The following is a 288,358-nucleotide window of genomic DNA, read 5'->3' on the forward strand; positions in this document are numbered from 1 at the left end:
ATTCTAAACTGAAGATGTTTATTAAATGAATTAAAAATGTTTAGTGTGGTATTGATGTGATAAGATGGAACTGCACATATGATGTCATCGACATATTTATATATAAACGATAATTCAAAAGGTAATTGTGTAATCACATTATCTAAGAGATGATCAGTGACAATGGTTGCAAAGATTGGACATAAATAAACATAGGTGGAATAAATGTTCCTGGGGCACTTATGTAGCACATAATAGTTGTTGTTTCACCTCTTTCTGCGCTTGTAATAAAGCTCTCTTTTGTCCCTTTTCAGCAAGTATTTTTCCGGGGTTTTGGACGGTTGTTATGCCTGTCTCGTCTGCATTATATATTTTGGATGCCGAAAATTTATATTTATCCAATATTGGTTTTAAATTAGAGAAAAATAGGTTTACTTCAGTTTTGTTAAAAGCAGATATGCGGTTAATACTTGTCACCTCCGGTTTTCTTAATCGAATAGTTGGATTTCTTTTAAGGAAGCCGTCAAGCCAGTCTCTTCCAGCAATTTCTTTTTCTTTGGAAAATGGATAGTGTAATTTTTTTCTTCAGCATATTTATAGGCACATTTTTTTATTTCTGTGGGAGTTATCGCATAAAAATGTTTTGATAACTTTATGACCTGCTTTGTCAAAACTTCTTCTTCTTTGGTAAATACAGAATTACGACCTAAAGAAGCAGCTGTTGTATCATTTCGGTTTAGTCGTAGTTGAATTGTAGATCTGAGAATTGCAAAACTTCTTGCAACTTCACGGACGCTTCTGTCATTATTTACCTACTGCATTTATTGCTGCACTAAGTTGCTCAGCATTCCATCGTGCTTTGTCACTTTTTTTCTTGTAAACTCGAGGCATCTGAAATATAAGAATTTATAAAGAAATACTCTGTATTATATAAATGCAATTTAGGGGTAATAGTAACCAGCTAGCATTACCTCTAGGCGCGTGGCTATTATAACCCCAAAATACATATTTGTACCGATCGACTCATAATCATTAATCAGTTAAATTAGAGCAAGAACTTTTTATATAGTCTTAAACTGCGTTAAAAATTTATCAAATGGGTACCAATTATGCAGCTAAATAAACTTAATTACATACTTCTACATATCTTTAAAAATCTTGCACTAATACATCATCATCATCAGTTGGCGCTACAGCCCTTCGTGAGCCTTGGCCTGCTTCAAAACATTCTTCCATCCTTCCCTATCGAGTGTCTGTCTTCTCCAGCCCCTCACTCCAATCTCCCTCAGATCTTCCTGTACATCGTCCAGATATCTGAGTTTAGGTCGCCCCCTTCTTCTTCTTCCGACCGGCCTGTTTAGCATAGTTATTTTAGTGGGATCACTCTCATCCATCCGCATAACGTGGCCCACCCACCTTAGGCGGTTTATTTTGATGGTCTTCACAATATATGCATCACCAAAAAGTCTATAGAGTTCAAAGTTATATCGCCTTCTCCACAGACCCTGTTCGTTAATACATCAACACTAATACATCAACACAACTGTCATAAAATATGACATTTTCAAAAATTCCTTCTTTGCCGACAAAACATCGTCATTGTTTTAGGTACAGTTTGAACGAGACACTGTTATATGGCGCTACACGTATTAAACGCGAAATAATATTAGGCCGTCAATGTAAATATTTCATGGCTACCATTACCCCAGCGGCCACCATTCCCCCTTTTCCCTACAATACAATACAAAAAGTTTTGATTCGATTTGCTGAAAAACTATTTACAGTACACCAAAAATTTGTTTATACATAAACAGTATATTGATTCAAAAATAAGTTTCCAAAAAATTAGCACTGTATAATAAAAAACAATGAACTGATATAAACACTTACCACTTGTTGGTTGCAACAACACGCTTGCTTAGCCATTTTGTCGAGGCTGTATCCATACCGTCAGAACTAAATGCGCGAAATTAAGAATTTTCGAGCCGATTTCCAGTGTGCTACATACGGTACTGTATGCCTAACTATACTATTATATACAGTGCCAAGAATTGGGTTTCAAATAATATTGATTGTCAAATTTGAAATATTATGGATATTATAACATACGCTGCCAAGTTAAGGGTTAAAACGTTGTCCTGCTCTAATGTCAGTTCCTGTTTCTTCTGTTCAAACTTCTCTGTATAACTGCATTCTAATCTCTTTAATTTCGTTCTTTATGCATTCTCTACAGGCGAGCCATGCTTTGCTCTCAATTCCTTACTGACAGAAATCATGTCCCATTCCTTTATTCTTCCAAAATCTAGTTTCCCACTTCCTATCCCTCCCTGGTGAAGGACAGCAGCAATTATTAGTACCAGTTCAAGGCGTAAAGAAAATGATCCTGGACCGGCTTGAAACTGGTTTACCACAAGCATGACTGGAGCAGTTTAAATGGTTGTGGTACTGCGATGGGGAAGGCAACGGGAAAACCACCCCATTATATTTTCCACAAATCTAAATGGCAGACGAGAACAAGAAAATGGCCCTCAGTCCGGGGCACCCCTTACATGGGGAGAGGGTGCGAAGAATCCCCCCGTCAACTACCCAAGAAAGTGGACAGAGAATACAAATATACGCAGCTTATTTATGTCCGGAAAACTGGCAAACACTAAAGCCGAGATGGTAAGACTGAAAATGGACATCTTTGGGATGAGTGAAGTAAGATGGCCTGGATTAGGAGTACAAAAAACAAAACATGGATACATATACTATTCAGGTGGAACCGACCCAGAACATCAATATGGAACTGCTATATTAGTGTCGAACAAAATTGCTTAATCAGTTATAGACTTCATCCCTCTAAATGATAGAGTAGCAATGCTGAAATTACAAACAACTCACAGAAAAATAAATATTATTCAGGTCTATGCTCCAAGTAACAAGTCAGACGAAGAAATCGAAAAATTTTATAACATAGATGAAATAATGAGACTGACAAAAAGAGGTGAGCTAACAATGATCATGGGTGACTTTAACGCTAAAATTGGTCGTGGTGCTGAAGGAGACCACACAGGAGCATATGGTCTAGGTACCAGAAATAATAGAGGAGATAGACTTGTACAATACCTTCTTCAAACAACATCCTAGACGGCTATACAAATGGAAATCACCTGCAGACAGAAAAGACAGAATTGTTAGAAATCAAATTGACTTCATTTTGCTCAATAACACGTTTAAGAAGTACATACAATCTACGAAAACATACCCTGGTGCTGATATACATAGCGACCATAATCCAGTTATAATGGATTTTAGATTAAAAAGATTTCTCAAAGTCAAAAAGAAAACAGTGACAAGAAAAATAGACATCTCACAACTGAAGAACCCTGAACAGAAAAAAGAAATAAGTATCAAGCTTGAGGAAGAAATAAAAACGATCGAAAAATTGGTGCAGACAGACATTTAAGTAACATGGACTGTTCTAAAAACAAAAATAACAAAGATACAAGAAGAAGACGTCGGGTTCATAAAACGCCACAAAAAACAGGAATGGATAGCGCAAGAGATCATAGACCTCATGGACGTAAGATGAAAACATAAAAAAAGCCCAATAGAATACAACCGAATCAACAAAATCATTAGAAAAAAGTGCAGGGAGGCAAAAGAAAACTGGATGTCAACAAAATGCCTAGAAATCGAACAACTTCAGGAAAAATACGACACCTTTAATATTCATAAAAAAGTAAAAGAAATGACAGGTAGACGCAAAAAGAGACAAGCAACAATATTAAAAAATGATAATAACGAAATAATTATGGGTACAGAAGACACACTAGAGAGGTGGAAAGAATACATACAAACTCTTTTTGACGACGATAGACCTTGTTCTCCACCATCCACAGATAATCGAATAAATAAAAAAGACCCAGAAATAACCAAAGAAGAAGTGATTCATGCAGTTAAATCTCAAAAAGATGGAAAAGCCACCGGTCCAGACAATATCAATGTCGAAATACTAAAACTAATTGCAGATAACGAAAGTAAAAGCCTAGATTTAATAACAGCACTATTCAATAAGATATATGACACAAAAATACCAACATACTAGCTAACATCAACATTCGTAGCATTACCAAAAAAATTGAATTCCTCACAATGCGATGATTATCGAATATTAAGCTTGATGTCTCATGTCCTTAAAACTTTTCTCATAATTATCCATACACGAATTTACAAGAAGTGCGAGTTCCAGATGAGTGACACTCAATTCGGATTTCGAAACGTATTGGGAACACGAGAGGCTCTTTTTGCTTTAAATGTGTTAACGCAACGATGCAGAGACATGAATGTAGATGTATATGCATGTTTTATTGACTATCGAAAAGCATTTGACTGCGTTAACCATCAAAAGATGATCGAAATTCTGAGAACAACTGGAGTTGACGAACAAGACTTGCGAATTATCTCAGAACAATACTGGCACCAAACGGCAACAATTAAAATAGAGCACACAACATCCGAAGACATACAAATCCGACGAGGAGTGAGACAGGGTTGCGTCTTATCACCGCTACTGTTTAATTTGTATTCGGAGTCTATATTCAGAGAAGCATTAGACGAAGTCTAGGCGGAATTAAGATTAACGGAATCAGCATAGACCACATCAGATATGCTGATAATACCGTTTTAATAGCAATTTTAATTGATAGTTCACCACAGCGAAATGTTCGGTTTACATCTAAACGATTCCAAAACTAAAACTTTAGTATTTTCAAAGACACCAATAAACGTACAGGTGTATGCCAAGGGTCAAATAATAGAACAGGTAAATTCCATAAAATATTTGGAAGCAAATATCAATAGTCAGTGTAATCCAAAAAAAGAAATCCCATCAAGAATCGAACAAGCAAGAAAAACATTCATGAGCATGAAAACATTTTTTACAGATCAGACCTTAGTCTACAGCTTAGAATCCGAATGATCATATGTTACGTTTTTTCTGTCTTACTGTATGGCTGTGAAAGTTGGACAATGGACTCTGAAATAGAAAAAAGAATAGATGCTTTTGAGATGTATATAGACAGACGAATGTTGAGAATTCCATGGGTACAAAGAGTTACTAATGTTGAGGTACTTCGTCGCATGTGTAAACAAAAAGAATTACTAAGAATAATCAAAGAGAGGAAAATGCAATACTTGGGTCATGTGTTGAGAGGCGAAAGATATGAATTACTTCAAGTTATACTGGAAGGAAAAGTACAGGGCAAAAGATCAGTAGAAAGACGCCAGAACTCATGGCTGAAAGACCTGAGGAGATGGTTCGACCGCTCATCCGCAGAAATCTTTCGCGCAGCAATTACAATTGCCATTTGGATCGCCAACCTTCGAAAGGAGACGGCGCCATGAGAAGAAGATGCATTCTCTGTTAAATAACACATTATAAATCAGTCTGAACCTGCATGAATTATGTTTTATTGGACCATCAAAACAATTTAAATAAATTTGAAGTCTTTATTTCTATCTACAAAAAAATATGTTGCATGTGTAAGGATAAATTTATTACTACTAGTCACACTATCAACTTACAAAAGACTTGAATAATAAACAGGTTAAGAAGTACAACCTCTATTCATATCTCAGGCATTTTGGATTATCATTATAAAAGCTTAAAAAATTGGTTAACAATTGTATGGGCATAATTTTTTAAATATTTTTTGGAAAAATTACCACATACATTATAAAACATAGACACCCATTCTTAATAATTGTTCTCATTATATATGTAATATATTTTCCAGGGAGCATATAAAAAATTAATATGCAATGAATAATTGTTTTTAAATGTTATTCAGCACTGGCGAAAAGCCTTATAAGTTCTAGAGTTGCCAAAATATACTCAGAATCGTGTCTTAACAATAAAAAATTAGTCTAAAAACTAGTATTAAATTTATGTAAGTAATCAAGATGTCTAGTTCTTTATCTGGCTTTTCATGTAAAGCTGTTCTATATGTGACCATAAGAACATTAAGGATAATATCAAACAACAACGGTGTAATAATGTGCAATAAGCATTCGACAATGTTATTATAAGAAGGTATATGTTGTTATTATTGTTAAAAAAGACTGGGAAGTCCTAGAAATAAGTGCTGGCAAATGTAACTTGCGAAATGCGATAAAAAATATGTAGATCCATTTTTCGTAAAATTCCTTTGCTGGTTAGTTTTACAGAGTTTATCATGCTTCTATATGTATGCATACTACTGACGTCTAACTAATATTTTTTTAATTATTGCTTCCCATTTCCCTCTCCTTAATGTATTTTCAAATTTGACTTGATCGTTATGTTTTACTTCCTTGCAAGAAATAGCTTTGAATGTAAATTTATAAGAAAATATTTTTTTAATTTCACCTTAAAAGCAGAACAGTAGCAGAAAGAGAAAGATATTTTCTCCATAGCCTAGGACATTATAATACTCCATATTAATTTTCTTTTATTCTGCAGCCTAACTTATTGATATAAAATATAGATACTAACGTCTGCCAAATAATTAACAAATATATAAAACTAAACGTAAACTAAAGCCAGAGTTTGTCTTGCTTGATTTCTCTGAGTATGATAATATATAAGACAAAACGTTACTATATTACAAAGCTATGGGTTAATTGAATATATAAGAGGCTTAGAGGCTATTTAGTTAAAAGATATACGAATGGTACAAAAACTAGAAGAAACGTTTGTAGAAATATTTACCTTTCTACAATAATTTTATATATCTAAAACTAACAAAACTAATCCAAAATGTCTGTAGTCATAAACAACTTAAATCGATTAAAAGCATACAAACATGTTTCGCCGACTCCATTTGTAATTATATTTTAACTGTACCTATGATAAAATTCTTAGAAAATATACCAACTAGACTACGGGGCTCGGCTTTCTAACCTTTCAGTGTTAATTCAATTTACTTACACTCTACTAAGAGCACTTTTCATCGGACAGATCTTAAAGACATGTTTTTTACATAATATACTGTGTGTTAGTAAAACCAAAAAATAAATATAAAAACAAAAAAATTATTGTATTACTAACACACGTTATATTGATTAATACAGTTGCAGAGTGTATTTATTTTTTTGGAAGGGTTAAACCTATTTTTATATTGTTAATGGCAGCAATTTACCACATAAATAGGTACACAATTTTATTAAGAATGTATGGGTTTCGGCTAAGAGATGTAAATCATCTACAACCTTCATAGATCTCTTAACTATGTTAACAGAATTTATTTCTTGAAGATTTGGGGAGCCACTCAAGGGCAAATTCAGACTAATAAAATAATCAATATTGGTGATAAAAAACTCTCGGAATTTGGTGAACCGCAAGAAACGAGAGATTAAAACAGTTGTGGCAGGATTATATTAGATAAATTAAAACACTAAATTCTGTAACATGAACAGTTATCGTTAAAATAATTAAACAGTTAGTAATATAAATAAAATACAATGTTATTTAAAGTATCTATTGACCCGCGTAGTATATAAACATAAGTTAACCTAGTCCGCTGTTAACCACGCTGTAGCACGATTAATACTTGAAGAAATTATATTTAAACTCGATACAATGAGAATATAGTTTTTATAAGTTAGAGGCCCGTCGTAATGGCCGAATAATATATCATACAAACGTATGTCAGCTTCCAGTTAAGTAGTGAACCTGTGATTATAGTGTAAATAAATATGTAAGTCATTCTTCTTTATATTTATATCCTTCGTTGAAACCAGATAGAAAGGAACCATTATCTAATCTTTACGATGTGGCGATAGGCGTCATCAAGTACAACCAACGTTTTCTAATAAACCAATTGTTAGAAGAAAACACATATACAAAATAGGTAAGGTGAAAGAATCATAGTGCATAAAATGAGAAACCGAAGAAGAGGCTGCCATACACTTCCTACGTCATTGCAACGTCTTAAGTGATATAAGGCAAGAGTTTACTGGTCAACTGACGTTTGAACCAGAAGAGATCCTTAGACTACCAATAAGCAAACTGTTTAGGCCACCAGGCTTATTAGAGTTTAATTGCCAGATATTATCCTCTCTCGTCTGAACTAAGAGGAAGAAAAAGATAGGGAGAATATTATGTAATACGCCAAATATTATTGTATCTTCATTCAGCATAAATAATATTAAAAGTAACAATAATGGTCAAAATCGACTACGATTCAAAATACCGGCTGTCTAAAAATTAAGATACCCCACATTTATATTCACTACAACAGATTTAGGCTTCTAAAAAAAAACATAATCCATTTTATCCATTTAAGAGAGATATTTGTTACCTGGTCTGGCTATAAAAAGAATGTTCCCCTTACTTATGACGTTGTCGGGAAATTGCCCTGCAAATGCTGAAAAAATATTTGGCTGTTTCCACCACTAACCAATATAACTAGATCGATTGCATAGCCCAAAGCACGAAATCCTTCTCTTTTGTTAAAAGATGGTTTACTACTATCGACCACAACAGTAGAGGTGCTAAGAATCGTCTTTGAGGACAAACTTTTAGATACTACTCTTATGTGTATCAATTAGTGATCAATTATCTCCTAGGTCTTTTTCTTCTTCTTTTTATGTAGATATGACTCTATCTGTTTTTCAAGTGCCTCCATTAGGTTGTCATTTCATCGTTTTCGTTTTTGATCTCCTAGGTAGGTAACTATGTATATTCCTTTTACTGAGCATGGATTAAATCCATAAGGTGGCATACAATTTTCTGTTGCGGTAACATTAAGTATAGACTCCAATGAGGTATTATCAAATGCCTCCATGTCTATGAACGCTTTCGAGGTCTTTGGATAGACAATGCAAGGGGTATACTTAATAACTATTTACGTCTTATGTAAGTGTTTAGTATTTTTTCCATAGCAGAAAGGAGGTTAGGATAATAGGACTATATGATTGTTGTTCCCCTGGAGGGCATTTGGCACTCTTAGAAATAATCCAGATCCTAAATTGTTGCCAACCTTTTGGAATATAACCTAAAGAAAAACTCATCTTGAATATTTTTGCTAGATGGGACAGTAGAATTTCTACTCCCTGCTATAGCAGATCTAGAAAGATACCATCATCCCCTGAATACTTGTAGGGCTTAAAATGATCTTTAGACCATTGGATTATATTCTTTGTAAAAAGTTTCCTCGCTAAACTCTTAGATGTTTTTGATGATATGTATCTAGATTCATCAAGCTGTCTTTCCTTCATCTTCAATGTAACCAGGAAATTGTGCATTCAAAAGGCATCTTATACTGTCCTCTTTGGTTTCCGTAAACTCATCGTCTATCATTTTAAATAGTTTTAAAAGTATTTTAAGCAAGTATTTGAATATAGTTAGAGTAGACTCTAGCTAGAGGTAACTTTTTAAAGACGCATCGCAGTAGCCAAATTGATTATCCCTTAGCAGAACTGCCTCCATGTTTTCCTTTTAGACCTTTTAACTTTGTGTTATATTTTGTTAGAGCCTGTTTTTAGTATGCTTAATTACCTGAACTCTGCGTGCACTAGTCGTTAATTTTCATAATTCTTTTTTTTTACTAATGCAGATCTTTATTGGCGACTTTATTCTCGATGGGACATGCTTCATCATAACCGTTGGAGACTTAAGTCCGAACACAAATATTTTCATATCTATGTTTTGTAAATTCCACAACTACCGGGGGGCGTTTACCTTCTTAAGTATTCTTATATATAATAATTAAATAGAAAAGGTAACCTAAATAAGTAGCACAAGCCGAATATAGCTTATTGCGGAGTGTGGATGTTCCCTTAGATTTCTAACGCTGGAAAAACTCCAACCTATACCTGGTGAGAGCTTATCTGTTAGATAAAATAGTAATCTTAAGTTCAGTTAATAATTATCTTCTCAGGGAGAGTATTTATTGGCCTTTTATACGTTTGTTTTGATAAATTATAATTTTTTTAAGTAGGCTGTGAGAATAATAAAAGTGACTTCAGTTCTTGCACCAGTAAGAGTGAGAACAAAACGTAAGTAATACGGAAATAACAAAAATATAACAATTAAATACTAACAACATTTTATTTCGCATGCGAATTTTTCACGTCTTGTTTTAAAATGGAAACCGGGAAACATGAAAAAGTTTGTTTTCAGTCACAGAATGTCATATGACCGCGTGAATGCTTCTTAGTAGATACAAATAAAGGAAAAGCGATATACGGAACTGATAAAGATAGATAGATGACGAAATTGATTGATTAAAAGAAAGGCGTAATTAATAGTGATACAGAATACGAAAAGAGAGGTGAACTAGTTTATACTTTTAAGGACGGTACAAGATGGAATGCGCTACTCTAATAAGACAAAAGTATGGTTATAGTAGATCGGAGCAGGACCCATTTATGAGCCCTTCAGATACTAAGATATCCTAAGACGTGTCCATTGTATCACTCATATTATACGGAATACGCCCATAAGGACCTAGTCTTCTGCGTTTCTGGAGCCCAGGCTGCTCCGGGCTCCCATATCTGCAGTAATCAGCTTGGGCTCCAAGTCTGAGCCCTTCCTGCCGTTCTGAACGTCTAATGCTTTAGTAACCTTGTCGTATCATAGAACGCCACAAGTCTCTTTAAGGGTTACTCCCTCATTTGACTCGGTTGCATGAAGATCGACCGCAGGATCTACCACCTTTGGTAGGCCAGTGCCGGTCTCTTCCGGAGGCCATGTGAAGAAGTTTCCTCATTACAAAGACGGCACCATGGGCTATCCGCCAATCCAAACAGATGAAGGTGGCGCCTGAGTCTACAGTGGTCAGTAAGCATACTGACCACCAGAGAGCACCTTCTATGATCTAGATCTAGGCACTCCAATCACAGGTTCGGGTCCCACCGGCAGCTGACTTTTAGCGCTTCCAAAGCCCTTAGCGCTGCTTGACTGTCAGATCAGATAGAGATGGTCCTGCTTGGGCTTCTAAACTGAAGCAAAAATAACAATACGGGCTAATATAATAAAACAATTACCTGAATTTACTCGAACAACTAGAGAGCTGAACACTTAGTACTAACCAAGGAGGAAATTATTAAACGTGTTTTAATTTTGGTCGTACTTTTTCATTAAAACTAAAACAAGTAGTTCTTTCACAATAAGGGGATGATTTAGTGTACTAGCTAAAATATTCTCACTGATGAATGAGTGTGGTACTGAATACAAAAAGGAAGTTTGTCTAGTTTAAAGGCAATTTTATTACACAATGGTATTATGTACGTAACATACATCTATACGTGTTAGTTATTCAGTACATATGAGAGAACTCTCGGAAAATCTAGAAATAGTGTTGAATACAATAGGCTATTCTGCTCATGGTTGGATATGAGGTAATTTAAATGTATCGTGCAAGCTCCACTGTCAGCAAAGTGGATTTATTAAATTTCCAGGTCTCTTGTGTGAATAGGACATTAGGACTAGGGATCAACATTGGTGCAGGAAGAACTGGCCTATGAGAGGATCTTTAAAACCAGGTACAAAATGTGCTTCTGCTGCCTCCATATATAAAGTTAAGTCTGATAAAAGTTTATAAAGGCTTTGCCTAAATGTATGTTTGAAGTATTTCTGTCAATAGTTTTCACACCGTTCAGAAGCTAAACTTTGACCTAGGAGTTTTCGTTGAACCTGACCTTAGAAAAATGGTGTTTGTTGGCATTAAATTTGAATCCACAATGACCTTGAATGAGAAGAAGGCATGGACTCATTCAAGGAAGTCGTTACAAAGTTTTTGGAAAATAAAAAAGCTCCAGAATATGTTTCTAATGTAATTAATATCTTATATCATCATAATACCCTATCTCCCTCTCTCACGATCTCTCAATTCTTTGATTTGCAATTAAATCAAAAGCTTAAACAGTTAAAAAATGTATAAGAGCTGTTGGTGACCGTGCCGAAAATATGTTTATATTATTATTTTAAATATATAGTCAATTAGCTAAATTAAATGATAACGTAATTAATTTTCCCATTTTTTTTTTTTTAGTTTAGGTTGTAATACCAACCACACCTGCCTTTTATTATGGTTATTACATTAATGGCTGTGTTAACTACCTATAATAATTCTAATATTTAATCAAATAAACACAATTGACTCAAAGTTAACATAAACGGACCATATCTAAACCACTTCCGATAATTGGCGAAAATTTAAATATGGAATCAACAAAAATAGGATTCAAGATGAGCTGTGATAAAACAAAAACACCTTAACAAACCAAGAAGAAGTCCTAAAAATCACAGAAGAATAAACATAGCAAGTAACTGAATCAATATACTTGGGCAAATCACAAAACAGAGTAAAGAAAATCAAACCGAGGAACCAAAAATAAGGGGGATAAATTGGGCCGCATGTAGTAAACTCTCTTATATTCTAGAAATATCCTCAGTATTTAAAAGCAAGGGATTTCAATCAGTGTGTACTACCGGAAAGTTAAATATTGAATATCATACTATGAGATAGAGAAAGAAATATGTAGTTGGACTCATAATGAATTCTAAATATGAGAAGTTTCAACTCAAGCAACAAATGAAAATTTGCGAAGCACATATTTAAGAATAAAAGGTAAAGGTAATAAAGAGAACCACAACATTAATTGTCGTATGGCATAAAACAAGATACTGCACCGAGATGGATGCAAATATCAGACTGCACAGAAGGATGGAAAAAGAGAGGAAGGTATATGTCTAATGCTGGATGTTATTATTTCATTAGATAGAAAGACAATGTTATCAGCGCTGTAATATATTTTCTAACTTTTTATGGAATTATGGAGTATGTATTTGATTAAAATGTATGTAATCAATTTGATTACTGATTATTCTGCCTTTTGTATGCAATGTAGAAATCCAGGTATTTGATCTACTAAGAGGTAATTTAAATTAGTATCTGTTGCTATCATATCCTCTTTTTGACAAGGCAAAACTCTTAACAATCATCTTTGATGACGTTACCCTAAAGCGTTCTGCATCGATAATTGGGAACCTGTGTATTCCGAATTTGGCATTGAAGTTATCGAAAATAATGTGAATGTCAATTCATCATTAATTTCGGGACTTCTTGTGGGTCGTCACACCCTCCTAAGTTAGATCATCTTACTTCACCCATACCTAGTATTTGTATATTTTTCCAGCTGTGTATAAGCTTTTGACAGGTTGAATGCTTGAAATCACTGTTTGATTTAATTTTAATTTTGCCTTAGGAACTGGCACCATGGTTTTGATGTATTAATCATTATAGCTCGATTGAGAAAAATAGAAGGTGGTCTCCCATTCTGTTTCTCATGTTATCTATCAAGGTTTACTCCCTTAGCCAGAGTATTCCAGTGTTCAAACGCCGATTTCTCATAAACCATATGCGCTTGAAATCTTAATTATATATAGCAAAACAAAAAGTCCCATTAGCAAACTTATTTGATTTGCCAAATCCACAATTTCTTGTGAAGTTTTGGTAAGTTACGTACGAAGTATGTCAATCCGCATTTTCTAAATGATATTAGGATAAGTACTAATTATAATACTATTCTTAAAGAATACTTCAAGAATGTTCAAGTGTCTAATTTTTGATAAATACTTAAATTTTTTTACCGTAAAAAAAGTGGCGCCACCCTAGGCGTGCGCACTCTGCTATGACGATAAATTTATACTTCTATGTCGAATGACAGACATATTTTTTTACTGTCAATGATCAAGACGTCTGAGTACAGTGTCTTGAGAAAAAATAGTCGAAAAGTTAAATTTAAGTGTCCACATTTTGCTCTGCAGTTTGACGAATCTAATGTTACGACTTAGCCAGGGTCTTAATTTCAAACGCCACTTGCATTACTTGTACGACATGGTTCGATCCATCAAAATCGTATTTATTACAGATATGTAATTTTTTATATAGACTATTATTTTATTACATAGACCATTATAATTGGCATTTCCTGCCTATTCTTTTCAACCACTTAACTAGTTTTAATAAGAACCTTCAAAGTAACGAAGAAAACATTCTAATAGTAAATGATACGATCAAATGATTCCCCGTAAAACATCGTTTGTGCTCAATATGTTTACAAAAAATTATGTATGAGTCTCTTTTTTGTTCAATGTCGCAAAAGTTGCGATGCAATAATCGTTGGTAACCTAGGAGCATAATAAACATTAAGGAGGGAGAGGTAAAGGAAGCATTAAGGAAATTAAAAAATTACCAGGAGAGGACGGAATACCGAATGAACTCCTAAAGTACGGAGAACCAGATGCTGCACCAATTTAATATAACAGCCAGAAAATTGAACAGGTTAACTTCCCCAAAAAGACAATATGCCTCGTTATAACCTAAAATCTACTAAGATAAAAATTTGAGCTGGAGTGTCAGATAATAGAACATGTGATGGAGTTTAAATATCTAGACGTTGCACTATCTAGCTACGGAAAGCTCGAAACGGAAGTGGAAGATCAAGTGAATAGGGCAAACAGAGCCGCAGGTCGCCTGAATGAAATAATATGGAGAAATATAAATATCGGGAGAGAAATGAAATGCAGAATTTACGAAACAGTCATCTGGCCAATAATGACATACGCGGAAGAAACACGACATGGCACAGAGGACAAAAAGAATGCTGAAAACAGTAGAGATGAAAACGTTTAAAAAGATTGATGGCAAAGAACTATAAGACAGAGCTAGAAGTACAGATATACAACAGAGATACATGTTGGAAAACATCAAGGACTGGGTTAGAAAGAGAAGAGTAGAATGAAATACATAACCCGAATTACAACAAACAGAGTAGTAAAGACCGTCAGAGACGGTTCTCCAATAGGAAGACGATCAGTGGAAAGACCACGAAAACGATGGAACGACAATTTACTGAAGGCATATTAAAAAACAGAAAGAGCCATATCTACACAAAACGAAGAAGATTAAGAACCTAGGAGTATGAAATAACATGCTGTACCTCCTTCGAAGTGAATAGATTTTTCATTTGAAATTGAAATATGATTTTTCATATTCAAAAGCACAAATCTTCAACGGACCTAATCGATTTATATTAAACTCCTAAAACCGTAATGTCTAGACCTTATATTGCGAAGTTCGAAACAGATACCATTAGTAATAATACGGGGAATATCGTAAGAAAAAACAGCATCGAACGAAAACTACCATGGCTACGAAACTTAAAAGACGGAGTTATTCTCATCCAGTTAATTCTTTACAGTAATAAATAGTAAATTTAGAATACATTTCAGTCTGTCAATTCTTCTTTGTTTACAAACCATTTAGTATCGAGGTGTCACAGTATTTTTTACAATAAATCAAGTATCGCGCAGTGATCGAATTTTTATTTTTCGAAGGTTTAAAAGCAAACGAAATTTATGAAAAAATTGGAAAATCGTCGAGTGACTCACAAGAGATTTAGTAGAAGCCCTGCACATCTCATTGGCAATGCAAGCAGTATTTTAACTGAAGTATTGGGTTTTAGAAAGCTATGTTCAAAATGGGTGCAGCATTCGCTAACAATGGAACAAAAATACATTCGAGCAACATTTAGATTGTTTTCGAAAGGATAAAGTGGATTTTGGGCGTCGATTTATCACTAAGTATGAGACTTGGGTCTATCACCATGATCCTGAATCAAAACAAGAGGCTAAAGAGTAGTGTGAACTTGGTTCTTCGGTTCGTGTTCGGTACTTCGTGTCCAGAAATTGGCCGAGAAGGTGTTAGCATTAGTGTTTTGGGATGCAAAAGGAATTTTGTTTGTGGATTACTTGCAAATTGATAAAACAGTATATTCTGAATATTATTGTAACCTTTTAGACCAGATGAAGAAAAAAATTAGTGAAAAAAGACCCGGTTTGTAGAAGAAACGTCCTTTTGAATCAGGACAATGCTCCGTGTCATAAGAGCATTTTGACAATGTCTAAAATCCATGAATTAAAGTTGGATTAAAATTAAACTGTTGGAGCATCTACCGTATCAGCCAAATATGGCCGCTAGCGGCTTCCATATGTTCCAATACCTAAAAAAATTTATGCGTGGAAAGCGTTGGTCATCAAATGATGAAGTCATCACAGCTGTAGAAGCGTATTTTGCAGACCTTCCAGATTCTCATTTCAGGGATGAAATTCATAAATTAAAATCTCGTTGGAAAAAGTGTGTTCAAACTATAAAATTGTGTTTTTCCTATCAAACTACAAAACTCATTGAATAGTCTAGAACTAACAGATAAGGTGGAAATGTAAACTCGTTGTGATGACAACAAATCTGATATCATTTATCAATCTTCCAAAATCTGGTATATAGCAGACAATCAATTTGTTAGTAATAGTTGGTACAATAATAATGTTAAAATAAATCCTACGGGTAAAATGAACATTTTATTACAAATTTTGATCAAATAATACAGATGATTAATATTTAATTCTCTTTTTATATACAAAACATTCAAAGTTTTTTTTTAATAACAAAAAATGAAATACACTTTGCGACTTTGCAGAAATATTTTTATAATAGGAACAATAATAAAACCGAAACTTCCAATGTCGCTGTACAGAAATATTTTTATGTACAGAAATACTTTTCCAAAATTTATGATTATTATTTTTTTAACTTCTACACTATTCTAAAATTCGTGACAATCTTACTCATGTTTCATATCTTACAAAAGTGTACAATTTAATTAACGCAATATTGATCTTGAAATATCAAGTATCGTGCATGTTTTGAATTGGAATTTGTTTAAGCTCTCTGAATATTATCGACCTAAGTTTGTTCAAGCATCATTTCTAATTAATATAATTATTAATGTTAACCCTCTAATGCATTTGCACACTCCATGTCGGAATAATGAAAACAAGGGTAATAGGTGTGTTACAACACAAAGAATGATGGAAACAGATAAAATGGTGTATATAAATTGGAAAACCGGTGTTCGCATAATGGATTAGTGGACCTAGGAATAAATAGATGGATATCTTTTTAAGAAAATCCAAAGTAAGATATGCCTTAACTGGTAAAACTTCTATGTAAATTTAGTGTATTCTGAAACAAAAAGACAACAGGACAGAATAACCACAGAAAAAATGGTTAGAGAATTTCAAATTGGGGGAGGGAGGCTAGGAAAAAGGTCACTGTCCAAAAACGGACGTTTATCAGAGGTTTGAAATATCTGAATTGTTATGTTTCTTGATCATTTTAAATATTTTAATAGAAAGTATGAAAACAAAAACATCTAAATGGAAAATTGACAGGTCCAGACATTGTTAAGGTAAAGTAAATACATATTAGAAGGCTAAAAATGCAAATTAAAAAAAAAATACATATTAGATGAATTCTTTTTAAATATTATTTCATCTTTGAGATAAACAAAAACATTTTTTTTTAGTTCCTTTAAATAGCCCGTTTTCTAGAGTGCGTTTAAGTTAACGTCCCAAAAAAAAAAGATGTCCGATGGCGGACATTAACTCTCAGGATTGGCACATCTGAAACAAAAAATTCCAACGGGGATACTTGGAAAGTAAAGAAAAGTGCCCTTGCACAGGACAACCAAGCACTTTTAATCGAAAATTAAAAAAAAATGGCGGACATTTAAAAAAAATCGATTTTTTTACCAATTTTTAAATGCCAAAATAAATTTTTGGACTATTTTTTTTAAAGTGGTTAATTGTCTTGCAAGGGTGCTTTCTTTAAGTAATCCGTTGAATTTTTTATTTCATATATGCTAATCCTGAGAATTGGTATCCGCTATCGGACACATTTTTTTAGACTATAACTTAGGCGCCCTCTAGACAACGTGCTATTCAGCGGAATTGAAAAAACATTTTTTAATTCAAGGGTAAAGCAATATTTAAAAATTTTGAAAACATGAATTTTTTTGCATTCTAATCGTACCTTAAATATGAGGGAAACTAATGAGTATAATTAACAAACCACTGATACATATAACTCAAGAACTAAAACCTCCACACTCGAGAGTAAGAAAGGTCTTTGGTATATTTCTCGTATCTTAGCAACTGATATTTAACACGAAGTTTATGTAATGGCCAAGCAGTTACCCGGAACTTAACAAGATACGATACTGTTAGACAAATACGCCCACGTGTAAATCAATACTTGGTAAAAAAAATTAATAACAGTACTTTGTTCTTATTTTCTTGTTAATCTTGACATTTTTATGCACGAAAATCAAAACTTCAATGCACTAGAGGCTTAAACACAAATTGCACATAGTCGATTGACGATAAAACAAAAAGGTAGTCAATATTTGGAATAATCATCAATCGGCCTTTAACTGTTTCCACGCGTACCTAAAAGTCAACATTTCAAACAGTACAAAAGCTTTGTGTAGAAGTGTAATTTCTAGGTGCGCGTAAAAGAGAGAATTATTTTTATCACAAAAAACTAAACTTTAAGTAATTACCTATCTAAAACCACTAAATATTTGTATCATTTTATACTTTTCAAACTGTACATCACTAACAGTAGCATGTTTAATCGCGTTTATGTCTAGATCTAAACCAAGTTACTCTTCTTTATCCAAGAAAATAACGTACTAAATTTTGTATGCCCCTTGCACAAAGCTTAAAAACTTCAAACGTTACTTCTCTATTATTTAATTATATGTAATAAACTAAACCTTGTCCCAGAGTATTGAATAGAATATGTGGTGGTGGTACGTGGTATAATGGTGACATAATACTTAATGATTCTTTGTACGCAATTAAATTTTTAAACAAACTGCCACGATAGTGAAATACATTTTAAAAATTAGCCAAGAATGATATAGCCTCAGATTATTTTATTTATTTACAAGGATCCAAAATTAATAATCATCAAACTTTAAGTCCTAATCTACATATTCGACAAAACTAACATTAGAAACGAAAAAATCGATAATGAGTCCTTGCAATAGCTTCTAAAAATGCAAATATTCTTAACATATATCACATACAAGACACTTAAACTCATATCAATGGTATAATAATGTATACGGTTGATGCGATTCAATGCAGAAGGCATAGTGGTGCTGGAAATAGGTTATAAGTTTTAATATTAAAAACATAAAATATATTCAGTAATATCTAATATCGACACACGAGTTTTCGAGACAAAATATTCAGTTACAGACAGAATATAATTAACATTATATAGAAAATTCGAGAACGACGGAGAAAACTTCATCTAATTTTTGTAATTTTGTAGCGATCTATTTGTATGGTTCTATAATAGTGTATGTTGTAGTATGCGTTCACCTGATAAATTAGCTTTCTAACATTGCTATTGCTATTAATCTGAGTGTTTGAGTGAGGATGAAGACAAAGAGCTTAGTGAAAGTGAACATCCTGATACCATTTTAGCAGAACCAGGGGTTAGTGAAGTGGAGAGTGAAGATTCGCAGAAAGATAGCGATCAAAGAAGAAAAGTAATATATAGAAAATATGGCACAGTTTGCTCGCACAATTCAAAACAAACATATTGTTTCATCTACCAGGTCCAAAGGCTCACGCTTCAAATACACCAGAAGAGATTTTGGCTTGGAAACTTTTTCAGCGATTGACTATATTACTCAATACACAAACCAAGAAATCTCAACAATCTACTAAATTTAATCAAACTCAAGTTTTACAACTACTACAAGCAAAGAAGAGATTTTTACATTATTCAGTCTTTTATATACGAGTGGTGTTCTAAAAACTAGCTACCTGAGTATCTCGGATTTATGGTCAAAGCAATTTGGAATGCCCATTTTTAGAGAAACAATGTCTCAAAAACGCTTGGAATTTTTGATTGTCTTCGTTTTGATGGAAAAACAACTAGAGACAAAAGAAAATCTGATAAATAAATTTGTACCTATAAGATTTCTTTGGAATGAATTTATTGAAAATTGTGAAGCTAATTACACTCCTAGCGCATATGTGAAAATTGATGAACAGTTACTCAGTTTCCGGGACAGATATCCTTTTAGAAAGTTTATATTCCAAATAAACCCAAAAAATGTGAAATTAAAATCGTTATGTTATGCGACTAAACCTTTTGTATGTGTTCTGCACTACCATATATAGAAAAAGGGAAAAGAGATGCATCAGAAGCTTTGCCCACCCAATCCGTTATTCGTCTATGCAAAAATCTCTATGACACCAATAAAAATGTCAACATGGATAATTGGTTTTCGTCCACAGATTTTGCAGAAAAGCTTTTACAAAAAAAAGTTGACACTCATTGGGAGCTTAGAGATAACAAGTCTGACATTCCGCCAGAATTTCCTAAAAAGAAAATAATTGTTCCAAGTTCTGATTTTGCTTTTGACGAGAATAAAACGTTAGTATCATTTTCTCCAAAACAAAAAAAATTGTTGTGTTGTCAACATTGCATGCTTATAGCGTACTTGATGAAGATACTAGCATGCCCGAAATTGTTTCATTTTATATCTCTACAAAAAAAGGAGTAGACACAGCCAGAGTAAACAGGAGTAGGAGGATGATCAGTTGTGTCATTCGAAGAGCGTGACTAGAAAAATTCGTCGGTGGCCCCTTAGAGTTTGTAATGGCATGCTTGCTGGTGTCAGTGCTTATGTTATTTATAGCGCAAATAAAACCAAATCGGGTCCAAATTTAAAAATTGCTCCCAGGAAAGACTTTCTTAGGCATTTAGCGTTGTAGTTGGTGACTCCGCACCTAAAAAATAGATTAGAATACCAACTTTGTCCATATTTTTGTGCTCCGTGATTTTGGATGTTCTTGATCAAGAGCCAGTACTCAGAAATCAAGAAACTCAATCTCTAACCCACAAAAGATGTCAAGTTTGCACTCAATCTGCCATCAGAAAAATCAGAGACCTGTGCGTCCGTTAAAAAGCTTGCCTGTGTACTTAACACAGAAGACCAATCTGTCCAACTTATACACGAAGAAATTTATTTTTTTGTTATGAGCATGTTCTTTTCTACTTCTTTGGAGTCGTATATGACATTACGGTAAAATAAAAAATATCGATACCATTCTAGCGTGTTAATATACCTGGCGCGAACAGAAATTAAACACAAAATCAATAGACCCAAGACAAAAGTAGCAAACGAATTGAGTCTCAAGAAAAGAAAAAATAAAACTGAAGAGTACAAACAGTTCAAATATTGTAAGTAATCGAATAAAAAATGGAATAATTTTGAGAAAAAAATAAATGTTTAATATTGAATCTTAAAACTTTTTGACCACTCCCTATATCAAACTCATTGTAATCATAGAGACCCCGAAGGAAGTTCTCTCTTTATGCAATTACGAAATCCTACGCAAACACTAAATGTAAATATGTATGACTAACTTCTTGATAATTATTACAAGAAACATCTTTGTAACGGATAAATGCTCCTTATCGCAAGTCGTGCAAAAATATGTTCTGATAGGATGTCCAGTCATAGATAAACAAGCGCAAATGTTCCAACACACAGTTACTTATCACTTAATACTGCATTGTAGAAATAATGTTTATTTTTAGAATATTGTTGAATAAAATACATAAATGTTGGAGCTTAGGTGGACGAAATTTATTAAAAAGATTCTAAAGAAAAATACTTAATAACGCAACAGAACGAAACTAGATATCGATGAAAAAACAAATCACATTCAGTACAGAATTTGACACATCTCGGAACTCAAAGCAGACCCTATTAATTCGAATTCAAGTTGGAGTAATCGTAAAATATGACTTGGAAATTATTAGACGACAAAAAAAGACGAATATCTAGCAATCAAGTAACAACGTAGAAAATAATTTATTGTTCGAAGATACCAAAAGCCAAAAACCGGAAATGTCTCATAAAGATTCTAAAAGTTTTGATCTGTTATATTCATGTACACGAATTTCAAGTTTATGCAAATATGTAAAAGACATGATTTTTATTTAGCTGATTCGGTAACCATATAATTAAAAGGAGTCTTTTCTCAGTCAACTGTTTTAAAAACCAATACAATTTTTTTAGCATAATACTGGAGAGAATCTTTAAAAACTTTATTTATGGAACAACTTATTTTATAATCCTCACAGGATTCGATGCTATATTCGTTAAAAAGACAAGTTTTCTCTAACTTTCTTATATTGTAGTAAGTTCAAATATTTTAAGTACAAGATCTTTTGCTCCCATAAATTTAAGACGGAGAAATTAATAATATTCGAATATTTCAGGTAACAGGTGTTAGAAGAAAAATATTTTCTCATTAAACTTATTGTATCGATGTATTAAATAAAAAAGAGTTATTAAACCTATTTTCAGCACCTGCGCATCAAACCAAGACGTTTAAATATTAAAGTTTAAGTTGTCATGGGGTTAAAGAGTATGATAGTTAACTTCAATACGAGCTTTATAAAATTTAAAAGCTACAAATCCTATGGCGACCAAACCCAACGCTAAGACTATTCCTCCAATAAAACTGGGTCCGTCGAATCTAAAAACAGAACAACATATTAATATAAAATACTAAAAAGATGTGTATATATATATATATATATATATATACTAAGTGACATATATATATATATATATATATATATATATATATATATATATATATATATATATATACTAAGTGACATAGAAATCCGAACACCCAGTTTAAATGATTTTATTTCAATAAAATTTGGTGTAATTTATTTATCTTACTGAAAAAAACAAGTGATAAAGTTTTTAGCCTTATCAGTTGGAAATTCCGGTTTTTATACTTTTTGTTTTTAAATTCACTAACAATTCAGTCAACTAATATTTAAAGATCCAAATTTGGCGGATTGTGGTTCTTGACATTATTTACGATGGGTTACGATGCCTAGAGTACGGAGACCTGTACGATTTCGTCAACTTAGTGAGTTTGATAGGGGCCGTATAATGGGACTTCGGGAAGCTAGACTTTCTTTTCGGGAAGTTGCAGTTAGAGTGCAAAGAAGTGTAGACACCGTGGTTAGGTGTTGTCAGGCACGGCTTCAAGAAGGCCGTAGGCAAAGAGCAAGGGGCACTGGACGCCACCGTAGAACAACAGACCGTGAAGATTGCCGGCTAAGATTATTGGCCTTAAGAGACCGTTTCTCCACTACCAGCTCCATTGCAAATAAATGGTTTGCAGAACACGGAAGACCTATTGGCATGCGAAGTGTTTACCGACGAATGAGAAGTTTTGGCCTGTTTTCATACCGACCACACTGGGTCCTCCCTTTAACTCCAGAACACCGCCGTAATCACTTCAGTGGTTCAGAGAACGGTCACTCTGGAATCAGGAATGGAACAGTATTGTCTTTAGTGACGAGTCTCGATTTTGTTTAGGCATGCACGATGGTCGAGCGAGGGTTAGAAGACGACGTAGTGGTACTTTTATTATGCTTCATTACGTACTTATACAAAATTTTATTAAAATAAAATAATTTAAACTGGGTGTTCGGATTTCTATGTCACTTATATATAGTATATATATATATATATATATATATATATATATATATATATATATATATATATTATAGTTAAAATTTATTAAAAACTAATAAAAAATTAAATTCACCGACCGGTAGAGTCGTTTCACCCTATAAATAGGAATATTAGATTTGTGAGATTCAAATATTTGAATGAGTAATGGTTTTTCTAATTTAGTAGAAAGTAGGTGGATGATAGATAGGAGAATAGATATTTGAATAGTAATATATCTGCGTATAGTGGGAATAAGCACAAAGTCAAAAAATCGCATTTTTGTTTTAAGTCATATTGGTCGACAATAACTACAAATGCATGATTGTGTAAAGTCATGTAAGTCAACAACGAAACGTAAATAGGTTAAAAATTATTGTGTACATACAATATACACATTAGTCGAAATGATTTAATATGGGGTGGGTTAAATAATATAAGTCAGACTTTTTAGTAGTTTTAGTTTTACACTACTAATTTTGCAGTGAAAAATCACATAAGTCAGACTTATGCTTAACGTGTATTGCGTGTGTATTGTAGGAGTACCTCTTGTACGTCGGCGCCAATATTGTTTGCGTTGTGTTTCTAGAATGGTTGGAACACCCGGCCATTGTGTCGTTGTTTATCAGAGTTTGTATTGGAACGTATTTATTATCATTTTTTCGGAAGGTGCAACCATTAAGTGCTAGAAGTAAAGAACTTGTGGAAATGGCACGCACACAAGGAGACGTTTTAAATGAGGGTACGCTTAATACTTAAAATTTATTATCAGTAATAAGTTTACGCATATTTTCAAATGGTTACATTTTAACTAGGAGAGTGACAGAGTAATATTGCTTTAGAAAACGAGTTGTATGAATGGATCGATTCTGAGAAAGTCCCTACATTTGATCCCAATAGTAAAAACAAGAAGCATCGTTTTCAAATGGTTGATTTTGATTGTGAGGCAGGGCTGTCTACAGCACTTGATGATGTAACAAATCAGCATAAAAATAAGTCCATTAAGCCAGACGATGGAAATAGTAGGCCTCTTCTCCAAACCGATTTTCAAGATAAAACAGGACCGTCTGTTGCATTTAATCGTCGAATTAGAACACGTGAATTAAAAATGATTCTAGAAAAATTCGCCGCGAAAGAACGGAAAAACGAAATGTTGGATTGCTTTAAACCACTAAAAGTGGAAAGAGACAAAGAGAAAGAAATTTGTTGCCTTTGCCAAAATGTAGACGACAGTGCCGAGTTAAAATTCTTGATGAAAAGAGACTTATTCTTTTTAAGGAATATTGGAAATTAAATTCCTACAATAAAAGAGCAACGTACACCGGATCACTGGTAGAGATTGTTGATAAAGCCGTCAGTAGACCTCGAATAGAAGACCCTAATCGCCATAAATATAGACTTACAACCAACAGATATTTTTTAGAAATTGATGGTAAACGAATACACACGTGCAAAACTTGTTTTCTCAACACATTTGGTGAAACAGACAATTTTATTAATTTAGTTTGTTTCTTAATGGATAATGTTCGTACACATTTATTGTCATTTCCGACAATGAAAGCCATTACACGAGACGAGAAAATAATAGACAGTATCTACCGTCGCACTTTAGAATGAAAATGATGTTCGATCTTTATCGAGAAGTATAACAAAGTGGAGTGTCATATCGCTATTGCAGTAAAGAATGTCATGCTTTAAGATTAGGGATTACACCAAGAAAATTGGATACTTGTGACGAATGCGAAAAGTTTAAGCTAAAAATAGATCTTGCTACAGATTATGAGGCAAAGTGTGAACTTACTAATGAGCGAGACTACCATTTAGATTTAGCCGACGAAACATGTAAAAAAAAGCAAGAGATAAACAAGTAGCAAAAGAAAATGAAATTATCCAATATTTAACGTTGGATCTACAGCAGTGTTTAGCTACACCATTCCTGTCAAATGCAATTGCCTTTTTAAAACGCCATCTTTGGACTTATAATTTAACAATTCACAACAATAAAACTAACCAACCATATTGCTACATGTGGCATGGGTCTACTGCTGCTCGTGGGGCCAACGAAATAGCTTCATGTATTTTTAAACATATCCAAAATCTTCATGATGGAATTACAAAAGTAATACTATATTCGGATACGTGCGGAGGACAAAATAAAAACTCGTATGTAGCGGCAATGCTAACGTTTGCTTTGCAAGCCTCCAAGAATTTGCACAATTGAACATAAATTCATGTTGCCTGGGCACTCACACATAGAAGTGGGTGCTGATCATCCTGTAATTGAAAGGAAAAACAAAAAAAGTATTTTGATAGCCCATCCCCATGATTGGTATCAGCTTGTCCGATCGTGCGGTCCTAGATTTTTGGCTATCGAGATGACCCAGGACGACTTTTCAAATATGTTGAAAGGTCCTTTAGTAAAAAGAAAAAAAGACGTTGCACAGAACGATTTTAAGTGGCAACCTGTGCGTACCTTAAAGTACAGCAAACGGTTTGGTATCATCCAATTTAAAACCAGCTTAGATGATTATGAACTATACCAGGGGTGTCGTTTTTGCGACAGAAAACGTCCGAAAAACGGTTAGCTGATGGTGGCAACGTCCAAAAAATAAGAAACAGGTTATTGCCAATATCAAAAGAAAAGAAGGATGATCTGTTGTCTCTAGTAGAATTTATTCCACCTGTTTTTCATCAGTTTTATAGGAGCGTACCTTCATCCGACTCAACTGTATCGACAGATCCAGATTTGAATGAAATCGATGCTCACAATAATCACAATTGAAAAATTTTAAAAACTCCAACTTTTGACATTCTTAATTAAAAATGTGGGATTTTTCTATCAGTCTTTTATTGTTTTAGTTCTTATCACTATAATAACTTACTTGTTTTGTGGTTAATTTTAAGAAAAGTAGAAGGCATTTTTGTTTCTTACTGTGTGGCAGATCACATAAGTCAATACATATTATATATTTGTTTCTAGTGCCAAATGCAACAAGCCACTTAAAAATCAATATTTATACTGTTTATTTTATTTCCCACTATACGCAAATATGTTAACAATAGGATGAGGTTTTCTCATAAACTATTAATGTTAATAGCCCAAAGAAAGCAATTTTAGAATATAAGGTTTAAGTCTTTTATTTACAAAGAAATTGGACAAAGAATTAGAGAGTTTTGTGGTCAGGGATAAGTATACAATAGCCGAAGTAGTATTAGATGCAATGTCTCTAGACACTTGGAAAGAAAAAAAGATCTTATTTATGTAAAATTTGGAAATACCAAGGTTATATGATATCATAATAGCCTTGAGCTTGTGTTTGACAAGTCACAGAATTTGATTGGTCGAAATGGATGGCGTGGTATGTAGTATGTGTGTGTCTGATTGGTGAAAAGAAGGAGGGATTAAAGTGAAGGAAGTAAGAAGAAGATTACTGTGATTTGAACGTCGGCAGAAGCAAGTTGTTTTTGTTCCATATCCTGCAGTGGAAATTAGCAGAATTCTTGTCAAATAAAAATTGTGAAAGGTGTTTGGTGTTTGTGGAACGAGCCTGAAGGATTGGTATCAGTCGACAACGAAAGTACATCCTGTAATAAACAAACAGGTGTATAATACACTCTGGGCCAAAATTAACCGGCCACCTTAAAAATGGGTAATTTTTGATTTCTTATATCTCCTAAACCTGTTGTCCGATTCAAGTGATTTTTTTAATATGTTATAGCCTTATTCTTTGACAATATCTCTATAATAGTATTGTTGTTAAACAGGTAAATTTTCATTGTATACCGCGTGTACTTATGCTTTGACAATATCTCTATAATAGTATTGTTGTTAAACAGGTAAATTTTCATTGTATACCGCGTGTACGAACCAAACTGTGTTTTTTTCTTAAAGTTTGCATCACCCTGTGGAATATTGTAGCATTTGTAGAATACTGAAATTAAATCGTAACTATAGCCTCATGCTTTCTCAACATTTTGTTTTTTGATTGATTCGCTTATGTTGGATAATACAAAAGTTAGGTGCTTTAAGAACTAGACATGTTTATTATCAATTTTTATCTCCTCGGAAGAGAAAAAATAATCTTTTTGAAAAAAAGTCATTTGTTACAGTAAAAATCCAATGAATAAAATCTTCGAAGAAAATTCAAATTAACAATATTTGGAAATCAAAGTCTAATTGAAAAAAAAAAGGTATCAATAATGGGTGTTGCCGCCTCTAGCCCCTAGGACTTTGTGTTGCCGGTTTGGCAATCCATTCATGATATCCTGGATATCAGATTGGGGGATATTGTGCCACTGTACCGCAGCTGCCTTCAGCTCTTCAAAGGATGCAGGGGCTGGTACTCTTATCCTTACCCGTCTTTTGAGGTTGTCCCAGATATGCTCAATTGGGTTAAGATCGGGACTGTGTGCTGGCCATGGTAGAACTTGAATCCCGACCTCATTAAGGTACACACAGGTAGATCTTACTATATGACAATGTGCATTGTCATGCATTAGTCTGAAGTTATTACCAATGAATGGTGTAAAGGGCATGACATGGTATTGGAGAACTTCTTGCACGTATACTTGGGCATTCACACTGCCTCTACCGAACACAACTAGATCAGTACGCGCTTCGTAAGAAATACCTCCCCAAATCATTATTGACCTTCCCCGGTAAGCCACTGTTTCGGTTATAGTGCATACAGCAAACTTTTCATTTTGATGCCTATGGACATTTTGGCGTCCATCTGAACCTTTTAGGGCTATTCTGCTCACATCTGAGAACAGTATATTCTTCCATTCCGCCATAGTCCAGTTAGCATATTCTCGCGCAAAATGAAGTCTAGCCCTACGGTGTTGTGAGAGCAGTTGTGGTGAAAAGCCTTCAAGTTTATTTCTGACAGTCTTCTTCTAATCGTTTTTCTACTCACACTAACGTTTCTCACCTCAAGAAGAGACCTACGAGCTTCAGGAGAGGTGCAAAAGCAATTTCTCAATACTTTAGTGACAATGAAGCGGTCATCTCGAACTGAAGTGCATCGTTTTTGGCCTTGTCTTTGCCTGTGGTTGTACGAAACTTAAACAATATTCACTCACAATGATATAAAATTGCAATTTTAATTGTTAATTTGAATTACAAATTTAATTTTAATTACAAATTTTCCAATAAACCAATTACCACATATGGTGCCGAATGTTGGACGATGACAAAGAATGAACGAGATAAAGTAGACGTTGTGGAAATGGATTATCTTAGAAGGTCATGTCGAGTATCGAGAATGGAAAGAATCAGGAATGAAGAAATACGAAACCGTACAGGAATTAGAGATACTCTTTCAGATAGAATACAAGGAAGGCAATTACAATGGTATGGTCACGTGATGAGAATGGAGGAGGAGCGGTGGCCAAAGAAAGCCTTAATGTATGTTCCGCCAGAAAGAAGGAAAAGGGGAAGACCACCAAATTCCTGGAGAAGAGAAATTATAAAAACAATGCAATCTAGAGGCTTAGAAGAGGGAGATTGGAGAGATAGGAAAAGATGGAGGCTGAAATGCGGGAAGCGGCAATCGCCGTAGGACCCCCGTTATATGATGATGATGATGACAAATTTTCCAGAATTGTTATTAACTCGGAAAAAGATTTGCAACAATGTCGTACAACGACTATATGTCAAAAATCCTTCAATGACACAAATTTAGAAAACAAACTTTCACAGTTAATGTAAACAAAACAATAATAAAGGTGGTGGGATTAATTTTGTTGGTGAGTTAAATCGTCTGTATTGATGAAAAACATGACTAGTTGTTAAACTACCTAACTTTTGTATTATCCAACATAAGCGAATGAACCAAAAAACAAAATGTTGAGAAAACATGAAGCTACAGTTAGGTTTTAATTTCAATATTTTAAAAATGCTAGAATATTCCACAGGGTGATGCAAACTTTACGAAAAAAACACAGTTTAATTCGTACACCCGGTATACAATGAAAATTTACCTGTTTAGCAACCATATTATTATAACGATATTATCAAGGAATAAGGCTATAACATATTAAAAAATCACTTAAATCGGACATCAGGTTTAGGAGATATAAGACAACAAAAGTTACCCATTTTTAAGGTGGCCGGTTAATTTTGGACCAGAGTGTATATTTGTGAAAATTAGATTAAGTGAAACTACTTTCGACTAAAAAGAAATTGTGTTCCTGTGAGATAAGAGTTTGGGCCAGGTGTTGGAGTGTTTGTTGGAGAGACTGTTGCGGCGATAGTGTGTGCGAGAGACGTTAACAAGCAGAGAAGATAGCAGGCGTGTGTAAAGTAACTGTGTGTGTAAAGGTGGGCAGATCACAGTCGTAAGAAGAAGAGGAACCGGTAGAGAATTCTTGGAAATAAAAGGTTAGTTTGCGATATAATCATTAAAGACTTTCAACCACGATCATAACTAGATCATAATAAATATAATCTTTTAATTCAGATATACAAAAATTAAAAGAAGTAATATTTCTTGAAATCAAATGTTTGTCTTGATTTAATTTAAAAAAGAAAACACAGAAAAAACCTTTTATTTTAATTACAAGTTTAAACAATTATTGATAATGTGTGTAGGAATTTTAATGAATTTTTAATTTTAATTATACGTATTAGCGCATGTGATATATGATTTTGATTAATTGTAAAATTGTCTGTATTAAATATCTTTTTTTGATTCTTTTTTAATAAATTATTTAATAGTTTAGTATCACAAAATTATTTGGTTTAATTTATTTTCCTATTGTCCATTCTTTCCTCAAAGGCAACTGCTTAAAGAATACTTTGAGGCCACTTATTATAATTAACGAGAAAAGGAGCCCTGAGATCAAATTTCAGATAAACAGTATATTAAAGTCAACAGTCTTCCGTGTTAATCAGCTTCGATTATCATTGTGCCGAGCTTTCGACATCCTCTCCGATATCTTCTTCAGGGCTTCCGAGGTCTCAGTCTCTCGAGCCACCCAGACACTATTACACTGATCACTAAGTAATGAACTGATACAGTAATGCATTTCCACCATTTCTCGCTTACTTATGTCAGGCTATGTAGTCATTGAATAATCCTGCTATAAGTCCAGTTACCTTCCTTTTTTTCACTTTGTATAATTTAAGCATAATATGATTTATTGTTTTCTAGGTAACAAGAAATCGTTTAATCAAACTAACTTCCACTAATTACATTTTATGAACTTAACTAGACGCGTTTATTAGAATGACACAATATATACACTATTCTTGACCCCAATCAAAAACTCGTATTAGTTAGTAGTACTGTCAAGAGGCGAGAGATTATTTTATTGCAACAAAAATGATTTTGTAATATATTTAAATGAAATAAAATTCCTATTTTAATTAATTTCAATAGAATTAAAAACACACGACAAAAATACAAAAATAAGAATTATATATAGATTTTTTTTAATCTAAGGGTTTTTATTTGAGTTCAGAAATACCTTTATCTCTGTCTGGTATTCAATAACAACATAAACAACAGTAAAATTCAAATTTGTTAAATAAAATTAAATATAATGTTAAAACACCTTGGAAAATTATTACACGTATAAACAGCTCAATGAGATATATCAATGTTATCCTATCCTGATAAATTCTAAAAATTTTAGAAATGCTAGAAATTCCTTGTGCAGACCATCCCCAATCCTACATAGGAAAAACGAAACGTAGAATCCAATTCGTAGAATTTGTGAACATTCCATTTCTGTTCGCAATTCCGATTTAATTGCAGCTCTAGGTCAACACAATCTTCATACGGCTCACAAAATTGATCTTGAAAACTCCAGAACCATAGCCCCCATCCGCTTATATAAACCAAGAATTAACAGAGAAGCAACAAAAATTGAAAAAAGGCCAAATTTTCTCAATAAAAGGGATGACGGCATACGGTTACCTTCGATATGGAGAACTCTCTTAAAAAAAATTTCGTCCGATCCCGCCAATTAAAACATACTATCAGAAATGTTCTTGCCAACCCCCGCGCTAATCCTCGCGCCAATTCCCACGCCAACCTCCACCCAGACCACGTCACCATCGACGGTATAAATGTGCGTCCTCTTTTCACAGTAGTAGTAATGCATTGGTTAGTGATCACTATAGCAGTGTCTGGGGACTCGTGAGAATGAGACCTCGGAAGCCCTGAAGAAGATATCAAAGAGGATGTCGAAAGCTCGAGGCAATGATAATCGACGTGGTTCAACTGGAAAGACCTACCATAACCACTATAACCTATATTGGTATATAAGCGAATATAAAACCATATCAAGTATTTCTGAACCACTAGATATAGAACCCTTAGATATAGTAAACGTTCATTTTATAAGAAAAATGGAAACAGACGAAGAAACTTCTATAAATGAAGATAACACAAAGGAATTTAAAAAATATAAGGTTGAATCATTGCAACAAAGAAGAAAAGAAATCTCTAAAAAAGCTTTGTTTCCAATATAGAGATATATTTTATTGTGAAGGTATCCCCTTTAAGTTTTACCAATAATATAAAAAATTAAATTAAGCTAACTAATGATTAGGTGTTAATCGAAATGTGGTGTTACAGAAGAATATTAAAAATTCAGTGGGTTCAAAGGATTACCAATGCTGAGGTACTACGACGTCTAAATAAGGAGTTAGAAATTATGAACAGCATAAAAAGAAGAAAACTAGAATATTTGGGTCACATAACCAGAGGAGAAAAATATGAGCTGCTGAGAATTATTATGCAAGGAAGGATCCAAGGAAGAAGAAGCATAGGAAGAAGACGCATCTCCTGGCTGAAAAACCTTAGAGAATGGTTTAACTGTAGTTCACTACAACTTTTCAGAGCAGCAGCTAACAAAGTGACCATAGCCGTTATGATATCCAACCTCCGATAGGAGATGGAACTTTAAGAAGAAGAAGAACTAATGATTCTGCAATATAAAAAATCATATCGTTTCCCAGAAGTCCATCGCGAAGAAGAAAAATCCCAAATAAATAAGATGTTAGCAGAAGGTATAATCGAAGACTCTAATTCTCCATTTTCCTCGCCAATTTGGATCGTTCGAAAAAAGCAAAATGCTACAGGAAAAAGAAAATGGCGTCTAGTAATGGATTACAGAAAGCTAAACGAAATGACAGTAGACGATAAGTACCCACTACCAACTATAACAGAGATTTTAGATAAATTAGGAATAATTGTAATTTTATGGCCAACTAGGAAAAAACTAGTTTTTCGAAAATGTGATAAGAGGCAAAAAAGTTTTAAAAATAATGTGTTAAACTAATGATGCCACAAAATTCATTTGATTTGAATGTACTCAAAAGTTTGGGGGGATTTAGGGCTGCACATCCCCCTTAAAATTTTTCTGTGCGCTTAGATTTTGTTGTTTCTTTTGTATGAAAAATACTTTCAGAACAAGAAAGTAACGTGTCCATTTTTATTACAAAATGTCAAGTAGTTTAGGTGATAATGCAAAAAAACAATTTTTATTTTGTAAGTTCAAAGGGCTGTAACTTTTTTTGTGAACACTTTTGTACTAAAGTAAGTTGGATTCAGTTAATTTATTTTTGTCCCCGGAATGCGTGATTTAATTTATGACATACCTTTTTGAAACACACTGTATATTGTTAAATTTGAGAATTCATTTTAGTTGTTTGCTAATTTGTTAATTATAATTAGTAGAAATAATTCTCCTTAACAAAATATAGATGATAAACCACTTTACCGTTTTATTTCAAATAATATATAATAGTCTCCCGTTTTTTACCGCTTCGCGGCTTTGGGAGTATAGCAGGGTAGTCTGCTATATCTAGGACCTACGGTATACAAGGGAGGTAACATGGCCAGTGCTACGCTTCAACCGCCTATTATTACCCCTGGTTACCCAAGGTACTCATTTTATTCAGGCTGAGTCGACCTGGGGCCTATAGACATTTTTTTTTAATGTCTAGTTGTTCTTGCCGGCGGTAGGATTCGAACTCCGGACCACCGGCGTGCGAGGCAAGCATCCTACCGCTTGCGCTACGCAGGCCCTCCGTTTTATTTCAATCTCCTAATAATAACCAAAAAAGTTTAAATAAAATGTATTAAATAATAAAAAAGGTAAAAGAAATAATAAATTAGACTTACTCACAATCAATTTAATTTAACTATCCAGACGACCGGTTTCGCTTTCTACAATATGCAAAGCATCTTCAGGTCTCGATACAAAGTTAAATAAATGCTGAAATAATAAACCCATATTAGGGTGTTGTCTAATAAATATAAACAAAGATAGATGATATAAATTATATAAATTACAGTAATTATGCCAATATTATATGTCTGTGGTTTTTCAAAATGAATAAAATGTTTAAGCAGACAAGGTAAGACCCACAAATTGGTAAAATAGTCTATTAAACTGTAATGAATTAATAAATGAACAAATAAATAAAACATTACTTACATGCCAGTACTCTATTAATTGATAGTTGAAAGAACATGGTTCAAACTATCCTGTATTGTTGATTGGAGCACTTAAGTCTGCTATTGTAAGACTTGAGCAGACAAGAGAGACAATAGCAGACTTGAGTTCTCCAATCAACAATACAGGATAGTTTGAACCATGTTCTTTCAACTATCAATTAATAGAGTACCGGCATGTAAGTAATGTTTTATTTATTTGTTCATTTATTAATTCATTACAGTTGAATAGACTTTTTTTCCAATTTGTGGGTCTTACCTTGTCTGCTTAAACATTTTATTCATTTTGAAAAACCACAGACATGTAATATTGGCATAATAACTGTAATTTATATAATTTATATCATCTATCTTTGTTTATCTTTATTAGACAACAACCTAATATGGGTTTATTATTTCAGCATTTATTTAACTTTGTATCGAGACCTGAAGATGCTTTGCATATTGTAGAAAGCGAAACCGGTCGTCTGGATAGTTAAATTAAATTGATTGTGAGTAAGTCTAATTTATTATTTCTTTTACCTTTTGAAATGTACTCACACAAGCAACACATTCATGATTTGTATTAAATAATATTTTGTGTCCACAATTTCAACTAAAATTTCCTTCTTTAATTCTCTAGTTAGATGGACAATTTAATCACGTGAATATTGTGAATCATAGATAAATAAAAGAAACCTTATTATACTTTTCTTCGTAGGCCTATGATTAAATATAAAAGAACGCTAATGTTGTCGTATGCATCTTCTATAATCTGTGTGTACGTTTTTGTGTCCATTGCAGCCGAGTCCACCGTGCTGGTATTGGGAGTGGTAAGTTGACTTAGTATGCTTCTTGCCCGACATCCCTCAGTTTGAAGCAACCTTTGTGTCTAACTCCATGTCTATGCCTGATGATTATATTATAGATACTAGAGTTTAATGTTTCGTCCCTGAGACTCCTTTTACAACTTCCTATATCGTGTTAATGCCGCAGATATTCTTTTTTATGACAAATCGTCATTAGATGTGATGAAATTCGCATCTTGGGACAATCTTTTACAAAGTGTCCAGATTTGACTAATGATTTACCTAATACCTTCTCATCTGTGACACAACATTATGATTACACCGTACTCTGAAAACATTAAATGTACAAAAATTAAATAGAGGTTTGAAAATGGTTCTCATGAATCATTACAAAATACCTGAATCGACATGAAGAAAACTTGGCTATTAGTTGACCACGGCTCTAAAGTTAATCTAGGTTGCCACACTTTAGAGGAATCGCACCAATACCACTATGAACCATGAGACAAAAGAGAAACACTTATACCTGAAGATATAAAAGATCCTAGATTTCTAGCGAGGTATAGGAATCGAAGAACAAACAAACACAATAAATTAGAGAAGGACGACTTAATAAAATTGTATAAATTACATTGAAACTATTTAAACAAAGCAAATTCATACTGTTTCAGATTTAATATCAGTAGGATTTATATTGCTTGGTAATAATTTTTTAAAGGAATGTTTTAATTTTAATTACTTAAAATATGTGGAGGCTGTATCTGATAGTGTCTGGTTACAAGTGTCAATTAATATGAAATAAATGAGGTTACGTTTTATTTTTTGGTATGATAATAAATATAGAGAGACTTAAAAATAACAAAGTATACTCAGAAATAAGATCAGGGCAGAAAAAAATTGAGAAAGGAGAAAACAACAAGACTAAAACAAAATTCAAACCTTAAAGAAATCCTTAACGAAACAAAAAAATAAGACAACGGCCTTCAAAAGCATAAATTAACCTTCTAGCAGGCAAGTTGACTTTGAAATTGTGTAGCTAGCGGTCGGTCAAATTTATTGTTTTGTGCAGAACCTCACTTTCGTTGAATATTATAAGTGTTTGTTTCGTGAAATTCAATACAAAAAAATTATTGGTAAGTGTATGAATATATATATATATATATATATATATATATATATATATATATATATATATATATATATTTTAGTGTAGGTTACATAATTTGCGGTATAAATTTATATTAAAGACGTAAAATGCGTTTGAACATTGACCGCCTCAAGGCGGCGTTGCCTATCTACATGAATTTCTCGGTTCTCTTACAAATCAGACACCTTTATTATGTTACATCGATTTTTTGGGATTTTGAGTATTATTTTTTGTTTCAGTTATCTAAAATGTTTTCTAAAAGAAGCAATATGTGGCGTAACTCCAAAATTAACTACCCTCGAATGACTGAAGAGAAAATTAGAGAAATGATGGATTCTATTACGACGGACGAAGAGTCCGAATACGATGACGAAGACTACGGCGAGTTTGTGAACGACTCCGATTAATTGGTTGAAACTGATGACGATGTTCCATTAAGTGAAGATGAACTTACAAAAGATAAGGAAAATGTAATTAAAGAATGTGTATCAGATATGCAGAGACTATCATGGGCCGAATTTCTTACGAAATCTACAGAGTTAGATCTGAATGTAACTGGATGTTTCTTTCCAATGACATCGACTCCAGAATCTTCACCTAAACCAGCAACACCAAAAAATATATTGTTAGCCTCAACACTAGGTGTTCAGCAACAGTCACGGAATCGGAAGATGTTCAACCATCAATAGCAGCAGCGACGGAATCCGGAGATGTTTTATTATCTGTGACTCCTATGGGTTTGCATACAGCTTCGAAGTTTATACTAGTTCTGGTGACAATATTGTCCTTCCAGGGGAACCAGATTTGGGAGCAACGTCAAATGTTGTTGTTCGCTTAGCAAAAACTGTTCCTCATTTTATGAATCATATAATTTACTTTGATAATTTCTATACGTCATTACTACTACTTGTGTATCTAAGGAGCCATGGGATATGCCCATGGCTCCTTAGATGGAAGTTACCTGCTGACAAAGATAAACGAGCTATTGATTTAAAAACAGGAGAATCCAATGAATACGTTGGTACTGCATATGGTGTTGGTGTTGGTACTGCATAACCACAATACATTGGGAAGGATACCAAAAAAGATTAGCGTCTACTTACGTTGGGGTTCAGCCATTCTCATCTATACTTCCAGAGTCACCAAGAAAGATTGCCAGATATGACAGAAAGAAGAAGAAATATTTGGAGCTTGATTGTCCGAATATTATTAAAGGTATTTTATGTCCACATTTATTATTACTGTGTTCTATATTCTATTTTATTTTTAGAGTACAATTGCCACATGGGCGGAGTAGATTTATTAGACGGCTTACTTGGTCGATATCGCATCCGACTAAAAACAAAAAGCGCTTCACTTCGCCTTTTTTATCACTTTATCAATATGACTTTGGTAAATCCATACCTTCTCCACCGTAGAATTAATGGGAAGACTGTAATTCAAAACCTTCCAAATTTTCGGAATTCAGTGGCTGATGTACTCTGTAAATATCAGGTAAATTCTAACAGAAAACCAGTAGTTAGACCATCTCTAAAAGTACTGCAACCATCACCAACTGGTGGAAGAAAAACATATCTACAAGCAGATAATATTCGCTTCGACAACAATTCACACTGGCAAACTTTTCTTGATAGAATGTTCAACGTCAAGTTAATTTATGTTTTTCTTCAACAAATAATTGTTTTCTTGCTTTTCATAAAAGCAACTAATTTTCCATTTTCACTTACTTATTTATGTTTATTGTATTTGCTTATTACGTTTATAATAAAATAAAGTAAGAAAATGTGCAGCTTGATGTAAGGCAAGCCCGCCTGAAGGCGGGCTATATATTTTTTCCTCAGGTGGCTAAAAAAAAACTTTCAGTCAAAATAAATATCATAATTGGCTGTATTATGTCAAAACCTATCAAGCTGTGAATTTTTCCATTGAAAATAAAATTGGCCTGGTAGAGTGTTAAAATGTAAATATGATACATTTTTCACAGTTGGTTCTTTGCAGCGTAAACTCTCATAGCAGCTTTATCACTGAAGCTTTGGATGGGCCTATCTGCTTCATCAAACAAAATGCACTTTCATTGATAATTATTACTGTTAATTACTGATGTTAACCGATTTCCATTTAGACTGCATATGAAAATTATTGATATCGTTCTTTTCAAACCTTTTTTTTAGTCGTGGAATATTCTAGTGACAGGTACATCGGGAATTGCATGCAATTTAAGACAAGCTTGACAGTTACCAGGATTAAAATCTGCTTTTGTTATGAATGTGACCTTAAATACACGGTAATAAAGTAAAACTAACTAAATAGTTTAAAAGAATACGTATATTAAACAAAATAGCAAAATGTGGACAAGCATTTTTAATTACTCCGAATTTTTAATTACGCCGCATTTTTAAGTTTACTGATTTGGATTTAAAGCAATACTAAACAGCCTAAAAAACGTGGTACCCAATAGAGGATTTAACATAAATTCATAAAGTATAGTCTTAACAATATTTTCGTTTCTATTGAAAGGATAAATATCACCGATCTTGGTCGCGTACATCCAATTACATATTCTGTATAAGAAATAATAAGTCATATTTTGTATAAAAAAACTAGGAATTTATATTATCCCTTAAGTAAGGAGAATTGGTAGGAACAGAATTAAGGCGGCAGTAGTTTCTATACATGATGCAAATAGTCTAATAAATAATAGTAAACTACATATTTACAGGAAAATATTGAATCTCCTTCACGTACCTTAAATATTAAACGAATGCAAGAAAAGTTGAAAATAAAACGGTACAATTGAGTATGTTGCAAAACGCACCGGTATTGTAGCTTTTGAAGGTAATATACTGCCTCAGTGTTATTATAAATCGGGTTTTTTGTCCAGTCGAACAATTTGTAGGTATCGTTACTCAGTGTTATAGATACGACCACATTTTGAAAACAGTCTAAAAGTTCTCAAAATCTATCATATTTTATCAAGAACTCGTATTTAAATACTGGTTGGTGTTCAGTTCCATAAACTTATTATATAAATAGTACCTGAAAACCACATAAAAGGTGATTAGCAAACCCGTCGCGCACTACCATCGAATTCGAAAAACCCTTCTTATCAATACAGTTTCGTCAATATAAGCCTTATCTGTATTAATGAAATTATAATGAGTTTGGATAGTACGCAATTAAACCAACATTAAGAAATGAAGATTGACAAATTTTACCAGGAAACATATTTAAATTTTACTTGAAACCGGGGCTTTTATACTATTATCGGTTAACCCAGGATGTTTATAGTCGGTACTAATTGAAGTCAACCATTTACTGCTAAACAAACTTTGTTCGATAGAAGATATAATTACCATTTATTTGCTCTCTGCTTTTGTATAAAAAATATTATAACTTACAATACGTGATCCGATGATTCACTGTTGTGGCTGCATCGCTCGGCAGTTGAAACGTAAGAGAGATATTTTCGTGTGCAATCTTTCGCAGAGTCAAATTTTGGACAGCGCAGTGTTGCAGCGAGGGGTAAGACGTAGGAGCGCGGTTGCAAATCTGGATTAAGTCCGAACACTGATGATGATGAAAAGAAGTTATATTTAACTTGTATCTAATTAATTTCAGTACTTAAATCATCCTATTCAACTCTTCATTATTGATATTTTATGGAATTTACGGTCATTCAATTTTTATGTTTGAGGTATTGGTCATGTTGAGACTGGCTTTCTTCAACATCAGGTGACCAAGGTATTTCAGCTTTGATATTACTTCCAGATTCTTTATATATAGATATTATTGATATCTTTATTAGAATCTATGGAAATTAACACGTTAAAAAATACAGACATAATTCTGAATGCTCAACTTGAGACAAACAGTTCTACCTTCCTCAACTTATCCAGTTAAAGACTATATAGTGTAAACGTATACCAAAAATGGATCAATTAAGAAAGGCACTGTGCCGAAACACTTGTAGTGATAAAAAAATTATAAATCAAAAGTTTTGAAAACAAAAATTTTCAATATTTTATTGTTATATATATTTTAAAGTATATATTATATATATATATATATATATATATATATATATATATATATATATATATATGTGTGTGTGTCCATTAAAATGGGAACAAGAATCATAGGAGACTTCACCACAACAAAAGGGCTCCTGCAGGGTTGTTCCACATCTCCAACCCTATTCAAAATATACTTAGAGAAAGCCTTGACTACATGGAAAAGAAAATGCGAAGGCAAGGGAGTACCGGTACGGAACGAATACCTATATACGTTAAGTTTTGCAGACGATCAAGTAGTGATTGCACAAGACCAAGACGACCTCAGCTACACGATGAAGAAACTACAAGAAGAATATACCAAGGCTGGCCTAGATATTAACCTCGCGAAAACAGAGTACCTATCTACAAGTGAAGAAGACATAAAAGATCTACCGATTGATGACAACGTAACAATCAAAGGAAAGGATAAATTCAAATACCTGGGGTTTATAATCACGAAAAAGGCAACAACAGAGGAAGAAATTACACAAAGATTAGGACAAACAAGAACAGCAATCCGACAACTTAACTCAGTATGGTGGGATAGACACCTAAATATGAAGACAAAAACGCAGATTTATAAAACATTAGTGCGAAGTATTATGACATATGGGGCTGAAAATTGGATCATAAACAAAAAAAACAGCAATAAGATAGTAGCAACAGAGATGGAATGCCTGCGAAGATGCTGCAGAGTAACAAGAATGGATAGGAGAAGTAATGACGAAATAAAGCAAAGAACATCAATAGAAACAGACATACTAACATATATAGAACAAAAAAGTGGTATGGACATGTAAGAAGAACTAGCGACAGCAGATGGATAAAGAGAATAACCGAATGGAGCCCCATAGGAAAGAGGAAAAGAGGACGACCCCGAAAATCCTGGAGGAACGAAGTAGACGACGCCATGAGTAAGAGAGGACTAAACGATGGAGAATGGAACAACAGAGAGAGATGGAAACGGTTGAGCGAGGGAAGGCAGTGAATACTGTAGAATCCCTAAATATATATATATATATATATATATATATATATATATATATATATATATATATATATATATATATATATATATAGTATTTATACAGTATATACAGTATTTTGAACATTATTCACCAGTTGAGTCATAGGCGTTTGAGAATGAATCCACACATATAAGCCGATGACTCAACACTTGAGTCATGTAACTAAACAAATAATACAATCTAAATTTGAAAATAAAAACAAGATAATTAATCAAAGTACCTTATAATGCATATCAAGCAACAAAAAATTTGAAAAACGGTGGAAAATGTTTTAATTTTTAATATGAAATAGTCTGAAGCAGTCTTCAAGGCAAATCCCAGGCTTATCGCGACATAAAGCAAAAACGAGTGGAGTGTTTTTACAATGTATGCATACTCTCCATATTTTCCCCATTTGTCTTCCTTTAGAATCAGAATATTTTTCTGGAAGATGAGTAGTAGAGCTCTGTAGATTCTTTTTTTCTCTATATCAGCAGGTTATTCCCCCCTTCTGATAGCAAAATCTTTATAATTTCATGCAGAAAATCGTAATAGCGGCGATTTTTGTTAATATAATGTGTTGATTAAATGGAAACTGTTTAGTAACATCGTTGACATAATGCGAATGCCAAGTTGTTTATATCATCTAATCGTTTTCTGTACGCGATCAATCACATGTCTTCTCTTGTTATGCAGACTAACTATTTCACCGCTGAATTCTGTACAAATAAAAGTTTTTTCAACAGTTCTTTACTGAGAGCAAGGCTATCGTAATAATTGTCCATAAACAATGATCAAAATAATTTCCCATCTATGAAAAGAATACATGATCGACATGCACCATATCTCCATGCATATACGTCAGTCGAAAGATATGCAGGATTATGCAAAAGTCATAAGGGTTATCTGTCATTCGATTTGTTTTTAGTCCAGGATTACCAGAAAGTTGAAAATTATTGAAATTTGATAAATCACTACATAACAGCACATTATTTATGTTTTGTATAATGTTCATTTGATTGAGCATGTGATTCGTTCAGATTTTCTAAATTAGTTTTAGCTACGGCTTCTTCATACGAACTTGACTCAACATCATCGGGTTCATAGTCACTCTCACTTTCCCTGAATTTCACCGTCCACACTGAAATCGCACTTCACAAGCTATTTTAAAACCAGAACTGTAAATAATTTGTAAATATATCTAGTAAAAGGTTGGCATAAGATTAATAACACTTCGTAAAGGCCTAAGATATCATCAATTATTTCTTACGGCCCACTTGACCCAAGGTTTAAGCCCTCAGCCTCTTGACTCAACATTTGAGTCATCGGCATTCAATGAGTTAAGTCCCAGGGATTTTTATAATAGTCAAACGCCATATCAAAATACTGCCGTTATAAATTGCTGTCGAAAGATGAAGATTATAGAGGGAGGGAGTATGAAAGAAAAATAATTCTCGGATCAGTATACCTTCCATATGATCATCGCGAACAACCACCACCAGGGGAAAAGAAAAATCCGCAGTCATATTTCCAACCACACACACAAGCTATGAGAGATTGCAGGATAAATGGGCTGCAACTGACATCGGCTTTCCAAATCAAACAACTAAGGCAGACGAAAATTTAATTTCGCTAAAAGATCAGACGACTGTGGCGATTATCGCGAAGCTCTGGCTGAATATAAAAAGAAACTGAAAAGATCAAAAAGAGCATGGTGGAGAAGGCATTGCGATGAGATGGAACACACTAAAGAAATTTTAAGATTCCAAAACGTTTCCACCAAGGACACATATAAGAATTCCCTCACTCCGAAAGATTCAAGTGAATACACTCAGAATGGCGAAGAGAGCCTGAAAAAACTTTTTGTCTGAGAGTCTGAAACAAAACTGGTATCATTCGACACATGGTTGTACACTAGACTGGAGGCAATAACTTTATTAACGTTTGGCAAAAGAAGTAGTAGATCAAGAAAATTCAAACGGACAATAACCTCATTTATTCCATATAAATAATCGTTTCCGGACGGGATTTATCCAATACTTTTAAAGAAAAAAGAAGAGGGGGAGAAAGGTTATTTTTAAAGTGATATATAGTTGAATGCTCGAATAAATGAACTTTAATCAAATAAAAGCCAAATATCGAGCACAGTTTTTTATTAAATCTTGCCCAAGTACTTTCGCTCTCAGAGCATCTTCAGAGGCATCTGAAATAAACCAAGAAACGTTTTTTCAAGTGAAGAAAAATTAATTAACCTCGAAAAACTCGAAGTTGATGGTTGATAAAAAATGTTTTTTTATCAACGTTATAAATAAAGAATACTTTGATATGAACTAGATATTTAAATTGTAAACGTTCATCAAGACACAAATCTACAAAGCCATAATCCGACCGATAGTGCGCTATGGATATGATACTTGGATATTGATTCAAAAATTTGTAAACCGTACGGACATCTCCGAAGAGAAAGGTACTAAGACGTATTAATATTAGGTTCTATAAACGAAAAAAAAAAACAGGTGACGAATCAGAAACAATTATGAAATATATTTATAATATATTAATATAAAGAACTATCTTTATATCAGTAAGTCCGGCTACAGCGTCTTCAATGGGCAGGCCATGTATTTAGGATGGATAAAAACAGACTTCCAAAAAAACTGTTGAATGCAAGAATGCAGGGAAAGAGACCTATTCGAAGATCGAGAAAGCGATGAGAGGATGAGGAAGACCTAACGAATGGAGAGGTTTGCTGAAGGGGGGCCTGTATTGTCATAGGGTAGTGGGAAGATTATACACTTTACTCAAGAGGATTATACATCTTTAATTCCTATAAAATTAATTCTTAGTTTCAACTTTCACAGATATATTGCGAATTTGATTTATAGGGTTATTATTACATCCGTATTTAAAGAGAGCAGCAGGTATTCCGTCGATTGCTGGTGACTTGTCGTTCTTGAGAAATTTGATTATTTCCCCTGCCTTTATTATTGAGGGAGATTCTATGGGGCGTCGTTTCGTGTGCTTCGACGGTACCATATTCCACTTTGATGCAGAGTAATTCTCTGAACTAACATAATTGTATTTAATATTATATCCTTTGTACTAGCAATATCTCTATTATCCTAGTTTCCGTCATGATTTGAATTCTGTTTCTGTCACTTTAATACGTGTTGAACCTTATGTTGCTGTGACATTAGTATGTGTTCGATCACATACTAAAGCCCTTAATTTGCAATCTCACATTAATCTTCACTTCATATAATTGTGATAGATATCAATAATTTAATTTAATTACGAGGTTAGTTACCTTCCGGTAAAAATTAGATCAAATGCGAAATAGTGTGTAAATAATTTCATAGTGGGAATATGTTGTAGCACAACCGTCAAGGTACAAGTTACAAGTTAGCTTGGGGCTCGCAAGTTACTCGCTTCAAGATGTCTCTAAAAGCACATTAAACAGGTATGAAACACTATCCAACAAGGCCCCAATCAGCGATAAAACAATAGACTGTGGCAACGTCCGTATGGCAGCACTGAGCAAAGTTCGATAGAAGAAATGGATAGAAACCCTCGAGCGTCTGGATATGTCTCATAGCAATAAACTTTCTTGGAAAACGGAGGCCCAAATGTGAGCAAAGCGCCTTCGAACGTTATTCCCAAACAGATGGCCCACCAACTACTTCTTAACGGCAAACATACCACACGCAAAAAACAGATATCAACCGCTCGCCAACAACCGAAAAAAGGTACTTTCACCATAAAAGAACTGACTGAAGAACTAAAATTCACTCAAAAATAAGAAGGCCACAGGAGTCGATGATATATGCGTGGAGCAAATTAAACATTTTGGCACCGTGGCAAAAAGCTGGATCCTATGTTTGTTCAATAACTACCGAACAACATTTCAAATACCACAACTGCGTAGGAAATTGAAAGCCATAGCTATACTAAAACCTGTGAAAACCCCAGAAACGCCAAAGAGCTACCACCCTATATCACATATTTGCCACCTATATAAGCTTAATGAAAAACTTATCCTGTACCGCATAGAGAAAGCGGTCGATAGAAAGTTCTAGCTCTGACGGAATACATCGAGAACGGATTTAGAAAGAAAAAATGATAACAGGCCTAGCTCTCGTCGACCTAGGCGCCGCGTACGACACCGTCAACTACAGAAACCTGCCACAGAAAGTTAACGTCATCTTAAGGACTACCAACTACTCAAAATAGTGGATATAATATCACTCAAAATAGATCACTACTGCAAAATAAACGATTCTACGTAAGTCTTGAGGGAACAAAAAGCTTGGCTCAGGGTAGTGTACTAGCACCTTTACTTTTCAACTTATACAACGATGATCAACCAAAGCCACCTTTTACAACAAACTTATACGCAGACGACTAAGGCGTCACAGCCTAAGGTTCAAACTTTGAAGAGGTCGCAAAAAAATTTGAAGCTGTCCTGAATTTGATCTCCAATTATTATAAAGAAACTACGCTAAAACCAAATCCAACCAAAACTCAGATATTGGTTGGTTGGTCTCAAGGAAACTCATTTTCACCTGAAACAACACCTTGCTAGAGCACACCGAAAAGCCAATTTTCTTCGGAGTCAATCTAGACCGCTCATTAATATACAAGTTCCACTGTGAAACAACCCAAAAGAAGGTAGATGCGCGCAACAACCTTTTAAGCAAACTTAGCAATAGTAAATGGGGCGCCAAACTCACAGTACTAAGATCCACAGCGCAGGCACTATGCTTCGCAACGGTGGAGTACGCATACTAAACGAAACTTGCACACTTACCGGCTGTATGAGACCAACCCCTCTGGATAAACCGTAAGAAAACAAACAAACCTTCGAGAACAGCCACCCCTTTTTTTGCCACGAAACGTAACCTGGCAGACTGAAATCAAGAAAGCGTTTCCTTAGCGCCCTGCTAGACGAACAACCACCCTGTTATTCACTAACAGAAACCCCAAAACGCGGGAATCCAAGAGACTGGTTGACGTGGAGCATGCTGAATCGTTTAAGAGCCGCGGCGCCGGCGTAGCACCGACCAAGTCAAACCTTATTAAATGTTCTTCTTTTACCTACTTATTAAATGTGTTCTGCTGAACGAAAATGACATCAAGTATGACTGTGGATCAATACAAAACGTGGAACATCTACTAGCCTGCACAAACTGTCGCATTAGGCCAACCAACTAGCATTGGACAAAGCCCAATACTGGACTCAGAAACAACCCAATACAGTTCTCCCGGCACGACAAATTAAGTAAAGTGAGCTGACCTGTCGTTATGTAAGTGGAAACCGCAACATACCCCAATTGTAAACAAAGTTTATAAAAAAGCACTGTACGTCTTTGTCTTGGCGAAAATGTCAACCTAATCCCCATCCAGAGTTGAACTAACGCAATGGCAGCCCAACACCATAGATAAGTGTTTTTGAATAAATTTTAATAGATAACTTAATTAATTCAATATGTCCAATATTCTATGATTATTTGGCGGCACGTCACTGATTGAACGAAAGAAGATAAACATCTATATTAAAAATCTGGTAAAAGTCTCGTCAATCATATTATCATGTTTGAGAACGTTGCCTCAACAACTTTGAAGCCATACCATCCTTTGAAACCGTAATTCCAAAAAATATTTGGAAACAGTGATGCGAGAAACGAACCAAATTAAAACAATATTCAATTTTAATACGATTCTAAAGCTATTGTTCATAATTGTAACTGTGGTTTATTACCAGAAAATATAACAGTTAAAAATTATACATCTCTTATGTGAATCCTTAAAGCTGCAACTAATATAGCCGTATTTAAAAATAACTGAATACTCACCTCCTGTTATGCTCAGGCTTTGCAGTAGGATTCGGAACCGGACTCGCTGTAGTGGTAACATTCGGAGCGGCAGTGGTAGTAGTTGTGGTTGTAGTAGTTGTGGTTTTGGTAGTCGGTTTTGTTGTAGTTGGGATGGTGGTTGTGGTATTTGGATTTGTTGTAGTTGTGGTTGTGGTAGTTGTGGTTGTGGTAGTTGGTTTTGGTGTAGTTGTGGTAGCTGGGGTTGTTGTTGTGGTTGTACTGTTTGTTGGTGGTGCTGGCGGTACTGAAGGGGGCCCTAAAAAAACTACATTAATATATTCCATAAATAACTTATCACCGTTGATTTAACATTGCACACTTAACGTGTGGTGGCATCTAAGTAAATCCAGAATATTTAAAAATTCTGTTGGATAATTTACGGCTCATAAGATCAGGATTTAAAAGATATTAGATCACCTGGTAACAACTGTTGAATTTGGAAGTTAATTTCGTCAATAATATTTTTCGTTGTCAAAATTGCGTACTCACTGAGCCAATTATTATTCAAATAATTACTCAGAATAGCCGGCAAGACACTTACAACTAATTCATGTTTGTTCTCAGCAAAAGTGCAGAAATTATCTGGAAGTAGGATGCATTGTGTATTTGAATGCAGTTTTATTTTACCGTTTCCAATATCCAGCAAATGTTTGGAAAATATCTGCTGCACTTGTGCTCTTATGTTAATGATCAATCGAACTGTTTCGACATAAAAAGATTGTTTTAAACATGCATTAATCTCATTCGCATACGTAAAGAGGGGAATAACCAGTAATATCTGTCGGAAGTGTTGCTCGATTTTCAATTAATTAATAAAATTCATTTCTAATCATTACATTGAATTTGATATGTTAATATTAAATAATATTGAATTTTATTCGTTACTTAAGAAAATATTAAGTGGAATGCTTATCATTGCTTACATCTGTATGTGGCCTACATTTGGCACAACTCAACGGCTGTAAAATAAATTTTCATAAAACTATATCATTAAATTTACAATTATTAAAATCTATTGAATTAATGCACAAAAATTTTAATTTTATTGCGGAGAAAGTGTTGAAAAATTGTTTTTTATTGTACATAAAAAAGTTTTAACATTATTTTTAATTCTAAACATAAATAATTCTGTCAAAAATAAAAATATTTTACTCTCGAATAAAAATCACATTTTTTAAAAACTTCATATACTCATATACAACTAATAAAAGTTTATATCTGATGGTATAGATCAGTAGATTATAACTGTAACTTATATGGGAAAATAAAACTGCTTTAACTATTTTTCTTACAATTTCATCATATTTTCTCGAGTTTAAGGGAAATAAAAAAAGTAAATAGACGTTTGTTAAACGTCACTTTATGTTCAAATGAACTACCAATGTACACGTAGAGTCGTATAAAACATTTTGTATACGGGTATAATGTAACTGTTTTTATGGGAAAATAAAACCGTTGCTTGTAATATTTTCCTTAAAAGTACATCATATTTTTTCACCTATTAGACCTTCCTAGGACTTCAAAAAAATATTTCAAAACCAAAATAAGCCAAATCGATTTAGTCATTCTGGATTTATTATCAAAAAAAGTTATAAATGTCAAAAATAATAAAAAAGTTATAACCGTTTGGTAAACGTCATTTTATGATATTTTATAACTACATGGATCAAATGAACTAAAATTGTAGAGGTGAAGTCGTACAAAACATTTTGAATTTACAATTAAAACAAATATGGGTCATTCATCAAGATAAAAATATATTATCTACTAAGTTGGACCAACAAATACACTTTCAATATTTCGCCATTTATTTAAAAGCTTCCTCAGGAGTAAACTAAAAACAATTTGAACATTACAAAAAATGGCGTACAAATACATTTTAAAACACTCACAGAATTTAAAAGATTTCGCAAATAAAAACTGACATTGAAGTATTTGAAATATTGAATGTCAAGATTAAATTGTCTTAAGCACGTTCCTTACAGCTATACGATAAAAAATTAAAATTATGTCAAATGTAAAAATAAAAATAACAATAAAAGAAAAGTTAGAAGAATAATATTTATTTGATGAATTATTAAGGTTAGTTGTTATTAAGATGAATGTTGGCTATTTTTAATATTTATAAATTTTGTTCAATATGTTACAATATATGTTACTTCACTGTCCAGTGTCCGTTTTATAATTTAAAGTGTTTTTATTTTTGTTAATGTAATACATTTCAAGAAATAATCTACTTTTGTAGTTATCAGTCTGTGCCAAAATATGAGCTTTGTTATAGTCTAGCATATGACCAGTGTTTTCATAGTGCTCAACCACTGCGCAAGTATTTTTTCTCAAGCGGCAATCACTTTTATGTTGTGTGATGCGTTGTTTTAGTCATTGTGATGTTTGACCAATATACGACATTACTTTTATATAAGGTTGGTACTGGGTCTTTGATTTTTGAAAATAGTTGTTTGCTGTTTATGGTATTATATTTAGCTATACTAATATTAGGAACATTTTTGAATATGGATATGACAGAATGAGTTAGACCATTAATAAAGGGAAGTTTTTTATATTTGATTGATTTGTTATTAGAATTATTTACAGCACTAATTTCTATGACGGTCCCGTCCATGATTCTAATAACAAATCAATCAAATATAAAAAACTTCCCTTTATTAATGGTCTAACTCATTCTGTCATATCCATATTCAAAAATGTTCCTAATATTAGTATAGCTAAATATAATACCATGAACAGCAAACAACTATTTTCAAAAATCAAAGACCCAGTACCAACCTTATATAAAAGTAATGTCGTTTATATTAAAAATAGCTAACATTCATCTTAATAACAACTAACCTTAATAATTCATCAAATAAATATTACTCTTCTAACTTTTCTTTTATTGTTATTTTTATTTTTACATTTGAAATAATTTTAATTTTTTATCGTATAGCTGTAACGAACGTGCTTAAGACAATTTAATCTTGACATTCAATATAGGAATGACAACTATTTCTTATGGCCAAGAAGGTTCATTCTAACCAGTGTTGCTATAGTTATACAAAATATATTTTCTTATGAAAAATAAAAATTTGATTTTTAATTATATAACATTTTATTCTTACCTACTTTTAACAGAAAATTACTGCTTTTTTACCAGGGTTCGGTTACGTTAGGTTAGGCTTAGTATAATTGGTTTACATTTTTAACAATAAAATGTAAACAAAAATATTTATAATTTTCAAATAAAAATTATGAGCTTCGTAGTCTGATTTTAAGTTAGGTTGGATTATATTGTATTAACAGAAAATTACTGCTTTTTCACCAGGGTTAAGTTAGATTTGGTTAGGTTTGGTTACGTTAGGTTAGGTTTATTATCATTTGTTTAAGTTCTTAATAATAAAATGTAAAGAAAAATATAAAAATGTTTAAATAATACAAATTATTAGCTTCCCAATCTGGTTTTTAGTTATATTGGGTTATATTGTTTTACATTATTTTTTAATTATAAAATATCGAGAAAAACATGAAATTTTAAGTAAATATATATTGTGGTATTCCCAGAGTGATTTATGTATATATTATACTTAAAGTATTTAAATAAATCAAAACTGTATATACCCGACATTAAACGTTTCATTAATAAAGTTTCCTTACTGCAGCGTTGCCGTGTAGACGATAAAAGACAATTTCATATGAAAATAAGGTATATTTTGCATTAAAGTGTACTATAGATTTGCAATATTTTTGCAAAAATCTAAATTTGACAATTGTATTTGAGATACTGATAAGGAATAGCATTTTCAACCTGTTTCAACCTGTAACAGAGTGCAGTGGGTGTATACTAAGGTTCATTAAAAATTTTGCGTTGTGCTTAAATAAAATTAGTGCCAAAGAATTCCTGATTAAACATAGTGTAAGAAAAGACAACGGTGTCGATGCGGCAACGAGTTGCGAATTAACGCTGAAAGTAATTTAAGTATAATAAACAAGTCCCAAGACAGAAAAATACACCCAAAAGGTGTAGATTTACTCTATCGGCAAAGAAAGGGACCTTTTGGAAGCGAATAAACTGCCATTAGAGAAAATATTTATATTGGTGGCAACTTTATCACATTTAAAGCCACCTATAGAGCGTTCCACGTTAAGAAAATAACACTGCGGAGATAGGGCCATGTATTTCTTATGGACGATAGAAGCGCGGCGATGCCACGACAAACACAAGCACGGTTCAGGGTTGTATTATTTGTATTTTAGTTTCCATAGACATGAATTAAATTATTGTTTCTTAACGTATTTGAAAAAAGTGCTGATTCGAAACAAGAGATGAAAAGTAGGGTAAATGATTTTAATTAATTAAATAGTATTTACAAAAGATAATTTTATTTTATCTTATTTTAATTATAGTAACGACAGTTTGTTTGTTTTTCGGTGAGAATACCATATGCCATAAATCATAGAAATCAGTAAAAAATATTTTTAGCTAACTCATGCATTTTGCAATTAAGCAATTAAACGGACTGCTTGGAATGCATATATCTAATTACTAATTGTAACTTAAAATAATACGATGTGCGTATGTCAGCGATTTTATATCGTTCTCTGGCTACATAATGATAATAAGGCTTTGTGGTTCTTTAGTAGTTATTCTGACTTTATATGGAAATTCAAAAATTAAGCCAAGGGAATATCTTGGAGATCCGTGCAAAACAAATTGTTTAAAATGTATTTAATTATGATCTAAATTTAAGAAGTGGTAAAAGTGTTAGAAGTTTAACCGAGAAAGTAAGTGCTATGACGGGAGTAAGTTTTAGTACTATTTCTAAAATACACAAAGAAGCTGCGGAAGGAGGACTAAGGCCCATAAAAAAAAACAAGAAAACGGAACCAAAAGTAGAGTGAACAGCAGAAAGTTCACTTACGATGCAGTAGTTCATACGCAGCTACGTGCCATCGTGCATAGTTTTTTCTTTCAAAATTTACCGCCGAGATTGAACAAAGTTTTTGCACTGGTTAAAAAGATAAAGATTTAGCAAACATGTCACGCACAACAATGTGGAAAATACTCCATGAAATGAACTTTGTTTTTTGCAAACGATGAGTAAAGTCAAGCATTAATGAACGGGCCGATATTCTAAAATGGATGCATCAGTATTTGCGTGAGATAGAAAAAATTCGTTCTTAAGGATACACCGGCGTTTATTTGGACGAAACTTGAGTGAATGTTGGACATGGTGTTTCCAAAGAATGAAAGGACATCTCAGTGACTTAAACCAGGGATGCGATTGTTGAGGAGTTGTCATCAGGCCTAAAACAGCCGCCACAACGAGGCCCCCGATTTGTTATAGTGCATGCAGGAAGCAAATTGGGCTTTGTAGAAGGTGCTGCTTTTTGGCTTTTAGCTAAAAAAAAACTCAGCGGACTATCATGATGAGATGGATGGTCCTTTATTTGAACAATGGTTTAAGGAAAAGCTGCTTCCTAATCTTCCAGTGAAAACTGTTGTGGTGATGGATAACGCTTCGTACCATTCGAGGAGACAAGAAGGGATTCCGACACAAGCCTTCAATTAAGATCAAATTAAGACGTGGTTGCTGGAGAAAGATATCTTTTTGAAGAAGATTATTTAAAATCAGAGCTCACGGAAATCGTAAACACATACAAATAAAAATACATAAAATATAAAATCGACGAGATGTGCACAGAGAAAAATGTTGCCATTCTGAGACTATCTCCATACCATTGTGAGTTAAATGAAATTGAAATGGTACGGAGTCAAGTCAAAAGACATATTGCCTCACACAACATAGCGTTTAAGACCACTGCGATGAAACAATTAATAAGAAATGCATTTGGTGTAGTAACAGTGGAAAACTAGAAAAACTATTGTAAGCTTGCTATTAAGAAAGAGCAAAAATTTTGGGTTATTGATGGGTTGATATACGATATTGATCCTGTGGTAATAAATGTAACGGTTGATAGTGACAGTAATGAAAGTGATAGCGATGATAGAGAAGATGAGGATGATGTTAATATGCAGTGAGTAAATTATGTGATAGTGTGCAAATCGGCGGAAACAAAGTGCCAAATCCGAAAAGTCTATAAATAACAGTCCAGCAAAAGTGAAAATTAGGAAATATTGCGATAAATTTCATATAACACATTTCATGTAGCTTTTATCAACTTACAAACTAATAATTTAAATTTTTTTTTTATTTTTTTACTTCTTCGCTGTAGTTTTCGTTCCGGTGGTGGTGATTCACCCTATACGCAAGGAAAAATTTTTATGTATGTAATTGTTGTTATTACATGAAAATAAAATTAAAGCTGCACTTGTTTTTTTAGTTACATCTTATCTAAAGCGTTAATAAATATGTAACGTTAAACAATAGTAAAATTTAACTATTTTTATTAGACCTATAATAATTACATACTTTTATCTGTCAATTAAAGAAACAAGTATTTATAATGCATTATTTTGTATTCAACTATACATATCCTTTTATTAGTGAAATTAATTAACTACAACTACACAGTGCTGAATACGGCTCTGATTAGAATGAATCATGTATCGACAATCGAATAGCAAAACCGACCTGAGAGTTTTGGCAACACTGATCTCCATAAGCGCAATGTTGTTTTCTTAACTTGAAACAAAGTATAGGCAAGAATTCGTAAATGACGAGTTCGGGATTTCTTTTAAGATGATGGTTGGCTGGTACTCGTTTTGCACCTGGTCATTAAGATTGCATCCACCTGTTTATTAAGATAAGTCATTTTCATGAAATTTTTAAATCTTTCAAAGGTAAAAAACTGGCAACACTGTCGAATGTAGATAAAATTTAACTTCTTGCGCATGTCTGCCATATTGTTTCCAAATATTACAAATCTTGATTATTTTAAATAATATTACGCATTTATTCATAATTTAGCAGTAAAAATCAGTGATATTTATTATGTTTTTGTTACGTTTTTTTTATTAAGACATATATATATATATATATATATATATATATATATATATATATATATATATATATATATATATATATATATATATATATATATATATATATATATACAGATTTGGAAAAAAATTACGGAACATAGGATTTTTAATACAATAACTCAGATCCTCTGATTTGCAATTAACCAGTGTAAATTTCAATACAACGTCAATACAACGTGAAAGAAAAATACAATACAATGGAGATATATGAGAGAAAATATGATAGCTTTAGTATACAGAGAAAAGTTGAAGAAATATAATGGATTATGGAAGCTACTTCCTAAAAACTAAAGAAAAGCTGTAGAGCCTGGAGAACTACCTATAGAGTAAAGCTAATTAATGATGAATCACTAGACATATTAGTCCAACTATATAACCAAATATATTCGACAGGCATAATGCCTAGAGAGTGGCTAATATCAACATTTATTCCAATATCAATAAAGAATACTGCTAAAGAATACTCAGAACATTGAAGGACGCCCTGATAAATCACTACTGAAAACTTTTTTGAAAGTTATACACAACCAGATCTGCAAAACTAGATCTAGAAATAACAGAGTCTCAACTAAGGTTCATAAATGGAACTAAAACAAGAGAGGCATTGTTGGATATGAATGTGCTAGTCAAAGATATATGAAGCATTTGATAAGATTAAGCATAACAAACTTATTGGCATCTTAAGGAAAAAATTTATTGATTAACAGGATATAAAAATCTGAACGCATTTATATTGGAACCAGAAAGGCAAAATATAAATTGATACAATGAACTGCCATAAAAGGTAAAAATACTAAGGGGATTTGGATGGGGCTGTATATTGTCTCTCATTTACAGAATTTGAAACAACATCTAAATTACACATGTAATATCTGTGGAATAAAGATGAATTTAAAAAAAAAATAATATTTCTAAGAAGATTCAACTGCTTCAACTCCAATAAATGGTGGGGTTCTGACACCTGTACTATAACCAAATTTTTTAATGTGTTCCTTGTGGAATCCAGTGGAGTCTTTTTTGTGTTTTTCAATGGAACATTTATAATAGAACCAGCTTAAAAAGAAAATTGTATTTTTTTACTAAATGAGATGTCTCCTAGTAGTGATACTTTAAATACTTGACCATAGCTCTGAAGATGGTTTTGGCGCTCTGGCGCTCAGTTAGGAATTAAATGTTTACACACTTCAAAAATACTTTCCTTTTTCCATTCTTTGATAACAATGATGAAGTCTTAACCATCTCTAATACAATAATAAAAAAAATGTGAGACAATATAAGTATAGTCAGTTCACTCAGCTTGGGAATATTTTGACAGTCATTGCCAGAAACATATAACACAAAAATTCCTACAACACATTATAAATAGTTAAAATAAACTTACTGTTAGAGAGATTTCTTTAATTAAAAAATGATAATGGCATAATTGTGAATACTGGGACTGCATATTCAGTAATTTTAATTAAAAACTTTATATTTGTAAATACTAATCATTTAAACCTTTGTTTTAATTGATGCAGTTTTATTTTGAATTGATGTATAACCTGGAATTAGTCTACTAGAATATCTTACAGTAAATAGTTAGAATGCAGAAAAATACAGGGCGAGAATGACTTAAAGATCAAGTACTTTAATGGGGTACCCAATCATTGTCAGTAAATTCAATAATTCAAAAACCAATCATTGAGTTTATATTTTCAGAATGTTTGCGGAATGTGCACTAAACTTCAGAATTTCAGACATGCTGTGAGTCTCTCTAGATATGATGTAATTATTATTATTGAAACATGGCTTATATCTAGAATCTTAGATGCTGAATTAGGACTGAGTGACTTTAATGTGTATAGATATGACAGGGACACTCAAACTAGTTCAAAGACTCGTGGTGGTGGTGTTCTTATTGCTGTTAATAAGCGCCTTCATTCAATAATGTTTAAGCCTATCGAGCCTATACAAAAAAGTTAGTCATTGGTGTGGTATACTTTCCTCCAGTCATCTGGATCAGTATATGAGGAGCATTCCACCTATATGTTGGACTTAGTGGATAGATTCAGTGATTGTGAATTCTGTATTTGTGGTGACTAAAAGCTACCTGAGGCATCTGGGATAATCTTAATAATGGCATTACAATTGAGTGTCGACATCACTCTCCAGCAAATATTATTTGTACTTGCTACAATTTTCAAAATATGTTACAAGTAAATGCTTTGCCTAACCTTAATAATAAATTTTTAGATCTGGTTTTCTGTACTCAGAGGGATGCAGTTGTGTAAATTTCAACTGATATTCTATTGAATACTTCTCAACATAATTCAGCTTATACTATATTGTTACATGCAGCCAATTTAAATTTGTTTCTTAAATATGATGTCTTCTATCATTTCATGATTTAAAAAAATGTAATTATCAAGTTTTAAATAAATATTTAGCCTCAATTCCTTGGAACAAGGTATTAGATGAATGAGATATTAATTGCTGCATGGAAAATTTTTACCAAAGTTTAAATGATGCCATCAATATGTTTGTTCCTATCAAATGGTTTAATTCATTGAACTTTCCAGATTGGTTTTCGCGAGAATTAATTGAGATTGTCACAAAGAAAAAAATAGCTCACAGGAATTTTAAAGCATCAGGCAACTCATATGAGGAATTTTCAGTGTTAAGGGAAATATATAAATCATTACAAGCAGTATGTTATAAGAGCTATTTAGAGAATATTCAAGCAAATCTTTCAAGTAATCCCCACTCTTTTTGGAGGCATGTTAGTGCTACATGTGGGTCTAGTGCTTATCCTAATCTAATGTCTAATAAAGGTGGGAATGTAATAGCTCAGAATGGTGATGAAAAAGTCAATCTATTTGCCATTTATTTTTCAGGTTCATATAATGATAGTGAGTATAATTTACCTAATTTTGAATTGGACTATAATGTTGATTTCCAGATTTTGAAATTTAGTCTGACTGATGTTTTCGAGGGGATTATGAGTTTAAAAACTACATATTCTTCAGAGCCTGATGGTATACCTGCAAGCCTTATTAAGAACGGTTTGTTTTCCTTTGTAAACCTTTACAACAAATTTTCAATTTATTATTTACATCATTTGTATTTCCACAATATTCGAAAAATAGTTTTCTTACACCTATCTATAAATCTGGCAATTGTGAGAGTGTTAACAATTATAGAGGTATAACTATTCAGTCAGCAATCCCGAAACTTCTTAATAAATTGGTATCGGAAATCTCACCTGGCCTTGTAGAAACATAATTATTGATGAACAACATGGAGTTTTTAACGGGAAGTCAACAGTAACAAACCTTGTCAATTACCAACAATACTTGTTGGGTGCATTTGAGAAATAAAATTCAGGTCGACAGCATTTACATTGATTTCGCAAAGGCCTTTGACCAGGTTAATCATAACCTTTTGGTCCACAAACTTCATGCATCTGGCTTTGGTAACCCTATTGTTAATTGAATTAAAAGTATTCTGATGAGATTTACACAGCAAGTTCATATTAACAATTATATTTCAAAAGAAGTCCATTTTTGTTCTGGTGTCCCACAAGGGACTCATTCTGGTCCCTTGTTTTTTAACCTGTTTATGAACGATATTGGTAAGGCTATCACAAACTCACACTTTCTGCTATTTGCTGATGATCTTAAGTTGATAAATCTTGATACTTAATAAATCAGATAGAGATCTCTTGCAAGATGATGTAAATAATATATATTTATGGTCTACACAAAATGGTTTAAGCTTAAATCCAACTAAAAGTTCTTGTATTCAATTTGGTCATATAAATACTCTAATAGCTAATAGATATGTTCTTAATAATGTACTCTTGGATTAGTTACTGAGATTAAAGACTTGGGTGTATTATTGGATTGTGCATTGACATTTAGAAGCCATATTCTTAACATTAAGGAAACAGGATTTCGTAATCTTGGTTTTATTTATCTTAAGAGTCATGATCTTTCATCTATTATATTCAAATTATTGTATGGCTCTCTGGTACGCTCAGGTCTTGAACACTGCTCTGTTGTTTAGTCCGCATTTCATCGAGTCTACATTGATGGATTGGAGAGCATTCAGCAGAAGTTTCTAAGGTCTTTAGCTTTTAAAGCACATATTAATATAAGAAATACTGAAAATTATTTCATAGATTATTATGTAATAATGTTTCAATTTAACATTGCTACACTGAAGAACCGCAGATTGAGAGCTGATATGTTATTTTTGTTTAAAATTCTAAATAACGTTATTAATTGTCCCCGTTATTAGCCAATGTGTACTTAACAACAATACATAGAACTCAACACACTGCACTCTTTTATATTCCTTTTCATAGGACTGATTATGCTCGTCTTTTTCCCTTTTGCTCTTGCAATGACCTCCTATTTTGGATCGATTCTGTCCAAACATTAATGTTTTCAAAAGGCAACTTAAGAGTCTAATTAATCTAAATATGTGATAGGGTCGCTCGACCAGTGAATGAACAAATAAGATAAGTTTTCAGTTAGAGGACCTGAAAATCGGTTTTACATTTGTTGCAGTAGCCAATAATTGTGTAAAGATAAAGTATAAACATTTCTCTGTTAGTAGGAACATTAAAAATTATGATAGACTGCTTTTAACGAGTTTGCCGATTTTATAGAAAAGTGTCAATAATTCCAGTAAATGAACGGACTCGTCCAATTAATGAAAACTGCAATACCAGTAAATGAACATAGGTTTATTTCTTAAAGTTTTAATAATATAATTGTTTATGATTATTTAAGTAAATTTATTTGATATGTACTGCCTTCCTTGTAGCACCGAAAGAGCCAGTTCTTTAGGAATTCTCTTGTAGGGAAAAACAATCATTGGTGAGATTGCCGTACCGTTAGCTGCATAATTACACAGTAGGGTGATGGATTCTTTCTCGTTCCCACGTGCGATTTCATAGAGATTTTTAAAATTTTTGGAGGGACCTAGAACCAGACCTGACGCCGTACATGTTCTCATGCCAGTTTCATCCGCATTAAAAATGCGAGATGGATTAGACATAATGTCTAATACTTTTGTGTCCGTTAAGTATTTGATAAGTTCTGAAAACAATTGCCTAATCCCATCCTCAGTGACCGAAGCACGAGATTTGAAGATAATTTCTGTATTTCGTTTTGAAATTTCTGGGTGCTTCTGAAGAAACAGCTTTAACCACTTATCTCCTGGTCGATCATCAGTAAAATAATTTTCTCTAGGGGATTCTTTAAGAACCTTTTGCACAGAATCCTTAACCTCATTGGGATGCATAGGAAATCCCAATTTGGCTTTTGCTACAATCCAATTCACTAATCTGTTTTCCTCGTAAGAACTCAACACTGTAGAGGGTCCCATTCTTCGGATATAAGGCACTTTTCCCGTTAATTTATTATGTAAAGTGGATTTCGGTATGCCATATTTAGAAGAACCTTTATTTTAGGAAATTGTTTCGACTTGAATTTCCTTGATTGCCGTGTCTAAAGCTTTCTCCGTGTATTTAAAATGTGAATATTTTGCAGCAATCTAAAAAAAGTACTTTGTAATAATTGAATACCAGTAAATGAACACCATTGAATGAACACCGTTCATTTACTGGTTTGCTAGCAAATACTTTAAATTAATATGGTTTAGGTTAGTTCACTTCTATTTAGGGTATGTTTAAAGTCGATTTTTGCTTAAAAAAATAATTTGTATAAAATGCAATGAATGAACACAGTGTTCATTTACTGGATTTTTAGAAACTTTCAAACCAGTAATTGAACATGCGGAAATTTTACACTATTTAAAATATTTAAAACATAGTCTGGTTTTTAAACTAAATAATTATGTGTATAGTAAGCCGTAAAGTGCCCACCGTTCTAATATTTCTCTAAATTATAAAATTATAAGCTTAGAAAACAACACGTGCTTACCGTACTTACTATACAAGAATGATACAAAATGACCACTTGTTGACACCTTCACTAAACTATTTTACTAATTCTTATCTCCGCTAGTCAATGAACTGTATTAAGAAGATACGTACGCAACATGTTAAAAAAAGACGAAAGAGCTTATACGTTGCGTATTCTTATTTTTATAGAAATTTAACAGGCTGTTCATTTATTAGATGTTGTTCAATCATCGGTCGATTGACCCTATTTTTTTAAATCTGTAATTTGATATACTGTTTTAATGTACAAATTGTTACTCTTGAATTGTTTCTTTGTTGTTGTTTTGATGTTTATTGTACGTGATCTTTACTTTTTACTATTTTTTGTATTTTATTGTAAATTGTTCTACCATTGAAATAAATAAATAAATAAATAAAGATCTGGCAGTACTCCACACTATTGCCTGAATAAAACATCAACTGTTAACATTTTGTTAACTTTATTGGTTTTTTAAACAATAAATCATAAAATGAAAATATTGACAATTCAAATAAATAATTGTTAATATCTAACTTCATTGTTACGGGATGCAACCTGCTATACACATTCTGCACTACATGTGTCTAACTTTTACAACAATCCTCTCTCAAATTTAATACATTTTTGCAAAATTTTGGAATGTGTTTAATTCATAGAACAATTTTAACATTTTGCTTTCAATGCAGATTTTAATCATTCAATGATTTAGGTAAGCAGAAATTCAACAGTTTAGAATTTCCCATTGAGTTTCCTATGCCCCCTTTGATAATTCACCACCCAGTATATATAGATGGTAAAATACATAAGCAGATTAGAGAGAAATTTAAAGTGGGAGATGTAATAAAGGAAATATTAAAACTAAAATGGCAATTTGCAGAACACATAGAAGATGGAAGGTGTGATATTATCATTATAAAAAGTGGAAGTGGAAAATGAAGATGATATAAATATACACTATTTTTATAAACACATGAAGTACAAGTGGGAATATGTTCCCAATCATTTGGCCTGAAGGAAAACTGCTCAAGTGCAGGGATTTAACATACAAGTGTCATTGAATTTCCAAGAAGTAATTCATTTTAATAGACACTGATCAGAGGCGACAGGACACATTGATATTTGCATCTGGACACAGTATTATTACATGTTTGTTAAACCTAGCTGCTACCATGTTGCATTTAATTAGTATAAAACTAAAAAAGGTGCCAATAATAATTTAGTATTTTATTTTTGACATGCAATCTTAGACAACTGGCAGTAAGTGACAACCATCCATTCTACCAACTGCGTTTTCATGGAATTCCTTATGCAGGCTCCAAATAAGTAAGCAAATGCATAATGCATATTATGAGCACCTTTAATATAGATAGTGTTAGAAATAAATGAGTTTATAATTTTTAATAATTTATAAGGTAAAAAAAAACACCATATTTTTCAAATTGTAACATTTCCTTAACAGCAGTTTAGAAAATACTTTATCTACATAAAGGTTCTTAGGCTTTTATCTGTCAATTGGATTTAAGATTAAAAAATTATATTACCAATCTACTTATTCCTATTATCACTTCATAAATTTTCATAAAAAAATACATATAAGTACCACCACTTCACTGTCATATAGCAGGAGAGAAGCTCTGAATACAAATGCACAAAAACTATGTATTCTCAATCTTTTTGCAGGAAACAATTCCATATTTGAAGGTTTAAGTATCTACTCTTTGTAGGATAGTAACATAATACAAAGTTTGTATTTTACTGTCTTTTTTATCTTTAGAAGTTATATTTAAAAAAACAACAACAAAAATCAAAAAGGTAAAATTGGCATAAATATATTTTTGAGGACTACCATTTCTAAGTGGAAAAAGTGATATAGCTGGATATTTAAAGTGAAGTATATAAATTTTAACCATTGCGAAAAAATAATCACAGCATATATAAAAATATTAGAAGAGATGGTAATACAGGAAAATTGAATGAGACTGTTAATATATCTTCATTGCTATCTTTCTGGCCCTAGATATTGAGAATCCTTATACAAAACCTCAATAACTCAATCTTAACCAATGGATGTATTAAGATTTCCTAAAACAACATAATGTATCTTATTCAATTATTCCTGCTGAAATATGCTCAATTTGCAATTTACTATAGCTTGTAGTTTTTAAGTGTAAAATGTATCAAAATTACAGAAAACAATCTCTGCTGGTTCAGGAATTAGTTAGAATACTTACTAAACTCTAAAATTATTGATAAGGGCCTAGCAAGAATAGTAGGTATATTCAAAACTAATTTCTTCAGAAAAAACAATGTGATACTTGTTGCTCTGGATACTTTGAGCTAACCTTCATCATGTGCAAAATAAACATTTGATCTAAAACATTTTGAATAGACTTGCAAAGTTTTATATTATGAAGGGATAATATTTCACCTAGTGAGTCATATATTTTGGAATTTCTTCTGTTTATACTTTAAATTTGATTAAAAATAATAAATGAATTCATCTTTACACTTTTGACATAATAATCTTATAAGTAAATCTAGTAATATTCTAAACCAAACCAAAGTAATTGTGTAGCTTACAGAAAATTAAGAGCAAAACCTTGTCAAATAGGACATCAAATATAACATATAATTTTATTATTGCTACTCAATAGTCACTGAAACAGTCTATACACATGTAGCCTTGTCAATAATACAGAGAAAAAAATTTTTTTTTGTTTAATTTGATACTGCCAAAAATGACATGCTGAAATGCAGCAGATAAATAAATATTGTGTATGTAAAGGGTAATGCTAAGAATTGTATTTGGCATAAATATAAAGAAATATTTACATTTTACACATTAGGACTATAGAACAATAATCTTAATATCAATTTACTTACCAGTAATGTTGTCTATAGCTGGAATATTAGTCTCATTCTTGCCATTGACAATAATATCGGAATTGGAATCACCGGCTGCAAGATAAAGAATATTAGTTGTTGAATATAGGACCTAAATTACCATTTACCTTTTGTAAAAGTAATGGAGATTATAATAAATAGAGTTGACAGAAAAATTGAAAAATTCATTTTTAATGCAGATATCTAACTTCTCGGATGAGAATAATTGTCAGATTACAAACTGCCCTGTAAGATGTAATTTGCTTTTAAAAATTTGTTATTCGAATCACAGTACGAGTAACTAGTTCCTAATTTTATTAAAATAAGACGTAAAACTTATGTTTTTTCTCCAGGGATTATTCTCGACAACTGATCGACTGACTTTACACAAATCAAATACGTCACAGCTGTCAAAGTCAATTGTCAAGGAAGGGATTTTATCACGGAATACAATACACCATCCCAACGGTAGGGATGGTATATTCTGTGATTTTATTAAGAATATAAAGTAGAGTTTACATTACATGATTTTATCATAAACTCCATTCGCTTAGCTCGGGCATATTTTGACAGATTCATTGTCGGAAACCTACAACACAACAATTCCTACTTCTCAGTATTAATAGCTCAAGTATCATACTATTGCAGACTTCTTTCTTTAAAAAAAGAAGAATTATTCCAAATAGTGGAAGTGTATACTAAACCCATAAAATATTTCCTGTATATTTAAAATATATTTGAGTTGTTACAATTTAACATATTTTAGTAAATATTTGTATTATTCGCGTTGTTTATTTTTAATATAGTTTTATTAAATTGTATTTAATATAGTTTTATTGCTTAATTCTTTTGTTAGTTCTATTTAGTTAATTAGTTATTTTGAATTTTATTATTATGGATAGTCAAAGTTTTCCATTTGTTCCATCAGCTAATGCGTTGGTAAGTTTTTCTTTAATAAATATGATAAAATGTTCTTTAAAAGTTAATATTTTTAGATGAGTAAGGATGCTGTTTCTAAATTACAAGGTAATGAAACTGCACAGCGGTTTATTCAAAATGCCTATAATTTTTTTTTAAATTATTTGCCGAATGAAAACCCTGTTGAGGTAAGTTGAGGTAACCCTGTTAAAATGTTACAAATGTTCTTAATATCAAAAACATTTCAGTTAACATCCAAATGTCTGAAGGTCTCAGAAAAAAGTGTGCGGAAATATAAAGATGGTCCTAATACAACCCTCACGTTAAAGAAGAAAAGTCGCAAAAGAAAATTAACGACTGACTTAAATTATAGTGTCAAAAATCAAATTCGCTTAGAAATTTATCGCATATATGAAGAAAGTAAGTTTCTATTTTATATAAAAAATATATTTTACAAAAAAGTTAGGCAAATTTAGTTTATATCGTTAAGTTGCGCCAAATGTAGGCAACCAACTTAAAGTTTTTAAACTTTTTATTATTAATTAATTCTGCTAGAGTTAAGTATAATTTTGTTTTGTGTTGATGATTGAACCTATATTATTAGTAATTAAATAATTACGTAAACTGTCAACTATCTGAATTTTGCATGTATTTTAGTTTGTTTGAGTATATAGTTGTTACGGCTTCGTATATTGACACTCTTTCCGAGAAAATTTACAACTCGGCAATATAAACTACCTAAAAATTAATAATTGTTTTAGAGTTGCCTCTTACAATATCTAGTCTGCTGAAGGTTTTAAGAGACAAATTTATTTATGAGGGAGGAAAAACAAGCCTCTTTCTGATCTTGAAAGAAATAGGATTCAAATACAAAATAGACAGGTCACAAAAACATTTCATGGAAGTTCCTCACGTAGTACAGATGAGGCATAATTTTTTAAGGATTTACCATGAAAATGACCAAAGGGGAGTTTACAAAAAGCCCTTAATTTTTATAGACGAAACATGGATATTTTCTTCTGGATCCGTTAGAAGATCTTGGCAGGATGGGACAAATAAAGGAATAAGAAAAAGAAGCGGTGATGGTGTGAGGTAAGTAAATAAATATGTTTTCTTATATAATTTATTAATTCTCTTAACTGACTAAAATGGGTTTTTTTTTCGTTTCCAGGACTTTAGTTCCAAAACTAATAAAGTATATTTTTTACAGAAAGCATATTTTCATTACATGTAAAGAAATTTGTTTTTATTAGATCGAATTATTTGTGTTGTAGGTACATAGTTTTACATGCAGGCTCAGAGCATGGGTTTATAAACGGAGCAAGTTTAATTTTTAAATCGGGCTCCAAAACGGGAGACTATCATGGAGAAATGGATGCTGATATTTTCGAGGGTTGGTTGGAGAAAGATCTTCTACCAAGATTGGAGGAACCATCAATGATCATCTTTGATAATGCTAGTTATCACAGTCGGCAAGTAAGTAAATGGCCAACCCAATCTTGGAAAAAAGAAGAATTGGAAGGATGGCTTAGAAGTAAAGGCATTATATTTCCACTGCATACTTCTAAGACAAATTTATTAAATATTATTAAAGCTCTTCCCAGATCTCCAAAACATTATGCTGTAGATGAGATAATTAACAAAGCTGGTCATGAAGTACTTCGTTTGCCTCCCTATCACTGTCACTTTAATGCTATTGAAATGGTGTGGAGTCAAACGAAACGGTTTTATGATCAGCACATATTGGGGAATACAAATGTTTTAGAAGTTTGGGCAACAGCTATCAATAATGTAACTAGGGAGCAGTGGAAAAATTATGTTCGCCATACCCATAAAATAATTATAGAGAGTTACGAAAAAGAAAAGGTTGTTTTATCAACCAAAGTGCAGCCTTTGGTAATAGATATAGACGAGGAAACATCATCTGACGAAGATAAGGAAAATTTTGGGGATTAGTTTCATATGCTCTTCGAATGAAATCATTGACTTTGTTTTATTTTTGAACATTCATGTTTTGACTAGAGGTTTTATTTTTCTTTATTTTTAAAATTATTGCAAAAATATGATTAAACCGGTGATAAATTATTTAACCTTACAACTAACAATATATAATAAAGCAAACAAACATAACTAATCCTTTTCATTAGATTGTTTCAAACTTTTTTTCTGACTTTCCTCTTAAGTCTAACGTCCAAATTCTAAATACCATTAATATTTATAACTTTGAATGTTCTTTAAATGTATATAGGCATGTAAATCCATATTAATTAGTATTATGGATTCGACTAAATCTCAGGTTACTAGAGCGAACATTTAAGTAAATTATTTTAAGCAGTTCAGGACAATGTCTAACCACTTAAAAGTTTATCTAAAATACCAGACCTGCATAAACTCACCTTTGCTTAAAACTTTTTATATGCGTTGATTCTAAATCACTATCGTCTGTATGTATCGTATTTAATTACATCAAAATATTTAAGAGCATTACTGTCAATAGTGTTATGTTACGATAAATTCTGACCCAAAACCGTAAATATATTTATTACTGATATTTTCATTCATTCACGTATTTTTTAGGTAATGCCTACCTGACACACGATGGGTCCCCCTTTGTAATAAAAACAACAATTCGAACCTTCTGGAGACAAGCTGATTTAACCATACCGGTTCTGAGAACAATTCGCCGCTCTGTCTAGTCGAGAAGAGAAGGCCGTAGACGTTTCTAGTCTAACAGTAGTGAATATATAACAGGACTTTTTGGAGAATAAGAAAACAGTTAATTCTGAAGAGGCGCTCGCGATAAAATGTTACGTTCGCTTTTTAATAAATTATGTATATTTAGTGATAAATAAATTAATATCAGTTATTGTGCTTTTTAATGAATTAAGATAAGAACAAGACATTATAAATTAAATAGACATTGAAATAAAATCATCACAGTGGTGTCAGAAGTGGGATCGAACATAAATTAGACTTATAATAATAATACAAGTGAATATTTGTAAATTGTGAAAATGACGACGATTTATGAGCTGACAGTGACTAATTTAAGAAGACATCTCGAAGACAGAGAATTAGCTTCTACCGGAAAAAAGGCTGAGTTAGTCCAACGACTAAAGAACGCTTTGCTAGAAGAAGGACTAGATCCAGAGACTTATATATTTGAAGATGCTGTTATCTCGTCGATTTCGAAATTAGAGAACAAAGTTTCTGACGATATTTCGAAAGTTTCTTCTGATGTAGCCAAAGTTTCTGGTGACATCGCATCATTAGAGAACAAAGTTTCTGGCGATATTTCGAAAGTTTCCGGCGACATCGCCTCATTAGAAAACAAAGTTTCTAACGAGATTTCTTGAATTTCTCTCTGGAAAGCAAAGTCTCTGCTAACATCTCTTCGGAAATCTCTAAAGTCACTTCTGAGATGTCTGCCCTGGACAATAGAATATCTTCGTTAAAAAACCAAGTTGCTGCCGATATGTTGGCCTTCGAAGAAAAGATATGAAAAGAGATGGAAAAGAAGCTGGAGGAAACAGGGACGGCAGAGAGAGGAAACAAGCCAATTACAGTAGAGACAAAAGAAGACGAGACTAAATGTAAGTTGGAAATACGGCCGAAATTTGAAGGAAGTGAAGGTTCTGTCCATGTGAAAGTCCCAACTTTCGACGGAAAATCGTCATGGAATAACTACATGAAACAGTTCGAATCAGCTGCAAGAGCGAATGGATGGTCTGAAAAAGAAAAGGCTGTAAACCTGACTATCGCTCTTCGAGGAGATGCCTTAGATGTGCTTCAGACCATAGCCGTAGAGGAGACCGATGATTTCGAACAACTGAAGAAGAGGTTAAATATGCGATATGGCCACGAACATTTGGAGCATGTATACCAGTCGCAGCTTAAAAATCGTAGACAGAAGAAAGATGAGGCTCTTCAAGAATATGAGGTAGATATTGCCAGATTAGTACGATATGCTTATCCAACAGCTCCCGAAGACATGATGGAAAAATTGGCCGTTCAAACGTTTATTGATGGTCTTCGTGATCATGAAATGCAGAGAACGCTACGATTAGCTCGTCACAAGACGCTGGTTGATGTCCTATCCGCCGCCCTCGAATACGAGTCAGCTACGCAGGCCTCTGGCGGGTACAGTAAAGTTAGGACTGTAAAAGAGGAAGGAGATGAAGATAAACTTGACCAGCTCGTTAATATGATGAAAATTATTACATGCAAGAAAACGAAGACCATAAAATCAAGAAACTCACCATCAGGAAAACCAGAACGAGTCGGCTTTAGGGGAGCAGCTTCGACCCGGAACTTTTCCAAAGACCCTCTTATACTAATAGCTTCTTTGAAATGTCGTGAAGATAGTGAATATGTAGATTGAGAAATAAATGGTAAAAGACATACGTTGTTGGTGGATACCGGAGCGACCAGAACCATTATACGCCCAACAGATATAAACAGCCGTAAGAAACTATTACCAACGAGGTTGCGACTTCGGACCGCTACAGGTGAAAATGCCAACATTCATGAAGAAATCCAGGTACAATTGGGAATTGGAGCAGAAAAGTTTGTCCATACTGTTATAGTTGCTGACATCGAAGAGGATGTTATATTAGGAATGGACGTAATGAATATGCATGGATTCCAATTGGATTTAAAGAATAAGATAATCAAAGTTGGCAACGAGGAAGTATTTCTCCATCCACATAATGACAACACTGTGCAAGCAGCCATTAAAGAAGATACAGTCATGCCTGCGAGAAGTGAAATGATCATAGTAGCGTGGCTACAGGGAATTGTGGACGAAGGGAGACCTGTTATGATGGAGCCTTGGAACCACGACGATGAGGTTGGCCGTGGAATCATAATTGGAAAGGAATTGGTGACTTTGGCTAAGGAAATTCCTGTGAGGCTTATCAATGTCAATGACTACCCAGTGACCATAAAGAAAGAGACAAAAGTAGGAACTTGTGTACCTGTGACATCCATAATCCGTCAGGCGACAACATCTGATAATTCTAACGACAAATTCGACCAAATGGTTGCAGTTGCAGGACAGTCTCTAAATCAGATGGAGAAAAGGAAATTAAAGGAATTTCTTCGGCAGTATCGTGATATTTTCGTACCGAAAGGAGGAAAGACGGGAAGAACTACCGTTGTTAAGCATAAAATTGATACTGGTAATGCTAAGCCAATTCGTCAAACAGCTCGACGATTACCACAGGCGAAAAGAGAGGAAGCTGAAACGATTGTTCAGGAAATGAAGAAAGACGGGGTGATAGAACCTTCTACGAGCCCATGGGTCTCTCCGGTGGTCCTGGTTAAGAAGAAAGACGGAACGACGAGGTTCTGTGTGGATTACCGTTTGCTGAACAACGTTACCAAGAAAGATAGTTATCCTCTGCCTCGGATCGATGACACATTGGACACATTGGCTGGAAGTAAATTGTTTTCTACTTTAGATTTGAAGTCTGGATACTGGCAGGTAGAAATGGACCCAGTCGATAAAGAAAAGACAGCCTTCACCACAGGATCTGGATTGTGGCAATTCAACGTTATGCCATTTGGACTTTGTAATGCTCCTGCGACATTTGAGAGGCTTATGGAAAATGTGTTGAGAGGGTTATCTTGGAAATCATGCCTGGTTTATTTAGATGACATAATCGTCTTGGGGGAGACATTCGAAGATCATTTGAGGAATTTAGAAAACGTTTTTAATCGACTTAAAGCTGCCCAATTGATGCTAAACCCCAAGAAGTGCCAGCTATTTCAAGGTAAAGTCAATTATCTGGGTCATATAGTCAGTAAAGAAGGAGTGGCCGTGGATAAGGGAAAAATCGATTCCATTAAGGAATGGCCAAAACCAACTGACAAACATCAAGTGAGAAGTTTTCTTGGACTATGTACTTACTACCGGAGGTTTATTAAGAAGTTTGCAGATATCGCTAAGCCATTAACGCGACTTACAGAGGAAGCAAGAGAATACCGCTGGGATATAGACTGCCAAAATGCCTTTGAAACGTTGAAAAAGCATTTAATAACAGCACCAATTTTGGGGTATCCACTGCCAGAAGGAGAGTTCATCTTAGATACGGATGCAAGTAATGTGGGAATTGGAGGAGTGCTGTCTCAGATTCAAGGAGGACAGGAACGAGTCCTCGGATATTTTAGTAAAGTTCTTTCAAAACCTGAGCGGAATTATTGCGTCATGAGAAGAGAACTTCTAGCAGTAGTTAAATCAGTAGAGCACTTCTATCAATACCTCTATGGCAGAAAGTTTCTAATCCGAACCGACCATGCCGCCCTTAAGTGGTTGATGCAGTTTAAGAATCCAGAGGGTCAGATAGCCAGGTGGATCGAACGACTCCAAGAATACGATTTTAAGATTGAGCACCGGGCCGGAGTTAGCCACAGAAACGCTGATTCTCTTTCCAGAAGGCCATGCCCAGCAGAGTGCTCCCACTGCAACAAAACGGAATCCAAGGAAGCAGCAGTGCTAAGAACGACGATTGTCAACGACGACTGGACGCCTACTAAGATCAGGGAAGAACAAGAGAGAGATCCAGTTATACAGAAAATCCGAAAATGGAAAGAGGAAAACCGTCGACCACCTTGGCAGGAAATATCAAACCTATGCTCAGTAGTTAAAACGTATTGGGCCCAGTGGGACTCATTTATCATCGAAGATGGCTTGCTTAAACGAGTCCTGGAAAATGATGACGGTTCAGAGAAGAGAAGACAGTTGGTGATCCCAAAGAGCAGAATAGCCGAAGTACTTCGTCAGTTACACGACAGTCCATCGGGAGGGCATTTTGGTGTAAGGAAAACCCTTCAGCGAATTCGGGAACGGTTTTATTGGATAAACAGTTCCGACGATGTAAAAGACTGGTGTAAGAAATGTACTATTTGTGCCACGAGTAACGGGCCTTACCGAAAAAGGAGAGCTCCTATGAGACAATATAATGTTGGAAGCCCGTTTGAAAGAATAGCTTTGGACATCGCTGGGCCATTTCCAGAAAGTGAAAATGGAGGCAAGTACATGCTGGTAGTAATGGATTACTTTACTAAGTGGGTCGAGATTTACGCACTTCCCGACCAGAAGGCCGCCACCGTTGCAGATAAGTTGATCCAAGAATATATCAGCCGATTTGGAGTGCCTTTGGAGATACATAGTGACCAAGGCAGGAACTTCGAAAGCGATCTATTCCAAGGAATATGTGATAGACTAGGCATGAAGAAAACAAGAACTACCGCGTATCATCCGCAATCGGATGGTATGGTAGAACGAATGAATAGGACAGTTGGCAAGTATTTGACAAAGATGGTGTTCGATCATCAGCGAGACTGGGACCAATACCTTCCGTTCTTCACAATGGCCTACAGATCTGCTGTTAACGAATCAACAGGCCAGACACCTGCCAAAGTCCTATTCGGACGCGAAATGCGACTACCTTGTGATCTCGAGTTTGGATGTAAACCTGGAGAAGATGTAGCAGGTGAAGATTATGTGATCGAATTACGAAGAAGAATGGACGATGTACATGAGTTGGTCCGTTCCCACCTTCAGATCGCTAGCGACAGAATGAAGAAACGGTACGATACACAAGCCGAAAAGGGTTGCTTTAAGAAGAACGACAAAGTATGGCTGTATAATCCCAAGAAGCGAAAAGGTTGTTCTCCCAAATTGCAGCAGTTTTGGGAAGGTCCATACCTCATTATGGAGAAGATCAACGATGTCATCTACCGAATAAGCAAGATTCCGAGGGGAAAGCCGATGATAGTACACCATAACCGGTTGGCGTCTTTCGAAGGTGACCACAACGTAGATGAAGAAGTGGAAGTAAACCAAGTCCACGATGTGTCTGACCTCACGTTTGAGGAATTCATGGGTGCCTATGGAGGTACCGGTAAAGCGAGACATGGTGTTACCACTGAAGAAAAGCAAGATCTACTCGCGCTCCCCGATGACTACTCGCTGGCCCTTACCATCCCGGCCAGTATCAAAGACGCACCAGGGTTGGCATCCGTCTTTCGAAGGAAGTTTGGTCGAGTTGCAGAACTTCAATGCCAAGTGCCAGCTCCCGGTAAAACCTTGAAACTCCAAGATGCATCACGTTACCTTTTCTACCTGGTAACAAAAGACACTGCCCGTGACCAACCTACCTACCGAGATGTATGGGAAGCGTTACTTCAATTGAGAGAGCACGTACTGGAGTCCGACGTGCAAAAGTTAGCCATGCCAAAGTTGGAGTGCCGCCAATTAGATTGGAGGGTTATCCCAAATATGGTGGAAGAGATCTTTAAAGACACCGAAGTCCAGGTGTTAGTCTGTTGCAATCCGCATAGTTACTGGTGCGGAGAGAAAACCGTCCCTTGTCATTTTTATACAACTGGAAGTTGTAAAAGAGGGTCCAGTTGCCGATACCAGCATACCGTTCCGGTTCCAGTCCCGACAAGGTTCCAGGAGGAACAATCATTTAAGAGGGGGGCAATGTTACGATAAATTCTGACCCAAAACCGTAAATATATTTATTACTGATATTTTCATTCATTCACGTATTTTTTAGGTAATGCCTACCTGACACACGATGGGTCCCCCTTTGTAATAAAAACAACAATTCGAACCTTCTGGAGACAAGCCGATTTAACCATACCGGTTCTGAGAACAATTCGCCGCTCTGTCTAGTCGAGAAGAGAAGGCCGTAGACGTTTCTAGTCTAACAGTAGTGAATATATAACAGGACTTTTTGGAGAATAAGAAAACAGTTAATTCTGAAGACGCGCTCGCGATAAAATGTTACGTTCGCTTTTTAATAAATTATGTATATTTAGTGATAAATAAATTAATATCAGTTATTGTGCTTTTTAATGAATTAAGATAAGAACAAGACATTATAAATTAAATAGACATTGAAATAAAATCATCACAGTACTCTGAACTCACATTTTTATTTCATTTATAAAAAGTTATGTGGTTACATTTAGCTACATTCAGAAACAAGTTGTTTCACTCAATAGAATTCACAACACATTAAGAAAAAAATACACTAAATAAATTTTAAACATTTGCTAAGAAAAAAAGTCAAAATTTTTACATATACCTATATCTTTTTAACGAACATGTTAAAAAGTAGTGATGAACAATAGCCACTGTGTGGTACACTAACATGAAAGCTTTTATTTTACTAACTTTTAAATTCAGTACATATCATACTCCATTATACTAGGCTAAACATATTGCTTACAATCTTGTATAATTGGTCAGTTGACTTAATTTTCAAAATTTGCTGTATCTTGTAACTAAAAAACGTAATTTGTTTATTTTTAACCAAGAAAAATGTATGTGCTATAAAACACCAATTTAAGTTTGCTGAGATATAACAATTTAAATTTGTTTTGGAGACAAATTTAAATTGGACCGAAAAATACTGTCATAATAGGCGAAACCAAATATTAGTAGAGTAGAGTAAATTTTTATTTGCATAAATTTTTCAACATAATTGAACAAATAACGTCACATTATTAATCACAAATTAATATATATATATATATATATATATATATATATATATATATATATATATATATATATATATATATATATATATATATATATATATATATATATATATATATATATAGATAGATAGATTAACATTACAAATTTAATATGCTGATCAGGGAGAATGATAGGCTAGGCACTCCTCTACAAAATAAGCTCAATGTGTTAACTAGGTAGTATTTGTATTAGTTATTAATTGAATTTGTTTTCTTATCTTGAGGTGAAAATCTATTACTTATATTATAAGAGTAGTGTATACTGGCTCAGTGTAATTATATATATATATATATATATACAGGGTGGTCCTTAAGTAATTGTACAAACGAAAACCGTAAATTCTACACTTTAAAATATTATGATTTAAGCCAACTTGTTTTAATAAAATGTTGATATTAAGAAAGATACAGGGTGTTAAAGTGGAAATTTAAAATTTTATTTTTCGCTATAACTTTTACGTTTGTAAATATTTTTGGACAAAAATTTATAATTGGATGCTTTAAAGCCGGATAAATTATAATTTTGTACAAACTTTAATGTAACTGATAGAGGGCGCCACATATGCCACATGTGTGACATAGATTTGCGCTTAACTTTTTTGCTCTTAAAGTTAGCTCTATTTGTGTTAAAAAATATTAAAGATACATTATTTTTACAAGGAAAAGGTATACTTGTTGATAACCTCAAAATTTAACCGTTTTCGAGATATTCGCATTTTATAAGTCAGCTGCATAATAATTCTTAGTTGTAATATTTGTGCGGTGAAGCACTGAATACCTGTAGATAAGCATAATTCACAGTTTATTCTTATTACAACAACTCAAAGATGATAATGTAACATTACAAAATTTTTGTTATGGCTGCTAAATGTCTTATTGAAGAAAATATTTTTCATCTTCTTCTTTAGGTGCCGTGTCCGTATTCAGACGTTGGCCGTCATCATGTTTACAATTTCCCTTTTCTATCGCTTCTTAAGTTTCTATACCTACTGGAGTTGTATTACTTTTTCCCTATTGTAAAATGCTGAAAACACAAAATATGTGGTTTATGTAAGATGGTACACCACCACATTCTAGAGAGAAGGCAGTGAGAACATACTTAAATATAACTGTTCTGAACGTTGGAATGATCGTGGCACTCATATTCCTTTGCAATGTGGTGAGATATTAATATAATTATTTAATTTATAAAAAATTCCAAAAGAATACTTATTATTCATTACGTAAATTATTTAACCATTTTTATTAGGATAATTAGAAACTAAAGCTAGGGATTTAATAACACATATGTGTCTTGTTTGATAATACTTTTTCTACCAATCTAACCTTAAAGACTCAGCATTTTTACAAAAACATCATCGTTGGCCTAATAACCGATATTGTTATAAATATAGTAAACACACAGGTAATTTAGTTCAGCATAATATTAGTTCGTTAGTTAATCATAACAGACCATTTGTTCGAGATGTAATTATAGTTACTCGTAAGCTGTAACGTAATCATATAAATAAGTAATGACATCGATAGGTTATTCCGTGTTTATATAAGTAACCCATGAATCAAATACATCACAGTTTAACACATTATTTAACCTCTGCGACAAATAAGATGTAGTTCCATAATATACCATAAGGTTTGGATATGTATCCAAAAGAATATATTCATCCATTATATATTATAGCCACCACGTAGCACAGAATTTAATCCGCTTGATTTTGGTGTATGGGGCGTATTAAAACAACGTGTCTATAAGAATCCCATAAACATTCTCAACCAACTATGGGAAGAAATAAATACTGCAGCAGTTTCTTTAGAACTAATGATGCTATTTAACATGAGACGATCTTTTATGTAATATATTGACAAATGAATTAAAGAAAATGGTGGACATATGGAACACTTACTTTGACAAAAAGTTATGTTATTTAGTTTAACTATTTCTTAATTTGATTTGTAAACAAAATGTTTTGATTATGACTTTAATTTAACATAAAACGTAAAATGTTTGATGTAAAATTCTATTATTCTGTGTTTGTCAAATCCTATTATTAATTATTCTGCTGATATATTTATTTTATTTAATATTTCGTTAACTATTAACTTTAGTTAAAAGTATTTTATACCAAAATTTAGATTTATTAACGTTTTTGTCTATTTTTCCTTCGTTGCCTGGAGTAATTGCCTTAAATCAGAATTATGCAGCTGATTTGTAAAATGCGATTATCACGAAAACTGTTTAGTTTTGAAGTTATTAAAAAGTATACCTTTTTTTTGTTAAAATAATGTATCTTTAAGATTTTTTATCAAAAATACAGGTAACTCAAACAGCAAAAAAGTTAAGTGCAAATTTATGCCACATATGTGGCATATGTGGCGCCCTCTATCAGCTACATCAAAGTGTGCATCAAATTATAATTTCTCATATTTAAAAGTACCCAGTTGTAAATTTTTATGCATAAATCTTTACAAACATGAAAGTTATAGCGAAAAATAGAATTTTAAATTTGCACTTTAACACCCTGTATCTTTCTTAATATCAACATTTTATTAAAGCAATTTGGCTTAAATCGTAATATTTTAAAGTGTAAAATTTACGGTTTTCGTTTGTACAATTACTTAAGGACCACCCTGTATACATATATATATATATATATATATATTAAACTTAGAGCTAAGATTAATATTATTATAAAAATTAATATTAAACTCACCAGTCTTCCGGGTTGAACCGCGTCGATATCCATTTTGCCGAGCTTTCGACATCCTCTCTGATGTCTTCTTCAGGGCTTCCGAGGTCTCAGTCTCCCGAGCCCCCAGACACTACTACACTCACTAGTCACTTCTAGTTCACTCACTAGTTCACTACTACCATAAGTGATCTAGTGAGTGAACTAGAAGTGACTAGTGAGTGTAGAAGTGTCTGGGGGCTCGGGAGACTGAGACCTCGGAAGCCCTGAAGAAGACATCAGAGAGGATGTCGAAAGCTCGGCAAAATGGATATCGACGCGGTTCAACCCGGAAGACTGGTGAGTTTAATATTAATTTTTATAATAATATTAATCTTAGCTCTAAGTTTAATTGTACTAACCGCGGAAATCTTTCCGAATATATATATATATATATATATATATATATATATATATATATATATATATATATATATATATATATATATATATATATATATATATATATATTTAAAATATATTCAATGGTTGAATAGCAGAGGTTTTATCGGTCAACGGTCAATAATTCGCAAATGAAAGTCGTCAACTACTTTATTGATTTATTCGAAAATGTATCGCTTTTATTTTTAAAAGCATCGTCAGTTCAAAAACAATTTGTAGGTTTTTTAGATGTTACGAAAACTCTACAATAACTTAACATTAAAGATTAACAACTAAACAAGAGAAACGAAATAAAAAAAATACAAGAAAAACTGTAAGAACACTATTGTTCATTTAAATTTAACCGATGGCTTCATTTGAATGTTGGTTTAAGCTCTTTCGAGGGTCAAACCACACTGGTTGAAACCTCCAGTGTGGTTTGACCCTTGATTGAAACCTCCAGTATTTGGTTTTTTTGTTTTTTCTTTCTGTTCTATATGGATCAGTCAAAACACACCATTAAAAGATGTCACAAACAAAATTTTTACTATCATAACTAAATTTTAAAATGTATTTTGTCCATTATTTTATATGTGTTATTAATGTTGAGTGTCATAGCTTTATACAAATAATCTCAACGACTATGTCTTGAAGAAGGAATAAAACAATTCTAAAAGCTAGACCAAAAGTCAAAAGACTGTTTCTGTAAGATCCCGGCCAAACCTTCTGACTGCAGCCCTAATAAACTGTGTTGTTTGTTTATATCACCAGTCAATAATATCCAGTATTTCTTATATATATATATATATATATATATATATATATATATATATATATATATATGTTCATTCAGTAGAATCTTAATAAGAAAGATAGGTTACCTACTTTAATAATTTGCCAACAATGTAAGTAGACCATTGTTTCTTAGAAAACAATTTAGGAGTATACAATAAATAGGATTACCAAGTAATGCTATTTATTGTATACTTTATATATTATATTATATTGTATAGTAACTTTGGAACCAGTAATGCGTGGCTAAAAAAGTTCAAAAGAAGACATGAACTTGCTTTTAAAAAAAGTTTGAAGGGAAAGTGCAGGAGTCAACATTGAAACCTACCTTTGAAATATGAAGCAAATGCCAAATCATGGATGACTTCTGTAATTGTTAAAAACTGGCTTATAAATATTGATAAGAAAATGGTCAAATAAAAATCTTGTAATTCGTTAATAATATATAGGTAAAAATAATTATTTATAAATTATTTACCTAATTATACTAAATAATTTAATAATTATTATAAATTCCACCAATAAAAGTAGTTAAAATCCAGTACAACATGAAAATTATAGCCTATGCCTGTTTCAAGGTATCATTCAAAACTTTGAGGCATTATATCAAAAGGAAGTTACCAAGTAAATGTTGGATAATATGGAAGAAAAAAAGAATTCTACTATAGATGTATTGAAACCTATGGCAATGGTCAATAAAGCTTGGCAAAATGTAACTATGACTACTATAAAGAACTGTTATGTATACTGTGATTTTGCAATTGCCAACAGAAGAAACTGAAACCGAACATATTTCTATTTCACCTCCAGCATGAATTATAGTGGTATTTGAATCAGGAATATCATTTAAGGACTTTGTTAAGTGCAATAAAGGAGTTGCTGAGACATTATCTTCTGATGTCGAAATTATCCAGTTACAACGAAAATCAATAATGATTTAGATGACATAGAAGAATAATCCTACATAATATATTCTCTGGATTTACACAAAAAAAATGCAAGAAGAATGCTGAATTCTTTACGAAATTTTATAAAGCAAACCAGCAGCTCTGAAGAATTGTCTGCTCTATATACCTTATGAGTTTGTTAGAGAACAACTGAATTGTCAATGTAAATTACTGACTTTTTAATGCCATATTTCTCATTTTAAGGATGTTTTAAAAAAATGTTAATTTATAATAAATAACAATATGTTCTTTTTTAACTCAAAATTAGTATGAATCTCAACCTCTTTAAGTGGAATTAAAATATGACAACAAAAAATGGTGAAATCCATAAGTTGAAAACTCAATAACTTGAATTTTTTCCCTTAATGTTTGGCTTCCATAGGTTCTACTGTGTAACTAAAACGTAAGAATTATCCATTATATAAATAAATATGTAGTTTATATTGTTTTTGGTTTAGAAAATAAAACACAATAAATATTATTTGTAGTTATTAATTTATTTAAACACCTCAAAAATGTAGCAATACTTAGCAAAGGTTGGATGCACTACTAATATTTAAAACTAAATGCATACCTTTAACTTAAAGCAGTTAAAATATAATTAAGTATAAGTTGATGCATACAGACACCTGAACTTCACAGTGAATTGTTCGATATTTTTGGTTTTGTTTAAAGTTTTCAATTCCTCTTTGTCTTCTATCTTTCAAAAAATCCTAATGAAACCAGATGAATTTTCTGACAAGGGACTGCCATTGGGCACACCTTTTACTGTCATATATTTAGCTTGAATTCTTTGTTTAGTGTTAAATATTTCAGCCATGAGCCCAGACCCAGATAAAGAATGCTGTTACATGCTTAAAATCACCCTGTAAAGCCATACAATCATGATAACAAACTGAAAACAAAAGCATCACCATCTTCTTCATTAACAAGTAATGTGGATGCATATAATGTTAATGGAACTTTTTTATTCTGGGCATGTTTTACAATACTCCATTTGCTGTTAGATGCTGTTACGCTTAAGCTGCATAAAACTTATGGTTCATCTCCATAGAAAGATCTAAAATTAAATTTGACCATTTAGCACTTATAATTTACAAAACTAGTATCAATTTACAAACGATAATTCAAGACAAATAGTTATTGTGTATAAAACAGAAATAGTAATAACTAGTAAATAATTTAAATTAAATTTAAACTTGTTTATACCTACATTGAGGTTTTTGTTGTTTGTTTCGGTTTATATGACTGCGGCCAGGACACTGAATCCATTCACCATACATGGAAGATTTTAACATCCTCTAATGCTAATGAGCAAAAATTACTATTGAACTAGGAATTTGCCTAGCATAAATGAGTCAAATTACTAATATTTGCTTTGCTATATCCTTTTAGCATATGGAAGTATACTTATTTTGTAAGATAATAAAACCACAGTTTCCACAATATATACCCAAACCCAACTTTGACTGCTTAATTTTGTAGAATTTATTCCCACTAAATATTTTTATTCTGTACAATAAATAATTTTATTATTTGTTATCAATACATTATACGGTGTAAATAAATATTGATTGTCGGTAATTCGTAAAGTTCTATTTTATTTTTATTTACGTTTGTTTACATTAATATTGACTAAGAGCACGTAGGCACGTATGCTTGGTTGTATAGTAATTTCCAGCCACTTTTAGTCTGTCAAAAAGTAACTAACTTCGCATCGCAAAAAAATAATTACTAAATTCACTAGACCTAGACAGTTCGGACTGGGAATAGCGAACCGAGTTTATGACAATATCATATGAGATGTGGGACGATTTTCACATTTGGTTCCATTGAAGATAGCTACAAAGGAGCTGTGAATTAAATTCACAAAACAAATTTTTGACGTTTGACTGTATTGTCATGTCTTTATAATGTATATGTTGTAGGCTTCAATTACAAATAGATAAGCTTTCAAAAATACATTTTTATTATATTATATGAATTATGCAATTTTTTTATTTTTTTATATACAACACGAACGAATAAATACTCGTTTCTTCTCATATTAATTGCAGTTAATTATTACATTTTTTTGGCATTTGCCTTTGATAATAAGCTAATAGATTTGGCAATCCTCACACCACCAGTTGCCAGATTGTTACAGATGGTCACCAGATGTCTGTGGAAAGTACCTGAATACTATTCTTATTATTTTTTTAAAGAATTTCTTTTTTACTGTTAGTTTGTTAACGTTCTATTGGATTTTTATTAATTATAAATCACATGCTATTTCCCGATTTATTAAAAAACATGGCAACACAGTCAAGCACCAACATTTCGTTCTATGAACTTTAATTGACAGCTCAATTATAGCTATGTTGTGATTAGTATTCTGTGTAGCTATCTTCAATGGGACCAAATGTGAAAATCGTCCGAGATGTGTTATGATTCCTCGTTTCTATGATGTTTTAAAAAATCGTGTTTACACTGCATGATAAGTTATAACTTATGATATGAGTGACAATGAGTGAGATTTTATTGATTTTTCTTTTTGTTTATGGTCATAGAGATATTAGACACAGTATAGGTATCAACTATTAGATTTTGAAACCATTATAATGGAAAATAAATCTTTGATTGCATTGGCTTCCCGACTTTTAATAATAATACGCCGGCAACGACTGCGTACAGCGTACAGCAGTAAGAAGAAAAAGATCAGACGCCTTTGGGCTCGCAGGTGGTTCTTACGAAGAAATCGTGGACAAACGTGGACACTAAACTAAGAATAAAATAAACTAAATAAATAATAAAAGAAAAATACGACACAATAGCACACATTAGATAATAGGTTCAATATCAATGCAACAAACAAAAAATAAATAAATAAATAAAGAATGTTGCCTCTCGGTAAGGGAATGTTGCTGAATTGACATACGAATAAGGCGCGATATTTAAATATGTTGGTGTTACCCATATTATTACCGAAAATCATATGATTTTATCATGAGGAATAGGTACCGTCCTATTCTCCTGTGACAAGCTATGACGAGCCGCATGACAGTGCTTATGACAAAATCATATGACAAATCACACAGTGTAAACATGTAAATTTCACTTTATGACCAAATCATATGACAAATCACATGATAAATCATGTAGTGTAAAGTGTGTATAACTTTTATTTGTATAATTAATAAAACCCGTTTTTTCGTTTAAAATAAAACTATATAACAGAATTATTCACAGAATTGTAACGAACATATTAATAATACAGACTTGTCAATTCACTATGTATTAGTTATTTGATTGAATACTCATAAATTACAGACTACATTATAAAGGCACAGCAGGGTCGCTACATAGCACACTACCACCTACAGTCTGTCCCAAACCCTTCTTTCAGTGCGTCACTAATTTTGAAATAATATAGGATTTTAAGAATGTCGAGAATTATTGCATATCATTTTAGTTAAATTTGACAGTTGCAGGATCGTAATCTCTCTTTTTCTAATTGAAAATAATTTAATAATTTTAATATTAGTCTTTGTTCTTTCTCGATTTATCTCGGCATATTTAAAATATTTTTATGACAATAAATACAAAATTTAATTTTCACTGTAAAATGTCTGATTATACTAACCTGGAATGACAATTATTTTATCAGTTGACATTGTGAAAGTACTGTCAGGATCGAGGCAATCTGCGTCAAATTATATTTATACGCATCATTTATTGGATATCTATTTAGCGTATTCTAAACTCCAACCAATTATACACCCGTAAGTAGAATTAGCTTTACGATAAATAATTTTCTAAGTTCTATGTATAATAATCACAGACTCACGTTTTTTTCTGTCACTTCTAGCTTAATGTGTTAGAGAGAATTCGATCAACTATGACGCACTGAAAGAAGGGTTTGGGACGAACTATAGTATTGAAAGTTCCGTGTTAAACTGTTAACGAATAAAACCACGGTTCGTAGACTTTAGACTTACTACGGTTGTGGGCATGATACTATGACTAACAAGATAGCATCTTCCCGTAGCACAAAATCGGTCGTGTTCGCAAATGCCGTCATTGGAGAGTAGAATTTGAATTCTTGTTAAAGTTAAATGGGATTTTTATGCATTCTGTGATGAAATTATTCAATTAGCAAAATAATAATATTAAATCAAGGTTTAATAATTACAATAATCGTACACAAAAGGATATCTCCAAACTATTTAATAAAGATTATTTATTGACACATACAAAAAACTGACATTACAAACATGCAACTCTCCAATTACGTCACGACTTGCGCGATATCTTATCTTCTTAATCATAGTATCATGGTTGTGGGGATGCTTGAGTTGTCCTCCGGAGGCGTCCGGAGGCATCAAGGAATTTGGATATCGGTCAAAATACTTGGGAATTCCAAGGTTGGCCAAATCCAAATTTCTAATTGATTCGATGCAGGGAAATTCCACTTTCGCTACGTAAAACAAAGGATTTGTTTTACATAAAAGCAGGTAGATTTTCTCTCATTGATCAGTCGAGCTTGCCTCTTCTACTGTAGACCTAGTCGGTGCTATTATTGTTCCTACTAAGTTATTGTTTTATTTCTGATTTCTTATATACCATTTTTATTTTAGCATTATTGTATATTCAGACCTTTTCAGGTTAGAATATTACTTTGATCTATATTTGTTCATATACTGATTGTTTGATATTTTAATTGGTTATTTTGATTGTTTATTTTTCTTGTATTTTGTGTCTAAGTTGTTCTTCCGTAAGTTAAGAACACTTAGAAATATTTATCTTGCTTTTTCTATTTTATATTTTGATTTGTACTTTGTCTAAGTAGTTTTTTCCGGTAAGTCAAAGAACTCTTAGAAATATTTCTCTGAATATTTGACTTGTTATTTTAATTGTTTGTCTAAGCCGTTCTTTTCCGGTAAGTCAAAGAACTCTTAGAAATATTTTCATAATCATTGTTGCATTATTATTTCCGATATTTTATCTAAGATATTTTTCTTAAGTTAAGAAAATACTTAATACATTTGTTTCTTTCATTTTCTATTTTATGCTAAGTTGTTTCTTCCGTAAGTCAAGAAACACTTAGCAATATTTTCACATCTTTTCTATATTTGATTTTTCTTATTTTCTTTTATAAGTCGTTTCTTCCGTAAGTCAAGAAACACTTATAAATATTTGTGCATTTATTTTACTATATTTGATTCTCTTGTTTATTTTCTATTCTAAGTTGTTTCTTCCGTAAGTCAAGAAACACTTAGACATATTTCTATAATCTGTTTCATTTTTGCATTTCTCGTTTTATATTTTGAGTATTTTATTTTTCCACTCTAAGTCGTTTCTTCCGTAAGTTAAGAAACATTTAGAAATATTTCCATATTTTACTCTCACATTTACATATTTCATTTATCTATATTTCTGTCCTAAGTTGTTTCTTCCGTAAGTCAAGAAACACTTAGAAACATTTTTTTCTTTGCATTATATTTTTATACCATTTAATTTAATTGTTTACTAAGTTATTCCTTCCGTAAGTCAAGGAATACTTAGATCATTTTTACCTATCTGTTTTCCATTTTTGCTCTGTTACTTTGTAACTGTTCCTTGGAACCGTTACCTATAACAGATATTTGTCACTGGAACTGTTATTTATAACAGCGGTAGTATTTAACCTTTCTACCAGCGACAAACCAAAGATGGTGAATACCCGATCCAATTCCGGGGATAGGAAGAAGCCCGAAGAGCCGGCGATGGGTCCTACAGGCCCAAATGCCCCCTCTCGGCAACAGAGTTACGTCACCAGAGTACACAAGAATACAAAACCCATTTATTATCACAGTTTGTTCGTGGTAATTATCTTTCAGTTTATTATTTGCTTTATTACTTATCGTTTCTTAAATATCTCAGTTTACTTTATATTTTTGTATTTGAAATTTTTGTGTTGTTTTCCAAAACTTATTTTGAATTATCGAAGAAACGTTATTTATTGTAGTTGTACATCGTACCTATTGTCTTCGTATCTTTTTATAAGGTAGGTTAAAACTTTAAAATTTCATTGTGTATAAACGTAATAATAATGTTGATGAAATTTTAGAATGCCAGGCACAGGTTGTAGTGTGTAGGAAAGATATTTAACAAATAGAAAAAATAGTTATGTAATTCATTCAATAGTTATTCGAGTATTGATGGAAATTCAGTATACGCGACAAATTTTCAGTGTAAAATATAGATTGAAGTCCTAGATTTACGTAAATCCTGCATTAACATTGGATAAACGTTAACAACCGGTTCTGATTAATTTTAAGTACCAAACTGCCTACATATCAACAGTTTTCCATAATTAGGTATTATAATCCACTAGACATCTTTATTTCATAACTATCTTTACTATTTTCCACATATCAAAGACATAAAAACGATGATTAACAATGTTACGATTCAAATTACTGTACTCTCGTGACGTAATTTCGGGCTTAATGGTTAGTCGGAAGAGGCAACCGTAGTAAGTCTACGAATCGTAAAATAAAACAATGATTGGCGCATCACCTAGTGACCGGGTGAAAAATCCTTATCATATACGATAATAAATATTTTTTGTATACTTTTTGGGTTTTCTTGTTATGTTGAGACTATATTTATTTACCATTACATTAAAATGTCAAAGTGATTAAAAAATTAAAAAATAAAATATAGAATAAAACCTTTATTTATAAAAACGTTACAAGAAATGTTATATGTGTTACAAAAAATATTAATAATACAAGCCAAGTGTATTATAATTTAGTTTTCTTAATGTTGTGACAACAACTGGTCAGTATTTAAATAATTGTTTTGTCATTCTTATGTCAAGTTTTATGTGAATAAAAGCCTAATTCTGCAAAAGGCATTTTACTACAATTTTAGTCGCATAAATTTACAATTTAGGGCTCTTAACAGAATTCATCCATTTATCAAACATATCCATATAATTTCGTGGACTTGGAAAACGGTAACGCTTGCTAGTAGTATCCATGCAATCTGGAACACAACATCTTCTTCTTTGTTCATTTCTTCGTTTTCATTGGTATTCCATATAATGTGTTCGATGCCATAATAAAAAATCGTCTAAAATTGTACCTTTTTGCACTACTTATATAAAAATTTTTAAATTATAAAATAAATTATAAAAAATAATACAAATACAAATATGTCGCAGTATTTGTCTAAACTCAACTTTGAATTGACCACAGCACACTCCCTCCGCGCAGAAACGAGACTAGCAGCGCCACCAAAACGAATGAGAGCGAAATCCGAACGTGATTTGACCTTCTATCCCTGTTACTAATCTAGGTATAATTTTATCTATGGGTCTCTATTCTCGACATCACTCGCAATTAGCGCGTATACGCACGTTGCGAAGGTTTGATTTGCACCGTCCAAAGAAACACGCGACCGTTCGCATTGTTGACGTCTAAATACATTTAGCAACCATTATCCTTCCCGCTTGATTCTCAGATTTCTCCTACGTTTTATGAAACTCTGAATCTGGGGAAAGAAGGTAACCAAGCCAAGTTTGAGTCATGGTACCTTGATAACTGGTCTGAATATAAACTTATCTTCACAGATGGTTCCATAGATGAACAAGGTAACGTGGGCATTGGTATATACCTTAATGAAAGCACCGAATTAACAGCAAGATTACCATCCGCTAATTCAATTTGTTCAGCAGAATTATTTGCGATAAAAAAGGCATTAGATTTAATTCATCAAAATGATTTTGAAAAAAGCCTTATTTGTAGTGATTCAAAAAGTGCTCTGGAGAAAATTACAAGACCAAGTTATAAGGCTCCAGCGGACATACAAACTCTTCAATTAAAACAAAAACTTAGTCTACTCCATGAACAAAATAAAGAAATTAAATTCGAACATAATGACGGTATTAGATTTTTGTTTTGATACAGGGCAGCGACAGCCGCTTATACGTATTTCGACCTCTTTAGGTCTCCTCAGAGCGGTATAGCCACTACTCTGAACCAAAACAAAAATCTTTCCCGTCCTAGACAATAGTTATCAAAATAACTATATAGACAGATTAATTAAATTCGCTTGAATTCCAAGTCACACCGGGATAGTGGGGAATGATAGAGCTGATTATCTTGCTAAACTTGGAAGTAAGCTACCTGTTACTGAAGAACCAAAGGCTTCCCTTAAAGATTTTCAAACTAAATATAAGGAAAACCTATGGATCAGTTGGAAAAATCGGTTCCAACAAATAGGACTGGTAAAAGGAATTGCATATTGTATAAATGTTACGGTTCCATATAAAAAGGCCAGGTTTACAAGGTTTCCTAATCTGGGGAGGGGCATGATTGCACAAATGTGTCGTATGAGAAGTGGACATTGCAGCGTTCCGGTTCACTTATTTAGATTGAAAGTGATCAATACAAATATGTGTCCATGTGGCAGTTTAGGCACCTTACAGCATGTGTTGTTGGAATGTACTAGATATCAAAGGGAGTCCCAGTTACTTAGAAGTGAATTTCAAGGTGTTCCAACATTCATTGATGTGTTGTTCAAAAACTTAAACTCAAAGACTCTGCTTGCAGGGCAAAAGTTTTTAGCGTCAACAAGGTCTCAAGTGTAGTTCGTTAATGTACATTATAATATTTAATCTGCTTGCTTGGATTGCATGTGCTTAGTGCGGTTTGGTGCAGTATTATAGGACTAGAACAATAGAACTTTAGAACTTTTGAATATTTGACTTTAATTTGTTTTTTTTCTCCTGTAATTATTGTTGCAGGTTCAGGAGCTATGAGCTTAAGCCCAGATGTACCATAGGTACGGTTCTTGAACATTCAATACAAATACACAGATCCTGACCGGATAGTCCTAGTAGCTAAGGCCAAGCAAATGAATGGAAGAAGAAGAAGCAACCATTTTAGCAACCTTCAACCCTGTCACGGTTCGTTTACTACGGTTGCCTCTTCCGACTGGGGTGGGGATGCTTGAGTTACGTCACCAGAGTACACAAGAATACAAAACCCATTTATTATCACAGTTTGTTCGTGGTAATTATCTTTCAGTTTATTGTTTGCTTTATTATTTATCGTTTCTTAAATATCTCAGTTTACTTTATATTTTTATATTTAAAATATTGGTGTTGTTTTCTATAAAAACTTATTTTGAATTATCGAAGAAACGTTATTTATGGTAGTTGTACATCGTACCTATTGTCTTCGTATCTTTTTATAAGGTAGGTTAAAACTTTAAAATTTCATTGTGTATTAACGTAATAATAATGTTGATGAAATTTAAGAATACCAGGCACAGGTTGTAGTGTGAAGGAAAGATATTAAAAAAATGGAAAAAATAGTTATGTAATTCGGTAATTCATTCAATAGTTAATCCCGTATTGATGGAAATTCAGTATACGCGACAAATTTTCAGTGTAAAATGGAGATTGAAGTCCTAGATTTACGTAAATCCTGCAGTAACATTGGATAAACGTTAACAACCGGTTCTGATTAATTTTAAAGACCAAACTGCCTACATATCAACAGTTTTCCATAATTTTGTATTAAAATCCACTAGACATCTTTATTTCATAACTATCTTTAGTATTTTCCACACATCAGACATAAAAACGACGATTAACAATGTTACGATTCAAATTACTGTACTCTAGTGACGTATTTTCGGGCTTAATGTTCATTGATTAGTCGGAAGAGGCAACCGTAGTAAGTCTACGAACCGTGCAACCCTGTAATGTCTAAAACGCCTGTCTTCACTGCTGTCGGAATTTTGCCGACATTTGCCGATTTGCGAATTACAGAATTTTAGTCAATTTGAATTTGTGGCAAAAATCCGTAATAATTCCTTTTAAAAAACAAGGCAAACCTTCAACTGACCTAAATTTCTGCAGATCAATTTCTCTTACATGTACAATGTGCAAATTTATGAATAAAATTATCAATAAAAGACTATTGAAATTATATATTACCGTTGATTGAATAACCCAAATAGATCAGCAACGCATATGGAGAGAAACGTGCAACCCAAAAAATTAAAATTTCATCAAGAATCAGCGACTCTAGTGGATATTTCGGGAAACAACTAGTTACGAATTTGCGCTCATACGAGAATGATCGTAGAAAGAGGTGACGTTACCTCCCCTATCGTTCCCTACCACAACCAATTTACGGCAGTACGTACTAAGTGTAATGAGTCAGAGAACTAAACACCATACCAGCGTTATCTGAATTATGATTTCTAAGAAATATGTCTGTAAAGCATTTAGCAATTCGCGAACAGTTTGAATTTATTTTGTCAATATTATATTTTGTATACAGATACGATAAAGATCGAACTGCAATGAAAATTATTTGATATGTAATTTAGAATGTTAACAATTATAAAAACAAGGGGTGCCCGATCTAATTTTGTTGTGACTATAATTAATTAATAATTAAATAATAACTTTTTTTATTAAGAAAATTTTGCGGACACATAATATTTTAGATTCATTCAAAACAAAAAAAGGCTTTTTTAATTTTTCTCTTAAGCTGATCGTTTTTAAGTTATAAACAATTTAAAACTGAAAAAATAACGAGGGATGATGATCTTCAAGGCTTAGAATCATAAGTTTCACTTCATTTTTGAAATTTTAAAGTACGTAAATTCAAGCTCAACATTATTTTATCAGGTCTTGATAAGTATTTTGGACTTTCATTTGAAATCATTGTTTTTTACTTGTTAATGTAGCCCAGCCCGATCGCCTGTCTTTCCACAAGGAACCTTCCTCATTACCAATTAAAAAATATTTGCAAAAATGCAAAACATGGCAAACATTCTTATCTTGACTTAATAGAAAAAATTTCGAAAGTTTCTACTTGATGATTACAAAATTAATATTTTTGCTTGTGTTTTTGAGCCTTGAAAATCGAAATCTTTCGTTTTTTTCTTTTTAGTTTTAAATTATTTAAAACTCGAAAACAATCAACTTCAGAGAACAATTACAAAAGACCTTTTTTGTTTCGAATGATAAAAAAACCTAACATAATACCTGCCCAAGCCTGATTTTTATTATACTTATAAAAAAAAGTTATTTTTCATAATTTTTAATTAATTATATTCAAAACAAAATTATCTCAGGCACACCTCGTTTCTCATAATTTTGTTAACATACTGAATTACATATCAAATAATTTTTAGTCATTAAAAATAACGGTGCAGTTCTATATTATATCGGATCCTATACTAATCCAGTAAAATAAGGCATAAAAGGGGGCAAACCTCAGAATGAAAGATAATAAGCTGAAAATTTGCATACGTCTTTATTTTGATGGTATAAAACTTACCTCAAAAGTCTCATATAATCACGTGCCGCGACTTAAGATATTAAAGGTCAAAGGCCACGAAAATGAGTTTTCTGCAAATATCTCGTTTCCCTTACACTTTATGACATTTAAGGTGGTAAGAAAAATTGTAGAATGGAAAATTCTCTTCAATTTTTATCTTAAGTACTTTTATGTACCTTCAACCCTTCTTAAGATAGAGCGAAAAGAGTGGGGGACCGCTTACCTGTTTATACGGTAACGGTATAGACATGCTTATCGACAAATTAAAACCTGTTAATATCACTACAAAACAAGCCAGAGATGATGCTGATGTTCTCATTGTAGAAACAGCTGTTGCAGAGTCTGAACATGTAGGAAAAACTTCCGTCATTGTAGGAGAAGATATTGATTTGCTAGTTATCTTGATAGGACGAGCTCAATCACATCAACAAGAAAATTTTTTTTTAAAAATTGGTAAGGGTAATGCGGAGACAAAATTATATTCATCGAAAAGTTTTGATAAATACCCTCATTCTAAGAAACACATCTTATTTTTACACGCGTTTAGTGGATGTGATACGACTTCTGCGATTTATAGGAAAGGTAAAATATCGATAAAAAAAGTTCGAAAAAAATCACCATTTACATCAGTCACCTCAACTATTTCAACAAAAAAACTGCTCTGTACAAGAATTATTTTAAAATGGAGTACGTATTTTCTTAGCAGCGTATAATGCTCCAACATCAGAAGACGATATAGACTCTTTTCGATACACCCAGTTCATCAAATCAACAAGACTCAACAAACCAGTGCAGTTATCAAGTCTTCCACCTTCAAGTGCAGCAGCTGGTCAGCATATCATTCGTGTCTATTATCAGACCCAAATTTGGTTGGGAAATGATTTAGAACCCCAAGAATGCAAAATGGCTGGGTAATGCAAAATGAATTTCTGGAACCAATAACAACATTATTACCGCCAGCACCAGAAGAACTGCTGAATACAATATTTTGCAATTGCAAGAAAAGTTGTGGTTCTAATTGCGGATGCAGGAAATCAGGATTGCAATGTACTTTAATTTGTGGGCAGTGTAATGGACAATCATGTCTAAACGCTTCATCAACTTCAGATGATTTCAATGAAGAGAGTGAATATGCACCTGATATTCTTGAATATTTTTATTCTGATACTTTAATTAACGAGAATGATGATGATGAATCCGATATTGAGCAGTCAGAGGAAGAAGAAGAAGAAGAAGAAGACGATGAAGAAGAAAATTAATACAAAAATATTAACCATACATAATAAAAGAATATATATTATATTTGTAACTTTAATAAATCGATTATTGGATTAATAAATAAATATATAATTTAAAAAAATAATAAATATGATTTTTTCAGTATTTAATTAAATATAAAAATGATTATTGTTGAATTCTGCACTTGATGATGATGATGATGAATCCGATATTGAGCAGTCAGAGGAAGAAGAAGAAGAAGAAGACGATGAAGAAGAAAATTAATACAAAAATATTAACCATACATAATAAATCTTGATTTTTAACGGGAAATTTAAATAACACTACACCGTCTTTTCTCGATAGATTACAATTTTTATACACACAACGTGTCGTTGTAATTTTAGAGGAATTCATTTTTCACCAAACAAATAAATCGACTAGAACACAAACAAATTACGAAACAAATTCAAAATGCACAGTTTGCAAGTATGATTATGTTAAGGAATTAAAGTGGGAGACCAATATTTACGTTGAGCATTAAGGGGAAATATTATGAAGAGAAGAAATCTTTTATGTTTAACCGTAGTGTAATTTTCTCTCCCGAAAATAGATGGCGAAAGTGTTTTTGAGAACAGAAAAGTTGCTACGTTTAATTTGTGTACGGCTGCGGATCTATTTGGATTATTCAATCAACGATATTACTTATCTGGAAATCCCACAGGAATTGTTGGTGTCCACCTTTGTAGCAATACCAAAAACAGTATATGCCAAAGATTGTTCAGACTATAGGACAATATCACTAATAAGCCATACCCTCAAAATATTCATGGATTCATGGAAGATTATATAGAAAACTAGAAGATGATATGGATGATACTCAGTTTGGGTTCCGCAAGGGACTGGGAACGAGAGAGGCATTGTTTGCTTTTAATGTCCTCTCTCAAAGATGCTTAGATATGAACCTAGATATTTATTCCTGTTTCATCGACTTCGAGAAGGCATTCGACAGGGTCCGACATGAAAAACTAATAGAAGTACTGAGAAACAAAGATATAGACAGACGAGACTTACGAATCATTATCAATCTGTATTGGAATCAAAAGGCCAATATAAAGATAGAAGAACAAAAGTCCGAAAATATAGATATAAAGAGAGGAGTAAGACAGGGCTGTGTTCTGTCACCATTACTGTTTAACGTGTACAGTGAAGCCATATTCCAGGAAGCGATAGCGGATCTGGGTGATGGAATCTCTGTAAACGGAAGAATAGTAAATAACATAAGATTCGCTGATGACACTGTTATAATGGCAGACACCCTGGAATCGCTACAAGAATTGGTAAATAGAATTAACGATTATTGCATTAAATACGGACTAAAAATAAATAAGAGAAAAACTAAATTTATGATTGTCTCAAAAACGCAACATGGAAATGAAAGATTAATGATAGAGCAAACCCAAATAGAGAAAGTAGAGACGTATAAATATCTGGGAACCTGGGTTGATGACAAAAATGACCAAATCAGAGAAATCAAAGTCCGAATTGAAACTGCAAGGCAAGCATTTGTGAAATTGAAGACAATGCTTACTAACAGAGACCTTCAGTTGCATCTCAGATTGAGGGCTCTAAGATGTTACATATTTTCTATCTTACTATACGGAATGGAAGCTTGAACATTGAAGAAACAACACATAAGAATATAGACATAGACAATACAGAAGAATATTAAAAATTCAGTGGGTTCAAAGGATTACCAATGCTGAGGTACTACGACGTCTAAATAAGGAGTTAGAAATTATGAACAGCATAAAAAGAAAAAAACTAGAATATTTGGGTCACATAACCAGAGGAGAAAAATATGAGCTGCTGAGAATTATTATGCAAGGAAGGATCCAAGGAAGAAGAAGCATAGGAAGAAGACGCATCTCCTGGCTGAAGAACCTTAGAGAATGGTTTAACTGTAGTCCACTACAACTTTTCAGAGCAGCAGCCAACAAAGTGACCATAGCCGTTATGATATCCAACCTCCGATAGGAGATGAAACTTTAAGAAGATTATTTATCTATGTATTAATCCATCCAGGGCCTGTGTAGCGCAAGCGGATGCTTGCCTCGCAAGCCGGTGGTCCGGAGTTCGAATCCCACCGCCGGCAAGAACATCTAGACATTTTAAAAAAATGTCTATAGGCCCCAGGCCGACTCAGCCTGAATAAAAATGAGTACCTTGGGTAAAACCAGGGGTAATAATAGACGGTTGAAGCGTAGCACTGGCCATGTTACCTTCCTTGTATACCGTAGGCCCTAGATATAGCAGACTACCCTGCTATACTTCCAAAGCCGCGACAGCGGTATAAAAACGGGAGACTATTATTATATTATTAATCCATCCAATAATCTGACACATCATACATATATATGACATATATTATGTCAAAAAATTTCGGATACGACAATCAAATATTTTCGTGTCATCGGATATCGGATCTGTGAAAATCCAGCTTTACGCGGCAAAACTGTAAAATTATATACATTCGAATTGTCGAGTCAATGGCCCCGTAGTCTGTTCTGTTTGGTTTAACGATTAAAATTGTTTAGTCTATGTAGTTACAGAGTTGTAAATAAAATGAAGCAAAATAAGAAAAAAGTAATATGTGGAATTTTTTTGATCAAAGAGAGACGTTACCGAGCAAATTAGATACGAACAACAGATTACAAAGTCAAAAGCAGTAATTTTTTAAGTCATGCGCTTAAACATCATTCTTCTGATTTTTCCAACGTTCTGTAAATGCTCCAACAGAAGTCAAAGACTTTGGGAAGCAGTTGTTGGATAAGTTAAACCAATGTTTCCACCTTATAGAGAAAAATAAAATATATGCAGAAGCCACTTTATTAGATCCTAGTTTTAAAGGGCATCCGCTTTTAAACAAGCAAAGCAATCTTCAGTAACACAAGTCTAACTAAAGAACCAAATTCAATAAACTCTACACCATCAATCGAAAATCATGGTATGGAAGAGACACAAAAATCAATGTGGGCCGCTTTTGACAAAAAAGTAAGAAATCGTGTGCAAACAAATAGTCCAAAAGCGTCAGCAATAACCGAAGTTGTTAAGTACCTTGGTCAACCTCTACAGGCTAGAAAGAACAGTCCGTTGCAATGGTGGTATCAAAAGAGTCATATTTATCCCCATCTATTTGAGTTGGTCAAGAAAAAACTCGGCATTGTTGCTACGTCGGTTCCATCAGAACGATTTTTTTGGGGGACGTACTTTGATAGATCTACGAAATCGATTAAGTGGTAATAAAGTTTCACAAATTTTATTTGTAAACGCATATTTATAATTTTTAATTATTTTTGATCGATGCGATGTGCTCACATTTTTTTAAAGTAATTTTTGTATTTTGTTATTTTTTGTTTATAAATTTGTAGGAAATAAAATCTATTTCAATTGTTGCATTATTATTCATAAACATAGCAATATCAAATTTGTAATTTTACTTAACTATTTCAAGTATGTTTTTATATTTTAACGATTTATGAAGATCATTTGACAAATTAATACAAATCTAAATATCAATTTTAAACTATATTTCATTCTTAAATTTATAGTTTTACCAATATCGAATTTTACACACAAACAATATAATTAAAGTCGTTCTAATGAACGAATCTCTATGAACGGGTCCTGAATTAATAATTCATATTCTTTCAGAAAGATTTATAAACATAACAATATTAAACTACACACACTTGACCTTTACACAACAAATTTAATTAGTCGTTCATATGAACGGATCTTTATAAACGGATCATTTTAATGATTGACCTGGAAGACCAGGGTCACCGAAATGAACCAGGTATTGCCATCACTACGTGATTCCCTCTGCGCGAACGAGATGCGCGTACTTATCTTGACAAGCAGAGTGGGCATTCTGATTGTTTATTATTCTGTGATAAAGTTGCGTCTATAAAGCGTCTATAGTGCGTTTACATTATAAAGGTGCGTGTATACAAGGAATAGTTTGACTGCAATACATATATGTGGCCGCAGTACAATAGCCGACAACATTCCAATGCCAACAATAATATTCAGCTTATGGAATATTAGGGAATAATGAGGTTCTGAAATTGTTTTCTTGTGGTATATCTAACTCAAATATATTTATATATAGTCCAGTCATCAGAGATTTTACCTCTAAAAATCATATGAACAAGCTGAATTTAGCTGAGAATGTCGACCCCGAAAGATGCAAAAAAGTTTGCCAGTCCTACCCTCAGGCTTCCCCATACCACCCTGTCTCGTAGGGGCAGAAATAGAAAACATCAATTTACCAAGAATCCGTCCGCCGCAAAAAAAATGTTTCAAACAAAAAATGTAGCTGAGATAATTTTAAACAAAAATATTTATTTGCACTTTTTTGTAGAATGAACCGTTCTGTCAATAACAATGATCGATAGGTCATGGAAATAAGCAAAAAAAGGATCCTGTTTGTGAACCACTGAACCGGCCAGCAAAACGACAGTTGTTTTAAGTAGTAAGGACCTCTGTTACAAAAACCTACATTATATTTCCTGCAGTCGATTTTTTTGGACTTAATTAGTTATTAACAAATTAATGTCAAAAAACAGTAAATTTTAGTTTATTTCGTCTATCAGCAAAAAGTGAAGCATTTGAAACAAATAAGGGAGTAATAAACTTATAAAACATATAAAAGCCTTCAAAATAACGTTTTCCAAATGTTTCTATCCCTAAGTATTGTTTAAAAAGTTGCAAAATAAGTCAAACATTTTGGTTTTTTATAAATGTTAATAACTTTTTTAAAAATAAACATATGACCTTCATATTACATGGAATGTTAAATCTTCTAGTGCTTATAATATCATCAAAATTTTAGAGGTTATGTTGTAAACTAACTATAACAGTTAAAATATTTTTTATAAAAATACATTTTTTGCCAACTACCCTTAATCTATAGCCTTAGTTATACCCTTAGCCTTAATATTGTTGTATTCCTCTCGCATTTTGTAGCTGTTCAAAAGCAGGTACCTACATAGAACCCGCTACGTCTTGAGGGAAACATTTTTGTCAGTTAGTCAACTAGTAACATGGGTTGAGTGCGGACCAGATGTGATAGTACCTTGCTTTCGTAGAGACGGTGTAGTATTGGTTTGGCTCTCTAAATTGTGGTATTACCGGCCTCCTAGAATTAAGTAAATTGTTTAGTGCCATTGTACTGTCAGTATTGTAACATTTTTTTATATAATTAAAATATTAATTATTTTTATTCCTTTTACCCCCGTGATGATACGCTTATGTTCGGTTTACCGTCTTCAAAATTTTATTGAATGCCGGAATTTCCTTCCGTCCGAAAGGTTTTTAATCCTTTCCGTCTTAATCAGGGTCTTTTATGATAGATTTGTAAATATTCCGAAGGTTCGTATAGTAATTTTTCTGTAAAGACCCAATCTCGAGATTTCATATTCCATCACTTTTGTAGGTAGAAGTATACCGTTATGTTCAATGTTAATTAGAACCTTATCTTCTTAGAAATAGATACAGCTGGCCTATCATTTTTGGGGGGAAGATACCCTCACCTTTTCTTGGGTAGCTTGGTAAAATTTTAGAGGAACCAAGTTACTTATCGGTGGGCATCCGTCGAGTTAAGACGCTTAGTTCACAATATCGTATCTGCTACCTTACCGTCTCTGTGCATTTTCTTTATAAGTGTGTATACACTTGCTTATTAGAGTTTTTTTTATCTTACACTATATTAGTTTAAGTATAGTTGTAAAGCACCTTCAAGGGTAAATAAATTCAGTGTTTAATACCAGTACAGTATTAACTTCAGTGAATTAAAGCAGCAGCCTTCAGGAATAATTACTGTAAGTGACATAATTTTAATATCTCCACCTATCTGGGCAAGTAACATGGTATAGCATTATATCATCTCCCATTATCTGGACGTATCGAACGGTCATACATGTCTTCAAATGTAATTGAGAGTAGCTACTGAATTTTGCAGTCAATTAAAGAACATTCTATATTTTTTTTTGTTACGAACCAAATAATCGACTTAACCAAGTGCGGTTTGGTTAAATTTTTATGTTTTCACGTCAGTAAACTTTTTTGTATTTTTGTAAATTTAAATTTTATTAATTTTTGTTATCTTTTGTGTTTGTTATAATTTGCATTCAATTTTATTTGCTATAATATCTCGAGATTCGCCAAAACTTTATTTGTGCATGCTTGTGTTATACTTATATCTTTGTAAGGGTATTTTTTAATTATCTTTCTGCTATTTTTTTTATATGTATACCTACCACCATTTTATAGTTGTTGGTGTATCTTTATTACTTGTGTTGCATTCAGCAGCGTCGTAATTGTGTTGTTGTTTAATATATTGTTATTGTTTCATGTATGTATTTTATTTGTCGACTCCTAACAAAGTTCCCTGATATATTTGCTTTTTACCTTTAAATATAACTATACCTTTGACTAGTAGAAAGATCAGGCTTAAGTTTCGTAGGTAAGTAAGTGTAATACCTTATATATTTATTTTTTGTTTATGTAGAGTGTTGACCAAATTTATTCAATAATTAACTCTGATATCTTTTCTTGGGTTTGATCTCTGAACCTAAATATCTTTCCTTATCTTTTTCTTTTCTAAGGTTTCTTAATTTTCTCCTTAAACCCCAAAAAATTAAGTGGCGCCCTGTTCCCTATCTTATCTTATCTTTGGTAATTTTACCCATCTATCTTTTTGTTCATTTCTCTATCTTTTTCTAATATCTCCTATCGTATCTTTACTTATTTCGTCCGTTGGACCCATTCCTGGTTTCAAAAGCTAGTTTCGAACCCACGACTCGCTCTCCACCAACCATCTGGCTGCCGTCAGCAGTATCTCCATTGGTGACCTTTCTAGCACCATCCAAAAAAGGTTTCCGAGGTTACAGTATTAAAGTATTATAGTGTACCAAGTTGTGATTATTGAGTTAAACCAGCCGTTGGAAAACAACAAAAGTCTAAATTAAGTTTAGCTACGGACATATTTCTGTTCGTACCCTACTTGTGTTATAATAATGTTGTGTTTGAGTAAGGTATATACATACGCAAGTTATAGTACAATGACCGCTATAGTCCAGTATATTCGATCACGCGAATTTAATAAGAGATTACCACGTATCAGCACCGAACCGTCTGAAACCTTGCAACATCAATTAGGACGAATTAGAACAGCAAATTCAGCAAGTGGAATTATTATAAATAAAGCATTGTGAAACCTCCTTTTTTTAGCCTGATAGTCTGACAGTATATTTGTATTTCAAGTCTGAATGACATATTTTGAATTGTAACTAAAATCTTTGCTAGTGTAATTAAAAGTTTATTTTGAGTGTTAGTACTGTTTTAAAAAGTGTTTTTCAAAAGAACATTCATAATTCGCATTATGTGAACATAAGCATTAATGAATACACATCAAAAGAGTTTGAAATTAAAAGAGGAGTGCGACAGGGGTGTGTATTTTCACCACTACTATTTAATGCATACTCTGAAGAAATTATGAAAAGATTTCTTGCGGGAGAAACAGCAGGAATAAAGGTCAATGGAAGACCAATAAATAACATTAGATAAGCGGACGATACTATAATAATAGGAGACAACCTCCAAGACCTTTAAAAGCTAATGAACAAGATGGTTGAGTATAGAGAAGAATATGGATTTTCAATAAACATCAAGAAAACTAAATTTATGAGGATATCAAAAACCCAAAATAATGATGAAAGCCTGACAATTAACGGTAAATCTTTAGAACAAGTTGAAAACTACAATTATCTTGGCACAATAATTAATCACACAAACGATTACTCTAAAGAAATCAAAGTTCGAATAGAGAAATCACGTAAAACATCAATAAAATGAGAAAGGTACTTTGCGCAAGACAACTGAAATTAGACTTGAGAGTTAGGCTGGCAAGGTGTTATATTTTCTCGACTCTGCTTTACGGGATAGAAGCATGGACATTCAACGCGTCGACTACTACAAAGTTGGAAGCATTTGAACTGTGGGTGTATAGAAGAATCGTGAAGATATCATGGATCGAGCATGTAACAAACAACGAAGTCATGGGAAGAATCAACAAAAGAATGGAAATATTGGAAACCATCAAGACACGAAAGTTGCAATACCTGGGACATGTTATGCGTACAAGTAGTTTTTAATTTTTCCAAAAATGTTGTATTTTATGTATGTTTTTTTTTTGTAAAATTTATTAATAATAAATTAGTTTTCTTTCTTTATTTGTTATATTGTTACATTGATTACCAGATTAATAATCAGTAATGGTGAACTGTCAGTTTTAGACAATTCAGTCATGGTCTACTTAAGAGATGTAAAAATTTAGACATCTAACTATTAATTTGCTTTGAACAATGAAAATATCTCAAAAACTAATAAATTTAAACATAGTGAATATTTAATTAGAATTATAGCATGGTAATGGATAATGACATAAAATACAAGGTAATTAGAATTACTTAGAAAATAATGTATTTGCGTTTTCACTCACTCTGTATAAGATATAAAGAAAATTAGCAATATCAATCATTTTTAAAGATTGTGACAATGAAAAAAAAAAAAAATGTGACAGCTATAGATCATTGTTATTTTGCTTTTTTTAGTTATACAGGAAGTTGAATTTGTTTAGATTTTCATAGAAAATTAGTTATAACTTTGTAAATACTCTATATAACATAACAAAACTTTATATTGTTGTGTTGAGGAATTAAAAAAGATTTTGAACATAAAATAAAGAACAGGGTGTTTCATTTAGAAAAAACATAAGTTTGGTCTGACACTATGTTACCGAACACCCTGTAGCATTCTAACTAATTTTGTAATATAAACCTTAAAAGTTGTCCACAATTTTTATTATTAACTTTTATTGCTTAACTTTAACTATATTTATTTATTTAACTATAACTTTTTATTTATATAATATATATATATATATATATATATATATATATATATATATATATATATATATATATATATATAGTAGTCCAAAGTTTTTTGACTAGTTTGGAAAAAATATATGTAAATACTTTTTTCTTTTTGGGTGTGGTAGTCAATAAAAAATAGAGCTTTGCTAAGGCGTACTATTTATTCTGAATCCAAGCTTTCGGTGGTTTTTTGCCACCTTTATCAAGGTCTACAAAGAAAATTACTATGTTGTAACAAACTGAATGGTGCCAAAAAGGCTGTAAAAAACTATAAAAAACTTACCCGAATGTAAGATTCGTGGCATAAACAACAACGTTAAATAACATGATAAAACTGAGGTTGCAACTAAACTTAAAAATGTTACTGTTAAAAAACACTTTAAAAATTACTAAAAACGTTAAAAGTTAAAAACAAAATGAAGGACGACATGTTGAAACAGTCGTCGTTGCAGGCTTGATTTAAGTCACATTTCACGAGCAGAAAGAGAAAGTGAGTGGATAATTATTGTTTAAATAGTTTGGAGAAAATACAAAAAACAACTTTGAAAATAACGTCTAACAGAATACTGTTAGTGAATTTTTTGTACTGCCAACTGTATTACCAACTTGAAATTAAGCGGGAAATTAAAAATGTAAATTATAACATAAGCAATCGAAAGAAAATAGTATTTAGTAAATAGGTTTAGAAAAAACAACTCAAAACAAAACAAAACTGAATTAGTAATTGCAGTTTGATCGTAAATATTCAATTAATAATGAAATTTCAAAAAAAGGAAAGAACCAAAGAAAACTCTGAGATGCAAAATAGCTCAGTCAAAAGTCAATATAAAATTGTAAATTTTGCTAAGATTCTGGATCTCAGATCTCTTATTAAGATTGTTATTATCACTCTTGCTGATATGTACCATCTCTAAGAAAGTTCTCTTGAATTTATTTTTCTCTCTGGCTAATATTTTTACATTGTTGAAATCTATCTTATGGTCTAGATCGATAGTATGCTCTGCCAAAGCACAAGTAGGTTTGTTTAATCTACAATCACTCTTATGAGAAATAATACGGCTAGACAGATTCCTTCCAGTTTCACCAATGTACGTGGATGGACATTCAGTACATTGAATGCAATAAACAACATCTGTAGTCATCTGTAGCAAAATAAAACAACCCCTAACCACTCTAGAGACTACAGATGTTGTTTATTGCATTCAATGTACTGAATGTCCATCCACGTACATTGGTGAAACTGGAAGGAATCTGTCTAGCCGTATTATTTCTCATAAGAGTGATTGTAGATTAAACAAACCTACTTGTGCTTTGGCAGAGCATACTATCGATCTAGACCATAAGATAGATTTCAACAATGTAAAAATATTAGCCAGAGAGAAAAATAAATTCAAGAGAACTTTCTTAGAGATGGTACATATCAGCAAGAGTGATAATAACAATCTTAATAAGAGATCTGAGATCCAGAATCTTAGCAAAATTTACAATTTTATATTGACTTTTGACTGAGCTATTTTGCATCTCAGAGTTTTCTTTGGTTCTTTCCTTTTTTTGAAATTTCATTATTAATTGAATATTTACGATCAAACTGCAATTACTAATTCAGTTTTGTTTTGTTTTGAGTTGTTTTTTCTAAACCTATTTACTAAATACTATTTTCTTTCGATTGCTTATGTTATAATTTACATTTTTAATTTCCCGCTTAATTTCAAGTTGGTAATACAGTTGGCAGTACTAAAAATTCACTAACAGTATTCTGTTAGACGTTATTTTCAAAGTTGTTTTTTGTATTTTTTCCAAACTATTTAAACAATAATTATCCACTCACTTTCTCTTTCTGCTCGTGAAATGTGACTTAAATCAAGCCTGCAACGACGACTGTTTCAACATGTCGTCCTTCATTTTGTTTTTAACTTTTAACGTTTTTAGTAATTTTTAAAGTGTTTTTTAACAGTAACATTTTTAAGTTTAGTTGCAACCTCAGTTTTATCATGGTATTTAACGTTGTTGTTTATGCCACGAATCTTACATTCGGGTAAGTTTTTTATAGTTTTTTACAGCCTTTTTGGCACCATTCAGTTTGTTACAACATAGTAATTTTCTTTGTAGACCTTGATAAAGGTGGCAAAAAACCACCGAAAGCTTGGATTCAGAATAAATAGTACGCCTTAGCAAAGCTCTATTTTTTATTGACTACCACACCCAAAAAGAAAAAAGTATTTACATATATATATATATATATCTATATATATATATATATATATATATATATATATATATAAATATATATAAATATATATATATATATATATATATATATATATATATATATATATATATATATATATATATATATATATTCTTTCTCGTTCTTTACACAATAAAATAAACCTTAATGTTTTTTACTTAAGTTTTTATAATAACTTTTTTATATACATGTATGATTATCACATGTTCTTTTGCTGTGCTAATTTTGTTAATTTGTAAACTATACCTAGTTTCAATTAATTGTTTTTTACAACTTTAACTCTAAATGTTCAGTTTCGTAAGCTTTTTCATATTTTTAACATCATTGACTGCTACATGTCTTTGTAAGGTAACACACATTTTTTAACTTCTCTATGGATGTTTGGTTTCATATTGTTCTTCATAGATGAACTGATGATGCTTTCTGAGCAGAAAGCAAAACGTCTTTAATAAATAGATGAAGTATCTACCTTCTTTGTCTTTTATTTCTCCACTTTGACCGAAAAACCCACCACTCTTCGAGTGTACCTTAGTTTATTTTGGATTGACGGTCGTACTCCTTTTCTCTCTCTCTTTATATATATATATATATATATATATATATATATATATATATATATATATATATATATATATATATATATATATATATATATATATATATATATATTGACGCATTCGAAATGTGCTGCTGGAGACGAATGCTACGCGTCTCGTGGACGGAGCACAGATCCAATCAGTCGATTCTCGAAGAGCTAAACATTCAGACCAGACTCTCCTCTCAGTGTCTTGCAAATGTTTTAAAGTTTTTTGGCCACATTGCGAGAAGAGACAATGACAACTTAGAAAGATTAATTGTATGCGGAAACGTAGAAGGACGTAGAGGCAGAGGACGCTCACCTATCCGATGGTCAGATCAAATACAGAAAGCCACTGGAGAGACGTTTTCCGAGTCCATGAGAGCAGCCCAAAATCGCAAGAGATGGAGAGAATTGACAGCCCGCATTGTAGGAAATCACGATCCTCAGCAATGAGGAAACGACAAGAGATATATATATATATATATATATATATATATATATATATATATATATATATATATATATATATATATATATATATATATATATATATATATACAGGATGGTCCTTAAATTATTGTACAAAAAGAAACAGTAGATTCTAAACTTTAAAATATTACGATTTACGTCAACTTGCTTTAACAAAAAGGTTAATATTAAAAAAGCTACAGGGTGTTAAAGTGGAAATATAAAATTTTATTTTTCGCTATAACTTCCATGTTTGTGAACATTTATGTATAAAAATTTACATCTGAGTGCTTTTGAGTATGAAAAATTTTAATTTGATGCACACTTTAATGTAGCTGATAGAGGGCGCCACATATGCTACATATGTGGCATAAATTTGCGATTAACTTTTTTGCCCTTTAAATTAGCGCTATTTTTGTCAAAACAATTTAAGACCCATTATTTTAACAATAAAAAAGTATACCTATCAATAACTTTAAAACTCAACTGTTTTCTAGATAATCGCATTTTATAAATCAGCTAAAGTATAATTTCACTATATGAGAGAGTGAGTCATCGTTTAAAAACCCAGAAATGCGGAAAGCCGTTTGGAAATCCAGTGACGTACACTTACTTTTATTTTAACGTTAATTATATTTTATTTTTCAAATATTAATGTTCGAAATAGGCCACAATATATTTATTTACAAGTTTTTACTGACGTTTCGATCTCTATATCCAAAGACCGCTTTCAAAGATATAAATGATAGTAATATTTTTTTTATTTATTTATTATTATATATTTTTATAATCCTACATTGTTTATTTTCTTTTTTTTTCTATCTTTAAAAACGGAATAGAGATCGAAACGTCAATGTATTAAACATGTAAATAGATATATTGTGGCTTATGTTCAACCTTCTCCCTAAAAATACAGAATGCCACAAACAAGCAGCTATAGAAAAATAAATATATCTGTCATTTGTATGTTTGAAAACGGTCTCTTTATAGAGATCGAAACGTCCGTAAATTAAACATTTGAATAAATATATTGTGGCTTATTCCCAACATTATTTCTAAAAATACAGAACGACAAGCGAAAAGCCATAGAAAATAAATAGTACTATCATTTGTATAATTGAAAACGGTCTCTGGATATAGAGATCGAAACGTCAATAAATAAACATATGAATAAATATTTTGTGGCTCATTCCCTACATTCCCCTAAAAATACAGAATGCCACAAACAAAAAGCTATAAAAAAGAATTAATTTTGCAGAAAGTTTACTGATACCAACCGGCTGTCGCGGAAGTTACGCTAAAACGTTTTTTGACGTGACCCGTCCTTAAAGAGTTACACAATGAAATTTTTTTAAAACAAATTTTAAGACAGTTTCCACACCACCCCAGAGGTATGTCTTGTGGCGCGATACTTTTTTTAAATGGGTAATCGCCAAGAGCCATATTGTCTTATTAAATAAAATGAACAAAACACTTAAACAGTATAAAACAAAACAAAATAAAATCCTATAAAACAAAATAAAATTCTATAAAAACAAAATAAAAATAATGTTTGATGTGTTTAAACACAAACACTATACACACTTACTATGTTCTTCTCGTTTTTTTTGTTTTTTTTTTTTTTATGCTGATGTTCTTATTAAACTATTAGAAAATATTATTCGCTGTCTAAACCTGAAGATGCAGTGCTGCTATCGCTGTCATTATCTTCACCACCTGGTGTAATTATAATTGGCTCTAGTAAAACTTTGATATGAGTGTCAAGTTCCCACATACGATGTTCTTCTTTAATTATGTGGCCTATACATTTAGCCCATTTCTCTGGAGTTACATGGAGGATTGCTTGAATCAAAAGTTTCTTAATATTGTTTAATTTGAACGTTTTGTTATTGCGTGCTACTTCTCCTTTCACTTGCTCCCAGATAAGTTCAATGGGATTAAGTTCGCAATGATAAGGTGGTAGACGCAGAATTTTGACACCATAATCTTTTGCAGTTTCATCTACAGCATATTTAAGATATTCAATTTTCCTTAACAGTGCAATGTCAAGTAGTTGAATTTTGAGCATTGATTCTTTGTACGCAATCCCCTTTTCTGTAAGCCATTCTTGAATTCTCCCTTTCCGCCATGCCGTCGTCGGTAATTGTTCTAGTCTGCGGGTATGATATGGCGCATTGTACATAACAACCACAGACAAAGATTCCAATTTTGGTAAGATTCTCTTAAACCAGCGCTCAAATACTTCAGAAGTCATTTCTTCATGATAGTCACCTGTTTTTTTCGACTCAAATTGAAGCAAACCATCATCAAGGAACCCTGTATCACTTCCTACATGGGTGATGATTAAATGCCGTCCCTTTCCTGATGAAGCCTTTAATCCTGTAGACCAGCCTTCTATAAATGCTTCGCGTTTACTTTTTACATTTAAATATTGCCAAACTTTTCCAACTGTATGATCTTCGTTAATCCAGGTTTCATCTAAATAATATATTTTGCATCCAGTGCTGCGAATTTTTCGTATTTCTTCTAAATATTTTCTTCTCCACAGAATAATTTCATTTTTTTATTACAGCTAACGGATATTTTTGTTAAACTGCTACAAATGTCGACCGCTTGGCTAACGTTTAATGCCATTTTTCTGCCGACAATTTCTTCATAAACGTTTCGTATCATTACCTTCTCTTCGGACGTTAACATTTTCCGTCTCTTTTGCGGCTTTTCATTCTTGGAATCAACATCAGAATTTTGCTGTCTTCTCTTGAAACAACTCGGTTTTTCGTCCACTGTATTTCAATAATCTGGATATATACTATATATACATAAATTTCAAAGAATATAACTAAATATTTACTATAAAACGACAAAATATAACACTCTTATTATCTATAACACGTTTTATCAATACTACAATACAGTATTGATAAAACAGTATTGACAACAATAAGTTTACAAACTTATCACATAAAATATACTCACAAAAACACATGCACTATTTACCCATAGAAACACCAATGTTTTCTTCGTTCATTTCTTGGGCAAAAAATAATAAAAACTAGTTTTACTGCATGTCTGGATCCGAATTGTAAAACCGAGTTCCCTCGCTAATTCCAACATTGCCAAACGATTGAAAAATAATGTTTTAAAATATCGATTTTTATTTTATAAATTTAAATACGTAACGAAACGGAACATATAAATAAAATTTATTTTATTACAATTTTGTGCCTAATTTTTACTATTGAAAAAATCATGTTTTTTGGTATTTTTATGACGGTAATAATCGCTGCGTGGAAGAATACAGGTTTTGTATGACCATAATTACTACTTGTGAACAAGATTTGGCTACACTGTTCGACAACTTCTGGTCAAGTCTACTATAGAGAAGCACAAATAAATATACTACTTTATATATTCTGTAATTTCTTATGAGGAAACGCAAATTGCAATCGAGAAAACAGGCAGTTTTCGAGGGCTGCTGTGTACATTTAAATTTGAGGATATTCCGCGTTTAAACTATGATATCACTCTTCTGAATTGAGGGTTTCTACTATACATAATAATTCTTAGTTGTGATATTTGTGTGGTAAAATTTGTATTCTTATAAAAACAACTCAAAGATGGTAACGTAATATCACAAAATGCTTTGTTATGCATTTCGCTGAAGAACGAGATAGAAACTTAGCTTCTATCTTCTTCTTTAGGTGCCGTGTCCGTATTAAGACGTTGGCCGTCATTATGTTTAAAATTTCCTGAAACCTTTGTCTATCGCTTCTAAAGGGAGCAATCAGACTGCTCGACCAGACCGACCATCCACTATCGATCAAAATTACTAGTCTATGAAAATGTAGCGCAGAGTCAGACTGGTGAACCGTCGATCAGTTAGAGCGACCGAACGCGATCATCCAGTTTTGAAATTCGGACTTGTTGGAATTTTTGATCGTTTTGATCGTTCTTAGCCATGACATTAACCATTGACATTTCAAAATTTGTAATTAACCAATCAAAATTAATTATTAAAAAAAATTAAATTAAAATTCAATTTGTTTTTATTTGTTTACATTATTAGTAAACCGAAAGTAAACCGAGTAAATTGTCAAGGAGTTTTAAGAATTCTGAAGATGCTAAAGTTATATTGTTAAAATTAGAAAAATTGGTTATTCAAATTTGTATTTTTTTAGCGAATAAATGGAGTACCTCGGAAACAGACCAATTAATATGTTAGAGCGCATAATGTTTTGTATGATCAGACTCAGCCTGGATACTCCAATACAGACTTATCTGCTTCCTTGTGGAAAATTATAGACAGCAGATTGAATAAAACGGGTAAATATTTTATTTGTATGTATATAATTCCATTTTAAGTTATAGAAATATGTAATTTATGTCAAATGTATAATTTTTCTTTTATAGATCCAATTTGTGTAAAAAAGTGGCAAATGTTAAGAGCTGAGTATAGGAAAAGGAGACACGAATATAAAGCGCCTTCGGGAAGTGGTACAAAGCCGGTAAAGAAGTGGGCCTACATTGACCACCTCACTTTTCTGGAACGACACATTCAAGATCGGCCTATCAAATCAAATGTACCACTTCCTGAACCTTTCGATTTATTGCCACCATCTGAAAATTCAGGTAGTTGTCACTCTTTCCAACTAGATGAAGAGGGGTTCTTAGAAATAGATGAGGATGAAACTATTAGGGTGTATGTTGAAGACACCCAAGAACAGGAAGATGTTTCATGTACATCACCTAAAAACAAAAAAAAAAGAAAGTATCAGCAAAGGAGGTGGATAAGCAGATGTCGAATCAGCTTATGGAACTTAAAGAACGAGACGATCTTTTATGGAACGTATTGATAAAAGCATTGAAGAAAATGGTTTACATATCAAACACTTTGACAAAAAGTTTAATGTTATTTAGTTTAACCAGTTTTTAATTTGGTTTGTAAATAAAATGTTTTGATTATGACTAATTTAATATAAAACGTAAAATGTTTGATGTAAAATCCTATTATTCTATCATTTTGTCAAATCCTATTATTAATTATTTTACTGATATATTTATTTTCTTTAATCTTTTGTTAAGTATTAACTTTTTTATACCAAAATTTAGAAGTGTTGATGTTTTTGTCTATTTTTCCTTCGTTACCTGGAGTAATTGGGTTAAATCATAATCATGCATCTGATTCTAATTTTTTATACTCAAGAGCACCCAGTTGTGAATTTTTATACATAAATGTTTACAAACATGAAAGTTATAACGAAAAATAAAATTTTAAATTTTCACTTTAACACACTGTATCTTTCTTAATATCAACATTTTATTAAAGGAAGTTGACATAAATCGTAATATTTAAAGTGTAGAATCTACTGTTTCTTGTTGTACAATTACTTAAGGACCACCCTGTATATATATATATATATATATATATATATATATATATATATATATATATATATATTTCTGTAGTTGTACTTCAAAAATAACTCCTGTGTGTAATTAAAATTTCAAATGTGTTGTTTTAAGGATGATTGAAAATAGATTTCCAAACTGTCTATTTCGAATGCCCGCGCTTACTCCCCGACGCACGTTGTGATAGGGAAACGGTGTGACGTAGGTGCGTCGTTTCAGTCAATGTCAACTCGACGTCGAAGGCTGATCTGAGACTTTTTATTATATTCGGCAGTTATGAAAATAGATTAAATTGAAACAAAAATGAAGTTTGCAGAACACCTTTCAGCTCACATTACTCCAGAATGGAGGAAACAATATATACATTACGAGGTATGTAGGTCTAAATTATTTTTATGTAGTGATATACGTTTGTTGTATATGATCAGGGACGTGCCAGATGCATTTTACAAGGCGTTGGAAAATTGTTTGTAAACATGACATGATCAGTTTTATTTAGTTCTAATTATGATTCTATTCTAAAACTATCTTTGTAGACCATCTTTTTCAAAATATTGCCACTTACACAGCAAAATTAAATTAATTTTTGGTTTTTAGATTTTTAATTCGAAAACTGTTATTACAGACTTTTGTTAAAAAATATTTATACTTTTTATCTCTTTTAAAACATTTTGTGTACCTAATTTTGTGCTCTTTTGATTGACCTTAATAATATGTATCGCGTCGCAAATACTGGCATAACCAAATATACTGGATAATGTTCTATAGTCTGATCAAATAAAATTACAATACACGTAAATCGAAATGTAATTCAGTACAAGTTGGAATATCTTTTATATCAAAGTTTAGGCGTACCGATATTTTTAAGTACATAAGTATATGATTTATATAACAGAATCATTATTTAAATAATGAACAATGTGTGATTTTTGCACACAATTTACTTTTTTAACTGTTGCGTCAATTCAAGTTTTTATGAAGGCATTAAGTATTTTTTTTGCAAAGTTGAAGGGAAAAGCTTTCATTTAAGGCTTAAATTTTCATTAAATTTGACCCTTAATTTATTTAAATAACTACAAATAAAGCTTGAAAAACAATGTTGCATAAAATTATTCTTTGCATTACAAATAAGCACAATAAATATTTTATTTTGCAGGTAAAGTTGCGTTATGTTACTAATATAAAGCAAAAAAAATTAGTTCAAAAATATATAATTTGTTTATTAAATATTACCAGTTTTTTAATTGCAAAAACTCGGTTGTTGCCGATAGAGCATGAATTCTTATAAGGTCTTATTTTCTTCTTCTTTTTTTGCTTCTATGGCTTCCACACAATGGTGACACCAAGCTCAATTTGGTAGTGACTACGAAGAAGTCTGGCTCTAAACCAACTTAGGCCACTTACTTGTGCCAAATAATTTTGTAAAAAAAATTCATTAATATTTCATATGAAGTTATTTTCTTAATTCTCTCAAAAAATGTGTTGGAAGTCCTGGTCTCACTAATTAACGATTCCTTTGAACAAGGTATAGTTCCAGGGTGCCTAAAGACAGCCATTATTATTTCTCTTCATAGGGATGGTGAAAAATCTAATGTCTGCAACTATTATAGACCTATTGCCTCACTACCGGTCCTATCCAAAATTATTGAGAGACTTATAAAGGCCCGACTTATATCCTTTCTTGTTGAAAACAACATTTTATCACAAAGTCAGTTCGGCTTTTTATCTAATAAATGTACCTGCGATGCTCTGTACTACATGAGGTCTATCAAGCACTAAACAATAATCTTTACACTGCCACTGTCTTTTGTGACTATGCCAAAGCTTTTAACTGTGTAAATCACATTTGAATAAAAAAAAACTAAGTTTCTACGGAATTCGAGGTATTTCTTTGAATTGGTTCCAATCTTACTTGAGGAATAGGAAACAACTAGTTAGAGCAAAGGATACTGACTCTAGTCACAAAAGCATTGTATGTGAATTACCACAAGGTTCAATACTGCGTGTTCTAGTTTTCCTTGTCTTTATAAATGACATCATAACTAAAAATCGATGAAAAAATGTTTCTTCTTGCTGATGATACCAGTATTACTTGGAGGAAATCTAATATTGCAACTCTTCATGCAATTATAACTTCTGATCTCTAATTGACTCTCTTTTAACGTGGATAAGACAGTAGCATTATTTTATAAAGGAGCTCTTCAACCCTTGCTTCTTAATAACAGCCAGATCAGTATCGCTGATTCTGTAAAATTTCTTGGTATTTTTATAGACAGCAACTTTAAATGGTCCCGACATATCGATTTGTTAAGCAAGAAACTAGCCTCAGCCTGCTATGCAATAAGATCTGTTTCAAAGGAAATCAATTTGGCATCTTCCAAAATAACATATTTTTCTTTGTTTGACTCTTATCTTCGATATGGCCTTGGTTCTAGTACAGCTGCCCAATCCGATGTTATTTTTAAATTACAAAAAACAGCAATCCGGGAACTTTTTGGCCTCAGTAGAATAACACATTGCAGAAGCTACTTAAAAAACACGGGATTTTAACTATTCCCTCTTTATATATTCTAGAAACTGTTTGCTTAGTTCGTAAACACCTACATGTTTTTTCAGCAAGACCTAATCGTGACTACTCTACCAAAAATTCAACCTTTGATGTGTATTTACCGATACTGTCCACTGAGTTAGTAAGGAAATCTATATTATATTCGGCAAAAAAATTATACAATCATCTCTTAACGAATAACTAAGAAATTACAGTAGGTTTAGTTACAAGCAACTAAAATATTTGTATATATATATATATATATATATATATATATATTATATATATATATATATATATATATATATATATATATATATATATATATATATATATATATATATATATATATATATATTTGGGTATCACATGCAGCAACTTAAACTTATTCGTAAACCAGTTCGTAAGATTTTATTATGCAATTTGCGATTTAGTTAAATTTTGCAACGTATATTTTATATTTGTATATTTGTATATTTGTATATTTGTATATTTTATTATCTTTTATTTTGTAATATTGGACGATTTATGTAATTTAAGAATTTTAATTGTTATTTTTATTTTTTTGACTTTTGTAAGCTTTGTCCATAGAATTCTACAATTTTCAGTGACAATAAAGCATATTTCTATTCTATGTTAGTAAACACTACAAAAATTATTGATCGAAGAAGAGCATTGTCGATTACAGATTAAATTTATTAATTGAAAGGAATTTCATCAAAAATCCGACTGATTTATCAGTAAGGTTGTTTAAAATGAAATATATAGTAATTGGTGAATTATAATTCATTTAAATGAATTTTATGTATAGGTCAAAATCCGAAATGATCCTTATGGGGCATTCAAAAAGTATATGATTAAGGTCCTCTATTAGGCCACATTCACTGTAAGGGTTTTCCGCCAAATTCAGAAGGTCTTATTTTTGTTGTTGTTTTTCTGTATATTTTTGACAAAGGAGTTAAAAATCAAGATTTCAATTCAAGCCTTCCAAAATGACGTTTGAAAATTGTTCTAGTTTATTTATTCAACTTTTTAGTAACTTCGCGGGGATTAAAAATTTTGAAATGCCGTTTTGATATTCGTGATGTTGAAAATATTTTTACACTTTTAAAAGAAAAAGTTTCTTTAGGACCATTTTTTGCCAAGATAGCTTTTCCAACTTTCCAAAAATTCATAATTTGTTTATTTATTAATATTAACATTTAAAACTGCGTGTGTGCATCTATCAACGCTACTACAGAACAATGACATTTATATTAAATGTAAAAATGTCACACACACACACACACACGCAGTGATCAACCCTGCCCCTAGGAACATGTGTATACCAATGTAAGAATGGGATCCACATGTCCGAAGATCAAACCGGTCACACCTCGCTAGTCGAAGTGGTACCTATCTGACCCCCAGGCTTTTCCACCACCCCTCCTCATCGTGTGACTTACGTGAGGAGGCTTATGATCTGAAATTTACTTAAGATGCCCTGGGTAATAGGACATCCTCGGTTTTTAGTGAATGTGGTTATGCCACCTAACTGTAGGGGTAGCCACATCTAGGCTTTCTCCCTATTTACTTTACTGACTCAATTGATTTTACTCTAGCTTTACGTCGGGACTTGAGTCCCTAAAAAAAGAAAAAAGAGCGTGTGTTCCGACCATAGAGCCATCAGCCTGAGCTGATGACCCTATGTCCGGAAAAGAGTGTGTGCTCGGTCACTCAGCCGCCGATTTGGCAAAATAAATTTTGTTCTCCTCGCCGGCTGAGCACCCGAGAGGGGTCCGGCCACCAAGCCCATGCATGCCGCACATGACCTCAGTGCTCGGATTTCGCGAGTAGATCTTTCATTTCGATCTGCCTTAAGGGCCTAGTCCGCGGAGCGGTATATAGAATTCTATATTTGCTATATAAGGTAAATTTACGTTAAACGGTTTAATGAAAAGTATGAATGTATCAATATGAATTTACGTTATTTATCAGAAAACACATTTTTTTTTTTTTTTTTTTTTTTTTTTTTTTTTTGTGGACTTCCTTGTGGCGTCGGGACTATAAAATGCCTGGGCAACAATTCTTTCCTTTTTTCCTTAATCCTATTTGTGTGCGTGTATTGGGGTGTGCATTCCCAAGTGTATAATGCTCTCACACACCCCGGTGTATATTGGACTTATAATTACCTAAAAACCTAAAAACCTAAAAAAGAAAAGCGTACCCTCTCGCCAGAGTTTTTTTTTTGGTGTGTTTTGTGATTGACTCCATTTCTTTGTTCGTTCTTCTTGCAACCATCTTATTCTTTATTTATTCGTTCGGGTTCTCCCTATATCGAGCTATCTGTTGTTTTGGTCTTCTGTGTACCGTCCTTGTGTTTTCATTGTAGTTAGTCAGCTCTCTTAACATTCTGCTGGGGTGGTTTCTTAGTCCGTTAAAAATTTCATATGCTCTCTCGTCTAGCGTGCGTAGGATTCTTGTTTGTCCTGAGTCTCTATATACATATCTCAAGGGTACGTACCTTGGTATCTTAAGGGCATCTCTGACTATTTGATTTTGAGTAGTCTGTATCTTTTTCCTGTTTGTTTTACAGGTGTGTCCCCACGCAGCGGATGCATATGTTAGGACTGGCAGGATAATACTATTCGCAACCCTGATTTTGGTTTTAAATCGTAGTTTACTTTTCCTTCCAATAAGTGTTGAAAGCTGACTTTTCAACGCTTTGGCTTTGCGTATTTGCTGATTGATGTGCTCAGTGAACGTTAGCTTCTTATCTAGATGTACCCCTAGATATTTAGCCTGGTTGGTCCAGTCTACTGGGGTGTTTTCGATTGTAATTTCGCGGTTTGGTACACTTCTTCTGTGACTAAACATTACAGCCTGTGTTTTATCTGGATTTAGGGCTATTTTCCATTTTATGCACCATCTTTGGAATCTGTTTAGTGCTCTTTGCAGATGATTAGCTGCATGATCCGGGTTTCTCCAGCTAACAGCTATTGCTGTGTCGTCAGCGTAAAGACTCAACAGAGAGCCTGGCTCTTTTGGCGTGTCGGCCGTATAGATGGTGTACAGGTACGGCGACAGCACCGCTCCCTGAGGCACACCCGCCTCCAGGGTCCCGACTTCGGATAGGGTTGCCCCTATTCAAACTCTGAAGCTTCTGTTGGCAAGATATGACGCAAGGAGGCATGTCATCGCCTCACTGTAACCAAATTCATTCATTTTATAGATGAGTCCATGGTGCCAGACTCTGTCGAAGGCTTTGCTGACGTCCAGAAAAGCTGTAGCTGTGTACATTTTTTCATTAAATCCTTTGGTGATGAATTCTGTAAGTCGTAGTACCTGTAATTCACAGGAGTGTTCGCTTCTGAACCCGAATTGAGCCTCTGGTATGGTTCCTAGCATTTGTGATTCTTCATTGAGTCTTTTTAGTATAACTCTTTCCGCTATCTTGCTTATAGATGATAATAAGCTGATAGGTCTGTAATTTTGCGGAAATGTGCCGTTTTTACCAGGTTTTGCAATCATTATTACGTGTGCCTCTTTCCACCTATCTGGGAAATATCGTAGTTTTAGCATGTTGTTTATTATGTTAGTGATATAAACAATAGCTTTTGTTGGTAGATTTTTCAGCGCCCTATTTGTGATGTTGTCGGGTCCTGGGGCTTTTTTGGCATTTGTCATTTTTATAAGTTCCTTTATTTCTTCGGGAGATGTATGTGTAATACCTATTCTGCCCTTTTTCCTTCTAAGTCTTCTCGCTGTTCTTTCTACCTCTTCTTCAAAGTCTATGTCATCGTCGGGGTCTTCGTTGTTTCTACACGCCCTTTCTAGTTCGTCCTTCATGACTTCGGCTTTGTCGATTTCCGTATGGACAATCCCGTTTACTCCGTGTAGGGGAGGTATGGGTTTCTTGTCCTTTCGAAGGATTTTAGATAACTTCCAGAAGGCTGATTTGTTAGGATTTAGCTCATCGATATAGGAGTCCCAGCTTTCATTTCTATGATTTTGAAGTTGTTTTTTTACTTCCCTGTCTAGCTCATTTGCAATCCTTTTGTCTTCTACCATTCTTGTGCGGTAGGCTCTTCTTCTTTTCCGGTTTTTCTCTTTGATAAGGTTTTGAAGTTCTATACTTATATCCCTGAATCTTCCTTTTTGTCTTGTGATTGTTTCGGTTTTGGAGCTGGCATCGATAGCATTGTTTATTGCTTGTTCTAGTTTTATTACACTGTCTTCTAGTTCTGTAATATTATTAATTGTTGGGATGTTACCGATGTTCTCGCTCACAATTCTTCTAAAGTTTGGCCAACTTGTTTTCTTTCTGTTGTGGGGCTGCAAATAGTTCAATTCTGTTGCGCCCAGGGTCAGGACGATTAGGTTATGTGTCGAATCGCCTTCATTTAGAGAGTGTATCTCGTATTGTTGACCCACGTTGTGTAGGATTGCAATGTCGAGATACGTAGGGAGTTCTCCGTGGAAACATGTCGGTTCTGTTGGTCCGATGACATATGTGTTCGGTCTGTTCTCGAGATGGTTGCAGAGATATCTTCCGTTTCGGTTGGTCGTCCTGTCAAACCAATTGGGAGATCTAGCATTTAGGTCTCCAATAATTATAGTTGGCTCTTCTGAGTTCAGTATTAGGCTCAAATCTTCGTTGAAAATCGGATCATGTGGTCTAACGTAAGCTGACACTATTTTTAGTGTTTCGTTGTTGGCCTTAAGCCGAATAATTGTGGCTTCCATTGTCACCAGTCCGTCTGGTGTTGTGATGTGCTCGTGTTCGAGTCCCCTTTTGACTAATATAGCTGTTCCTCCTGATAATGCTCTATGATCCGTTCTATAGATATCGTAGCCTGGAAATTTTGTTTTTTTCCTTTCCACTAGTTTGGTTTCTTGAAGGGCTACGATATCGAGCTCTAATCTGTTTATTATTTCATGCAGAAGGTTGATCTTTTTGAATATTCCGCCGGAATTCCATGACCCAATGCGTAGATCTTCATTTTGGTTTGCTAACATTTTCGGACGGCTTCTCCAAATGCAGTCATCATTTTTGTTGCTTTGTCCATCATGGACATCATTTCCATCATTTTGTTATTATACTTTGTATGGAAGTTTGCGATGAGGGTAGCTGCGTCCTGTACCGACACTTCTTGTGGTTGTGCTGGAGATTCTGAGGTGGTTTCAGCGGATTTTTTCGCTGCCTGTGCGTAGCTGACTCCTTTGTTGATTGGAGCGCTGTTTATGGGTCTTCCTAACGGTCTTTTTGGGGCAGGTGTTTTCTTTTTGGGGGCCTTAGAGCATCCTATATAATTTGCTGTGTGCGCTTCACCACAGTTTGCACATTTGGGGTCGGTTTCCCGGCTTTTCTCACAGTCGTTACTGATGTGGTTTTCTCCGCATTTTACACATCTGGATCCGCAATGGCAAGCCTTTGAGCTGTGATAGAACCCTTGACAGTTATAACACTGTAGGGTGTCTTTTGTGATTTTGAATTCATCCTTCACATAGATGCGCATGTAGCATATATCAGATATTTTTTTAATTTTTGCAACGTCTTCCTCTTTGAGGGTGACGATGAAATGTGGCAGTACTTTTTTATCAGCTTTTTTGGAGATCATATTGATCACCCTTGTTGCTTCTATTCCTTTATTGTATAGTTCGTCTTTAATTGCTACTGTGCTAGTAGTAGCAGATAGCCCTTTTATAATGACTCTTTTTAGTTTATCGCTATCTATGGGATATGCGATGAATTCTACTTTTGGACTGTGTTCTTCTAGGATGTGTACCATTCCTAGGTAATCTTTTCTGGTTTTTCTGTTAATAACAATCGATCTGCCTGATCGTGCAAACTTATTGACTGATATTATGCCTTGGTTGGCTGCTCTCTGCAGGATTTTTTGGTGTTCTTCTACAGTTTTTAGGATTATCGCCGGTGGTTTCGGCTCTTTTACTATAGGCTCCTCGCTTGTTTGCGGTGAGTCTTTTGGTACGTCGTTTTCTTTTTCAACTTGGCTATTTTTGCTCAAGTTATTTTGGGCAGTTTTCTTTTTCTGGCTTCTTTCATGAGCCTCTTTCGCAGCCTTGTTAAATTCGATTTCTTTCCGCTGATTTATTATCTGCGTCTGCTTTTCGGCGACGCTTATTTTTGTTTTCACACTACTGTCTGATTTCTCAGTAGTGGTGCCTGTCTTTTTTCCTTTTTTGTTTTGGACTTGTGTCCAACCTGCAGGTTCTTTGGTTGTTATGATTCTTTCCGGCTCTTTAGGCTTGCCCTTGCTACCGGATGGCTTTACGGGGGGAGGTGAACCGATTCCTAGTTTCACTAGCTTTACAACGTCATTATCGAGGGAGGCTTTCCACGGGTCGATTTCCATTATTGACTCTTCTTTCTCCTTGGCTGCTGTTAATGCCATTATATGTTGTACAAGTTTTTGTATCTCCTTGTCCTTTTCTTTATTTTCGTTTCTCAGCTCAGTCATCTGAGCGAGAAGGTCTTGGATTTGTTTATTTGCCTTTTCCTCGCGGATACGGCTTTCTTCTTTAAGGGATTTGATCTGTTCCGTCAGTACATTGACCGACCTTAAAAGCTCATTGGCCTTTTCCCTTTCCGTCATTTCTCTGGCCTTTTTCTTTACTTCTTCGTCTTCCGAAGAGTCTTCTTTGGGCCTTAGCCTTTTCATTTTCTTGCCGATTTCGGGCTCGGCTTCATTTTTGGAGACGTTGTCCACGGCGGGTTGTGTCTCTACTACAGTTGGGGGTGGGGCTTCGCGCGATTCTGCAGCTGGGCTCGGCTCTTCGTCGATGGCGTCCATCGTATTGATATCGTCATCGGTGTCGATTTCGCTTTTTTCTTCCTCCGACTCGGGCAGATAGGAGTCATCGTCAGATATTACGATTTCTATGTCGTCGATCGCGGGATTAGTCGATTTAATAAATTTATTATATAGCTCGATCGAGCTGTCAACAGAGGGGTTTGATGATTCGGCTAAATCATTCTCTTCTTCTTCTTGTGTTGTCACCTGCGTGACAACACTTTCTGGGGGGGGAATATCACTCATATTGCCGTAAGGCAGTGAACAAATAGTTCATAAGATATAAGAAAATTCTACTTAGACGACTCTGTTTTTTTTCCACCAACTGACCGCTGTCAGTACGGCTTACTGGGTGCCGTCCCAGGTACCTCGCGGTAGTTCACTCCCTGTATTCACAGTGAGGGATCCTCTTCCTGTTTCTCACACCTCAGGAGCAGGGGCCGTTTCTGTCCGACCTTGTCAAATGTCAAGGCCTTACAGTGTCATCCCTGACGACATACTGAGGTGATCCCGAATTCTTCGCAAACGCGAAGCTATTATAGCCTCCGCGAGGAGCCTATAAAAACAGCTCCTCGACGGTTTAACTAGTAACAACCTCGCATCCGCTTTTCGCTAATATGTAGGACAAGTGCCTATGCCACACTCGGTGTCTTACCCACCGGGAGCTGAAAAGCTCCGTTGACAATAGGTCAGTCGCCCCCACCTAAGCACGCTTCTCTCTCACGTCCGTACTGTTCGGCTGCTCGAGTCGAACTATTGTAAAAATGTCATTGTTCATTGATTGTCAATGTAATTTTTAGAAGGATGTCCAAGGTATTATGTAATAGAGACATAAAATTGTCGTTGGCGATCCGCCTAATTCGCTGCTACGTGTTCTTAGTCTTACTTTATGGTGTCGAGTCTGGACTGTGAATAACAATGATCTAAATTGCCTTAAGCCTTTCGAAATGTGGTGCTATAAAACAGTTTTAAAAGTTTCTTGGGTGGAAAACATTCGACACTTCACAATACTAGAACGTGTCAGCAATACTACTGAGATTAAAAAAGAATTAAGAACAGAAAGATGGAGTAGTTCGGATATGTAATGAGAGGTCCAAAATATTGCTACGAAATATTATGCGAGGAAAAATAGCAGACAAACGCAGTCCAGAACGAAGAAAGACTTCATGAATAAAGAACTTGCGAGATTGGTATTACATTGATACAAGCATGCTATTTAGGATACCAGTGAACAAAATTAAAATAGCTATGATGGTAACCAACGTTTTGAAAGGACATGGTACATGGAAAAGAAAGAAAATTGTACAATATTTTGATTACATATAACTTTCTTCGACTGATTATATATAACTTCATAATTTTTAGAGTACTTTCTATCACTGCTACTACTAAACAATGCCATTTTATACAAAATAGAAAAAATTGTATAAAAAATAATGATTTTCGTAGAGACCTCAAATGAAAAATTTTGGCTGGAAAGTGGTATGAGAAGTAGATTCAAGCGTTCAAAATTCGAACGCAAAACTGCAAATCAGGGTCGTTAGAAAAGTTCTCCATTAATAATGGACCAATTTTAATTTTTGTATCTTTTGTTTTCACCTAAATTTTGATATAAAATTTGTTTAAACTTATATCGAATTACATTTTGATTTTATTTTATTTGATTAAGCTACTACCACAAGAAAAATAAAAAGCAAAGACATTAAGAAAGTTTCATCACTATCAAAATAAATTAATATATTTACGGATTATAATAAATTTGGAAAATAAATAACACATTATTTAATTGTAATAATGGCATTATAGTACAGTCGTCAGAGATTTGACCAATAAATATCATAGGAACGAGCTGAATTTTGCCGAGAATATAAATTTTGCGACTCCAAAAAGATTGTTTTCTACTTTAAACCCCGGGCTTCCCCCTTAAAGACTCCTCCTAATGGGGAAACAACGCAAAAAAATCGATTTACCAAAAATATGTACACCGTAGAAAAAAATATTTTAAACAATAATGTAGATGAGACAATTTTAAACAAAAATGTTAATTAGCACTTTTTCCGTAGAATGAACAGTTCTATCAGAAACAACGCACAAAAATCGATGTTAAATAAAATTTGTATCAACTTGGCGGTAAAAAATGGAGATCTCTGGATGAGAGTGTCCTATCGATAAAAATTAAAATGCATTTTAAAGGCGAAGAGTGCAGCTTTCGTATGAAATTTTTGTATTTTACCGCAAATAAAGTCAGTTTCTATAAAGGTGTTTTACTTTTGAAAAACATACTAGTGTAATTAAAAAATAGTAAGTAGTTAAAAACGTTTTAGATCGTTTGTAATGTGAAAATTTCTCACATTTATTGCCAAAACCCAAAACTAAAATTTTATGCTATAGGTTTTGAAAATTAGATTCTAGTTATCGAAACTATATGGTGGCCGGTCGATGAAAGGAATACATAGTATTGAGAGGATGAGAATTATAAAAAATGACAAGAATTGCGCCACATTTATTTATTCACCTTTATGAAAACTGAGATGAATTACGGCAAAATACAAAAATTGCATACGCAAGCTGCATACTTTACCTTTAAAACGCATCTTAATTTTTGTCGATAGAACAATCGGATCCAAAGATACTGAATTTTTATCGTCGAGCTGATACAAATTTTATTGAGCATTGATTTGATATTGAGCGGGCGTAACTGACATTTAAAATCGCCGATTGCTTCAATCTTTGTTTCTGAGAGAACGCTTCATTCCACACAAAAAATGTTAATAAACGTTTTTGTTCAAAATAATTATCTTAGCCACATTTTTTAGTTAAAATTTTTTTTTCTATCCTTGGTAAATCGATTTTTTTCCGTTTTTCCCCCTCTACATGGGGGGTTTTAGGGGAAAGCCCAGGAGTAAAAGTTCAACTTTTTTGCAACTTTTTTAGCGTACTAAAATTGACATTTTCGGCGAAATTCAGCTTGTTTGTATGATTTTTTAGAGGTTTAGTCGCATTTTCATCTCTGACGACTGGAGTATGAAGCACCTAAGTGATAAATTAAGTTGCAATTTTATATATAAAACCAATATAGGTAATTCGCAAAGGCTACAGCAACTGAATATTTTGGGAGTAAGCATCAAACGATGCATACTCTAATTATACAGATGCGAGACCTTTTTGTCGGATACTATTGGGTAAGTACCAATTGGTACATACCTTAATATGGTCTATATAGTATTTAAATGGAAAATTTTTCAAGTAAACAGTACATAAAAGAGTACCTATATTAGAAAAATAAAACCCCTGACTCATTCCCTTACTCACCGGCGACATTGTACCATTTGTACTGCAAAAAGAAACAAAATAAAATTAGAACAGAAAGACGGTATTAGATTTAATTTCGATAAATAAAATTAATTTTACTCTGTGTGCATATAATATGTTTTATTACAAAATATTGAAGTAAAGGTACAGCAAACATATATTTAAATAAAATCAACAATGCTTTTTTAATATGCGTTATCATAAATCCCGCAAAGAAAATACCTTTAACTAATTGCAAGTCCTTAGCTTTGGTATGCATCGTTTCGTAAAATTTCTTAAAGGTTTAACATAAAACTAGGTATATAGAAAAGCAAATGTGTGAGAATATGAGTATAGATGCATGTTATAAAACTTGACAGATGCTTTAATATAAAAAATAATCTGCAATACATTTATTGTATACATTTAAATGAATAAATATTTACCAATTCGCCTGAAGAATATTATTGTCGAAACTGGGAAACAGCTTTAATCCATAGAACTTCATACCCAGGAAAATCATTTTATCTTCGTATTCAACAAATATCACACATCTCCGATAGGTATATTCTTAGATTAATTTATAAGCAATAAAATCAATCATTTAAAATGATTGTATAATAAAAGAAGTACTAAATGACTACAAAGAAACGTACGTTGTTAAACCTTTTCTAACTTACGGAATATTTTTAACATGTTAAAAACTGTTAATACTGGAGAAATGTTCTTAAATTTATCACTTATATTCTAAATATAAAAACGACAAAAACTTTCCAGCAAACCGTTGTTTACTACCGAAATGACCAAATACCGACGATGTTTAAAATTACACTGAAGAATAAAAATCAGATGATACTGGCTGGTGATTTCATTTGATAAAAAGTATTTTACTCATTACTAAAGTAGTGTACCATTAGTTTTTATATTAGACTTGTCAACCTGCCGTGAATATTTTAATACATAATATTGGTCATCAGTTTTTTTAGTTTAGGGATATTTTTATTGAAAGTTTATTAATGTGATTAGTTTTTCCCCCTTTTTAGGCACAAATAGATATTAAGAACAATATCATCATGTGTTTATTTGTAACTATTCTTCTCTTTGTTTTTTATACATTATTTTTTTATTTTTTATCATTTTTTAGTAAATTATCATGTAGTATTATGTAGCGGGAATAGAATTGGTAGGTTAAGAATATATATATATATATATATATATATATATATATATATATATATATATATATATATATATATATATATATATATAAATAAGTTCGAATTATCGGGTAAAGTGGTCTGTAATGAAAATCTTTCGTTTTTCTAAATTACTCAATATTTCGCCATTTATTTAACAGCTTCTTCAGGAGTAAACTAAAACAATTTGAACATTACAAAAAATGGCGTACAAATACATTTTAAAACACTTACAGAATTTAAAAGATTTCGCAAATAAAAAATGACATTGAAGTATTTGAAATATTGAATGTCAAGATTGAATGTCTTAAGCACGTTCGTTACAGCTATACGATAAAAAATTAAAATTATTTCAAATGTAAAAATAAAAATATCAATAAAAGAAAAGTTAGAAGAACAATATTTCTTTGATGAATTATTAAGGTTAGTTGTTATTAAGATGAATGTTGGCTATTTTGAATATTTATAAATTTTGTTCAATATGTTACAATATATGTTACTTAACTGTCCAGTGTCCGTTTTATAATTTAAAGTGTTTTTATTTTTGTTAATGTAAAACATTTCAAGAAATAATCTTCTTTTGTCACAGGTCACAAAGTCACAAATAAATAAGACTTTCTTTTATATTCGTTAGTAGATTAGCCAGTTGTATTGATCTAAAAAGGGATTACTTATTTATCATGTCCTTTGTTAGCTTGATAGATTAGATTTGGACAGAAATTAAATGCTACCTCTTGTCTAAGTTTTGTAACATTTCTAATATGAGAATTTACCACCAACGATAGAACCATTGAAGCCAATATAACAATCCTTTGAATTCAAGGAAAAGAATATTTGTAAATATTTTGAGTTTGACTGAAAGGCTTTTATTTAAAATCCGTGTGTGGATAAAAACATTAAAGAGAAATATTAATTTTAATAGCCAAACAGGGTCACCAAAACAAATCAAATCGCATATCCAGATTTAGTATCTTGTAGATAAATTAACAATTCAGCATTTAATTACAGAACTCGTGTTAATATTTCTCCTTTGGATAGATCTCTATGGGATAAAGAAGATTTTATTGAAGCGAATATAAGGCTTCACAAATGTTGCCATCGCTATGGTCATCGTTACAAATTAATAGTGATCCAGTAAATCTCATAGGCAGAAGAGGTTACTAATGACAAATCGTATATATTAATTCAGCAGTATGGTTTGCAAAATAACAATAGATTTGTCACACTTCAATGCAAAATGTAGGCTCTTATTGAACTTTTCCATTATTTATTATCGAGTGATTGCCAATTCTAAGTTTAATAATAATATCAGAGAGAGGTATGCTTTTTAGCTTTTCTGTTTTATCTTGAATTTACAGTTTTATTGACTTATCTTCTTCGTATTCTTTTTTTATATATAGACATAACTCTGTCTGTTGTTTAATGTACCTCAAGTAAGTTGTCGCTCCATCATTTTCGCGATCTTCCCAATGATCGTCTTCCTATTGGGGATCTACCTTCCGCCGTCTTTACTACTCAATTTGTTGCCATTTGGCTTCGGTTACCTTGTACCTTGTACATCTTTACCCCTAGCTCTGTTGCATAGTTTAATATTAGAGTTTTTTTTTGAAGCAGTCCCAATACTGACTTTCATCAAAGTTAAATCGAGAATTGGTTCTAATAATAATTGATAATAATAAGTGATGATTGGTCCCAATATTATTAAATACATCTTCCTTAGGACTTTTGAATTATATGTTTTTGGTATTTTTAAGTTGGTTATCTATTGTGATAGTTTTAAGGTTGAGTTTCGTTTTCTTTGTAAATAACGTCAGGTGATTTTGATTGAGGTTGATCTTAAGTCCAGTGTTTGGCACAATGTATTTGTATGATTTAGTACCCTCTTATGTCACAACATAGCTTAAATACTGGGTAAACATTTCAGGCCAAAGGTAACCAAAATGTTTATTACCACTTTCTGCGTCTTCTTGTTGTAGTGCCTATCATTTTCGAATATTGCTGACTATCATGGCAATCTGTACTTTGCATACAGCTTCTATGAAAATATTTATAGCTGTTGTGTTTAACCACGTACGTAGATTTTTTAGCTATAAAGTCCTTTACCTTTCAGGTACTCGTTTTCCTTCTATTTTTTCCTGTAAAATCAGTTGCAGCAATCCATTACTTTCGCTGTTGATCATGATGTGACTGAGTTATTTCATTGTGGCTTCTTGTGATTGACCTACTGCTAAAAAACCTTTGAAGCTTCAGAAGACTGAACTCAAAATAATTGTGGTGTTTAAACTCAACATCAGATATCTCAAACATATTTGCAATGTATTGAAATTGTTCTCAACTGCCAGAACTACCTGGAACATGTCATTTTAGATCCTGACAAATATCTCCCCTAAATATATAATAGATTTTTTTAAAAGCCCAAATCTGTGGGACTAAACGTAGATAAAGGCTATATAGAAAGGATCTCTAAGGTTTGCTATGAAAGAAGGCATATAAAACCAAGATTTCCATTTGAAAAAGGTTCAGTCTACAATTTAATTATATTACCGCTTCCATTACCACTCGTAAACAGCCTCTAGTCGTTAAAATGCCGTTAAAACTTCTTCTATTTTCATGCCAATCACTCGTGTACTAAGTAGCTATGCAATCAACTTAAATATTATACTTACTATCTATTCCTATCTCATTAAGTTATCTTTTGTATACTTTATGTCCAATGCTCCACCATTACAAGAGAGGCATACACTGCTATTTTTTTTACTAGCATTTCCTACTTAGTTCACTAATCATATCAATACGAATGTATCATATAAAAAGCAATATTTTATAAACATATATTATTTTTTAGGAAATGAAATCGATGCTTTATGCAGCAGTGGAACAAGCTCCATCCGCTGAACTGGTTGAGCCAGAAATATTGTCGAGGTACTTCGCTAAGTTTGACGAGCAATTTTTTTCGTATTCTGAAAAGGAGTTAACTAAAATAAACACATTTTATTCCGGTAATTATAACAAATTAAAAAAAAAATTATTTTAAATTTATTTAAAATTTATGTTAATTTTCAGGATGATAAGAGATATATTTTTGGAATGTTTATTGACTTATCTTCTACCTTATAGTTCGTTTTGCTTTAAATCATTATCGACATTAGCTAGAGGATTTTTACAATATAACCATTGGGCTACAATAGTACCATTGCACTTTACGCATATATTAACTTAACTTATGCTACTTACATTGTAATTACTAAAAGAAAGAACATACTGAATTAAATCAAATGCAGTTTCGTTTCTGAAAGAGACAACAAAGATTAACAATGACAAAAATAGTTTAGATGGATTAAAAAGTATTTGGTTATATGACGTGCTTTCATATACAATTTCAGTGAAAAACATATTCAAATAACTGCGCTGTTTCACATTCTAGAGAAAATTGAATTTTCCTTAAATCAGGAAATTATAATACAAATATGCACGATACTCATTGGATTGTGAAGAGAGAAAGATATTAGACTTAATTTTAAAATAAATGGATCATCGAGATAGTCGTTGTCCTAAAGCAGCCACCCAGTCCTGGTTGCTAGAAGAAAAAATGGTTTCTAAATTTATTTATATTTTAAATGATTTTTACCTAGTCTTCGGACAGCGTCAGTACCAGTACGATGTTTCTTATTTGGTTCCTTGGTCCAGTCATTTCACACTTGAAGTACTGAGGATACATCTTACTTAATTTCTACCTTCCTAATGCTAATCATTGATAAAATACGCAAGAATCAGCCGTAGGAGTGGCATTAAGCACAGTTCGCGATTAGAAAAAAGTCTGGATCCGATTACAACATAACTCCCAATGGGAAAGATTTTCCAGTCAACCACATAGAAAAATGTATATTGGAGAGACATGCACTAAGAGGAATGAAGTAATGCGTAAAACAACCAGGAATCACGGCAGAATCATATTAGACTTCATTGATGTACATGCACCAACCAACGAATACCTGCATGTAATAAAGGTGTTTCATAAGCTCCAGGTTCTATATAAGTGAACCTAAAACAAACAACGATATTTTTCGTTATTGCCCCTACAATAGAGCGCAGGTAGCAATAACTTTTAGGATACTACTAAGTGTTTTCATTGACAAGTATTTTCTCAATTATATTTAATAGAACTTTTTGGCAAATGGTATGATTGTAGACGTTAAACAGCAGTGTCGACCATATCCCTTTGTCTGTATCCTTATTTTATCTAAATTTCATTTTTATACACCTCTAATATATAGTGAGAATCATTCACAGATCTATATTATCAAATTATTAATTCTTAAGTATGTCTTTGAGTAAATCGTACCAGATATTCTTGAAAGCCTTTTCCAAGTCTATGAAATACAGGGTGTCCAGAAACTCTCCTGACAAACGAAGACCGGAGATTCCTCAGATTATTTTAAGACAATTTAACCCAACTCACCTAGTCCGAAAATGTTTCCTAAGGGAGCTAGAGCTCTTTGCGGCTGGCTGCTTGCAATGAGTTTTTTTTTAATATCTCCAGATCGCTTTTATTTAGAAGAACGAAAATTGAAACGACTTTTTATCCACCAGAGTTAAATTGATTCCATTAATTGGTAATTTCTAGTACGGGTCATAGGGTAGGGTAGGGTAGTTTTGGGTAGGTCAATGGTTATTTCTGTACCGTCTGTGAATAAGTCGATAAATCAAAAATACAAACTTTTCAGTATGGCCATTTTAAACATTTTATTAGTTTTGAAGAGTCCAAAATTTAAGTTCAGTTTCATTTTCATAGACATTGGTGGGTAATCATGCAACGAATGACGTACTTAATTATGAGCTTTGAATATGTCACGTACTTTAAAAAAAATCTAACTTACCCACTTATTTACGCCAAATTTCTGTGGTCTTATTGAGTTACCGACTTATTGTACTTAGTGTAAATTTCCAGGACAAAAAATTTAACATTTTTTTATACTTTATTTCTTTATAAAAAGTAACATCAAGGTTATTTGGAAAAGAAAACTAAAAAACCTACTGATTATCTGCATCAAACTCTTCCAAAGCAGGGTCCAAGTCTTGCATTTCTGTAGTGGGCAAATTTCGGTAAAAGTTATGACAAACTTCATCGATGAGCGGCAAAAGATCAAGTAGGTCTTTCTTTTTCTCCTTACTGATTGGCTGAAGTTTATCTGTGATTTGAGGCAATGTGCTTGGTACAACGCGTTTTCCCCTTCTTCGGAAATTTACAGATTTAAAAGGATTGAAGACGTCTAAACTATGTTTATATTTCACTTTTCCAATTTCTCTATTATACTGGAACCACCGCACTGGCTGCCACAGGAACTTTTCTCCATCGGTATTAACTTTTTTAATGATTAGTGCTTGTTTTCCTAGACTGCTGAAATCCAAGAAATCTTCTTGTGTTATTACCACTACTTTGAACGGTTTCTTCCTTTTGCAGGATCTTACCATCTGATACCAGTCATTAGGGTGATTGATCTTCATGTATGTTCCCTTCTTTTCTTTCTCTATAAGAGCATGATCTGTATCACACTCCATGTGAGTATACCCACTTACTAAAAATTTGTGGTTTATAATTTTGAGATTTGGGAGTTTTGTGAAAGCGAAAGTGAACATGAAAGCGACTTGCTGATTCTTATTTTGGCCTCCGCAAGTATCTGAGTAGAAAGTTACCTCTTTCACATCATTAAGTTCCAATAAAAGGCGATAAATACAAGAAGCTATCTGATTGCCACCTCTTCCAGCAGTTGATTCGTCCCACATGAAACATGAAACTTCATTTGTTGCTAAATCGTGAACGGTAAGGTTAAATGTCCACAGTTGACGTTTATAAAAGGCTATGTTCGCTGTTAAAAAGGGGGTTGGAAGGCACTGTTGAAGATCAAAAGTGTATGCTCTTTTTTTAGTGTCTGAAGACGCAATCTCCTTATCCACCTGTTTCGCCTTGTAGGCATTATCTGCGAGCTGATGGTGTTTGTCCCTCTCTTGTCCCAAATTCTCTTTCTCCTCTCCCTCCTTAAGAACTTTTAACTTTGTTTCAAAAATATCACACTTAAAACAAGTATCCTGTTTAGGCTTTTTAAATGCAAGGTTCAAACTGTAGAAGCAGTTCGTGTACAACGTTAATGAAACGGGTTTGTCTACTGTTTTTTTGTACATGTCATACATTTTAGTAATAGATAAGTCACTAGACAAGTACTTTTTAGATGTCCTATTTCTCCAATATGGGCTCTCGTATTTAGGAAATGACAAAATGTGATCTTTGGCATTTTGAATTTCTTCTGCAGAGCCTTTATTACCTGATGGCACAATTCCACGTCTATCAGAAGAAATATTTCCAGAAAATGTATTTTTTTTCTTTTCACCGACTATCTCGATAAATCCTTTAGTTTCGCCAAGGGTTGCAATGAGGCAAGTTTTACAAATTGGCTTTTGTATGCCAGCAATAATGATGCTATATTTATATGAACATTCTCTATGTTCCTTTCTTGGTCCTAGCTTTTCTGTTTTCTTTGGATTAATGTTAAATAGAGAAGCAATATAGTTAGCCCTTCTATCCCGACTTCCCAAGTTCCAATAATGTTGAAAACATTTACCCCGGTCATCATCTGAAAACCTTTCATTACATTTCATACGACATGCTTTTAATGGTCTCATATTTCTAGGTTTTACGACCTTTCCTTTTTCAGTAGTGTAACTTTTACCAGCATTTCTGAGTTCTTTACTTTCTTGTCTTTGCTTTCGTGTCCTTCCCTTTCCCTGTTTCTTCTTTTTTTCTGTGCTATTTGGCTCGTTTTCCACTGAAATATGGTTTTGATCTTTTTCCTTTGTCTTGTAGGAATCTTTTCCTGTTGTCAGATCGAATAAAATTGCTGTTTTTTCTGGAGCATGGTTCAAGTTTTCATCGTTGATACTATTGTTATTTTTTTCTGAGCACCTTTTTTTCCTTGGAGTAACTAAAAAAAGCATATTTTGAGATAAAACGAATTTAAAGTATTACCGATCTTACCTGTAACTTGATCATCACTTTCCTCGGAAGATGATCCTATGCTTGCAAAGAAATCGGGATCAATGATGCTGTCTTCTGAATCGAAATCATAACTAATCTGGTTAAAGTCACGGTCTGTTGAATTAAACGTAGTACTTGTCGACTGACCGGGATTAGCAGCAACACACTCTACTCCAACAAGATCTGTCTCAAAACGCTTGCGATCCTCGGCGCAAATATCTGTTTTATTAATAAAATTAAAGACAGTCAAGATTTCCTTTCACGCAAAAATAGTCTATGTATCTGTTGATACGTATTTCGCTTTAATAAAGCTCATCAGAACAGTTATTCATAGGCTTTCTCAACGTGAAAATTAATCTTTTCCTGTCTTTGTGAAGCAACGATAAAATGGCTTCGAAACGGACGCAATAGCGACATCTGATATTAAATCCGTAAAATAGTTTCGAAACACAATTCAGATAACTGCCTTAATCTGAACCTTCTATAAATGCAAGGTATAACAGACGCTGATAAAGATGTTAATAGAGACATGGGGAATCTAAAATTTGCATTCCACGACATGTCTCCTCAGCTAAGCAGAAATCGTTAGCGAATTGGTTTCTTGTATTCATACAGAGTAGATCCGAATAAAAATAAAATTAAAGACAGTCAAGATTTCCTTTCACGCAAAAATAGTCTATGTATCTGTTGATACGTATTTCGCTTTAATAAAGCTCATCAGAACAGTTATTCATAGGCTTTCTCAACGTGAAAATTAATCTTTTCCTGTCTTTGTGAAGCAACGATAAAATGGCTTCGCTTAAGCAACGAAGCCATTTTATCGTTGCTTCACAAAGACAGGAAAAGATTAATTTTCACGTTGAGAAAGCCTATGAATAACTGTTCTGATGAGCTTTATTAAAGCGAAATACGTATCAACAGATACATAGACTATTTTTGCGTGAAAGGAAATCTTGACTGTCTTTAATTTTATTTTTATTCGGATCTACTCTGTATGAGTACAAGAAACCAATTCGCTAACGATTTCTGCTTAGCTGAGGAGACATGTCGTGGAATGCAAATTTTAGATTCCCCATGTCTCTATTAACATCTTTATCAGCGTCTGTTATACCTTGCATTTATAAAATTTCAGATTAAGGCAGTTATCTGAATTGTGTTTCGAAACTATTTTACGGATCTGTTTTATTATTTATCTCTGGAAATAAAAAAAAATATTGATCTGAAGGTATTTCTTTGTGGCATTTATGTAATTTACTATTCTAACTGGGAAATAAGGCACAATTTAAGTTGAAACAAATTATTTTATTGACGTTTCCTCTTCCACTTCAGATGTCGTTTTCTAAATACAATATATTTATAAATTAAACAAATTTTGGTGGCTCAGGCATGTTAACCTGTAAGTATAACCTTTTTGCTTTTTAACCTTAGTCAACATTTCAATCACGTTTGTTTTAATTAAATGGTTTATACTTATTTTAGGCTTTTTATTCTGATGATGGAATTATTATTTCGAAAACGTTTGTGTTTTTTGATGTAGCCCTTTTAAGGGTTTTTAAATATACCTACATACAAAGATTAAACCTCTTTTTGTGATACATGGTATACAGCCAGCTGCAGGAATTTATTTTCCTTGTAGATTTTGTGATATAGCCCAATTGGATGTTTTAATTATATACCTTTTATAAAGGATTTTAAAGAAAATTTATATCATTTTTATTTAACAAAAAAACAAGCACTACTACAAAGAGATGTTTCTGCTCGTAAAGAAGTCGCTATATGGTTACAAAATCAGAAAAATCAAATTAAAGATTTTTTCAGATACATTTTGTTTTGTGACTAAGCTACATTTACAAAAAATGTAATTTTTAATGTACATGCACATTATTATTCGTATGTTGGTGACAATCCCCACGTTGTTTAAGAATGTAAGCATCAGCATAGGTTTAGCATAAAGGTCTGGATAGAAGTAGTTGACGATTATCTACTTATTAGACGTAGAATTACCTGCCCATTTAAATGGTGCTAATTATTTATATTTCCTGCAAAATATTTTATTTGATTTTTAAGTGATGTGCCATTATTTTGTGCCACTATATTCGGCAAAACTTTTGGTTTCTACATAACGCCTGTCCGCCAAAGTCGCCGGATTTGCATCCTTGAGATTATTGTATTTGATAATAAATAAAAGTATTTGTTTATTCCATTCCAATACAAAATCGTGCACAACTCTGGTTAAGGATACAAGATTTTAGATACAAGAATTTAGTAATAACTTTTAGAATTTTTGCAAGAATTTAGTGTTTTCTAAGCAAAATGGAAAATTTATGCAAAGAAACAAAAGGTCATCACATTGAGCATCTTTTGTTACTGTTTACCTTTGATACTTGTTCGTTTGTGTTACTCGTAGTTTCGTTCCATCGTAATAAATACTTTGTTTTTAAAAACCTTTAAATAAAATTTTGTTTTAAATTCATTTTTTTACTTCTTTTCCTAAACTTTTTTTACGAATTGTATGCAGCATTTATTAAAACAAAAGGTAATTTCTATAATTAATTAATATACCTATTAATTTAACTTTTATGACGAAAAAATGTTCAAATCGATTTTTCTAGAAAACGGTGTGTTCTAGTACCTTTTAGTACTAGAATTTCTATAAATTAAATGATCTAGTTTCAGAAATGCTTAAAAGTTAAAGACAAAAAAGTTATGCGTTAAAATAACCGTTGACCTACCCAAAACGGACGCCTATGAACGGTACTAGAAATTCGCAATTAATGGAATAGATTCCACTCTGAAAGATAAACAATTGTACCAGTTTTCGTTTTTCTAAATAGAAGGGTACTGGAGGTTTTAGAAAAAACTACTTACAAGGCGCCATCTTCAAAGAGCTCTAGCTCCCTTAGGAAGCATATTCGGACTAGGTTAATTGGACGTTTGTTAACAGGAGACTTTTGGACACACTGTATACACTTAACTGTTGACTATTATCCAAGAATTGTTGTGTGAGTGCATTTAGATTAGTTTTAGTGCTAAATATTCTCTGGTAAATATGTGTATGATGGAGTTTAAGAAATATCTTCAGCGAATGACTCACTTGCATTTGCAACGAGAATGGCCGATGATCGTAATATTTTTTTGCACTATTTATATTATAACAAAATTTTTAATAATATAGTATATATTTTTATTATTAAATATGTTTAATTTGCCAGACAAATTTAACCTATAGCAGAAATCACCCAGACATATTATTTCTTCTCTATTGTTCAGTACAATACACAACCTTAAATGTAACTTATTACCTATTATTTTCAGAAAAGCTTGCCGAAGCTACTAGAAAATACGCAAGCTTAAAAAGTGAATTGAGTGAAACTCAAGATGGTCAATTCGAAAAAAGTAACTCGGTTAGAAAAAAATTGCTTAGGAAAAAGAATGTCCCAGCAAGAAAACTTCAAGAGATCAAATTGGCATTTAGTGAATTTTATTTAAGTCTTATCCTTATGCAGAATTACCAAAATCTAAATTTTACCGGATTTCGAAAAATTTTAAAGAAACATGACAAGGTAAGCAATTTAATTAAAAAAAAGTAATGAAGCACAAACTTCTAATATATAATGGTATATATTTATTAAATATATACCATTTAAATGGTATATTTTAAATTATTCAAAATAATTAAAAATTGCAGAACGTTTTCGGCCCTATTAGACCATCATCAAAACATCTTAAAAATTATTTGAAACTAGCCGCATAGCAAGATCTGATAACCCTTAGGTGGAATTCACACCAAGGCAATGGGCAACAGGCAATACGCGATACGGTACATGAGATATACAATATCGAGCCTGCATTTGTTCTCATCGAAGCAATATATTCATTCGATATACAAAATGTCCGTCGTGTACAACGTAATAATTTATTATTACATGTTACGACGAATACGATTAAAAGCAAACAAAAAAAAAGTCGATGTTGGGTGCGACCTTTTCATGTGAGAAGTTTAGTTCATTCAGTGAGTGTGGTTGCTGCAGAACTGAGTTTGGACCCTGAAACATTTAAACGTTTCTACAGGATGAATAAAGAGAATTTCTCAGTTATGCTGAGACTTGTTTCTCCGATTATCTTCAAGAAAAATACGAATTACAGATTAGCAGTAAGCCCCGAGGAACGTCTGCTAATTACTTTGAGGTAGGTGTAGGTTGGCAAACAATAGGTTCTAATGACTGGATAAGAAAACTTTTATAGTTAACTAAAACCAAAAGTATTCTAGTACAAAAATACGATTACAACATAATTTCAAAAGCAAGAAGAATTAGTCTATTAGTGCATGTTCCAAGTAGCAAGATATTCAGCTGCCGATATATTAGAAGAGTCGTCGTGACTCCACTGGGAAGATGCCGACGAAGAAGTGGGGCCTGCAAATTGCAGATTTTGTTCTCCTTCCTGCTCCGCCAATATGTTGTCGATTAACTGTAACACTGATCTCTTAAACCTCCGTTTTCTCCTGGAATCCATTTGCATAACATCTGGCAGCAGGCTCTGTAGGAATTCCAAGTCTGCACTGATGGGTTTTTCTGCGTTAGTTTGCCGTTTCATATATTCTATAAAAGATTTATCCGCCTCATCTGACAAAGTAGAAGTCACAGATGCTGCGCGATTCTTTTTCTTTAGTGTATGAACAAAATGTTTAGGACGCAGAGGTAATTTTTGTCTTTCTGCGTGTTCAACAGCACTACCTTCACAGCCTTGTGTATCAGGGGGGTCTTCATTGTCTTCTTCTATGACGGTTGAATCTGTATTATTGGTACTCGTATTAGTTTCTGTCAGTTCTATGGGAGGTTCTGCTACGTCGTTATCATTGTCTCTACTCGGTGAGGGGAGATTACCAGACTATGGCCTCGACTTTAAAAATGGAAAAAGAAATGACATTACATCGTATACATAATATTTTTTCTTTTTGGCTTCAGATTCTGACGGTAGCTTGTTTTGAGCTCGTTTTAGTGAAGTCCGCAGATTCTTCCATTTTTCTTTGCATTCAGTAACTAAAAATAAATACTATGTATTACACATACTTATTTATATTTGCACTGTGTGATATATAATACAACTAAAAAAATATTGTTTCAGGTATTTGGCAACAGGCAGCAGTTTTGCAGCATTATCACTTGCATTTTTTCGAGGATGCAGTACCATCAGCAACATCATCCACGAAACAACAGCTGCTATTTTTAACTCTTTACAACCTCAATACATGCCAGCTGCAGATGAGACAAAATGGACATCTATAGCAAATAGATACAATGAACTTTGGAATATACCGACCTGCATAGGTGCCATCGACGGAAAGCATATCTGAATAAAGAAATTCCGTAACACAGGATCGTAAAATTACAATTACAAAGATTTTTTTTCTGTGGTATTAATGGCAACTGCAGATGCTGATGGAATATTTGTATTGATGTTGGCGATTACGGCCGAAATAGCGACGGTGCTGTTTTAAAAAGTAGTAAACTTGGACGATTGCTGGATAGAAATGAATTAAAATTTCCACCACCAAGACCTTTGCCTCATGATGAAAGCGGTAATACATTTCCATTTTACTTCTGTGCCGATGAGGCTTTCCCATTGCGTAAAAACATCATGCGTTCTTTTCCAAAAAAGCTATTAAGCGATGAAAAGCGCATATTCAACTATCGATAATCTCGCGGTCGTAAAAACGTGGAATGCGCATTTGGCATGTTAGTTAGTAAATTCCGCATTTTTGAAACACCTATTGCATGTGGACAAGAAACTGTTGATAATATAATAAAAGCCGGTTGTGTCATAAACAATTTTATACGAAACACTGAAGGTCGTTTTTCAGTACCTTTGTCAGAAGACGATGTTAATGTTTTAAACGAATCTGGACCTATACTTCTTCCTGCAATTGGTTTACATACTACTGAACACAATACTGCAACAGCACTACGAAATTATTTGTCTCAATATTTTATCACTCCTCAAGCAGCAATTCCATGGCACTGGAAGTACTGTGTAGAGCATGAATAAAATTTCGAGTACGCCAAGATACTGTGAAATGCCGTGTATTTGCCAAAATACCACAAAATAAAATAAAAAATTAAAATTAAAACGGTGGTTTCCTTTTGTACTTACCTGATATACCTGTTTCCTTGGAAACTGCACACCAAGCTTTCTCCGTTGCACTACGTTTAGAATAATCGTCCCTGGTGAAATTGTATAAGCAAAGATATTTTTCGATGATTTGTACAAATATAATATTTTGCTTTTCTTCCGACATTTTCACGCAACAAGCAATTAACAACACAACCTAAATGTCGCTTGCAATATAAATCGTCCGATTCCAGACCTTATTATTCGATACGATATCGCTGTCGTCTCGGTTTTAAATGTCTCAACCTACACAATGCATTTGTATACAGCATGATATGAGCAACTCAGATCGCGCATCGCTTATCGCATATTGCTTGTTGCCTATTGCATTGGTGTGAATTCCGCCTTAGAGTACATACTGAAAATAATAAATTTTAAAAATATTGTTAAACAAGGTCGATGTTACAGGATTTTACTTTAAGGGAACATACAGTTCCTTGCTCGAAAAAAGGAGCGAGTCCTACGATTGACCCAGCCAACTATCATTCGTAGGACTTAGTCCTTTTTCGAGTAATGATCTGTATGCTCCCTAAAAGTGAAATCCTATAACAGCGACCTCGTGTCACAACATTTTTAAAATTTAATAGTTTTAACTTTTGTAATCTTAGGTAATTTAATATTTTTTGTTAAGAATAAGCCAGACTTTTACTTTAAAATAAGTTTATTTATCGTTTCGACTTCCATTTCGAAAATCGTTCTCAAAATACAAAATATTAATAAATTAAATAAATTTTGTTTTTGTTGCCTGGTAAAAAAAATCTTCTTATAATTTAATTTTATCTGACTCAGTCATATTAACAATTCAGACATATCAGACACATTATAAATTTTTAAAGCATATGACTTTATTGGAATTTAGTTAATTCGATTACATGAAATCAACTTTACCTTAGAAATACCCGTCAGAAAAATCGTAGCATCGGGTTTATATTTAAAAAGCCAAAAAATAGTAAATTGCGTTAGGCACAAAAAAATAGCTTCAAAACAATACTATTTTACTCTAAGCGTTATTAAACTTTGCTATGTGGTTAGTTTCTACTACTTTTAGGATGTTCCTACTGATTTTGGTCTGATAAGACCGAAAACGTTCTGAAATTTTTAATCCTTTGGGATAAGTTCAAATTTTAATAAATGTAGGGTAGATTACCCAGTGATTAGCCGGTCACATTTCTATTAAGGTATTGAATCGTAGAATTATGTAATAAATGTTTATTGGTATAAATATCACGCTCTTTCTTATAAAAATCAGTCGTGTTTGTACAAAACCAAACATTTCTAGTCTAGAATCAAATTAAAGTTCCAAAAAATCTTTTATAATACCTGTCTGTCAAGAATTAGTTATTGGCATGGCTCCTCCAGTGATTCAAAAATAACACAGGTTTAGGTACTACCTAAAATATGTAGTATTTATTCACAGTAAAAAATAGTACCCAAAATCAAAATAATTCCCTATTCAAGCAGATTTTAATATAAAAGTAAAAAATGATACATACGTATAAGACTTAATTAATTTTATGTTTGTTTTTTAGACATAGATTGCAGCTAAATATTTGTGAATTTGATTTATGCATATTAAGTCTATTTATGCAAGAAATGTAGTAGGCCCTTCGGCAAAAGTTACATTTAATTCCAAGATTTTGCTCTTTAAAATTATAAGTAGGTACACGAGAAGCAAGGTCCCTCAGTCAGCTTAGGATTTTTAAATAACGAATTATTCTTCCAGGTTTCCATGAGTAAATTGGTAAATAAACTACTTTTTGCCTTCTCTATTGCAATATTTTTCAAAGCACATTTTTCGTTATCTTGAAAAGACGAGAGAAATGATATCTCTGAAAAAAATTTATCAAGAAGCCAATTGTCTTCACATGTATTAAAAGAATCTTGCTCTGGTAAGATCTATTCCTCAGTAAGTTTGTTCAAAATGTTTATTTTAGCCTTATCATCATCTTTTATTTCTCGGTTTATATCCTTCTCTGTTTTTTTACTTTGTGTGCTTTCTTTCTTGACAGTTTTTAAATTTTTAACCTATTTGGAAATTTTGCAAACAGTAACAGCCTTCTTTTCGATCCTCCTTTTCTACAGCAATCTTTTTTTAGATTACTCCTCCTCAGCTTTTCTTTTAATTCACTGGGTATATGCGTATGTTATTATTTATTTGGTGTTTCTGTTTCCTTTTCGTTTAGGTATGTCTTGGACGTTTGAGGCATAATTTGAATATTTTCATCCAGCAGTCCATCTAATATTTAATCGTGATTTACAATTAATACAGGAATCTCATTAATGTCAAAATCGGAAAGTTCAGGCTCTTTTGTATTGGCAGTGCTATCGGTAGGCATATCTAAAATTTGCTGTTCCACCGGAATCATTTCTATGTCTCGAGGAATGTGTTTAAAACTTTTCCATAACTTAAACAACAGTGGTTGTTCATTTTCTGTCACATCCTTATAATCATTGTTAAATTCTTTAATATGTCATTTGCTACTATCGAGAGAAACTTAAAAATGTGTTATTTAGATTTTCTGACTTTGTTTCGATTCAACTGTCAATATTTTTTGTCCCCCAAGACACTTATAATAATCTAAAGCATTTGGATTCGAAAGGTATAGTCCGCTAGCCTTGAAGTAACTTTTTATTGTTTTTGACTTTCCAGTTTGTTCAACGGCAATTTTCAGAACATTTGCAAAATATTCTTTTGATAATGTCTCTGAAGGATAATCTCGTCTCCATTGTATAACAGCCTTCTTCCATCCACTTTTGATAGGCTTGAAAGCTGACATATCTGTTGGTTGTAGAAGTCTCGTTGAGTTAGGATATAGACAAAAAACAACAATATTTAGTTTTTTACACAAGATACTAAGGTTGTACGTCATGTGTGTCTGATGACCGTCTAAAAATCAAAATGATTGGAAAAGACGTATTCACCTTTTTTAAATTCGGATAAAGTATGTTTTCAATATCTTCTTCTTCTTCAAGTGCCATCTCTGCGGCGGAGGTCGGCAATCATCATAGCTATTCAGATTTTTGAGACGGCTGCTCTGAAAAGTTCATTTAATGTACATCCGTACCACTCTCTCAGGTTGCGCAGCCATGACATTCTACGCCTCCCTATGCTTCTCTTTCCTTGGATCTTTCCCTGCATAATCAGTTGGAGCAAGGTGTATTTCTCTCCACGTGTAATATGTCCGAGATATTCTAATTTTCTTGTTTTTATTGAATTTAAAATTTCCATTTCTTTGTTCATCCTTTCCAGAACCTCTTTGTTTGTGACGTGTTCTGTCCATGATATTTTCAGAATTCTTCTGTACACCCACAGCTCAAATGATTCCAGTTTTTTCATTGATGTCGCATTCAAGGTCCAAGATTCCATTCCATAAAATAAAGTCGAAAAAACATAGCACCTCGCCAACCTAACTCTTAGTTCTAGTTTTAAATCCCTGGTACATAGAACTTTTCTCATTTTGTTGAAATTTGCTCTAGCCTTTTCTATTCTTATTTTTATCTCCTGATTGTAATCATTTGTGAAGTTAATCATTGTTCCCAGGTATATATATTTGTCCACTTGTTCGACGTTCGTTTTTCAATATAATCACACATTAATTCTGCTTTCATCCAGCCCGTATTAGAAAGGTCAATACCAAATTCACCAGGACCAGACTTGGCGATATTCGCAGAAAGCCGCTTATATGACTATACGACTATCGGTGGTGTTATTTCTTCAGATACGTGGAAACCCGTTCACCAAAATTGTTTCTTCTTCTGGAAGAAGAACTGGATTAGGTCCTAAATTTCGTTTCGTAAATTTTTTACTTTTTCGAAATAAAATCATTTATAGAAAATATAATTTCATCGACGTATTTAAATTCAGTTATTGGCCACCAGGCCAATTACTAATTTAGTATGAGATTTATAATCTAAAGAGTGGCCGTCATTTATTTTCTTAAATTAATTAGTTTTACCATAAAAAAAAAATCATTTAATTGCCCACCAATTACTTAACTAAGACAATCAAAGTAAGAAAATCAGGGTTTTAAAGAAAATAAACTGCACAAACACTTACCAAGATGTAGTCGCCCTTAGCAAATACCTTAGAAATCTAACTTAGTACTACACACGACTGAATGACCTGTTAACAACGAGTTATAGCGCGCAAATGGCAGACTGTTTAACAACGAAAGTTTCTAGAAGTGGCCCTAAATTTTGGAAGACGAATTTAATATTGGTATTTAGTATTAGTTGCACAGTGGTGACTTGTTTTTTAAAGTTTTTAATGGGGGCCAATAACTGGCACAAATATTAAATATGGCCAATCACTGGGTATTTTACCCTATACCATTATACATCAGATGATTTTACTTCATTGTAGGTTTTTTTTAAAACTATTTTATACAGCCAACCATTGGGATTTTGCTTTTTAATCTTTTTTTCAATTTAATTTTATTATAAAAGTCGTGTACAGTGCCTAGTACTTATAATATTGTTTATATTGTGATATTTTGATTTATTTACAGTAATTTCTTCCATAACATTGCATAATTTAGCTTGAATATTGCTGATATTGTTTGATACAAAATCTGCAAAAACGAACTCAACAACTCATAAAAAATAGATATTTTAATGTTACAGATTCCACTTTATGTAAGATACTCTCTTACTATAATTATAACTTAATTTTTTTAGCTGTTAAATGTTGATTATGGAGCAAGATGGAGAGTAGAACACGTAGAAGGTTCATTTTTCTATTTAAACAAAGATATAGATCGACTTATTCACGAAACGGAAACAGCATTTACACAAGAGCTAGAAGGTGGAGATCGCCAGCGGGCAATGAAACGACTAAGGGTTCCTCCATTAGGTGAACACCAAAGTCCTTGGACTACTTTTAAAGTAGGTCTTTTCTCAGGTGCTTTAATTGTCCTTCTCATATCGGTGATCTTATCAGGTGAATATTTTTATATAGGATATTTTATATAGGATAATAGTAGGTATTTTTATTACGTATGTATTTAAATAACGAACTAGTGAAAATACCTAACAGGTAGATAGTATAAAAAAATTATCTTATTGTAAAATATTATTCGGTAATTTGTAATATAAATCTCTTTAAAGTGTGCGTACTAGAAATTTACATAAAGATAAATTGGAAACTACATACTTAGAAATTAATTAGCATTAAGAGAAATAAAAACCAACAATGCCTCAGGAACATCCTCCTCCTCAGTCCTAATCCCTTTTGGGATGTGGTGGCACCATCAGACCTTTACAGTTTTTTCACGATTTTCCTACATCCTTCCCTATCCTGGGCTAGTTGTTCGGCTTCATGTAATCCTTGGTTAATCAATTTTTTTTTATCTATCCAACGGCTTGGAGCTCTTTTCCTAGGTCTCTTTCCTTCAATTCTACCCTCGACTATCAGTTTTTCCATCGTACCTTTTCTTCTAGCAATATGTCCAAAATACGGCAAATATCTCTGTTGTATTTGTTTCAATCTATCCTTTACTTTAAGTTGTTGTAATATTTAGTGCGGTGATTAATCCAGGATATTCTTAACATGCGGCGGTATACCCACATTTCAAAAGCGTCTAGTTTATTTTTATCCACTTTCTTTAAGGTCCACGTTTCTTGGGACCATTTTCATCTTAGCTGTTCTAGCAATAGTCAACCTTTTACGTATCTCTCTGTTACACCCTCCGTCATTTGTTATTAGGGACCCCAGGTATATGAAACTATTTACTACTTCAAAGCCCCCAATTTCTTTCTCATTATGTCTTCCATTTCTTCTTGATTTGCCGCGAGTATTAAAGTATCATCAGCATATCTCAAATTACTGATTTTTTGACCTCCTACTGATATTCAACCTTTCCATCCGTCTAGTACGTTTCGCATAATGTGTTCGCTCTAGATATTAAACAGAGTTGGCGAGATTATGCATCTCTGCCTGACACCTGCCTCTGTTCTGAAATGATCGGAGTGGGTGTTATTTATTTTTACTGCGCACTTACTATTTTCATATAGACTTCTAATTAATAGAAATAAGTGGTGTAATCCACAAAGCACATAAGCATAGGAGTATTGAATTCACAAGTTTTTTCGATTAGCTGTCTGACATTAAGGATGTGTTCTCTTGTGCCTTTTCCTGGGACAAATCCCGCTTGTTCTTCTGATATCTGAGGCAATAGAAAAGCTTTTAGTCTTTCATGTATTACATAAAGTAGAACCTTACTTATATGGGATATTAGGGTTACCGTTCCGTAGTTGCTGCAATCTAGCAAAGTTCCTTTTTTGAATATAGGGATGAAAGTGGATGTTGTCCAGTCGTTGGGCCACACTCCGGTTTCTCAAATATTTTTGCAGATCATATGCATAACATTTACTCCAACATCTCCATTCTCTTTTAAAACTTCTGCGATGATCTGGTCTGCGCCAGGAGATTTTCTATTTTTTAACTTTTTGATTATTTTTTCTACCTCTGACTTTAGAATGTTTGGTATATTTGGTATATTTATACCTCAGAAATATATCCATGGTTAAAAATGCAGATATGGTATGTCCAAATATCTTAATTGTTGGGAAAAAGGTTTTGAAGTTTTCGCGTTACTTTTCGGTTAAGTTCGGTTATCATTATTAACTTAATGTAGATAATTAAAATATTATGTGATATTAGGTAAAAAAATTTTTTTTAGTTATTTTTAAAAAAATTGTATGGACATACAACATAAGGGTTTTTACTGTTTAAACATACAACATATGTAACCTAGATAATTAAAATATTGAATTTGTTAAAGTTCTCTTTATTTTATGCTTTATTTGTTAAAACAAAATAGTGGGTGAAACTCAAAAGCAATATATTTTATTCATAATCATCTTCATCTTCAGGGGTCCGCCAAGATATAAGATCTTTTGTTTTTTTATGTAGGAAGACTTTCCAAATACGTTTTATAAACTGCTGGTATGATCTCCTCATTTAGTAAATACAACAATCTTTCTTTTTTTCCTCAGATATAAAAAGTCTTTTTTGATATTTAGATTTTAGCTTGACATCTGCTCATGTAACTTGAGTAACTTGCTTGGTATGTTTTTTGCTTTGTATGACATCAGACCAAGAGATCCGGGTACGAATAGAAATGGCAAGGGCAGCATTCTTAAAATTCAAACAATTGTTCTGTGACAAAAATCTGAATATTGCGCTGAGACTGAGGTTTGTTGAATGTTACGTCTGGTCGCAACTATTGTACGGGGTAGAAACATGGACACTAAAAGCGCAAATAGTTAAAAAGATTGAAGCCTTTGAACTTTGGATATACCGGAGAATGTTGAGAATCCCATGGACTGCCAGGATCACCAATGAGGAAGTGTTGAGAAGAATGGGTCGAGACAAAAAATTGTTGAGAACGATAAAAGTACGCAAGACTGCATACCTTGGACACATACTAAGAAATAATAAATATAGCCTTCTGCAGGTCATCATGCAGGGTAGAGTCGATGGCAAAAAGGGAATAGGTAGAAAGAGGAAGTCATGGCTGCGAAATATTCGAGACTGGACAAACATGACTGTAGACGAATTATTCCACGTTGCAAAAGACAGAGAAGCTTTTAAAAATGTTGTCGCCAACCTCCGTTAATGGGGACGGCATAGGAAGAAGAAGATGACATCAAACCCTAAAAAATGTTCATTAGTCAATAAATAATTATATTGAATAACAAATGGCCTTGTTTTTTCGAATCGGAACCACTTAACCTGAAGCCATTTTATTGGATCACCTAACACATTAGTTTTCTTATTTTACATTATAAGTGATGCAAGATTCCGCAGGTCATAAAAATCTGAATATTTCAGTTTATGTACTTCGTAGGGTTTTTGTTTGTATCTTGATATGCTAGTCAAAAGTGCCCATTCTTCGGTCGTGAATATCTTTTTGTGCTTACGGGCATGCTCAATTGTTGCATGAGTTGAATCAGCTTCCAAATAAGAATGGCCATGATTCCATAAACTTTAGGTCGATCGTTTTAACATTGTCAATTTTTGTAACAGCGTATAGCATTGCTGCACATTTCTGGCAAACTATGCAGATATTTTAAAAGACATGTGCCTATCTCTGAGGCACCTTTGGAATCCTGGGTTTCATCCGACACATAGTAGTGACCACTTTGATCAAATGAATTATAAATGGTAAAACTAAAACTGAAAGTTTTTGTTTGTAATAAATCTGAGACTCTGCAGAAAATGACACTGTCAAAATTGCTTCTAAGTCGAATGTAATCGCTATATAATCGACTTTCTTTCTGGTCTGCTTTGTTCATTGTCATGGCTTCTTCTTTCCTTTGCTTATGGAGTTTCCAATTATTTTCCAAAGAAGATTTGTCTGAGGCATTATAATAAATATTGCAACTAGATCGTTGATCTTTTTTGGGGAGCTGACGATCATACTTTTTAAAAATTGATATATAAACTTTGATGGAAACCGTTGTAATTTTTTCCTTAGGGCAATATTCGTCTTTGTACAATCTGTACATAATGAAAAGGTTTAAGTCAGAAGCCAAATAAAGTTTCTTTGTATCGCGACGACTATAATGTGATTCCATTTTAGGAAAACTGTCTATATGAATTGTCACATGATTTTTAGCTGCGTCGGGTATAATGTTATCTGGCAATTTCCCTTTTCGTCCATCACAACCCACGTAAACCTCTTATGTACCACGTTTTTTTAATGCCAAATCAACTACCTCAAAGCTAATACTAAAAATTGCACAAAACAATTTGAGACTAGTCCAGTCAGTATAACTCACACTTAACCATTTTAGTGGGTGAGGAAGTCATGAGACGATTTAATAGGGTCACACATTATCGTGTCATGGAATTGAATGGAAGGACATTTTGATACATATTCTAACTAAGTATTGTGAGCACACGTGTGGATCGGAATGGAAAAGGATCACTTGTATTGTCAACAAAGGAAATTTTTCCGTGATTCACTCAGTTCTCTACACTATTCGGTGGAATGTTTACGAAAACACCTGCCGTACACAAAGCATGTTGAGGCTATTTCATATAAAAATGGTAAAAAATAGGAAATAATATACTCTGCAGCGTTACCGATGATGGCTTGCGAACAACTTTACATTATTACATAGTTTAATATTTATTGTGAAACACAAAAATGAAAAAGAGCTGAAACAATTTAACCAATTAGGTACTCGTTATGTCACGTAAAAATTTGGATCATGTACTTTTGTTTACGCCAGACGTTAGAGATATGGTTCCAGTTTGAGTAATTATTTACCCGTATACAATTAAAATTCCGTACTAATGTGCGGAGATTTGTGATATCGGATAAATGAAATGAAAAGTTGCCATTGGTATTGCAACATAATAGTATCGCCTTACCATTATAAGGCTAATGACCGATAAGGTGTTATTAAAATCTGAGTTAAAAAAAAATATTCCAGTCACAAGTGATTTTTACCCCCTTTTTCTTCTCTATAAGCCGTTCTGATTCCTCATTGTCGGATTAATATCTTTATGGAAATTTGTCTCTCAATATTTTGCGTGGCCGGCCGATACTTTTTCCTCTCATATGGTGATTTATCTCTTACTGTTTTGACCACTCTCGATTTCTTCATTCTACGTATATGTACCGTACATTGTATTGTCTCCCTTTTGATCTTTAATCATATTTATTGTAATTCCTACCAGCATTCTCATCTCCGCCGTTTTTAATAGTCTTTGCAGTTTTAATCTTTTACTGGCTTTATAAACTTTTGATTTTATCTCAGGGTTAGTATGTTGGTTTTGCCATATAGTGATATTAAGGCATCTTGCCAGTATATTTACTTTCAGGTTTCCATACCTAGAGGGTGTAATATCCAGGTATTTTACTTCCATTGACATGACATTACATGTCATCGAATTCTAATTTACATCTTGTTATTTACATCATCGTATTATATTCTCTTGCTCTTGTGTTGCAAGCTATTCTAATATCCATCCTGTTATTTTGATAGTTTTGATTTGCTTTGAACATTTTTTATGATATCCAAAGATGAAATACATCTTTAAGTCTTACTCTCGTTGTTCATCTGCCAAACTTATCCTCCAATTTATTCGTTCACAACAAGTTAATACCTCTGTAGTTTTGTGGCTTTTTTGTCGCCTTTTTTCAAAGGCAGTATAAGTTCGCTTGTTCTTAATTCTTCCGATATTTTATTTTATGATTTTGTTAATTAATGTTGTTAGTTGTTCCGTCTGGCTGCTCCAGAATAATTTATCACTTCATTTGCTACCCTATCTTTATCTGCAGCTTATCGACTCTTCAGTTTATAAAGTATTTGTTGCTATTTTTGCAATTTTGCAATGTTTAAATTAACTGTTTCGTTTGTAGTTAATTATGTTATTTTTTGTTTTTTCATTTGTTGTCTCTCTGTATACAACAAAAGAACATTGGCATTAACTATGTTTAAGTAATTTATCTTTTATTTTATTATGAACTCTTGTCATTTGCGTAAAAATAAATTCAATATAAACTAACTTAACCCAATTTTTAGGAGTATTCCGAGGAAGAGATGATTGGATCATAGTAATACGGCTATACAGGGGTCCGTTCCTTGTAATAGAATTTCTATTTTTGTGGGGAATAAATATATATGGTTGGCGTTCTTCTGGCGTCAATCATGTTCTGATATTTGAAATGGATCCCAGAAACCATTTATCCGAACAGCATATCATAGAGATGGCAGCGATTTTTGGTGTGATCTGGTCAATTTCTATACTAACATTTTTATATAGTGAGCAGCTTACCATACCTGCTTACGCTAATCCATTGGCTCTTATGGTTATCATGTTTGTTTTTATTTTGAATCCAACGAGAACCTTTCGACACGAAGCAAGATTTTGGGCCTTAAGAGTTATCGTAAGTATAATATTCTTAATAGCAATTTTTAAACATAAATAGAAAAACATTGTTTATTTTAGATTCTTACAAAATCGGTTGCCCCAGTTTCTAAATAAAACTACACTTAGACATAATATGTTTACTAACATATTTTTATGAAATATTTTATAACATATAACTTTTAAAGCGTCCATTTATTCATTTGGATATTATGTAGACTTTTAATATGTGCCCAAAGGAGATGTTTAGCACGAGAAGACATCAGTAAAGGCATATCAATTAACGGAACACTATTGAATAATCTCAGATATGCAGACGATACAATACTCCTTGCAGTCAGTAGAGAGGGGCTGCAAATTTTGGTTGATCGCATTACGTAGTACTGTGAGAGTTATGGAATGGTTCTAAACACACAAAAGAAAACAAAAATCATGATTGTCAGTAAAAATAAGATTGAAAACGAAACAATCTACGTTAAAGGAGAAGCTTTAGAGAAAATATTCAATTACTTGGGATGTAAGCTAAATGAACAATGGAACCGCAGCCTTGAAATAAAACGACGCATTGAGATAGCCAGAAGCGATTTCAATAATATAAAAGCAGTATAATGCTATAGAAAGCTGGGACTAGAAATAAGAACTAGAGTATTAAAATCTTACGTATTCTCTGCCCTTTTATATGAAGCTGAAGCCTGGACAATTACGGGCACAACTAAAGAAAGACTTGCCAGCTTTGGGATGTGGTGTTATCATGTGGAAAATATCATAGACAAAATAATATAAAAAAAAAAACATGGAAACATTAAGACAGATCAAAACAGAAAAAGAAATACTTTCGTCACATACCTAGAAATAAAAAACATGAGTTGATGCGATTAGTTATACAATGAAAAGTGGAAGGAAAATAGGACTGGAGAGACGACGCACGTCCTGGTTGAAAAATTTAAATCAGTGGAGTGAAAAAAAAACAACAATACAACTCTTCAGAACTACTGCAGACGGAGTTAAATGGGCTATGATGATCGGCAATGTCCTTAAAGGATAAGGCACACAAAGACAAAGAAATTATTTACTTTTACTATTGTCTTTTCATACGAATAAAATAACAAGAAATACGAATGAAGATAGGTTGCAAAAACTAATGAAGAAGTTTAGAACTTCGAAGCCAGTATGGTGCAAGTAGATGAGTATTACTATCTGAGTCGTATCAATATGTATTTGTATTTGTGTGGATACATGGGGATATTCTCCATCCTGACACGACACGTATCAATGGCTAATAGGGGATGTCCTATATAAACAATAGGTCAGGTGTGAATAAGATACTGTCAAATAAACACCTGTGGATCAGCTGAGAACATGGCATGGGGGCGGCAGCTATGCCATTACTGTAAAGTTGTCAGTTGAACATGGCACAGACACATACACAAATAAACACACACCCACTCACACAGATACACACAAACACTCATCACGATCAATTGGGCAAATCACAGACAGCTGCATCACAACTGTCTCGGTATGAGGTAAAATTTACTGTTGTGCAACTACTGCGCTCCCTAATCCCTAGGCGTAACACCATCATAACTCGTAGACAAAGGAGAAATTGCTGCATTAAGCGGTGAGTCAGAGAGCTGGCTAAACTTAAGGGGATTATATCTTTAGCACAAAGGAAGAAGGTAATTGATATAAGAGTAACCGTGACTCACGTGGCTAGAACTGTTAAAAAATGACATGCGTGTGCTGTTCCATTTGTTTTAAAATGATCGGAAAAAAGCCTATCAAGGAAATTTATGGTTATCCTCGTAAAACAAATTGGGAAGCAGGAACTATACGAATAAGCAGTTCGCCGTAGCGAACATTGCTGGTTCGATGGAAAAATTTTTCTTATCGCACAAAGCTTCTGAGGTACTCCTTAGCTCCGAATGACCAGCTGGGGAATCCAGCACCTGAAAGGTTGTTCCCTTGACAAGGGATAGGGGTAAACATTAAATTGGTAAAAGTCCTAATTCAGATTAGTCAAAATATATCTTAATTAAAAGGAATAACAGCCTACAGTACTGTAGAAAATATCAGTTATAAGTTTATTGTTTACAGATAAGAACAGTAAAGGTTTATGTGATATTCAAGCCGTTGTTAGATCGACAAATCGTTTTCTATGCACTCGCAACACGTTATGGCGACACCGCGACTTAGAATAATTGAGAGGTTGAATAAGTAGATATAAGTTTGATTATTACTTACAATAGGGATAGCATCTAATTAGTTTTAGCACACTCATTTACCTACTGCCAACAATACTGGCCACAAAACTAGGTAATAGAGAAATAGTGTATATTAAGAAATGAACTGACTGGTCGCAAGCTCTTGCTTGTCGGACTTTTCGTTAGGTTGCTTGACGACTGTATTATTTTTTAAGGACTTGTTGTTCGTTAATCGTTCAGGGCCAAGAATGGGCTGGTTTTGAGGGACTAGTGCAAGTTTAGAAATAAGAAATTTAGAATGTTATAATAATATAATATTCTAAAAAAAATTGGACAAGCAGACTTGGAATATGTTTAGGCAGGGTTAAAGAGACGATAAGGTATACATTGAATCTTGACATTTCTGCCAAATAATTTTAAAAGGACAAAAGTTAAACGAAAATTTAATTTCGCCAAAACATCAGGTGGGTGGGGGAGCTATCTCAAAACTCTGACTGAATATAATAAGGAATTGAGAAGCGCAAAAAGAAAATCGAAGAGAAGGCATTGCGAGAAGATAGAACAGACTGCAGAAATATAAAGGCTCCATAATATTCTCTCAAGAACCCTCAAATAAGAAACCCTTGCTTCAAAAGGAGTCAGGTGAATACACTCAGAATGGTAAAAAGACACTAAAAGAACATTTTAGGGTAAACTTTTTTTAGTTTGAAACAAAACTGATAACACTAGACATATGATAGATTGGACTGTATACCATGACATGGTTCTAGGGAAACTGGCGTGTGGCAAAAAAAAGTCTTAAACTTCTGTACAAAACAATATGTATGATACTGCAGGCTAGCTTAGAACTGGGATACATACCAAAAGGATGTAGGCTAATAAGGGTGCCCAAGCCTGGCAAAATTGGACAGGACAAAGCTAAGTCCCTACGGCCTATAAGTCTGATGCCATATGTACTGAAGACTATAGAAAAACTGCTTGATAGGCATATTAGGGATGGTGTATTTGTTGAAAGTCCGATAAATGAGGAACAGTGTGCGTATCGAGCAGAAGTCTCTACAAAAACGGCACTGCACCATCTCGTAAGAAAATAGAGTACGTTCTAGAAAACTAAAAGGGGATGTTGGATGTATTTCTCGATAATAAGAGAACATTAGAAAACACCTCTTATGAAGCAATCACCAGTACCATTGGTCTTAAAGGAATAAACGAAAAAAGCTGCAAATAGATGGACTAAATAGACAGCAGAGTTAGCCATGGGCTGCCCACAGGGAAAAGTTTTATTTTCATACTTGTGGAATCTGGTCATATAATGATCATATAGTGCATAGCTAGACTTATAGGCATCATATCGTGTGCTATGCGGATGACCTAGTCATCTTAGCTCGGGGCAAGTTTATTAGCATAGTCAGACAGAATGCAACAGGTTCTGACTGTAGTTGCCGAATGGACTTCAAATGTAGGACTTAACATCAGTCTTCTAAAGTCCAAAATCGTGAAATTTACCAAAAGGAGAAATTTAGAGGAATTGAGTCCTTTAAGCCTAACTGGTAAAAATTTAAATGTAATTTAAGACTACACATGATATACTGGATTTATAACATGGTGCTAAAACCCACAATTACATATGCATCGGTGGTATGGTGGCCAAAGGTGCAGTAAAAAAGTGCTATCCTCAAAACTAAGCAAGTACAAAGACTTGCTTGCTTTGAAATCACAGGGGCTATGTGAAGCACATCAACAAAAGCTATAAGGGTCCTACTGGATCTACCTTCTTTACATTTAATTATAAGAGAGGAGACGAGGATGTGTTATTATGGACTCCGAGAAAACCTGAGCAACGTACTAGTTAGATCACGACATAGTAACATAATAAATTAATCTAGGGATGCCAAAAGGGTGATGATTTCTGACCATATGGCACCCATATACAAATTTGAAGTACTTTTCTAAGTGGACATCTGCCCACTTGGAAAAGTACCCAGGGAAAACTGTCTACCCAGACTGCGGAGTTATACCTGGTATACGGAAGGGTCTAAAACTGCAGACTGTTTCCAACTAAAGCGGATTAATATATGCATAGCTAGCAAAGCAGCCATTGGCACTTTTATAAGTCCTAAGATGGACTCTAGGCTAGTGTGAGAATGTCGACATACTGCAGAAAACAAGCCGGAATTAGTTCAGAGTCAAAACAGGCTTCCTTTCTGGACATGTGCTAGTTAAGGGGCACCTGCATATAATGGGACTGTTTCATGAAGACTTGAGCTGCAAACTCTGTAGATTCTGAAATGACTCCAAATATATTTGCTACCCATTCACTAGACCCATATAACCTATTACACGGTTCCAGAATTTTGGAATGGGAATAAAGGAATCGAAGATCTACAATAAGCTCATTGGCTGCAGTATGACCGGTTTATAATAGACAATTTCCAGAAAAAAATGGCTTTTAAAATCCCTATACCAATCTCCACATGCATTTTGGTTATACCTCCGTATAACTACAATCAATATAGAAGTTGAGATTAATTTGGTAAAAACAAAATTAAGAATTAATAAACAATTGTGTTCGTCGTAGGTTAAATGTTAATGTTGTAGGTCAATGTCAGCTAAGGAGACAGGTAGAACGTATGCTCAGGCAGAAAGGTTTGCCAGAAAAGTCCTGAAATGAACTACTTAAAAAAAATTGTTCCAGAGCTTACCACGTACTTCTTCAAAAATAATTATGCATAATAACTTATACAAATTTAGAAGCGACAAATACATTGTGAAAAGTTTATGATAAGAAATTATGATTCATCCATGAGCTCTTACAAAATTTGATTGTTTTTCACAAAAAAAAATATTTAAAAATGTAGCCTCTTGCGTTCTATTAAACATTTTCCAATGATTTTCCCATTTATCCAATATAAGTTGCTTAACATATTTTAGAAAATGACTTAAAAATTACTGCTGACTGTAATATTTCCATATATAAAAATAGGTCGTAAAATCATTAACTTTTAAAGATTTATATATTTTCTTACTATGAATGTCCTCTGCCCCATTTCATCGGCAGTGTATGTACCAGAACTAGAAACATGTTTTTCTAATGATTTCTGTCAATAGTTTTGAACATTGAACATCGTTTTCTACAAAATATTAATAAGTGATTTTATGTTTCAGGGCAAGGTTTTTATGGCTCCATTCTGTTATGTCTCATTTGCAGATTTCTGGGTAGCAGATCAACTAAATAGTTTAATAACGTTCTTTACAGATATGCAGTATTTTATATGTTTCTACATAACAAATGATAGCTGGTCCGTTGGAAAAGGTATTTACTTTTGGTAATTAAGAACGTAATTTTCACATGTAAAAGGTACTAAAGGTATAAGGTATCCCGCTGTTTAACTACCTGAAAAATATTTTTTTGTTTATTTATTGTGCCTTAAATTCACAGGTTATTGATACTGAAACATTTCAATACAAAGAATATTACAATATATATATATATATATATATATATATATATATATATATATATATATATATATATATATATATATATAATATATATATATATATATATATATATATATATATATATATATACATATATATAGCATTTTTCATATAAAAATACTTGTACGTCATTCAAGATTTACGACGTCAGAACCCCACAGCGTTGCCAAAACATCAGAATAGTTAGTGAGGAATTTTTAAAATGTTAACTATCTGTCAAACTATTATATTAACAGTAAATACACTTAGTTTTAAGACTACTGCAACACACTAAAATACATAAGAAAACATTTTAATACAAAATTATATATTCTAAATTTTAAACTTACCTCTTTTAGGGCTGTAATAATAAAGACGTCATGCCATTATTTCTTGTTCAAAATTATCTATCTTATATGAAAGCTTTCTACAGACTATTTATTTGTTTTGACATAGCACAATCACAATACACAACAATAATTAGTTTTTAAAGCTATTAGTCCAAATTTAATATGTATTTATAAATATAATTTAATAATATATATTATATTATGACCAAATTGTGTAAGAAATCAAAACATAAACAAAATTCTTACTCTAAAAAAGCGGCAACACTTTATACGCTTTTGCCACACGCTGAACTGTCAATAAAATTTAAAGTATTCCGGTATCAGTTGCGTGCAATTATCTAGTCTAATTAAAATTATTATTTTGTGCAATATTAGACTTGAAGAGTTATTTCATAAAATTTATATTATTAATAATAACAAATGTATTTGGTTATTTAATCAATATAATTCTAAAATTTTCAATATAATGATGACTACATTTTTCTGATTATTACACCATGTTGACGCCTATGAAAGATCGAGCAGTTTCGTATGGGTTTCGTATTATTAGCTGTGTTAGAAACATTTGAACTCTAAGGTTGACGTTCTGGAAATTTTAAATACAAGTGACGTCACTTTGTATAAATCGTGACTTGCAAGTGTTTAACTTTGAAAAATGATATATATATATATATATATATATATATATATATATATATATATATATATATATATATATATTTAAAAGAGTAAATCTTTTACCGAAAGCTGCTATCGCTTTATTGAATTAAATGGCCAAATATATTGCCTAGGAGGACAAATTCGTTAAACTTCCCGTGCTCGAATCGGTATCAATAAAGTGTTATGATCATTTCGGCCTATCCCAGCCTCATCAGACACTTGGGCTGATACAAATTCAAACTCGGAAAGTCCAACGAATGTCTCCCAAATCTTCACTACAACAGTAGTTAGCTTACAAGGGCGCCACTTGCTTTGGCGGCCGTGAATGAAAATGATATGATAATATTGTTTTCTGTATCCTCTGTGCTATGCGAAATGTGTAAAAGATTAAATCTTTTAATATGGCTCTTCAGAGACTGTTAGTACCTGGAGATCTCTATGTAAGGCGTCATTCTGGATATACCAAGGGGCATTGGCGATTGTTCTTAGAGGTTCAGATTAAAAATCTTTGTATTTTCATAACATTAGATTTGCTCGCTGATCCCCAGAGCTACGAACCATATGATCAAACGAGTTTTATTTTATTATAACTTAGCAGATTGTTTTCGATCGATAGGTGTGAGTTTTTTCCCAGCATCTAGTAAAGTTTTCTGTATAAAATTCCTAGTTGTAGTCTTTTAACTAATTAATCTTTAATTAAAAATTAAATTTAAAAATTAATCTTTTAATTAATTAGTAGATGTTAATCTTTTGTACACATTAATTGCAAGATAGTTTACATCATCCTTTTGTAGTAAAGGATATTCATCAAGGTTAACTTGTGGACACTCTTCTTAGAGTAGTTGTAATGTGTGTGGACTTTGGGAGATTTACTTTAATTTTCCAGAGTTCAAACCAGTTTTGTTTATATGCAGTTGCAGTATCTCTGATGCTATTACTAGATTACTATGAGATGTTAGGAAAGCCGTATCATCTGCAAATGTTGCAAACCTAAGGTTATTGCTTGTTGGTAAGTCAGCTGTATATAAGAGGTACAAGATCGGTCCGAGCACACTGCCCTGAGGTACACCAGATTTGATGGGTTAGAGTTTTGTGTGGGTTTCACTACACCTTACTAGATATCTTCTTTCTGTAAGGGATGATTTAAGCAGTCTGAAGTAGGTGTAAGGCAGGTTTTTCTTTAACTTGTACAGAAGTCTTGTGTGCCAGACCTTGTCAAAAGCTTGAAAGGCATCTAAAAAGGCTGCACTACAGTATTTCTTGTTTTTAAGGCTAAATCTTATTGTTGTGTATAATCTGTGAACGTGTTCTATTGTAGCGTGTTGGTTACGAAATCCGAATTGATGGTTAGGTATAAGACCCTTTTTTTTCCAATATTGGTTTGGTGTTTCTCAACAGAAGTTTTTCAAAAACCTTGGGAAATGACTGGGAGTAAACTAATCGGTCGGTATGAGTTGACATCTTTTGGATATTTACCAGGTGTTTAAAAGAGTATAATCTGTGCCACTTTTCATTACAAAAGAAAGTAGTGCAGACCTAACATAGCATTGCAGATCATTGTAATTATTCCGTAGCAATCATGGGTAAGTTCTTGAAGGACCTTACCTGTAATGAGATTGTATCCTGTGCAGCTTGTTGGGTTTTATCTCATTTTTTATTATCTGTTTTACTTTTTTAATGTTAAATTGGAAGATTGGTAGTTCCATTTAATATGGAGCGTCAAGAAAAAAATGAAGTGGTTCTTCTTGTTCTTGTTTGTTCTGCGAACGATGTTCTGCGAATCTCTTGAATTTCTCTGTAACTGTTGTTGCCCATTTACCTTTGGCATTTTTTTAAAGGAGGTATGGCGTCTTGTGGCCCTTTTAATTTTATCGCCGCTTTCCATAAAAAATAGTTTGTATCTTTGAACGGCATCAGATTTTCAAGCTAAGTTTGGATTCCCTTATTTTTTCTTCTTTTAACAGACTTTTAAGTCTTCTGGTAATTCTGTTTAGGTTTGCTTTGTCAATAGGTGCGTGTGTGTTTTGTCACTTTTTCCTTAGTTTTCTTTTCTCTTTAATCAAGCTTTTTTCACTCAGAGAACAATTTATGCTTTTCTTCCATATTGTCTGTTCAGGAGTAGCACTCCATTCCGCCTTTTGTATAGAAGTAGTAAGATATTGTAAAGCATTTTCAATTTGTATTTCTGTTTTGAGTGGCAAGTTCATTGATATTTGTTCTGTAAATGCATTTCGAAATATGTTCCAGTTTGTTTGGTTATTGGTTAGGACTGGAGGCTTACTTCTAAGTATAACTTTTGAGTCTAGATCAATTAGAATGGGAGAATGGTCTGACGAAAGGTCGCAACATGAACGTAGGAAAATTAAAGCAACTGATCTGGATTTTAAGTGTTTTTTTACATATTAAATAATTTTAATAAAAAAATTTATTAAAATCCTTTGTAAAAGGAATATATTTTTTTAAAAACCCAAACGGGCTGTGTTAGACAAAACGTTTTCGGAATCCATTATTCCATCATCGGTGTCTAGGAGTACATGAATGTAGCCACTAAATACATGGGTAAAAACCCGTTAACAAATAATTAGTTATATTTGTTTTACATTATATTTTATAAATTATTAGGATGTTAAAGTTACCGTTGGATTAGGTAACATGGCGTAATAATTTATAAAATATAATGTAAAACAAATGTAACTAATTATTTGTTAACGGGTTTTTACCCATGTATTTAGTGGCTACATTCATGTACTCCTAGACACCGATGATGGAATAATGGATTCCGAAAACGTTTTGTCTAACACAGCCCGTTTGGGTTTTTAAAAATATATACCTTTTACAAAGGATTTTAATAAATTTTTTTAATATATGGTATACAGCCAAATACAGGAACGTAGATTCCTTGTGAATTTTAATAAAGTGTAATTTCAATTAATCAGAAATATAAATGAACAAAATGGCATCAATTTAGGAATAGGTGCATACTTTTTTTGGACACACTGTACAGTAAAATTATTTTTTTAAATAATTGGAAATTAACGAGTGCTTTATTCTTTTGAATTTTTTTAAATCAGATTCACATTTTATTAAAAGCCTGTACCCTATTTATATTTTTTATGAATGGTCAAATTTTATTGCTCTTTGGGTATTTTTATCATTGACGAGTACTAGAAAATTCTGATGATGGTTGCCCGCGGTCGTTTAAGAGAATGGGTCGGTATAAAAAGGTGTAAATGAACGAGGATTTAAGATGGTCACTTTATAGGAGGGGTCGCTTATTATAATCAATATATTTTAAGTTTATATCTGAACCATAGACCAATTAGAGTAAGAGTTATTCTAGATCTAAAACTAGAAAGAATAAAATAAGTCACCAAACCAAAAGTAACTGGTATAAATATTAACAATATAAAAGGAAACTCAGATCAGTACCAAAGGACAATCGATAAAAGAGTACATGACCAAATCGACAGAATTTATTTATTATAAATGATTCTAAAGAAATTGGAGTTCCGCAACAACAAAATTAACATAGGAAACTCTCTGATAAAACCGGAATAACGCTTAAACAAAGAAGGGAAATAAAAGTAAACAGCAACATATAGAAACTACACATAACTTTGTAAGACAATAAGGAAAAATATTAAGGAAAACATAAGAAAATACAATGAAAGAATAGTAGTAAATGCAATCGAAAACAAGAAAAACTACAAGAAAACAAGAAGAGCATTAATCATTGAGAACGAGCAAATCGTTGCTATAGCAAACGAAAATAAAAGAATTACAGGCAGAAATGAAATAACACAACTCGTGACTAAATTTTACAGCAAATTACACAGAACTGCCTAAGATCAAGATGCATTTTAGATCACTGTAATACAGCAAACATAATTATAATTCATAAGAAAAGTAGCAAAGATAATATCAAAAACTACAGACCTATAATTCTACTACCAATCATATACAAGATATTTAAAAAGATCACCAACAGATTCTTCTTCTTCTTTCTATGCCGTCCCCATTAACGGAGGTTGGCGACCACATTTTTAAAAGCTTCTCTGTCTTTTGCAACGTGGAATAATTCGTCTACAGTCATGTTTGTCCAGTCTCGAATATTTCGCAGCCATGACTTCCTCTTTCTACCTATTCCCTTTTTGCCATCGACTCTACTCTGCATGATGACCTGCAGAAGACTATATTTATTATTTCTTAGTATGTGTCCAAGGTATGCAGTCTTGCGTACTTTTATCGTTCTCAACAATTTTTTGTCTCGACCCATCCTTCTCAGCACTTCCTCATTGGTGACCCTGGCAGTCCATGGAATTCTTAACATTCTCCGGTATATCCAAAGTTCAAAGGCTTCAATCTTTTTAACTATTTGCGCTTTTAGTGTCCATGTTTCTACGCCGTACAATAGTTGCGACCAGACGTAACATTCAACAAACCTCAGTCTCAGCGCAGTATTCAGATTTTTGTCACAGAACAATTGTTTGAATTTTAAGAACGCTGCCCTTGCCATTTCTATTCGTACCCGGATCTCTTGGTCTGGATCTAATTCTGTGTTGATGTAAGCTCCCAGATATTTATATTTTGTCACTCTCTCTATTTGCTGTCCACCAAGAGTTAGTTGTTCATTATTTATTGGACTCCTTGATACTATCATAAATTTGGTCTTATCTGTGTTGATGTCAAGTCCCATTTGAATGCATTCACTATTTATTGCATCTAGTAAAGTTTGTAGTTCTTCTATACTCTCAGCCATAATTACCGTGTCATCTGCAAATCTTATGGTGTTTATGATTTCTCCACCAATTCTTATTCCCTCTTTTCTTTCCCATAAGGCTTTTCTGAATATGACCTGTGAGTACACGTTGAAAAGCGTCGGAGACAAGACGCATCCTTGCCTAACCCCTCTCGCAATCGGTATATTATTTGTTTCTATATCTTTCACCTTTACTACTGCTTTCTGGTTCCAGTATATAGCCTTAATAAACTCAATGTCTTTTTTGTCTAAATTGATGTTTTTTAATCCATCTATTAACTTCATATGCTGCACTCGGTCAAAGGCCTTCCTAAAGTCTATGAAGCATACATATGCACTCTTGTTATATTCCCGACATTTCTGCAAGAGTACCGTCAACGCAAATAATGCTTCTCTTGTACCCATGCCTCCTCTGAAGCCAAACTGAGTTTCATCTATCTGCTCCTCACATTTCTTATAAATTCGGTTTTGAACAATTTTCAAGAGAATCTTTAAAGGGTGGCACATTAGGCTTATCAATCTATAGTCATTACATGATTTGGGATTGTTGTTTTTTGGTAGAGGTAAAAATATCGATTTAAGCCATTCTTCCGGGATGTTGCCCTCTACATATATGTGGTTGAGAATTCGGGTGAGTCTCTTTATATTACCGTCATCTAAGGCTTTTAACAGTTCAACTGGAATTTGATCAGGACCCGGTGCTCTTCCTTGTTTTGCGTTCTGTAGGGCATTCTTTACTTCTGAGGGTAAAATTTGTAGGTATTGTTTTTCTTCACCTATATCTTGTTCATTTTCTCAAACCAACAGATTAACAAATGGATTATATGCTGCGCAGCCACGAATTCAAGCTGGCTTCAGAAGTGTCACGGTATTGGGAAACCGTATATAGAGCCTCTAGAATATATATATATATATATATATATATATATATATATATATATATATATATATATATATATATATATATATATATATATATATATATATATATATATATTGATACGATTGGGGTTTATAGAAAATAATTTATAAGTTATATACTAGAGAATTTTATAAAAATATATTTATGTGAGGGCATTTTAAGAAATTAGCATATAATAATTGTAAAAAGTTGTATTTTAGTAATTATAATGTGGTAGATATATGTAAGTGAGCCATGTGACTAGGCAACCAACTATACAGTGAGTGATAGACAGATATTTATACTCTGAAGTGACGTTTAAGAATATTTACGAATATAAAGTGGGGTTATAATAATATATTGTTTGAAATGTGTATTTTATTAAATTAGAGTGTTAGTTACTAATTTGAATGTTTATTCTAATCTGAAAAGCCTAAATGTCAACAAAATTATCAATGGAACATTAACGAATTCTCCAGAGTGCAGAATTTGACCTGTGTTTATGTTGGAACATTCTGGAATAATGATTATGGCGGTGGATCGAACAGATATTTTTTTCGAGAACATCTATATAGAAGTTAATAGAACGAATGGAACATGATCTCTTACCAGATGGTTCTGGAATATTAAAAAGGATATAAATACCCGTGATTTGGATTCAAGATGGCAGTTTTTAGTCAGAAGTCAAGCAGTTTATTATGAAAGTTAGTAGATTAGTTAGTGAAGTCAATTGTTCACAGTTTTAGTAAGTCAGTCAAGCAGTTTAATAAGAAATATGAAAGTTAGTTGGAGATAGTCCAATTGTTTAATATAGTGAGTTAAATGAAAATTAAAAATTATGCATATATTTAATGCACATTTATAATTATACACAAATAATTATTGAAGATTATAAAAGTATATTAGAAGAATATTGGATGGACATTGGAAGGAATTAAAATTATATTATGATTGGAGATTAGTATAAATCAACTTATAATAATTGGATATTGGTATATTGAAAAGAAGAATAAATATAAATGGTGTGCTGGTTTGCTTGGTGGTGTAGAAATGCTGGTGAAGAAAAATATATCTTAAATTGGTAGAAGCTGATAATTGGAAAAAGAAATTTCACAAAAACAAGGATAACCCAAGTACGAAGACATTCAGTGGTGATTAGAATATATATAGTGGAAAACAGTTCATTTAGGCATTCAGTGAAAGAAAGGTACAAAATTTTGTTAATATAATTTAGTTAGTGTCATAACAATTTCAATTTTGAAGATAGTTTGTTTAAATTTTACATTGTCTATAGAATTTAATTAGTTTTATAAGAGTATCAATTTAAAGATAGTTTATTTTAAATTTACATTGGCTAGGTTAGATATATATGTGTGTTTCATAATAGTTATAATAAAGATAATTTAAAAAAGTACTTACAAACTAATTCTTTGAGAACCGCGATAAAAACCCTATATATTATATTATTAAAAATACTCATTGCTCATCATTCAAACAAAAAACACATCATAACAATTTGGCACCCAACGCGGTGGCTCTCTATTTAAAAGAATTAGTTTGGGAAGATAAGTGCTCTCATATAATTAAATTAATTATCAGTAGAAAGAAAAAATTATAGATTTTATTTTTAATTATATTTGAACAAGTAAAGTCTCAAAATGTCTCAAGAAAAGAAAGGTACAAGAAGCAAAAAGAATGAAGAAGATGTGGAAGTAGAAACACAACCTATACAAGAGGAGAGTTTAGTTCAAGTTCCACAAGATACTGCAGAAATGAATCCAGAAAGAGAGGAAAATGTCAATATGGCAGCTTTGATGTCATTAATGATGCAGATGAACAAGACAATAGAAGAGAATTCAAAAGAAATCAAAGAAGACATAAAAAAATTGGAAGAGAATTCAAAAGAAGTCAAAGAAGACATGAAAAAAATGGAACAGAAATTGGAAGAGAATTATAGAAAATTAGAAAAGAAAATAGAAGATAATAATAATAAAATTGTAAAACAAATGGAAAAACAAATGGATATGTTTAGATGCAAGGAATATTAACAAGATTACTGAAAAGCAATTTGAAGCACCAATGAGTATAGATGGAATATTAGGAAGAATTACAGGAATGTCATTTTTCACTAAAATCGATTTACAGCATAGTTTCTGGTTAATACCTCTAGAAAGAAAAAGTAGACAGTATACAGGATTTCAGATAGATGGAGTAGTATATCAATTCAAAGTAGTACCATTTGGACTTCAATCATCTTGCAGTGCTCTATGTAGATGTCTTTATGATATTTTGGATCAATATGAACATTTTGTAATTCACTACATTGATGATATATTAATTTTTTCTAAAACTGCTGAAGATTATGAGAAACACCTAAAAATTATAATAAATAGATTAGACAAAGTTGGACTAAAAATAAATCAAGAAAAATGTACATTTTTTCAAAAAGAAGTCATATATCTAGGTTATAAACTTAACACTAAGGGAATCGAAATGGATCCAGAACGGACACAAGTCATTCAGGAATATAAAACACCACACAATTTAAGAACTTTAAGAGGATTTATTGGAATAATTAATTATTATAAAAGGATGATACCAGATCTAAGTATAAAAGAAATTCCATTACTTGAACTACTGAGAAAAGGTGTAAAATGGAGATGGGATCAGAGAAGAGAACTAGCATTCCAAGAGATTAAAAACATTTTTCTGTCAAATTTGAAAATATACTATCCTGACTACACACAGCCATTCATATTAAGAACAGATGCATCAATAGAGAGATTATCAGGGGTATTATTACAAATACATGATGGGGTCGAATACCCAATACAATTCATTTCAAGAATTACAAAGCCACATGAAAAGGGTTACTCAGTTTCAGAATTAGAACTAGCAAGTATAATACACTGTGTCACAAAATTAAGATTTTATTTGTTGGGTAATGAATTTACTATAGAAACAGATCACCAAGCTTTAACGTCTATATTAAATAACAAATATGGAAACAGTAGAATACATCGGTGGAGTCTAATACTTAGTGAATACTGCTTTGAAATCAAATACATTTCTGGAAAATCCAATATAGTGGCAGATGCTTTATCAAGGTTAGAAAATACACCACAAAAAGGGCAGCGAACAATAAAAATTGGATTAAATCAATTAGTAGAAAGTACAGGATTATATTCTAAAGAAGAAATTATAAGAGATCAGATCAATTTGAGTGAAAAACAAAAAGTCCTTAGGAAAGATGGGGTATATTATAAAATAATAAATGGCATAGAAGTATATGTAATAACTAGAACTTTAGCAAAGAAAATATTGAAAAATTTACATAACAATTATATGCATATTGGTTCAAGAAAGCTATGGATGCTATTTAGGGACAATTATTTTGCAAAGAATGACATAAGTATAGCAAAGGAAATTACTACCCAATGCCCAATATGTCAACTAAACAAAGAAAAGAATTTCAAAAACCAGAACACATATAAATCTAATGTTGTATATGAAAAACTAAATACAGTTTCCATGGATTTTATTTCAAATTTAGTTCTCAGTCCAACAGGAAAAAAGCATATACTAGTGATAGTTGATTTATATACAAAATTTATTAAACTATATCCCTGCTCTAGAACAAATGTTAAAACATTAAAATTATATATTAATCAATTTTTCGAAGAAATAGGACCATTTAGAAATTGCATAATAGATAATGCTACATATTTTAACAACCAAAAATTTCGGACATTTTGTGAGAAAAAGGGAATCAACATTCATTTTACAAGTATCAGACATCCTCAGGCAAATCCTGCAGAAAGATATATTAAAGAAGTTATAAAATATTTAAGGATACTGTGCCAAAATCAACACGAAACTTGGCAGCAACATATACCACAAGTAGAGTATTTTTTAAATAATACACATAATTTGAATACAGAGGAAGTACCAGAATATTTAATGTTTGGCCATATAGGAAACAGAAAGTGGATTAGTGAATATAATCAGGATATGTTAGAACAAGTAATGCAGAAAGTGAATAACCGAATTAGGAGGAAAGCTGAAAAATATATCAGAAGACAAAATCGAAATATAAAAAAACCAATCACATTTCAAAAAGGAGACCTAGTGTTAATTCGTTCACTTAGAAAAAGTAATGTTAAAGAAAACCGTTGTAAGAAATTACAACCAATGTTTGAAGGTCCATATACAATTGAAAATCAGAATGGACTAAATAGTTATGTGTTAATAGATGCAGAGAACAGACTAAGAGGCATATTTCATATCAACGACATTTTTCAATATCATGAAGAGATTGAATAATGATTTCTATACCTTTAACACAAATATAATAACACTAATAACTTACTGATATATCCATTTTATTCAATAGACTTGATTTGTTAAATGGTAGATGGTAGATTTCATTATTTTGAATCAATTTGACATCATACTTGTTGAATTTTGTATATATGGAAATTAATTTGTACCCTAAAAATCATAATTTGGGGTTAGACACAAAATTGATACTATAATTGCTATAAAAATGTCTTTCTAATATAATAAAGTAAAAAAAAAAAACTTACCAATTTATATTGATGAAAGTTATTTTGAATGGAAATAATTCCTAGATTTTGTCTATAAACAAACAGAACACCATATCGATTATATTTTTAATTAAATTTATATTTTATTCTCTGATATCGCATCCATTGCCCATTTGACATGACAGTTTGACCATAGAATAGCCGAACTGTGCTCCGTTGTTCTCTGCTTTGACATAGACAGCGAACAGGGATGTATTTAACACATTTTAAATAAAAAAAAAATTGATTTATTAAATTTAATAAGGTATGAGAAAATTAATATTTAAAAAAATAATAAGTAAATTATTTATTTTAAATATTATTTTGGGGTATTGATACGATTGGGGTTTATAGAAAATAATTTATAAGTTATATACTACATAATATTAGATATAAAAAAGTATTTGATTATTTTAAATAAGTTATATACTAGAGAATTTTATAAAAATATATTTATGTGAGGGCATTTTAAGAAATTAGCATATAATAATTGTAAAAAGTTGTATTTTAGTAATTATAATGTGGTAGATATATGTAAGTGAGCCATGTGACTAGGCAACCAACTATACAGTGAGTGATAGACAGATATTTATACTCTGAAGTGACGTTTAAGAATATTTACGAATATAAAGTGGGGTTATAATAATATATTGTTTGAAATGTGTATTTTATTAAATTAGAGTGTTAGTTACTAATTTGAATGTTTATTCTGATCTGAAAAGCCTAAATGTCAACAAAATTATCAATGGAACATTAACGAATTCTCCAGAGTGCAGAATTTGACCTGTGTTTATGTTGGAACATTCTGGAATAATGATTATGGCGGTGGATCGAACAGATATTTTTTTCGAGAACATCTATATAGAAGTTAATAGAACGAATGGAACATGATCTCTTACCAGATGGTTCTGGAATATCAAAAAGGATATAAATACCCGTGATTTGGATTCAAGATGGCAGTTTTTAGTCAGAAGTCAAGCAGTTTATTATGAAAGTTAGTAGATTAGTTACTGAAGTCAATTGTTCACAGTTTTAGTAAGTCAGTCAAGCAGTTTAATAAGAAATATGAAAGTTAGTTGGAGATAGTCCAATTGTTTAATATAGTGAGTTAAATGAAAATTAAAAATTATGCATATATTTAATGCACATTTATAATTATACACAAATAATTATTGAAGATTATAAAAGTATATTAGAAGAATATTGGATGGACATTGGAAGGAATTAAAATTATATTATGATTGGAGATTAGTATAAATCAACTTATAATAATTGGATATTGGTATATTGAAAAGAAGAATAAATATAAATGGTGTGCTGGTTTGCTTGGTGGTGTAGAAATGCTGGTGAAGAAAAATATATCTTAAATTGGTAGAAGCTGATAATTGGAAAAAGAAATTTCACAAAAACAAGGATAACCCAAGTACGAAGACATTCAGTGGTGATTAGAATATATATAGTGGAAAACAGTTCATTTAGGCATTCAGTGAAAGAAAGGTACAAAATTTTGTTAATATAATTTAGTTAGTGTCATAACAATTTCAATTTTGAAGATAGTTTGTTTAAATTTTACATTGTCTATAGAATTTAATTAGTTTTATAAGAGTATCAATTTAAAGATAGTTTATTTTAAATTTACATTGGCTAGGTTAGATATATATGTGTGTTTCATAATAGTTATAATAAAGATAATTTAAAAAAGTACTTACAAACTAATTCTTTGAGAACCGCGATAAAAACCCTATATATTATTAAAATACTCATTGCTCATCATTCAAACAAAAAACACATCATAACAATATATATATATTACTCTTACCCAACCCTAGAAAATATCTTCGGCAAAATAAATTGACAGAACAAAAGCCTACCTATTGATGAAGAATAACTCAGTCATGTGCAAAGTACATCGTTCTCATCGCTAATAATCCTGCAGAACTACAAGAACTTATATAGACAAGTATTGTTTATTGTTAATACTGAACGCTTTTTGTTGGTCAATTGTATGCTGAAGAGTTTAAGCAGTTTTGTGAAGGAGGAGGCATAAATATTTTTTTAGGAATATAAAAGGCATACTTTCGGGTCCTGCAGCTAAGTTTTTTTAGCTAGTTTAAGCTAATTATTTTCTTAATATCGATTTGCCTTAAGTAGCTCTCTATTATTTTTATGATTCCTTATTAGCCATTTCTGAACTTTGTTTATTGCAGCGTCTTAAATTACTACATATTACACAATGGTTAAGTGTCTACAAAATTTCCTCTCGAGTCTTGTTTTGCCAACAAATCTACTTGTAGATTCCCATGCACTCCTTTATGACCTTGTTTCCATATTAAAGACATTTTATTATCGTTTGTAAAGTTTTTGAATAGACCTTTATAGTTCTTCACCAGTTTTGATTTGGTAAGGGGGTTCTTTACAGACAGAATAGCCGTTTGGCTGTCTGTATAAATGTTGATTTCCTTAACTTTGGAGTCTCCTTTTAGAATTTTAATAATGCAGGTTACCAAAACAAAAACTGCTTGGAATACAGTTGTATATTGACTTGGGCAGTCCATTTCTGATCTAAAGCTCATCCAGTCAGCACTAAAATTTTACATTTTATTAGACTTTCTAAAGATTTTTCTGCTCTATTGAATATAAGGATGTTAAAGAGATGTCTATCGTACAGGTCATAAACGACATTTCACGTTAAACAACGATATGTTCCGGAATCACATAAACTTAGGTCTACTACGGACAAAGTTTTAGTTGGGATGTTGAAATGAGTGTCAGCTTCATTGTTTAGAAAACAAGTTTCGATTAATATTTAGTGTCTTTTTTAGAATTTTGTCTGTGCCATGTGTAGTATCTGAGCCCTGCGCAATGTTGTGAGCATTAAAGTCTTCTACAATTAAAAAAAAGAGAGTTGAAAAATTATATCCCGTAGTTCGGTCTCGGAGAGATTATGAGTTGGTGGAATGTATATAAGTACTGCAAATTATGATTTTATTATGACACCATACTGATATTGAAATAGTTTTTAGGTTAGTCGTTAAAGGTAAACATATTAAGTAAATATCACTATCGGCAAAAATAGAAGTCCCTCCGTTTGTTCTTAGATATTCTTTTCTACAATGCTAACAGCCTTTTAAACCTCTGAGAGCGATTTGGAGATTTTTATAAGGTTATTTTCTTATAAGCAAATTATACTGGAGTTCCTATCACAGATTAGTTGTTGGATTATTTCTAGATGAACAAATAATTCGTCACACACAGTTTCATAGTATGAATGAAACTATTGTTACTATGTTAATTTATTAAAATGTTCTGCTGTTAGATACTTAGTAATTGGATCTTTTTTGTCAAGTAATGGGTTATTTTTTAGTTTGTGTTAAAGTTGTTGTTGGTGTGGCGTTTGTTCGTAGGAATTCTTGAGTCTGAAGTTTAGGAGAATTAGTAGTTTTGATGTTGGAGCATCTTGCGGTAGTGTGTCCTATGTACAAGTAAACAGAAAAAACTGCGATGGTGACGATTTGACTCGACTAGACATTGATTGATGCGGTGTTGCCTAATCGAATATTATTTTAGAGGTTTTCCATTGAACTGTAATATTAACACTCCATAATTACTGTAATGAGTTTATAATTATATTTATTATCAGAGCCCTAATATCAAAGTTAAAATGTTTGAGGTAATTGATAAAATATGTTATTTGCTGAAGTTATTAGTCATAATCATTAAAATGAACTGAATGAATGGAAATCTATTAAATTAGAAAGCTAAATTTGTTTCATACTGAGAATTGCGATATTTAGTTAAAATAAATTGTTTCCGACGGTTGTGGAAATAAGCTAATAAAAATAAATTTACCTGTTTTTATTTTCAAATATCAAGTTGGCTATTTTCGCTTCTTCTTAACATGCCATACACCAAAGTGCGTAGGCGACTATCTCATTACTAGAATTCTGTTCTTGGCGGCGTGACACAGCTCGCCTCTATTGTGTATTCCTGTCCATTCTTTAATATTCCTTAACCAGGATAATTGTTTGCGGCCGGCTCCTCTCCTACCTTCGATCTTCCCTTGTAGGATTAACTGTGGTATTTCATATTTTGCTCCTCTCAATATGTGCCCAAGGTAACCAGTCTTGCGTTTTTTAATTAATTCAAAGAGTTCTCTTTCCACGCCGGCTCTCTTAAGGACGTCATCGTTTCGAACTCTATCCACCCAAGGTATGCGCATCATTCTTCTCAATGACCACATTTCAAATGCTTCAAGTTTGTTGATAGATGTTTTTTTCAAAGTTCACGTTTTCATGCCATAAAGCAAGATGGACCATATGTAGCACTTGACCATTCTGTAGCGTATTTCGAAATTTAGGTTTTGATTACATAGGAGCGGTCTGAATTTCACAAAAGCTTGTCTTGCCATTTGTATTCGGGTTTTTATCTCTTGTTGTGGATCCGATTGGTCATTGATTGTGGTGCCAAGGTATTTAAAAGTTTTCACGCGTTTTATGCGATCGTCACCTATGCATATTATCGGGTTTTCTGGAGGGTTTCTGCTAATGACCATATATTTCGTTTTCAAAATGTTGATTTTGAGGCCATATTTTTTACCTATGCTATTCACCCTATCAAGTAATAACTGCTGATCTTCCAAATTATCAGTTATAATCACTGTGTCGTCCGCATAGCGTAGGTTGCTAATTGGTATGCCGTTCACCTTAATGCCTAATTCCGTGTCTTCTAATGCTTCCGCAAAAATATTTTCAACATATAAATTAAAAAGCATCGGAGAGAGTATGCAGCCTTGGCGGACACCTTTCCGGATTTCAAATTCATCCGTATATTGGTCTTGATCAATCCTCACCTTTGCCATTTGGTTCCAGTATAGATTCTGAATAATTCTGATCTCCTTCTGGTCCATGTTGGCCCTATGTAGTAGTTCCATCATGATATCATGTTTAACATTGTCAAATGCCTTCTCGTAGTCGATGAAGGTGAGGTAGACATCTTTTCGTTGATCTAAACAGTTTTGTATTAAGGTGTTCAAACATAAAATTGCCTCTCTTGTTCCTAGTCCTCCCTTAAAACCGAATTGTGTTGACCCGCTAAGTTCTTCTAGTATCTTGTACATTCTTGAGTGTAATATCCTAAGGAAGAGTTTCAGCAAGTGACTCATTAAACTGATTAAGCGGTGTTCATTGCATTTTGTGGCATTAGCTGTTTTTGGGATCATCACAAAGGATGACTGCAGCCATTCTCGCGGAATGTAACCAGTATCATAAATTCTATTGAACAGCTTTACCAAGATTTCGATATTCTCCTCGTCTAGTAGTTTTATTGCTTCTATATTAATTCTATTCTATTTTCGCTGTCGGAATTTAATTGTAAATCGTCGCTATCTGATTCTTCATCTGGATTAATAACAATACGATCTACGACTACATCAATTAGTGGCTCTTTTGACATCAATTCACGTTCAGTTGCGATGACTTTCTCTGTTATTTTTTTCCACTCCTCCACAGGAAAGGTTTCAAAAAATTCGTCCGACAGCTGCTGGATTGATGTAAATGTAAAGTCTACATTTCTGGCTCCTACATATGATTTCAAAGCTGCCCAAACCATTTCAATGGGATTCAAATCTGGATGGTATGGTGGGAGTCTAAATACATCATGTCCTTGTGCTCGTATAATTCTATCGATTGCATATTTTACATAACGAGATTTATGCAATTTTATTATGTTATAGAGATCAGGCTTCAACATAGAGGCAGTATATGCAATATTTCTTTCCCGAAGCCATTCCTGCATAACACACTTTTTCGATGCAGATGTGGGACATTTATCTTCCTGTGTATTATGGTATGGCGCATTATCTAACACTATTACACTATTCGGAGGCAAGTTACACAAAAGATTTTCTTCCAACCATTTTTTAAAATTTGCATAGTTCATGTCATCATGATAGTCTCCAGATTTTGATGACGACTTGCACCTCACATAAGAACCAGGAACAAAACCTTGTTCATTTCCTGCCCCAACAATAATTAAACATTGCCCTTTTGACACTAGTTTTTTAAGTCCATTATTACCAGTAAATCCAGTAAATAAGTTTCGTCAGTAAACACTATAAATAAATTTGCATTTCTTGCTTCCTTGATATTCCTCAGATATTGCAGCCTTAAATGTCTAATTTCGTGTTTCTCTATCAACATTTTTCTGTTGTCGACTGTTTTTTTCCAGCGAAACCCAAGTTTGTGGAATTCCATCCTCATACTTTCTCTACTACCTGCATAATTCAATTCATTTACAAATTTTTGGTGAATTTTTTTAATTGTGGGAACTTGTTTATGGCGAAGATGAAAATCATATATTTGTCTCCGTAATATACTTTGACCACATGGATCTAGCTGTATTTTTGAGGACTTTTTTTTTGTCGTTTATTAGGTGTGGAGAATCCGGGGGTTTCTCCATTTTCAACCTCATGACCCTCTTTAGCTATTTTTCTGACGCTGGATAAACTGACACCTATAACAATTGAATATTATATTAACTTTTTCCTCTTATTCAAATTTTTATCATATAATCATATATTCATATATTCAAACATTTATAATATATTATATATATTTTAATATAATTATACGATCGCTTTACCTGTCAAAGCAGCTACTCGTTCTTGCACTTTCGATAACTCAATAAGAAGAACATTTCCTTCTGCTTCCTGTTGCGTAAATTTTAAAACCGAGTATATAATTTCACGAGCTTGTGCACTCAGAACCCGATTTCTTACGGCACTTACGTGATTCATTTTAATAATAAGAAATAAAATAATAAGAAATTTCACCTCTTGCGTACTAGAATATTATGAAAATTCAACAAACAATCACTATTTCACGAATTACGAGGTTATCTGACAACGTAGCAAATAGCAACGTAGGTTTTATATGGATGTTTACGCTTCGAAAAATTGCATACAACTGACTATCGGCTCCTCCGTTTATCGATGAAGTGACCTTGAGCATTGCAGCTATATCTCTCGAATTGTACATGCAAATAAAGCACTCCATTTTGTCAGTAGATAAAAATATACTGTATGATGTGGGGTAAAATTCAATGAGCAGAAGATTTGTATGTGTAATTGTCGGTAGGTAGAATTATTTAAGCTTGCCTTCAGAACTATAAGATGTGAGTATATTAATTAAAATGAAACTTTTAACTGGTGAAGTCCAATTTTTATAGTGTATATGATAAGGTGAGGTCTTAGTGACCCCAATTTTTTTTGCGAAAAAGGACAGTGATATTTGTTTAATTAAAAAAATTGCATCAGTATTTTAAAAACCTTTAGTATAGCATAGTAAACCAATAGTACTTTGTAACTATCCTATTGCCTTGTAAATATAAAATTAAGTTACATTAAAAAATTTTTCCCAAAAAGTAAACGTACAATACGTACGTACGTAGGTATATACATTCAATTTAACCTACCAACACCAATAAACAAATAAAAACAAATGCTAGGATAAAAATTACAACTAATTCTGATAGGCAATCTTTGCAAATATGTGTTTCACAAAGGTGGCATATTGGCGCTTCTCACCTAGCGCAAACTAGTTTTGTGTTTCTATTCAATTATTATGATCATTTTAAGCACTTTACCGTTGGTAAACAGTACTGGAGCAGTCTATTTTTAAAATTAAAGCTGTGTTATGTTTCACTTATCTTTAAATTTGAAAATAGTTAGTCTTCTTTCCATATGATCCTGAACAAGCGACCATGTCAAAGACTTGATTAATTCATACCTCGACTTTTAAGAATTTTCCGGTAAGCATAAGTATATTAAAAATGCATTAGCAGAAGAAATGTCCAAAAGAGTATAAAAAATAGTAAGTGGCCATCTTTGACTACTACAAGGTGTAGTAGAAACTATACTCCATTCCACGAATATACGGCTGTTTTAAATTCGCTTTAAGGTATCGATTTAAATGGTCCGATGTGCTGAATTGTACAATAGTAAATTCTCCCCATTTTTAAAATACTGTTATGACAAATATAAACCTTAGATTTAAATATGAAGTTATGATATAAATATAGAGTTAATAGTTTATAGAATAGTAATTCAGATTTTGAAGTACATAATTACAATCATTGAGTTTAGTATTGTAAACAAGTTGGTTTTTGAATTAAGTTATTTAAACGAAGAGTAACAATACTTAAGTGATCAAATAGTGTAATTTATTTAGTCGAATATTCAATTAGTATAAAAAAAACAAAAAAACTTACTTATTCTCTTATTCTCTTATCCTAATCTCCTAAAACTATCATCAACGATCAGATTCACAGCCATAATCAGTCGGCGATATATGAAACTGTATATAAATTTTCGTTACTTTTTAATATCTGTAACGAATTGTTACTTTAACTATTAATAGCCGGTATGTTATACCCGTTACTTTCGGAACTTTTAAGAGTACATCCCCTCAAAGCAAACAAATATTTAAAACTAACAAAGTGAAATATTAAATCCTTTTTCTGGTTTCTGAACCATCGTTCTGCCAATTTCTTTTCATTTATATTAAAAATAGTATATTTTCTTTTTATTACAGTTGTAGTACCTAATAAAGTAATAAAATAGTGTAATATCAAAGAAACCCGGCATGCCTCTTTGGTGTTTACATTTCACGGAAAGCTTACCCAAATGTCTGTCATTATATTTATTTATACATAGTAGCGTTTGTGTAAAAATTTTTGTTATTTTCGGATTAAATTTCACAATAAATTTTGCGTCTATCTGAACATCTATTAACTGAAATAATTTTAGTTTAGATGTCATACTAGTAGATCCTTTTTATTGGAATAATGATTAGACCAATTTACCTTCATACTTCTACTTGCACAGTAAAATATTCGTTGTCGAAGTAATCCAAAACAGTCGTATATTCGTGGAATAACCTATATACATTTTTCGTCGATTGCATCAACGCCTCCTTTGGTTTGATTAAAAATTCGATAATGTCAGGTTTCTTTGTTTAATTTTTTACGGTATAACTGTGTTGCATCAAAAATACCACTTTTCGTAGTTTGGGTACCTAGGAAAATAATGTAGCTCAATCGCCAAATCCAAATAGACAAGAATCCTTGAGCTTAGTTTGTCTGGCAAAAAAAGAAGTAGGAATCTCTCTTATTTATTTTTTTTACAATTCTCACGTAACTAAAACCTTACTTTCTCAACTGAGTAATAGCTTCTAAAGATTTGAAACAGCTGTCCGATGTAACATTATGGCTTGAATCCTCCATAGATTTTACTAGACGAAGAACTGATTGAGTTGATTTATTAAATTTTCTATCCTCTTCTGAAAATGTTTGGCCATCCCCTACAGACCTTGTATTCAAACCACAACACAAACAAACCACATTCCAGCGGGCTGGAAAAAAGGTAACATTATCAAGTTTCCAAAAAAAGGCAACCTCACACTGTGCAAAAATTGGAGAGGAATAACCTTGCTTACTGTCATAAATAAAATTTTTGCGACCATCTTACTCAAAAGAATAACAAACAAGGTTGAGTTTCGAGCTAATCAAGCAGGCTTTAGGCCAGAATCCTCCTGCATAGACCACATTAATACTGTGAGGGTAATAATGGAACAATCGGTTGAATGGAACACACCCCTATACATGGTTTTTGTTGATTTTGAACGTGCCTTTGATAGGTTGTCTCACGCTGCTCTATGGAAAATTTTAGAGCTAAGAAACATCCCGCAAAAAATAATTTCTATTAAAAAGTCACTATATACTGATGCGAAATGCAGCGTGACACACAATGGGATCAACAGTGACGAATTCAACGTACTTACTGGAGTTAGACAGGGATGCGTGCTTTCTCCGTTTCTTGTTAACATAGCTATAGACTATGTTCTCTCCAAACTAGACTCCGACACAAGAGGGATACAATGGACGTTAACCACACGCCTAAGCGATCTAGAATACGCGGACGATATCTGTCTATTAGGTCAAAGGTTCCAAGATCTGGCTTACCAATTGGAAACACTTTCCACTGAAGCCAATAAAATAGGTTTAAAAATCAATATTAGTAAAACCAAGTCCATGAGAATAAATGCAAGGAACAACACGCTATTCACTATCGACAATATGCAGATTGAAAATGTGGAAAACTTTACGTATCTTGGAAGTGTCATAACAGAAAATGGAGGTACAGAAGACGATATTCGTATGAGGATACGAAAAGCTCAACAAGCTTTCAGCACGCTCAACCCTGTTTGGAGATCTGGCGAGTATACTACAAGGACAAAGATCCGAATATTCCGATCAAATGTCATGTCTGTTCTACTCTACGGATGTGAAACCTGGAAAGTGACAAACACCCTCACAGACAAACTGCAGGTCTTTGTTAACAAATGTCTACGAAGAATTGTTCGTATATTCTGGCCTAACACTATCAGAAACGACGATCTGCTACACCCGATCGAACAAAAGAGGGTACAAAATGAAATTAAGTCCAGAAAGTGGGGTTGGATCGGTCACACACTCCGAAAAAATAGTTGCAGTATCGCAAAGACTGCCCTAGAGTGGAATCCCCAAAAAGTGGAAAAGTGGAAGAGTGGAAAAAAAAAGAGGTCGCCCAGTACAAACTTGGAGAAGATCCATCATGGAGATAAGAGGCCAAGGAAAGTCTTGGAATGAGGTGAAGGCCTTAGCGCAAAATAGAACCCGATGGCGCGTTTTCACTGAAACTCTATGCTCCACTTAGGAGTTCAAGTACCTTATATATATATATATATATATATATATATATATATATATATATATATATATATACAGACCTTGTATAAACATACTCATCTAAAAAGTAATGGATTCGGGTGTCAGTAAGTGCCATTTGTTCTTAGGAGAGTCTCTTCTGAAATATCGTTTGTTATTATACATTCCCAAGCACTTTTCCCAAGACACAATTTTTCAAGAGACTTTGCTGGTCCAAAAACATTAGGAAGATGATAAATAAAGTTGCAACTTCTGGTTCTTACATTTGTATCGATAATCTGGAACAATCTCTGAAGGTCTGCATTCTTTGAGATATTATATGCAACATTTACTGTAGTTTCCACTTTTACGTTTCCGGCACCAATTCCATTTCTGTTCGTGTTCTTTCGTATTCTCTGACATAATCGGGATCATTATCTGAGTCATCGTTACCGCTCTCATTCGTTTCTACAAAACTTTCAGCCCATTGTTCAAACCTAGGATTATCCGAATCCATTTTTTTTAACATATGTGACAAGTCCATTTTTCTATAAAAAAGTAAAAAAAAATTACAAATATATTTATAAAAAACGTAATCAGTGAGGTGGGGTCACACTGACCCCACAGCGTAGTTATTTCAGTATAATTTGTAAACACTAACCTATTTACTTGCGACTATCTCCCTGAACGTCACACAAAACAGTGACGAAAAGATAGTGAAGCGTCACCAATAACGGGTTAAATTAGCTATTTATGATGTTTTATTATTTTATTACAATTTTATTTATCTATTTGTTTAAATTGTCAATGTTAATAAGCACATAATTTTTAGATGCAAACTACTGCGTAGCAAACTTTCTAGGATTAAGAGCTTTTGTTGCTTGTCTTCCACCTTGGTTTCGATTTGCACAATGCCTTAGAAGATACAGAGATACTAAGGAAGCGTTTCCCCACATAGCCAATGCGGTTAAATATGCTACGTCGTTTTTTGTAGTCATCTTTTCAACTTTGAATAAAATATTTGACGGTAAGTTTCTTTGAAAATACATACTATAGCGAAACCTGCACGAGATTTTGCAAGGACGACTTTTACTTCTAAATATATAATATCTTTTTTAACCTCCACAAATCTAAAAGTATAAATTAAACTTACTCTAGCTAGCTCATCTTAGGAGTAAATTAGCCTGTCATGATAACAACATTCATGTAAATAGAATCGCAATAAATGAAATTTAGTTTTAACTAAAATATTTTTTATAAACTGAATTAAAAAAAAATAACACGTAGCCCCTCGGATCTCTTACAATGAAGTGTTTAATTCAAAGTGTCTTCTGCTCTTTTTTTGGTCACATCTTATTTCCGGATCCATATATCATATTTAAAACATCACATGGGTTTTGTTATTTACCATTCCTTGGAGTAGATATATTTTCATTAAAGCTTATGGTATGGTTTGGTAGTCCAAAACTTGTGCATTGAAATGTCTCATGGGGTTTTGATATTTTTCATATCTTAGAATGGTTATATTCGCATAAAGGCTTGATAATCCAAAAGGAATGAGCAAGTATGGTTTAAAAATATACTGACGAAATATTTTGAGGCTTAAGAATGAGTAAGTACGTCAAGATTTGCAGACGATGAAGTAGTGATTACACAAGACCAAGACGACCTCAACTACATGATAAAGAAACTACAACAAGAATATACCAAGGCTGGCCTAGATATTAACCTCGCAAAAACAGAGTTCCTATCTACAAGCGAAGAAGACATAGAAGGTAACAATCAAAGGAAAGGATAAATTTAAATACTTGGAATTTATAATCACGAAAAAGGCAACAACAGAGGAAGAATTACACAAAGATTAGGACAAACAAGAACAGCAATCCGACAACTTAACTCAGTATGGTGGGATAGACACCTAAATATGAAGACAAAAACACAGATTTATAAAACATTAGTGCGAAGTATTATGACATATGGAGCTGAAAATTGGATCATAAACAAGAAAACCAGCAGTAAGATAGTAGCAACAGAGATGGAATGCCTGCGAAGATGCTGCATAGTAACAAAAATGGATAGATGAAGTAATGACGAAATAAAGCAAAAAAAACCTCAATACAAACAGACATTCTAACATATATCGAACAAAATAGACTAAAGTGGTATGGACATGTAAGAAGAACTAGCGACAGCAGATAGATAAAGAGAATAACCAAATGGAGCCCCATACGAAGGAGGAAAAGAGGACGACCCCAAATATCCTAGAGGAACGAAGTAGAGGACGCAATGAGTAAGAGAGGCCTAAACGATGGAGAATGGGACAACAGATAAAGATGGAAACGGTTGAGTGAGGGAAGGCAGTGAATACTGTAGAATCCCTATATATATATATATATATATATATATATAGAAAAGAAATTTAATCTTTGCAGATTAGTTAAATAGTAAACTCTTAAATATTGGGGAAATCTGCAAGAAATACTCTAATGTGTATCAATTGTTTCGCCGAACGTTTTCGCCAAAGAGAATTAATTTGGCTTCTTCAGGGCTGAAAGAGAATAAATTATAATTAGCTACCATATATTATCTATTAAAACATTATTGATCTTACCGTAACTTAGAATTGTAGAGTTAGAATATTAAAAAACTTTGCTAGTAACATAGTGGTGGTTTTTGTTACTATGTGCAAAAAAAAAAGTTTTTTATAAGAATTTAAATGTATGGTAGCTTCGAACTTGACACGTAAAGGCTTACCCAAGGTTAATCGAAAAACCCAATGCAACTACATTTAAAAGGAGGTAATTCTTTGAAATGTCGGCAATAACTAAATTTTTGATTTTTAGATAGTTAAAAGTGAGGTTCTGTTTAAGCCAGAACGCAAGCGCTGACAACTTCATTATAGTTGGTATGAATCTTTATGTCGTTAAGGTTCATTGGTAAAAAACGAATGAATTTAAATCGCAGTAAAGGGAAATATTATTTTGATTTTCTTTATTTAATTATATTATATTGTTCATGTATTATTGAATCTTATTGAGACGTATCTAAGAAAAGCAAGGGAATGTTATATATTTTTTGTTAATGAAAATTAATTATAAAGGTATGTTAGTTGTTAATGGATATATCAGTCAAGTTAGTAATCTGTGATATAGTATTGTTCTTGGTATCTGATTTAAGTAACAGGTGGTATATATCGCTTAGATTCTTGATGTCACTCTTAACATTAATGGAGAAATCGTTAAGAAAAATATAAGACATTTCAATGAACTCTCTTTTAGATTTATTGTTCTCACGGTGGAGAATTGTGGTGTTGGTATAGTCCATGAGATGACCAGTGGAATGGACATGTTTGGCTAATGCACAACGGTCAGGGTGAAGTCGAGAATCACTTTTGTGTAGTGTAATACGTGATTTCAATAATTGAGATGTTTGACCGATGTAGGAATTGTTGCAAGAGAGACATGGAATGTTGTAGACAATATTACTAAGCCTATCTATGGGAGTCTTATCTTTTATCTTAGAATAAAGATTATTAATTGTTAGGGCTGATCTACAAGCTACAATAAGTTTAATGTTGTTATTATTATTGCCAATTATTATATATATATATATATATATATATATATATATATATATATATATATATATATATATATATATATATATAACAACAATACAACATACGGGTTAATTATGGTGCTGAGGCGTTGAGGTTGCTCAAGGATTACCAAAAAACTAATGTCAGACTAGCAAAAGAAAGGAATCGGAGACTTTTTTTATTGTCATGTCGTTTTAAAGGTATAACACCAAAACACATTGTTCATGCCACCTCCTCTGTTCAAAACTATATTCACAGAAATGGTTTCTGGCAACTGCAGGGATGTCAACAAATTATCAGGTTAGATAGCAAACTTTTAAATGTTGAGATTGCAACCAATCATAGAGTTCTCAAACAGTTAGAAAAATCACTCACTGAACAAAAAACCGAAATCATTAGATCAACCTCGGAATATGATTGGATGCAATTTTCACATATTCAATCTATTAGATATAATAAAATATTTTATTCAATTAAATCAGATAATATCAAAAAAATTAACTCACTATATCAGTCCTGTTGTAAATCTGTTCTTAAAACTGATCCAAAATGGATTAAAAATTTATCTTCCACAACTATTCCTGATGATATTCTAGGTTTCTTGGCATTAGGAAATAAATTTAGCATCGAACCAAAGTTAGGAAAAGATTTTCAAGTAAAAACACTTTTAGCAGACTTAGAATACATAATTTCTTCATTGCCATCTGAATTAGAACAAAACTTAATCCGATCAAGAACCACTAACATTATCACTAATCACATTTTGAATACTTCTAAATCATCCAATACTTTTTTTCATAACCTATATACTAAAACTAAAAAATTTCTTAAATATAATCCTGAGCTCTTAGTGACAAAAGCAGACAAAGGTAATGTTACAGTCATCTTAGAAAGAACTCACTACTTACAACTGTGTTCTTCTCTTATAGATAATAATAGATCTTATGTTTCACTTACATCCAATCCCACTTCTTCTCTGCAAAGGAAATGCAATACATTAATCGCATCCTTAGCCTCTTCCAATGAGATTGACCGTAACACAAAGAAAAAACTAACAACATATAATGGGAACATTGCAAAGCTTTATGCTTTGCCAAAAATCCACAAACCAACACTATCGGTTCGTCCCATAGTAGCTTCCATTGGAACACCCACTGAAAATATCTCAGCTTTTGTTACATACATACTTACTAATGCATATAATTATGAAAGTCAATATTACATTAAAGATTCCTTTGAGATGGTAAATAAATATAATGGCTACATACTACCATCAAATTATGTCCTCGTTAGCCTTGACGTTGTATCCTTATTCAGCAATGTTCATCTAGGAATATGTCAAACACATCAATAGAGATCAACTGGGACCGTATTAGAGGTTGTTGTTCCATGTCTTACGACAGATTCATCAGCATCGTCGAATTTCTCTTTAACAACACTTACTTCTCATTTAATGATAAATTCTATCAACAAACTTTCGGTACCCCTATGGGAGCTAAGATTTCTCCTATCATTGCAACTTACGTTATGGATTATGTATTAGACTCAGTCATTCCTTTACTATCCTTTAATATTCCATTTATTAAAAAATATGTTGATGACAATATTTTGGCTATACCCAATGACAAGGTAAATGAACTACTGGATACTTTTAATGGTTATGACCCCTACATCCAGTTCACTATAGAGAGGGAAGATGGTAATTGGTCCGTCCCCTTTCCCGACATTAGGATGATCAGGGAAACCAACAACATCAAAATAGATTGGTATCAAAAACCGACCCATTCTGGTAGATACCTTAACTACAACTCATACCATAACAATTCTACCAAAGTCAACTTAATCAAACAGATGAAAAATAGAGTAACAAAACTATCAGATCCTTCATTTCATACAAAAAACCTACAAATCCTACAGAAACTTTTTATTTCAAATGCTTATCCAACACCATTAGTTAATAAGATTTTGTTTAATACTATCCATGACGAAGATATTACACCTTCCTTCGCGACTAACAATGCTGATCCTGATGTCTTAAGTGGGAGCCCAGTCTCGGATACTCATATAAACAAATATTTTTCATTACCATATTTCAGAGATATCACTCCGGGGTTAACAAGGATTCTGAAAAGTGTTGAAAATAGCTTTGGCAATAATAATAACAACATTAAACTTAATGTGGCTTGTAGATCAGCCCTAACAAAATAATCTTTATTCTAAGATAAAAGATAAGACTCCCATAGATAGGCTTAGTAATATTGTCTACAACATTCCATGTCTCTCTTGCAACAATTCCTACATCGGTCAAACATCTCAATTATTGAAATCACGTATTACACTACACAAAAGTGATTCTCGACTTCACCCTGACCGTTGTGCATTAGCCAAACATGTCCATTCCACTGATCATCTCATGGACTATACTAACACCACAATTCTCCACCGTGAGAACAATAAATCTAAAAGAGAGTTCATTGAAATGTCTTATATTTTCCTTAACGATTTCTCCATTAATGTTAAGAGTGACATCAAGAATCTAAGCGATATATACCACTTGTTACTTAAATCAGATACCAAGAACAATACTATATCACAGATAACTAACTTAACTGATATATCCATTAACAACTAACATACCTTTATAATTAATTTTCATTAACACAAAAAAATATATAACATTCCCTTGCTTTTCTTAGATACATCTCAATAAGATTCAATAATACATGAACAATATAATATAATTAAATAAAGTAAATCAAAATAATATTTCCCTATACTGGGATTTAAATTCATTCGTTTTTTACCAATGAACCTTAACGACATAAAGATTCATAAGAACAATGAAGTTGTCAGCGCTTGCGTTCTGGCTAAAACAGAACCTCACTTTTAAACTATCTAAAAATCAAAAATTTAGTTATTGCCGACAATTCAATGAATTACCTCCTTTTAAATGTAGTTACATTGGGTTTTTCGATTAACCTTGGGTAAGCCTTTACGTGTCAAGTTCAAAGCTACCATACATTTCAAACCTTAAAAAAAAACTTTTTTTGCACATAGTAACAAAAAACACCACTATGTTACTAGCTAAGTTTTTTAATATTCTAACTCTACAATTCTAAGTTACGGTAAGATCAATAATGTTTTAATAGATAATATATGGTAGCTAATTATAATTTATTCTCTTTCAGCCCTGAAAAAGCCAAATTAATTCTCTTTGGCGAAAACGTTCGGCGAAACAATTGATACACATTAGAGTCTTTCTTGCAGATTTCCCCAATATTTAAGAGTTTACTATATATATATATATATATATATATATATATATATATATATATATATATATATATATATATATATAAGAATGAGTAAGTAACATGAGTATCAATTAGATAAGCATGAATTTACAAGACCGGTAAATATATTAAAATGAAAAACAAATAAAGCTAAAATAGACCCACCGGCACGAAAAATGGGTAACCTTATAATTTATGACCAAACTGTCCTGATCTTTTAATTGTTTTTTCGGTTCTTGTTACAAATTTGGCAAACAATGAGCACGGTTAAGCAGAAATCCCTAAATACAGTTTTTAACGAGAACTGTCTTTTAAATTAATATTTTCTAGATATTCTTAGAAAATCTGAACAATATTAAAGTAATCATCTTACCCTTACTCCAGGAAGCTGAGCACTTTTAATTATTTTTACCATGACATTTATGTTTATTGATGTCAAAGGTGTTTATTATTGTCGAGCTTCTGTCAATTCTTGTTAATTTCAAGATGTCTTTGACAATCTGTACAAGACAAATAAGAATAATCTGAATGCTCGATAACCCGCTACAGGATGCATTGGTGGCAGAATAGTCTTGAGAAGAAATGGTGAGATATGCTGAGTGCACTTTTAGCTCTAGAGTAAGTTTTCAAGAAGGTTCAGTTATGGCGTGGGCGGTTATATTTTCCAAAGCGCGTACAGAATTGTAAGTTGTCCCTAGGGGATCTCTGACCATTGATAGGTACATAAATGAAATAGTGCAAAAGTATGCTGTACCTTACGCACCACTTATTGCAGAAAACTTCACATTGATGCATGACCATGCACGCCTTTATGCCTCCCGCATTGTCAGAGGATACTAAAATAATGTTTATATTACGATATAGCATGGCGCACAGTCCCGAGTTAAATCCCATCAAGCTTATTTGGGACAGGCGTGGGAGCAGTATTCGAAGCTGGGTACCTGCTCCTTTTACCCCAGTTTAGCTGAAAGGGGCTATTTTAGAGAAATGGAAAGAAATTTCACAGATTAAAGTTTTAAACTTAATTAATAGTATGCCCAGAGTCCGGCGCCGATATCGAATAAGCATAGATGCTTTTTTGATCACAGTAGTAACAATCGTAAAATTCTTACACTGCACCAGCATACAGTGTTATAGTGTTAGTTCATTGTGCATCGAAGAAATAAGATCTGTGAGTATATATTTTATTACTAATAAAGTAATTCGTGATCACAGTATCTTGTAAATATAGTACATAAATTATACCAGCCATTGATCAACCAAAACCTAAAGTTTTATACGAAGTTATATACGAACCAAAACAGGTTCGTATTTAGAATAATCAAATGGTGATCAAACATATAATTTGATGTTATTGAGAATAAAGATGAATTATCTTAATCTACTTCACAACCACCTTTATCTTACTCAGCTGCAGGTAGTAAAAACAAGAACCAATCTATACATCCAAACTACAAGCAGTAGTTTTCAATTCTCTCAATAATATCAAATTAGAAAAATACTTGTTAGAGATAGGCACTCTAGGTAGTCCAAAACATATTCTTTTTTCACCAAGAATCACCAACAATCGGATCTGTATTTATTTCTTAAGTAAACAAATCGTAGATGAATTATTTTTAAACAATGGAGGTTTGATCACTGTAAACAATATACAAATTCCAGTCCGTAGACTAATTACTCCAAGTAAAAGATTTGGAATATCCAATGTATCTCCCACTATCCCGCATGAGATAGTGGGAGAAAAGAACTTTTATATTTCGGGATACAACTACCTTCATCAATGTCAATTTTGCGAACAGGAACCACCAATCCGGAATACAAACATGTACTTAGTTTTCGTCGACATATTTAAATATCAGTATCCACAATCCCAATTCCTGATTCCATTGTTATGTTATAATGTATGACGGCATTACCAATCGAATTATTTTAACGCTAGACAATGTATGTTTCCATTGCAAACATGGCTACATTTCCAGTTGTTGCTCAATAATTGTAAAAACTCAGATACAGCTGTCCCAACTACTGTATTTTCAAACAGAAATAAATCTACTACAGTATCTTCAGCAGCAACGGCTACTATGTCACCTTCAATAACGAGTACCTCTACAAATATATCAAATACCTCAACGCCACCTTCAAAAACATTATCTACAGCCCACTTAATAACGCACGATACATCGACTACAACAGTTAATGCAATATCAGTACTATCCAAAACAAATATATCCACTTCACCAACCACATCATCCCAGACAAGCATTACTAAACAGTCTTCATCTTTCAGTCTACATAATAATTCCAGCTCCTTTAATGAAAATAAAGACTCTTCGGCACCACAAGAATTTAACATATGCAACGAGGAAAATACATCAAAATCATCCTTTAAACAAACTATATCTGAAGCAATAACACTCCCCATTGGGACATCAGTTAGTGATAATGTATTTTCAAAGTCAACCCAGAAACAAAAAAAGAATAAAAATAAAAACATCGGTAATGTCTTTAGAAACCCTAATGCAACCAAGTAAAGAATTATTTGATTCCGACAAACAAATATTAGCCTGCGAAGAAACAGTTGATTAATTTGAAAACATTCAAGGAGCTAAAGATGTTATCAGTGTTACAAATAAATATACCTTAGACACTCAAGCATTTATAAAACTCTTATCCAAAATCAATTCATATACATCCGAGCGTCCACTAAAATTGAAATAGACAAAGTTAAAAAAGAATCTGCCGAAACAACTCAGAAAACTTAAATACGAGGATGAAGAACTCCACACGGATACATCAAGTGAGTTATCCCACGAGCTTAACATTTAATTAAAAACAAAATAAACATTTAATTTGCTACAATGTTATTGATGTTTCACCTGCTATTATTCTTTTTTAAGAAACAAATTTCAAAGGCCAATATTGTGATATATTTAATAACTTTTCAACTTTTTATAAAAATAGAAACAATCAGGAAAAAACAAGTGGTAGAGTGGTTATTTATGTTAATAACACTCTTGAAGCAAAAACAATTCCTCTTAGAACAGAATCAAAGCTGTAGTCGTCTCAGTTAAAGCTTCTCAATGCATTATTGTATGCTGTGTTTGTGTTCCCCAAAGGCAGTCCTCTCTATAACCGACTTAAAAGCACTCATATCACAAATGCCTATGCCCAGGCTAACATTAGGAGATTTCAATAGTTACAATCCAGTGTTGGGCTCAACAAATTTTAATATTAAAGGCAGACCAATATTAACGGCAGAAAACTTAAACATTCGCAATGATGGATGTCCAACCGGATTTAATGTACATAATGATACAACATCGGCAATAGATCTATCGATTTGTGACCCAAGTTTTTTCAATTGCACTTAACTGGGATACTCTACCCTTTTTATATGGGAGTGACCATTATCCAATAAAAGTATCTGTATTTTTTGATAACATTACCTCTGAGTACCAACCAGTCCGAAAGTAAAGCCTCAAAAACGCTAATTGGAATAAATACGCTGAGGCCATATAAATAAACAGAATCACTAGACACCAGATTTGACAACACTGATATAAACGAAACTCTAAACATCTTTACTGATATTATTATTTACGCGGCAAAAACACATAGGAAAAACTAAAATATTTAGCAAACACAGACCTCTACCATGATTAGACACAGAATGTCAAAACGCAATCAAGCAATATGAAGTATCTTTCAACAAAATGAGAAAACATAATAACGCAATATAATGATGTTATTAATTAAATACTGAAAACAGAGAGCATATACTAGATATATAACAAAAACTGCTCGAAAACCAACTGGAGGAAGTTTGTCTCAAACATGGACGTATAAACACAGATGGACTCAGTTATTTACATAAAAATGTGAAGCCAAAATTATTTGAATAGGTTACATTCTCCGCACCTTCAAATGTTGTCACGTTTTTTTATTAAATATCTTATTCACGTATCGCTGAAAATATTACTATATTTATTTTATACTCTACAGGTACTATCAAACCAAAATAATAATTTATTACTTATATTAATATATTTAATTGTAATTAAAACATCAAGTGTGCACATAGTGTGCATAGCATTTAATAATAGCGTATAAAACAGATATCAACCAATTATTTTATATGTAGAAGCACTGAAAACTGTTTATTAATGGCGACGGTGTTTACATTTCTCTGTCTTATGGCTCTACGTCAAACTTCAAATGCTGTTCCATGTCATGTCCATGTTTGTTTACTTTTTACCCAAATGAGGAAAAGTTGTTTTTCGATATTTTGGCTGTATTTTAAGTGATATTTGTAAATAGTGAAATAAACATATTATAATAATGGTGCTACAATATTGCATTTGCAAAAAAACGAAATATTTACATCCCAATGTCTCATTTAATTTGTAAGTACTGTTTGTTTACATTATTAAGATGAGGAACTGAGGAAGCCTGTTTGTTTACATTTTAAAATATGTCTTTCATAGGCGTACCATTGGGTTTATTCATATTCATTAATGTATTGAACAAGATATTAGTTCATGAAATTAGTATAGACATTTTTAAATTGTAAGTAGACATCATCTGATTAAAAAGATCTGTTTAGTAGCTTTTTAATTTAATATTTCTCATGAATTCAAATAAATTAGTGAAATGAATAAAACTCATTTATTTTTCTATGTAGGTTTCCAAATAATATTGATTAATGATGAAACCTACTCCAAACTTCAACAATGAAAACAGTATAAAAACCTTTCAAAAACATCATTTTTGGTTATTAAAACTTGTAAGGAAGCTGAAAAATATTTCAGATTTTTTAATAAAACTATAAATATCTACAACAGACGAGAGTTAAAAACCTTATGAATATTTTGATTAATAAAACCATACAAAATGTCCCAAAAACCAATTTATGAGCATTTTGGTGACCATATGTATGATGAAGATGCAATCAATAGTTACTCTATGCAACTTTTAAAATTGGTTCTTGAGAAATATTTTAAAATTGGAATTCATCATGAAACGAGGACTACTTTAGATGCTAACACCGTGCGCATAAGAAGCGTTCTTACTAAGACTGTTTTATTTCGCAATCAATAAAAATTTATTTCTGTACCAACGTCTTATATTATGTCTATTTACCATTTTTACTTTAATATTTCTGTTCGCTAAATAGCTTTCCAATAATTTATACATTTTCACGCCTACTTTTTAATAAGTAGGTATATTTGCAAATAATTTTATGTCAAATGCCAGCTTTGAAATGATCAATAAATATTTTTGTAGCAGAAACCCTTACTACGAGGAATCTATTCATATTTTATTAAAACAAATTTGTCACAATTTTAAAAAATATGTTTTAATACAATTATCAATAAATATAGGTATGTACTTAAATTTGACAAATGTATATTTTTTAATTTTAAGTTTTTTTTATCGTAGGATTATTTGATACCTATTAAAAAATTAACTCGAGCTCAACTATATTTTATTGTAATAATTTTAAAGCAAATAAAATTGTATTTTATTTTTTCTACAAAAACGTGTTTTTATACATTATTACTACTTCCAATTATTAACGTCTGAATAATTATCCCCGCGAGTAAAAATTCAAGCACGCTTATGTTCATTGAGGAAGTATCACAGTCTATCGATACCCGTTTTACTCCCCTTTACCCTCTTGTCAAGGAATATCAAAGCTTCAAAACAGTGTGTGTTTAAGGTATCTTATTGCTGTGTCCATCTATGTTTATACGTCCATGGTCTCAAATATAAATAGTTCAACACCTTTATCTACAGTCTGGCGCAATATTCGTAAAATATCAGAAAAAAAAAACAAACTTTATCAAGTACCTTATATTACTCATACTACTTATGTAATAACAAAATCCAATGGAATAACCAATAATTTTGCTACATATTTCGAAACAAACTCCAGCAATAGCAACTATTCCGAAGAGTGTATACTACACAAAATCAACACAGAAAAACAACAGCTTGGTTGTGAAGATAAAGATAATAGTTTATTCAATATCCCTTTAATTAGATGAACTTAACTTTGCCCTTAACGCTACTAAAAGCTACTCCTGAACCTGATAACATAAGTTTAATAGCCTTGAAAAAATACCGGACAACGCTAAATGTGTTCTTCTAACAATTTTCAATAGAATATGGTTAAATAATGTCTTTCCAATTTTCTGGAGCAACTCAATAATTATACCTAACTAAAATTTCCTCATATAGACCCATTTCACTCACCAACGTAATGTGCAAAGTCATGGAAAAAATAGTTAACAAAAGATTGTTATGGATGTTAGAAGAAAATCACCTCCTAATAAACGAGCAGACTGGATTTTGACAAAACCGAACTACTACTAATAAATAACCTCATTGATTTAGAATCTGAAATTCTGATATCTTTTGCGAAAAACAGCAAAACTATTGCAGTGTTTGTAGAAATTACCAAAGCATTTGATACGGCATGGCGTTATGATATTATCAGAACAATTCAAACATGGAGTATTAGAGGTAGTATCAATAATTACATTTCAAATTAAACAACGGAATTTTCAAGTAAGGGCTAACCACTGCACATCTTCAATGAGACGTCAAACAAATGGCACCCCTCAGGGGTCTGTAATAAGTTCAAAGCTATTTTTAATTTTCATGAAAATACCATCAAAATCTAGCTTTTGATGAAGGTGAATCGTAGATGCATGTTGAAGTAAAAAGATACTACTACTAGCGTCGTTAAAAGTCTCTAGTAAGAGGCTTTGAATTTGCGGTTCACCTAATTTACTATCAGAGAGAGGTCTCTGGACTTCTTGTTACTTCGTATAGATGTCGCTGCTAGCGTACCTGGCTGTTATTTTGGTTATAATAACCAAATACTAGACTGCATTTCATTTCAGTTGAACTTCCACAAGTGCTCCTGATGATGAGTTGAATAACTCGAAACACGTGTAGAGCAATGGTGGAGTTCCGATTGAAATGAAATGCAATCTTTTACTTTCATTAAACGTCTTTCTCTACGTAAAGAGCAAAAAAGATAGTAATTTTCAAAGGTGAATCGTAGATGCATGTTGAAGTAAAAATATACTTCTAGCGTCGTTAAAAGTCTCTAGTAAGAGGCTTTGAATTTGCGGTTCACCTAATTTACTATCAGAGACCTCTGGACTTCTTGTTACTTCGTATATATATATATATATATATATATATATATATATATATATATATATATATATGTATATATATATATTTATATATATATATATATGTATATATATATATATATATATATATATATATATATATATATATTGAGGAAGAGTTGTGTACCTATGATGGATACTGCACTCTGTAAGAGCTTTTAACATAAAGCTATGCTGGATTGACTCAAACATTTTCTCAAGGATTTTATTACTTCTAGGTTGTCATTATTACAGATTTACAAAGAATTTTAAATAAGGTTGTTGCAGGAAGTAAAGAATTTGGTCTGTTACTTACCATACAGAAAACAAAATTCATGGTTATATCAAAGAAAAATATTAGATACAGCAATCTACACGTAAATAATAAGACGATAGAACGAGTTCAGAATTATAACTATTTAGGGGCAAACATTAATGAAACAAACGATTATACCAAAGAAATTAGAGTTAGAATAGTAAAGGCTGGAAGTTCATTCAATAATATGATATTCAAAATATTATATATATTTCATATATATTCAAAAAATGAGTACTAAAGTGTTATGTATTTTCTGTTCTTTTGTATGGTGTGGAGACATGGACCTTAAATTAACAATGTTTTAATAAATTGGAAGCATTTGAAATGAGGACATATCGAAGAATGCTGAGAATCTCCTGGACAGAAAAAAATAACCAATGAAGAAGTACTAAGGAGAATAGAAAACAACAGCGAGATACTGGATTCCATCAAAATAAGAAAACTACAAAATCTGGGTCATAGAACATGTGGTGACAGATATGAATTCCTATTAGTAATAATGCAGGGAAAGATTCAAGGAAAGCGCAGCATAGGTAGAAGAAGAATGTCCTGGCTGAGAAACCTCAGAGAATGGTTTGGATGCAGCTCAACCGAACTCTTTGGGGCTGTAGTGTCAAAAGTTAGAATAGCAGTGATGATTGCCAACCTTCGTCGCCATAATTTCTTTAAAAAAGCAGGTATTATAAAGAATTTTTAAAGCTTTTATGAAGCATCTGCCGCTTTCTTTATTTCGTTGCCATAATTTCTTTAAAAAAGCAGGTATTATAAAGAATTTTTAAAGCTTTTATGAAGCATCTGCCTCTTTCTTTATTTATTCGCATTTGCCATCTTCTCCAGGTGTTTTGTTATTCTTAATATCTCCTAACGCTGATTTAATTTCCTCTTTGGTTATATCTGGTAGTTCCTCTGATCCTTGATTTTCTATTGCTGAGATTTCATCGTTTAGAATGTGAGCATGTAGATCATATAATTTTCTATGTTATGTTATGGTATGTTCTTGTTTATTATTTAACTTATCTGTACAGACGGCACTGTATCCTAATAAAAGATAAATTGTATAAACTTAAATAGGTAAATTAAATAAAAAGAAATTTTTAAGAAATTCTGTCTTATGCAGAAACATAAAAAAGAAAAAAAAAACACAAACGGGCAAAACTATTAAAAACCAATTAGGGAAAAGCAATGAAATAGACAAGGTTATTAGACATTATTTAGTAAATAAATTATACCTAAAAATAAAATTCATATAAAAAATCACAGTTCATATTCTTCAAACAAAATCATTTTAAAAGCGGAATATTAAACCTAAATTATTAACGGTCGTTTGATATATAATTGTCAGATATTTAAAACACGTAAGCTTCAGAAGCCGCTACATTCTGTTGATAAGTTTGATACACATTTTTTTCATTTAGTAGGATGCATCTTTCCATTGTGCTTGGTCCATTGTCGCAGGTTAGGTTCAATATAAGTGGGAGCTTAACCACCCTTCCACCTGACCTAAGACATCTATTGTGGCTCATCTCTAGGTTAAAGTTGTCCCTTTAGCACAGCCTTTTTAACAAGTCTATTATGACCTTGGGTAACACTTTTAGAAACTCGTAGGACTCATATTGATAATGCTCAAATGTATTGAGCCGTATTCACATAACGTTTTCCGCCATCTCATCATCAGTCTGACAGAATCTGCAATTCACACTTTCTCTCAGTCCGATTTTGTTCATGTGCCCTTTAAGATGATAGTGTCCTGTTAGGAGACCTACGATAATGATTCGCAGATAATTCCTATTCATATCTAATAGATTTTTGGGTTTCTTCTTCGAAGGCTTATTTATATAAGTTCAAAATTTCGAATGTTTGAGACCCATTTGTTCGTACCAGTGGTTACGCTTCATCCGTTTCTTCCAGTTCAATATTGTCCTTCTGGCTATGTTTTTTACTATGTCATTGTCCCAGGCATGTTTTTATATCTGGAATTTGTCCCTGTCTAATACTTAGTATTCTTAAGGTTTCTTCCAGATAAAAATTTTTGTTTTCACAAGATATTTCATAAATTCAGTTATTTGCTCTCCCCTGTGTGTTTCTGGGTTTGGTTTTAGACAAAATAAATCTCAGCGTATTAGTTGTATAAAATTTTGTTATGATTTTGTATTTATTTCCTATCCTCCTTACTTTGCTTGATACGCCTTTTTGGACTTTGGTTACATATTCTATATCCTCGTCTGTAGTTACGTAAGAAAAGGTATTAGTAAGGTTATTGTTTTCTAATTTTATGGTTTATTTGATTTATTTTTCTTTAGAGTTGATGTTCGTCAAAGATTTATTCAGTGCTTTTGGTCCATGCGGCTACATATCATCTATATATCTCTTCCATACTGTGAGTTATTAGTCATGTTTGTACACAAAATAAAATTTTTGTTTTTTTAAATTTTCGTAAGAAGCCATAGAGCTCGTTTCTTTGACAGCATATACATGTTTGAGACAATTTTATTATTTAAAATAGTTTTAAATAAATATTCTTTTACTTTTTTAAAGAGAAAGTTGCATTTTTTTGTACACAGAAAATGAAAAATTTACAACTCAGAAAATATCGATAGGAATAAGTTTATTTTTTTACTCACGGGTTTTAGAGGTCGCTGAATACGAATATGATAAGGACTATAGTCCTCGAGCTACCTGGTGCCCAGTGTGGACCTCGCCTCTTGGAGTTTTATCTTATATTCATTTGAAATCAGTCGAAAATCATTACTCGGAGATTTACGAAGTCGTTGAATACGAATATAATGACGGCGATGGTTTTCGAGCTACCTATTAGTAGAGGGTGGACCTCTTCTCCTGGAGTCCTCCTCCTGGAGTTTAACTATTTTATTTAGTTTTATTTTCATTCTAAATCAGTTGACAGTCATTATTCGTAAGTTTTGGCGCTTTTATCCAGTTGGTAGCATTGGGGAAGTGCTAAATAGTAGCTCCCGTCTTTTACTTTCACATGTACTTTTATACTTATTATCTCACACGTACTAGTGTACGTATATCCTTCAAGTTACATTGTTAAAGTACGTTTTTTCTCCTCGCTCTCTTTCAAAAGATTATGAAAATTACAGTTTTTTTATACAAAAATGTGGATGTAGAAAGAATGGCTTGGTTTGCAATTTGGCATGTAAAAATTGTGTTGGGTAAAAATTGCACGAATATGAAAAATATGAAGAAAATTAATTATCTGATATAGAATAGATGGGGTAAAACAAATTTGAATGATACTATTATTAGTTAAATCATCTTTTTCTACTTAGTAAAAAAATGTTTTGTATTTATATACCGCACTTTCATAAAAATCTTAAATAACAAATTAAAAACTTCAGGAGACGACGTTCACGCTGGCATCAGATACTTTGGAGATTATCGCTGTTGTAATATTTGTTTTCAGCAACCAAAAAATCCTCTAAGTAAAGACTGATTTCGAATAAAAATAATGTAAAACTCCAAGAGACATGGTCCACACTGTACTCCAGGTAGCTCGAGGAAGCCGGAGAATAGATAACTTCTGACTGTTTAATACCTGATTGTTAATATTGATAGAGTAAACTGAAAGAAAAGGAAGATCAATTTATTGAACCGATTGCATTGAGGATGAATTTCAATGGACTAGATCTGGCATCACAAAAACAAAAGTGGTTTTGTTAATAGGGAGGGGAAAACTAAAAAAAAATTGGTACCTTATGATACAATTGACTATATCTTGAGAAATGCTTCTCTTTTTCGTGTTTCCAGTGGTAAAATAACTTTAAGTACTCACTTACATGTGTATAATACCTAAACGTGTATTATAAATATAAATAAAAAAAAACAGTAAAAATAAAATACGTTGTTACAATGACATGACATTATTAGTTTAAGTCGAAGTCTCCCCCTACATTTTCCTCGAAGTCTCCCTCTCATAGACACCAGCATCACTTCAGTCATCAGACGCTCACCACATCATCCCGTCGTCAGGGGCAAGTACAGAGGGGGGCAAAGGGAAAACTCTACAGGTTGTGAAGAATTAGGAGTGCGTTACCTTGGAATAAATTTAAATAACGACACATGCGACGAAGTTGATATTTTTTAAGTAAGAGTTCGTAATGTTGTTAAACTAAAAAATACAACAGATTCAAATTCAGTATGAAAAATTCTTAGATGAAACTTCTAAGAGATGCAAGAAAAAAAAAAACATAATAAACAGTCATTTCAAAATTTAGGCTTCAAAGTTGTTATGGTACACCTGGAAAAATGTTTGACACTTCCGTTCTAATGAATGTCCAAAGTTTCTATTCACTAGAACCTTGAACTTTTAACTGTACCATCCATGGCGCTGCGGATAAAGATACTTTTAGTGCTGTATGTTGGATATCTATTATTGCTGAAATAGATGTAAACGAGATGGCTTCTTGCCTTCTGCGATGGATTGAATCATTATTTATTTCACTGGATTAAAAAAAAATAATACGCTCAGATAATTGTCCATCCCAAAATCATTATGTTGGAATGATGAAGTGCTACCTTTTTATTCTAAATAGGTTTAAATAACTCAAAGAAATCAAACAAAACCATTTATTAAAGTAACATACACATCGTAAAGGCAAAAAGATTTCTGTAGTAGAGAGGTACCTACTGGAGAAAAAAGTCTCAATTTAAAATTATAATTCCTTGGGACTGGCATAAGCTAGTTTGGACTTGCAATAACAAGCAACATTTTACAGTATTTAGTATAAAAAAAGAATAAGCAGGAAATTTAAAAGCTTGAAAAAAAAAGTAAATGTACCATATTTCTTTAAAAAGAAATTCGTTCAAGTTGGATCAACAGTCCTGGATTTGTTTGTTACAAAATATATTTTGATGAAGAATCTTGTACGGTGGACACAAACCTTTGTAAGGAAAGAAGATAATGACGATTAAAATCTGTAACTTTAAACATTTGTGCCGCACGTTTTGTTATTCTGACTTTTTACGTTTTTATGTTTAATTAAACAAAAGACATCAGAGCAGAATTCGGGCAGCAGAGATGAAATACCTCAGAAGAACGATAGGAGTAAAAAGAACTGATAGAATCAGAAATGAAGAAATAAGAGAAAGACTCAAAATCAAACTGATACTCGAGTCAATCGAGGAGAAAAATTGGCATGGTTCGGACATATAACCCGGATGAACAATAATAGACAAGTAAAAAGAGTGTGGGACGCCAAACCAATAGGGAAGAACAGAAGAGGAAGACCCATTAAAGAATGGAACAGTGACATCTCGCAGATACTGCAGAGGGTAAGACTTGGCAGGAAGCAACACATATGGCATCCAACAGGAAGGAATGGAGAAAGTTCGTTAAGAGCTAGGACACCTCAGAAGACTGTCAAATATTGTAATTTAATGAATTGTATTTTAAACGGCCCAACACCGAAAGGTACAAATGGGTCTACTGATTAAGTAAGTAAAGTAAAGAATGTTTTATTAAAAAAATAAGATTTTGTATTCCAGTATATTTGGGAAATAAAACTCTATTTCTATCATAAATTTGGTTTTTTTTTTGTCATAAATCCAATTACCGTTCTATTATAAATCACACAGAATTAAAAGAAAATCTAAAAAAAAAAGAAATAAATTGAATAAATACTCGAATTTTTGTCAAAATCTCAATACTTAGCCAATTCACGATTTCTTTACAATTTTTTAAACAATTAGTTAATTACTGAATTTTAAAGTATCTCTCCCGTCAAATTTAGATTTAGTGATTTAATATACTTTACCGCTGAGGTCCTGTGTAATAGCATTAAATTTATTTTTACTAACTAAAATCAGTCTTAACCTCCTTCTTCTATGAGTACCGTCCTCAGATTTAGGCATTGGAAGCTTCCATGATAATTTGTCGATATTTTTTTTGGTCTTGTGTGGAATGTAACAACTTTTTCTTTTTCTTGTTCCTTAGTTTTTCCTTTTCAGGGAAGGAAATCGGTATTCCTTACTCTTCGTTGTCGCTCATTTCTATCTATCGGGTCTTCTTCACCTAAATATTTCTCTCTCAAGTCCTCTATTACACAATTCTTCTATCTTTTCCTCGGTTTTCCTCTACCTCTCCTTCCATCAATATTTAATAGCTCTATCTTTCGTCCTAAATAGTTTTCATCTCTACGTCTGACATGAACAAACCATTGCAGTCATTGTTCTTGAACTTGTTTTGAGACTGTAGTCTGGGTCTTTTCCTAATCAAGTTGTTCCTGATCCTGTCCTTCTTCTACTCTTACCCAAATCTACCGTAACATTTTTATTTCAGCTACTTCCATCTTCTTTTCTTAAATCTTCCTTACAGGCCACACTTCATTGCCGTACACCAACGCAGGTTTCACTACACTCTTCTATATCTTTCCTTTCAGCCCTATCCCGATTTTTTGATCACAAAGTACTCGTTCATTCGCTTTCAGTTAAACCAACCAGCCTGTATCTTGTGGGCAATTTTTTGATCTAGTGTTCAATTTTCTGTTATGTAGGCGCCAAGGTATTTAAATTCTCGTACTTGTCCTAGTTTTTTTCAAGTAATTCTATGGTACCACACAATCTTTTTCTCAGAACCACATCTACTCCATTTTCGACCTAATAACCTTAGGTCCTCTTTCTTAAATAGTCATTTTTCAACACTGCAACTTCCAACATTTATTTGCTCTCTTTTTTAACACAATATCATCAGCAAAGATCATTGACCAAGGAGCCCCCTTTCTTATTTTGTCCGTCAGTACAAACATATATATAATAACGGATTTATTACGGCTGTCGCCGCTTCTCCGCCCCCAATTTCCATCTTTTTCTGTCATATGCAGTTGCCTCCTCTAAGTCTCTTGCCGCCATTGCTTCATCAATATCGTTGCGCCAACTTCTCCGTGGTCGTCCTCTCTTTCTTCTTTCAGGAGGGATCCATTCCAGTACTCTCCTAGGCCATCTGTACTCTGGCATTCTTTTAACATGTCCGAACCAGATTAATTGTTTTTATTTCTATGTCATCATTGATATTTCTCTCCATTTTCATTTCGTTTCTTATTTGTTCGTTTCTAACTCTCTCCAGTTTCGATCTACCGCAGCTTCGTCTCAGATAATCCATTTCTGTCGTCATAAGTTTGTTTTTATTAGCTTTGGTGACGTCCCATACTTCCGAACCGTAAAGTGTAATACTTTGAACTATACTACCGTAAATGTGTTTTTTTGTTTCTCGTCGAATTGTTTTTTTGCCAGAGAAGAGAGTTTAAGGCACGGGTCGCTGCTCTGCCCTTGTTTATTCTTTCCCTGATTTCATCTGCGCTATTTCCCTTCTTGTTGAAAATGACCCCCAAATATTTGCAGGATTGCACGCCTTTGATTTTGTCGTCTTCCAAGACTAGGTCACATATTTCATCTGTTTCCACTGAGAGATATTCACATTTTGTCATATTCATGTTTAGACCTGCCACCTCATATTCTTCTTGCAGTTTTCTTACCATATAGCTAAGATCGTAGCTGTCTTTGGCAATTACTACCTGGTCATCCGCAAAGAAAAGTGTATATAGCTTGTTTTCTTCCACCGTTATTCCCATGTTTCTACATTTTTTTACCCATTTCACTAAGGATCTGTCCAAATAGATTTTAAATAAGGTGGGTGACAGACAGCAGCCTTGTCGTAGTCCTTTTGTTGTTTGAAAAGGAGAGGTGATTTCTTGTCCCATTTTAATTCTCGCAAAGTTTTGTTCGTAATATTTTTGAGTGGCGTTAATAAGAATTGGGTTTATTTTCAAGTTACCCATTTCTATCCATAGTTGGGAGATCGGTACACTGTCATATGCTTTTTCCAAATCTATTAAAGCTATATGAGTTTCTCTATTTCTCTGCACTCGTTTTTCCATTGCAATTTTTAATGTGAAGATATTATCCATAGTGGAGCGTCCGGCCCTAAATCCCGCTTGTTCTTCGGGTTGTTTGTCTTTGATATCATTTTCTATCAGGTTTCGTAGTACTTTTGAGTATAGTCGGCCTATAGTAGCAATCACTGCGATCCCTCTATAGTTTTTAGGATCCATCTTTGTGCCTTTCTTGTGTATTGGAGAGATATACGATTGTCTCCATTCTTCTGGAACTTCTTCTCCGTTTAAGCATCTTTCGAATAATTTTCGGATCATCTCAAACAGTTTTGATGATCCATATCTAATCAACTCTGGATGTATTCCGCCTGGGCCTGGAGATTTTTTTAATTTCATTCCCTTAACTGCTTCATTCACTTGTTTTATTGATATTTCGATTCTTCCTTCTACTTCCACTTGTTCATTTGTCTGTTTAAACCTTTCTCTTCTCTCTGTTAATAAGTTCTCAAAATGCTCTACCCATGTGTTGTCTGGTATTCTATTTATTATGACTTGGTTTTTTGTCGTTGTTCTCATCGTTTTCATAGTTCTCCAGGCTTCAGAGCTCTTTGTCCCTCCTACATGGTTTTCTAGGTAATGGCATTTTTGTTCCCATGTACTATTTTTCTTTTTACTTTGAACTTGTTTTCCTACTCTGGCATTCAGGTCTCCTCCGCATATAATCTCATGGCTGTTAGGAATTTCGTTCAGGATTTTTCTAAAGTCTTTTTCAAAAGCTTCCTTTTCTTGCACTGAGTAGTCATCATTTACGGCATATACCCCCAGAATTGTTATTTGTGTTCCTCTTAGGAGAACCGTCACTTTAATAAAACGTTCGTTGTATGCTTCCCAAGATTTAATATATTTTTCAAATTTCTTGTGTACAAATATTGATATCCCTGCTCTTGCTCTTTGATCCTTTCCCACTCCTGAGAAGAAATGTACATAGTCTTTTAATTTTTCGCTTCCATTTTCTTTTTTCTTGGTCTCAGAGAGAATGGCTATATCTAATTTTCGATTTACAAATTCCTGCATAATTTCTTGTTGTTTGTTCCGGATTCCCTGTATATTCCAGATTCCGTAATTCATGGTCCATTTTCGTTGCTGTTTTCGTCTACTGTAATTTCCGTCCGGTAACCGAGGCTCATTGGGTATTTTAGCACTGTAGAATTTTCACAAGTGTAAGGTCGCTGGCCTTACGACTTAACCCCCATCCTTGGAGGACCGAATTTTCTGTTGGGGTTTATTCCCCTAGCCGATATGTTCCAGTTTTTAGGCGCCAGAAACTCGCCTTTTACCCTCTCTCGTCTGCTACATAACGTACTCCCATTGTACGCCATGCACCCAGTGGTTACGCGACATGGTATGTCTTCGTGGACGTGAGAGTAGGATTTGCTGGCAGAGCTGAGTTTTATTCCTAAAACCTCCAACTCATTCGTTGGAAAACAGTGGGCATTTCTTAGCGTTTTGTTACGACAAAAGCATCGGCAGCTTCATGTCGCCCCCAAGACCCCTTACCAGCCTTTAACCACCCAGTACAAACATAACAAGGTTAAATAGGTAAGCACTCAGTGAAGAGCCTTGATGAAAACTCACCGTTACTGGAAAACTTTCTGTCAATCGGTCAGTAGTCCTTACTTTAATGTACACTCTCTCATACATATCCTTCATGAGCCTTACGTACTTCTCAGGAATTCATTTCTCTCTCATACACCTTCATAGCTCTTGTCGAGGAACTGTGTCGTACGCCTTCTTAAGATCTATAAATATCAAAAATAAATTTTCTTCTTGCCGTATTTCTCTATTAACTGTCTCAAAGCAAAAAAAGCATGTGTTGTTCTCCTTTCTGTCATAAATAATAATAATAATAATAATACATTATTTGATATAATGTTGAATGTTCGAATAAATGAAATTTGATCAAGCGAAAGGCAGATATCAAGCACAGTTTATTAATTAAATCTTGCCCAAGTACTTTCGCCTCCTAGAGCATCTTTAGGGGCATTTCGTTAATTTTGGCCCATCCAACAATTATAGAATGTCATAAACATAAAATTACACTTCTTCTTCTTCTTCAGATGCAAATCCACTAATTGATGTTAGCGATCACATTTTCCATTAATTCTCTATTTCTTGCAATATGTATCAGAGATTGTATGTCGTTAATCCCTGTCCATTACCTTATGTTTCGGAGCCAGGACATTTTCTTGCGTCCCATTCCTCTCTTGCCTTCAATTTTACCCTCGATTATAAGTTGGAGGAACTGGTATTTTTCATTTCGCATGATGTGACCTAGATACACCGTTTTCCTTTTCTTGATGGTTTCCAAAAGTTGGCGTTCTTGGTTTATTTTTTTGAGGACATCTATATTTGTGATTTTCGCTGTCCATGGTATTTTTAGGATACGGCGATAGAGCCACATTTCGAAAGATTCTAATCTGTTTATATCCCTCGTTTTGAGTGTCCAGCCCTCTACGCCATATAGCAGCACTGACCACACGTAGCACTTAGTAAACCTTAGTCTCAGTTGAAGATCGAACTCTGAACAAGTTTACAAAATTACAGTACACTACCATAATGTAGGTTCGCCTATTTTAAAAATTTTTTTAAACCGTTTGTCCTTGTATAGTGTAGTGTAATATACAATTATATTACATACAATAACAGATAATAGTGACAACAGCGGTGTTGCAAAATACATTAAAACAAGTAGTGAGGAAAAGTGAATTTGGTCAAAGGAATGAAAGACAATATACTCTGCCATATTAGTGAAACCAAGAAATAGACACCCTTAAAAAAACTCATAGAAACAAAGTACAAAGATGTCAAAGTCAAAAAGCAAAACATTAATACAAAGAAAATACAAAGATTCTAAAGAAGGAAATAAACAACACTAAAAGTAGAGTGCTAAAGAGTACTAAAGAGTATGCGAAGAACTAGAACAATACATCTAAGAAATGCCTATAAAATAGTCGTAAAAAGAATTACTAGAAGAAGAGTAGAAGAATTCCTTATAGTTTAAAGAAAAATAGAAGATGGGAGGTGGCAATAAATATGTTCCCTTTTCAGGATAAAGTGAAACTAAAACAAACCACGTAAAAGAGATACCAACAGATCTCAGAATAAAAGAATTGAGAGATCCAGGAGAAGCTTAAAAGTCCAAAAATTTACTAAGAAGACAAAAATTTCTAAATTAACTAAAATTAGCCAATTGGTTCTATTATTAAATCTGGGAAGGTTAATGAAGAACAATTCGATTAGACCAGTTTACTTGCTGGAGACAACATCGGGAGTACCTCATTGATCGGTTTTGGGACCAATATTATGGAACATCATGTACAACGAGGAATTGAAGCTAAAGTTTGGGGATGGAGTAAAAACAGTCGCTTTTGCAGATGATCTAAATATCATAATGGAAGATAAAACAAATTCGTGGATCATAGAAAAGGGAAACAAGGCCCTGAACAAAGTATCGATAGGGGTTAAATAAAATAAATTAATACTAACGGAGAAGACCGAGAAATTATACCGAAAAAAGAGGCGAGGTATCTGTAGGTTCAACTTAATGACCAATTTAGTTTCACAAAACGTATAGAGAGGGTTTTCAAGAGAACTGACGAAAAGAACACCACTTTAGTAAATACAATGTCAAATATAGGGAGGTCGAGTTTATACAAAAGAAAGATGTGTTTGGGAATAGTACACTCTACAGTTCTATACGCGGTGACAGTCTAGGAGAAAGTACTAAATGAAAAAACTATATGGAAATGTTGATAAGAGCTCAAAGAAAACCACTATTGAGGGTAGTAAGCGCATATAGGACAACCTCAACAAGTGATTGCAGAAGTTATACCAATCTAGCTAATGGTAAAGAAGGGGTGAATATGTATAATAAAAGAAGATCATTAAGGATATAAAGAAGATCAGGGAGGAAAGCAATAAAAATAGTGTGAGACAGTGACAGAGATAGTGGTCCGAAGACAGACCTAAAGCAAATTGGACAAGTACGCTGATCCACAAGATAGGGCTCTGAATAAACTGCAAATTTGGACCTAACAACCATGACTCTTTTAAAATCTATACTTATAAAATTAAAAAAAAAATTACGATATACGCATAGTGTGTGAGGTGAAGGATGAGGCAGGACATTGCGTTTTTACATATAGCCAATTCAGCCAGGAAAGTAAAGAACTGATTAAAAAATAGAAAAGATCATACCAGAAAATATAATAACGAAAGCCACTGGTTGCAAAGAATACTTTAGCATAATGGTAAGGAAATTTACTATATTGGGAATCAGTCACAATTTTACATCAAAATAAGTTTTTTTGACGTTTCGATTTCCATTTCGGAAATCGTTCTCAAAATACAAAACATTAATATTTTAAACAAATTTTTTTTTGTTACTTGGTAAAAAAATTCTTTTAATAATTTAATTTTATCTAACTCACTCATTTGTACAGACAATTCAGACATACCTACATTTTAAAGTAAATAACATAGCACGGGATTGTCCTTTAAAGAGACAACTACATGCAACGGTATTAGTGAAATTCTTGTGATCCCATAGTAAATCATAAGAAAAAAACCAGGAAAAAACCTTACGATACTATCCCGACATGATTATTATTTGGCGTTACATTTACTTTACCCTTAATATTAACACCAAAATCTTTACGCAGTAAACGCAATTGATTTCATTTAACGTATTATGCTTTATTAACTGCAATTAAAATTAAAATCTATCAAAAAATAAAGAATATTAAGTAATTTTTTTGTCTACATAGCGTGTAGGTCCAAGTGGAGAGTTTTTTTCTTTATTTAGCAACTGTAAATGTTACTAATTTATTGCGAATAGTTTAATTAAAAGTATTTAAGTTAAAAGCAATAAAATAATAAAACACAATCACAACTACATATTACATAATTAAGGTTAAATTTAAAATACAGTTGGTTTTGGTTAAACATTACATCTGAGTGGCAGATCATAGAGTTTAAAACGTTTCAGCCTACGTACTTCATTAATGTCATCGACTAAACTAAAACAATTTTTAATTGAAGGTGATTACTTGGCAACATCGCACTTAACGAAGCCAATATCGATAACTTTTCAACGAAATCATATTCCGCTTATCAGTTTTGCAGAGGCGTACCTAAAAAAATTTTAATTATTTATTTAAACACATAAGTAATTACGTAAAAATTAAATCTAAGACCGATATAATTATTTTCCGTCGACCGTCCATTTATGATCAATTTTAACACCCTTAAAATCATTGATTAATGAATGATTTTCTATTAACGAACGATTTCAATATAGGCAACACAACATACATTGCTTGCATAAATTAATTAAACGCTCTGTGATTGTGTAGGCATAGGTGTAGGCAACCAAACATATACCTATTTATATTCCCACTAAAAAATTAATTTAAAATGAAGTAGCCGCTGTTAGTACTATCTGTCATTGTATGTCATTATTTACTTTATTGTTTAAAATTCTGTGTATTTGAAAAATCAAAGGATGGATATTGACGAATAATCTGAAATTTTAACATACGATCTCGTCATTACACATCATGCTCTATTTATAGAATTGCTGTGTGCTGTAAACGTTATATTGGTTTTTCTTAATTTAAAAGTTTCCTTGTGTTTATTTGTTTATATAAATATAAAAATATAGTATGAAGTTCATTTAAATTAAAATGAAGTAAGCTAAACTATTATCATGTGAATACGTGCATTTGTTTATTTCAGTAAGTTCTCGAAATATGAAATTAAGATGGCACTAACTACTAAAGACTTAATAGCTTTGTTAGAACAAGACTCAGATTGTGAAAATGCTGACTCACTTAATGTGGTTTATTTGCCGCCAAGATTAGATTAGAAAGTTTCTGATGTAGAAGACAATGATGATAATATTATTTGTGAAGAATCAATAAAATTGGATATTGCAGGTACATATGAAATACAAGTGATTGGGAATTCTGACGATTCTGATTATGATATTCCTCTGAACCACAGGTAAAACGTCCAAAGAAAAAAACAGGCAAAAATAGTAAATCCAAATTTGTCTCAAGTTGTAACAACAGATACTCCTTCGTGCTCAGTAGTAATTCAACTTCAGTCTGATTGATATTTAGACAATATAAAAGCCAACCATTGAGTCGAGTCATATATTGAAGTTTTTTCACTCGTTTTTAATAAAAAAAGTAATTGAGAGCGTTCTATATTTTACAAATATTTATGCATCGCAGAATAACCGTCACGATTTTGAAATGAATAACATAGATTTAAAAAAAATATATTAGCATATGTATATTATCTCGTTCACATTCTGCTTCAAGTTGATATGCATTGGTCAAAGGATGAGGATAAAGAAGTGCACATTATAAGAGAAAGCATGAGCCGACATAGATTTATATTTATAATTTATAATAGTGAAGAAACCGCTACATCAGTATCAAACTTAGTACATGGACGTCAATCTAAATTTGCTTTACCAGATAAAATCAGATTCGACAATATTGGCCACATTACAAAAAGAGATGATAGTGCAAGAATGTAGGATATTATGCAAAAGTAATACTATTTATTTATGTATGTTTCGAAAATTTTCACTTTAAAATTTAATTTTTCATTCAAGATACAATATGTTTCTTAATTAAAAATTACACTGCTTTTCTTGAAAATAAGAAAAAAAATATTTTTGGTTGTAAATTAGTCTTAATTTATGCGTTTTTATTCCAATCTAATAAATTAATTGTCAAATTTCTGTTTGTATATTGAGCCGCTGTTAATTGGTTAATACTATATAAAGAATAAATTTGACTCAAATTTACTTTACTTACCTCAAAACTATTTAAAGTTAATAATAAAATCCATTTAATAAATATATTCCCAAGAAATAGAGCACACTACGCCTATGCACATATTTAATGTATAACGAATAAACTAAAATATCAAATTTCTCTCATTCCCATTCTTTCTAAGAACGTAAATATATATAGACCAGCAAAATATTGATAAGTTTACCGATGTTTTAAACTATTCAATGAACTTGTCTAACTATACATTCGTGAATCGCACCAATTTATATTGCTACGGGGGCAAATGTTATGAGACTATCTTACTTTTTTACTTATTTACATGGGCGATAAAAATGACCCCGGTAAGAATTTACTGCTGACATTTTACATGGTTGCCGCTACCGTTTAGTTCAATTTGTAGATTAGTCACCTTTAATTGAAAATTGTCCGACTATAACCGCTTCGCGAGTACATTGGGGTGTACTATTATCTTTTCACCATATTTGACACTGTAACTTGTTACAACTTCTTTTACCGAAGGCACTTTCAGATTCTTTTCTATCGAGGGGGATGTAACATAACATTAATTTAGAGTTTCGACCAATCAACCAATACATATGTCTAAATTTAATGCCCAGTTGTTTTTTTTTTTGTAAAGATGTGCTTCTGCCAGGTTAGTCGTTTATCAAGATGGATACTTAAGTATTTTGTGTCTTTCGCGTTATTTAAATATTTGTCATTAAATGTGAACAAAGGGCATTCACCTCGTTTCATGTGTAATGTAAAGGTTTCCTTGTAAAGGTTTCATGTGTTGATTTGGTCTCATTTACTCTTATTCGCCATTTTTTTAGGCGTTTCTATTTTATTTAGGTATTTTTGTAAATTTTATGATGGTTTTGTGGGATTAGAGTCTATGGCCAGTATTGCGGTGTCATCTGCAAAAGAAGCAACTTCGGTGTTACTGCTGGATGGGAGGTCTGCAGTAAACAGAAATAAAATAGGTCCTAGTACGCTTCTTTGTGGAACACCTGATTTGATAGAGTGGAGCTGAGTGAGCTGAGAAATTGTTTCTTTATCTTATAAAGCAGGTCTTTATGCCAAATCTTACCGAAGGCTTGACTGCCGTCTAGGAAGACTGCTGAGAGGTAAGATTTACTTCCCAGTGCGTAGATTTTTTTTTACTATTCTGTGCACCTGCTCGATTGTCCCATTTTTTAGCCTGAAGCCGAATTGGTAGTCCGGAATAGGTTTAGTTTCTTCTAAGATTGGAATCAATATTATCAATAGAAGTTTTTCGAATACCTTTGATAGAATCGACAGCAAACTTATAGATCTCTAGGATGTTAGGTCTTCTGTTTTTTTTTACAGGTTTTGGTGTCAGGATAACCTGTGAAATTTTCCATTGACACGGAAAGTAGCCTGTGCTAATGATGACGTTGAAAATGCGTTGCAGATATTTGTAACATTTTGTTGTACATTCTTGCAATAACTTGCCTGTTATCAGATCAAACCCTGGGGCTTTTTTGGTTTTGTATTTTTTATTATTGTATTTCTTATTTCTGTCAGCGTAAAGTTTTAAATCGGTAAGTCCAATTGAAGCGGAGCTTCTAAAAAGTTATGAATCTCGCTAAAATTGTCATTGGGATCTGGTTCGTTTGGTTCAAAAACTTTTACTGGGTGTTCAGCACTGGGCTTTTTCTTTGTTATCTCTGGTTCATTTACTCTGCATGTCTCCCATTGGAAGACAATATTGTTGTGGTTGTATTAGCTTTTTTGTTTTTTTGTTTCCAGTGAGTAGTCTCAATCTTCATAGGCTGCAAGAAAACTTAGGTAATGCTCGATATCTTTGTTTTTGATATTATTTAGGAACTTTGTTAGATCTTTGATGGCTCTGTTTAGTTTTGCTTTATTGCTTCCGCATCTCGATATCTGCAATTTTTTTTGTAGCTGCCTTTTCTCTAGTATTTTTTGTTTAACTGTAGGGTCAAGATTTTTTTCTGGTTTAGTGTAGTCAATAGTCGGGGTTGCTCCCCACCCCGCTTTCTGTATAGCTATTATGAATTTTTTTGTTGCATCTTTTATTTTTTGTGGCGTTTTTAATGGAATTTGCAGATTGATTTGTGCATCCAAGTGTTCCTTAAATCCTTCCCAGTTTGTTTTGTGTTTATATAGGGTAGTTTGCTTTGGTTTTTCAATAATTTTATTGAATAGTGACGTTATGATTGGCGAGAGGTCCGAGGAAAAATCTAGAGAAGACTTAACCTGAAAATAATTTTTCCTGATTCCTTTTATGATCCAAAAGTATAGTAGATCGGGTGATTTTCTTGGATGGCTAGGCTAATAGGTTGGTTTGCCAGTACTTAAGTATGTTGACTTGTTATCTGATATGGCTGCAAGATTTAATCTAATTAGAGCAGCTTTTTTTTATTTTTCTCTTTTTATCATGTGTTTCTCTTACAAAACCTATCTATTAAATTCTCTATTTTTGATATAAGATTAATGTCCACTTACTCCAACATTTAATGATCGTGATGTTTTACGTAAACAAATAAATGATAACGGAAACAATTTACTGACATAAAAAAATTCACCACAGGTTCTTGTTCAGGAAAAGGTAAAACTGAAAACTTAATTAGTTATCATCGAGTTGTAAGTTACAGAAGTCAACGTTTGTTGATTTCATTTAATAGCTGACGTAAACTCGACCAATCACATACGTGGTTTAAATAACATCTGATTTAAAGGTTTAGTTTAACTAAGAAATAGATCCACTAGGAAACTAAGTTCCTGTAGCTGGCTGTATACCATGTATCACAAAAAAAATTATTTCAAATCCTTTATAAAAGGTATATAATAAAACCCGTTAAATGTTATTAATTTATAGATATGTTACATTATATATTATTACAAATTAGGATGTTCAAGTTACCTTTGGAATTGGCCATGTTACCAATTCCAACGGTAACTTAAACATCCTAATTTGTAATAATATATAATGTAACATAACTAGATAAATTAACAACATTTAATGGGTTTTTACCCATATACTTTAGTGGCGCATAGCATTCATACTTCGTTACACTGATGATGGAATTTACATTCCGAAAACGTTCTGTAATGTATTTGTGATATAGCCCGTTTGGGTATTTTATTATATACCTTTTATAAAGGATTTGAAATAAAAAAATTTTTTAAGAAGTAGATGTTATTGATAAATAAGGAAAAAGATTTCAAATTAATTCTAGTTAATATTTTTTTAATGTAATGTAAATTCAGATCATCTACAAAATAATTTTACATAATTTCTTTTCGATTTATTCTAAACCAGCAATTTTTTTTAGACAAATTTGAGTCCGGTGAGAATCCGTTTTTCTATTTATGGATTGGCTCGTCCTTGATAAGTTCGTGTTACGCATACACGTGGGATATAAAGCTCGACTGGGGACTCTTCGACGCTAAAGCTGGAGATAACAAATTCCTCCGAGAAGAAATTGTATATTCCTCGACGGTAACTAAGTTTTCTTTATTTCCTATTAGCATACATATTTCGCATACGTGACAAAATCAACATCTCAATTTGCCAGAGGCACTGAAAGTGAGTGGAATAAGACGAAACGTGGTATGTTCAGAGATTTTTTTAAGGTGCTATTTTCTTGGAATGAGAATAGGTCCACTGTTTGCATTATAATACAGTGTTTATTTTTAGTATTATATCAGAATAATATTGAGTAACAGAGAAATTACACAAAACTAAAGTACCTACGGTCGTTCATTAAGAATTAAAATGTTAATTGGTTTTTATTTGCCATTCCATATGATATTAAATTTATTTATTTCGTAGTCGATCGGTTTATAAGTTTAAAATAAATATCCGGAAAATATTATCCTAGCAGAAATTAAGGCATTTTTGTTAGAAAAACAGCGAACAGAAATTTTGATAAGGGAAATAAATAAAATTTATATTACAATACTAAAGCAATAATAGAGAAAATTTAAGAGTGTGTTTTTGTATGTTGTTTCAAAACTTACGATAGTGTTTTAATATAACTGTTTAAGTGATTAGAGAAGAGGTCAATGATAGAAAAAGATTCATAATAATGTTAAGGTAAGGTTTTTAATTTACTGAATAACTTGCCTTTATTAAAGTTTATGAAGGTTCTATTTAGTATTATTCTTATATCAGGCGAGATTTTACTTGTGTCTAGCACTTGGTCAATAGACCCTTGCACCAAACCACCAAGAAGTAATCCCCACAGAGAAGTGCTGTATTCTAGGTACAAGCTGTTAACTTCTTGTGAGGAGTTTAAGGAACCTACACAGGTCAGATCTCCAAACGATGTAGGTTTCAAAATTAGTGTCTGGTTAGAATTTCCCAGCGCTCCACCTTAGGTCCGTTATTATGTTTAAGAAATAATAACTTTTTTATAGGTTTTTTCTTTAAGATGGTCTGTGTGATGTTAAATGATAATTCTTCAGCACATATCAGCTGAAAGTTACAGTACTTCCACTTCCATCATATCATGGAGGAGCACATGTTATTTCATTGATATCTTTTATGGGTCTTAGTTCATTCAGTCTCGGAAACTATTTTGTCCGAGTTATTCCTGGAGATTACTGCTGTGTTGATTATTAGTAAAGCAATTTTCTAACTTCTTCCACCACAATATTTTGAGAAGCAGGTTGCAGAATTGTTCTTTTTTTTCGTAATTTTTTCATCGGGGGCACTTCTGAGAGACACAGTTTGCTTAGCAGTCTATACCCTATTCCCTCATATTACTAAGCTTCCATTTTTAAGCTATTGGTAAGTACTGTCGAGATACCTCAATTTTCTCAATATTTTGTATAATAGTTTTTGTAGGGACTGCAAACAATTCCTTTATCTGATGAAGAAAAATCCCTTCTGGGAAGTTGCTTTATTAGTTATTGGGTTCTTTTTGGAGTCTAACGTTTGTAATTACTAGTAATTTGTTCTAGTTTGGATCCAAACATATGGAACACATACCGCTCATATAATACTCCCGGTAGAGGCATAGGGTATTGGTGAAAGAAATGTAGCCGCTGCCATCAATAGATTATTCGTGGTAATCATTTTTAGAGAAGCAACGGCCATAGGTTTGTGAGCACGATGGAATGTCTGGAGGAATTCGTTCTTGTGAATTTTGTAAAATATCGGCTATCATCATCATCATTCAATCTTCGCTTATCCACTGCTGGACATAGATCTCCCTCATAATTTTCCATCTATTTTGATCTTGTGCCTCTTGCATCCAATTTCTATGACAACGTTTTAGATCGTCAGTCCAACGTGTTGATGGACGACCTCTGCTTCGGTAGGCATCATCTCTTGGTCTCCATTCCAGTATCCGCTTTGTCCATCTATTATCTGTCATTCGAGCCACGTGACCTGCCCAGTTCCATTTCAGTGTTGCTACTCTCTCTACTGCATCAGCCACTCCTGTTCTTTGTCGTAGCTGGCGATTTGGGATCTTGTCTCGTAGTGAAACGCCCAACATAGCATGCTTCATCGCCCTTTGACACACACGGATCTTTTGAACTGTTCTCCTTGTCATGGTCAACGTTTCCGCACCGTAAGTAAACACTGGCAAAACACACTGATTAAACGTTTTTCTTTTAGGGCATATTGGTATATCAGACGATTTGAAAATATGGTTCAGCTTGCCGAAGGCTGCCCAAGTCAGTCTTATACGACGGAGAAGCTCAACGGTTTGGTTATCTTTTCCTACGCGAATCTCATGACCTAGGTATTTATAGGTCTATGGATCTTGTTCCTACGCATATATCTTCGCTGACTATAAGATTTGTCATCATCTGGGTTTTAGATATATTTATTTTCAATTCCCCTTCTAGCGAGGAAAGGTAGAGCTGATTTAAAAGTTCTTTGGCCTCATCTATCCTATCAGCTATTAGTACAATATCATCTGCAAACCTTAGATGGCTAAGCTTTTCTCCATTTATGTTTATGCCCTTGTCGGTCAGTTTTGCCCTTTTACATATATATTCCAAAAGCGTAGTGAACAGTTTCGGCGATACGGTTTCCCCATGGCGTACTCCACGTTGTATCGGGAATTTCTGGGTTTGACGATCACCCACTCTAACACTGGCTGTTGCGTTTTGGTATATGTGTTTAATTATATTTATATACCGATAGTCAATTCGGCATTCTGTCAAGGCTTCCAACATTTTTTGTTGATTTACGGTGTCGAATGCCTTTTCATAGTCGACAAATAGGTATTAAAGCTAGTGGTTTATTATATTTAGTGCATTTTTCTATAAGATTTTTTATTACCAGTAGGTGATCGTTTGTTCCATAGCCTTTTCTAAAACCCGCCTGTTCTATGGGCTGATAAAATTCAAATTTATTTTCTAGTCGTTTCGTAATTATTTTTGTAAATAGTTTATAAATATGTGAAAGTAGACTTATGGGCCTCTAATTCCTGAGGTCGGTAGCATCCCCTTATTTATGAAGTATGATAATTTCTGCGTTATACCACTGGGTTGGTGTTATTGCTTCCTGCAAACATCTAGTGTATAGTTTGGCAAGGACCTGCCATAAGCTTCTTCCAGCCACTTTCAAGGCATCTGCCACTATTTCATCGCCTCCAGGGGACTTATTGTTTTTCATTTCTTGCACTAACCTTCGAACTTTATTGGGTGTTACGTCCGGTAAAATTTCAGATCCCTGATTGATTATCTTTGGTAATGATCCACTCCGGTTACATTGCTGTTCTTTGTATAGTTGTCTATAAAAACTCTCTATCGTGTTCATAATTTGAACTCTATCCTCAATGATTTGCCCCTGTTCATTTCTTAATTTGTGGACGTTTTTTCTTCCAATGGACATGCTCTGTCTGAGTTCTTTCAAGCTTTTGTTTTCTTCTATTACTTTAGCTATTTCCATCGTATTGTATCGTGTCAGATCTTTTCTAACTTCCTTTTTAATTTTCTTATTCAAAATTCTTAGTTCATTTTGGTTATGATCCTGATTTTCCCTAAGTTTTCTTCTTTCCTCTAGAAGATGTTTTGTGTTGTGGCTTAATTTTTTGTTATTGTTTTCAGGACGAGGACAGTATTTCTTATCAGCTTCTTTCAATATTTGGGTAATATTATTGTTCATTTCATTGATGCTGATATTCTCGTAAGTCGTGTGTATCCAATCTAGTCTTAATATTTTCTTTGTAAAGTGTTATATCTTCTGGGAACAGCCACCTTCCACTTTTCTTTTTGAGGATCATTTTTGTTCTTTCAACTTTAGTGTTAAAAGTGGTTTTTGCTCTAATTAGTCTATGGTCGCTCCCTGTTGAAAATTTATTCAATACTGTTACATCCTGAACAATATCTTTCCGATTTGATATTATGAAATCAATCTCATTTTTTGTTCTTTGGTTCGGACTCTTCCATGTCCACTTACGTTGGGTTTTCTTTCCGTAGAATGAGTTCATCACAAAGAGATTTTCCTGATGTAAGAAGTCAAGAAGCCTGTTACCTCTCTCATTTCTCTCACTAAATCCAAAGTTTCCGTAGCAGATTCTGCATCATCTTGTTTGAATCCCAATTTGGCGTTAAAATCTCCAATTATCAATGTGTAATGTGTTTTTGAAGTTTGTATAGCTGCTCTGATATCTTCATAAAATTGATCAACTTCCTCATCTGGGTGGCTCGTAGTTGGTGCGTAAGCCTGTATAATTTTAAGTTTATATCTTGGGTTTAATTTAAAAATAAAATAAATGACTCTGGTACATATACTTTTTATTGTGATTATGTTTGGTACCGGCCATATATATGTGGAGTTGGGTAAAACAATCAATATCACGTATAAAGGAACTTTATAATGTAGATAGTAGTAGACGTACAGAAGCAAAAGAAGAAGAAAGTAATGATTTGCTAATAAGATTATTGAAAGATACGAATCAGGGTAATAAAATAGGGTAGTAATAAATGCTTTATTTATAACCAGACAAATTAACAAAAACATTTGTCTGTAACAAAATTACTTGTATCTAATCTGAGGAGCATTTGACAGCGTTAGATTCTAAAATGTGTTGATTACTAAAAAAAGCCATTGCAACAGAATATTAAAGATCATTAAAGACATTAACACTAACAACATAACAAAAATTAAAGTCAGGAATGAACTAGTATGTGAAGTAGATATCAAATTGGAAATACGGCGGGAAGAGAGCTTAATCCCAAACCTTTTTAACTTAGTAATAGACAATCAATCATATAGAAAATTTTAAAAGCGGAAAGCGAGATTTTTTGTTTTGTAGCAGGCGACGCCGTCCTGATTTAGGATGACAAAGATGATCTGCACGAATAGTAGAGATATTCGGAGGTGGCCGAGACAAACAATATAAACACATCTATGTAATACATCTGAGTCTAAATCTTGGGTGACATCTTCTTGGGATCAATTGCTAGAAAAACATTAAGATATAGAATATCAAACACCTAAAAAAGAGATCTCTGTAAAATACAGGATATTGTTTGATGGAATAGAAGGAGAAGATGACAATGAAACCAGAATGTTACATGAGGGCGAGACAATGGGACAATATTAGTCAATGTTACAAATATGACTAAATGCTTAAGATGAGACAAGAATAGGTCAAGATATAAGAAGAAGACCAAGGAGTTGAGTGGGCTTTAGTAGTATGCGTTTATTAAAAGTTATTGCTTTGTACAAATGTAACCTATTAAATAGTCAACATTTGAATAGTAATTTTCGTTGCTTTATCATGATTTTGCAAGAAGTCAGTGAATTCCTCACACTTTCTTTATAATTCTAGGTATCTTTAATAAATTACTTCTTTATGTACTGCAACTATTCATCTTAAACTAATAAACTGTATATACCTACTATATAAGGAATACACGAGAATAAAAATTATTAATTATTTTAGTGGTTTTACTACTTTGCAATTATAGAAGATTTTATTTTACGTTTTGGATGGGCATTTTTAATATCCATGACAGAAATGGGATTTGCAGTGGAACATTCCATGGTGACTATCCTGGCTCCACTTGAAGTTTTTAGGTAAGACTTTAATTTGTTTTGCTTTACTTTATCATTACAGCATTTAACTTTTTTTTAATTAAAGTACGGCGGTTGTGCAGATTGACTAGTAATTTTATAGTTTAAGATCAAAAAAATTGAGGAAGATATAGAAGAAGCCGTGAAGATGTGGCGATTGTATCGTAAACAACAATACACTTAAGATGTAACAACTATCAAATCGACGTCCACGAAAATGATTAGAAAAGAGAACTCGATATAACGTTGAAGATATTGAAGTTGCTCTAAAATTACTTCATTTTGTTACTCAAATTTCATGTGAGATCTTAAAAAATATGTTTAATTGTCTTAGTAGTCGTACACTACTTAGGAGCATAACACTAAAATTACCATTCGCCTAGATGACCCCGATAAGTTTATATAAGACGACCTTTACTACAGTATAATCCACAGTTAGAATGCAGTGCAGGTAAGATAGGCAATGTATTTCTTACAAGAGAACGGCCGACCACGTTGCCGGTTTGCCCCGAGCCCCATCAGGACCGGATTTGGAAGGATTTCGTAGGCTACTAAATGACATGGGTTTTGAATATGGTAAAAGAGGTCAAGATTGGATAATGATGGAAATAAAAGATATCATATCCTGGAAACACAAGTACCTCAGACAAATAAAAACATTGAGGAAGAAGGATAACGTAAACCTTATTTATACCGATGAGTCTTGGATTAACGTCGGTGCTTCAGTCAAAAAGGAATGGAGGGACACAACGATCAAGAATCCACGAGATGCCTTCATAAAAGGGCTCTCTACTGGACTGAAAGCTTCAATCCAACGAGGTCCTTGGTTTATTCTTCTTCATGCTGGAAGCGAAACTGGTTTAGTGGCATGGACCGAATTAACTTTCTTGGCTAAGAAGGGAACCGCTGACTACCACGACGAAATGAACGGGGATCTATATGAAGAATGGTTTGAGAAGACGTTAATTCCAAACTTGGCAAAATGCAAAGAAAATAGTCGTATTGGAAACGCGTCATACCACTCCTGCAAATTTGATTTCCCAAAAAAATTGTGGAACAAAAGGCAAATCAAGGATTGGCTAATCAAAAAGAACATTTTCTTCAAGGAACATTAACTAAAAAGTGAATTACTGGATACTGCGGCCGCATTTAAAGGCGAGTACTACAAGTACAAAATTGAAACAATTGCGGAAAAATATGGCGTTAAGATTTTGAGACTGTCGCCTTACCATTGCGAACTAAACCCGATTTAGATGGTGTAGTTAGTGTTTGTGGCTTCACACAACGTCGATAGTAAAGAAATAACGGTAGAAAGGTTAATAAAAGCAGCTTACCAACGCGTACCTAAAGAGCAGTGGCATAATTATGTGTCCACGTCAAGAAAGTAGAAGAAAATTGTTTGCGGTGGACAATTTACAGGAAGATATTTAACCGGTTAAAATTAATATAGAAAATAATTCTGAGGATAAGGACAATTTAAATATGGATTTCGATTAGTATTAGTACGTACAAAGTACATTTCAGGGGCGTTAATCATAGCGGACAACTACATAGAAAAAGAGGTCTCAGCAAGGATAGCTGCGGGAAATAGAGCATTATACTCCCTTTCAACATTATTAAGGTCGAAGCTGATAAAGAGGAAAATCTAAATTAGCACTGTACAAGTCGATTATTCGCCCAATTATTACATATAGCAGTGAAACATGGACTCTCAATCAGCGGGAAATCAATAAGCTTCTAGTATTTGAAAGAAAGGTTCTCAGAATAATATTTGGCCCTCAAAGAGATGAATTCACAGGGGATTGGAGAAGACGCCGCAATGCTGAATTGGTGACTCTGTATGAAACTAAAAACATAGTTAGACATATCAAGGCAAACCGAATAAGATGTTCAGGTCATGTGGTACGATCAGAGGATGACAGAGTCTTAAAGACAGTGTTTTTTGAAAGATCAGATGGTAGAAGATCAGTAGGCCGACCGAGAAAAAGAGGGAAGGATGATGTTGAAGCCGATTTATCTAGAATTGGGGTACAACAATGGGAACTAGAAACGCAAGATCGTAGGGGATGGAGGGCGATAGTGGATGCAGCAAAGACTCACCCTAAGTTGTAAAGCCAGTGAAGAAGAAGATATATATATATATATATATATATATATATATATATATATATATATATATATATATATATATATATTTATCATGTCGTATAGGGTTAATGAGTAAAGATTTTTTAAACAAAGGGCGTACGGTCCTGATTTCCCAGTCTATCGCCAAACTACCACACACCTATCACTGTGCCGACACAAGAGGCATCGCTGCGCGCCGTAAGACCAACACTGGATTCTAGCTGTGAATACAGTAACATATTTTCGAAGTTTACGAAAACTAATCAAAAAATCAAGAAAACAAATGAGTCCCATTATATTTTTGCATTCCATATCTTACAATATTATTACAATATTTTAAATGTCCCGATGTTCATCAGAATTGCTTAAAATAGAAATAACATAGCTTATCTTGTACTAGGTATTTCACAAGATTTTTATTTTTAAGTGCAATTTTCAATTAAGCAAGTTCCAATTTCGGTTATTTGTGGAAGCGTTTGAAATAATTCTTCCGTAAAATTGTTCTATTAGATACGTTTCCCATTTACTTTTTGATGTTTATTTAGTTCATACAGAAATACAGTGTTTCTGAGAAATTTAATGCAATGATTGTTAATTATGTGTTTTACGTGCGTGTAATACCTGATATAAATAAATAATAGGTCTTTAATTTTTCAGACGGTTTATGTGGAACTACTTCAGATTGGAGAATGAGCATCTCAATAACTGTGGTAAATTTAGGGCAGTCAGAGACATTTCAGTTGCTCCTCTGGATACTTCGGATCAATCACTTATATTAAGAATGATGGACGAACCTGATGGAGTAACTAACAGAAGAAAAAAGAAAAACGCTAGTAAGAGATTTACTGAAGCAGCACGAATAATGGTGGAAGGTGAATCTACAGATGAATTAGATGCTTAAATTTAACAAAATAATGTTGTTTAAAAGTTTAAAATTATTTTTATTTGTGTTTATTTTTGTAATAAACGCTTAAATATTGTACTTTTTTATTTTCACAAGGCTTCAGAAATTCCAATATACTCTTAGAGATATCATGCTGGCACTTTCATGACAAAACTAACTCTTTGGCCATCTAATATAAATAATATTTAATGACTGATCAGCAGACCTAACAAATATAATGTAAACTATTTACAAATAAGATTTACCATGAAGCAACAAAATATTTTGGCTAGCCATGAAATTGCTTAATTTCTCCAGACTCATTGCCTTTTCCTTTCTAAATTTGTTGGTAACTCTTAAGCCGAATAGCTCATTAGGCCATACGTTGTACAGAAAACTGACGAATAAAAATTGTTAAATACATAATTTCTCATCATTATCAATTAAAGTCTAAAATCGATTTTTGTGCCACAAATACTTTAGAAGCATATTTATTTCTTCTTGGTTTCTTAAAGTCGTCCAATAATGTAAAAATAAATAAAATGTGGCTTATAATTAGAGAAATGAGCACTTCAGAATATGTTATCTTGCTATTAAAAAAGCTGTAAGTATAAATATATGTAAATAATAAAACCAATGTTGGACGACTTCAAATTAAAAAACAAGGTGTAGCAGCTCCCCATCTTTAATGATTGGTAAGATCAAATAGCAATAGAAAAAATTATCAATCTTCGGTATGGTGATCACACCAGTCTGGAGTGGGGCGGTAGAGATATCGGCCTACAGGAGGCCCATGACACAAGTGGACAGAACAAGTTTGTTGAGAATGGCATGCGCCTACAGGTTTGTGGCAACCTTGTAGACCATCACTGGATGTGTTCTGTTGCATTATTTGGCGGTGGACAGCAAAGAGCTGTATGAGAGAAGAGACCCAAACCTTACTATGACCGAGAGAAGAAAGAAAAGGGAAAGGTCAATTGAAATATGGCAAGAAGAATAAAACAACACGGAGGATGTGGCACAATGGACTAATCCCGAATATAAGAGATTCGTCACAGGCGACTGGGTTATTTTCTAATGCAGGTACTCACAGGACACGGGTATTTTAGGGCCTACCTCTCTAGGTTTGAAAAGGCTAACACAGATGAATGCCTACACTGCGGACGCTCAGACAATGTGACACATATGATGTTAGAGTGCAACAGATGGATAGTAGAAGTAGAAAGGAACAAAATGATAAGAAACACAGGTATGAATTTTGTTACAATAAAATAAATTATTGAGGGAATGATTAAAAATAAAGCAGGTTGGACTAGTGTACATAACTATATTAGTGCAATTATCAAGAAAAAAGAAGAGGAAGAAAGACAGCTGGACCAACGGCAAAGGTTGTCGAGAAAAGCTGACGAAAGTTGATAATAAAAAGCTTTTTTGCACAATACTCAGCGAAGACCACGTTGCTCTAGTCAAGGAGCTTTATAGGGGTGGGTAAAATGTAAGATGTAGATGGTAAAAAATTGTAGATTAAAAACAAATAGATAATCAATAGAAATTAATTAGATCACAAAATGTAAAAGCTTGACAACGAAAGACACTAAATACAGCTAAACTGTAACACAAAATGGGCGCCAATAAATTTTAACCTAAAACTAATAAAGGAACTCAAGAATGAATCAACTAAACAAACATTTATCTCAAAAACATCAGGAAAATACTAAAAACATACGTCAGAAAACAAATCAGCAAATTATCGACAAAAAACTATAAAAAATGACATATCTAACCCTAAGCTTCAAGAAAAGGTTATATATTCAATAAATTACTTCAGAAGAATTACTATAATATCTTTTACAAGAAAATTCAAATAATTTATATCGGCTCTACTCAAAAATAAAAAAAATACGTGACAAAAAAATAATGTTTATTAAAGTTTCAAAAACAAACATGACTTTCAAAAACAAGCATTGTTTATTAATGCTCAAAATTTTTATTAATTAAAACACATTAATAAAATATTATAATGAAACATACTATCATTAAAAATCTTAAAACTTTAAAACAGATTGTAATAATTTATATACTTTAAATAATAGTAAATGCAGAAATACTTTAATCAAAACTTTATTGTCCCTCAAAAAAATTAAAAATCAACATACTTAACATACTAAAAAAACTAAAAATAAACTGTACAAATAATTATAAAAGTTGCGGTCCCTAACAAAAAAAAGCATTATCGTTATAAAATATTTACTCACTATATTTGTTAAACTATGATAATAGGGTCGTAGACCTGGAGATGAACATGGTCCTTAAGATGAAGAAATACGTAACTTTTTACCTCATCAGCAAAAATATTGCTAAGAGTGGTTGCCCTCGACATGACAAATTAAGATTGTACGTGAATAGTGCGGCAGTATGTGAATTGCCAGAGGAAGGGACTCTATAAATAACGAAAAAATATCTCTTACTATCGCAATTAATTATTAACGAATAGTACACATATACACATTGGCAAATATAGCACCTATTAAGGACAGAATCCTATCTCTCAGCAGGAGGTATGTCCTTCGAACCATCACAGGCTCGAACATTCGAGCAAAATAAGTATTAAAGACACCTTGCAATCGCCGAGGGCAAATACTCACCAGGTTTTCACAAAATAAAGTTCCGTTCCATCCAGCTATACATCTACATAACACTGGATACGAACTTCCTAATAAGTATTTTGAAATCTTAGAAACAACCCACATTAAATATCAGAGCTAACTACTGCACACCAAAAATGCTGATTAAGAGCCGTTCCTACTGTATGGCTGGTAACCCCTGAAGTACCTTCTTCGACATGTTTGGCATAGCTCACCTAAATTCCTCTTGTGCGCTTCTTAACAGATCGTCCACACAAACACGCCACCTTCTGAATTCCAGCTCCTTAGTAGTCCACTACTTCTCCACATAAAACATCAATCATCACGTTTTGTCACACCACCACTACTCCGCAAAAAAAGGAATACCCCTTTCTTTTAAGAGGCGTAAAGCCTAAACAAGGTTCCAACGAATAGTAAACAACTTACCACATAATTGTGAGTTACTCAATAACTACAAAAATACACGCCTGGATGCATGTTGACGTTCAAATTTTAACTGGCAAGATGGGATTTTGACTTTTTATAAATTAGGCCTAAGCCAATAAATTTTTGAGTGCTTTAGTTCGAGATATTCGTTAACATGAGAAAATAGAAAACGCTTTAACTAAAAACCAATAACATTTTGCGAGGGATTATATATAATAAGTACTTAAATAGAGTGGTTTAAAATAAAACGTATTCGTTTATCGAATATTATAGCCCCAAACATAATTTATTACTAATAAGTTATTTTAAGAACAAGGGGCTTTTAAACACTCATACGTGCTCAAAGCGGTAAAAATTAATAATTTCAAGACATAGTTAAATCAAAATACAGACCAATAATAGAAAAATTTAGCATGCCACAAGGTAAGAGGGAAAGATGCTGAAAGTTGAAGGTAGAAAAGTGAGTCAGACTGTATAAGTTAAACTGTGTGAGTTAGACTGTGGGGAAGGAAGAAATGTCTGTCTGGGAGTGATGGCGTACTAGGAGCAATTAGGGTCTTCTACGTGCTACCTGAAACAAGATTTCTCTAAAAAAACCGTTTTTGAGCCAAAAAAGGATACATAGAGAACAGGGAAGCCTCCTTGCTGATAGTCTGTAGATAATTGAAGTGTAGTGCTTCGGAAGTGATGCCGATCTTACAGCGGCCATACCGCTTCCGGATCGCTGGATAACAGAGAAGGGGCTGGTTTAGCAGGTAGGCGTTCGGCGTAGACTCGGCGGCGAGAAGGCGTTTTAAAATACCTCATGAACTGCCGCCGGGAGTACGAAGAACTAATCCTGAACTAAGTTCTGTCAGGCGGCGTCCTAGACTGAGAAGATTTCAGACCCTCTTTTATAAAGACGAAAAAAAGTTTTGTTTCTCTACTAGAAATGTCTTAGAAAAGTGACCCCGTATGTATCCTAATCGTATCTTCTATTAATTATCCGTTAATTATTTATAAGGGATAGGATTGTGTATTTCTCTGATTAAAGAATCTATTGCAACTGACTGAATGACTTAGGTCTATGCCATAAAAAAATAATTGTGAAATATGGCGGAAAACGATGGACAAATTAATTACGAAATAGATGTGAAGATAAAATACGTGATCTCCTCATAATACCTAGACCAAATTAGGCAAAACATACCACAGTATGGAATAACAAGTATTACAAAAACAGATTTTTGCATTTCTACATCCGTTGCAGGTTTTGTTATAAAGTGGTGTATGATTGTCTTCTCTTATCGGAAACACCACATCGAGCGTCATAGACTGAAGATGGTTCTTTATAATTGAGCCTCATAAGATAACTAACTCTCACTTCCAGGGTCACCGCCCGGGATCTGGCACCACGTGTCAGATCCCGGACAACTACATTAACCTGCAGGCTATTGTAATCAAGGTTAGCCAGATATAGTAAACAAGTCAGCAAGTAATTGCGACTATAATTAATCGCTACTCATCGACCAATGACTTCGGACGAATGAGTGATAAGTGGTAGGGCACCCTTTTGTTCTACAGTAGATAATTCGGCTCCTAAGGTGGATGAACTAAAAGTTAACGGCGTAAGTATGTAGAAGACCAGAAGACACCACTATATTAAAGATCCTGATGGATAGCCCTTGTATGTTGTATTAGCACCAGTAGAAAACGTACTTATAAATAACAATCACGGGTGTCAAAATCCCAGATCCACTAGAGAAGGCATATGTCGAAGAAAGCATGTCTCAGGTGCACCAAAAACTACATTCTGTAAAATAGTAGAAATTCCAAGATATGTACCTGGAATAAAAAAAATGTAGCTTTTCAAATTTACAATAAAGAAATAAAAAAGCTGTCTATAGATATCATGGGAGTAAGCTAAAAATGTTCTGAAAAGATTCGGGTCAGTGGATTGTTAAACACTAAGATATATTTTTCAGGAAACACTAACTAATAATTATTTTCATAACAGAACATATCATACATACTAGTTTAACTTTAATCTAAGCTTATAAAAAGTACTATTATAATAGGAGACTATAATACAAAAATTAGTAAGGAACACTGTAGAGAATGTGTAGGACAGTTCGGTCTTGGGGAGCAAAAAGAACGGGGCACCTTTTTTAAACTTTCTCCTAGAAGATTACGTACGTGAAAATCGTAATAAGATAACCGCGAATACATTTTTAGGAATAGACAGACCATAAAACAAGTTTGTTTTCTTTGGTTCATAAGATACCATGGCAACTTTTTCCGAAAAGGCAAATTCATACGAGCAAACAGCTCGGTTTCTAGAACTGTTTAGTTTCATTGGAGTGTCGGGCTTGTCTTTGCAAACAGTTTTAACCCTCCGTTCATCGGGTGACCATTCTGAAACACTTTCGCTCGGGTGTGGTCTGTGAGGACCAAAATGAAATACCGCCTCCCGAGCAACATTTTAATTACAGAAACAATTCCAATTTTTTTTAAAGTTGTATTAGGTAAATTTTAAAAATTTTTACAATTTCAACGCATATCTTTTCAAATTTGTGAACAGCGACTAAATAATGAAAAAAACAAAAAAAAAACATTTAAAACTTTAATTAGAAACAAACAAAGTACTACAAAAACATATTTAAACTAAAAAATTAAATTGTGGACACAAACTACAGTGGTCAAACTTTGGTGGTCAAATTTTCTAAGCAATCTTTGCAGCGTGCCATTATGTGGTCCACACATAACCAGGATTTGCACATTTTGCAAAAAAGCGAGTTTTGCGTCTTTTGCAATTTTTACAATTTCCTCTCTTACCTGACTGGGGCTCTGGTACAACGTCGACCTCAATGCCTGATAGTCTTAAGGCCGAAGCACGCACAGATTTTGTCAAATGCGTGTCAACTGCTCTCCGCCGTATACTCTCCTGTACCAATTCCATACAGGTTTTTTTGGAATAATCTTCGCGTTTTGGAAAATTCTCCATCTGGATTGTTGCCTTTGTAAATTACAAATGCATTAATTGCTGCGAGATTAAGGAGATTATAAACTACTACCATTGGCCAACGTTTCGTATTTCTGGAAACATTATATGATGTGATCATGCTGTCTACAACATCTACTCCACTCTTTGTTGAATTATAAACAGTAATTATTCCTGGTTTTTTCTGATCACCAGTATCTTCATCAATCCGATCATCTCTGTGCACAGTGGAAACAGCAATCACATTTTTTCCTTTCTTCGGTATATATGATACGTCAATCATATCAAGAGAAACAAGCTTGCAAGAAAAATACAACTAAGAAGCAGTGCAAATATTGTTACACATTTGATCGGGTGGGGTCTGTCAGGACAAACGGCCATGCAGCAGCTATTTAGAAATTTCAAAAACAGTTTTGTATAAAAAAACGAATGGTATTTAGTTTCTAGGAAATTACTGAAAAGGTAGAAATTTAAAAAAATAAAATGAGAGAATTATCCAAAATTTTTAATTTGTCGTAGACTCACAGACCACACCCGATAAACGGAGGGTTAACAGCTACCAGCTCCTGAAGTACAGAAATAGTTAACTAGAATTTCGCCGTAGGTTCTCAAACACGAGTCATCGTACGAAGAGATGTAGCCATTATATGGGGTACGTCGAAATTAGCTTTTTCGTTACGCTGCTCCCCCTTAGATTTGAGCGTCATGATCAGCATCATTATATGTTGGCCCAGGATGGAGAAATCTACTCTTAAGCTCTGCACAAAATCTTCAAGAAGAAATGACAACCTACTCTCTTTGAAGGGTACGACCTCTTCGTGTTAATGCAAATCACAGTAATTTGTATGCCGGTTTCTCAAAAGATCTTTCAATACATACCTTCCAGTGCATGGCCTATTTTTGGTATAGCTAAATATTTGATACCATAATTGCTCACGATTTTCTTCAAATTAGTTAGAGCACGCCATACATCCTCGTAGTTTGCCTTGTCTCCATTAGACTTCCTGGTAACCATATACAGCAAATATCGAGAACCATATTCTAATCGCAGTACTCTTCCAACCTTAGGCTTCTTATTTTTCAACTTGTCCAAGCGACCAAACTTCTTATTGAATACAGGTGAGATTCCTTTAGTTATTTCTAGGTCTTGGACAACACAGTGAGCTAGAGAGATGTTTTTCAGAACACAAAAATGATCCTGTTGAACTTTTGTGGTCACGACAAATCTACCACTTTTTCTTTCTGCCTATTTTGACATAAATTGATTAAAACTTGGTCGTCGATTATCATTGAGCCAGCATAACGTGCAAGACGATATATGTGAACAACTTTAGGTTTACCTTTTGGCAACTTATTAATTCGTTTTATAACGTCATTTATCATTTTTTTAATTTCATACGGACCTTCCCATTGTCTTTGCAGTTTAGGAAACAAGCCTCGACGACGTTATTGACTATAAAGCCAAGTAAGATCACCTACTTCAAACTTTCATTCTTGCGTCGAGAATTATATTGATCTTTCATTTTGCCACTGGCTAACTGGATGTGTTGTCGGGCAAGTCCATAAATATTGTTCATTCTTAACTTCATGCGATCGACATATTCTTCGCTTGCAACATGTTCTTCGGAAGGTCTGCAGCCAAAATTTAGGTAGCAATGTAAATAAACGGAAAACAAGCTCAACACATCTGGCAGGTTAGAGTCTGGCCTGTAGTTTCACTCATAGTCGAGTGAAAGGGCATTAGGAATAAATTAATTGGTCCCAATCTATTTGATGTTTAGATATAACTTTGGACAGGGGCTTACCCATCGTTCGGTTAATCTTCCATACCATTTCATTTGATGGGGGATGCAGGAATGTCGTTCTTATCTTATTGGTACCAATCAATATACAAATGTTGGAATTGGAAGACAGTTGACTCCAAGTTTCGCTTCCCCTGGTCGGAGTGGATCTCCAAGGTAACACCTAATTGGCTGAAGAATTCTTATCGGATTATTTTTTGGGTAAATTGGATTTTTGTTATGACTTCACCCCTTTTACTGATAAACATGATTTTTGTTTTATTTTACTGATAAATATTATGTAAGTACGAATGATTCATTCAATGATAATGACACAGAAATTGAAAAAAAAAATGTCTGAATCTGAAAATGATGATGAAAACGAGTGGCATGATATGGATGAGAGTGACAATGAAGCTTAAAGTTAAAATTAAGATTTGCCTATATTATATTTAAACGTTAACAAAATAAAAAAATTTCTAGACGCTAACAAGTTATTTGTAACCGATGATCTTTTACATAATAACGTTGATTATAAAACAAATAGATGGAGATTAATAAAAATACTGTAGTATTTATATTAATCTAATTAATTGTCTTTATTTATTATCAAAGGTTCTACATTTATAACACTTACAAGTTTATTAAAATCTTTACATATTTATTACAGTTTAGATAATATGCGTCATTATTAATCGTAACATTGCCCACCTCTTAAAAGATCGTTCCTCCTGGAACCTTGTCGGGACTGGAACTGAAACGGTATGCTGGTATCGGCAACTTCATCCTCTTTTACAACTTCCAGTTGTATAAAAATTGCAAGGAACGGTTTTCTCTCCGCACCAGTAACTATGCGGATTGCAAGAGACTAACACCTGGACTTCGGTGTCTTTAAAGATCTTCTTCACCATACTTCGGATAACCCTAAAATCTAATTGGCGGCACTTTAACTTTGGCATGGCCAACTTTTGCACGTCGGACTCTAGTACGTGCTCTCTCAATTGAAGTAAGGCTTTTCATACATCTCGGTAGGTAGGTTGGTCACGGGCAGTGTCTTTTGTTACCAGGTAGAAAAGGTAACGTGATGAATCTTGGAGTTTCAAGACTTTCCCGGGAGCTGGCACTTGGCATTGAAGTTCTGCAACTCGACCGAACTTCCTTCGAAAGACAGATGCCAACCCTGGTGCGTCTTTGATACTGGCCGGGATGGTAAGGGCCAGTGAGTAGTCATCGGGAAGCGCGAGTAGATCTTGCCTTTCTTCAGTGGTAACACCATGTCTTGCTTTACCGTTGCCTCCATAGGCCCCCATGAATTCCTCAAACGTGTGGTCAGACACATCTTGGACTTGAAATCCACAAGGAATCTACGTTCCTGTATTTGGCTGTATACCATATATTAAAAAATTTATTAAAATCCTTTGTAAAAGGTATATATTTAAAACCCAAACGGGCTGTGTTAGACAGAACGTTTTCGGAATACATCATTCCATCATCGGTGTCCTAGAAAATATGTAACCACTTAATTAAACTTCATGTTATTTTTAATTAAGTGGTTACATATTTTCTAGGACACCGATGATGGAATGATGTATTTCGAAAACGTTCTGTCTAACACAGCCCGTTTGGGTTTTTAAATATATACCTTTTACAAAGGATTTTAATAAATTTTTTAATAAAAAAAATCTTGGACTTGTTTTATGGAAGATATTGGTCCCAGTCTCGCTGATGATCGGACACCATCTTTGTGTAATACTTGCCAACTGTCCTATTCATCCGTTCTACCATACCATCCGATTGCGGATGATACCCTGTAGTTCTTGTTTTCTTCATAGCTAGTCTATCACATATTCCTTGAAATAGATCGCTTTCGAAGTTCCTTCCTTGGTCACCATGGATCTCCAAAGGCACTCACGACTGACAAAGTACTGCGGCTATTCTGCTCTTTGGGATCACCAACTGTCTTCTCTTCTCTGAACCGTCATCATTTTCCAGTACTCGTTTGAGCAAGCTATTTTCCATGATAAATGAGTCCCACTGGGCCCAATACGTCTTAACTACTGAGCATAGGTTTGATATTTTTTGCCAAGGTGGTCGACGGTTTTCCTCTTTCCATTTTCGAATTTTCTGTATAACTGGATCTCTCTCTTGTTCTTCCCTTATCTTAGTAGGTGTCCAATCGTCGTTGACCATCGTTGTTCTTAGCACTGCTGCTTCCTTGGATTCCGTTTTGTTGCAGTGGGAACACTCTGCTGAACATGGCTTTCTGGAAAGAGAATCAGCGTTTCTGTGGCTACCTCCGGCCCGGTGCTCAATCTTGAAATCGTATTCTTGGAGTCGTTCAATCCATCTGGCTATCTGACCCTCTGGATTCTTAAACTGCATCAACCACTTAAGGGCGGCATGGTCGCTTCGGATTAAAAACTTCCTTCCATAGAGGTATTGATAGAAGTGCTCTACAGATTTCTCTACTGCTAGAAGTTCTCTTTTAGTGACGCAATAATTCCGCTCGGGTTTTGGGAGAACTTTACTAAAATATCGAAGGACTCTTTCCTGTCCTCCTTGAATCTGAGATAGCACTCCTCCAATTCCCACATTACTTGCATATGTATTCTAAGATTAAGTCTACAAAAACAATTGAATTTATAAATAAGTTAAAATAGCATTTTAATATGCTATTTTAACTTATTTATAAATTCAATTGTTTTTGCATTAAAAAAATGTTTTCAAAATTATACTAAAAAAAATTTTCAGAGAAGCATTTATTAGATTAGGACATTTTTGTATTAATTATTTTTAAGATGTATTAGCAGCAATTTTTATTTACTAAACTAATTTTTATTTGGTTAGTTAACAAAAATTGTTTTTTCTTTCTAGTTCAACCTTGTAAGATATTTTGTCCTTTTTAGCTCTTGATAAAAATTGTAAACACAATTGAAAGCTCGAGATATAAAAACATAGTTAACCAATAGCCCTTTTATTGACTCCAACCCATCCAAAACAGTTATATATTTATATATATATATATATATATATATATATATATATATATATATATATATATATATTGTGACAATTGGGGTTTATAGAAAATAATTTATAAGTTATATACTACATAATATTAGATATAAACAAGTATTTGGTTATTTTAAGAAGTTATATACTAGAGAATTTAATAAAAATATATTTATGTGAGGGCATTTTTAATAAGATAGCATATAATAAGTGTAAAAAGTTGTATTTTAATGTTGTAAATATATTTAAGTGAGCCATGTGCATAGGCAACCAACTATACAGTAAATTGACAGATAGAAATTAATCATAATACGAATATAAGTGGGGTTATAATAATAATGTTAGTTTAAAATGTTTAATTTATATATATTTAATGATTTAAATGTTTATTCTGATCTGAAAAGCCTAAATGTCAACAAAATTATTAATAGAAAAGAATGGAATTCTCTGGATCACCGGAGATGGCCATGTTTGCGAAATGGTTTGTTCCAGAAAATTCAGACATGTATTTAATAGAACAAATTGGAACATGATCTCTTACCAGATGGTTCTAGAATATCCAAAAAGATATAAATACCTGTGATTTGGATTCAAGATGGCAGTTTTTAGTCAGAAGTCAGGCCAGTTTATTATGAAAGTTAGTAGACACATTTAGTTAGTGAAGTAAATTGTTCAGAATTTTCAAGAAGTCAGTCAGAAAAGTTTAGTAAGAAATATGAAAGTTAGTTGGAGTCAGTGAATCAAGTACAAATAGTCCAATTGTTTAATATAATTAAAAAAGGTATATTGGAAGAAATTAAATTATATTATGGTTGGAGATTAGTAAGTATAAATCAACTTATAATAATTGGATATTGGTATATTGAAAAGAAGAATAAATATAAATGCTGTTTGCTGGTTTGCTTGGTGGTATATAAATGCTGGTGAAGAAAAATATATCTTAAATTGGTAGAAGCTGATAATTGGAAAAAGAAATTTCACAAAAACAAGGATAACCGAAGTACGAAGACATTCAGTGGTGATTAGAATATATATAGTGGAAAACAGTTCATTTAGGCATTCAGTGAAAGAAAGGTACAAAATTTTGTTAATATAATTTAGTTAGTGTTATAACAATTTCAATTTTGAAGATAGTTTGTTTAAATTTAACATTGTCTATAGAATTTAATTAGTTTTATAAGAACATCAATTTAAAGATAGTTTATTTTAAATTTACATTGGCTAGGTTAGATATATATGTGTGTTTCATAATAGTTATAATAAAGATAATTTAAAAAAGTACTTACAAGCTAATTCTTTGAGAACCGCGATAAAAACCCTATATATTATATTATTAAAAATACTCATTGCTCATCATTCAAACAAAAAACACATCATAACAATTTGGCGCTCAACGTGGGGCTCTCTATTTAAAAGAATTAGTTTGGAAAGATAACTGCTCTCATATAATTAAATTAATTTTCATTAGAAAGAAAAAATTATAGATTTTAATTTTAATTATATTTGAACAAGTAAAGTCTCAAAATGTCTCAAGGAAAGAAAGGTACAAGAACCAAAAAGAATGAAGAAGATGTGGAAGTAGAAACACAACCTATACAAGAGGAGAGTTTAGTACAAGCTCCACAAGATACTGCAGAAATGAATCCAGAAAGAGAGGAAAATGTCAATATGGCAGCTTTGATGTCATTAATGATGCAGATGAACAAGACAATGGAAGAGAATACGAAAAAAATAGAACACAAAATGGAACAGAATTCACAAGAAATCAAAGAAGACATAAAAAAATTGGAAGAGAATTCAAAAGAAGTCAAAGAAGACATGAAAAAAATGGAACAGAAATTGGAAGAGAATTATAGAAAATTAGAAAAGAAAATAGAAGATAATAATAATAAAATTGTAAAACAAATGGATAAAAAACTTGAAGCTGCAGAGAAAAAAGTAGCAAATGAAATAAAAAGTATACGGAATGACTACAAGAAAAGGATAGACAATGAGAGGACAGAAGTAAAGAGGATTATTCAAGATAATAAGATAGATATAGAACAGAAAATAGAGTTGCAAAAATGTAACTTAGAAGTAAAAAATAACGAAGACAGGAGAAACACAGAAGAAAAATTAGACGATATACAACAAAATATCCAAATAAATTGTAATCAAATAAGAAATGTGGAACAGAGAATAGATGATATTTCACAAATGAGAGACATAGGGAGACCTTACTTAAATTTAACAAATGAGACTGGGATTAAATTCTCTGGTAATATAAAAAATTTGCATCCTAGAGTATACATAAATAGTTTAAAACATAAATTAAGATTTGTGAATAATATTAATGATATTAAAGATTATATTAGAATGACATTAAATGACAATGCAGCAACTTGGTTTGCTAGTATTGAGAATGATTTAGATAATTTTCAAACATTTGAAAATAAATTTTTAAATTATTATTAGGGTGAATTAGAGCAAGCCAAGTTTAGAGAAATTCTATATTTTGGAAAGTATAATCAAAATTTAAAATCAAATATGGTAGATTATGCATTGAAATTGATAACAGTTGCAAAATATTAAGAACCACCACTTAGAGAGGATGAAACAGTCTTAAATGTATCTAGACATTTTGATGCTGATGTTGTGCAAACCGTAACTGTACAAAATATTCAAACAATAGATAGTTTTATTAATTTTATTCAAAGAATACAAAGAGGCAATATGACAAGTAATAATAACAACAGAAAAAACAATAATAACTTTCAATATAATAAAAATGATAATCAACAATATAGACAATCATATAACAATAATACTAGGTATGGTGATAATTTACAAAATTTTAATAATAATAACAGTAATCCAAATAGACAGAACTTTAATAATAATACTAGTTATAATAGACAAAATTTTAATAATAATACTAATTATAATAGACAACATTTTAATAACAGTACTAATAATAATAGACAAGATTTTAACAATAGAAAAAATACAGAGCGACCTAACTATAACAGACAGGTAAATTGTGTTCGAAGGAATAGAAGCTGCGAAGACAGGGAACGAAGTAGTACAAGGCAGGAAAATGTGAGTAGAAGTCATAGTAGGGAAAGACATAGGACATCAGATCCAAATGGTCAGATACAATCTGACAATTCTAATAATCAAAATTTTGTGCAGTAAACTTTCTGAATTACAAGTTAGGCCATTGCTATTATGAAAAACCTTCTGAATTTATTTCTTTAGATGAAGAGAAAATTATTGAATCTATTAATTTAATTTATATAAATGCTTTGGCCAAAAATAAAATGATTAAGATTATGATAGATACTGGTTCAGAAAGTACTTTAGTCTCGGAGAATTTTATTTTTAATACATTAAAATTATCAGATATAATAAAGATTCCAAAAATTAAAATTGTTGGTGCAAATAATAAGAAGTTGGGTGAAATTGATAAATTAGCCAATTTTAAAATTAATATTCTTAATAAAGAAATTAATATGCAAGGATTTATTGTCAAGGATTTATGTGTTGATATATTAATGGGAAATGATGAATTGCAAAAGAAGAAAGTAAAGATAGATTTTGAAGAAAAAATGGTAACTTTGGAAGGGCAAATAATTAAATTTATGCAGAAAGATGAGGTGGAAGAAGGAATAAGAGTTGATAGGATATTATTAAAAGAAAATAATGATGTTTATGAAGAAGAAATGTATTTTGATGATAGGGAAATGTCCCAAAAGAATGTAAAGAATAATTTTTGTAGTGAATATTTAAGGAATGGAAATTTTAAGCAGATGGATGCCTACGAGGCGGAGTGCGTAAAATTGGAAGCAAGGAATAATGAGTACATAATGAAGAATAATTTTATTTGTAAAGAAGAAGATATGATAAAAGTTTTAAATTGCCCTGAAGAACATAAATCAATAGTCATTTCCATATTGCAGCAACACAAGGGACTTGTCAATAAAGAAAATAGAATTGCACAAAATTATATCCATAGTATAAAAGTTAAAGAAGAAAAAGATTTTAAAACAAAATCATACACAATACCATATAAATACAGAGAAGAAGTAAACAGAACGATTAATAATATGTTAGAAGATGGAATACTAGGAAGAATTACAGGAATGTCATTTTTCACTAAAATCGATTTACAGCATAGTTTTTGGTTAATACCTCTAGAAAGAAAAAGTAGACAGTATACAGGATTTTAGATAGATGGAGTAGTATATCAATTCAAAGTACTACCATTTGGACTTCAATCATCTTGCAGTGTTCTATGTAGATGTCTTCATGATATTTTGGATCAATATGAACATTTTGTAATTCACTACATTGGTGATATATTACTTGTTTCTAAAACGGCTGAAGATCATGAGAAACACCTAAAAATTATAATAAATAGATTAGACAAAGTTGGACTAAAAATAAATCAAGAAAAATGTACAATTTTTCAAAAAGTAATGATATATCTAGGTTATAAACTTAACACTAACAGCTTACTGATATATATTTATATAAAATATATATATATATATATATATATATATATATATATATATATATATATTTTATTCAATAGACTTGATTTGTTAAATAGATGGTAGATTTCATTATTTTGAATCAATTTGACATCATATTTATTGTCTGATACATATGGAAATTATTTTGTACCCTAAAAATCATAATTTGGGGTTAGATACAAAATTAATTCTATAAATAAATGTCTGTCTAATATAATAAAGTGGAAAAACTTACCAATTTATATTGATGAAAGTTATTTTGAATGGAAATAATTCCTAGATTTTGTCTATAAATAAACAGAACACCATATCGATTATATTTTTAATTAAGGTTATATTTTATTCTCTGATAAAATCCATTCTCCATTTGACATGACAGTTTGATCATAGAATAGCCGAACTGTGCTACGTTGTTCTCTGCATTGATATAGACAGCGAACAGGGATGTATTTAACACATTTTAAATAAAAAAAAAATTGATTTATTAAATTTAATAAGGTATGAGAAAATTAATATTTAATAAAATAATAAGTAAATTATTTATTTTAAATATTATTTTGGGGTATTGTGACAATTGGGGTTTATAGAAAATAATGTATAAGTTATATACTACATAATATTAGATATAAACAAGTATTTGGTTATTTTAAGAAGTTATATACTAGAGAATTTAATAAAAATATATTTATGTGAGGGCATTTTTAATAAATTAGCATATAATAAGTGTAAAAAGTTGTATTTTAATGTTGTAAATATATTTAAGTGAGCCATGTGCATAGGCAACCAACTATACAGTAAATTGACAGATAGAAATTAATCATAATACGAATATAAGTGGGGTTATAATAATAATGTTAGTTTAAAATGTTTAATTTATATATATTTAATGATTTAAATGCTTATTCTGATCTGAAAAGCCTAAATGTCAACAAAATTATTAATAGAAAAGAATGGAATTCTCTGGATCACCGGAGATGGCCATGTTTGCGAAATGGTTTGTTCCAGAAAATTCAGACATGTATTTAATAGAACAAATTGGAACATGATCTCTTACCAGATGGTTCTAGAATATCCAAAAAGATATAAATACCTGTGATTTGGATTCAAGATGGCAGTTTTTAGTCAGAAGTCAGGCCAGTTCATTATGAAAGTTAGTAGACACATTTAGTTAGTGAAGTAAATTGTTCAGAATTTTCAAGAAGTCAGTCAGAAAAGTTTAATAGGAAATATGAAAGTTAGTTGGAGTCAGTGAATCAAGTACAAATAGTCCAATTGTTTAATATAATTAAAAAAGGTATATTGGAAGAAATTAAATTATATTATGGTTGGAGATTAGTAAGTATAAATCAACTTATAATAATTGGATATTGGTATATTAAAAAGAAGAATAAATATAAATGCTGTTTGCTGGTTTGCTTGGTGGTATATAAATGCTGGTGAAGAAAAATATATCTTAAATTGGTAGAAGCTGATAATTGGAAAAAGAAATTTCACAAAAACAAGGATAACCGAAGTACGAAGACATTCAGTGGTGATTAGAATATATATAGTGGAAAACAGTTCATTTAGGCATTCAGTGAAAGAAAGGTACAAAATTTTGTTAATATAATTTAGTTAGTGTTATAACAATTTCAATTTTGAAGATAGTTTGTTTAAATTTAACATTGTCTATAGAATTTAATTAGTTTTATAAGAACATCAATTTAAAGATAGTTTATTTTAAATTTACATTGGCTAGGTTAGATATATATGTGTGTTTCATAATAGTTATAATAAAGATAATTTAAAAAAGTACTTACAAGCTAATTCTTTGAGAACCGCGATAAAAACCCTATATATTATATTATTAAAAATACTCATTGCTCATCATTCAAACAAAAAACACATCATAACAATATATATATATATATATATATATATATATATATATATATATATATATATATATATATATATTTAGGGATTCTACAGTATTCACTGCCTTCCCTCGCTCAACCGTTTCCATCTCTCTCTGTTGTTCCATTCTCCATCATTTAGGCCTCTCTTACTCATGGCGTCGTCTACTTCGTTCCTCCAGGATTTTCGGGGTCGTCCTCTTTTCCTCCTTCCTATGGGGCTTCATTCGGTTATTCTCTTTATCCATCTGCTGTCGCTAGTTCTTCTTACATGTCCATACCACTTTAGTCTTTTTTGTTCTATATAATTAGTATGTCTGTTTCTATTGGTGTTCTTTGCTTTATTTCGTCATTACTTCTCCTATCCATTCTTGTTACTCTGCAGCATCTTCGCAGGCATTCCATCTTTGTTGTTACTATCTTACTGCTGTTTTTCTTGTTTATGATCCAATTTTTAGCCCCATATGTCATAATACTTCGCACTAATGTTTTATAAATCCGCGTTTTTGTCTTCATATTTAGGTGTCTATCCCACCATACTGAGTTAAGTTGTCGGATTGCTGTTCTTGTTTGTCCTAATCTTTGTGTAATTTCTTCCTCTGTTGTTGCCTTTTTCGTGAATATAAACCCCAGGTATTTGAATTTATCGTTTCTTTTGATTGTTACGTTGTCATCAATCTGTAGATCTTCTGTCTTCTTCACTTGTAGATAGGTACTCTGTTTTCGCGAGGTTAATATCTAGGCCAGCCTTGGTATATTCTTTTTGTAGTTTCTTCATCATGTAGCTTAATTTGTGGTTTAATTTAAATCTGTAAAAAATAATAAGCTGTCTGATACTTTAAAACATTTTTAATAGGAAACCCGATCAAAAAAGGGATGATAATAGAAAGTTTGTAAATTTTTTTCACTTTTAATAATTTATCTTAAAACTTGTATAATTTATATTAGAAAACTGTCAAAATATAAAAACTAATTACGTCATTACGGGTCCCCGACGGTCGGTAATGCATCGTTTCCGCGTCAAGCCATCGGACCCGGGAAACCGGTAATGGACAGATCCATGGTTAACATATTTTGGGGACGCATTTAACCTACTAGAAAAGATATTTTTGTTAGTTTCGACATTTTTGAGTAAGAGTTGTGAAACTATGTATATAGAGCTTCTATTTTCCCGAAGCCATTAGGAAAGCCAAGCTGTGTAAACCTCATATCTGCTTCACATTTTCTGTATATTCTTGTATGTATCACCAGTTTTAACAAAACTGAAAAATTATCTCACCAACTTTCTTTGAAATATCGAAGATTTCTACATCTTATGACTCCAGTATTCTTGATATATAGTGGTATTTATGTGACCGACTTTTTGTGCAGCTGAAAATAAAAGTTTCATGTTACTTTTAAAACAAAATTTATATCGAACAGTTTGTTTTATTTTAAATTCGAGTAACTGTGTGTTTGTTTTAACTTCAGTAAACAGTCACCCGCATTCGTTCGGTTTATTTAATCGATTAAAGCAATGTCTAGATTTAATCCTTCAACCTGCATCCTCTTGTTCTGCCACTGAAGAGAAACAGAATAAAATGAACGCAAATCCATTTAGCACACAGCCCACGTGCTCTTGAAAAGTTATTGATTGTAATTCCACTTCATAATTCGGATTGTTTTATTTTTAAATCAAACTGGCTTTTAACTCTTTAACTCATGAAAAATGTTAATAATGATATGAATGACTACAAAACATTTACATTATATGTTTATAAATCTATAGAAATAGAACACAGAATTTATGATTTGTTTTTTTCTTTACTTATTTATTCAACTTTGAATAAATTTTTTGACTATATCGATCTATTTTCGTCTGTGTGGTTATGATTATTATTTAACAACCCGTTTTAGCGTAAGCTTAGATATAACCTTGCAATTGCCACCATTTCGTTTATGGTGTTAAATATTACCAACTCCTATCCACTATTTTTTTAATACTTTTATATTTGTTTCTTTTAATTTTTCATACTTCCGTTTTTATTGTGTGCTTTTGTTTTGCATTTTTTTTTAATTATAGAATAGAATAAAAATATGTTTTATTGTCACTGAAAATTGTACAATTTTATGGACAAAGCTTACAAAAATTAAAAAAAATAACAATTAAAATCAAAGTTTACTAAAATTACATTAATCGTCAATACTAAAAAATCAAACATAATAAAATATACAATCCATTGCAAAATTTCACTAAATTGCAAACTGCAGAATAAAACCTTACGAACTAGTTTACGAATAAGTAAGTTTAAGCTGCTGCATTTGATACCGATATATATATATATATATATATATATATATATATATATATATATATATATATATATATATATATATATATATATATATATATATATATATATGTATATATATATATATATATATATATATATATATATATATATTATATACTACTCTCCAAAATTAACGCACCACCTAAAATGGACCATGACTTTAAAAGTATATTTCTTCTGAACCCTTAATTGGATTTCCATGATTTATTTTTCACATTGTAGGTATATTTCTAGTTAATGACTATATTAATGTTTTTTAAGAAATGTCAACGTTTTACTTATATACAGGGTGTAAAAATAAAGTTGTGTTTTTTCATCTAATTTTGCAACACCCGGTGGAATGTATTAGAAACAAACGCTATGTTATGAATATTTTAAGATCGCTTTATTCTTTCTTCACATTTTGGTAAAAAAATCATTACGATACGTTTATTATCAAAAAAGAAAAGTATATTCAAAGCATTGCAAGATTTTTTACTCTCCAAAATTAACGCCCGACCTCAACTCTACCATAATTATTAAGATATTTTTCTTGTGTATCCTTGATTGGATTTCAATAATTTTTTTTGCTCATTGCAGACCTATTTCTAAGTAATTACGGTATTATTGTTTTCTGGGAGGTGTCAACATTTCACCTAGATACGGGGTGTAAAAATAAATTTGATTTTTCATCTTATTTTGCAACACCCTGTGGAATTTACTTAAAGCAAATGCTACATCTTAATCTTAATAATTTAAAAAAGTTTCGTTTTTTTTTTCAACATTTTCGTAAAAAAATCATCGATATCTTTATTATCAAAAAATAAAAATACGTTCAAAGTGTAACGTGACTTTATTGAATTGTAAAAATTCAACATTCAATTTCAAGAAATCTGAGCCAAGATGAATATGTTCAGGCAATTACTTTAGCTGATGTAGGCTTAAGTTATCGTGAAATAGGCTTGAGGTTAGGGCTATTTCATATTACAATATCACGAGTTATTAAACATTTTCGAGAAACAAACAACCATACGAAACGGCGTGGATAAGGAAGAGAAAAACTTAGAACACCACGACAAGATCAGTTTATCAGGCTTCGTGCTATAAGAGAACGTTTTCTCACAATGAGACATTCACAAATACAAGTGACAAATTTTCATAATATTCAAATTAATAGAAACACTATATAAAGACGTCTTACTGAACAAGATCTGCAAATAAGGATACCAGTCAGAGCTTTAAACGTAAATCATTGTAGAAGTAGATTACAATTTGCCAGAGAGCACCTTGACTGAAATGTTGATGAGTGGAAATACGTGTTGTTCACTGATGAATCGTGCTATTGCTTATATAGCTCAGTGTGAAAGTTAATCGACGGTCAAGAGAACGCTATGCACAGTGTAATATACGACCTATAACTTTATTCAATGGTGAATCTGTAATGGTTTGGGTAGGAATATCTCTTACAGCGCAAACGGACCTTATTGCTTTACGAAGAGAATTCTTAACAGGTGAAAGGTATATTAGACATTTTGTCTAACCATGTAGTTCCATTTGCTCCTTACATAGGAAATAATTTTCTTTTAATGAGAATTTGTGTCTCCTGTCTCTCTTGACGACATAGAAGTTATTGTGAGAGAAGTTTGGGATGCAATTGATCAAGACCAAATACGCTGCTTGATTTTAAATATGCCTCGCCACTGTGAAGAAGTAATTAGATTTATAGGTGGAAATACTCGTTAAGTGTTTTTGGGAAAGGGCAATTGTTAAAGAATATTTAGGTTATATTTTCTTAGGCTTTTTTTGTATTAAATGTCAGTAAAGTTTATGTAAGTAATGTTTTCTTTGCTTTAAATGCTGATAAAAACTTGTTACATTTAAAGTTCTGTATAATCTTTGATAATAGAGATATCGAAAAATTTTTTTAAGAAAATCTTAAGAAAGAACAAATTTATTTAAAAATAATAATAAGATGCAGCGTTTATTTCTAATAAATTCCACAGGGTGTTGCAAAAAACGATGAAAAAACACAACTTTATTTTTACACCCCTTATACGGGTAAAACGTTGGTATTTTTCAGAAAATATTAATACATTGATTTACTAGGAATAGGTCAATAATATGAAAAAAACATTATCAAAATGTAATCATTCGTTAAGAAGAAAAATAGCTTCCAACTTTTGGTACATTTAAGGTGGTGCGTTAATTTTGGGCATTAGTGTATATATGTATATTTGTATATATATATATATATATATATATATATATATATATATATATATATATATATATATATATATATACTTTGTTGCTTGTACCTCAACGTACTGTAATTTCGTATTTATTCGTTAAGAAACTCTTCCACTGAATAATACGGTCTTTCAGATAGATAGGCTTTTGTCAATTTACGGAACTTAAGGAAAAATGTTGTAGATTTAAGTTGCAAAGGGAGATGGTTGTATAATTTTTTTGCCGAATATAATATATATTTCTTTACTAACTCAGTGGACGGGATCGGTAAATATACATCAAAGCTTGAATTTCTGGTGGAGCAGTCATGATTAGGTCTTGCTGGAAAAACATGTAGGTGTTTACGGATTAAGCAAACAGTCTTTAGAATATATAGAGAGGGAAGAGTTAAAATCCCGTGATTTTTAAAGTAGTTTCTGCAATGTGTTATTCGACTAAGGCCAAAAAGATACCGTATTGCTCTTTTTTATAATTTAAAAATAACATCAGATTAGGCAGCTGTACTAGAACCCCAAAAAGGAACGCCATATCGAATATGAGACTCGAACAAAGAAAAGTATGTTAATTTGGAAGATGCTAAATTGATTTCCTTAAACAGATTTTATTGCATAGCAGGCTGAGGCTAGTTTCTTACTTAACAAATTGATATGAAGGAACTATTTAAGGTTGCTGTCTATAAAAATACCAAGAAATTTTATAGAATCAACGATACTGATCTGGCTGTTATTAAGAAGCAATGATTGACGAGCTCCTTTATAGGATAATGCTACTGTCTTATCCACATTAAAAGATAGTAAATTAGAGTCGGACCAGGTGAAAGTAGATCAGAAGTTATAATTGCATGAAGAGTTGCAATATTAAAGCTCCTCCAGGTAATACTAGTATCACCAGTAAGAAGAAAAATGTTTCCATTGCTTTTTAAGTTAGTGATGTCATTAATAAAGATAAGGAAAAGTAAGATACCCAGTACTGAAGCTTGTGGTACTCCACATACAATACTTTTGTGACTAGAGTCAGTATCATCTGCTTTAACTAGCTGTTTCCTATTTCTCAAGTAAGATTGGAACTGGTACAATTATTAGATTTATTAGATAATTATAAACTTCTTTTTCTTCCTAAAATAAGTGTTTAAATATTGCAGACCAACATTATTTGCACTTTATTCAACCCATTTCTAAACAACGAAGTACATAAAGTAAAACTAAAAATAAACAATTTAAAATTCTTACACAATTGGCTCTTGATGTTACTGTTATGAACTACTTTTATAATATGCTGAAAACATCATGGTACTTTTGTTCCCAAATCCAAGAAGGGATGTTCTTATTTCATTTACAAATTTTAACGATCAAGTTTTTTAAAATTCAATCAATCAATCAATCGATCAATCAATCAATAATGAATTTTTATTTCTCATTAATAAAAAAATATACAATATTCTCCTTTAGCGACATTTCTTCTCCTTTGCACATGCCATCAGGAGGGTTCACAAAAAAATATTATTCTCTAATATACAAAAAATTATACTAAGTCTAATTCTATTTAACAAGGTCATTAAAATTAATAAAGAATAAATTAAATAAATATTCTTATACATGTTATAGTAATAAACTCAATGTGTATATCCTACTGAGTAAGACTTGGCACTAGACTAAACAATAGTAACAATGTATAACAGTAAGGTATAGCATGCATTTAAAACGAGTCAATTAGTCCCTTAGAGGGAGTAAAAAATAATAAGATAGTCAAGATAGACAAGACGAATAAACAAACTATTATTGCTAATTTTAATATTTTCATCATATTGAACTAACACCATGCTAATCGATTAAGTAAATTTATAGGCTCACTAACGCATACCTATACGGTCATGCCTCTCTACAATAATCTGCTAACTCAGCCCGTCCATGTCTCATCATAGTTATTACTACCTCTCTACTCGAGTGACTCGATACTGAGGAGTAGGCAGATTGAGACCTCAGTGCCATTTGACGGTTCTTGTATTTCTACAGAACACGATACTGGTACGTCACGAGTGAGGGGAGTAGGCAGATTGAGACCCTGAACTCGAACGGAACCGTATTTATCTTGAAAATGGCTCCAAAATGGGCGTCGAAACGTCGAGCATTAAATTCTCAACGCTGGTCTTCCCGAGAACTTAGTGATTTTCATTTATCTGACCGCGGAAATCTATCTCACACCTAAGCTAATGAACATTTTCAAAAATGTTAGTGGCTTAAAAATTGCAACTAAGAATGTGAAAACGGTATCGAAGTTGTACACAAAGACAAAGGATCCTTTCACAATACAGGAGTCATCGAATGTTGTTTATTCTATACCGTGTGCCAATTGTAAAAACGTGTATATCGGAGAATCGTCTCAGAACATGCATTAACGTTATAACATAAATTTATTTATTTATTTTTTTTTAAGGTTAAAATACGTTTATTGACGTTTTAATTTCCACTTCGGAAATCGTTCTCAAAATACAAACATTAGTAAATTAAACAAATTTTGTTTTTTGTTACTTAGTGAAAAATTCTTCTAATAATTTTATTTTATCTGACTCATCTATATTGACGATTCAGACATACATTATACATTTTAAAGTAGACGACTTTAAAATGATATTGCCAATATTGTTGAGTTGCGTTCCTGGGACGACTTTACTTATAAGATAGTTCATTCGATTACATGAAATCAACTTTAACTGGAGAATATCCGACAGAAAAGATCCTAAAAATTAAGTTAACATTTAGTGAAAAGTTAATAACTATTAAGCTAAATGCCGCTATAAATCATCTTCAGTTACGATTGACTAACTTTAAACTTTTAAAAAGGAAAAAAGCTAAAATATCGACCAAAAGAACCAACACAAGAATATACTAGTCTGCTAACTACTCTAATAAAATTGGTAATATCAAAAATTTTATTTAAAACCCCTTTATAAAAGGTATATAATTAAAAGACCCTTTAGGGCTACATCAGAACAGAACTTTTTGAACTTACTAGTTCATCATCAGTGCATTTACTATAATGGTAACAAATCTGCTCTTTTAAAATTTTAAGTTAAAAGGTGTTCTTTAGATAGACTGAAACATTTCCTGGAGTTTTAACCTTACAAAAAGTAAGAAATACATTATTGTTGATACATTGGGAGATAAACCAAATATCCAGCTTCAAAGTGCATCTTTTAGTAGCTAAGAGCACGTAATGAACTTAAAAATACACTTTGAAGCTGGATCTTTGTTTCTTTTCCAAATGTATCAAGAATAACGTATTTCCTACGTTTTGTAAGGTTAAGACTCCAGAAAATTTTAAATTAAATTAAAAAAGGAGATTTGTAACCATTATAGGAAATCCACTGATGATGCGTCCGAAAACGTTCTGTTGTAATGTAGCCCGAAAGTACATTTTGGATTATATACCTTTTATAAAGGATTTTTAAATAAAACTTTTGTGATTTATGGTATACGGGCAACTACAAGAATAGCCCGATATTAAAAAAAGTTGATATAAAAGAAGTCATTAAAAATCATGGAGGAAAAAAAACGACATAAGCATATTTCCAAAATATAGGTTGGAATAATTTAGAAATCAAAGTGAAGGACTTTTCTTAAACAGTATGTTACCTTAGACATAATGTTTAACTTGTATTAAAAAGATCATTAGGATAAAATCCAGAGTTGTAGATTTCAGGAAGAGAAAAAAATTTAAGAGCCAGAGAGATACTGGAGCACAAGTGATTAGAAACCTCATAAGCTCAGATCTTTAAATCAGGACATAGTTTTATGCGTAACTTCTCCGAATTTGGGAACAAAAAGTCTGCATTAAAGCTCCAATATCGATTGTATATATATATATATATATATATATATATATATATATATATATATATATATATATATATACTCCAGATAATTATATAAACATTGTCCAAAATTGCAGAAAACCAGACAAGTTAACGATTCAAAATGTACAAAACAAGACTTTAAAAGAGATTTTAAAAAAATATTTTAAATATAACAAATATATAAATGTGAATTGGATTAACTGGCTCCAGACTAAAGGAATACTGATCATAAAAGAAAATTATTTTAAAATTAAACTCAAGCAAAAACCACGGAGGAAATTTTCAAGAAGTAGATATCAGTAAAAGAGTCAGAAAAAATGCAACCAGAACTAACGAATTTTTATATTCTTCCAAACTAGAAATTTTGTGGTCCAATGGAAAACCTGTCTCTATCCTAAATCTTAATGATAATGTGTCGTTATTGGAGCTTATTCCATTGGATGCTTAAAAATTATAAGAAAATATGGTGGGTAATGACGGTATTTAAGATGACTAGACTTCGGCAAATATGCATATTGCATATTTTGCATATTGTGCATATTTTATGCAAATATTTCATATTTTGGCATATTTGTATAAAAGTTTGCATAAAGTGCATAAAAGTTCAGATTTTTATACTGTATTTGAAAATTTTTAAACATAATAATTTATTTCAATTCTTGTATAAAATTTTGTAGTCATTTTAATCAAGAAATGATCTAAGTACGTAATCTCTACAGGTACAAAACATTTACAATTTCAAAGAAGATCAATTTAAGTAGCCCTCAACATTCTTAGAAAGTCTTGGTCACTGAGGCATTCAGTTATTGGATAATCGCTAAGGGTTCGCTCATTTGCATTTTATGATCTAATCCCCAAATCTATCTACAATTTATTGTATCTTAACAGCAGGTAAACGGCTAATAGTTTTGTTCCTAATTTAGGGATTTTCCAAAATCTCCCAGTTTATTGAATTAGGTACCTAAACATTTCTAATTTGATGCTCAGATTTGTAAATCATTTTTGTTTTGATATTCAAAGCGTAAACACTCGTTGTGCGTAACAAAAAGGAAGATTGTGATTTTATAATGCCTAAAACAACCAGTTCAACTTGGATTAAACCTTATAAAGAGCTGTCTATGGATATGGGAAAAATCTACTGTTCAGTCTGTGGCAAAATTGTAAGTATCTAATATTTTCTATTAAATATCTAATATTTCATACATACAGGGTGTTTCCAAATGACACTTACAACGTTTGACTGTAGATACTTCTCGAAAAATTGAACAAAACGATATAGTTAATGAGGGGTCAAACTTATTTACTTTTCGAGATACAGGGTGTTAAAATTAAAAAAAATTAAATTCTTTGAGTTAATAACAACAATAACTTTAAAACCAATAAACGTATTTACTTGAAATTTAGTACTCGTAGGTTGTTTTTAAATGAAAAATAGCTTCCTTTAGTGAGAAAAAATTGTCCATGGTACAATACAATGGTGTGTATTTAGAAAAAATTTTCACCTTTACTTTTTTTTATGAAGTCAGCTATTCTAAAACACAATTATTTTTATTGTAATTGAATTAACAAAAAAAAAACTTTTGTTGAATTTTAAAATAAGTTATATGATGTACTAATGGTTAGTAACAAAAACTAATTTATGGATTAATACTGCATTTAAAACACTTAGCGAGTGTTTTTTTTTCCAAACCAGTTATTTGATTAACCAAAAACACCTTGTATATTTTTATATTTTAAAGGTTGGGTTAAAATAAAGGTTTTTATTTTTATTTATAGATAGCATGTGAGAAGAAATTTCAGATAGACCAACATGTGAGAACTGCTTCACACATTGCAAAAAAAGGAAAAATAGGAGGAAAACATCAAACTTCAATGGCTAAATGTTTCCAATCTACTTCAAAAAAATTAGATGAGCAAGAAACTTTTAATGAAGACTTGTGTCGCGCATTAGTGTCTGCAAACATACCGCTTTCAAAATTAGCAAATGTAAATTTTAGTTCGTTTCTAAAAAAATATTGCAAACTTAATGTTCCAAGTGATCGGTCTCTAAGAAGAAATAATGTGAACGGGCTATACTCGTCGGTGTTAATTAATATTAAGGAAGAAATTGCAGATAATTATTTTTACATATCTGTAGACGAAACCACTGATTCCTCAGGAAAGTATATTGCTCATTTATTGATTGGTGTTCTTAAAGAAGATACCTTACCAAAATCTCATCTTATTTCATGCCAGCAACTTGAGAAAACAAATGCTTTAACAATTTCGCGTTTTATACAAGAAACATTAGCAACTTTTTTTCTTCCGACAACTATTCCTTCTAATAAATTACTGCTTATTTTATCGGATGCTGCTCCTTATATGGTGAAAGCAGGACAAAATTTAAAAATATTTTTCCCAGATTTAATACATGTTACTTGTGTAGCGCATGGATTAAACAGAGTTGCAGAGGAAATACGAAAAAAGTTTCCTCTTGTAAATACCATGATATCCAGTGTTAAAAAAGTATTTCTTAAATCTCCTATAAGAATTCAACTTTATAAAGAAATGCTACCTAACATTCCTCTTCCACCACAACCTATTTTAACGCGATGGGGAACATGGTTAGAAGCAGCTAATTTTTATGCAGATCATTTTGTTAAAATAAAGAACATAATTGATACGTTAACAGATGAAAGTTCCCAATCTCTTTTGGATTCTAAACAAACTTTTCAGAGTAACTTGCTTCAACAAGAACTTTCATTTATAAAATCAAATTTTAGTTTTGTTCAAAAAACAATTACTCAGTTAGAATCACCAAAACTGTCATTGTTCGAAAGTACAGCATTAATAAAAGAATTTGCGTCATGTTGTCGGAACGTTAGAGGTAATATTGGAAAAGATATTTTAAAAAAATTTGAAGCTACTATGGAAAAAAATAAAGGTTACCATATTCTTTCTGAAGTAGTCAGTGTTCTAGCTGGAAATATTTCGGAAACAATTAATTTAGAACCAAATGTTTTGGTTAGTTTGAAAAATGCTCCCGTTACATCAGTTGATGTTGAACGAAGTTTTTCCATATATAAATATATGTACTCAGACAGAAGCCACAAGTTTTTGTTAGAAAATTTTGAACACCACTTGGTCATTTATTGTTACCATAATTCTAAATAAGTTTATTTATACTTAAAAATGATGTAGTTACTTAAAATAAATGTAAATCTTAATGAATAGTAGGAAATATTTAGTTATGTACACTTTTTTTTTAAATAAAATTGTTACTATTTTACGATTTTTTTATTTATTTGTATGCATATTTTGTAAAATATTTGCATATTTTCGGGTAAACACGTGCATATTTATGCGCATATTTTCTACATTTTTATTTGCATATTTGCCGAAGTCTAAAGATGACATTGACGGCTTTCATATATCATTTGATTTTAATAGTGAAGCCTTATCTTAGTGGCGTAGTTTTTGTATATTTTCTATATAATCGATGTAAATATTTATAAGTATTCAAGCTGAACATTATATAAAACATTTTTAGCACACGTATTTTTATCAAATTAAACGATTTTATTAACCCTTAAATGTGTTGGTGAAATAATGTTGCACAGAGTTGCTGGTGGGGTCCTCGAAGACCCCATTTTTTTTAACAGTAAAAATACAGTTCTGCAAAAGTGTGACAACCCGATTTTATTTTTTGACACATAAGAGCATATCGTCATTTCATTATTATTGCCAAATTATGATAATCCTACTTATCGGTTTCTATTTGGTTTAAATTCAAGTGGTCTCATCTTTGCGGCTTAATATTTCTCATAGTTACAAATAAGAGGCAACCCTTGATCTCTCAGTTTTTACCACAATTTAATTAAAGAGAATTAGTTGTCTGTAGTAATGTTGCGGTTTGTTTTCTGTGAAGGGGTGACAGAGTCAGAACGTCGCCAAGGGACTGACACATCAACTCTGGCTCTGCTTCCATAATCGGTATAAACAAAAGTATTGCACGTGTAAAATGTACGTGAACCATATAAATACATAATTTTAAATCCATAATATAGCTGGTTTTTGGGCATATACATTTTAATCGAACATCTGCCCCGGAACGGTACAAGCATTTCGTTAACACTCAAATATTCTCCACGGACATATAAAGACTGGCAGTTATGTATAAATATGTCCCAAATGTTTCTAATCAGTACTAACTTATCTTTGACTTTTCTTTCTTTTCTCTTTGTGGCCTCATCGAAACGCAAACAACATGAAATAAACAAAAAACGACTGACGTTCATTGTAGCACGAAAAATACCACGTCCTGTTCCAGTACTTGCAAAAAGAGAACTTACATTTTCATAGTTAGATTTCGTCACTCCTGATAAGTATAAGAGACGAGTGAATGGCTTTAGCTCATTAATATTGATGTTGATAGTGTAAGTTGGAAACGGTTCTTTAAACCTTGATCGAACTGCTTCAATTTTTACATTAGTCTGTGTGAGAGTGATTTGCAGTATTTCATCGGTCACAAACAAATTCCATGCTTCCAAAAAGTAACTATAATCAATATTGCTTGCTAAACCTTTTGGCTCTGGTAGATAAACTTGTAAATTATGCTTAAGCGAACGGGTGCCTCTGTTACACCATTTATGCCATTTTTATTTGCGAGTCTCCTAAATTGTCTTTTCTTTCCTCAGATGATACTTCAGAATTTCTGTCATGATCACTTGGTACAAACTTATCGCTTTTGGCAAGACTCTTATCATCAGAGAGGCAATGCGGGTCGTTTAGTATTGTTCAAAATTCCTATTCAGTTAGAGGTTTATGCGCATTCCAATTCTTATTATTCATTGCTGAAATGAAATAAAATAACTCTTAATAAAAAATAGCAATTATATCTTAATGTACAGAATGTTATTTTCATCGAAAAACTGAAAAAAAACATTTTTTTTTCACATACATCTACGTGCTGGTGAGAAATACGCTGAGAGATCGAAATAGAAGTGAAGACATTAGAAGAACACGTAACGCACAGTGGATAAATGGAAGAATGGAATAACCATGGAATAACCAATGAAAAAAAGAATGAAATAACGATATAAGGAAAATGGAGGAGATCTGTGTCGTTAAAATAGCAAGAGATAAGTTATCAATCGGCAAAAAAAGTATCGGGCGACTGCGCAAAAGAAGAAGACTTAAAATAAAAGAGGTATGCCTTCGTAGATTAGATAAACGTATTATGACGTTAAAATGGGCGGAGATTTAAAAACTTTTGCAAACATTTCTAATTTGTATATATATATATATATATATATATATATATATATATATATATACATATATATATATATATATATATATATATATATATTGTTATGATGTATTGTTTGTTTGAATGATGAGCAATGAGTAATTTTAATAATATAATATATATAGGGTTTTTATCGCGGTTCTCAAAGAATTAGTTTGTAAGTCCTTTTTTAAATTATCTTCATTATATCTATTATGAAACACACATATATATCTAACCTAGCCAATGTAAATTTAAAATAAACTATCTTTAAATTGAAATTCTTATGAAACTAATTAAATTCTATAGACAATGTAAAATTTAAACAAAATATCTTCAAAATTGAAATTGTTATGACACTAACTAAATTATATTAACAAAATTTTGTACCTTTCTGTCACTGAATGCCTAAATGAACTGTTTTCCACTATATAGATTATAATCACCACTCAAATGTCTTCTTCTCAGCTTCGGTTATCCCTGTTTTTGTGAAATTACTTTTTCCAATTATCAGCTTCCACCAATTTAAGATATTTTTCTTCACAGCATTTATAAACCACCAAGCAAACCAGCAACAGCATTTATTTTTATTCTTCTTTTCAATATATCAATATCCAATCACCAAAATATCATTTAATTTTAATATTCAATTAATACTTCTTCCATTATCATCATTTATACATAACATAATTTTTAATCTTCAATATTATTTTCTTTATACTGTTTCTTAATATTGATTTAAGTCACTATATTGAACAATTGTAACTGATTGACTGCCTCTAACTAATTTTCATACTAAAAAACTCATAACTAACTGAATCGACTTTCTTACTAAACTTTCTGACTGCTTGACTTAAACTTTCTGACTGACTTTGAATCCAAATCACCGGGTATTTATATCTTTTTGGATGTTCCAGAACCATCTGGTAAGAAATCATGTTCCATTTGTTCTATTAAATACATGTCTGAATTTTCTGGAACAAACCATTTCGCAAACAAAGCCATCTCCGGTGATCTAGAGAATTCCTTACTTATCTATCGAGAATTTTGTTGGCATTTAGGCTTTTCAGATCAGAGTATACATTTAAATCAGTAACTTATATAAATTAAACATTTTAATTTAATAAATTACACATTTTAAACAACATATTATCATTATAACCCCACTTTATATTCGTAATTATTCTTAAACGTCACTTCAGAGTATGTATATCTGGTTGCCTAGTCACATGGCTCACTTAAATATATCTACAACATCATAATTACTAAAAAAATACTTTTTATTTGCTAATTTCTTAAAAATGCCCTCACATAAATATATTTTTATTAAATTCTCTAGTATATAACTTCTTAAAATAACCAAATACTTGTTATATATAAAATTATTTTCTTTAAACACCAATCATATCAATATATATATATATATATATATATATATATATATATATATATATATATATTATGTCTCATAAGAAGTTGAAAATATTGGTTTTTTTTAATTGTTTGATGAATAATTAAGGTCTTTTGGTTATTAACATTCATACTGTGCGATTGATATTATTTGTAGTTTGTGAATTTGTGAGGTAAGAATATCAAAGTATTAAGATATTTACTATGAATGTTCATATTGTAAGGTTATGTTACCGTTTGATTAAAACTTTAATTATTTTTTTGCTATATTTCAAGTTATTTTGTTGTTGTTTTTATCAGGGTTCTTTCAAAATAATTTTAACTTAGATTCGCAAAATTCTCGAATTATGTTTTCCCGTATTTCAAAGTCTCTGCTTCGATTAAGGAATTGTTCTGGATCGATGTTTGCAAAGGTTTCTTTGCCTATTACCAAATTGCCAGCTTTTGCGGTTTTCATTCATTTTTAACTAAAATAACGTACTTTTTTTAAACATAAATACCAACATATAAGACTTTTTGTGACATGTTGATCTTAAAATTCGTCTTTCAAGAGCATTCGTTTACCGCATACCCAGCTAACGGATGAAAGCTACAGATAATTTATACGTCCACTTTTTTTATTAATTCTTAATGCTCTTCTGTTGATGCCAGTAACTTTGCTTTTTCCCCCATTGCCAGTTTGAGGCGACTGAACCTGTAGTTTTATATCTTTTAACTAACCATATTATTTTTTATCAAATTTCTTATCGAATGGGGTTATTGATAAATTATATAATCAATAATTTTTAACAGGATCTTAACCATTACTGATATTGTCTTATAATATTTATGTTTTACAGCAGTTAATTTCATAAATATGGCTACTAAAATTGATCGTAGACAGTCTATTTACCTATGTAGGATTCGGGTCACTTGAAAAGAATATACCCACAGGATCTCATTTCTTATCGTAAGAGGTGACTAACAGTATCAGCTGATGGCTGTTCTTACCCAACAGTCCATCTTACCCTTACCCAATTATGTATCCTAGAACCAATTTTACTCACTCTGAGTGTTGGGGGAGTTTTTTGGACAATGCTTAACTGTAAGTGTATATTTTCTAAACTCACCATTTTACCAGATTGGTGAGTCCTTTACCGAGTGATTCCCAGTAAAAAGTAATATCCCACTTAATGACTGAGTTGGTTAGTCCCCCTTTCGCTATGGGGTTGAGGAGTCGGCACCAAAGGCCTGAAAGGGATGAAAAATGTTATGAAGAAAATCAGGAAGCAGAATGCATGCATACTATATCTGTGGTGACATGGACGCAGTAATCGAATTGCGTAGTCCGTCATGGTATGGTGCATTATCTGCTTCTGAGATCCGCAAACGAACTGTAGGCTTTCTGCATGAATCCATCAGTACAGAGAGTCGGCATATTTGCTGTGAGTATGCGCTTTATTTTTGTCAATGTAGAATGTGAGAGATTCGATCCAGTGAAGATCCAGTGATACAGTGAAGTAGGTAGAGATAATTGTCATTCACTGGAAGAGCCGATCTAATGACATCCAACTCAATTGAAAGTGATGCTAAGTATGTCATTCATAAGCCGACTTGTGAGGTAGAGAAAGCAGGTTTTAGTTTTATATATATTAAGGTACAAGGTACAGCTACGCTCGCCCCTAAATCCGGCCTGTTCGATTGGTATAAGACTCTCGATGACGAAGTATATTTTTTTATATATAAGTCGCTCCAATTATTTGCAGCAGCAACATAGGAGGGCGATAGATCTATAATTCTCTGTAATTCGAAGCTTTTCCTAGAGTTCAAAATTTCTATGGTTTTAGTTGTTTTGAATGCCGAAGGTAGGTCAGATGTCTTCATTATATCACTAATACAGTTTTTAAACCAATGTAGTGTTTTACAGATACTGTTAATTAGAAACTCAGGATATATTCCGTCAAAACCTGCCGCTTTTCCCTTTTTGATTTTACTGAGTGCATCATTTATCTTATTCAGTGAGAAACCTCTTGAGTATTCCAAAGTAGAAGATATGTTACTCCTAAATTGTTATAGACTTTTTGTGTGGATATTGTAGGAGCGCTTAGTCAGGATGGGGGTCGCACGCGAAGCTTCTTTTTGTTGGCTATCCTTTTCGGATAATAGTGCGTCCAGTATGCGTAGAATTCTCCTTGTCTTCCAGCTAGAGCACCAAAACTAGAGACTAGTATCATACCATTTAAATGACTTACTTATTTGTCTAAAACATCTCGAGCCTATAACTGTAAAAATTAATGACTAAAGCCTTTGATGAGAAAAGTACTTAGATATTTCTGCAAATCGTCTACACCAGAATATATCACAAATGCGAGGTTTGAAAACATCTAGTTTAAATTCAGTAGTAGATTAGGTATAATATTATATATAAGAATATATATCATTTATATCATTTATATCATATATATCATATATTTTATATATATCATATATTATCATATATATCATATCATTTATATCATATATATCACATATCATATAGAATATATATCATTTATATATAAGAATATGTTACATTGGCACTTTGTTGGTTATACATTTTACACACAGAATTTTTTTAAATAATCTTTCTTTTTGAAAACGATTTCCGGAATGGAATTAAAAACGCCAGACATTAGTTAAAAATGTAGTTTTCATTACAATTAATTGTGGCTCAATCCCATATAAACATAATATTTAATTAACACTAACATCCCGACAACTCAATACTTTTCAGTACTGTAAATTCTGGTGCATACTGTATATGTTAAGAAAATAGTGTTGTCGCTGTCCTTGTTGGATTTCTTTTTATAATTTTCATGACTTATGAATAAAATTATATGCATTGTATTTTCATCAGTACTGTTTCAAGTCCTGACTTTTATTTGTTGCACATACATTTTATTCTTTTACTCAGTTTCACTATTTCTTCCTGTATTGCTTCCTGTTTTTGTGTTATGTTGTAGGATAACTCTTATTTTTCCCACTAATTCTAAGGTTTCCCCTGACATCCAATGTTTGTTTTTTGGGTTTTACGCAGTGAACACCCTTTTTTCGCTAAAAATATCCAGATTTTTATTCCATTTCACGTTTTTTTTTGTGTATTCTAATATTTGTAGTTTTTCTTTGTTTATCAGTTTCATTTGTACAATGCAACTATATGAAGATACAAAAACTGCAAGACCAAAATAAAATACAAGGTATATAGGTGTGATGGAGCACTTTAATTTATAAAGAGGCCACAAAGCAAACGATAATAAAAATCATGAATGTGTTGCTTGTGTTAGTCCATTTCAAAAGGTAAAAGAAATAATAAATTAGACTTACTCACAATCAATTTAATTTAACTATCCAGACGACCAGTTTCGCTTTCTACAATATGCAAAGCATCTTCAGGTCTCGATACAAAGTTAAATAAATGCTGAAATAATAAACCCATATTAGGGTGTTGTCTAATAAAGATAAACAAAGATAGATGATATAAATTATATAAATTACAGTAATTATGCCAATATTACATGTCTGTGGTTTTTCAAAATGAATAAAATGTTTAAGCAGACAAGGTAAGACACACAAATTGGTAAAATAGTCTATTAAACTGTAATAAATTAATAAATGAACAAATAAATAAAACATTACTTACATGCCGGTACTCTATTAATTGATGGTTGAAAGAACATGGTTCAAACTATCCTGTATTGTTAATTGGAGAACTTAAGTCTGCTATTGTAATTGTTTTGCAGTAAACGGGGAAGTTCTTGAGGAGACAGATTTTATCCAATGAAGTAAAGATAGGTGTAATGTAATTGTTTGTTTGATGAAAGTAATGTTGTATACCATTGAGTTATTTAAACGTTATCTATATTTATTCTAGAGATATATTTATGAAATGTGTGTTATTTAATAGACTATTTTACCAATTTGTGGGTCTTACCTTGTCTGCTTAAACATTTTATTCATTTTGAAAAACCACAGACATGTAATATTGGCATAATTACTGTAATTTATATAATTTATATCATCTATCTTTGTTTATCTTTATTAGACAACACCCTAATATAGGTTTATTATTTCAGCATTTATTTAACTTTGTATCGAGACCTGAAGATGCTTTGCATATTGTAGAAAGCGAAACTGGTCGTCTGGATAGTTAAATTAAATTGATTGTGAGTAAGTCTAATTTATTATTTCTTTTACCTTTTGAAATGGACTCACACAAGCAACACATTCACGATTTTTATTATCGTTTGCTTTGTGGCCTCTTTATAAATTAAAGTGCTCCATCACACCTATATACCTTGTATTTTATATTGGTCTTGCAGTTTTTATATCTTCATATAGTTGCATTGTACAAATGAAACTGATAAACAAAGAAAAACTACAAATATTAGAATACACAAAAAAAAAACGTGAAATGGAATAAAAATCTGGATATTTTTAGCGAAAAAAGGATGTTCACTGCGTAAAACCCAAAAAACAAACATTGGATGTCAGGGGAAACCTTAGAATTAGTGGGAAAAAGAAGAGTTATCCTACAACATAACACAAAAACAGGAAGCAATACAGGAAGAAATAGTGAAACTGAGTAAAAGAATAAAATGTATGTGCACCAAGGAATGTGGGATATGGGATTTCGGATTTGGGATTTCGGATTTGGGATTTCGGATTTCGGATTTGGGATTTCGGATTTGGGATTTCGGATTTGGGATTTCGGATTTCGGATTTCGGATTTCGGATTTCCGATTTCGGATTTCGGATTTCGGCCTTTGGATTTCAGATTTCGGATTTCGGATTTCGGATTTGGGATTTCGGATTTATGATTTGGGATTAAGTATTTGGGATTTCGGATTTGGGATTGCAGATTTGGGATTTCGGAATTGGGATTTCGGATTTCGGATTTCGGATTTCAGATTTCGGATTTCGGATTTCGGATTTCGGATTTCGGATTTTGGATTTGGGACTTCGGATTTGGGATTTCGGATTTCGGATTTGGGATTTAGGATTTCGGATTTCAAATTTCGGATATCGGATTTCGGATTTCGGATTTCGGATTTCGGATTTCAGATTTCGGATTTCGGATTTCGGTATTGGGATTTCGGATTTTGGATTTCGGATTTCGGATTTAGGATTTCGGATTTAGGATTTCGGATTTGTGATTTCGGATTTGGGATTTCGGATTTAGGATTATGGATTTCGAATTTCGGATTTCGGATTTCGGATTTCGGTTTCCGGATTTCGGATTTCGGATTTGGAATTTCGGACTTCGGATTTCGGATATGGGATTTTGGATTTGGGATTTCGGATTTGGGATTTCGGATTTGGGATTTCGGAATTGGGATTTCGGATTTGGGATTTCAGATATGGGTTTCGGATTTCGGATTTGGGATTTGGGATTTCGAATTTGGGATTTCGGATTTGGGATTTCGGATTTGGGATTTCGGATTTGGGATTTCGGATTTGGTATTTCGAATTTGGGATTTCGGCTTTGGGATTTCGGATTTGGGATTTCGGATTTGGGATTTCGGATTTGGGATTTCGAATTTGGGATTTCGGATTTGGGATTTGGGATTTCGGATTTGGGATTTCGGATTTCGGGAATTCGGATTTGGGATTTCGGAATTTGGATTTCGGATTTCGGATCTCGCATTTCGGATTTCGGACTTCGGATCTCGGATTTCGGATTTCGGATTTCGGATTTCGGATTTCTGATTTCGGATTTCGGATTTCGGATTTCGCATTTGGGATTTCGTATTTCGGATTTCTAATTTCGGATTTCGGATTTGGGATTTCGGATTTCGGATTTGGGATTTCGGATTTCGGATTTCGGATTTCGGATTTGGGATTTCGGATTTAGGATTTTGGGAATTCAGATTTCGGATTTGGGATTTCGAAATTCGGATTTCGGATTTCGGTTTTCGGATTTCGGATTTCGGATTTGGGATTTGGGATTTCGGATTTCGGATTTAGGATTTCGGATTTAGGATTTGGGATTTCGGATTTCGGATTTCGGATTTCGGATTTCGGATTTCGGATTTCGGATTTCGGATTTCGGATTTCGGATTTCGGATTTCAGATTTCGGATTTCGGATTTCGGATTTGGGATTTCGGATTTCGGATTTCGGATTTCAAATTTCGGATTTCGGATTTTGGATTTCGGATTTCGGATTTCGGATTTCAGATTTCGGATTTGGGATTTCGGAATTTGGATTTCGGATTTCGGATTTGGGATTTCGGATTTAGGATTTCGGATTTGGGATTTCGGATTTGGGATTTCGGATTTCCGATTTCCGATTTCGGATTTCGGATTTCGGATTTGGGATTTCGAATTTGAGATTTCAAATTTGGGATTTCGGATTTAGGATTATGGATTATGGATTATGGATTTCGAATTTCGGTTTTCGGGTTTCGGATTTCGGATTTCTGATTTGGAATTTCAAACTTCGGATTTCAGATTTCGGATTAGGGATTTCGGATTTGGGATTTCGAATTTGGGGTTTCGAATTTGGGATTTCGGATATCCGATTCCGGATTTCGGATTTGGATTTCGGATTTCGGATTTCCGATTCCGGATTTCGGATTAGAGATTTCAGATTTCGGATTTCGGATTGCGGATTTGGGATTTGGGATTTCGGATTTGGGATTTCGGATTTGGGCTTTCGAATTTGGGATTTCGGATTTCGGATATGGGATTTTGGATTTGGGATTTCGGATTTGGGATTTCGGATATGGGATTTCGAGATTGGGATTTGGGATTTGGGAATTCCGATTTAGGATTTCGGATTTGGGATTTCGGATTTGGAATTTCGGATTTCGGATCTCGGATTTGGGATTTCGGATTTGGGATTTCGGTTTGGGATTTCGAATTTCGGGTTTGGGATTTCGGATTTCGGAATTCGGGATTCGGATTATGGATTTCGGATTTCGGATTTCGGATTTAGGATTATGGATTTCGGATTTCGGACTTCGGATTTTGGATTTCGGAATACAGATTTCGGATTCCGGATTTCGGATTTCGGATTTCGGATTTCGGATTTCGGATTTCCGATTTCGGATTTGGGATTTGGTATTTGGGAGTTCGGATTTGGGATTTCGAATTTGTGATTTCGGATTTGTGAGTTCGGACTATGGATTCCTGATTTAGGATTTCGGATTTCGGTTTTGGAATTTGGGATTTCGGATTTTGGATTTCAGATTTCGGATTTTGGATTTCTGATTTCGGATTTCGTATTTCGGATTTGGGATTTCCGATTTGGGATTTCGGATTTGGGATTTCGGATTTCGAATTTCGAATTTCGGATTTCCGATTTCGGATTTCGGATTTCGGCCTTTGGATTTCAGATTTCGGATTTCGGATTTCGGATTTCGGATTTGGGATTTCGGATTTGGGATTTCGGATTTGGGATTTCGGATTTCGGATGTCGGATTTCCGATTTCGGATTTCGGATTTCGGCCTTTGGATTTCAGATTTCGGATTTCGGATTTGGGATTTCGGATGTGGGATTTCGGATTTCGGATTTGGGATTTAGGATTTCGGATTTCAAATTTCGGATATCGGATTTCGGATTTCGGATTTCGGATTTCAGATTTCGGATTTCGGATTTCGGATTTGGGATTTCGGATTTCGGATTTCGGATTTCGGATTTAGGATTTCGGATTTAGGATTTCGGATTTGTGATTTCGGATTTGGGATTTCGGATTTCGGATTTCGGATTTCGGATTTCAGATTTCGAATTTCGGATTTCGGATTTTGGATTTGGGACTTCGGATTTGGGACTTCGGATTTGGGATTTCGGATTTCGGATTTGGGATTTAGGATTTCGTATTTCAAATTTCGGATTTCGGATTTCGGATTTCGGATTTCGGATTTCGGATTTCAGATTTCGGATTTCGGATTTCGGATTTGGGATTTCGGATTTCGGATTTCGGATTTCGGATTTAGGATTTCGGATTTAGGATTTCGGATTTGTGATTTCGGATTTGGGATTTCGGATTTAGGATTATGGATTTCGAATTTCGGATTTCGGTTTCCGGATTTCGGATTTCGGATTTGGAATTTCGGACTTCGGATTTCGGATATGGGATTTTGGATTTGGGATTTCGGATTTGGGATTTCGGATTTGGGATTTCGGATTTGGGATTTCGGATTTGGGATTTCGGATTTGATATTTCGAATTTGGGATTTCGGCTTTGGGATTTCGGATTTGGGATTTCGGATTTGGGATTTCGGATTTGGGATTTCGAATTTGGGATTTGGGATTTCGGATTTGGGATTTGGGATTTCGGAATTTGGATTTCGGATTTCGGATCTCGCATTTCGGATTTCGGACTTCGGATCTCGGATTTCGGATTTCGGATTTCGGATTTCGGATTTCGGATTTCTGATTTCGGATTTCGGATTTCGCATTTGGGAGTTCGTATTTCGGATTTCTAATTTCGGATTTCGGATTTGGGATTTCGGATTTCGGATTTGGGGATTTCGGATTTCGGATTTCGGATTTTGGATTTGGGATTTCGGATTTAGGATTTCGGGAATTCAGATTTCGGAATTGGGATTTCGGAATTCGGATTTCGGATTTCGGATTTCGTATTTGGGATTTCGGATTTCGGATTTTGGATTTAGGATTTCGGATTTCGGATTTGGGATTTCGGATTTCGGATTTCGGATTTCGGATTTCGGATTTCGGATTTCGGATTTGGGATTTCGGATTTCGGATTTCGGATTTCGGATTTCAAATTCCGGATTTCGGATTTCGGATTTTGGATTTCGGATTTCGGATTTCGGATTTCGGATTTCGGATTTGGGATTTCGGAATTTGGATTTCGGATTTCGGATTTGGGATTTCGGACTTAGGATTTCGGATTTGGCATTTCGGATTTGGGATTTCGGATTTCCGACTTCCGATTTCGGATTTCGGATTTCGGATTTGGGATTTCGAATTTGAGATTTCAAATTTGGGATTTTGGATTTAGGATTATGGATTATGGATCATGGATTTCAAATTTCGGTTTTCGGGTTTCGGATTTCGGATTTGGAATTTCAAACTTCGGATTTCAGATTTCGGATTAGGGATTTCGGATTTGGGATTTCGGATTTGGGATTTTGGAATTGGGATTTCGGATTTGGGATTTTAGATATGGGTTTCGGATTTCGGATTTGGGATTTGGGATTTCGAATTTGGGATTTCGGATTTGGGATTTCGGATTTGGGATTTCGGATTTGGGATTTCGGATTTGGTATTTCGAATTTGGGATTTCGGCTTTGGGATTTCGGATTTGGGATTTCGGATTTGGGATTTCGGATTTGGGATTTCGAATTTGGGATTTCGGATTTGGGATTTGGGATTTCGGATTTGGGATTTGGGATTTCGGAATTTGGATTTCGGATTTCGGATCTCGCATTTCGGATTTCGGACTTCGGATCTCGGATTTCAAATTTCGGATTTCGGATTTTGGATTTCGGATTTGGGATTTCGGATTTAGGATTTCGGGAATTCAGATTTCGGATTTGGATTTCGGATTTCGGATTTGGGATTTCGGATTTAGGATTTCGGATTTGGGATTTCGGATTTCCGATTTCCGATTTCGGATTTCGGATTTCGGATTTGGGATTTCGAATTTGAGATTTCAAATTTGGGATTTCGGATTTAGGACTATGGATTATGGATTATGGATTTAGAATTTCGGTTTTCGGGTTTCGGATTTTGGATTTCGGATTTGGAATTTCAAACTTCGGATTTCAGATTTCGGATTAGGGATTTCGGATTTGGGATTTCGAATTTGGGGTTTCGAATTTGGGATTTCGGATTTTCGATTCCGGATTTCGGATTTGGATTTCGGATTTCGGATTTCCGATTCCGGATTTTGGATTAGAGATTTCAGATTTCGGATTGCGGATTTGGGATTTGGGATTTCGGATTTAGGATTATGGATTTCGGATTTCGGATTTCGGATTTCGGATTTGGATTTCGGATTTCGGATTTCCGATTCCGGATTTCGGATTAGAGATTTCAGATTTCGGATTTCGGATTGCGGATTTGGGATTTGGGATTTCGGATTTAGGATTATGGATTTCGGATTTCGGATTTCGGATTTTGGATTTCGGAATACGGATTTCGGATTTCGGATTTTGGATTTCGGATTTCGTATTTGGGATTTCGGATTTAGGATTATGGATTTCGGATTTCGGATTTCGGATTTTGGATTTCGGAATACGGATTTCGGATTTCGGATTTCGGATTTCGGATTTCCGATTTCGGATTTGGGATTTCGAATTTGTGATTTCGGATTTGTGAGTTCGGACTATGGATTCCTGATTTAGGATTTCGGATTTCGGTTTTGGAATTTGGGATTTCGGATTTTGGATTTCAGATTTCGGATTTTGGATTTCTGATTTCGGATTTCGTATTTCGGATTTGGGATTTCCAATTTGGGATTTCGGATTTGGGATTTCGGATTTGGGATTTGGTATTTCGGATTTGGGATTTCGGATTTAGGATTATGGATTTCGGATTTCGGATTTCGGATTTGGAATTTCGAAATTTGTATTTCGGATTTCGGATTTCAAATTTGGGATCTCGGGTTTGGGATTTCGGATTAAGGATTTCGAATTTGGGATTTCGAATTTTGGATTTCGGATTTCGAATTTCGGATTTTGGATATCGGATTTCAGATTTCGGATTTGGGATTTAGGATTTGGGATTTGGGATTTCGCATTTGGAATTTCGGCTTTCGGGAATTCGGGTTTCGGATTTCGTAATTTGGATTTCGGATTTCGGATCTCGGATTTCGGATTTTGGAATTCGGATCTCGGATTTCGGATTTCGGATTTCGGTGTTCGGATTTCGGATTTCGGATATGGGATTTGAGACTTCGGATTTCAGATTTCGGATTTCAGATTTGGGATTTCGGATTTCGGATTTCGGATTTGGGATTTCGTATTTGGGATTTCGAAATTAGGATTTGGGATTTCGGACTTCGGATTTCGGTTTTCGGATTTGTGATTTCCGATTTGGGATTTCGGATTTAGGATTTCGGATTTGGGATTTCGGATTTGGGATTTCGGATTTGGGATTTGGGATTTGGGATTTGGGATTTGGGATTTGGGATTTGGGATTTGGGATTTGGGATTTCGGATTTTGGATTTCAGATTTCGGATTTCGGATTTGGTATTTTGGATTTCGTAATTCGGATTTGGGATTTCGGATTTCGGATTCCGGATTTCGGATTTGGGATTTCGGATTTCGGATTTCGGAATTAGGATTTCGGATTTAGGATTTAGGATTTCGGATTTGTGATTTCGGATTTGGGATTTCGGATTTCGGATTTCGGATTTGGGATTTGGGATTTCGAATTTGGGATTTCGGATTTGGGATTTCGGATTTGGGATTTCGGCCTTTAGATTTCAGATTTCGGATTTCGGATTTCGGATTTGGGATTTCGGATTTATGATTTCGGATTTCGGATTTAGGATTTCGGATTTAGGATTTCGGATTTGTGATTTCGGATTTGGGATTTCGGATTTCGGATTTCGGATTTGGGATTTGGGATTTCGAATTTGGGATTTCGGATTTGGGATTTCGGATTTGGGATTTCGGATTTGGGATTTCGGATTTGGTATTTCGAATTTGGGATTTCGGCTTTGGGATTTCGGATTTGGGATTTCGGATTTCGGATTTGGGATTTCGTATTTGGGATTTCGGATTTCGGATTTTGGATTTAGGATTTCGGATTTCGGATTTCGGATTTGGGATTTCGGATTTCGGATTTCGGATTTCGGATTTCGGATTTCGGATTTTAGATTTCGGATTTCGGATTTCGGATTTCGGATTTCGGATTTCGGATATGGGATTTCGGAATTTGGATTTCGGATTTCGGATTTGGGATTTCGAATTTAGGATTTCGGATTTGGGATTTCGGATTTGGGATTTCGGATTTCCGATTTCCGATTTCCGATTTCGGATTTCGGATTTCGGATTTGGGATTTCGAATTTGAGATTTCAAATTTGGGATTTCGGATTTAGGATTATGGATTATGGATTATGGATTTCGAATTTCGGTTTTCGGGTTTCGGATTTCGGATTTCGGATTTGGAATTTCAAACTTCGGATTTCAGGTTTCGGATTAGGGATTTCGGATTTGGGATTTCGAATTTGGGGTTTCGAATTTGGGATTTCGGATTTCCGATTCCGGATTTCGGAATTGGATTTCGGATTTCGGATTTCCGATTCCGGATTTCGGATTGGAGATTTCAGATTTCGGATTTCGGATTGCGGATTTGGGATTTCGGATTTCGGATTTCCGATTTCGGATTTCGGATTAGAGATTTCAGATTTCGGATTTCGGATTGCGGATTTGGGATTTCGGATTTCGGATTTCCGATTTCGGATTTCGGATTAGAGATTTCAGATTTCGGATTTCGGATTGCGGATTTGGGATTTGGGATTTCGGATTTAGGATTATGGATTTCGGATTTCGGATTTCGGATTTTGGATTTTGGATTTCGGATTTCGTATTTGGGATTTCGGATTTCGGATTTCGGATTTGGGATTTCGGATTTAGGATTTCGGGAATTCAGATTTCGGATTTGGGATTTCGGAATTCGGATTTCGGATTGCGGATTTGGGATTTCGGATTTCGGATTTCCGATTTCGGATTTCGGATTAGAGATTTCAGATTTCGGATTTCTGATTGCGGATTTGGGATTTGGGATTTCGGATTTAGGATTATGGATTTCGGATTTCGGATTTTGGATTTCGGAATACGGATTTCGGATTTCGGATTTTGGATTTCGGATTTCGTATTTGGGATTTCGGATTTCGGATTTCGGATTTGGGATTTCGGATTTAGGATTTCGGGAATTCAGATTTCGGATTTGGGATTTCGGAATTCGGATTTCGGATTTCGGATTTCGGATTTCGGATTTCGGATTTCCGATTCCGGATTTCGGATTAGAGATTTCAGATTTCGGATTTCGGATTGCGGATTTGGGATTTCGGAATTCGGATTTCGGATTGCGGATTTGGGATTTCGGATTTCGGATTTCCGATTTCGGATTTCGGATTAGAGATTTCAGATTTCGGATTTCTGATTGCGGATTTGGGATTTGGGATTTCGGATTTAGGATTATGGATTTCGGATTTCGGATTTTGGATTTCGGAATACGGATTTCGGATTTCGGATTTTGGATTTCGGATTTCGTATTTGGGATTTCGGATTTCGGATTTCGGATTTGGGATTTCGGATTTAGGATTTCGGGAATTCAGATTTCGGATTTGGGATTTCGGAATTCGGATTTCGGATTTCGGATTTCGGATTTCGGATTTCGGATTTCCGATTCCGGATTTCGGATTAGAGATTTCAGATTTCGGATTTCGGATTGCGGATTTGGGATTTGGGATTTCGGATTTAGGATTATGGATTTCGGATTTCGGATTTCGGATTTCGGATTTTGGATTTCGGAATACGGATTTCGGATTTCGGATTTTAGATTTCGGATTTCGGATTTCGGATTTCGGATTTCGGATTTCGGATTTGGGATTTCGGAATTTGGATTTCGGATTTCGGATTTGGGATTTCGGATTTAGGATTTCGGATTTGGGATTTCGGATTTGGGATTTCGGATTTCGGATTTCGGATTTGGGATTTCGAATTTGAGATTTCAAATTTGGGATTTCGGATTTAGGATTATGGATTATGGATTATGGATTTCGAATTTCGGTTTTCGGGTTTCGGATTTCGGATTTCGGATTTGGAATTTCAAACTTCGGATTTCAGGTTTCGGATTAGGGATTTCGGATTTGGGATTTCGAATTTGGGGTTTCGAATTTGGGATTTCGGATTTCCGATTCCGGATTTCGGAATTGGATTTCGGATTTCGGATTTCCGATTCCGGATTTCGGATTGGAGATTTCAGATTTCGGATTTCGGATTGCGGATTTGGGATTTCGGATTTCGGATTTCCGATTTCGGATTTCGGATTAGAGATTTCAGATTTCGGATTTCGGATTTCCGATTTCGGATTTCGGATTAGAGATTTCAGATTTCGGATTTCGGATTGCGGATTTGGGATTTGGGATTTCGGATTTAGGATTATGGATTTCGGATTTCGGATTTCGGATTTTGGATTTTGGATTTCGGATTTCGTATTTGGGATTTCGGATTTCGGATTTCGGATTTGGGATTTCGGATTTAGGATTTCGGGAATTCAGATTTCGGATTTGGGATTTCGGAATTCGGATTTCGGATTGCGGATTTGGGATTTCGGATTTCGGATTTCCGATTTCGGATTTCGGATTAGAGATTTCAGATTTCGGATTTCTGATTGCGGATTTGGGATTTGGGATTTCGGATTTAGGATTATGGATTTCGGATTTCGGATTTTGGATTTCGGAATACGGATTTCGGATTTCGGATTTTGGATTTCGGATTTCGTATTTGGGATTTCGGATTTCGGATTTCGGATTTGGGATTTCGGATTTAGGATTTCGGGAATTCAGATTTCGGATTTGGGATTTCGGAATTCGGATTTCGGATTTCGGATTTCGGATTTCGGATTTCGGATTTCCGATTCCGGATTTCGGATTAGAGATTTCAGATTTCGGATTTCGGATTGCGGATTTGGGATTTGGGATTTCGGATTTAGGATTATGGATTTCGGATTTCGGATTTCGGATTTCGGATTTTGGATTTCGGAATACGGATTTCGGATTTCGGATTTCGGATTTCGGATTTCCGATTTCGGATTTGGGATTAGAGATTTCAGATTTCTGATTTCGGATTTCGTATTTCGGATTTGGGATTTCCAATTTGGGATTTCGGATTTGGGATTTCGGATTTGGGATTTGGTATTTCGGATTTGGGATTTCGGATTTAGGATTATGGATTTCGGATTTCGGATTTCGGATTTGGAATTTCGAAATTTGTATTTCGGATTTCGGATTTCAAATTTGGGATTTCGGGTTTGGGATTTCGGATTAAGGATTTCGGATTTGGGATTTGGGATTTGGGATTTCGCATTTGGAATTTCGGATTTCGGGAATTCGGGTTTCGGATTTCGTAATTTGGATTTCGGATTTCGGATCTCGGATTTCGGATTTTGGAATTCGGATCTCGGATTTCGGATTTCGGATTTCGGTGTTCGGATTTCGGATTTCGGATATGGGATTTGAGACTTCGGATTTCAGATTTCGGATTTCAGATTTGGGATTTCGGATTTCGGATTTCGGATTTGGGATTTCGTATTTGGGATTTCGAAATTAGGATTTGGGATTTCGGACTTCGGATTTCGGTTTTCGGATTTGTGATTTCCGATTTGGGATTTCGGATTTAGGATTTCGGATTTGGGATTTCGGATTTGGAATTTCGGATTTGGGATTTGGGATTTGGGATTTGGGATTTGGGATTTGGGATTTCGGAATTAGGATTTCGGATTTAGGATTTAGGATTTCGGATTTGTGATTTCGGATTTGGGATTTCGGATTTCGGATTTCGGATTTGGGATTTGGGATTTCGAATTTGGGATTTCGGATTTGGGATTTCGGATTTGGGATTTCGGCCTTTAGATTTCAGATTTCGGATTTCGGATTTCGGATTTGGGATTTCGGATTTATGATTTCGGATTTCGGATTTAGGATTTCGGATTTAGGATTTCGGATTTGTGATTTCGGATTTGGGATTTCGGATTTCGGATTTCGGATTTGGGATTTGGGATTTCGAATTTGGGATTTCGGATTTGGGATTTCGGATTTGGGATTTCGGATTTGGGATTTCGGATTTGGTATTTCGAATTTGGGTTTTCGGCTTTGGGATTTCGGATTTGGGATTTCGGATTTCGGATTTGGGATTTCGTATTTGGGATTTCGGATTTCGGATTTTGGATTTAGGATTTCGGATTTCGGATTTCGGATTTGGGATTTCGGATTTCGGATTTCGGATTTCGGATTTCGGATTTTAGATTTCGGATTTCGGATTTCGGATTTCGGATTTCGGATTTCGGATTTGGGATTTCGGAATTTGGATTTCGGATTTCGGATTTGGGATTTCGGATTTAGGATTTCGGATTTGGGATTTCGGATTTGGGATTTCGGATTTCCGATTTCCGATTTCGGATTTCGGATTTCGGATTTGGGATTTCGAATTTGAGATTTCAAATTTGGGATTTCGGATTTAGGATTATGGATTATGGATTATGGATTTCGAATTTCGGTTTTAGGGTTTCGGATTTCGGATTTCGGATTTGGAATTTCAAACTTCGGATTTCAGATTTCGGATTAGGGATATCGGATTTGGGATTTCGAATTTGGGGTTTCGAATTTGGGATTTCGGATTTCCGATTCCGGATTTCGGAATTGGATTTCGGATTTCGGATTTCCGATTCCGGATTTCGGATTGGAGATTTCAGATTTCGGATTTCGGATTGCGGATTTGGGATTTCGGATTTCGGATTTCCGATTTCGGATTTCGGATTAGAGATTTCAGATTTCGGATTTCGGATTGCGGATTTGGGATTTCGGATTTAGGATTTCGGGAATTCAGATTTCGGATTTCGGATTTCGGATTTCGGATTTTGGATTTCGGAATACGGATTTCGGATTTCGGATTTCGGATTTCGGATTTCCGATTTCGGATTTGGGATTAGAGATTTCAGATTTCGGATTTCGGATTGCGGATTTGAGATTTGGGATTTCGGATTTAGGATTATGGATTTCGGATTTGGATTTCGGATTTCGGATTTCCGATTCCGGATTTTGGATTAGAGATTTCAGATTTCGGATTTCGGATTGCGGATTTGGGATTTGGGATTTCGGATTTAGGATTATGGATTTCGGATTTCGGATTTCGGGTTTGGATTTCGGATTTCGGATTTCCGATTCCGGATTTCGGATTAGAGATTTCAGATTTCGGATTTGGGATTGCGGATTTGGGATTTGGGATTTCGGATTTAAGATTTTGGATTATGGATTTCGGATTTCGGATTTTGGATTTCGGAATACGGATTTCGGATTTCGGATTTTGGATTTCGGATTTCGTATTTGGGATTTCGGATTTAGGATTATGGATTTCGGATTTCGGATTTCGGATTTAGGATAATGGATTTCGGATTTGGGATTTCGAATTTGGGGTTTCGAATTTGGGATTTCGGATTTTCGATTCCGGATTTCGGATTTGGATTTCGGATTTCGGATTTCCGATTCCGGATTTTGGATTAAAGATTTCAGATTTCGGATTTCGGATTGCGTATTTGGGATTTGGGATTTCGGATTTAGGATTATGGATTTCGGATTTCGGATTTCGGATTGCGGATTTGGGATTTGGGATTTCGGATTTAGGATTATGGATTTCGCATTTGGAATTTCGGATTTCGGGAATTCGGGTTTCGGATTTCGTAATTTTGATTTCGGATTTCGGATCTCGGATTTCGGATTTTGGAATTCGGATCTCGGATTTCGGATTTCGGATTTCGGTGTTCGGATTTCGGATTTCGGATATGGGATTTGAGACTTCGGATTTCAGATTTTGGATTTCAGATTTGGGATTTCGGATTTCGGATTTCGGATTTGGGATTTCGTATTTGGGATTTCGAAATTAGGATTTGGGATTTCGGACTTCGGATTTCGGTTTTCGGATTTGTGATTTCCGATTTGGGATTTCGGATTTAGGATTTCGGATTTGGGATTTCGGATTTGGGATTTCGGATTTGGGATTTGGGATTTGGGATTAGGGATTTGGGATTTGGGATTTGGGATTTGGGATTTGGGATTTCGGATTTTGGATTTCAGATTTCGGATTTCGGATTTGGTATTTTGGATTTCGTAATTCGGATTTGGGATTTCGGATTTCGGATTCCGGATTTCGGATTTGGGATTTCGGATTTCGGATTTCGGAATTAGGATTTCGGATTTAGGATTTCGAATTTGGGATTTCGGATTTGGGATTTCGGATTTGGGATTTCGGCCTTTAGATTTCAGATTTCGGATTTCGGATTTCGGATTTGGGATTTCGGATTTATGATTTCGGATTTCGGATTTAGGATTTCGGATTTAGGATTTCGGATTTGTGATTTCGGATTTGGGATTTCGGATTTCGGATTTCGGATTTGGGATTTGGGATTTCGAATTTGGGATTTCGGATTTGGGATTTCGGATTTGGGATTTCGGATTTGGGATTTCGGATTTGGTATTTCGAATTTGGGATTTCGGCTTTGGGATTTCGGATTTGGGATTTCGGATTTCGGATTTGGGATTTCGTATTTGGGATTTCGGATTTCGGATTTTGGATTTAGGATTTCGGATTTCGGATTTCGGATTTGGGATTTCGGATTTCGGATTCCGGATTTCGGATTTCGGATTTCGGATTTTAGATTTCGGATTTCGGATTTCGGATTTCGGATTTCGGATTTCGGATTTGGGATTTCGGAATTTGGATTTCGGATTTCGGATTTGGGATTTCGGATTTAGGATTTCGGATTTGGGATTTCGGATTTGGGATTTCGGATTTCCGATTTCCGATTTCGGATTTCGGATTTCGGATTTGGGATTTCGAATTTGAGATTTCAAATTTGGGATTTCGGATTTAGGATTATGGATTATGGATTATGGATTTCGAATTTGGTTTTCGGGTTTCGGATTTCGGATTTCGGATTTGGAATTTCAAACTTCGGATTTCAGGTTTCGGATTAGGGATTTCGGATTTGGGATTTCGAATTTGGGGTTTCGAATTTGGGATTTCGGATTTCCGATTCCGGATTTCGGAATTGGATTTCGGATTTCGGATTTCCGATTCCGGATTTCGGATTTGGGATTTCGGATTTAGGATTTCGGATTTCGGATTTCCGATTTCGGATTTCCGATTTCGGATTTGGGATTTGGGATTTGGGAGTGCGGATTTGGGATTTCGAATTTGTGATTTCGGATTTGTGAGTTCGGACTATGGATTCCTGATTTAGGATTTCGGATTTCGGTTTTGGAATTTGGGATTTCGGATTTTGGATTTCAGATTTCGGATTTTGGATTTCTGATTTCGGATTTCGGATTTCGGATTTCGGATTTCGGATTTCGGATTTCGGATTTCGGATTTCGGTGTTCGGATTTCGGATTTCGGATTTCGGATTTGGAATTTCGAAATTTGTGTTTCGGATTTCGGATTTCAAATTTGGGATTTCGGATTTCGGATTTGGGATTTGGGATTTCAGATTTGGGATTTCGGATTTGGGATTTCGGGTTTGTGATTTCGGATTAAGGATTTCGAATTAGGGATTTCGAATTTTGGATTTCGGATTTCGAATTTCCGATTTCGGATTTCGGATTTGGGGTTTCGGATTTCGGATTTCGTATTTCGGATATCGGATTTCAGATTTCGCATTTGGGATTTGGGATTTGGGATTTGGGATTTCGCATTTGGAATTTCGGATTTCGGGAATTCGGGTTTCGGATTTCGGAATTTGGATTTCGGATTTCGGATCTCGGATTTCGGATTTTGGACTTCGGATCTCGGATTTTGGACTTCGGTTTTCGGATTTGTGATTTCCGATTTGGGATTTCGGATTTAGGATTTCGGATTTGGGATTTCGGATTTGGGATTTCGGATTTGGGATTTGGGATTTGGGATTTGGGATTTGGGATTTGGGATTTGGGATTTGGGATTTGGGATTTCGGATTTTGGATTTCAGATTTCGGATTTCGGATTTGGTATTTTGGATTTCGTAATTCGGATTTGGGATTTCGGATTTCGGATTTCGGATTTCGGATTTGGGATTTCGGATTTCGGATTTCGGATTTGGGATTTCGGATTTATTATTTCGGGAATTCGGATTTCGGATTTGGGATTTCGGATTTTGGATTTCGGATTTCGGATTTGGGATTTCGGATTTCGGATATCGGATTTGGGATTTCGGATTTAGGATTTCGGGAATTCAGATTTCGGATTTGGGATTTCGGAATTTGGATTTCGGATTTCGGATTTCGGATTTCGGATTTCGTATTTGGGATTTCGGATTTCGGATTTTGGATTTAGGATTTCGGATTTCGGATTTGGGATTTCGGATTTCGGATTTCGGAATACGGACTTCGGATTTCAGTTTTTGGATTTCGGATTTCGTATTTGGGATTTCGGATTTAGGATTATGGATTTCGGATTTCCGATTTCGGATTTGGGATTTGGGATTTGGGAGTTCGGATTTGGGATTTCGAATTTGTGATTTCGGATTTGTGAGTTCGGACTATGGATTCCTGATTTAGGATTTCGGATTTCGGTTTTGGAATTTGGGATTTCGGATTTTGGATTTCAGATTTCGGATTTTGGATTTCTGATTTCGGATTTCGTATTTCGGATTTGGGATTTCCGATTTGGGATTTCGGATTTGGAATTTCGGATTTGGGATTTGGTATTTCGGATTTGGGATTTCGGATTTAGGATTTCGGATTTCGGATTTCCGATTTCGGATTTGGGATTTGGGATTTGGGAGTGCGGATTTGGGATTTCGAATTTGTGATTTCGGATTTGTGAGTTCGGACTATGGATTCCTGATTTAGGATTTCGGATTTCGGTTTTGGAATTTGGGATTTCGGGTTTTGGATTTCAGATTTCGGATTTTGGATTTCTGATTTCGGATTTCGGATTTCGGATTTCGGATTTCGGATTTCGGATTTCGGATTTCGGATTTCGGATTTCGGATTTCGGTGTTCGGATTTCGGATTTCGGATTTCGGATTTGGAATTTCGAAATTTGTGTTTCGGATTTCGGATTTCAAATTTGGGATTTCGGATTTCGGATTTGGGATTTGGGATTTCGGATTTGGGATTTCGGATTTGGGATTTCGGGTTTGTGATTTCGGATTAAGGATTTCGAATTAGGGATTTCGAATTTTGGATTTCGGATTTCGAATTTCCGATTTCGGATTTCGGATTTGGGGTTTCGGATTTCGGATTTCGTATTTCGGATATCGGATTTCAGATTTCGGATTTGGGATTTGGGATTTGGGATTTGGGATTTCGCATTTGGAATTTCGGATTTCGGGAATTCGGGTTTCGGATTTCGGAATTTGGATTTCGGATTTCGGATCTCGGATTTCGGATTTTGGACTTCGGATCTCGGATTTCGGATTTCGGATTTCGAATTTCGGATTTCGGATATGGGATTTGGGACTTCGGATTTCAGATTTCGGATTTCAGATTTGGGATTTCGGATTTCGGATTTCGGATTTGGGATTTCGTATTTGGGATTTCGAAATTAGGATTTGGGATTTCGGACTTCGGATTTCGGTTTTCGGATTTGTGATTTCCGATTTGGGATTTCGGATTTAGAATTTCGGATTTGGGATTTCGGATTTGGGATTTCGGATTTGGGATTTGGGATTTGGGATTTGGGATTTGGGATTTGGGATTTGGGATTTCGGATTTTGGATTTCAGATTTCGGATTTCGGATTTGGTATTTTGGATTTCGTAATTCGGATTTGGGATTTCGGATTTCGGATTTCGGATTTCGGATTTGGGATTTCGGATTTCGGATTTCGGATTTGGGATTTCGGATTTATTATTTCGGGAATTCGGATTTCGGATTTGGGATTTCGGATTTTGGATTTCGGATTTCGGATTTGGGAATTCGGATTTCGGATTTCGTATTTCGGATTTCGGATTTCGGATTTCGGATTTGGGATTTGGGATTTGGAATTTCGGATTTTGTATTTCGGATTTGGGATTTCGGATTTATTATTTCGGATTTGGGATTTGGGATTTGGAATTTCGGATTTCGGATTTCGGATTTGGGATTTCGGATTTATTATTTCGGGAATTCGGATTTCGGATTTGGGATTTCGGATTTTGGATTTCGGATTTCGGATTTGGGAATTCGGATTTCGGATTTCGTATTTCGGATTTCGGATTTCGGATTTCGGATTTGGGATTTGGGATTTGGAATTTCGGATTTTGTATTTCGGGTTTCGGATTTCGGGAATTCGGATTTCGGATTTGGGATTTCGGATTTCGGATTTCGGATTTCGGATTTCGGATTTCGGATTTCGGATTTCGGATTATGGATTTCGGATTTCCGATTTCGGATTTGGGATTTGGGATTTGGGAGTTCGGATTTGGGATTTCGAATTTGTGATTTCGGATTTGTGAGTTCGGACTATGGATTCCTGATTTAGGATTTCGGATTTCGGTTTTGGAATTTGGGATTTGGGATTTGGGATTTGGGATTTGGGACTTCGGATTTCGGTTTTCGGATTTGTGATTTCCGATTTGAGATTTCGGATTTAGGATTTCGGATTTGGGATTTCGGATTTGGGATTTCGGATTTGGGATTTGGGATTTGGGATTTGGGATTTGGGATTTGGGATTTGGGATTTGGGATTTCGGATTTTGGATTTCAGATTTCGGATTTCGGATTTGGTATTTTGGATTTCGTAATTCGGATTTGGGATTTCGGATTTCGGATTTCGGATTTCGGATTTGGGATTTTGGATTTCGGATTTCGGATTTGGGATTTCGGATTTATTATTTCGGGAATTCGGATTTCGGATTTGGGATTTCGGATTTCGGATTTCGGATTTCGGATTTCGGATTTGGGAATTCGGATTTCGGATTTTGTATTTCGGATTTCGGATTTCGGATTTGGGATTTCGGATTTGGGATTTCGGATTTCCGATTTCCGATTTCGGATTTCGGATTTCGGATTTGGGATTTCGAATTTGAGATTTCAAATTTGGGATTTCGGATTTAGGATTATGGATTATGGATTATGGATTTCGAATTTCGGTTTTCGGGTTTCGGATTTCGGATTTCGGATTTGGAATTTCAAACTTCGGATTTCAGATTTCGGATTAGGGATTTCGGATTTGGGATTTCGAATTTGGGGTTTCGAATTTGGGATTTCGGATTTCCGATTCCGGATTTCGGATTTGGATTTCGGATTTCGGATTTCCGATTTCGGATTTCGGATTTGGGGTTTGGGATTTGGGATTTGGGATTTCGCATTTGGAATTTCGGATTTCGGGAATTCGGGTTTCGGATTTCGGAATTTGGATTTCGGATTTCGGATTTCGGATTTTGGACTTCGGATCTCGGATTTCGGATTTCGGATTTCGAATTTCGGATTTCGGATATGGGATTTGGGACTTCGGATTTCAGATTTCGGATTTCAGATTTGGGATTTCGGATTTCGGATTTCGGATTTGGGATTTCGTATTTGGGATTTCGAAATTAGGATTTGGGATTTCGGACTTCGGATTTCGGTTTTCGGATTTGTGATTTCCGATTTGAGATTTCCGATTTAGGATTTCGGATTTGGGATTTCGGATTTGGGATTTCGGATTTGGGATTTGGGATTTGGGATTTGGGATTTGGGATTTGGGATTTGGGATTTCGGATTTTGGATTTCAGATTTCGGATTTCGGATTTGGTATTTTGGATTTCGGATTTCGGATTTCGGATTTCGGATTTCGGTGTTCGGATTTCGGATTTCGGATTTCGGATTTGGAATTTCGAAATTTGTGTTTCGGATTTCGGATTTCAAATTTGGGATTTCGGATTTCGGATTTCAGATTTCGGATTTCAGATTTGGGATTTCGGATTTCGGATTTCGGATTTGGGATTTCGTATTTGGGATTTCGAAATTAGGATTTGGGATTTCGGACTTCGGATTTCGGTTTTCGGATTTGTGATTTCCGATTTGAGATTTCGGATTTAGGATTTCGGATTTGGGATTTCGGATTTGGGATTTCGGATTTCGGATTTCGGATTTCGGATTTCGGATTTGGGATTTCGGATTTATTATTTCGGGAATTCGGATTTCGGATTTGGGATTTCGGATTTCGGATTTCGGATTTCGGATTTCGGATTTGGGAATTCGGATTTCGGATTTTGTATTTCGGATTTCGGATTTCGGATTTGGGATTTCGGATTTGGGATTTCGGATTTCCGATTTCCGATTTCGGATTTCGGATTTCGGATTTGGGATTTCGAATTTGAGATTTCAAATTTGGGATTTCGGATTTAGGATTATGGATTATGGATTATGGATTTCGAATTTCGGTTTTCGGGTTTCGGATTTCGGATTTCGGATTTGGAATTTCAAACTTCGGATTTCAGATTTCGGATTAGGGATTTCGGATTTGGGATTTCGAATTTGGGGTTTCGAATTTGGGATTTCGGATTTCCGATTCCGGATTTCGGATTTGGATTTCGGATTTCGGATTTCCGATTCCGGATTTCGGATTGGAGATTTCAGATTTCGGATTTCGGATTGCGGATTTGGGATTTCGGATTTCGGATTTCCGATTTCGGATTTCGGATTAGAGATTTCAGATTTCGGATTTCGGATTGCGGATTTGGGATTTGGGATTTCGGATTTAGGATTATGGATTTCGGATTTCGGATTTTGGATTTTGGAATACGGATTTCGGATTTCGGATTTTGGATTTTGGATTTCGTATTTGGGATTTCGGATTTCGGATTTCGGATTTGGGATTTCGGATTTAGGATTTCGGGAATTCAGATTTCGAATTTGGGATTTCGGAATTCGGATTTCGGATTTCGGATTTCGGATTTCGTATTTGGGATTTCGGATTTCGGATTTTGGATTTAGGATTTCGGATTTCGGATTTGGGATTTCGGATTTCGGATTTCGGAATACGGATTTCGGATTTCGGATTTTGGATTTCAGATTTCGGATTTGGGATTTCGGATTTCGGATTTGGGATTTCGGATTTCGGATATCGGATTTGGGATTTCGGATTTAGGATTTCGGGAATTCAGATTTCGGATTTGGGATTTCGGAATTTGGATTTCGGATTTCGGATTTCGGATTTCGGATTTCGTATTTGGGATTTCGGATTTCGGATTTTGGATTTAGGATTTCGGTTTTCGGATTTGGGATTTCGGATTTCGGATTTCGGAATACGGATTTCGGATTTCGGATTTTGGATTTCGGATTTCGTATTTGGGATTTCGGATTTAGGATTATGGATTTCGGATTTCCGATTTCGGATTTGGGATTTGGGATTTGGGAGTTCGGATTTGGGATTTCGAATTTGTGATTTCGGATTTGTGAGTTCGGACTATGGATTCCTGATTTAGGATTTCGGATTTCGGTTTTGGAATTTGGGATTTCGGATTTTGGATTTCAGATTTCGGATTTTGGATTTCTGATTTCGGATTTCGTATTTCGGATTTGGGATTTCCGATTTGGGATTTCGGATTTGGAATTTCGGATTTGGGATTTGGTATTTCGGATTTGGGATTTCGGATTTAGGATTTCGGATTTCGGATTTCCGATTTCGGATTTCCGATTTCGGATTTGGGATTTGGGATTTGGGAGTGCGGATTTGGGATTTCGAATTTGTGATTTCGGATTTGTGAGTTCGGACTATGGATTCCTGATTTAGGATTTCGGATTTCGGTTTTGGAATTTGGGATTTCGGATTTTGGATTTCAGATTTCGGATTTTGGATTTCTGATTTCGGATTTCGGATTTCGGATTTCGGATTTCGGATTTCGGATTTCGGATTTCGGATTTCGGTGTTCGGATTTCGGATTTCGGATTTCGGATTTGGAATTTCGAAATTTGTGTTTCGGATTTCGGATTTCAAATTTGGGATTTCGGATTTCGGATTTGGGATTTGGGATTTCGGATTTGGGATTTCGGATTTGGGATTTCGGGTTTGTGATTTCGGATTAAGGATTTCGAATTAGGGATTTCGAATTTTGGATTTCGTATTTCGAATTTCCGATTTCGGATTTCGGATTTGGGGTTTCGGATTTCGGATTTCGTATTTCGGATATCGGATTTCAGATTTCGGATTTGGGATTTGTGATTTGGGATTTGGGATTTCGCATTTGGAATTTCGGATTTCGGGAATTCGGGTTTCGGATTTCGGAATTTGGATTTCGGATTTCGGATCTCGGATTTCGGATTTTGGACTTCGGATCTCGGATTTCGGATTTCGGATTTCGAATTTCGGATTTCGGATATGGGATTTGGGACTTCGGATTTCAGATTTCGGATTTCAGATTTGGGATTTCGGATTTCGGATTTCGGATTTGGGATTTCGTATTTGGGATTTCGAAATTAGGATTTGGGATTTCGGACTTCGGATTTCGGTTTTCGGATTTGTCATTTCCGATTTGGGATTTCGGATTTAGGATTTCGGATTTGGGATTTCGGATTTGGGATTTTGGATTTGGATTTGGGATTTGGGATTTGGGATTTGGGATTTGGGATTTGGGATTTGGGATTTGGGATTTCGGATTTTGGATTTCAGATTTCGGATTTCGGATTTGGTATTTTGGATTTCGTAATTCGGATTTGGGATTTCGGATTTCGGATTTCGGATTTCGGATTTGGGATTTCGGATTTCGGATTTCGGATTTGGGATTTCGGATTTATTATTTCGGGAATTCGGATTTCGGATTTGGGATTTCGGATTTTGGATTTCGGATTTCGGATTTGGGATTTCGGATTTCGGATATCGGATTTGGGATTTCGGATTTAGGATTTCGGGAATTCAGATTTCGGATTTGGGATTTCGGAATTTGGATTTCGGATTTCGGATTTCGGATTTCGGATTTCGTATTTGGGATTTCGGATTTCGGATTTTGGATTTAGGATTTCGGATTTCGGATTTGGGATTTCGGATTTCGGATTTCGGAATACGGATTTCGGATTTCGGTTTTTGGATTTCGGATTTCGTATTTGGGATTTCGGATTTAGGATTATGGATTTCGGATTTCCGATTTCGGATTTGGGATTTGGGATTTGGGAGTTCGGATTTGGGATTTCGAATTTGTGATTTCGGATTTGTGAGTTCGGACTATGGATTCCTGATTTAGGATTTCGGATTTCGGTTTTGGAATTTGGGATTTCGGATTTTGGATTTCAGATTTCGGATTTTGGATTTCTGATTTCGGATTTCGTATTTCGGATTTGGGATTTCCGATTTGGGATTTCGGATTTGGAATTTTGGATTTGGGATTTGGTATTTCGGATTTGGGATTTCGGATTTAGGATTTCGGATTTCGGATTTCCGATTTCGGATTTGGGATTTCGAAATTTGTGTTTCGGATTTCGGATTTCAAATTTGGGATTTCGGATTTCGGATTTGGGATTTGGGATTTCGGATTTGGGAATGCGGATTTGGGATTTCGGGTTTGTGATTTCGGATTAAGGATTTCGAATTAGGGATTTCGAATTTTGGATTTCGGATTTCGAATTTCCGATTTCGGATTTCGGATTTGGGGTTTCGGATTTCGGATTTCGTATTTCGGATATCGGATTTCAGATTTCGGATTTGGGATTTGGGATTTGGGATTTGGGATTTCGCATTTGGAATTTCGGATTTCGGGAATTCGGGTTTCGGATTTCGGAATTTGGATTTCGGATTTCGGATCTCGGATTTCGGATTTTGGACTTCGGATCTCGGATTTCGGATTTCGGATTTCGAATTTCGGATTTCGGATATGGGATTTGGGACTTCGGATTTCAGATTTCGGATTTCAGATTTGGGATTTCGGATTTCGGATTTCGGATTTGGGATTTCGTATTTGGGATTTCGAAATTAGGATTTGGGATTTCGGACTTCGGATTTCGGTTTTCGGATTTGTGATTTCCGATTTGGGATTTCGGATTTAGGATTTCGGATTTGGGATTTCGGATTTGGGATTTCGGATTTGGGATTTGGGATTTGGGATTTGGGATTTGGGATTTGGGATTTGGGATTTGGGATTTCGGATTTTGGATTTCAGATTTCGGATTTCGGATTTGGTATTTTGGATTTCGTAATTCGGATTTGGGATTTCGGATTTCGGATTTCGGATTTCGGATTTGGGATTTCGGATTTCGGATTTCGGATTTGGGATTTCGGATTTATTATTTCGGGAATTCGGATTTCGGATTTGGGATTTCGGATTTTGGATTTCGGATTTCGGATTTGGGATTTCGGATTTCGGATATCGGATTTGGGATTTCGGATTTAGGATTTCGGGAATTCAGATTTTGGATTTGGGATTTCGGAATTTGGATTTCGGATTTCGGATTTCGGATTTCGGATTTCGTATTTGGGATTTCGGATTTCGGATTTTGGATTTAGGATTTCGGATTTCGGATTTGGGATTTCGGATTTCGGATTTCGGAATACGGATTTCGGATTTCGGTTTTTGGATTTCGGATTTCGTATTTGGGATTTCGGATTTAGGATTATGGATTTCGGATTTCCGATTTCGGATTTGGGATTTGGGATTTGGGAGTTCGGATTTGGGATTTCGAATTTGTGATTTCGGATTTGTGAGTTCGGACTATGGATTCCTGATTTAGGATTTCGGATTTCGGTTTTGGAATTTGGGATTTCGGATTTTGGATTTCAGATTTCGGATTTTGGATTTCTGATTTCGGATTTCGTATTTCGGATTTGGGATTTCCGATTTGGGATTTCGGATTTGGAATTTCGGATTTGGGATTTGGTATTTCGGATTTGGGATTTCGGATTTAGGATTTCGGATTTCGGATTTCCGATTTCGGATTTGGGATTTGGGATTTGGGAGTGCGGATTTGGGATTTCGAATTTGTGATTTCGGATTTGTGAGTTCGGACTATGGATTCCTGATTTAGGATTTCGGATTTCGGTTTTGGAATTTGGGATTTCGGATTTTGGATTTCAGATTTCGGATTTTGGATTTCTGATTTCGGATTTCGGATTTCGGATTTCGGATTTCGGATTTCGGATTTCGGATTTCGGATTTCGGATTTCGGTGTTCGGATTTCGGATTTCGGATTTCGGATTTGGAATTTCGAAATTTGTGTTTCGGATTTCGGATTTCAAATTTGGGATTTCGGATTTCGGATTTGGGATTTGGGATTTCGGATTTGGGATTTCGGATTTGGGATTTCGGGTTTGTGATTTCGGATTAAGGATTTCGAATTAGGGATTTCGAATTTTGGATTTCGGATTTCGAATTTCCGATTTCGGATTTCGGATTTGGGGTTTCGGATTTCGCATTTCGTATTTCGGATATCGGATTTCAGATTTCGGATTTGGGATTTGGGATTTGGGATTTGGGATTTCGCATTTGGAATTTCGGATTTCGGGAATTCGGGTTTCGGATTTCGGAATTTGGATTTCGGATTTCGGATCTCGGATTTCGGATTTTGGACTTCGGATCTCGGATTTCGGATTTCGGATTTCGAATTTCGGATTTCGGATATGGGATTTGGGACTTCGGATTTCAGATTTCGGATTTCAGATTTGGGATTTCGGATTTCGGATTTCGGATTTGGGATTTCGTATTTGGGATTTCGAAATTAGGATTTGGGATTTCGGACTTCGGATTTCGGTTTTCGGATTTGTGATTTCCGATTTGGGATTTCGGATTTAGGATTTCGGATTTGGGATTTCGGATTTGGGATTTCGGATTTGGGATTTGGGATTTGGGATTTGGGATTTGGGATTTGGGATTTCGGATTTTGGATTTCAGATTTCGGATTTTGGATTTCTGATTTCGGATTTCGTATTTCGGATTTGGGATTTCCGATTTGGGATTTCGGATTTGGAATTTCGGATTTGGGATTTGGTATTTCGGATTTGGGATTTCGGATTTAGGATTTCGGATTTCGGATTTCCGATTTCGGATTTGGGATTTGGGATTTGGGAGTGCGGATTTGGGATTTCGAATTTGTGATTTCGGATTTGTGAGTTCGGACTATGGATTCCTGATTTAGGATTTCGGATTTCGGTTTTGGAATTTGGGATTTCGGATTTTGGATTTCAGATTTCGGATTTTGGATTTCTGATTTCGGATTTCGGATTTCGGATTTCGGATTTCGGATTTCGGATTTCGGATTTCGGATTTCGGATTTCGGTGTTCGGATTTCGGATTTCGGATTTCGGATTTGGAATTTCGAAATTTGTGTTTCGGATTTCGGATTTCAAATTTGGGATTTCGGATTTCGGATTTGGGATTTGGGATTTCGGATTTGGGATTTCGGATTTGGGATTTCGGGTTTGTGATTTCGGATTAAGGATTTCGAATTAGGGATTTCGAATTTTGGATTTCGGATTTCGAATTTCCGATTTCGGATTTCGGATTTGGGGTTTCGGATTTCGCATTTCGTATTTCGGATATCGGATTTCAGATTTCGGATTTGGGATTTGGGATTTGGGATTTGGGATTTCGCATTTGGAATTTCGGATTTCGGGAATTCGGGTTTCGGATTTCGGAATTTGGATTTCGGATTTCGGATCTCGGATTTCGGATTTTGGACTTCGGATCTCGGATTTCGGATTTCGGATTTCAAATTTCGGATTTCGGATATGGGATTTGGGACTTCGGATTTCAGATTTCGGATTTCAGATTTGGGATTTCGGATTTCGGATTTCGGATTTGGGATTTCGTATTTGGGATTTCGAAATTAGGATTTGGGATTTCGGACTTCGGATTTCGGTTTTCGGATTTGTGATTTCCGATTTGGGATTTCGGATTTAGGATTTCGGATTTGGGATTTCGGATTTGGGATTTCGGATTTGGGATTTGGGATTTGGGATTTGGGATTTGGGATTTGGGATTTCGGATTTTGGATTTCAGATTTCGGATTTCGGATTTGGTATTTTGGATTTCGTAATTCGGATTTGGGATTTCGGATTTCGGATTTCGGATTTCGGATTTGGGATTTCGGATTTCGGATTTCGGATTTGGGATTTCGGATTTATTATTTCGGGAATTCGGATTTCGGATTTGGGATTTCGGATTTTGGATTTCGGATTTCGGATTTGGGAATTCGGATTTCGGATTTCGTATTTCGGATTTCGGATTTCGGATTTCGGATTTGGGATTTGGGATTTGGAATTTCGGATTTTGTATTTCGGGTTTCGGATTTCGGGAATTCGGATTTCGGATTTGGGATTTCGGATTTCGGATTTCGGATTTCGGATTTCGGATTTCGGATTTCGGATTTCGGATTATGGATTTCGGATTTCCGATTTCGGATTTGGGATTTGGGATTTGGGAGTTCGGATTTGGGATTTCGAATTTGTGATTTCGGATTTGTGAGTTCGGACTATGGATTCCTGATTTAGGATTTCGGATTTCGGTTTTGGAATTTGGGATTTCGGATTTTGGATTTCAGATTTCGGATTTTGGATTTCTGATTTCGGATTTCGTATTTCGGATTTGGGATTTCCGATTTGGGATTTCGGATTTGGAATTTCGGATTTGGGATTTGGTATTTCGGATTTGGGATTTCGGATTTAGGATTTCGGATTTCGGATTTCCGATTTCGGATTTCCGATTTCGGATTTGGGATTTGGGATTTGGGAGTGCGGATTTGGGATTTCGAATTTGTGATTTCGGATTTGTGAGTTCGGACTATGGATTCCTGATTTAGGATTTCAGATTTCGGTTTTGGAATTTGGGATTTCGGATTTTGGATTTCAGATTTCGGATTTTGGATTTCTGATTTCGGATTTCGGATTTCGGATTTCGGATTTCGGATTTCGGATTTCGGATTTCGGATTTCGGTGTTCGGATTTCGGATTTCGGATTTCGGATTTGGAATTTCGAAATTTGTGTTTCGGATTTCGGATTTCAAATTTGGGATTTCGGATTTCGGATTTGAGATTTGGGATTTCGGATTTGGGATTTCGGATTTGGGATTTCGGGTTTGTGATTTCGGATTAAGGATTTCGAATTAGGGATTTCGAATTTTGGATTTCGGATTTCGAATTTCCGATTTCGGATTTCGGATTTGGGGTTTCGGATTTCGGATTTCGTATTTCGGATATCGGATTTCAGATTTTGGATTTGGGATTTGGGATTTGGGATTTGGGATTTCGCATTTGGAATTTCGGATTTCGGGAATTCGGGTTTCGGATTTCGGAATTTGGATTTCGGATTTCGGATCTCGGATTTCGGATTTTGGACTTCGGATCTCGGATTTCGGATTTCGGATTTCGAATTTCGGATTTCGGATATGGGATTTGGGACTTCGGATTTCAGATTTCGGATTTCAGATTTGGGATTTCGGATTTCGGATTTCGGATTTGGGATTTCGTATTTGGGATTTCGAAATTAGGATTTGGGATTTCGGACTTCGGATTTCGGTTTTCGGATTTGTGATTTCCGATTTGGGATTTCGGATTTAGGATTTCGGATTTGGGATTTCGGATTTGGGATTTCGGATTTGGGATTTGGGATTTGGGATTTGGGATTTGGGATTTGGGATTTGGGATTTGGGATTTGGGATTTCGGATTTTGGATTTCAGATTTCGGATTTCGGATTTGGTATTTTGGATTTCGTAATTCGGATTTGGGATTTCGGATTTCGGATTTCGGATTTCGGATTTGGGATTTCGGATTTCGGATTTCGGATTTGGGATTTCGGATTTATTATTTCGGGAATTCGGATTTCGGATTTGGGATTTCGGATTTTGGATTTCGGATTTCGGATTTGGGATTTCGGATTTCGGATATCGGATTTGGGATTTCGGATTTAGGATTTCGGGAATTCAGATTTCGGATTTGGGATTTCGGAATTTGGATTTCGGATTTCGGATTTCGGATTTCGGATTTTGGATTTAGGATTTCGGATTTTGGATTTAGGATTTCGGATTTCGGATTTGGGATTTCGGATTTCGGATTTCGGAATACGGATTTCGGATTTCGGTTTTTGGATTTTGGATTTCGTATTTGGGATTTCGGATTTAGGATTATGGATTTCGGATTTCCGATTTCGGATTTGGGATTTGGGATTTGGGAGTTCGGATTTGGGATTTCGAATTTGTGATTTCGGATTTGTGAGTTCGGACTATGGATTCCTGATTTAGGATTTCGGATTTCGGTTTTGGAATTTGGGATTTCGGATTTTGGATTTCAGATTTCGGATTTTGGATTTCTGATTTCGGATTTCGTATTTCGGATTTGGGATTTCCGATTTGGGATTTCGGATTTGGAATTTCGGATTTGGGATTTGGTATTTCGGATTTGGGATTTCGGATTTAGGATTTCGGATTTCGGATTTCCGATTTCGGATTTGGGATTTGGGATTTGGGAGTGCGGATTTGGGATTTCGAATTTGTGATTTCGGATTTGTGAGTTCGGACTATGGATTCCTGATTTAGGATTTCGGATTTCGGTTTTGGAATTTGGGATTTCGTATTTTGGATTTCAGATTTCGGATTTTGGATTTCTGATTTCGGATTTCGGATTTCGGATTTCGGATTTCGGATTTCGGATTTCGGATTTCGGATTTCGGATTTCGGTGTTCGGATTTCGGATTTCGGATTTCGGATTTGGAATTTCGAAATTTGTGTTTCGGATTTCGGATTTCAAATTTGGGATTTCGGATTTCGGATTTGGGATTTGGGATTTCGGATTTGGGATTTCGGATTTGGGATTTCGGGTTTGTGATTTCGGATTAAGGATTTCGAATTAGGGATTTCGAATTTTGGATTTCGGATTTCGAATTTCCGATTTCGGATTTCGGATTTATGGTTTCGGATTTCGGATTTCGTATTTCGGATATCGGATTTCAGATTTCGGATTTGGGATTTGGGATTTGGGATTTGGGATTTCGCATTTGGAATTTCGGATTTCGGGAATTCGGGTTTCGGATTTCGGAATTTGGACTTCGGATCTCGGATTTCGGATTTCGGATTTCGAATTTCGGATTTCGGATATGGGATTTGGGACTTCGGATTTCAGATTTCGGATTTCAGATTTGGGATTTCGGATTTCGGATTTCGGATTTGGGATTTCGTATTTGGGATTTCGAAATTAGGATTTGGGATTTCGGACTTCGGATTTCGGTTTTCGGATTTGTGATTTCCGATTTGGGATTTCGGATTTAGGATTTCGGATTTGGGATTTCGGATTTCGGATTTCGGATTTGGGATTTCGGATTTATTATTTCGGGAATTCGGATTTCGGATTTGGGATTTCGGATTTTGGATTTCGGATTTCGGATTTGGGAATTCGGATTTCGGATTTCGTATTTCGGATTTCGGATTTCGGATTTCGGATTTGGGATTTGGGATTTGGAATTTCGGATTTTGTATTTCGGGTTTCGGATTTCGGGAATTCGGATTTCGGATTTGGGATTTCGGATTTCGGATTTCGGATTTCGGATTTCGGATTTAGGATTTCGGATTTCGGATTTCGGATTTCGGATTTGGGATTTGGGATTTCGGATTTCGGATCTCGGATTTCGGATTTCGGACTTCGGATCTCAGATTTCGGATTTCGGATTTCGAATTTCGGATTTCGGATTTTGGATTTTGGATTTCGGATTTCGGATTTCGGGTTTTGAATTTGGGATTTTGTATTTCGGACCTCGGATATCGGACTTCGGACTTCGGGTTTGGAATTTGGGGTTTTGGATTTCGGACCTCGGATTTCGGACTTCGGATTCGGATACCGGATTTCGGATTTATGATTTCGGATTTCGGATTTCGGATTTCGGCTTTTGGATTTGGGATTTCGGATTTCGGATTTCGTATTACGGATTTCGGATTTAGGAATTCGGATTTCGGATTTCGGATTTCGGATTTCGGATTTCGGATTTCGGATTTCGGATTTCGGATTTCGTGTTTCGGATTTCGGATTTTGTATTTCGGTTTTCGGATTTCGGATTTCGGATTTCGGATTTCGGATTTCGGATTTCGGATTTCGGATTTCGGATTTCGGATTTCGGATTTCGGATTTCGGTGTTCGGATTTCGGATTTCGGATTTCGGATATCGGATTTCGGATTTTGGATTTCGGATTTGGGATTTCGGATTTAGGATTTCGGATTTAGGATTTAGGATTTAGGATTATGGATTTCAAATTTCGAATTTCGAATTTTGGATTTCGGATTTCGGATTTTGGATTTCGGTTTCCGGATTTTGGAATTCGGATTTGGAATTTCAAACTTCGGATTTTGGATATGGGATTTTGGATTTCGGATTTCGGATTTCGGATTTCGGAATTTGGATTTCGGATTTCGGATTTCGGATTTCCGATTTCGGATTTGGGATTTGGGATTTGGGAGTGCGGATTTAGGATTTCGAATTTGTGATTTCGGATTTGTGAGTTCGGACTATGGATTCCTGATTTAGGATTTCGGATTTCGGTTTTGGAATTTGGGATTTCGGATTTTGGATTTCAGATTTCGGATTTTGGATTTCTGATTTCGGATTTCGGATTTCGGATTTCGGATTTCGGATTTCGGATTTCGGATTTCGGATTTCGGATTTCGGATTTCGGATTTGGGATTTCGTATTTGGGATTTCGAAATTAGGATTTGGGATTTCGGACTTCGGATTTCGGTTTTCGGATTTGTGATTTCCGATTTGGGATTTCGGATTTAGGATTTCGGATTTGGGATTTCGGATTTGGGATTTCGGATTTGGGATTTGGGATTTGGGATTTGGGATTTGGGATTTGGGATTTGGGATTTGGGATTTGGGATTTGGGATTTCGGATTTTGGATTTCAGATTTCGGATTTCGGATTTGGTATTTTGGATTTCGTAATTCGGATTTGGGATTTCGGATTTCGGATTTCGGATTTCGGATTTGGGATTTCGGATTTCGGATTTCGGATTTGGGATTTCGGATTTATTATTTCGGGAATTCGGATTTCGGATTTGGGATTTCGGATTTTGGATTTCGGATTTCGGATTTGGGATTTCGGATTTCGGATATCGGATTTGGGATTTCGGATTTAGGATTTCGGGAATTCAGATTTCGGATTTGGGATTTCGGAATTTGGATTTCGGATTTCGGATTTCGGATTTCGGATTTTGGATTTAGGATTTCGGATTTTGGATTTAGGATTTCGGATTTCGGATTTGGGATTTCGGATTTCGGATTTCGGAATACGGATTTCGGATTTCGGTTTTTGGATTTCGGATTTCGTATTTGGGATTTCGGATTTAGGATTATGGATTTCGGATTTCCGATTTCGGATTTGGGATTTGGGATTTGGGAGTTCGGATTTGGGATTTCGAATTTGTGATTTCGGATTTGTGAGTTCGGACTATGGATTCCTGATTTAGGATTTCGGATTTCGGTTTTGGAATTTGGGATTTCGGATTTTGGATTTCAGATTTCGGATTTTGGATTTCTGATTTCGGATTTCGTATTTCGGATTTGGGATTTCCGATTTGGGATTTCGGATTTGGAATTTCGGATTTGGGATTTGGTATTTCGGATTTGGGATTTCGGATTTAGGATTTCGGATTTCGGATTTCCGATTTCGGATTTGGGATTTGGGATTTGGGAGTGCGGATTTGGGATTTCGAATTTGTGATTTCGGATTTGTGAGTTCGGACTATGGATTCCTGATTTAGGATTTCGGATTTCGGTTTTGGAATTTGGGATTTCGTATTTTGGATTTCAGATTTCGGATTTTGGATTTCTGATTTCGGATTTCGGATTTCGGATTTCGGATTTCGGATTTCGGATTTCGGATTTCGGATTTCGGATTTCGGTGTTCGGATTTCGGATTTCGGATTTCGGATTTGGAATTTCGAAATTTGTGTTTCGGATTTCGGATTTCAAATTTGGGATTTCGGATTTCGGATTTGGGATTTGGGATTTCGGATTTGGGATTTCGGATTTGGGATTTCGGGTTTGTGATTTCGGATTAAGGATTTCGAATTAGGGATTTCGAATTTTGGATTTCGGATTTCGAATTTCCGATTTCGGATTTCGGATTTATGGTTTCGGATTTCGGATTTCGTATTTCGGATATCGGATTTCAGATTTCGGATTTGGGATTTGGGATTTGGGATTTGGGATTTCGCATTTGGAATTTCGGATTTCGGGAATTCGGGTTTCGGATTTCGGAATTTGGACTTCGGATCTCGGATTTCGGATTTCGGATTTCGAATTTCGGATTTCGGATATGGGATTTGGGACTTCGGATTTCAGATTTCGGATTTCAGATTTGGGATTTCGGATTTCGGATTTCGGATTTGGGATTTCGTATTTGGGATTTCGAAATTAGGATTTGGGATTTCGGACTTCGGATTTCGGTTTTCGGATTTGTGATTTCCGATTTGGGATTTCGGATTTAGGATTTCGGATTTGGGATTTCGGATTTCGGATTTCGGATTTGGGATTTCGGATTTATTATTTCGGGAATTCGGATTTCGGATTTGGGATTTCGGATTTTGGATTTCGGATTTCGGATTTGGGAATTCGGATTTCGGATTTCGTATTTCGGATTTCGGATTTCGGATTTCGGATTTGGGATTTGGGATTTGGAATTTCGGATTTTGTATTTCGGGTTTCGGATTTCGGGAATTCGGATTTCGGATTTGGGATTTCGGATTTCGGATTTCGGATTTCGGATTTCGGATTTAGGATTTCGGATTTCGGATTTCGGATTTCGGATTTGGGATTTGGGATTTCGGATTTCGGATCTCGGATTTCGGATTTCGGACTTCGGATCTCAGATTTCGGATTTCGGATTTCGAATTTCGGATTTCGGATTTTGGATTTTGGATTTCGGATTTCGGATTTCGGGTTTTGAATTTGGGATTTTGTATTTCGGACCTCGGATATCGGACTTCGGACTTCGGGTTTGGAATTTGGGGTTTTGGATTTCGGACCTCGGATTTCGGACTTCGGATTCGGATACCGGATTTCGGATTTATGATTTCGGATTTCGGATTTCGGATTTCGGCTTTTGGATTTGGGATTTCGGATTTCGGATTTCGTATTACGGATTTCGGATTTAGGAATTCGGATTTCGGATTTCGGATTTCGGATTTCGGATTTCGGATTTCGGATTTCGGATTTCGGATTTCGTGTTTCGGATTTCGGATTTTGTATTTCGGTTTTCGGATTTCGGATTTCGGATTTCGGATTTCGGATTTCGGATTTCGGATTTCGGATTTCGGATTTCGGATTTCGGATTTCGGATTTCGGTGTTCGGATTTCGGATTTCGGATTTCGGATATCGGATTTCGGATTTTGGATTTCGGATTTGGGATTTCGGATTTAGGATTTCGGATTTGGGATTTTGGAATTGGGATTTCGGATTTGGGATTTTAGATATGGGTTTCGGATTTCGGATTTGGGATTTGGGATTTCGAATTTGGGATTTCGGATTTGGGATTTCGGATTTGGGATTTCGGATTTGGGATTTCGGATTTGGTATTTCGAATTTGGGATTTCGGCTTTGGGATTTCGGATTTGGGATTTCGGATTTGGGATTTCGGATTTGGGATTTCGAATTTGGGATTTCGGATTTGGGATTTGGGATTTCGGATTTGGGATTTGGGATTTCGGAATTTGGATTTCGGATTTCGGATCTCGCATTTCGGATTTCGGACTTCGGATCTCGGATTTCAAATTTCGGATTTCGGATTTTGGATTTCGGATTTGGGATTTCGGATTTAGGATTTCGGGAATTCAGATTTCGGATTTGGATTTCGGATTTCGGATTTGGGATTTCGGATTTAGGATTTCGGATTTGGGATTTCGGATTTCCGATTTCCGATTTCGGATTTCGGATTTCGGATTTGGGATTTCGAATTTGAGATTTCAAATTTGGGATTTCGGATTTAGGACTATGGATTATGGATTATGGATTTAGAATTTCGGTTTTCGGGTTTCGGATTTTGGATTTCGGATTTGGAATTTCAAACTTCGGATTTCAGATTTCGGATTAGGGATTTCGGATTTGGGATTTCGAATTTGGGGTTTCGAATTTGGGATTTCGGATTTTCGATTCCGGATTTCGGATTTGGATTTCGGATTTCGGATTTCCGATTCCGGATTTTGGATTAGAGATTTCAGATTTCGGATTGCGGATTTGGGATTTGGGATTTCGGATTTAGGATTATGGATTTCGGATTTCGGATTTCGGATTTCGGATTTGGATTTCGGATTTCGGATTTCCGATTCCGGATTTCGGATTAGAGATTTCAGATTTCGGATTTCGGATTGCGGATTTGGGATTTGGGATTTCGGATTTAGGATTATGGATTTCGGATTTCGGATTTCGGATTTTGGATTTCGGAATACGGATTTCGGATTTCGGATTTTGGATTTCGGATTTCGTATTTGGGATTTCGGATTTAGGATTATGGATTTCGGATTTCGGATTTCGGATTTTGGATTTCGGAATACGGATTTCGGATTTCGGATTTCGGATTTCGGATTTCGGATTTCCGATTTCGGATTTGGGATTTCGAATTTGTGATTTCGGATTTGTGAGTTCGGACTATGGATTCCTGATTTAGGATTTCGGATTTCGGTTTTGGAATTTGGGATTTCGGATTTTGGATTTCAGATTTCGGATTTTGGATTTCTGATTTCGGATTTCGTATTTCGGATTTGGGATTTCCAATTTGGGATTTCGGATTTGGGATTTCGGATTTGGGATTTGGTATTTCGGATTTGGGATTTCGGATTTAGGATTATGGATTTCGGATTTCGGATTTCGGATTTGGAATTTCGAAATTTGTATTTCGGATTTCGGATTTCAAATTTGGGATTTCGGGTTTGGGATTTCGGATTAAGGATTTCGAATTTGGGATTTCGAATTTTGGATTTCGGATTTCGAATTTCGGATTTTGGATATCGGATTTCAGATTTCGGATTTGGGATTTAGGATTTGGGATTTGGGATTTCGCATTTGGAATTTCGGCTTTCGGGAATTCGGGTTTCGGATTTCGTAATTTGGATTTCGGATTTCGGATCTCGGATTTCGGATTTTGGAATTCGGATCTCGGATTTCGGATTTCGGATTTCGGTGTTCGGATTTCGGATTTCGGATATGGGATTTGAGACTTCGGATTTCAGATTTCGGATTTCAGATTTGGGATTTCGGATTTCGGATTTCGGATTTGGGATTTCGTATTTGGGATTTCGAAATTAGGATTTGGGATTTCGGACTTCGGATTTCGGTTTTCGGATTTGTGATTTCCGATTTGGGATTTCGGATTTAGGATTTCGGATTTGGGATTTCGGATTTGGGATTTCGGATTTGGGATTTGGGATTTGGGATTTGGGATTTGGGATTTGGGATTTGGGATTTGGGATTTGGGATTTCGGATTTTGGATTTCAGATTTCGGATTTCGGATTTGGTATTTTGGATTTCGTAATTCGGATTTGGGATTTCGGATTTCGGATTCCGGATTTCGGATTTGGGATTTCGGATTTCGGATTTCGGAATTAGGATTTCGGATTTAGGATTTAGGATTTCGGATTTGTGATTTCGGATTTGGGATTTCGGATTTCGGATTTCGGATTTGGGATTTGGGATTTCGAATTTGGGATTTCGGATTTGGGATTTCGGATTTGGGATTTCGGCCTTTAGATTTCAGATTTCGGATTTCGGATTTCGGATTTGGGATTTCGGATTTATGATTTCGGATTTCGGATTTAGGATTTCGGATTTAGGATTTCGGATTTGTGATTTCGGATTTGGGATTTCGGATTTCGGATTTCGGATTTGGGATTTGGGATTTCGAATTTGGGATTTCGGATTTGGGATTTCGGATTTGGGATTTCGGATTTGGGATTTCGGATTTGGTATTTCGAATTTGGGATTTCGGCTTTGGGATTTCGGATTTGGGATTTCGGATTTCGGATTTGGGATTTCGTATTTGGGATTTCGGATTTCGGATTTTGGATTTAGGATTTCGGATTTCGGATTTCGGATTTGGGATTTCGGATTTCGGATTTCGGATTTCGGATTTCGGATTTCGGATTTTAGATTTCGGATTTCGGATTTCGGATTTCGGATTTCGGATTTCGGATATGGGATTTCGGAATTTGGATTTCGGATTTCGGATTTGGGATTTCGAATTTAGGATTTCGGATTTGGGATTTCGGATTTGGGATTTCGGATTTCCGATTTCCGATTTCCGATTTCGGATTTCGGATTTCGGATTTGGGATTTCGAATTTGAGATTTCAAATTTGGGATTTCGGATTTAGGATTATGGATTATGGATTATGGATTTCGAATTTCGGTTTTCGGGTTTCGGATTTCGGATTTCGGATTTGGAATTTCAAACTTCGGATTTCAGGTTTCGGATTAGGGATTTCGGATTTGGGATTTCGAATTTGGGGTTTCGAATTTGGGATTTCGGATTTCCGATTCCG

General features: G+C 33.4%; 3 protein-coding genes and 1 long non-coding RNA gene across 4 annotated transcripts; 2 read left to right on the forward strand and 2 right to left on the reverse strand.

Moving 5' to 3' along the window:
* Nucleotides 1-16,359: 16,359 nt before the first annotated feature.
* LOC140434763 (uncharacterized) lies at nucleotides 16,360-62,976 on the reverse strand. Its single transcript, XM_072523260.1, has 4 exons — nucleotides 62,714-62,976; nucleotides 62,586-62,660; nucleotides 46,749-47,025; nucleotides 16,360-22,429 (listed from the first exon to the last, which is right to left on the reverse strand). The coding sequence occupies exons 1-4, from the start codon at nucleotides 62,772-62,774 to the stop codon at nucleotides 22,312-22,314; spliced, it is 531 nt and encodes a 176-aa protein (XP_072379361.1). The 5' UTR covers nucleotides 62,775-62,976; the 3' UTR covers nucleotides 16,360-22,311.
* Nucleotides 62,977-63,479: 503 nt separating this feature from the next.
* On the forward strand, nucleotides 63,480-65,459 carry LOC140433851 (uncharacterized). The gene is made up of 5 exons (XM_072521827.1): nucleotides 63,480-63,524; nucleotides 63,581-63,691; nucleotides 63,752-63,923; nucleotides 64,265-64,595; nucleotides 64,778-65,459. Exons 1-5 carry the CDS (start codon nucleotides 63,480-63,482, stop codon nucleotides 65,457-65,459), a joined length of 1,341 nt encoding a protein of 446 aa, XP_072377928.1.
* A 12,924-nt stretch (nucleotides 65,460-78,383) lies between these two features.
* On the reverse strand, nucleotides 78,384-79,516 carry LOC140433394 (uncharacterized). Its single transcript, XR_011949951.1, has 2 exons — nucleotides 79,121-79,516; nucleotides 78,384-78,967 (listed from the first exon to the last, which is right to left on the reverse strand). It is a non-coding gene; the product is annotated as an uncharacterized lncRNA (long non-coding RNA).
* Nucleotides 79,517-108,290: 28,774 nt separating this feature from the next.
* LOC140434764 (solute carrier family 53 member 1-like) lies at nucleotides 108,291-215,001 on the forward strand. Its single transcript, XM_072523261.1, has 10 exons — nucleotides 108,291-108,534; nucleotides 124,837-124,990; nucleotides 132,337-132,584; nucleotides 139,870-140,131; nucleotides 145,732-146,096; nucleotides 151,447-151,594; nucleotides 174,590-174,784; nucleotides 206,191-206,357; nucleotides 211,771-211,904; nucleotides 214,686-215,001. The coding sequence occupies exons 1-10, from the start codon at nucleotides 108,466-108,468 to the stop codon at nucleotides 214,927-214,929; spliced, it is 1,986 nt and encodes a 661-aa protein (XP_072379362.1). The 5' UTR covers nucleotides 108,291-108,465; the 3' UTR covers nucleotides 214,930-215,001.
* Nucleotides 215,002-288,358: the final 73,357 nt, after the last annotated feature.

Source organism: Diabrotica undecimpunctata, chromosome 2 (genome assembly GCF_040954645.1).
Source record: "Diabrotica undecimpunctata isolate CICGRU chromosome 2, icDiaUnde3, whole genome shotgun sequence".
In the NCBI taxonomy this organism is placed as follows: domain Eukaryota; kingdom Metazoa; phylum Arthropoda; class Insecta; order Coleoptera; family Chrysomelidae; genus Diabrotica; species Diabrotica undecimpunctata.

Bases quoted from the DNA above. Each gene is read 5' to 3' on its own strand.
- LOC140434763 (XM_072523260.1), bottom strand. From the start codon at position 62,774: ATGAATTTTTCAATTTTTCTGTCAACTCTATTTATTATAATCTCCATT. The intron at 47,026-62,585 runs GTAAGTAAATTG...TAGTTTTTTTAG, and splicing joins AGCTATAGACAACATTACTG to GGCCCCCTTCAGTACCGCCA. The intron at 22,430-46,748 runs GTGAGTATTCAG...TTCTGTTTTTAG, and splicing joins AAGCCTGAGCATAACAGGAG to ATTCGACGGACCCAGTTTTA.
- LOC140433851 (XM_072521827.1), top strand. From the start codon at position 63,480: ATGGATAGTCAAAGTTTTCCATTTGTTCCATCAGCTAATGCGTTG. The intron at 63,692-63,751 runs GTAAGTTGAGGT...AAAACATTTCAG, and splicing joins CGAATGAAAACCCTGTTGAG to TTAACATCCAAATGTCTGAA. The intron at 64,596-64,777 runs GTAAGTAAATAA...TTTGTGTTGTAG, and splicing joins AGAAGCGGTGATGGTGTGAG to GTACATAGTTTTACATGCAG.
- LOC140434764 (XM_072523261.1), top strand. From the start codon at position 108,466: ATGAAGTTTGCAGAACACCTTTCAGCTCACATTACTCCAGAATGGAGG. The intron at 206,358-211,770 runs GTAACTAAGTTT...TAATTATTTTAG, and splicing joins AAATTGTATATTCCTCGACG to TGGTTTTACTACTTTGCAAT. The intron at 211,905-214,685 runs GTAAGACTTTAA...TTAATTTTTCAG, and splicing joins GCTCCACTTGAAGTTTTTAG to ACGGTTTATGTGGAACTACT.